General features: G+C 44.0%; 1 protein-coding gene across 1 annotated transcript; it reads right to left on the minus strand.

Annotated features, from left to right (window-relative positions):
• Window positions 1-8,988: 8,988 nt before the first annotated feature.
• On the minus strand, window positions 8,989-215,620 carry LOC130115195 (calsyntenin-2-like). The gene is made up of 17 exons (XM_056282813.1): window positions 215,607-215,620; window positions 214,668-214,858; window positions 137,601-137,796; window positions 128,394-128,602; window positions 119,070-119,219; window positions 90,797-90,982; window positions 87,336-87,593; window positions 86,464-86,585; window positions 47,747-47,909; window positions 40,730-40,896; window positions 39,006-39,154; window positions 34,257-34,468; window positions 29,999-30,169; window positions 21,147-21,292; window positions 19,897-20,020; window positions 10,283-10,467; window positions 8,989-9,174 (listed from the first exon to the last, which is right to left on the minus strand). The coding sequence occupies exons 1-17, from the start codon at window positions 215,618-215,620 to the stop codon at window positions 8,989-8,991; spliced, it is 2,829 nt and encodes a 942-aa protein (XP_056138788.1).
• Window positions 215,621-288,358: the final 72,738 nt, after the last annotated feature.

The raw sequence follows: 288,358 nt of genomic DNA on the forward strand, positions 1-288,358 counted from the left end.
ACTCCCTCCTGCTAAGACAGACAGGTCGGCCGAAGGCGGCGGCCCACAGTTACGTGCAGGTAACGGTTCGTCCATTGCGACGTTTGGCACAAGGTTGGTGACTGTTTGCTTCCACGGGCGCCATTTTGAGTGGGACTTTGTAGTGGCCGCCATTACTGTTCCTATTATCGGCGCGGATTTTCTGTGTGCTAATGGTCTGCTGGTTGATGTTGCAAACCGCCGTTTAATTGATGCTGTGTCTTTCGCCTCTGTTCCGTGCGAGACGGGGAGCCGGGCCGTTAACACACGCTAACTTTTTAGCATTAGGGGATGTTTTTCAGCGTTTGCTGGCGGATTTTCCATCGGTGATTACACCTGCCTTTTCCACCGCGGTTACTAAACACGGGGTAGAACATTTCATTCCCACTCTGGGACCGCCAGTTTCTGCGCGGCGCCTCTACGCGGTAAAATTGGCTATAGCTAAGGAGGAGTTCGCCATCATGGAGCGTCTGGGTATAGTGAGGCGTTCCAACAGCCCGTGGGCCTCGCCGCTTCACATGGTGCCCAAGGCGGATGGGTCATGGGGGCCTTGCGGCGATTTTCGCCGCCTGAACAACGTCACCGCCAATGACCGCTATCCCATCCCACACATACAGGACTTTTCCATACGCCTGGCAGGTACCACTATTTTCTCTAAGGTGGACCTGGTGCGCGGCTATCATCAGGTTCCCGTGCGCGCAGAGGACGTGCCGAAGACCGCAGTGATCACCCCGTTTGGGCTTTTTGAGTTCATGCGCATGCCTTTTGGCTTGAAGGGGGCAGCGCAAACCTTTCAGAGGCTGATGGACTCGGTGTTGCGTGACCGCTTTCGTGTTCGTTTATCTCGACGACATATTAGTGGCCAGTCCGTCAGCTGAAGAGCACCTGGCGCACCTGAAACAGGTTTTCCGTCGTCTGGACGAATACGGCCTGATAGTCAACCCGGCCAAGTGTCAGTTTGGACTGCCGGTGATTGACTTCTTGGGTCACCGCATTTCGCCGCAAGGCGCGGTCCCGTTGCGTTCGGCTCCTAAGGAGGACCTCGACGTGTCACCCGCTGAGCTGGTGCTCGGTCAGCCGCTCCGCGTCCCTGGGGAATTTTTGCCTGGGAGTTCCGCTCCTCGACCCCGTCCGGCCGTTTATCCATTTTTGTCCGACAGCACTCGGGTTCCAGGCCCCGTTCACCTCTGTTTTCCGCGGTCGTTCGTGCCTGCGGAGCTCATGTCGGCTCGTTTTGTTTTTCTACGGCATGATGCTCACCGCTCGCCCCTCCAACCCCCATACGATGGCCCATTTCGGGTTCTTGAGACGGGTCCTAAGGCAGGGGCGTAACCACGGGTGGGCCTGGCCTGTCACAGGCCCACCCATTTCAAGCCCAGGCCCACCCAATCATGCTGGCTTACAAGCACGTAGGCCGGCCCCTTTTATGTACGTAGAACTGCAAAATCTGAGCGCGCATACCATCACGCTCTGTATTTTTCACTGCTGCTAACTAGCCAAGAGCCAACAGTTAGCCATAACTTATGGAATGGCGAAACAAAGTTCAATCTTCCGCTTTTTTAAAAAGCCACGGATGGAGAGGAGGAAAGCACACCTGCTCCAGCACCGACTGAGCCGCCCAATGAGAGTGAGATACCGCCGGAGAGAACGACAGAGGAGGCTACAGCTTCTCCGTTGCAGGCAGCTTCTCCTCCTCCCTCTGACGACGGTGAGACGATTCCCTTGACCATGCCACCGTCAGATTTGTCTGCTGTGGATGAGCCACCCACGCAGCCTAAATTAGTGTTCCCTGCAACCAACATTTCAGGAAAATGACGTTCTTTTTCCCATAAGTGGTATGAAGAATTTAAGTGGCTTGAATACAGCTCAGCAAGGAACGCTGTCTTCTGTAAAATGTGTAGGCATTTCCCCGAGCCCCATATGGAAAACACGTTTTTTCGAAGCGGGTTTGTAGATTGGAAGCAACTCCGCCAAGCATGCTCGAAACATCAGGTTAGCAAACCCCATTGTATTGCACTTGGTAAATTTGAGGGTTCGGAATGGACCGTTTTCATTCAGGCACTGCGTCGTAAAGTGGAGAGGGGTCAGTGTTACCCATCCCTCATTGAAGTGCTGGACAGCTGCAACTCTGACGTTTTCCCAAACATTAACAGACTGTTAAGGGAAATGATCACCATTCCCCTGACTTCATGTACTGTTGAAAGACTCTTCTCCACTACAGGTCGTATCAAAACATGTCTAAGATCTTCCATGCTAACTGCACGCCTCAACAATCTATCCCCGTAGTCCTTTGAAAGGGAACTTACTGACTCTTTGGACTATGATGAAATAATCTCGATCTTCAACGCTCGCCCTCGGCGTCTACACATTGTGCTGTAAAACGTGTACTATAGGCCTATAGCTTACATGTTGTATCATGATCTTTTAGACCGAGTCGGGCTGTTTTCCTCAGTGATGTTTAAATGGTTGTGCAGAGCCTGGCGAGAATGACTGGGGTGGTATTTGTTTAAGTGGGTTTTTATTAAAGTTTTAGTATGTTTCTTGGTCATGTACTAAAAAGCTGTGTTATGTGTTTACTGCTGTAATGTGTTCGAATTTGCGTCTTGTTTGAAGGATTATTGCTGGAAAATTTTGGCCCACCCATTTTCACTCAGGCCCACCTACAAAAATATTCCTGGTTACGCCACTGTCCTAAGGGTTTTGTGCTAGATATGGGTGGGCGTAGGGAGCGTGTCACGCTTGATAGGCTTAAACCGGCGCACAGGGTGGTAGGCGAAGTTGTGTTTCCGGCCCAGGTTCCCCGTCGGGGTCGTCCTCCTTCCAGGACCCTGGCAGTGTCTTCACGGGTTCAGCGTTCTGCTGGTCTGACTCGTTAGTTAAGGGCTAACGTGTCTAGTTATCCATGCACGTTACACTATATTATCTTGTACATGTGTTTGATGATTGTAATCGCGTTCCGTGCATCTCTCGAGGTTGGTGGTATTTGTTGCGTGGTAGAATGCAATATTTCCAGGTATTAGTGTGAGGTTTTTGTATTTGTACGACCACCGGCTAGCGAGTCTACTTATTCATGATCACTACATATACACCCTTACTGCACAAGCAATAAAACAGCAAGTGAAATTGTTTCTGTTGTACAGCATTAATTACATTACGTGCAAGTGTAACCCCTATCATATTACAATAGTTCATTTACATTTATGGGTACTTATGCCTAATTCGGTACTGTCACTTTAAGAGACGGCGAGCCTACGTCAGGCTTGCTGGGCGGTACTCTTCTGCATTACATTCTATGCGAGCTGGCGGATCACCAGTCGTTACCGTGATTGCAAGCCTGAATATTTTTATTTCTTATATTAGGTAAGCATGTGTAAACCTATCAGTACCATGTGTAACATAGTTTTTGTTGAATATCTTAAGTACCCTGAAAAGTAAAAGTTTAATTGTCGTTGTTCATAAATATATTTGCAACGTTGATGTGACTAGCCTATGGTGACTAGCCTTCACCACACTATGTGTAGCTAGCATTAGCCACAACATGTGAACGTAATTCTTTGCTATACTGTGGTTTTAATATCTTCTAGAGGCTGATATATTTCGGAAATGTTTACAAATGTTCATATTAGGTTTGTTTTGTTTTGTTCTGTGAGTAGAAAATATTGTAGGTGGTAATTTTCTTAATGTTAATTTCAATCGTAGTATGTATTTTACAATAGCAGTTAAACTCGTATTATTCTGCATTACATTCTATGCGAGCTGGCAGGTCACCAGTCGTTACCGTGATTGCAAGCCTGAACATTTTTATTTCTTATTTTAGCGAACTGGTGTTTGGACACGGCCCACAACCTAGCAATTAAGGTTGCGTCTTCCCGCCATTCTACTTTGGGACCGGATGTGGTCAGCAGATTCATCCTTCCTAAATCGTCCATCATTGACTGCGTAGCGCCTCCTGTTGGCGAACTGGATGAACTGTGAGCCAGGAAACCCTTCACGGATTTATTCAAGTAAGACTGTTCCAGTAGCCATTCACTTCCTGGATTTATTCAAGTAAAACTTCCAGTTAAGGACCCCAACGAGATATCTCCTTTTGTTTATTATTTTGTTTATTTGGGTGTTGTGCACAACAGGGGTATTGCAGCGCTGCGACTTATCAGTGTATAATTCATACTTGTATTTTGCATATATATATTTTTTTTGTATTTGCAAACCATCATATGAATATTGTTACATACGGTTATTCCCTATCTACATCTGTCTGAAGTGTAATTCCATGCAACTCTACTTACCTTTTCCCTCATCCAGATTACTCACACACAGTCAACTCATACTATACCTGACCTTGAGGTAAAATTCTATCCTTATTAAAGAAGGGTTACATAATCATTTACGCTAGGTATTTGACAGAAACAACAAACAGATGAAACGCTTACCTGATCATGCAGAAAATACATGGAAAGAAGGAGGACAAAAAATATCCTAAGTTAGAAACAGTGCAGTCCAAACTCCCCGCTAAACGCTCGGTCAGCAGTAGATGCGAGTCGCGCATGCGCGACCGTAAAGTTTATGGCATGTAACTCCCAGCATGCAGTGAGGAGAGAGAGTGCTAGACAGCTTTTTAAGTCTCTCGTGAAAATATTCACGACTATCCCCATTTAAGATTACCCCGATAATAGAAATTCACCACATTAACTTTTCGTGTTTTTTTTATTGCGATTCGTGATAAAATCCTATATCGTTCCACCCCTACACATTTGTACACCCTGGTAGTATATACTCCACCTTGGGAATTGTAGTTTTTAATACTGAATGGAGTACTGTGAGGCATATAAATGGAAGCCATACTTATTATAGAATACAAAAAAGGTCAACTACAAAAAAAAGAAAAAAATATATAGTGGGGGCCCCCCCCCCGGAAACAGTCAATGGTGTTGATAAAAGTGCTCAACTAATGAGCGGAATATCAATATAGATGTAGGAAAACAGCTTTTAATACATAGTAGTACAAGCTTGTTTCGTGCTGAGGAGTGCGTGACACACGAAACAAGCTTGTACTACTATGTATTAAGTTTTTTCCTACATATATGTATATGTATATATATATACACAGTCACACGAACGAATTTTGTGTGTGTGTGTGTGTGTGTATATATGTATGTATGTATATATATATATACTGTTAAAAGAAACACTCAACGGGAGGGTAAGTGCTGAACAAATAAGGAGCAAAATAATCCAGTGAGTCAAGTAAATTCTTTATGAGATAGTACAAGGCTGTTTCATGCCATAAGCAGCTTTTTGCTGAGCACTTTCCCTACCGTTGAGTGTATCTTTTAACACAGTTTATATATATATATATATATATATATATATATATATATATATATATATATATATATATATATATATATATATATATAGTGTATCCCAATTTACTATGGGGTATATAATCCCATAGTAAATTGGCTTTGTCAAGGAATCAGGTAAAAGCTTTCATAAGTGTGCACAGGTGTACTGCATACTGCCAGTGATTGGTTGTTTATACCTGCCTGGCCATTATCGAATCATATGTGCTCTGGCGAAGGTTTGACAGGCTGAAAGCTAAAATGAAGTGATATAGATCCAAGTGTGCGGAAATAGCTTCTAACTGTTCAAGCTGTTAGTTAAAGACATGATTATTGCAGACGGTGTCCCTTAGAACTACCATCTTTGTGGTCTGTTAGGTGGAGGGGAGTTTCCTCTTCAGGGTCATGGTGTGACACAGGAAGAAGACTGTCAAAGTAAGCTATGATCACATGTACAAATTGTTTATCTGACTTAGTGACAAGTAACTGGGAGACAGGCTACATAGTGAGTAGTTACAAATTCATATTAAAGCTAAATACCTAGAGCCTTAACATAGATGATTAGCTAACAGACTTTTGCCAGCCTGCGTTTCTGTAGAATTTATTTTTCATAATTCTCCCTTCCTGATTCATGTCTAGGGAGTACAACAAAAATGTGGAAAAAAATATTGTTTTTTGCAAGGCAGAATTTTGGAGCAAACCTTAGTGTATTTTGTTTCCAAACATGTCGTTTTTCCTACGATATTATACAAAAACCTTCCTGTGGCAAAAAACCCCCAAAAACAAACCCTATATGGTCCAAAGCTGCAATCATAGCGTTGTACATCCAAATATCCACTAGATGGCAACATTGCACGCCTCATCGACTCGACATACCTTGCCGCGTACCTGTGTATGAGTTTCTGCAGCAATGTTGTAAACCACCGGACTTAATGTTTAATGATGTAATGTTTGTTTCTGAACAACACTTCCAGTGCAAGGAAGACGAGTGATCTAGTCGAATTACGGAAAGTCAACAAAGTAAAGCACAGCCAAGTGCAGTAGACTGTGACGTTCAATGGATGATGGATGTTATTTAAAAAAAAATTTTTTTAATGAGCTTGCTATTTGCTTGTCTGTCACGCGCAACAATTTGCCATCAGTAATGATTGTATACTGAAAAGCGGACGTAGTTCATAAGTATTGTTTGGTGCTGGAATATGTTTAATTGACTTTAATCGACCAAAACATTTACGTTACATAACCAGCAAAAACAATAATGGGCTGACAATAATGTGTTGCTGTTTGACAGCTATAATGGTCCCACACCAGTGTGACGTGATCAGGAAATGGTCATGGCAAAAGCAAAGCCGTGGTTTTGATGCCTATATAACTACAAGGGCCCATCTGCTCTTTGTTATTTGTATGAATGAGTGGTGCATGGGGCTTCGTCTCTTGCACATCTGTGTGTGGAAAAGTAATTAAAGCAGGCAGGCAATAGTATGTGATTTCCTGTTCTGGTAAATAAGTAAGCCTGTTAGGGATGGGAAGACTGAGGAAATATTGTGATCACGTTACAAAAACGTGTATTTGCAATGCAGCGAGAAAACAACTAAAGTATGAGCAATATTTCTGACTCAATGAGTCCTACCAGATTGCATTATATTATTACTGTATTATAAAATGCCTTTCCTTCACGTGATAATTTAATAAAAGCAATGGAATACTAGAATTACAGCTACTTCCCAATACCAAGCCTGTGCAAGACGCACGCACACACACACTACATATATAGACACAGTCACACAAGAACGAGACCCACAGCTAGATTCTAAAACAAGTCTTTATTGGCCAATTTACAGAAAGTGCTGTAGTGACCATTCCAAAGAAAAGCAGACCAAAGAGTCCATAAAATAAAAAAAAAAAAGTTTTACACATTATACAAGATTCTCATGTTTATTTTCACCGTTCTCCTCCTCTTCTTCTAAAACAAATGCCGGGACAACATTAGGGGTCGGACTGATGCAAAATCCACCAAAGGTTCCAAGGGAAAAGGGGTGCAGAGGCAGGTGACGTCACAAGACCATGTGTCACAGTAGATGATAAAACTTCTAAACAGCAAATGAGATCTTTACATTAACATAGAGCTATACACATAGATTCTTCCAGCTAAACCCAATGGAGAGGCTGTCAAAGGTTCACTAGGCTATAGGGGGTAAACAGGCTTTTTGGTGCTTATGAGTCAAACAAACCCTTTAACTTGCCAATAACAGACAATGCAATTGGTCACTTCACATGAACCTGCAATTCCTCTGTGGGTAACAAAAACGGTGTTGTCTGTGGATTTGATTACCGTCGTTTTTGAGAGAAAATCGGATTCAGGATGGCCAAAGCTTCAAGTTAATGCCCTTTCACTTGTGGTGAAGACACTTAAGATTGGTTATGTGATGATGTGGACTGTAACGATACCAAACGTTCACAACTCCGTGCCATTTTAGCGAATTGACCCTGTCACTGTGGAGGAGGTGGCTCATCCAACCGGTGCGACCGAATTTGCAGCTTCACAGAATGGTCTGAACACAGAGCCAAGGACACGCATACGAAGGAGGGAGGTTGAAGTGAGTTCTGCATCAACTCCCTTCTGAGAGACTTTAGGGGTGCGTAAGTACATATGAAGGGTTTGAGAAGTCAATGCTCAGTACAGGTGGAGAGAAGGAGTGGTTTGCTGGGTCGGAGGTGGGGTCCCTACTATACTATATTTACATGAGGAGCATATAAAAATGTACAAGGATTCTCCCCTCTCTGAGACTGTCCAAAAACAAACAAACAAACCTGAACCCCTTTGACTAGCTCAACATGACTTCTGCAATAGCACACAGACCTAAACTTGTTTTTTTTTTTAGTTTTTTTTTTTTAACGTGTTCCATTGAAAATATGCTGTATCTGTAAAATCACCCGGAGTCACCATTCAGACTAGAATGAGCACTAGTAAATAATAGAAAATATACAAACCAAAATAAAAAGTCTCACAAGTCTGCCAACAAGTTTGCTACTTTTTTTTCTTCTTTTTTTTAAACGAGGACGGTCTTCCATTTTAATGGGACATCAGGCATCTCATTGTGGATTTTGTCAGACAGGATGTACGTACGACACACGCCTGTTGGAGAAAAAGGGGATTCCACACATCACTGTTTTCACCAAAGCCATGTGAAGGGCCATCGTAGGTGACTGGCCATTTTCCAGGGAATAAACTCCAAAGGGGGCGTCCTAATTTGGTTCTCTATCCCTGTGAGGATCAAAGTGAAGAGGGTGAACTTGTTTTACCGCGGAGCAGTGTTAACTCACTTTTTACTTCCTAGCAGTGCTTAGTTTTCATTAATGGCTCAATACAAAACTGGATGTTTTCTAACCGGGTTAGTATTAAATCATTGCTGTGTGGGATTGTGTTTGATAGCGAATTTATGACTCACGAGTAGTGTGTTTTCTTTTCCAATAGCAACCACCAGCAGGAGGAGGTGTTACCTCATTTTTAGAGCCACAATGTAAACGTCACATTGCAGAGAGACTGAACCGTCTAATTGGAGGTTTTCAACATGAACCTGTGTCACTGGGAGTTTGTGTGTTTGCATGTTTGGGTATGAGTGTGTGTTTAGTAAGATATTGTTGTTTTGTCCCAGTTTTGCATCTTGCTGGAATGTTGCATCCTGGGTAGTTGGACATCCACTTCCTCCTCGCTGTCATCCGATTCGGCACTGGTGATGTCATCTTCTTCTTCTTCGTCATCTTCCTCCTCTTCCTCGCTGGCCTCCTCGTCTATGGCCCGGGGCTCAAAGTTCTGTAGTGACATGGGGAGAGAGAGAGAGAGACTGTTTAATTTCCTTGACGTAAACTATGACTTGTTTGTCAACCTTTTTTTTCCCCATGGCGATAAGTTGATTACTCAGTAAGAACTAACCGATGGTTGTGAGTGGGATTTAAAAAAATTAGTATGCTGTGTGGAGTTTGCATGTTCTCACTGTGTCGGCGTGGGTTTCCTCCGGGTGCTCCGGTTTCCTCCCACATTCCAAAGACATGTAGGTCAGGTGAATCGGCCATACTAAAAATTGCCCCTAGGTATGAATTGTGTGTGTGTGTGGTGGTGGTGGTGGGGGGGCCCCTGTGTGACGGTCTGGTGCCCTGTCCAGGGTGTCTCCCTGCCTGCTGCCCAATGACTGCTGGAATAGGCTCCAGCATCCCCGCGACCCTGAGAGCAGGATAAGCGGTTTGGATAATGGATGGATAGTATGCTTTCCCTCTTATTTGGCTCAGGTGCACTGGCACATCCACCAGCACTGACTGACTTACTGACTGACAGACAGAAATCAATAGTACTATCAAAGCTGGCTCTTGGGCACACCAACAGACCCATGTTATTATCCGCAGCTGTGTTTATCCTGCTATGCTAACATCACAGAGTACCAAGACCAACTGGCCATGTTTTTAACCTTTACATGGTTTTTAACCTCTAGATGTCAGAAAACTCGTTTATTTACTCATTAAGTTCAATTTCATGTCAGGATCTCCTGGCAAACCATTCCTTATTCGGCCCATCCTCATCCTAACTCATCTCACTATGGCTCTCTCTTTATCTCCATCCCACGACTTGGTTTAATCAGATCTCCCTCTCATCCCACACAAGAAGACACACCACACTCACTCCATCATATTCTCCCTTTGCGCCACCCCTCTTCCTACACCCTTCATTTTGCTCCTACATTGTTTCTTTTCTCTGTAATATCTTATTCACTTCCACGGTCACTTGTTCCCCTTCATCCCTCCACCCGCCCTTCCTCCTTTTACCCTCTCCTCCTTCAGCTCCTAATCTCTCTCTCTTGTGCGCTCTCATTTCTTTTCCCAGCACCCCCCCCTTCCTCTCTCTCTCGCTCATTCTCTCCAGCTCATACCTCCATGGGGTTGACGGTGATGGTGAGCGCCGAGTTGTCCCATGCTACATCCACGTCCTTGGCCGTCTCAACCAGTTTGACCTCCTGCTGGTGGGTAAGGTGGATGCGGTAGATGCCAAGTACAACTACCACCACCAAGGCAGCGATACACATCACAATCACTACCGTTGCTGCGCTTGGCACACCTAGGGGTAGAGGAAAGGATGAAGATGGATTGAAAGCTTTAAAATAAAAACAAAAGGTGTTTGGAGGAATGTAACACTTGATTGTGTTATAGTCTTTACCTGACTTTGTTTTGTTATAGTTTATTTTATTGGAAATATTTTTACAGTATATATATATCAGTATTTTTCTTCCCTGTGTTAGCCAATCAGAGTGAGACCCTCAAGTTAGCAGCAGGGTGTAAAATGCTAGCTGGGAAAGCGTACACTGAAAGGCATAACCAAGTGGCTGGGATAGTTTAGAGAAATATCTGTACTGAATACAGACTTGAAGTCCCCAAGTCCAAATGGGAGACACCACCAAAGGTGGTTGAGAATGGCAGAGCTTAGATCGTGGGGGACTTCAAGTTCAAGACTGACAAGCAGGTGCTGGCTAACCAACCAGACATTGTGGTGGCCGACAAGGAACAGAAGACGGCAGTAGTGATTGATGTAGCAATCCCGAGTGATGGCACCATCAGGAAGAAAGAGCATGAGACGCTAGAGAAATACCAATGGCTGAAGGAAGAACTAGATGATATGCGGGAGGTAAAATCCACAGTAATCCCAGTGGTAATAGGAGCACTAGGGGCTGTGACCCCCAAACAGGGAGAATGGCTCCAGCAGATTCCAGGAACAACATCTGAAGTCTCTATCCAGAAGAGTGCAGTCCTAGGAACAGCTAAGATACTGCACAGAACCCTAAAACTCCCAGGCCTCTGGTAGAGGACCCGAGCTTGAGGAAGACAAACATCACCCTAAAAAGGGTGAGAGGAAGTTTTTTATATATATATATAATCCAGTGAGTCAAGTAAATTCTTTATGGACAGTACAAGCCTGTTTAATGCCATAAGCAATCATCAGCTGTCAATAAAGCTACATGGGAAATAACATACCATTTACTGCCTTGTCATGCACATCACGTACACAACGTCCAATCGGGAAAGGAGCGGTGCCTACATTCAAAAATAAAAAAAAACACGTGATCGCTAACGGCACCTCTCCTTTCCCATTGGACGTTGTGCATGTGATGTGCATGACGAGGCAGTAAATGGTATGTCCTTTCCCGTGTGCCAATATTTTTTTTTCCTAGGATGAATCCGGACAGTTCCCGCCCTCAGGCACTAGGATTGGCCAGATCTGCCTGTCAGTCAACTTTCCGGATTCATCCTAGGAAAAAAATATTCGCTTACCGTACACACACAGTTAAGTTGGCACAGTTAGCTTGATTGCAAACGTGGCTAATGGCTAACAGTTAGCTAGCAAACGTGGTTAGGGTTAGGGTTCTTGCGCGGTTGCATCAGCCTTGACTGACAGGCAGATTAGCCAATCCTAGCGCCTGAGGGCAGGAACTTTACGGATTCATCCTAGGAAAAAAAAAATTCGCTTCCCGTGTAGCTTTATTGACAGCTGATGATTGCTTATGGCATGAAGCAGGCTTGTACTGTCTCATAAAGAATTTGTTTGACTCACTGGGTTATTTTGCTCATTATTTGTTGAGCACTTTCCCTACCATTGAGTGTTTCTTGTAACAAAGCTATGTATATATATATATATATATATATATCTAAACGTGCGACACACAAAACAAGCTTGTACTGCTATGTGTTAAAACTTTTTTCCTGCATCTGTATTGATATTCCGCTCCTCATTAGTTGAGCACTTCTATCAACACCATTGATGGTTTCGGGAAAAAAAACGCCATATATATATATATACACTACCGTTCAAAAGTTTGGGATCACCCAAACAATTTTGTGTTTTCCATGAAAAGTCACACTTATTCACCACCATATGTTGTGAAATGAATAGAAAATAGAGTCAAGACATTGACAAGGTTAGAAATAATGATTTGTATTTGAAATAAGATTTTTTTTACATCAAACTTTGCTTTCGTCAAAGAATCCTCCATTTGCAGCAATTACAGCATTGCAGACCTTTGGCATTCTAGCTGTTAATTTGTTGAAGTAATCTGGAGAAATTGCACCCCACGCTTCCAGAAGCAGCTCCCACAAGTTGGATTGGTTGGATGGGCACTTCTTTGAGCAGATTGAGTTTCTGGAGCATCACATTTGTGGGGTCAATTAAACGCTCAAAATGGCCAGAAAAAGAGAACTTTCATCTGAAACTCGACAGTCTATTCTTGTTCTTAGAAATGAAGGCTATTCCATGCGAGAAATTGCTAAGAAATTGAAGATTTCCTACACCGGTGTGTACTACTCCCTTCAGAGGACAGCACAAACAGGCTCTAACAGGTACTATTTAATGAAGATGCCAGTTGGGGACCTGTGAGGCGTCTGTTTCTCAAACTAGAGACTCTAATGTACTTATCTTCTTGCTCAGTTGTGCAACGCGGCCTCCCACTTCTTTTTCTACTCTGGTTAGAGCCTGTTTGTGCTGTCCTCTGAAGGGAGTAGTACACACCGGTGTAGGAAATCTTCAATTTCTTAGCAATTTCTCGCATGGAATAGCCTTCATTTCTAAGAACAAGAATAGACTGTCGAGTTTCAGATGAAAGTTCTCTTTTTCTGGCCATTTTGAGCGTTTAATTGACCCCACAAATGTGATGCTCCAGAAACTCAATCTGCTCAAAGAAGTGCCCATCCAACCAATCCAACTTGTGGGAGCTGCTTCTGGAAGCGTGGGGTGCAATTTCTCCAGATTACCTCAACAAATTAACAGCTAGAATGCCAAAGGTCTGCAATGCTGTAATTGCTGCAAATGGAGGATTCTTTGACGAAAGCAAAGTTTGATGTAAAAAAATTTTTATTTCAAATACAAATCATTATTTCTAACCTTGTCAATGTCTTGACTCTATTTTCTATTCATTTCACAACATATGGTGGTGAATAAGTGTGACTTTTCATGGAAAACACAAAATTGTTTGGGTGATCCCAAACTTTTGAACGGTAGTGTGTATATATATATATATATATATATATATATATATATATACACACACACATTCATTCACTCATCTTCAGCCGCTTCTCTGAGGTAGGGTTGCGGTGGCAGCAAGCTAAGTAAGGCACTCCAGACGTCCCTCTCCCCAGCAACGCCCTCCAGCTCCTCCTGGGGGATCCAAAGGCGTTCCCAGGCCAGATTGGACATATAGTCCCTCCAGCAAGTTCTGGGTCTACCCCGGGGTCTCCTCCCAGTTGGCCATGCCCAGTAAACCTCCAAAGGAAGGCGCCCAGGAGGCATGCTAATCAGATGCCCGAACTGGCTCCTTTCGACGTGAAGAAGCAGCGGCTCTACTCCGAGCTCTCTCTGGATGTCTGAGCTCCTCACCCTATCTCTAAGGCTGAGCCCAGACACCCTACGGAGGACACTTAATTTCAGCCGCTTGTATCCGTGATCTCATCCTTTCAGTCACTACCCAAAGCTCATGACCATAGGTGAGGGTTGGAATGAAGATTGACTGGTAAATTGAGAGCTTTGCCTTCTGGCTCAGCTCCCTCTTCACCACAACGGTCCGGTACAATGTTCGCATTACTGCTGATGCTGCACCAATCTGCCTGTCAATCTCCTACTCCATCCTACCCTCACTCGTGAACAAGACCCCGAGATACTTGAACTCCTTCACTTGAGGCAACAACTCATTCCCAACACGGAAGGAGCAAGCCACCATTTTCTGGTAGAGAACCATGGCCTCAGACTTGGATGTGCTTACTCTCAATCCCACTTACATAAATATCTATCTATCTATCTATCTATCTATCTATCTATCTATCTATCTATCTATCTATCTATCTATCTATCTATCTATCTATCTATCTATCTATCTATCTATCTATCTATCTATCTATATATACAGTGCATCCGGAAAGTATTCACACCCCTTCACTTTCCCCACATTTTGTTATGCTACAGCCTTATTCCAAAATGGATTAGATCCCTTTTTTTCCCTATAAATCTACATACAATACCCCATAATGACAAAGTGAAAAAGGTTTTGTCGAAACTTTCGCAAATTTCTTAAAAATAAAAAACGGAAATATTGCATGTACATAAGTATTCACACCCTTTACTCAGTATTTGGTTGAGGCACCCTTGGCATCGATTATAGCCTCAAGTCTTTGTGGGTATAAAGCTACAAGCTTGGCACACCTATATTTGGGGTATTTCTCCCATTCTTCTCTGCAGATCCTATCGAGCTCTGTAAAGTTAAGATGGGGCGCGTCGCTGCACAGCTATTTTCAGGTCTTTCCAGAGATGTTCAATGGGGTTCAAGTCTTGGCTCTGGCTGGGCCACTCAAGGACATTCACAGACTTGTCCCGAAGCCACTCCTTCGTTGTCTTGGCTGTGTACTTAGGGTCGTTGTCGTGTTGAAGTAAACCTTCGCCCCAGTCTGAGGTCCTGAGCACTCTGGAGCAGGTTTTCATCAAGGATCTCTCTACTTTGCTCCATTCATCTTTCCCTCGATCCTGACTAGTCTCCCAGTTCCTGCCGCTGAAAAACATCCCCACAGCATGATGCTGCCACCACCATGCTTCACTGTAGGGATGGTATTAGCAAGGTGATGAGAGGTGCCTGGTTTCCTCCAGATGTGACGTTTGGCATTCGGGCCAAAGAGTTTAATCTTGGTTTCATCAGACCAGAGAATCTTGTTTCTCATGGTCTGAGAGTCCTTTAGGTGCTTTCTGGCAAATTCCAAGCGGGCTGTCATGTGTCTTTTACTGAGCAGAGGCTTCCGTCTGGCCACTCTACCGTAAAGACCTGATTGGTGGAGTGCTGCAGAGACGGTTGTCCTTCTGGAAGGTTCTCCCATCTTCACAGAGGAACGCTGGAGCTCTGTCAGAGTGACCATCGGGTTCTTGGTCACCTCCCTGACCAAGGCCCTTCTCCCCCGATTGCTCAGTTTGGCTGGGCGGCCAGCTCTAGGAAGAGTCCTGGTGGATCCAAACTTCTTCCATTTACGAATGATGGAGACCACTGTGCTCTTCGGGACCTTCAAAGCTGTAGACATTTTTTTGTACCCTTCCCCAGATCTGTGCCTCGATACAATCCTGTCTCGGAGGTCCACAGACAATTCCTTTGACTTCATGGCTTGGTTTCTGATCTGACATGCACTGTCAACAGTGTGACCTTATATAGACAGGTTTGTGCCTTTCCAAATCATGTCCAATCAATTGAATTTATTACAGGTGGACTCCAAGATGTAGAAACATCTCAAGGATGATCAGTGGAAACAGGGTGAACCCGAGCTCAATTTTGAGTGTCATAGCAAAGGGTGTGAATACTTATGTACATGCAATATTTCAGTTTTTTATTTTTAATAAATTTGCAAAAATTTCTACAAAACCTTTTTCACTTTGTCATTATGGGGTATTATGTGTAGATTGATGAGAAAAAAATGAATTTAATCAATTTTGGGATAAGGCTGTAACATAACAAAATGTGGGGAAAGTGAAGGTGTGAATACTTTCCGGATGCACTGTATATATATATATATATATATATATATAATATTTAGATAGATGTAAGAAAAAAAACAATACATTGTAGAACAAGTTCGTTTCGTGCATCACGAACTCATTAGCTACATTTATCACACATTTTATCTATATATAAAATAGATACTAATACTGTGTCAACAGTTTTAGTGTTTAGGGTTGAGGAATTATTTCATGCACAAGTACAAACCAGAAACTGCATTTCAAGAACTTTTTCAAGGTCATTAATACTTCTTACTTTATAGTTAGACATGTAGAAATGGGTATTTCGAGGTACATACAGGACAGCAAAGCTACATTGCAAACTACTAAGAGCTATAGTGGGTTTTTTTTTTCAAATTTTGTTAATTAGGTTTTGCAAGAACATACAATTGTGTCATCAACGTTTATAAAACGGTATAAGGTATGTAAAAAGATATGAAAAAAAAGTGACAATTGACATATTGCTAAGCACCAAAGCAGATTAAAAAGGCTAAGAAAACTAAAATAACACAACCATAAACAAATGCAAAAAACAAAAAACAGTCAGCTAATGGCGAACCGTGTCAGTAATGGACACTAATCCAATGGGTCATTATTAATCTTCTAGCCAACAGGGTGACAAAAGCCAAGACATCTTCTACTTTTCCCCAATTATCTCTGATAGGTTATTAAAAATCTCTGTCCAATAATCATGTCGGGATGGGCAAAGCCAGAACATGTGTATGAGGTTTGCAGGAGATTGCCGACACTCATCACATGGTGGTGATACACCGTCATAGATATTAGACAACCAAGCCTTAATGTGGTAGGTATACTGTACCACTTCACACTGAATAAGACCATGTCTTGCACAAATAGAAGATTTGTGTACTCACTCTAAAATCTCTTCACAAACTTCCTTTGGTATTATTTCCCTAGAGCCTCCTCCCAAAGGGTCTTTATAGAGTTTAATGACTCTGGATGGAAAAGATTAATTTGGTTGTAGATATATGAAAATTTGGCCTTTCAGAATTTTGATTGGTGTCAGGAAACCATCTCAAATGGAACCATTAGGTAGGTTTGGGAAACACGGGGAACGTGTTATGGGCGACACTATACGGACCTCTAAATATATGGAAAAAAAAAAGTTGCCTGGTAAGCCAAAAATCTGTCCGAGAGTTGCTGAAAGGACGCAAAAACATCAATAAAGAGCTATAGTGTTTAAGCATAATGGGCACATGGAGGGGGGGTGATCTAAAATGTTTAATTTTGAAGCTCTGATCTCTACCCCTGCTGAAACGACATGACTGCGGCGTGCATGCCCCTCCAGCCTCCAGTGGTGCGAGTGTGTGTTGAGCGAGCGTGAGGCTTACAGAAAACTCGTTAATTGATCATTTGATTCTCTGTAGTTGCTCGGCTTTTCACACCAAATCCACGGCCTTTGATCTTCACAGAGAAACTCCACCAGGCATTTGCGCACACACTGCCCTCGCCTCCCCGCTCTCTGTTGTGCCTTTACTAACAGCTTGATTCTATCGCTCAACTTCCAAAAAAAAAAGAAAGAAAAGAAAAAATGCACACGCTCAGGCACACACATGTCTACCAATCGTATAAACTAGAAGTGCGACTAGAAAACATCCCTTATCCATTATGGTACTCTGGACCTGACCCTTGTGCTCCGTACCATACGCTAGGCTACCCCGGCCCTGGGATGTTAAAGGGAAAGTTCACCGATTTTCCACCTTATCTCTGTCTATCTTTGACAGGGGGGTAGCATATGAAAAACACATGCGGATGTTCCCGATCGTTTCTGCATCCCTGGGGCGGCAGCAAAACCACGTTTTTTGTTTTTTTTCCAGCTACCTGGTGACGTATCATGATGTCATTTGGCAGCCGGAAAAACTACATTCAGCATAGCAGGGTTTCTTTTTTGTTTTTGCTTTCCCCCCCCTCCTTCCCCCTTTTCTCCCTAATTGTATCCGGCCAATTACCCCACCCTTCTGAGCTGTCCCGGTTGCTGCTCCAACCCCTCTGCCAATCCGGGGAGGGCTGCAGACTACCACATGCCTCCTCCGATACATGTGGAGTCACCAACCGCTTCTTTTCATGTGACAGTGAGGAGTTTTGCCAGGGGGACGTAGCGCATGGGAGGATCACGCTATTCCCCGCAGTTCCCCCTCCCCCCTGAACAGGTGCCCCAACAGAGCAGAGGAGGCGCTAGTGTAACAACCATGACACACCCACATTCCATTCCATTCCAGTCATTTAGCCGACGCTTTTATCCAAAGTGACTTACAATAAGTGCATTTAATGTAGGAAGTCAGGAGAACTACTAGTCATCAGCTACTAGTCACCCACATCCAGCTTCCCACCCACAGACACAGCCAATTGTGTCTGTAGGGATGCCTGACCAAGTCGGAGGTAACACGGGGATTCAATCCGGCGATCCCTGTGTTAGTAGGCAACGGAATAGACTGCCACGCCACCTGGATGCCCCCCTTGCAAGGTTTCTAATACTCTAATCTATTCTAACCACGCTATTAAAAAAAAACACGCCCTAGTTCTCTTGGCTGAACTATGTTTCCGAAGGTGGAAATGACGTCCCACAACAATGGCACAGAGGATTTTATGGACAATACTACAGATGCTTACACGCAATGCATTCTGGTAGTTGTAGGCACTGTGGGAAAAACTGAGCAAGACGACACACGATTTCTCTGTTACTATAGTGAGGACTTTATTGCTTCAATCAACTACATTATCAGTACTGATTGCACATACGCAAAACGATCAGTGAAATTTCCCTTTAGCACTCTTTATTTTCCCTCCTGCCCTCCTTTTCCTTTTTTTCCCACCACCCTCTACTCAAGTAGCCTGTTAACAACACTGTCTGCTGAACTCCAAGACTCTAAGTAGAACCCATTAGATCCAAATGAATAATTAAGGTCCGTGTGCTAGATTAGGAGCAGTGGTCTCATTCTAACCACGCTCTCCTTACTTAAGATCTCTCTGTACAGAGGAAGGAATAAACCTGGCATATCATCCGAGAAGATCTCTTCCTATACGTTTTTTTTTTTACTGTGGCTTGCTGCTCTGGATCAAGTTAGTCTACCAATAAAATGGTGTGTTGGACAAAAGCATTATGTGAGTGCATCAGTTCAACAGATCTACAACGGTTTGCCTGCATTGGACAACCATGTAAATACTCCTCGCAATGCTAGTTCTCACTTGAGTGCCTCTTAGCTTGACAGGCTTATTACCTCCACACACCTTGCAATTTTGGCCATCTTGAATCTTTATTCTATGTCATGTAAAAGTAAAATCTTGATTATTCACCTCGTCAGACTGCATCAGTTGAAGTGGGACAACTGTCACATTGTGCGATGGTTGAATGATGATGAGGCTATGATGCCAAAAAAAAGAAAAAAAAAAGGCAACCCGCACATACAAAATGGTCTTGTGGAAAAAATATGCAGTTGCATTCATGGCAGCATTTTTTTTGTCTTCTCCACAGCTTGTGTGTAATGATGTTGTCATTTTCAGCTATGCTCCTATGGTTATATCCCTACAATGCATCATCACAGCACAGATTTCCTGAGACCGCTAGAACTTGGTCAGACCTTATGAATCTCGTAAATCAGTAATTTGTCAGCTGTGCTTGACAATGCCTCACTGAATGAACCATGACAGCTGACCCACGTTCACAACAAACAATTTTGTCTATGACTTGAAAAAAAGTGTCTGGGACAGCCCTAAGACAGCCAAAAACCGTACAGGGTGTGGAGGCTATCACTTGGAGCATTGCTCTCTGACCATTTATTTACCTTATCTACTGGATTTGAAATATCAATTTCTGTCTTTTTCACACTTGTTCTCTGACAGTATGTGAAAGCCATTTTAGCCTTTGGAGTTAATCCTTAAATCTAGTTTTAAGAGTTGGTTTAAAGGAAACTGACGGAGGCACTTGACGACATTACCTTGTGGTAGCAGTCGTACCTGAGCTGTGGTTGGGGTACAGGTCATGTATCATGGATGGATGATGGACCACTTGCATGTACTGAGGCGGGGCCACCATGTGACTGACATGCTCCCCGGGCTCTGAGCTGTGGAGTATGTTGACCTGTGTGAGGAAAGACATAAATAAAAGGGATTATCTGGTGGATTAGCTAAGATCACAGAAAAGTTGGACAATTTTAGTAATACATTTTCTCCAAACTAGATTTGGACCCGCCTTGACTCTCATACAGACCATATATTCCTAAAGAGAATAAAGCCAGGTTTAAAACTGCAAAAAGTGTCTTGATGCATGATCAATAATTCAGGTAAGGACCTCCCAGAAAGTTGAATCAGTTTAACTGGACACAACATTTAGTGGGAAAAACGTTTCATCACTCATGTAAGTTACTTCGTCAGTCTCACTGAAGTCAATAAAAAGTTTTTTTCTTTAATTTATTTCTGATTTTTTGCTCCCAATTTAGTGGCTAATCGATCCCTATTTTAGTTCAAACACCCACCCTCGTTTTTCTTGTGTTCGCCAACTGCATCTCTCCGGCCGGCAGTCTCGAAGGAGACGCCTCGCCACTTCCGTGACAAGGCGAATCCAGGCCGAACCACTGCTTTTTCCCCACACACTCAGAGACGCATTCATGTGACGACCACAAGCCGACTGCGCCTCCCTCCCGAAGACAGCATTGCCGATTATCGCTGCTTCATTGAGTCCGGCCATAGTCGGATCTGACGAGACCGGGGCGCAAACCCCGGTCCCCAGTGGGCAACTGCATCGACACAAAGCCGATGCTTAGACCGCTACAGTCAATAAATAGTTTACCCGATTTAGTTGAGTATGAAATCTTTTATGCAAATCCTGGGGATTTCATTTAATATTTCCCATTTTCATTAAGATCTTTTCCTTCAAAACGACAAAATTCCCATAAAAACGCTCGAATGAAAACATGGTAAGTGAAACTGTCAGGTAAAATGCTGCACAGTGAGATCAACAATCCTTTAGAGAAAATGTAGAACATTCTTCCCTCCATAGGTGAAAGGTCAAATCTATATTAAAAAAAAAGCCTAACAAAAGACTGGACCGCTTCAGTGAAAACTTGACATTTTTATTGTTTAAAATGAGGTCCGAGTCAACACCCAAAAATCTAGCGTGCGGTTACGGAATAACACACAAGGAACATGTGTATTACAAAACACCATGTCAAGGTGCCCTGATGAGTCAAACGTTACCCGGGCCATACCTCCAGGTTGAACTCGTTGCTGGTGTAGCGTCCATTGAGCTCAGAACAGGTGAGGCGGAACCGTCTCTCGCCAAGCTGTCCAGGGTGCCAGTTATGGTAGCGTACCTGTCGGATCACCTGCTCATAGTTGGACATGGAGTCCACACCTGAGGGAGGAGGGCAAGGGACAAATGAGGGTTACTGTGCCAGATTTAAAAAAAGCTAGAGGAGGAGACAAAGATGTTGCTGGAGTTACGCTGAAGTACATTTCTAATAGATTGTGTTCTGTCTGAATTTAACGTAAAATATTGTGCTGCCTCGCAAGACAGTATTTCGACCAGTCTGATGATAAAGGAATTCTCTGAGCAGAGTTTAAGATCTGCGATGCTTGCCCTCCCTCATTTGCTCCTTTTTTAGGATGACCTGAGTAATACTCCATAGTCAAAAATGAGGTTGTTTGCAGCAAACAGAGCATTTTCTCGCTAAATAGAATGTAGCGATACTGTCTAATGGCCACAAAAGAACATTCTCAATAACCTTGTAGTCAAGACCACCCAAGGTGAGACCAAGTTCAGACCAAGACTTTGAGGTGACGAGTCCAACTCAAGACTAATGAAGCCAAACCTTCTCTAAAGACTGACAACAGAACAGTGCAAGTCCAGTTAAACACCGTGACTGTACCCATCCTGTAGTAATATACTATTGTCATAAAAGCCAAAATTTCACTACACTATAAGATTTATTTTGGCTTTCTTTTTCTCTGTCAAAAAGATGCTTCAGATTCCAATATGCTAATGTTTCAGAGGCATAAATTAATAATAACAAAAATGAAACAGATTAGATTAGACTAGTACATTTAACTCAGCGGTCCCCAACCCCCGGGCCGCGGACCGGTACCGGTCCGTGGGTCATTTGGTACCGGGCCGCAGAGAAAGAATAAATAACTTACATTATTTCCGTTTTATTTATTATCTGAGGCTGAACGATATTTTATTTTGAAAAATGACCGGATTCCCTCTGTTACATCCGTCTATGACTCACTCTTGACGCTTGTCTCGGTCACGTGATACGTTGCCGCTAAAATTAAACCCACAAGCTAGCAAAATGAGTAAAAAACAAATGTCTTTGGAAAGTGTCTTTGCGAAGGGGAAAAGGCCCAGTAAGGAGACAGAAGAAGAGCCTACGACTTCCAAGAAAAAGAAAGCTGCATTTAACAGACAATACCAGGAGTCCTACTTAAAATATGGATTTATCGCGACAGGTGATTCCCGCGCACCAAGCCCGCTCTGCATAATGTGCGGCGACTGGCTCTCTAATGAGGCAATGAAGCCTTCAAAACGGCTTCGCCACTTGGAGACCAAGCACCCTGCATTAAAAGACAAGCCTTCGGAGTATTTTGAAAGAAAAAAGCATGAACAAGAAGGACAGAAGCAATTACTGAGGGCCACCACATCAACAAATGCGAGTGCACTGAGAGCATCATACTTGGTGGCTAATCGTATTGCTAAGGCTAAGAAGCCATTCACCACTGGTGAAGAATTGATCCTGCCCGCCACTAAAGACATTTGGCGTGAACTTCTAGGAGAGGCTGCGGTTAAAAAGATAGCACAGGTGCCTCTTTCGGCCAGCACCGTCACTCGGCACATTGAGGAAATAGCAAAGGACATTGAGACACAATTGTTGGAGAGCATTAATACATCACCGTGGTACGCACTCCAGGTTGACGAGTCTACAGATATTGACAACAAGGCAATACTACTTGTTTATGTGCGATATCTTTATCAGGAGGATGTGCATGAGGATATGTTATGTGCACTATCGTTGCCAACCAAAACCACAGCCGCAGAACTATTCAAGTTGCTGGATGATTATATATCAGGAAAACTGAAATGGTCCTTTTGTGTCGGCATATGCACAGACGGAGCTGCTGCCATGACCGGACGGCTGTCTGGTTTAACTACTCGGATTAAGGAGGTTGCACCTGAATGTGAGTCTACGCATTGTGTCATTCACAGGGAAATGCTGGCTAGCCGAAAAATACCACCGGAACTTAACAGCGTATTGAATGATGTCGTTAAAGTTATTAATCACATCAGAGCACGCGCCCTTAACTCGCGCCTGTTTGAGCAGCTTTGTGAGGAGATGGACGCGGAGCAGGGGCGTAACCACGGGTGGGCCTGGCCTGTCACAGGCCCACCCATTTCAAGCCCAGGCCCACCCAATCATGCTGGCTTACAAGCACGTAGGCTGGCCCCTTTTACGTACGTAGAACTGCAAAATCTGAGCGCGCATACCATCACGCTCTGTATTTTTCACTGCTGCTAACTAGCCAATAGCCGACAGTTAGCCATAACTTATGGAATGGCGAAACAAAGTTCAATCTTCTGCTTTTTTAAAAAGCCACGGATGGAGGAGGAGGAAAGCACACCTGCTCCAGCACCGACTGAGCCACCCAATGAGAGTGAGATACCGCCGGAGAGAACGACAGAGGAGGCTACAGCTTCTCCGTTGCAGGCAGCTTCTCCTCCCCCCTCTGACGACGGTGAGACGATTCCCTTGACCATGCCACCGTCAGATTTGTCTGCTGTGGATGAGCCACCCTCGCAGCCTAAATTAGTGTTCCCTGCAACCAACATTTCAGGAAAATGACGTTCTTTTTCCCATAAGTGGTATGAAGAATTTAAGTGGCTTGAATACAGCTCAGCAAGGAACGCTGTTTTCTGTAAAATGTGTAGGCATTTCCCTGAGCCCCATATGGAAAACACGTTTTTTCGAAGCGGGTTTGTAGATTGGAAGCACCTCCGAGGCCAGGCATGCTTGAAACATCAGGCTAGCAAACCCCCCCATTGTATTGCACTTGGTAAATTTGAGGGTTCGGAATGGACCGTTTTCATTCAGGCACTGCGTCGTAAAGTGGAGAGGGGTCAGTGTTACCCCTCCCTCATTGAAGTGCTGGACAGCTGCAACTTTGACGTTTTCCCAAACATTAACAGACTGTTAAGGGCAATGATCACCATTCCCCTGACTTCATGTACTGTTGAAAGACTCTTCTCCACTACAGGCCGTATCAAAACATGTCTAAGATCTTCCATGCTAACTGCACACCTCAACAATCTATCCCTGTTGTCCTTTGAAAGGGAACTTACTGACTCTTTGGACTATGATGAAATAATCTCAATCTTCAACGCTCGCCCTCGGCGTCTACCGAGTCGGGCTGTTTTCCTCAGTGATGTTTAAACGGTTGTGCAGAGCCTGGCGAGAATGACTGGGGTGGTATTTGTTTAAGTATGTTTCTTGGTCACGTACTAAAAAGCTGTTATGTATTTACTGCTGTAATGTGTTCAAATTTGCGTCTTGTTTGAAGGATTATTGCTGGAAAATTTTGGCCCACCCATTTTCACTCAGGCCCACCTACAAAAATATTCCTGGTTACGCCACTGACGGGGAGTACAGACACCTTCTCTTATACACAGAAATAAGATGGCTATCCTGAGGGAGATCGCTGGCCAGAGTGTTTGAATTACGAGAGCCGCTGCAGAGATTTCTCTCAGAAAAAAGTCACCCCTGGCAGCACATTTCAGTGACGAGGAATGGGTCGCAAAACTCGCTGACTTGTGCGACATATTCAACCTGCTCAGTGAACTCAATCGGTCACTTCAGGGGGAAATGACAACTGTCTTCAAGTTGGCAGATAAAGTAGCTGCATTTAAAGCCAAACTGGGTTTGTGGGGACGGCGCGTGAACAGAGGTATATTTGACATGTTTCAAACATTCGCGGGGATTTTGGAAGAGACTGAGACCGAGCCTTCATTCTCCCAGCTGGTGCACGATCACCTGTCTTTGCTTTTAAAAGAGTTTGAGCGCTACTTCCCAACCACAAAAGACCCACGAACTGCCAAGGAATGGATCCGTGACCCATTTGTCAACAAACCAGGTGAATCCAGCATGTCTATGCAAGAAGAAGATCAACTGTTGGAGATCGCAAATGGCGGCGGCCTTAAAAGTATGTTCGAGACAACAACTCTGCCGGTGTTCTGGATTAAAGTCACAGCAGAATACCCTGAGATCGCCTCAACAGCACTGAAAACCCTGTCGCCATTTCTGACATCCTATTTGTGTGAAGTGGGATTTTCTGCAGTGACAGCAACCAAAACAAAATTACTGAGTAGACTGGACATAAGCAACACACTTCGGGTGTCATTGTGTCCCATTACCCCTAGATGGGACCGTCTCGTTGCAGAGAAACAAGCTCAGGGCTCCCACTGATTTAGCGTTATGGTGAGTTGTATTTTCATGCAATTTATATTTGTTTTTGTGTTGTATCTTATTTTGAAGACATGTTTAAACGTTACCATGGCGACCAGAGAGTGTTAGGGGGCAGAGAGGATGTTACTCATGTTATGCTGTTGGCGCGATGTTACGAGGACGCTGCTAATAAAGTTGCATACGAGTACACAGTGGATTCACGTTTATTATTATATTTAGAAAATACCACAGTTTTGATGCCGGTCGTATCATTTAAAGGCCAGTCTGTGAAAATATTGTCTGACATTAAACCGGTCCGTGGCGCAAAAAAGGTTGGGGACCGCTGATTTAACTGACCTCCTCAGGGGAAATTTGACATGAAGTCTTGCACTTGACTATTCTTGGAAAATTATCACAAGTCTGCACTGTTGGAAGCCTAGACAAGTCTGAGTCTTTATCCTGTGAAGTCCGAGATGAGACTGAGACCTTCAAAATGCAGACTCAAGACTGAGTCCATACTTGATCACTACAACCCTAGTTCACGATAAGATCCAAGATCCAATTCTCTAATGGTTAAGGGTTAAATACATTATATATATCTACAACAACTAGATACACTTATACAAATGTAATCTTGGTTGTAGGAACTCACTGCTGGCAGTATTTCAGAGAAAGCTGACAAAAAAGTTTGGAATTTCTCTCCATGCTGCATGAATAAAATTTCATTTAAACACACCTGAACCTGAGTGAAGATGAGTTTCTTCCAGGTTCACAGATATTTTCATTGAACGAGGTCACAGGTCAATGGCCTCTGTGGTTTGAATAATATTGTTATACAAAACAAGATTGGGCTGGGCAGTGGAACCCGGGGATTTGCTTGAAGACATAAGCTGACTATAATGATGTACAACATTACATACAGAGGAGGACTTGACTGTAACATGCACAGGATGCAAGTCCACCAGAGTTGTGCCTGTGCTGTACTTTTCTATTTCTCAGCATGTTTAATAGAAAGAAACACTGTTGAATGCTCTGAAATGCTCTGACTGTGCTGAAAAGAGAGCATAATCAGATTCATCTTTATTTGGCCATGTATGTTTGCACATACATGGAATTTGACTCCAGTTTAGTTGCGTTCAATGTACTTACATAGAATAACAGCACAACAATCTTCAGGAATATATACAAGGACTGACTAACATGCTTAACTTGCTCACATCTATTTCAGCATCTCTGATATATTCTCTGCACCATTGCACTTTATCACCTTTTATTTTGCCTGTATATAGTCAATTCTGGTGTATACATATATCTGAAGATTATTGTGTTATAGTGTTGTTATTCTATGTTAAGTACAGTGAGAGAGCCATGAAACCAGAGTCAAATTCCTTCTATGTGCAAACCTACATGGCCAATAAACATGATTCTGATTCTATATACTGGTGAAACAGGAAGGCAATGGTGCAGAGTGTAAAGATGCTGGAATAAATACGTTAGTAGGTTACATATATACATGAGGTAGGTGGACATGACAGAATATGCATGTATATGTACAACATAGAGTACATACAGCGTGCTTAAATTTATTATGACCATGTTAAGTGTTCACCAGAGTGACGGCCTGCGGAAAGAAACTGTTCTTGTGTCTGGTTGTTTTGGCGTACAGTGCTCTGTAGCACCCACCAGAGGGGAGGAGTTAGAACAGGTTGTAAACAGGGTGTGATGGGTCTGCAGTGATGTTGCCTGCCTGTTTCCTGACTCTGGAGGTGTATAAGTCCTGAATGGAGGGCAGGTTGGGACACCAATGATTTTGCTCTACAGTCCTGACTGTCCGCTTTGGTCTGTTCCTGTCCTGTTTGGTGGCCAATCCAAACCAGACAGTGATGGATGTGCAGAAAACAGAATGGATTATTGCAGAATAGTACTGAATCAGCAGTTCCTGAGGCAGGTTGAACTTCCTGAGTTGATGGAGAAATTGCATCCTCTGCTGGGCCTTTTTGATGATCGTGTCTGTGTTGGACGGCCACCTTAGGTCCTGACAGATTGTAGATCTCAGAAACCTGAAGGTTTCCTCAGCAGACACAACTGTTGAGTATGGTGGGGGGGCAGTTTTGGGGGGGATCCTCCTGAAGTCCACCGTGATCTCCTCAGTTTTGAGCATGTTCAGCTCCAGGTTGTTATGACTGCACCAGAGGGCCAGCTGTTCAGCCTCCCATCTGTATGCCGACTCGTAACTGTTCTGGATGAGGCTGATGATCGTTGTGTTGTCTGCAAAGTTCAGGAGTTTAAGGATTTTCCAACTTTTTAAATTCTTTTGCGCTTCTAAATAATTTTAATAGTTTCACATCATACAGGATCTACAAACAGCAGGAGCAACAAACCTGACACTTTACCACAACACGTTCCACAAAGCTTTATTCTAAAGGGTATTAGTTCTGCTTTCCTAAAGGGTAGTATGACTAGTTAATAATAGCAAGGGGGTGCTAAGTGGCATTGACTGAAAGAAAGTAAATTATATACATCCCTACTACTCCTTAGATGTCTGCATTTAGAAACGCAGGAGCCGAGGGGCTGAGTCTTTTTGTTGTTTTACCCCCCTCCACCATGCACTTGATTCCTCCTCCCAGTCCTCAGCGAACCATTCAGTGATCGCAGCATGCCAATACCTACTGTGGGTATTGAAAAATGGCAGATGCTGATAGACATAATGTGCGGTCAGGGTAGGCAGTGCCTCACCAAAGCTAAAAAGAAATGTTGGTTACAAGATAGTTATATTTATTGATCATTTATTCATTTCATAATTAATAATTTTATGAATTTTATTTATTTAGAATTTTATTATTCATAATTTGTCTCAGGATAACACATGCTCCAGTAAAACTAGTCTGAATAGTTGTTTTAAAATTATAGTAAGCTCCTTTTGCCACAGCTTGCTCCTAAAAAAAACTACTGTTCCTAAATGTAAGTAGTTTAAGGCCATGGGCTGAGGCAGAGGCTATCCGTGTCTCTGTCTGCAGGTTTAGCGCATAGGCCAACATTTGCAGATTTGCGCATGCGTAGTTGGTTCTCAAACTGTGTTGAATGATCATTGATGAGGCAAAGACCGACCCCGCCTCAGCGCTTCCATGTCACCTGACATCCACTCCTTCTTGCTCTGCGTCCTTTCCCTCGCACCTGGTGCAGATAGCTTAATGTTGGCAGTCAGCACGGATATTTCTTACAACATTGTCTTATGAAGAAAAAAGACCTATGGTCGCCAATGGGAAGCCAACACCTGGCCTGCAGGATCTTACCCAGCATAAGGGTAAGACCCTACTTTTTTTAAACCCTTTTATTGGCTTTGTGTATGTTGTCTGATGTTCAATACTGGAGAGCTGCCTGCCTGGCTGGTTCCATCAAGGCCGAAACTGACAAACAAACGCATGCGGAAGAAAAGCGCCGCTGCCGAAAAATCCGCCAAGAACAGAGAGCCGCAGGAACGGGTCCACCCCCTACTATCCCCTGTCCGCGCTGTTTCCATCTCTTCTATTCTCACCTTGTACTGTCAAGCCATCTTCGTTCCAAGCAGACACCTTAATCTCTTGGAAGGGATCCTCGGACACGAGAGACGCCAACGACGACGACTGATGTTGGGCTAATGTGAGCTGACACCAAGATTTCTTTTTTTTTTCTTCTTTTTTTGTCTTTATCCTGGTGCGCTGTCACCAGACCCTCATTCCATGTGATTATGGGTGTGCTTTTGTGCATTTTGTAGGAGTGAAGAAGCTTTTTTCTATTTATCGGTGCGCTGACACCAAGCTCTAATGTGGCAGGCAGCAGGTGAGATGGCCTGGTGCCCTTTCCCAGTCCCTATAACTGTACCATCTCTTGTCTCCAATTCCGTTTAAGGTCTGTGGTCTTCTGGCTCTTTTTGCCATCATTCGGCATGTATCAGACACTTTAGATCTGTGAGACATTGTTTCTTCTTGTTCATGTTGTCATAGAAGTGATGTTATTTCTTTATTGCACTTGTTGAGCTTCATGTTTCCTTCTCTCTCTCTCATCGTGTTCTGACACAAAGGGGTTTATTGTGTTGTATACGTCTACAGTGTGTGAACAAATTGTAAGCTAGGTGTATTTTATCTAGCAATGCGTACTATGAGCTTGGGCTTCTGCATTAACTGAATGTGGACATATGCCAGATTGACAGGTCACTGCCTACCCAGGCAGATTTCACAGCTAATTACTGATACTGGGTATCCACTACCTTTCTGTTTTAATTTACTTGCCCTGCTTACTTGAGGAGGGGCTAAGCTATGTGTATATTTTAGTTTTTGTCATTATTTACATAGCTGGACAAAAGAAGTCAGGATTTAGGTAGAAATTACATATTGCTCCCCTGAACAACTGAAAAGTGACTTTTTTACATTTCTGGCAAAGGGTGTAAAGTTGAATCCTACAGTGCACATGCATTGCAGAGACAGACTCGTGTGCGTTTCCTCCTACTGCCTTGACAGAACTGCGACGTGTGTAATTTCAGTTAATGTGCCATGTATGAAAATGCTGGAGGCGGTGTGGGTATAAAAATATCTTAGCACATGTGGAAATGACAGAGGTGGGGTTTCTGGGTCATAACTAGTGAGCCCTACCATATATTGACATGCCAGAGGTGGAGTTGGTGGCATCCAGGTGTTTTCCAAGCAGACTGCTCCGGTGCAGTTGGAGGGACTCCTGTTCAGGTCGAAGCTCCTCGCCCAGCACCAGGATATCACAGTAGTCAAGGTTATGGATAATCTCTTCCAGCACCCCTGGCCGATGTGCTGTGTAGACACACACACACACACACACACACACACACACACACACACACACACACACACACACACACACACACACACACACATACACACCACAGATGCTTGAGCAAAGGCTATGTCCACATAAACAGTATCCGACATTACCTCCACTCCTACTTGTGGACTCCAATTATTCCTCAAACTCTCCAAACACAGACAATGTTGTGAGCAGTTGCAGTCTCCCTCCTTTCCCCTGGGCAGCTCCAATCACAGCAGTTGTAGGTGGCTGCTGGGGCCGCTCAAAAGTCTGCTAAGCAATGGCCACGAACACACACAGCAGCTCCCCAGCCTTTTTTCCACCAGTGTGAACTCTCCGGGGAGGATGACTGCCGTGCCCACTTAACAGCCTCCCCACGGAGAGCAAAATGGGGGGTGGCGGGTGGGGTGCTGTCTCGGAGGGGTGGTTGTGGTGATGGGGTATCCGACAGAGACGAGGGGAAAAGTATAGAAAATGGAGAAGAAAGAATGAAGGAGAGGAAGAAAGAATGGAGATGAGAACCACACGCATGCACGTGTATAGGCATGCATGCCAATCATTGCACAGACTGTATATGGTGACCCCAATGAAGGAGGGAAGGGGTGTTTGAATGAGGGTGGAGATTGCGCTGATCAGAGATCTGCTGTGTCTGAGTGGGATGAGCAGCATCTGGAACCAGGTTTGCAAGAAAGGAGCAAAGAGAGAGAGGGAGAGGGAGAAAGAGAGAGAGAGAGTTGGCGGAAGGCTGGGAGTGCAATTGAAGGAGTACAGAAGCACTGAGGGATGGGGGAGGGATGTGTTTTGCATTTGAGTCTAAGGAAAAGAGCAAAAAAAAAAAGAAAGAAAAACTGAAGCAAAATGGGAGAGGGATGTGGGCACTGGGGGCTGAGGTGGAGTAGTCACTGATCACGTGATTATGACATCAACATCAACGCCTCAGAGAAGACAACAGGTGAGGAGCCTGGTGGTGGGTCATCGCAGCAAACCAGATGCAGTACATCGGGTGTGTGGAAATACTTCACTAAAGATGAAACCTGTACTACCGCCACTTAAAAATATGCAAGTCTGTTCTGAAATACAATAAAAGTACAAGTGCCATGCACACTCATCTGGAAAAACATCTGCTAACACAAGCTGCCGAGGAACGATCCAAATCCTCTCGACAGCAGTCAATTAGCGACTTCACCAAACACCCTGCCGTAACAGAGAAAAGAGGGCTGCAAATCAATTTACTGGAGAATTTCATTGTCAAAGATATTGAACCTTTAGCTGCAGCACATGGAGAAGGCTTCAGAGACCTACTTAATGTTGTTTTTTTTAACCTGGCTACGAGGTCCCATCTTACAACACGCTGTGGAATACTATTAAACACCACTACAACAGCCAAGATCGAAAAGCAAAAACAGACTGTGCAGGACTCTGACTGTGAGCAGGCTTAAAGACTTTTTCAGCTTTTTCCTGAAAGTTCAATTTTTCTTTTTTCACACCTAAATGAGAGTTGTAGCGCACATAAATTATTGTTGCATACATTGTTGCAGCCACGTTGCAACCTGTTGTTGTTTCTACTGGTTTCTGTTCTGTGTAAATGACGTGTATGAGCTGTCTGTTGTCAGCATATGCATTAAATTTTGCGAGACTGTCACTTGTTGCAAAGCAGTCCCTTCTCCTGTGGTTTTATTCATGATGTCATCAGGGATTAGCCAAGGTCGAAATGACTTTCATTCCATAACTGTCGACTTTAAAAAAAATCTGAAGTCATGCAACCCCTAGTGGGCACAAGCCAAGATGGGAAGAGGAAGACCGTAAAAACTGTGTCAAGGGCGTCTGGGTAGCGTAGTGGTCTATTCCGTTGCCTATCAAGATGGGGATCCCTGCTTCGAATCCCCATGTTACCTCCGGCTGGTGCCTCTTCAGGGCAGAGGGGGAACTGGGGGGAATAGCGTGATCCTCCCACGTGCTATGTACCCCTGGTGAAACTCCTCACTGTCAGGTGAAAAGAAGGGGCTGGTGACTCCATATGTATCGCAGGAGGCATGTGGTCGTCTGCAGCCCTCCCTGGATCGGCAGAGGGGGTGCAGCAGCGACCAGGACGACTTAGAAGAGTGGGGTAATTGGGCGGATACAATTGGGGACAAAAAGGGGGGGGGACTGTGTCAAAATAAAAACAGTTCTCAGTGTGAAAGATGCCAACTCTAAGATACAGAACAGGTGAAAGTAAGTGGAAAAGAATACAAGAGAGTTGAGGATAAGAGTGAAAGTTTGGAAAAGTAGGCCTCAAAAAGAGAATCAATGAGAGAGAGTGAGAGAGAGAGTGAAAGAGATGGACAGAGAGAGACAATGAACAGAGAGAGAGAGAGAGATGAGGCCAAATCGAGCAGGCTGAATAGAAAGACAAAGGACAGCAGAGGGGTGAGAGGTGATTAACTATAGAGCCCAATGGTAACTTGCTGCACGGGCTTTGAAAGAAAGAAATATGTGACTCATCTCGAATCCTTTAAGCCTTGGAGACTCGAGAGAACAGCAAATCTGCTCATTATGGAACTTCATAGTGCCCTCCTCTCTCCCACCCACTTACACACACACGCACACGCACATGTACACACAGACTCCGTCTTCTCGTTCTCTGGCTTCGAGCTAATCTCTTCCCCCCAGCCGCAGTCTCCATTTCACCAGTGAAAAAGAGCTCTGTCGAGTTCTGAAAGTGATGCGACTTTCTCCTCTCTTCCTCTGCCGCATTACGCACAATGGAGGGCGAAGGCCCCCGTGCTCTGCTTATCTGCTCCTAATTGGCTCTGAGCGGTGGGGCCCAGGCCCAGGCCCCGGCCAGGCTTGGCTGTGCCGCTCCTGCCTCAGCGGTCAGATCACTGGGACGAGTCACCAGGATTTAAATGCCATGCTTATTTGCTGCTGGTCAAGGCGCACCACCATAAGAATTAATTGTCTGATAAGCAGAGGAGGCCTCACTCAGCATGGGTGTCTATGGCTAGATAGGGACAGATGGGGGGGATGCCCTAACAGCTGTGGATGGGCAAATACCGGCCGACCAATACAGCGAGGGGAGCACTATGCATATATACTATTGGCCATGCAAGCAGAGCTGCATGGACCAGAGGATGAGAGCCTACACAGCAAGTTTAGATTAATGTGGGTGGAAAGGTATAAACACATTGCAAACAGCCCCCAAGGGTGTGTATCAGGACCCCAAGGATTAAATATGTGCAAACTCACTGTGCTAAGACACATTCATGCACACTGTCAAACCTGCAACCACAGAGTAAAAAAAAAAGTTGAAATGTTCTCGCCTTCAAATGAGAGCACGCCATGCACAGACATACCCCCTTTTCCCTGGCAAACAGATGGAAGACTGAAATATTTAACATAGATGATTTGCTGTCTCTTGAGGAATTATAAAATGTTAAACATCCTCTGAAGGGGTTTTCAATAGCATTACAGGTGGTACGGCGCAAGGCTAAGGGACTTCATAAATGAGTGAACGCATTATCAATATGAAAGGACTGCTCGAATATTCAGTGATATGTGCTTTTCTGCAGAGAAGAAGTATTATCCAGCTTCTGAGAAGGGAAAGTAACAGAACCTTTCGGAGTTTTTGCCAAAAATAACACACGGCATGTTGGACCAAGGCAAAATTCTACTTGGAAAAATTAAAAAAGTTTCTTTGGGTAATCATATCGCCTAATGAATAGCTTTGATTTATCTGTGTGTGTGTGTGTGTGTGTGTGTGTGTGTGTGTGTGTGTGTGTGTGTGAGAAAGAGAGAGAGAGAGAGACCTTTGCTGTCTTTCCACATTTCTGTATTTTGCTGCACTGTGCCTCAAAGGGGCCCGTTGAAACCCTCTGCTCCTGCTGTGCAGTGTGCTTTATATTAGCTTCACTGGTACAGTTACAGCCCTTTCACTTTTACCCTTTCACTTTTACTTACTTTGACTACATAGTTTCCCCACCCAAGTAATTTTTGCGCATTGAAAAAAAACAAGTCCTGCAGTGCTTATGCAGGGCAGCATCTGGCTGTGGAGGAACCGGTAATACTACAACTGACTAGACACGTGTTTCTTACCTGTGTGATGCGCTGCTGCATCAGCCCTGGTGACGGTGCTGATGATGTGGAGGTCCTGGAACAGGGCCAGGCCCCCTGGCATCCTGAGGTCGGATGCTGGCCGGCTCAGCCTCTCCACCCCGGCTATGGTGATCCTGGGCTCGCTGGGTTGAAGCACCATCACCAGTGCGTCAATGTCTGGAATGGTGATACATGTGTCCTCCCCGAAACACCTGTGATGCAGAGAGGAGGAGAGAATGAGACGTCTGTCACGACAGGCAGTACGTGGCTTTGCTGTGTTAAGATACTGAGGCCTGGCTTCAGAGATTGTGCCTTGTGTCCACTAGCTAAGCCTGGCTGGGACTGGCCATGGTATGGTGGGTTTTGGCGTATGTCTCCAGTGATGATCTCCCTAAGCAAAAGAGCAGCAGGATTTGAAAACAATGAAGACAAATAACATACCTTGAATTAGTGCTGAGCAATAATTCAATATTATTGTTTACTTTTAATGGGATTCGTTCATGATGAATTTTGGATATTACTATATTGTGATACACAATTTTGCTGTCTAAACTGACGATAACAAGAATCCATTACCTAAAAGTTCTCACAAAATGAGGTCGGAAAAATTATTAAATTTGTATAAAGTGCAGTATAATTTGGTTTGAATTTATATCTTAAATTGCTAAAATTCATGTTTGAATTTGAGGAACTTCAGCTGGATTTTTAAACGTATTTTTTTGCATGTCAGCAGAAATTGTGATATACAGACGGGTGGCAAATTAAAGGAAAGACCAACATAAAGTGTGTTAGTGAGGTGTTGGTCCACCATGAGCCTCTAGAACAGCTTCAATGCTCCTTGTCATAGTTTCTACAAGTCTTTGAACTCTACTGGAGGGATGGACACCATTCTTTCTGAAAGGATAGACACCATTCTTCCAAAAGATATTCCCGCATTTGGTGTTTTGATGGTGGTGATGGAGAGCGCTGTCTTAACACGTCGGTCCAAAATCTCCCATAGGTGTTCAGCTGTGTTGAGATCTGGAGAGTGTGAAGGTCATAGCATGATTTACATCATTTTCATCTTCATCAAACCATTCAGTGACCCCTCATGCCCTGTGGATGGCCACATTGTCAACCTGGAAGAGACCACTTCCATCAGTGGCACGGTGGCCCAATGGTTAGCACTGTTGCCTCACAGCAAGAAGGTCCTGGGCTCGGACCTCAGGCCATCCCAGGTCCTTTCTGTGTGGAGTTTGCATGTTCTCCCTGTGTCTGTGTGGGTTTCCTCCGGGTGCTCCAGTTTCCTCCCACCATCAAAAGACATGTATTTTAGGGTTAATACTCCTGTCTGTGCCCCTGACCAAGGCAATAGGAAAAAGAATCGGAGTTGGTCCCCTAGGTGCTGCAGCTGCCCACTGCTCCTATACAATAGGATGGGTTAAATGGACAGAACACATTTTACTGTAACCTACAATGACAAAATAAAGTGGCTTTCTTTGGCTTTCAGGATAGCGATGTTTCATCATAGTATAAAGGTGATCACTCAGAATAACTTTGTATTGATTTACAGTGACCCTTCCCTCTAAGGAGACAAGTGGACCTCCAAATCATGCCAGGAAAATGCCCCCCCACAGCATAAGAGCCCCTGGACCCTCTCACTGTAGGGGGCAAACGTTCAGATTTTTACTTTGTCACCCATCTGTATATTGTGTAAAATTCCCTATGATTATTGTAATAATATTTCTCATATTGCCCCGCACTACCTTGAGCTATCATTTCTCTCAGAGACCTATAGACATTAACACACAAACAAAAAATCCATGAAAACAAGCTCATGCAGACATCCTACTCAAACATCACTGTGTTAGTTGATGTTCAGAGAAAGGATAAAGAACGCAGATTGCACATCAATCAAAAGGAAAACGTAAATCATCACAAGAGAAGGCACGAGAGAGATGGAAAGAGATAGAGAAATATATTAGAAGAAGAAAGATGACAGTTAAGTGAGGGAAGCGGTGAAAGCTAGCAATTCAGAGATGTTTTTACAACTCACTGTGGCCTTTCAAGCACACAAACATCTATCAGCAGGGAAAGACATCAATTATAATTTTTTTCTCTCTCCCCTGTAGCTCAGTAGAGATTGATAGGGAGGAATAATAACATCTTTTATTTTTTTCTTGCATAGGAAGCCGAGTTGTAAACATAAACAAACAAGGTAATGGTTGCTATGCATTTCATATTTTCTCAATTCACACGCCGATGATGCAAGCGTTGCACTGCAGAAATCCTCACGGTGAATCTGGCCCCGGCCTCTTCTTTGTTTCTCTCACTCCCTCGTACCCGTCACCCTCTCACTTCCTCTCTTTCTCATGCTCACGTTCTCTCTTGCCCGCGTCTCTCTCCCTCTCTCTCAGTCTGGTGTCTAAACCCGTGTTTTGAAACAAACAGGTTTACAGGCATAGTGTAATCTCCCCTCCTCTCCCCGGCGGCGATCACCAGTGGTTGTGTTTCTGTTTGTTGCTCAGGCACTAAGCCATTGTTGTGAGCAGTGGGAGAGACATACTCAGTGATGCAAGGAGACGGCTGCGTGGGCCGTGCAGCGGCAAAAGCCTGGACTCCATCCAACTTAATTATAAAGAAATATGACAAGGGAGCCTAAAAGGCCTTTGTGAAGATTAGCGCTAGTTACTTTTATTTTTCTCGATGCCTCGCCGTAATTGCGGTTATTAGGCGTCAGCATAAAAAAAAACATTTAATTGTGTTTCGAGGAATTAATTAAGGTGTAAATTATTTGTGTACAACGATACTGACCCTTGCGGGTAAAGGAACATTTTCAGTTTGCTGGAAATTGGCATGGCAGGAGTTGCTGACTTGGCATGGCAGGGGGGCGATGATCTGGCTCTCAGGGTGTAACTAATGAAGATGCTGATTATTATTATTATTTTTTTGGTGACTTCTGGATTGAGTTCTAAAACCAACAAATTGGTGGCTAATTCAGCCGTGTTATCAACAAGATACTACAAGGCGTTTTGGATGGACACCAGGCTTGTGTAAGTAACACTTACACGCTGTCACCACACTCCCCCATGAAGGGTTCCCTGTTGTGTGTGTGTCTCATACACACACACACACACACACACACACACACACACACACACACACACAGACACAACATACTATTCCCATGCCAACAGTCTGGAAGAAAGAAAACTTTATTAAAACAACATTTAGTATCAACGTAAGTTTAGCCATAATTAACATAATGTATTCCTTGATAATTGGTGTGCCTGGAGCAAAAAAGACTACGCACACGCACACGCACACACACACACACACACACACACACACACACACGCACACACACACACGGAGCCAGACCATGAGCCGCTCCCCCTGCTGTGTCAGTTGAGGATCTTGGGCCTGCGGCATTGCATCAAACCCAACAAGGAGGCGGAGACCAGACCCCTAGGGCTGTGCTGCAGGGGTTGACACATATTTAAAACAAGCATGAATATTAATGAGCCCCCGACATGGGAGACAGTTACACAATACCATCCAGCTCATCTCTCTTTCTATCACTCTACCACCCTCTCTCTCGCCCTCCCTAAGTTTCTCACTCCACGTCTTTCACTCACTCCCCCTCAGTCCTCTGGCAAAACCTAGACAGAATTATTAATATGTGACATAAAGATATGAAAACTGGCCCCAGGTGGCGACAGGGAACAGAAAACGGTGGATTAAAGTAAAGGGAAAGTCATTATAGAGGAGGAAAGAAAGGGAGGGAATGACAAAACACATATCAGCCAAACCATGTAATGCACCGAATAGTTGTAGAGGACTCAAGAGCGAGCTGAAGAGAGAGGGCTGAGTTATCATAGCACCTGGAAGAGTTAAGACACAGTTTTAAACTCCCCCATAGTATCACAGGTAGATGTGAAGAGAGGGTGAAAGAGAGAGAGAGTGAGAGTGAGAGAGAGAGATGGGAGGATAGAAATGCATGTAAAGGTATGTGTGAACAGACAGGATTCTGCACAGGGTGAGACTGAAGAAGGGAAAAGCAGACTAAAGGATGCAAAAAACAAACAAAGAGGGGGCGTCTGGGTAGCGTAGCGGTCTATTCCGTGTAGCATAGCGGTCTATTCTGTTGCCTACCAACACGGGGATCACTGGTTCTAATTTGGTCGGGTGTCCCTCCAGATACAATTGGCTGTGTCTGCGGGTGGGAAGCCAGATGTGGGTGTGTGTCCTGGTTGCTGCACTAGCACCTCCTATGGTCAGTCGGGGCGCCTGTCCAGGGGGGAAGGAGAATTGGGGGGAATAGTGTGATCCTCTCATGCGCCACGTCCCCCTGGTGAAACTCCTCACTGTCAGGTGAAAAGAAGCGGCTGGTGACTCCCCATGTATCGGAGGAGGCATGTGGTAGTCTGCAGCCCTCCCCCAGATCGACAGGGGGGGCAGAGCAGCGACCTGGATGACTCAGAGGAGTGGGGTAATTGGCCAAAATTTGATTAGGGAGAAAAAGGGGGGGGGAAAAACAACAACAAAGGGGGTGAAATACAGAAGAGTAAAATGTAAAAAAATAAATATAAAGTGCCTCAAAGGAATGAAGCAAAAGCGGAAGAAAACGAAACAAAGGAAAGACAGAAAAAAACAAAAACACAGAGTGAGGCGGTAATAAAGGGGGGAATCCACAAACAAGCAGCTAAACGGCCAAAGCTGAGAACGTGGTGGGAAGCGGTGGGGTGCTGATGGGGTTGTCGTCCTTACTGGACTGCAGTGGAGATGTGCAGGCGCCGAATGCCCGGCGTAGGGAACTGGCGGGAATTGATGTAGGAAACCTTCCGCACGGCAGCATTCATGTTCTCCAAGTCTTCCCCTTCCATAACCAGGATGGACTGGGCCGGGTTGAAATGGAACTGATGAGAGAGAGAGAGATAGAGAGAGAGAGAGAGAGAGAGAGAGAGAGAGAGAGAGAGAGAGAGAGAGAGAGAGAGACATTGACAGTAGAATGAGAGGGCTTTAAAATATTCCAAGGAGTCAGTAAATATATTAGACTCAATAATATTCTCAGTCTCTTTCCCATGTGCTTCACAGATAATACCAATATCATTCTAATGTATCCAAAAAACCCACATGGCATGTAATTGCTTTTATGATAAACCACTGAATGAGCAAATGGCAGAGGATTAGTTGTGACAATTAAAATGTCTGTGAGACAAAAATCAAGGAATCAAAATTGTCCTGAGGGCTTTGCTGTGTGTATACCACGTGTGTGTATGTGTATATGTAAGTGTGTGTGTGTGTGTGCATGTATTTTTCTGTGTGTGTGCTGTATTTCTATCCTTCCTCACTTCCACTACTGTTATTCTGCTCTGATTGCACTGTGCTAGCCCTCCACCTGCTCAGCTAAACGCTGTCCTTAAGCCTCCTGTGGACTTACGGGAGCCAGATGCACAGGCAGCTAAGAAGAAAATGAAATAGCTCTCAAAAGATAAACTGGACTCACCGTTCAGAGCTTTACCTCCCTCAAGGTCCCTTACTTACTCCCTTCTCTCCTCCAGCTTTCTCTCTCTCTCTCTCTCTCTCGACTCTTACTTCTATCCTCCCTAACTCATTCCGACACCCCCTATAGACCACCACGCATCTCAAAAGGCTGGTAAGATGTCATGGCTCGTACAACACCAGAAGCTATGAGAAAAGTGAAAGTGAAAGGTAGACACAAAGAGAAACAGAGAGGTGGGGGTGGGTTATAAAGAGAAGAAAATAATGGAGCAGGTGGTCAAAAAGGGATTGGGAGACGGTGAGTGAAAGAGACAGATACAGTGGATAGATAGATAGACAGACAGACATATGGACAGACAGACAGAATAACAGAGTCAGAGGAAGAAAGAAAAAAGGGGTTAGGGAGCCATGGGGTTAAAACAAACCCTCATCCATCTCCCGCGTCCTCTATCTTTCCCAGTGCAGGGAGATGGATTAGCCAAGCCAGTGAAAGGAAAAGAACGAGAGAGAGAGAGAGAGAGAGAGAGAGAGAGAGAGAGAGAGAGAGAGAGAGAGAGAGAGAGAGAGAGAGAGAGAGAGAGAGAGAGAGAGAACAGAGTGAGAGAGATGGTGGAAGAAGAATTTGGAGGGGGCCGAATGGTGACCTGACAGTTATTCTAAGAAACAGCACCCATCATTTCTGTCAGTTGGAATATTATATCAAACTATTTACATAGGACATTTTGAACACACTATTTGAATTAAGTGAAAATGCACAAATTAAAAGACAGGTAATGATAAAAGGAAATAGACTGAACAGATCAATGCATAAAACTAAAAAAAGTAATAAAATAAAGAAGATATAATAGAAGAATAAAATAGATTGACGTGAATCTAACTAAAATCAATTAAATCAGAGCAGAACTGATCAATAATATACATCAATATGGGGGATATGGGTCAAAGTGTTTGTGTTGTATGTGTGTGAGAGAGAGAGAGCGAGAGAGCACCTTAATGCTCTTATCCAGGCTCTCCAGGGAGTTGATATCCAGGCCCTCCTTGCAGGCCTGCAGACAGGAGATGACCTTCTGGCTCTCAATCTTCCCCGGTCGGATGGTCAGGCCAGACAGGCTGCCTCGGAAGTACTGCGTGAACCGTGGTTTTGTCACCTCACCACCTACAAAAACACACATATGTAAATGCCAAACATGCGAACAAACAGCCCACAGAATGGACCTTGAGTGGTTCATGTTAAGGTCCATTTGACTTGATTTTGGGAATGGCACAGTGGCGCAGTGGTTAGCATGGTCGCCTCACAGCAAAAAGGTCCTGGGTTCAAACCCCGGGGTTGTCCAATCTTGGGGGTCATTCCAGGTCATCCTCTATGTGGAGTTTGCATGTTCTCTCCATGTCTGTGTGGGTTTCCTCCGGGTGCTCCGGTTTCCTCCCACAGTCCAAAGACATGTAGGTCAGGGGAATCGGCCATACTAAATTGTCCCTATGTGTGGGTGTGTGTGTTTTGGCCCTGTGGTGGACTGGCAGCCTGTCCAGGGTGTCTCCCCGCCCGCCGCCCAATGACTGCTGGGAGAGGCTCCAGCAACCCGCGACCTCAACTGGAATAAGCAGCTTGGATAATGGATGGATAGATGACTCGACTTCTTTTCTGCTCACTTCCATATTTCACCTTCTCTCTTACAGTGGCTACCACTGAGGTGCTTTGTGTTTGGAATTCAATTTCTGAATGGCCCCTTCGAGGATGCCTATCATGTAATATTCATTCAAGCTTTCATTCATTCATTTGCCATACCGATTTAATCCCCACAATACCCACTGAAGTCTATCCCAGCAGGCATTAAATGGAAGGCTTAGGGATCCCCTGGACAAGGCTCACACACATAGTCATTATGGGCAAATTAGAGTCCAGCAATTCAGTTTGGGATTACAGTAGGAAACCAGAGTATCCAGCAGAGATCCATACAAACAGGAAGAATGGGAAAAACTCCATAGAAAAAGGCAGAGCTGAAAAGCAGCACTCTCTTGCTGGGAGGCAACAGCCCCAACTGCTAAAACACCATGCCTCCATTATAAAGATAACAGTGCAATGCTTTTTTTTCATGGGGGGGTATGGATTGCAATATTAAAGAACAAAAAGAATTACATAATTTCACAGTATATATGCAGCTTTACCTTTCAAAGCCCCATTTGTAAGAATTTGCCTTAGAAATGAGGCAGTTGTCCGAGAAGTAATCACACTAGGCTAAATTATATTATCCGTCAGATGTGCTATAATAGTTTTCTTTCAAAAAAAAGTGGACATTGCACACTTTTGCTCCCAATTAAGCAATAAAAGTTCTAGCCCAAGGGGCGCCCGGGTGGCGTGGCGGTCTATTCCGTTGCCTACCAACACGGGGCTCTCCGGTTCAAATCCCCATGTTTACGTCCAGCTTGGTCGGGTGTCCCTACAAACACAATTGGCCATGTCTGTGGGTGGGGAGCCTAATGTGGGTATGTGTCCTGGTTGCTGCACTAGTGCCTCCTCCGGTCGGTCGGTCGGTCGGTTGGTCGGTCGGGGGGACTGTGGGGAATGGTGTGATCCTCCCATGCGCTACGTCCCCCTGGTGAAACTCCTCACTGTCAGGTGAAAAGAAGCGACTGGTGACTCCCCATGTATCGGAGGAGGCATGTGGTAGTCTGCAGCCCTCCCCGGATCGGCAGAGGGGATGGAGCAGTGATTGGGACGGCTCAGAAGAGTGGGGTAATTGACCAAGTACAATGGGGGGGTTCTGGCCCAACATAACTGATAGGCCCAGTTTATCCAACATAGCATCCTTTGTGATATGACTATTGCACGTGTGTGTATTGTGATGTTGATTCTGAAATGATATACTGCTTAGCCCCAGTAACGATAACACCCTCTATATATTATTACTGTAACTGTATGGAGCAGAGTGTTTCTAAAATTGAGCGTGATTGTTCGGTCAACCCACTTTTGGCTGAATGTAAGAAAAGAAAGAAGAAAGAAAGTCTTTTTTTTCTCATTGTACAGGTTACAATGACATTAGATCTCTGCATTTAACCCATCCTATTGTATAGGAGTAGTGGGCAGCTGCAGCACCCGGGACCAACTCCAGTTCTTCTTTCCTTTGCCTTGTTCAGGGACACAGACAGGAGTATTAACCCTAACATGCATGTCTTTATGATGATGGGAGGATGATGGGAGGAGCACCTAGAGAAAACCCATGCAGTCATGGGGAGAACATGCAAACTCCACACAGAAAGGACCTGGGACAGTCTGGGGTTCGAATCCAGGACCTTCTTGCTGTGACGCAACAGTGCTAACCACTGGGCCACCGTGCCATCCATAGGTCAAGTTCAACACATCTGAAGAGTGTTCCCTGATCCCTATAAAGGCCAATATCATCAAGAACCTCAAAACACTCAATTTAAAAGGTTACCGGCACTGATTATCAAAATGTTCAACCTTCCTATTCTTTTTTCTGTTTTTCATTTCTTCCCTCCCTTCTATCTCCCATGGCCTCCTCTCCCCTCTCCTGCCTTCCACTGTTATCTTTATTGTCTCACCCGTTTCCTCATCCCTTGTCCTCCCATCCCCTCCCTAATTCTGGTCACATCTTCCTCCCCATGTCCTTCCCTCACTTAAGATGTCCACCTATCTTCTCTGTCCCACTCTGACAGATGTTATCAATTTAGACTCCAGCCAGAGGATCCGCTTGGGGCCCCCAGATAGAGAAGGAAGAAAAAAAAGCAGAGGGAGAGCGAAGGAAAAGAAGGGTTATTGAGACGCATCAGAGCGGGAAGGATATGGGCGATAAAGCCGCTGATTTCCCTACTTTACAGAGGCTGGTTTTAACATGGTGTCAGCTCTCTGTGCCACTCCTTCCTCATTCTCTACCACATTGTCCTTCCTTACTATCATTTACTCCATCCGTCTCTACAAGAACAGCAGACAAGACTGTGCAGAGGTGCATGTTTGTGCAAGTGGCAGCATTGATGGAAGTTTGAGAGGTCAAGCATCGGAGTGAGTGATTAAGTGACTGAGGGAGGGGAAGGAAAAAGACGAGAGTGCATTGCCCCTTGCTGTCTGATGGTTATGCACTTCACAGCACCGCAGCACTCCTGCAGATCAAAGAGTAAATACAGGTTGACTGTGTTAAAACCGCACAGCAAGCACCTACTCTCACAGGGAAAGAAAGAACGATAGAGGGCAACCCTTCGGTTTGAAAAAAAAAGGGGGGGGGTGAAAACAAACAGACGCTCTCTGCACCAGTGAGATGCTGCGCTCTGACGATGCTGGTAGACATGCTAACAAGCCTGCAGCAGACAAGAGTGGCAGCTGATCACTAACACATTTTGAACCCATTGAGATTTCTTTAATTCACACTGCCGTCTACTGGTATACTATATTTTCTATAATTACTTTTGCCCCACCTCTCCATTGTTATAGTGTTTTGAAACCATGCCAATTTCAACAGAGATTTAGCTCTAAAAAGTCTCAATGAGTATTTCTATAAAAGAACAAAGGCGCCCTTACATGTCTTTTTACACTAGCTCCCAGGTGCTGTCAGCATTAAGTTCAAAACCTTGCTGTTGGCTTTTCAAGTGGTGCAAAGAACTACACAGAGGTACTCGAAAACCCATTTTAACATGTACACTCCTGCTTGCTCTCTTCACCCTGCTTGTCAGGATCTACTATCCAAGTCCAGTTCAAGAGGGCCAAGGTCTACATCCAGACATTTCTCTCAGCTGGCTCCCAAAATGGTGGAAAAAAATCTCCCTTCCCCATCAGGGGCACAGGCTCACTTGTCTCATTCAAGAAAGGACTAAACATTTCCTTTTTCCAGGCCTTACTTAATCCCCCAGATGGTCTATAAGCATCACTGTTATACTGATTTGTGGCATTGTCCAGCTAATGTGGAGTCTCTCTATTACTGGTGTCACTATTGGTGATGTGCACTCTTGGCTGTGTCATGGTGACTGTTTAGTAAGTTGACACACAAACACATCTGCTAGTCACTGGCTCTCTTGTAAGTAGCTTTGGACTTTGGATGAAAGTGTCTGCTATCTCAGAACATGTTAATGTAAATATAAACCAACAAATGCAGTCAAAGAAGGTTGAATCCACTCAACTGGACTCAACGTTTATTGATGTTCCGTCACTCATCTAAGTGACATCTTCAGTCTAAACTGACAGCAGGTATCCCTACCCTTATAAACAATACAGTTGCATACGGACCGAAACCAATGGCCCGTTTCATATGCAAATATGGGCGTGACCATTAACTAGAATTTCAATAGCCATGTGTGCTATTCACAGAGGATTTGGGAATATTTGCAATCACAGCATTGTAAGATGGTGACAGATGTACTCTTAGCCCGCCCCCGGGATGGTCGTTCCCGCTTAACATATAGCGCCTCTCCAGGGGTCTGCTGTTATAGTAGCATTCCATCAGTTCCAGGTTCTCGGCCCTTATCCATAAATGTTGACTGTTCCAGAAGCCCGTTTCTAATCAAGTTACCCTGGTTCCCCAATAACTAATGCAGCCCTAATTAACCCGAGCGACGTCCAAGCCAGTATGACTCTATTCATGTTATTCTCACTCATATCCGAGTTAGCTGGCTTGTATAGCATTAGGAGTCTAAGCCACGGATTTTTACTGAAGACTTGTCCCAATTGGGGTTTGAACCCTCGATTTCCGACATGGAAAGCCGACATTCTTACCTACTGAGCCATCCAGCAGTCGCTTCAGATTGAAGAGGTGGTTTAGATGAGTGATGAAATGTATCTGTCAATAAACGTTGTGTCCAGATGAACTGATTCAACCTTCTTTGATTTTCTTACCTGGATTATTGAGCATGCATAAAGACAACAAATGCAGCCCTTCTAATTGTACGGTAAGCTTTCCGTTTTAAAGCCTACTTTAAAAAGAAAGAGACAACTTGGAGAAAACTCCAAGAACAATGAGGCTCCAGATGTCTGAAGTCACTTTCACAGAAACACAAGCTAATCTTTGCAACACTCACGCCTGTTAATGCCGAGTGCTTTAAAAAAGGCAATCTGCTGTGGCTAATGGCTTGTGTTAAGATATCAGGATCGCCTTTACAACCCTTTACTGAGGCTTAGCCCCCCCCCCCCAACAGTCTCTGAACGCTCATCTATTCAAGGCCCTTTTAATCCTCCGAAAGGCTTGCAGTGTTCAATGAAATAGATAGGTGGGGGAGGCGGGGTGTCACAGCAGATGAAAAGGACTTGAGATGACCCTCTCTTGCCCCTGCAGAAAAAGATAAATCTTGACTCTTTATCTAAGGCAAAGCATCATTAAGCACACTGATTCCCTCATTTGGGTTATCAAAGCAACAATGTGCTTTTACGCCATGAAAATATGACCTTTCTCTCTTGCCATTGAGTCAATTCATGCAATTGATTTAGGAGACAGTTACACTGTGTATTATCATTCAGATTGGATCCACAGCTTATCAAAGACATTATTGGAAGGCCTTAATCACACTGGGCCTCATTTGTCAATCGTTTGTACGTACAAGTTTGTTCTTACACCCCCATGGGATTTTTTTTAGCCCTGAACTTTGTCTCTCAGACCAGTGTAGAACCTGGCTAACTCCTGAATTTAGACACTAATTGGCTAATGCTGATGTCTTTGCAGGTCTGGGTGACTCATCGCAAGAGGTAGACAATAGATGCTAGGAGGAAGGAATTAGAAATAACCATCAGGCGTTGCTGCTGCCTGTCAGACAATCGGGAGAGCTAAAACAAAAACAAACAAAAAAAATCCATGGGTGTGTAAGAACAAATTTGTATATACAAATGACCGATGAAAGAGGCCCATTGTTTAGTCAAGTCAAGTCAATTTTATTTGTATAGCCCATTATCACAAATTACAACATGTTTTGCTCTCTTAGACTCTAGTATTTCTGGGTGTTGGGTAGCATAGCAGTCTATTCTGTTGCCTACCAACACGGGGATTGCCGGTTTAAATCCCCATGTTACTTCCGGCTTGTTCGGCATCCCTACAGACACAATTGGCTGTGTCTGTGGGTGGGAAGCCAGATGTGGATATGTGTCCTGGTTGCTGCACTAGCGCCTCCTCTGGTTGGTCGGGCACCTGTTTGGGGGGGGGGTAGCATGATCCTCCCACGCGCTATGTCCCCCTGGTGAAACTCCTCACTGTCCGGTGAAAAGAAGTGGCTGGCGACTCCACATGTATCGGAGGAGGCATGTGGTAGTGAGCAGCCCTCCCCGGATTGGCAGAGGGGGTGGAGCAGCGACCGGGATGGCTTGGAGAGTGGGGTAATTGGACAGGTACAATTGGGGAGAAAAAAGGGGAAAAAATCCCTCCCAAAAAAGTATTTCTTAGAATCTCACTTGTTTGCACAGGGAAGCATTATTCTAGCAGTAATGCACTAAAGCCAGCTATTACACTTTTAGGTATAACAACTTTAATGTTCTGTTTCATTACTTGCTCTCATCCTTGTTACATGAAAATCATACCTGCCACCACAGTGACTTTCATCAACATCACCTTGACCATCATCATCATTATCAGCATCATCATCATCATCATCATTAATCATTAAGCTCCTCCTTCTCAAGCCCTGGACAGACTATGTGACTTTTATAATTGCATCAGACCAGGAACCACTCACTCAATGATAAAATTTCGCATATTTCTAGTCGTTCAAACCCTAGAGGGACACACACAATGTTTTTTTTTTAAAGCTGACACTACACAAGCTAAGACTCGAGACTTGTTTAGAAAAAAAAAATCAAAAATTTTTTTCCCCCGACTGGTCAAAGGCCAGATCTGCAGGCAAGCCATTTGAATCTTAAACCCCAGCAAACTAAAAGACAGCGTGTGCCAACTGTCCATGGTAACCTGCCCCTTTTTTTGTGCAGACCGGTGCAGAACCGCCAAGATCTTGAAAATCAGTCCTGATGGCCAAATTGAAGTGATAATTGGTCTTTAAATTGTCCAGTGTGTTCCCAGCTTTACCTTGCCAGCAGGCGCCCACTGTCAGCTGCACATCAATCTGGGACGGGTGGATAGGCCAATCGTCTGTGACCAGGTAGGGGTCATAGGTCACTCCGTCCACGTAGAGCGTGACCACGGGAAACTCCACATTGATTACGTAGTAATGCCATTCCTTGTCACAGATCTGACAGAGAGAGAGAGAAAGAGAGAGAGAGAGTGTGGGAGAGAGAGAGAGAGAGAGAAATTGATCATAACACTTCTCCAAAATTAGCTGATTGACTGTTCAAACTAACTAATTGATTTGACAGCAGTCTACTGAGTGTTGAGACTGGCTGCAAGCCCCTTGGTTTTTTCCTTTGGATGTTTTCCAACACAGGGGGCTCCTGAACTTGGGGAAAAAACTTGAGTGATGCTTATCATTACGTAGTTGCTGAGCCGTTTTAATTGGCCTTCTGTTGGGGAGGGGAGGGGGTGATGGTAGCGGTTGGAGTCCTCTGGGGCACAGGGTTGTGCAGAGATAAAACTCAAACTCCAACCCACGTGCGTGCACGTGCACACACACACACTTTCCTATACTTGTGAGGACCATCATCAGTTACTAAAGACATTCCTTTGCTCCTAACTCAAACCTTAACCATCAGAATTACATGGCTAACATTAACCCTTACCCTAACCTTAACCTAATCCTCATTCACCCTAAACCCAAGACCAAACCCTAAAACAGACCCTTGAAGAAGTGAAGACTGCCTAAAATGTTCTCACTTTGCAAAAATGTTGTCACTCAGGGTTAAAAATTTATATTGGTCCTTGTCATGCACTGGCACATGCACATGCGCATTCACACACACATACACACATTATGCAATCAGTGTTTCAGTGTTCTTTAGATCAATCTTGAGGACAGGGGGATGGTCAGGAAGTTTGGAACAGATGTGCCCTTCCCTACTCCTGCAAGCCCGTCTGTCTATCTTTCTTTCTGTCCGTCTGTCTTACATAAATCACTTACTGACAACTACTGCTTGGACTTCCATGCAAAAAAAAAAAGAAAAGAAAAAAAAAGATGCACACAATTCTGTGTCACACACACACACAAACACACACACACACCCCCCCCTGCAGAGTGGCAGACACAAAGACAAGAACGAAGGTTGGCAGATGGTTACATGCCCATGCCTGCACAAACAAATGACACCGGAGTGAACTGACAAGTCTTATCTTCTGCTTTTCTCTGGCTGTTTGCACACTTGCAGTATTGAACCAGGCTGGCAGACCCAACAAACCTCTAACTTTCCACCATGCTCTCTGTTGCTTTGTCTCCTCATGCTCTCACCAACTCTCCCACCTCTCACTTTTTCTCTCTCAAGACCTTTTCAAACTTACATTGCGTAACATTGGCTTTTCTGGCACCGTCGGTGGTTTTCCCGGTTCATACACACAGTTTCTATCTGTAAGATTTTCCGATAGCACTTGTTCACACATAGCAGAACATTGCCTTCTGTCCCCTTACACCCCACTCCTGTAGGATGACTTTTATATTAAAAACTATGGCATCTCTAACTGTGCCGCACATCGATCTCATCTTCTGCTTGCAATGAAAGCAGCTCTCTTATTTCTGGGTTGGCCCAGTTTCCAGATATCTTTGAATTTGCTCTTACTTTCACTGGTTTACAAACAAATCTCTCACTTCAGACAAATGCCTACTGTGAGCAAGCTGCAGAAGCGCTCTCTCCAGTTTGGTTCACTTGCTCCCATCAAAGCATTTTTAGTTAAGATTGGCCTAACGCTTCCCGTGCTTTACACAGCAACTTTGCAGCTTTTGTGGGAACTATTGTCATCCAGAAATATTTTCGGATAGAGGTCTTGAGCCGGCAAATTGCCGTTACAGCTTTTCTGGAACATCGACTCTGGCTCGGGTTCATGCACGACCACAATGCTGAAAATTGCCTGAAGACTTAGGGGCTAGGCTGCATGTGGGAAAAGTCTTTTTTTTTTCTCTTTCTTTTCCTCGAGTTAGAATGGTTTTGTCTGTGCCTTACACCGATTGAAGAAGCTTTAAAACACAGCCTGTTTAATCTGTCCTGAAACACGGCTGTATTCTGCAACTCTACAGCATGGCTCCAACTCACCCTGTATTTTAATTGGATACGGAAAGCTACAGTTCTCTTCCTCTTTGTCCCTCAGCCTTTTGCTCTCTCTCGCTGGGTTTAAGGCTAAATAGCTTCTTGGGACTGGATCTCACCTCTTCCTTCTTGGCCTTCACCTTTTCATATTAAAAATGAGCCGGCTTTGAATAGTTAGCCTTGGGTAACATCTCATTTTCTGGTGAAGTATGCTCCGCACTCAGCCTACCATACTCTGTTAGTGCAGCAGAAGGGAGCTGTAATCAGTCTAGTTCATTTTCACTGCCATTGAGGTGTGATGCACAACATCTGGCCCATTGGTAATCACACCGCACAGCTGTTTGACGCATATGCGGAATATGACTCTACCAAGTGGTTGCCTTCATCGATAGGAGATTGTCTTGTTGTGGTTTAGACGGTGTCTCTGATGGGATTGATAGTGATGAAGTGGCGCTAGATTTACTTCGGACATTGCAGCTTAGGATTTCAGGACATGTCTGTAAACACACATGCACATGTGCACGTGCACACACACACACACACATAATACCCCACAATGAGTGAGTAGATAGAGAATGCCATCCCACCCCATGCACGATTGGATGACTCTGTGTCTAAGGCTGTATCCTTGGCTTTCATGCAGATCTCTGCTCACTTAGGAGCAGAGCTGCTAGTGGAAGACTTCCTTTACTGGGCTTCAACGTGGAGATGACAGCCGACTGCTCCCAGAGGACTCGCAGATTGCTTGGGGTGGGATGGCAGATGGAGACCCCCCCCCCCTAGGGGAGGTGGGGTGAGAAGGTGAGGGGATTAACAATGTGAGGATGACTGCCAGCTCCCTCCGCAGATTGTCACACATGCCAGAGCAGTTATTTTAGAATGTATTGGAGGATTTATAACTACAGGGCACGCGTGTTAACGCATATGCTCGTGTGCCCACGTGTCAGAGATGTGACAAGACAAGGCGAGAGGGAGTGCGAGTTGATTTGCTTTGGGATAATTAGTTTTTCAGTATTCATGTTAGTAACCATCTTGTTTTGTTTTTTTATCTTTATTTCTCCAGCGTCCAACAGGCAGCTGTCAGTTTTGGCAAATTCATTAGCGCAACAACATCTAAAGATCTGCATGCACAAGAAGCTAAGGCATTTAATGAGATGGTTGTAAGTAAATAAAGACAGTTAGTTTTAAAGCGCGTTAAGCAGCTGATGAATCTAGTTGACTGCGCCACAGCCAGACTCCTTGTCAGAAAAATGATTAGAGCTTGGGAGAACAGGTGCACTGCTTTGCTTGGGAGGCTGCCAGTTAGATGCAGATGGGAATTCTTTGTGACTTGATCTTTATATGTGTGTGTGTGTGTGTGTGTGTGTGTGTGTGTGTGTGTGTGTGTGTGTGTGTGTGTGTGTGTGCATGTGGAATCAGAATCCGAGCCTTGAGCTCTGCCTTGGCACCGGAAATAGCTCAGGGATGTATCTGTTATGACAGTGACTTAGAGTTACAGCCTACAGAGGTATGCCACCAGGCACTGGCTCTGCATGTGAGAGACACATGCACAGAATGTCAGAGATGGAGAGAGAGACAGAGACAGAGAGAGAGAGAGAGAGAGAGAGAGAGAGAGAGAGATATTCAACAGGTATACACCACCTGTAATTATACACACACACACAGATAACACAGGACTGTCACACACAAACTCACATGTTCACACATCAATCCACTACGGTGAGTTAAAAGTTAAAGTTTAGCAGATGTTGTTTGGATTGCAGCGACTCATGAAAGCAAAGAGGAGAGTTTCCTTCTCACACATCTCCCTTCTCTGTGTCTGCCATATGCAAATTGACAGACAGGAAACAAAATATATAAATAACCACGCAAGCAAAGGAGAGCCAGGGAGAGAAACAACCAAAGGACAGAGAGAGAGCGAGCGAGCGAGAGAGAGCGAGCGAGCGAGAGAGAGAGAGAGCGCGAGAGAGAGAGCGAGAGAGAGAGAGAGAGAGAGAGAGAGAGAGAGAGAGAGAGCGAGCGAGAGAGGAATGAGGGAGACAACAACAAAAGTACATCAAAAAGGTCTTTGGATTTGGATGGTGAGGTACACAGAGAAAGAGAGAGAATAAGTTGAGAGAGAGAGAGAGAGAGAGAGAGAGAGACAGACAGAGAGAGAGACAGACAGAGGCAGATAGAGAGATGTAGAGTACAGGAACATTGCACATCAAAGACCCCATATCATCTCTTGGGCACTACACAGAAAGAAGAAAACAAAACTGCATTCTCTCTCTCTCTCTGTCTCTCTCTGGGGTTTTCCCCCTCCCTCGTCTCTGTATTAGAACCTGGCTGTGGGAGTGTTGTCTGAAGTCCGATGGACTGAGGAGGCTTAAAGAGACAGGCCTCTCTCTACACCTGTCCCCCTCTCACTTCAAACAAGAAAGGGAAAGAGGGGTGGAGAGAGAGAGAGAGCGAGAGAAAGATTTAAAAGGAAGAAGAGTGAAGACAGATGAGATGCTTTGAGATTGGAGGGTCGGGGGAAGGGAGGAAGGGGGGGAGGCCAGTCGAAGGGCGCTAGAGGGGATGAAAGATTGGAGGAGAAGGAGTGAAAGAGGGGATGAAAGAGGGAGCGAAGAAAAGGAAATGGAATAAAGGTGGCCTTTGAGAGTAAAGTGAGATGAAAAAGCGGAATGACAGAGGAAGGGAAGGCAGTGAAAGAGACCCGGTCTGCGAAGCATCAAGACTGATGCGACAGAAAGACAGTGGGAGGTCTAAACACCGGGGCTAGCCATTGCTACTAATATGGAGGTGAGAGAGGAAGGAAGGAGGCTAGAAGGGAGAAAGGACGAGAGAGGCAGAAGCAGAGATGGAGGAGAGCGACAGCGAGTAAAGGGAAGTGGGAGGGAGAGAGTGAGGGGGACTGGGAGAGGTAGAGAGCGGTAGGCCTGCTTGCGGCACGATCCACAAAAGAGATTGATGACCATTGAGAAGAAGGTGACTTCAAGGAGGGAAGAGGAGGAGTCAAAAAAGGAGAGAAAAAGCTTTCATAGGGGAGGGAGAAAGCTACAGTGGTGCTGAGTGCAGGGGGGGGGGTGAAGTGAACCATAAGGCTGGCACTCTTCACGGGATTGGATCTCGGCTAGGTAACAAAAGAAAGAAACCAAATGAACAATAGATTGAAAAAAGGACATGAAGAAGAGTGGCGTCTCTTTGTATTTGGAACTGCTAAAGTTTGGTCTTTATGTATCAGTCAAACTGTCTCTATCTGTCTGTCTGTCTGTCTGTCGATCTAATCTACCTATCAGCCTGCTTGTCTGTCTGCCTCATATTGTCTTTCAGCTTCAAAAAAATTTTTGGACCCCCCCCCCTTTCTCCCCAATTGTATCCGGCCAATTACCCCACTCTTCCAAGCTGTCCCGATCTCAGCTCCACCCCCTCTGCAGACTACCACGTTTCCTCTGACACATGTGGAGTCGCCAGCCGCTTCTTTTCACCTGACAGTGAAGAGTTTTGCCAGGGGGACGTAGTGCGTGGGAGGATCATGCTATTCCGCCCAGTTCCCTTTCCCCCCCGAACATGGCATCCCACCCGACCAGAGGAGGCGCTAGTGCAGCGACCAGGACACATATCCACAGCCAGCTTCCCACCCGCAGACTTGGTCGGGGATCTGTAGGGACGCCCGACCAAGCCGGAGGTAAACATGGGGATTCAAACCGCCCATCCCTGTGTTGGTAGGCAACAGAATAGACCGCTACGCTACCCGGACACCCCAGCTTCAACGTTTTAATCTGCAACTATAGCCAAGCAACCATGCAATGTTAATAATGTGTTTTGTCAGTCAAGGTTGTTTTCCAGTCAGGTTTGTCCAGTGCCCAGAACTTGTCAGCCTCAATATTCATTAGGAAAGAGTGCAGTTAGGTAACAGATAATTGCGGCAAATCATTGTCAACATGGTGTCAACAAAGAAACCATTAAATCAAATAGTGTCAATCTTTATGAGCGTCCTAAATTGTATGCCAGAGAGACAATTATCACAGAAATTACACAATTAAATGGATAGTAAACAGAAAAAGAGCTATTATTTTTGTGTGTGTGTGTGTGTGTGTGTGTGTACATGCACATCTACATGTTTGAGTGTTCTAGCCTGTGTGCATCTGGGCATGCCTCTGTATGTGCATACATGTGTGCATGTTTGAGGCTTTTCTCTTGTGTGCATTGACAGCACGTGTGTGTGTGTGCGTGTGTGTGTGCATGTGTGTATGTATGTATGGGGATGTATTTGAAGGTGACTATGAATTACTGGCTGGCAAAAATAACTAATTAGAGCAGCAATTATACAGCAGCTCCCGGCAGAGACTGGGAGTCAACAGCCAAATGACCTCCCCACCAGCTCATAACACCCCCCCCCACACACACACTTACACACCAGAGTATCACCAGAGTGATTCCAAGCTGCTCATACTGTGACTGATCATAGTGACATTATCTCCCTTTAGGTTTATAGAGCAAATGGGCAAAAGACTGGAGATAAATTAGGTTTAACGATGATCCTGATAATGTATTGCTTTTAAAAAAAAGACAATTAAAGGATAAACATGAAGAATGGTTGGCTGACAGTAAGAGCGAAGTTAGATGGTCCTTGCCCATGTAGTCAACACAAAGACACACAGACACAGACAGACACACAGGCACGCATGCTCTCTCTCTCTCTCTCTCTCTCTCTCTCTCTCTCTCTCACACACACTCACTCACTCACACACACACACACACACACACACACACACACACACACACACACACACACACACAATAAGGACTAATCTCTAATTCAGTTCAGGCGCAATGTCTTTGAAGACCCAAGATCTGTGCTGATTTCTTTTTCTCCCCAGTTGTACCCGGCCAATTACAACACTCTTCCGAGCCATCCCGGTCGCTGCTCCACCCCCTCTGCCTATCCGGGGAGGGCTGCAGACTACCACATGCCTCCTCCGATACATGTGGAGTCACCAGCCGCTTCTTTTCACCTGACAGTGAGGAGTTTCGCCAGGGGGACGTGGGAGGATAACGCTATTCCCCAGTTCCCCTCCCCCCTGAACAGGTGCCCTGACCGACCAGAGGAGGTGCTAGTGCAGCGATCAGGACACATATCCACATGTGGCTTCCCACCCGCAGACACGGCTAATTGTGTCTGTAGGGATGCCCGACCAAGCCTGAGTTAACATGGGGATTCAAGCCAGCAATCCCCGTGTTGGTAGGCAACAGAATACCTACCGCCATAGACCGTCACGCTACCCGGTCGCCAGATTGGTGCTGACTTGTGGGGTTGGAGTATTTTCTATCTATGGTAGGAATGTAGAATTGTAAAGGGGCCTCCATGCCAAAGCTTGTATGGATTCATCCTTAACATGCCCCCCCACCCCCCCGGGTAACATCATATGTTGGCATGGTCTCCATTTCCACTGCTACGCCGATGATGTCCAGCTGTATGTACCTCTCCACTATATTCATCACCGCTGCAACTCACTCCAGTCTGACCAACTGCCTCACTGAAATTAAATCATGGATGCAAGCCAACTTTCTCAAAGTAAATTGTGATAAATGAGACATGATCATCATCAGAACCCAAAACCATTCACAGCTTCTGATTCACCATCAATAACTCCACTCTGTCTCCCTCCCCACACATCCACAACCTCAGAATAATTTTTGACAGCAGCATCTCCTTTGAAAACCACGTCAATCAAATCACCAGAACTGCCTTTTCCACCTAAAAACATAGCTCATCTCCACTCATCACTCTCCTTCTTTGCTACTGAAACTTTGATCCATGCCATCATCACATCCAGGATTGACTATTGCAACAGAATTCTCTACGGCTTATCCTCCAAAGTCCTAAACAAACTCCAGTACATCCAGAACTCTGCTGTTTGCCTGCTCACCCACTCCTGCTCCCGTTACCACATCACCCCTGTCCTCCAGCACCTCCACTGGCTCCCTGTCCCACAACAGATACAATTCAAAGTCCTTCTCCTCACTCACAAAGCCCTCCATAACCAGGCCCCTTCCTACCTCACCGAACTGCTCCACTACCATACTCCTCCCTGTAGCCTTCGCTCTTCTGATGCCAACCTCCTGTCTCCACCACAAAGGGCCAAGCACTGGACCTGGGGTGACAGAGCCTTCTCCATAGTTGCCCCCTCCCTCTGGAACCCCCTTCCCAAACACATCAGAGACTGCACCGATCTGTCCATATTCAAATCATTGATCGAAACCCATCTCTTCCAAACTGTGATTAATGTTGTGTGTTTTTGGTGTGTTGCTTTTATGATCATTTTAACTCATGTAAAGTGTCTCTAAGTACCTTGAAATGTGTTCTATAAATAAAACATATCATTATTATTATTATTATCATTATTATTATTATTCACATGATTCACATGACCAAACCACAGATTTTCACTGAATAAATTAACAATATTCTCCATCCCTGATGATAGCATTGATATGGTCAGCCAATGCATGGAAACTCATTCATATGAAAAATTATTTTTTTGAAAGAATGAAAGCTACTTTACAATGAATTTGTTCTCTGCATTCAACCCATCCTATTGTATAGGAGCAGTGGGCAGCTGCAGCGCCCGGGGACCAACTCCAGTTCCTCTTTCCATTGCCTTGCTCAGGAGCACAGACAGGAGCATTAACCCTAACATGCATGTCTTTTTGATGGTGGGAGGAAACTGGAGCACCCAGAGGAAACCCACACAGACACGGGGAGAACATGCAAACTCCACACAGAAAGGACCTGGGACAGCCTGGGGTTCGAACCCAGGATCTTCTTGCTGTGAGGCAACAGTGCTAACCACTGGGCCACCGTGCCTGAACTCCATTTTAGAGCTTAATTCACACTGAAATCAGAAGAGGCCCACACACTACAGTTTAATCTGGTGCTTGACTTATAACAACAGTCGTAATCCTCCCAGTGCAGAGGATCAAAAACACAAACATTTCAGCCACATGTAGTAGACTTGTGCCTAAAATGCTCGTATTTTCTGTTTCCCTGTATGCGATAACCTTGTTTATTTTCATAAACATCATAACTGGTTCTAACTTGAACATATATCCAAAAAACAAAACAAAACAAAACAAAGGATCACTTTATATCAGAACTCGTAGGATATGTCAGGCCATGGAGGCTTCTCCCATGAGTCTTGAGTGTTTCAGTGACAACACTTGCTACTCGGCATTGGATGAGTTCAACAAAAAGCGGCCTACTTTAAACAGCTCAATAGCACAGGTGAGACCACATGTAGAGAATGAATGGAGAGGCACTGCAAATATTATCCCAGGTGTCTTTACAGCTTCACTGGGTGGGAGTTAAAAATGTTCCTGAGGGGCACCTCATGTTTTCTTTATAAATGCCTGTGAATAGAACTGGTCTACTACAAACCAACATCAGACGGAGACAACAACGCAAGCAGAAAAGAGCTGTTCATTAAAAAAAAAAATCACAAGGCATCTAGAGAAGAACACCAAAGTAGCAAATCAAATTGTGGGACATATGCTTGATCATTTATACTCTCTGTCTCTGATGTGATGTGGTAAAAGACAAAGGAAATAGAGCCTGCAGTCAGTGCTAAAGGCTTTCATATACAGTGGGCTCACTTTACCTACAGCTGAGTCAAAATCCTTTTATTACCGTGGGACAGATTTTCAGCCCTACCAGTTTGAGCTATTTTGCAAATGTTTAACCTAGGTTACTTTTAATCTGGCCTGCCTTCGATTCAGGCTACACACAGAGCAACGCGTTCCCAACACTAACATTTTCTAAATCTGCCACTATGCTGCCTGGGTGCTTGAGGAGGCTGGGTGGTTTTAGGGGCTTTATGCTCCTTGCCGAGTTTCATTTTTAGTTTCAAGTACAGCCAAGATGGTGCAGAGGACACCAGTAAAGGCAATGGTCACTTGTTAACATTCAGGGCAACATATATAAGCTATAGTGCAAAGAACCAAGATAAATATTTTTCCTCATATTTTCAGCCCACTAATGCCTAGTCCACACGTACATGGGTATTTTTGAAAACGTAGCTTGTTCTTTGTGTTTTGGCCTTTCGTCCACACACAAACTGTGTTTTCGGTCATTGGAAATGGACCTTTTGGTAAACTCCTTCCAGGGTGAAGATTTCACAAACTCAGTTTTCCTTTCCGTTTTCAGGGTTGACGTGTAGACAGGGAAAACGGAATTTTTGGTTTGTTGGTGGATTTTTTTTTCAGGCTTCTGATTGGCTAACGTGGCTTTAGGGTTAGGGCTATATCACCACCTATTGGTTTGGCATGCTCTTGACAGCACATTCATTGTGTTGAGTAGCAGGCATTTTTGTGTTTTCATTTGGACGGAGATTTTTTTCAAACAGTGCTTGTGTGGATGAGTTTTTTTTTTTTTAAAGAACGAAGAAAGAAAAACCCTGTTTTCAAACATACTCGTCTACGTGTGGACTGGGTATTAAGATGTTCCCGTGTTTCCTTTGAATGTTGTGTTTACAAACTGCAATTGACAAATCCTACTTGTTTTACCTTTATGTAATTGTCAATTATACACTACTGACCTAATGAGTCTCCTGTAGGTTTTTTTTTCTACTGCGATGAAGATAAAAAACATTTTTACTAAAATATCTTTGTGGAACGAGTACTCTTCATTATTAAACTGAATATGATACTTTAACAACTCTTTTCATTCGGGCGTCCAGGTAGCGTCATGGTCTATTCCGTTGCCTACCAACACAGGAATCACTGGTTTAAATCCCCATGTGTGAGGGCAATTCATATTTGATGTTTGCTTACTTTTAATCTTTCACCATGTATGACCTATACCATGTTTAACTTTATTGTACATTGCTTAAATAGATGCTTAAAGTCCATGTGTATCAGAACAAAGGTAGTCTTATAAGGTGTCTTCTCCAGGTGCACAAATAAAGGCCTATTATTAACTGTTGGTTGATAGCAGAGGACTGTATGGGAGACTCAATGAGTGTAGCAAGTCTGTACACACTAATTGGAGAAATGGCTTTGGTGGGATGAGAGCTAGAAGACATGTAATAAGGAGTAGAAGAAAAGACAACTGCCCTATAAGAGAGACTGTACTGTATTAATCGGGGCACATTCAAGCATCTGGGTTTGAGTGTGTCTGTTCATTGAACATATATTAAAATTGTGCGACAATACTGTAAGAGACTTTTGTTTCGCTCCTCATTTAATGTCAGAGTGGAATTAAATAATTGCCATGACAATTTGGGGGCTCGTCCGGGATGCCTAACTCATATTCTTCTTTGACCCACTCACTCTCTGCGCGGAATCTGGCCGGCCGGTCTGGTGAAGGGGTTGAAAAATCGTCTAAGACCCAGGAAGTCTACCACCCCTGAGGACAGCTCGTAGCCGACTCCCGGGGTTGAGAAGAGACTGTTGTGAGATTGTGGGGAGAGGAATTGTGTGACATGTCTTTTTATTTAAATGAGGATACAGTATTGAAGACCACGTGAAGACGTCTGAAGGTAATGACATTCACTTAGGGGTGACGACCCACTGGCAAAGGAAATAATGAATAATGTCTATTGAATGGTCATGATAGGAAATTTCTGGAGTGACTGCAGATTAGAAGAATGGGGAAGAAACAAAGCAAACTTCTAACTGACAAGTCTTGTCTGACAGGATGTGTAAAAATTATGTGTGAAAGACATGGCGATGACTCCTGTAATCAGCTTTCAGCGTGGAAAAAGACATTTAGATTTCCTGAAACTGATAGTTTTACTGTAGAACAGCTGAAAAGAAGAAAAAAAAAGATAGGAAAAAACAGCTGCAAAAAACAAACAAACTGCAGGATAAGGATAAGATGGGGAAATATGAAAGTAAAAAAAGGGACAGGTAAAGTAATCTTAAGTGTTGATGATGTGGAAAGAGGAAACAGAGAAAACAAACAGGCAAAACAATAGTGAGACGAGCTATATGGGTGAGGGGGGGGCAATTATTCACTGTCCTCAGCTTTCACAGAAGGACCTGGATCTCTTCCCTGTCTCAGCCGTTCATCAGAGACCCGTAGATCAGCAGCAACCAGTCGCAGACCGACGGCAGTCAGCCCGTCTATATCCAGAGGTCCAAGAACAGCTGGCTGCAGCAGCAGAGCCCGTCACGCAGAGCCCAGCGACCACCCTGCCTCCACACCAGGCAGGTACAGCTGGGATGAAACTGATCGTTATAACTGGCAGACAATGCCGATTATTGGTGCCATGTAGACGGACTATGTGGCGGAATGAGAGACAGTTTTCCGGCCACCATGCGATGGGGGACACTAAAGGTCTGTAGACAGCAGCCTGGAGAGACTGTGTCTGACTTTTTAGTCAGACTGACTAAAGTTCTCAGGGAAAACAGCAGTCTAGCACCACCAGCACCACTGAACGAATGAAATGACTCCCTGTATGAACGGCAATTCAAGATCTGTTTCCTGGATGGCATGGAGGAAGAAATCAGCCGTCAGGTGCGCAAACACTGTGTGGGCTGAGACAGAGGATGTTTGGCTGCTGTTCAAAGCCCGGTTCACTGATAAACTTCAAATGACGCAACTGGCACAGTTCCAGACTCAGCAGAGCCCCAACAGAGGCAGAGGGAGAAGCAGAGGGCGCGAGGTTGAGCTCAGAGTAGAGGACCCTGCAATGCAGGCCCTTGAGACGAGGGGTGTTGGAACTGTGGGGCTCCCGATCATTGGGCAAAAGACTGCACCGAACCAAGAAAGAGACTGGGACTCATAGGACACACGCGGTGTGTACATCAAAGATGACTGGCGCCGGGGACGGGGGAGATTCCGGAGTCTGGTGAATGTACCCCTGACACTACATACATACACACACCGACACATATATTAACACATGACAGCCAAAGCATATTCAATATGACAAAGTCAGCACAATTGAGAATTTACCTGAAATGATTTTAGAAACGGCAGAGAAAAAAAAACAAAAAAAAAAACAACCAAATAAACAAAACAAAAAAACCATTATACGCTTTGGTTGACTCCAGAGCGAAGGTTTCAGTAATAACACAAAATGAATGTCAAGTGCCCCCGAATTTGAGTGGTAGATATATTGACACTGCTGGAGCATCAGGGGTTGCAGTAAGAGAATTATATACCACGCCATTGTCGGTCGTCACAGAAGATGGTGACAAAAAAAAAATGCTCTTCTCTTTTCCAAATATTGCCCTGTAAATTTATTAGCCAGAGATTTTATGTGTACATTGGTCTTGGTATTGCATTGTACAGAGGAAAGAATTAAGGTCACTAGAATAACAGACAATCCAGGTCAGTATGTACAATTAGGGTGTGGCAAGCCATTGTACATATACCAATGTGATCTGCTGCTGTCGGGGCCGAGATCAGTAACCTCTGATTTGCTTAAAATAAAGCATACTCACATGTCACCACAGCACATGTTCATGGAATAGTCATGCAATATTGTTACAGCCAATGTAAGTGAAGGAGTTGAGGAGGAATTTGAGAAAGTTTGGTCCAGGCAAGGGAAAGAAAGTGATTTTATGCCAAGTGATTGGATGTATTGGGATGACGATATGTGCGCATTAACGGTTGTGCCAACCCCTGCCGTAACTCAGCTCCACCAGGTGTGTAACTCGACACCACATGTGCCTCTAGTCAAAACAGTTGACACCCAGTGGGAGGATTTAGGGCCAGGGGTCACTCAGTGTTCACAAGACCACATGTGGGAGACAAGGGGAGAAGGAGTGCAGTACCCACTCCGAATATAAGCATATAGATGCCCATTTCAGAGCACTTTTATGGAAAATGGACTGTGGATTTCGCTAAGAGCAGTAAATTCAAATTGAGGGGAGTGGAGAAATTTCCCCTAGTTAACCACTGCCTCACCAGAGTTGCAAAAGTGCCACAAATTTTTATGGGCTACAGATTATTACGATGTGGGGATTAGTTAAAGGGGCTGAGCCCTTCCATGTGACACCCAAGAGCACATACCGTCCATGTCAGGCACAATATCTGCCCAAACCAGAGGCAGTCATAGGTATAACACCAGTGTTTAACAGTTTGATGGTAGCAGGAGTCATTATCCCATGTGCTCACTCACCAGTGAGGACGCCTATCTTTCCAGTTAAAAAAAGATAAGGCTGAAGAATCAGCCAGCAGAGCGGGGATTCATGCAAGATTTACAAGCAGTAAATGCCGCAGTATCTGTGTGCACCCAGACTATCAGTATTGGTTTGCTTTCATGTTTCAGGGTAAAACAAGTATGTGGACCGGGATGCCACAAGGTTATGTAGAGTCCCCCAACAGTCGACTCACAGGTTTTGCATGCAAGTATGGAGACTTTAGATCTTCCAGCAGGGAGCACGCTGATACAGTATGTTGATGATTTGATGATCCGTTAATCATCAAACAAGCTTGTGAGGTTGGTACCATTGCGTTGCTAAAACATCTAGCAGAACTAGGCCAGTCTAAGTAAATTGCAATTTGTCTAGAAAAAGTTACCTTTCTTAGACACGAGATCTATAAAAATAAAATAAAAAGAGTAAAACATTGAGCTCAAAACCAGTGGAAGCCATCCTTAAAATAGGCATTGCACTGTTGGTTGATAGCAGAGGACTGTATGGGAGACTAACTGAGTGTAGCAAGTCTGTACACACCAATTGGAGAAATGGCCTTGGTGGGATGAGAGCTGGAATACATGAGATAAGGAGGGGAAGAACAGACAACCACCCTATAAGAGAGACTATACTGTATTAATCGGGGCGCATTCAAGCATCAGGGTTTGAGTGCGTCTGTTCATTGAATATATATTAAAATCATGTGACAATACTGTAAGAGATTTTTGTCTCGCTGCTCATTTGATGTCAGAGTGGAATTAAATAATTGCCACGACACCGTGTTACCTCTGGCTTGGTCGGGCATAGCCGGATGTGAGTATGTGTCCTGGTCGCTGCGCTAGCACCTCCTCTGGTCAGTCGGGGCACCTGCTCGGAGGGGGAGGGGAAACGGGGGAATAGCGTGATCCTCTCACGCGCTATGTCACCCCGGCGAAACTCCTCACTGTCAGGTGAAAAGAAGTGGCTGGTGACTCCACATGTATCGGAGGAGGCATGTGGTAGTCTGCAGCCCTCCCCGGATTGGCAGAGGGGTGGAGCAGCGACCGGGAATCTTTTCATTTGAAAATGATTTACTTCTCTTATTTATTTATTTGACATTTTTTGGGTTTTCTCTGCCTTTTCTCACAATTTCACTTGGCCAATTGCCCCACTCTTTTGAGCCATCCCAGTCGTTGCTCCACCCCCTCTGCCGATCCGAGGAGGGCTGCAGACTACCACATGCCTCCTCCGATACATGTGGAGTTGTCAGCCGCTTCTTTTCACCTGACAGTGAGGAGTTTTGCCAGGGGGACATAGCGCGTGGGAGGATCACGCTATTCCCCCCTGTTCACCCTTCTCCCTAAACAGGCGCCCTGACCCACCAGAGGAGGTGCTAGTGCAGCAACCAGGACACATACCCACATTCGGCTACGCCCGACCAAACCGAAGGTAACACGGGAATTCGAACCGGCGATCCCCGCGTTGGTAGGCAACGGAATAGACAGCTACGCTACCCAGACACTTTTATTCTTTTTATAGCTTACATTTTATTTAATTACAGCAGTAAAATGGTAATGACCAACAGCATCATGCCTTCCCGGTGTGATGAGCTATTAATGGAGGTATTTGTTGGTGCAGCTATCAACAACGGCATAGCTTGCTAAACTGAGAAGTCAAGATGAGCTTTTCTCTTTGTCTTAAGTGCTGTCTGCAAAATACTGCCTTTCGGCTTAATAAATCATACGAAGGGGTTTTCTAGATTGATTTTCTATTCCATTGTTGAACTCTTCAAATAGCACAGCTTACATTCCACATTAATTGTGGGGAAAGTATGAAAGGTCTTGCTCTTGAAGTGCACTTGTGGGTGCTCCTGGCGAGCACATCAATGTGTTATTTGAACGCGAAGAAGAAGAAGGGGAAAATGGCGGTGGAAAACGTTTAGAAAATCTGCTTCTCTCTGTCTCATCCTGTCTGTTTTGTCATTTTATATTCTCTTTCCACACACACACACACACACACACACACACACACACACACACACAAAGCTTGTCCCACCCCATGGGAGGGGTATGTTGAATGATAGATGACTCTTTCTAAAGAGCCTGCTAAATTTAGAGCTTCACTACACCAACTGGCTCCACAGAGTCAAAGAGCACCATACACACACACACACACACACACACACACACACACACACACACACACACACACACACACACACACACACACACACACACACACTGGCTTATTAGGGGCCTTACTGGATGTTTGCTCAAAGTACAGTCTAAGTCCAGTAGGGAACAGTTTTATCACCTGTCTACAATCTTCTCTCTACACCTGAGCCCTCCCTGATGCTCTCACACACACACACACACACACACACACACACACACACACACACACACAAATGCACAAACATACTCTGCGCAGTGCGCAGCAACATCACATATAGGTTGGAGAATCAATTCTTCTCAAATTAATCTGCTCTTCAGGTTTAAGTGCTTGTATCCAATGGATCGAGTCCATCAGTGCAGTAATGTATCGGTACCTGAGTGTATGGGTGTATGGGTGTGTGTGTGTGTGTGTGTGTGTGTCTGTTAGTGTGCAGGGTAGCTAGCGGCAAGGACTTCTTCCAAGATTTCATGTTCAACTGGCTCTGGGCTACGGTCTCACAGCTTACGATCGTGAAACAGAAATGCGTGTAGTTACACTCACATAGCCCTTGGCCTTATGTTGACGTGACTCCCAACGCTTTCTGCTAAACTCCACCGAGCAGGGTATATGACGGACAGCTTTAGCTTTACAATCTTAACTCTTATGAAATAAGGTTACTATAATGGGCTTCTCAATTAGATAGGGACGCGAGCACGCGCACACACACACACACTCTTACAGAAGCACCCATACATGCGCACAGTAAATTAACTATGACTAGCGGTGCAGCCATCACTAGATTTTTGATATTGATTCGTGCAAATGCAAATGGCCTTGTTAGTATTCCAGAGGAGAATATTATTGACAGCAGAAATCAATAGCCACGAAAAAAAAAAATGGAAACATCTCCACAGAGGAAGACGGGTAAGAAGAGACAGGGAGTTAAAAAGGGCAGGGGTCGCTGGGGAGAGCTTGGAAAAGGAGCGCAGACAAAGAGGAATGAGAGAGAGAGAAAAGGTGAAACAAGAGGAAAGCCTTCCCACCGGTGAAGACGCGTGCATATCTGAGATGTATTTCAGCGAATGGAGGAATTGCCGTAAGGTATTGACGGCAAAAAACACAACAATAGCCACCCCCCGAAGCCACGGGACGCCGATATCATACAAATCCGCAGCGCCAGGTAGATGTAGGCCAGGCAGATGCAACCGCACACAAAACGCAGGTTGATGGACAGGTGTGATGGCTGCAGTCACGCGGGCAAACGGGGTTGTGTAAAGGAAGGAAAAGCTGGTGGGCGAACAGGGGGGGGCAGTGAAGTCTGAGCAGGGAGATGCGGTGCATCGCTTCCTGCCTCCCTCCCATCAGTCATCACATTCCCAGCATTATCCTGCATCATGTTCTTTTTTTTTTCTCCCTTGGACCCCCCCCCCTTTTTTTCCCCTCCCAATTGTATCCAGCCAATTACCCCACTCCCCCGAGCCGCCCCGGTCGCTGCTCCATCCCCTCTGCCGATCCAGGGAGGGCTGCAGACCACCACATGCCTCCTCCCATACATGTGGAGTCGCAAGCCGCTTCTTTTCACCTGACAGTGAGGAATTTTACCAGCAGGGACGTAGCACGTGGGAAGATCATGCTATTCCCCCCAGTTCTCCCTCCTCCCTGAACAGGCGCCCCGACCAACCAGAGGAGGCGCTAGTGCGGCAACCAGGACAAACACGCACATCCGGCTTCTCACCCGCAGACACAGCCAATTGTGTCTGTAGGGATGCCCGACCAAGCCGGAGGTAACACGGGGGTTCGAACCGGCGATCCTCGTGTTGGCATAGACCACTATGACACCCGGACCCCCCCGCATCATGTTCTGTTGGGTTGTCCAAGCCTCTTCTGCCTCAGCCTTCCACAGATGATATCCACTTTTTAATACTCACATACCCCAAAAAAAAAAAATCCCTTTTCTGTGAGGTTCCCCTTCACTTTTATTTTATTTTATTTACACACACACCCCCCCTCTGTCGCTGGAGGACAGTTCTGCCTCTTTATGAGACCAGCAAGTAGGTCTTAGATATGTGGAAACAGTGCTTGAGAGACTTGTAAATGACAGCATGGAGGAGCAATGGTTTTTATTACTTTTGACATGGTGTGTGTGTGTGTGTGAATGCACGTACACACTCGCACACTAACATTCAATGTTCAAGGGTATGCGTTAAATTTTGTAGCTGTCTGTTTAGTGTGTGTGTGTTGTGTGTGTGTTTATGTGCGTTTGTGTTTAATGCACATTTATGTGTAGGGTCTGTGCGTGAGGAAGTGTGCGATAAATTGGAGACCTATGTCATGATTTTGCAGAGTAAGGGAACGTAAAGAAAAAAAAATAAAGGCAAAGAATGGTCCAGTAAAAAAAAAAAAAAAAGCCCCTCACAACCATTCATCATATCTGGGCCAAATGGGTGTTCTGAACCCACTTCCTTCCAGCGTATCACTCCATGTCCAACCAATTTGTCTTAATTTCTGGTCAAACAAGACCCAACAACTTTCCTCCCAGACCTTTTACCTAAAAAAAAAATAGTTGTTTAGAGGGAAAGTCTAAGTTTACAGGCTCTCTGGCCTGCGATTGGCTACAAGACTTCCAGGATTGAGGATGGCCGTCACAACCTACAGTGAAGATTTATTGTAAAGGTCCCACGACCACCTTAAGTGTTGGTAGTGTAGGAGAGAGATAGATGAGGGAGACGGATGAAGGAAGAGATGGAGACGGAGAGGTGGAGGGCTAGTGGGCTCGGTAAGAGCTGGTATGTTTGGCGTGGGAATATTGGCGGTGCAGGTGTTGTCAGGGTTTGGGTAATCAAGGGAAGGTGTGTGATGGATGTAATGTGGCAGCAGGTGAGATGGCCTGGTGCCCCTCGCCACTCCCCGACTGCCCCATCGCTGTCTCCGCTTCCATTTAAGGTCTCTGGCCCTCTGGCTATGTTTTCCATCATTTGTCATGTACCTTGTTTCTTGCTCAAATTGTCAATTAAGTGATTTTTTTGTTCTTTATTGCAGTTGTTGTGCATCATGCCCCCCCAACCCCCCTCTTTCCCTCTTCCTCGTTAGCTTCCCTCCCTCACCTCCATCATGTCCACAGGTACAATAGATTCCAAAGTTTATAGGTTCCTACTGACAGTAAGAGACCCATTGGCACTCATAGCTTAAGGCCGGCTTTGTTATCCCCAAGACACACACACACACACACACACACACACACACACACACACACACAGTGTGTCTGTCCTGTCAGTACAAGACTTCAACTTTGCTGCTTATGATCTGGAGCAGCTCCAAGTCAATTACAACTACACTCAGTACTCCGACTGTATCAGAAACTGCATACTACCCATATTACCCATGCTACCCACGCTAGCGGCGACGTGAACAGAGTTTGTAGAGGATTTAATCTTTGCAGTATGCAGATTTTGTGTGCGTAAGAAGTGCTCCGATGGATACCTCGGGGGAGAGGAACAGGCTACGGGAGTAAACCCCTACAGAAAACCAACGTCTACAGTGCTGTTGTTTTCTTTTGTTTTTCTTGCCCTTTTGTATGTGTTTAAGTCGGAGAGTACCGCTGGCATTGTTTGTGGCTGCCGCTTCTCCCTCTCGTAGCCCCCCCTTCCCAGCCACTCTCCTGTATGTCTGTGCTATGTTTATCTATTGTCTTGTTTTACCCCGTTCATTGTAAAGCGACTTTGAGTGTTAGAAAAGTGCTATATAAGATTGATTTATATTATTATTATTATCCTACATTTTATTTTGAGTAAGCAGTCAACATTACTGGATAAACACTGATGTCCCATAATGCATTGTGCCTGCATAACGAATTGTTTTCAGTTTTTAATCCATCACTGCAGGCATCAGGCAGTGACATGGATGACTGTTGCAATTAATGCCTACGTGTATATATATATACAGTGCATCCGGAAAGTATTCACACCCCTTCACTTTCCCCACATTTTGTTATGTTACAGCCTTAGTCCAAAATGGATTAAATTCCTTTTTTTCCTCATCAATCTACATACAATACCCCATAATAACTAAGCGAAAAAGGTTTTGTAGAAATTTTTGCAAATTTATTAAGAATGAAAAACTGAAATATTGCATGTACATAAGTATTCACACCTTTTGCTATGACACTCAAAATTGAGCTCAGGTTCATCCTGTTTCCACTGATCATCCTCGAGATGTTTCTACATCTTGATTGGAGTCCACCTGTAGTAAATTCAATTGATTGGACATGATTTAGAAAGGCACACACCTGTCTGTATAAGGTCCCACTGTTGACAGTGCATGTCAGAGCAGAAACCAAGCCATGAAGTCAAAGGAATTGTCGGTGGGCCTCCGAGACAGGATTGTATCGAGGCACAGATCTGGGGAAGGGTACAAAAAATGTTCTACAGCTTTGAAGGCCCCGAAGAGCACAGTGGTCTCCATCATTCGTAAATGGAAGAAGTTTGGATCTACCAGGACTCTTCCTAGAGCTGGCCGCCCAGCCAAACTGAGCAATCGGGGGAGAAGGGCCTTGGTCAGGGAGGTGACCAAGAACCCGATGGTCACTCTGACAGAGCTCCAGCGTTCCTCTGTGGATATGGGAGAACCTTCCAGAAGGACAACCATCTCTGCAGCACTCCACCAATCAGGCCTTTATGGTAGAGTGGCCAGACGGAAGCCTCTGCTCAGTAAAAGGCACATGACAGCCCGCTTGGAGTTTGCCAGAAAGCACCTAAAGGACTCTCAGACCATGAGAAACAAGATTCTCTGATGAAACAAAGATTGAACTCTTTGGCCTGAATGCCAAAGATCACGTCTGGAGGAAACCAGGCACCTCTCATCACCTTGCTAATACCATCCCTACAGTGAAGCATGGTGGTGGCAGCATCATGCTGTGGGGATGTTCTTCAGCGGCCGGAACTGGGAGACTAGTCAGGATTGAGGGAAAGATGAATGGAGCAAAGTACAGAGAGATCCATGATGAAAACCTGCTCCAGAGCACTCAGGACCTCAGACTGGGGCGAAGGTTTACCTTTCAACACGACAACGACCCTAAGCACACAGCCAAGACAACGAAGGAGTGGCTTCGGGACAAGTCTGTGAATATCCTTGAGTGGCCCAGCCAGAGCCCAGACTTGAGTGGCCCATTGAACATCTCTGGAAAGACCTGAAAATAGCTGCTCAGCGACACTCTCAATCTAACCTTACAGAGCTCGAGAGGATCTGCAGAGAAGAATGGGAGGAATACCCCAAATATAGGTGTGCCATGCTTGTAGCTTCATACCCAAGAAGACTTGAGGCTGTAATCGCTGCCAAGGGTGCCTCAACCAAGTATTGAGTAAAGGGTGTGAATACTTATGTACATGCAGTATTTCAGTTTTTTATTTTTAATAAATTCGCAAAAATTTCTACGAAACCTTTTTCACTTTGTCATTGTGGGGTATTGTGTGTAGATTGATGAGAAAAAAAAGGAATTTAATCCATTTTGGAATAAGGCTGTAACATAACAAAATGTGGGGAAAGTGAAGGGGTGTGAATACTTTCCGGATGCACTGTATATGTCATCGTCATTATCATCATCATCATTAGTGGTCACTCGGAGTCAAGTATGACCGTCCTCCCTCTGGGTGCTTCTGGGTCCTCAGGTGGATATAGAGGCCGATTCTGGAGCCACATAATGGGAGGATGCCTGTGCGTGACAGTTTTATACATGGAGTGGCTGATGCGCCTGCAGCCACCACACGGTCCTTGGCGGGGGGCGGGGGGGCACAGTCTAATGGCATTGAGAACCAAGACGATTGGGGGCCACCTTCTGTTGCAGCCTTCATCCGCCTTCACTGCCGTTGTGACCTGGAGACATCTTCGACCAGTTCTGCAGTTGAGGTCTTTGTTGGATCACGCTTCGTCTGGAACCTCCCCCTTGACCTGTCCACCTTGGGTGACCCTACCAGGAGCCAAGCTCCGGGTGGCATCAGAGGGTTTTAACTGAATAAACAATCTCATTGTGCATGGGGTGTGATAAGATTACAATAGTTCTTTCGATATATCTCAAGTAGCTGTGAGTGACAGAGAGAGAGAGAGAGAGAGAGAGAGAGAGAGAGAGAGAGAGAGAGAGAGAGAGAGAGAACATATATTACACATGTCACATGGAAGATGGCGTTGCAAACTCAGCGGCTTCACCCAGTACCATAGTCGGTACTGGTATCATAGTCGGTACTGGGTCTTTGTCCATGCCTACATCTAAGTTTGTGTCATCGTGTGAAGATTTTATTTTGATCTTCAATTTTTTTTTCGTATGATGGCTGGGAGAGCCAGCATTGGATCGGTTGAGACAGCTTGGTCTGCTGCATCCTGTGGGCCTAGGGACCACGGCCCTGCCTGGAGCTGCGCCCGAGAGGAAACACCAAGGCGGTCTAGCGGCGGCCTCACCTAGCACCAACTGTGCAGTGTTTTTGTCTGCGTCTGTGTTTGTGTTGTCGTGTGGAGGTGTGTTGAAGGTGTCTTTGCTGGGAGAGTTGGTGTTGGATCGGCTGGGGTAGCCTTTCTGCTGTGTCCGGGGTGCCCAAGGATCACGACCCTGCTTGGAGCTGCGCACAAAGAGGAAGCACCGAGGGCAGTCTGACAGGACGCGGAAGTGGGGCAGGCTAAACTAACTGCTAGCCCATGCAGACCGGCAGGTCCGACAGTCATCCTGGCTGGCGTCCATCCTCTGGACAGTGGATTTTTGGACTATGATACAGTGAATGGACTGTGTTGTTAACTGTTTGTGTTTTATTTGCTTTGTTCTCTCTGTTTTTGTATGTTTTTGGTGGTGTCGTTTTGGGAAATTTTGGATATGTGTTTTGGTCTTTTGTGTTGCACTGCTGTAGGCTGGGAGAAATGAAATTTCATTTCTTTTGTGTACGCAAGTACATGATAGAAATAACAATAAATTGTTCCTGATCCCTGGTTAAGTTTTATCACCAACACTATGGACAATCTATAAATCTATAAAAAAAATATTGTGTGCCAATAATATCCAATATACTAATGCAATTTCAGACAGGAACAGGCTGACAACTGAGTTTAATTGCTATTTTTTCAATAGCTGAGGCATTGAAATTAATTTGATCTACTATGCATAAACAAATGTTTCTCCTGTTTGTGTATCTGTGTAGTGGGTTTATTTATCAGCGCTGCCTTTTCTATATTTGTTTGAGAAATGAAATTCATATATTCATAAAACCAATTTTGTGTAGTTGTGAAACAGGAAAGGAGCTTGGGTATGGCACATATTTTAACAACTTTGGTTACTCAAGCCTCTTCCACACTGATTTATTACTCTTAGTTTTGTTTTTGTGTTTTCCCACGTGGTGCCACATTTCAAGTGTAATTTAAAGTTTTGTCCAACATCATTTAAATGGCAAGTATTTGATGGATAGGCAAAGAGTTGGAGACAGCTGACAATGCTTTTATGTTAGCCTGTGGTATAATAACGGTTGGTGCCCCTCCTAGTATGCCCGAGTAAGCCGAGAGAGAGAGAGAGGGAGAGAGACACAGAGAGACAGAGAGAGAGAGAGCTGCACTTCACCATCACCTGTCCTAAGTATAACCAAATTAGAAATCATTATTGAACGGATCCACCCAAACCTCAGAAGCCTCCCTGACATCAGCAAACTAGCCATCCTACCGGGAGAGGAGAAGACAAGCTGCAACACAGCAGCCAAATATATTGTTGCATGTCAGAATCTGAGGGACAGTGAGTGAGCCCCCCCGTCCACACACACACACACACACACATACAGGTTTCTTCTTTTTCTATTTTTTGTCCTTCTCTTCTTTGTCCTTCAAGTTCAATTAATGTTGCACTACTAAATATTGTTGAATTGGCTGGTTGATTGTTTGTTTGTTTTTAACAATTAGGCAACTTTTTTTCTATTATAATTTGTATGTTGTCAACTGTACTGTACTGTTTTGTACCACCTTGTGCTTTGGCAATACTATGTAACAGAATATGGTCATGCCAATAAAGCCCTGTGCGATTGGATTTAATTGAATTGAGAGAGAGACAGGCAGAGAGAGACAGGCAGAGAGAGAGGGAGAGAGAGAGAGACAGAGACAGAGACAGACAGAGACAGACAGAGACGGAGAAGGCAACATTATTGTTATTGTTGTTTTATTGATTTGTTGTTTGATTTATTGATTGGTATAATGTTGTGTTGTGTTAATGTTCATTATTACTGTTATTGTGTACTGTTTAAACTGTACTTTGATGCTTTGGCAACATTGTTTTTAAAACTTTCATCACTTTCATAAAGTCCTTTGAATTGAACTGAAATTGAAAAATTGAATTGACAGAGAGAGAGAGAAAGATTTTGAATTTTAAGCAACTCTTTTTTACATAAGCAATGACATATCCATTTCACAACATCAACATTAGTAACTCCTTTATATTAACACATCCAAAAAAAGGGTCATCTTCCATCACAGGACCCCAGATTGAGTCACAGAGAAAAATATGGCCAGACAGCAGACAGACAGATTGTTTTCCAAGCAAAAACAGCTGGGGAAAAAAAATGAATGCACAGAAAAAGTAAATCATATAAAATTAATAATACTCAAATAAAATGAGTAATAGTAAAAGATGCTTCAAACTTTAAAAAGTGGTTCAAGTCACATACTCCAAAAGGGTTCAAAAAATGTATGCAAAAAACAGAATTGAACACCAACTGCCCCTCATTGACTGAGGAAATGGCTGTAGCGAAACACCACCATGCAATAAACTAATCTAAGTTGTTCATTAGGGTAAAGAATCTGAAATCCACTCGGACTCGCGCCTTCACCCATGCAATGAACAAAGGAAGTAAATCTTCCTCTGAACCACTGCTGCTAATTCGACTTTTCCTACTTCTATAACTCAATAACTTAGGTTGTCCCACTACAAAATTTAAAAGTTGCCACTTTTCTGCATCCTTCGTCTTGTACCCAGTGCCAAAAATAAAAAGAGAGAGAGAGCAAGAGAGAGAGAGAGAGAGAAAGAAAATGCCTGCTGTCTTCACTACACCCCCACTCATGCACTGAACAGATGTGAGGTAAATCCAGCTTCCCTTTTGGAAATATCGAATCAATTTTCTTCAATGCTGTCCCCATAATGCCAAAACCACATAAGGTGGTGCAGCCGCTAAGCATCCCATAGTCTGCTAACAAAGAGTTTCTGATGACAAAAATCAATGGCAGGATGTTACTGCCAGATGGTTAACGTCCGAACTGTGTTCAGTTTATTTCGACAATAACCTGGACGAGTTGAAGGCCACTGTGGAGGATCATTGGTGGAGGGAAAATTGATTGGGGGAGAAAAAAACAGCTTTTCTTTGTCTTTCATTGTCCTCATGCGGCATCGTTTGAGGGTACAATCGATGAGTGAAGCACACTGTTGAATCGTCTTTCACTCTTGCTCTGTGTAGCGGATAAGCATGAATGCATACATGTACAAAAGTTGGCGAAAGCATACAAAGCACTGGAATGGAAAAAAAAGAAAAGTGTTTGCACCCATGTCATAAAGCAAGCTAACGCGTAGCGGTCTCTTCTGTTGCCTACAAACACGGGATCAGCGGTTATTCGAATCCCTGTGTTACCTGCAGCTTGGTCTGGTGTCCCTACAGACACAATTGGCTGTGTCTGCGGGTGGGAAGCCGGATATGGGTGTGTGTTCTGGTCGCTGCACTAGCGCCTCCTCTGGTCGGTCGGGGTGCCTGTTCAGAGGGGAGGCGAAACTGGGGTGGGAATAGAGTGATCCTCCCACGCGTTACGTCCCCCTGGTCAAACTCCTCACTGTCAGCTGAAAAGAAGTGGCTGGCGACTCCACATGTATCGGAGGAGGCACGTGGTAGTGTGCAGCCCTCCCCGGATCGGCGGAGGGGGTGGGGCAGAGATCAGGATGGCTCGGAAGAGTTGGGTAATTGGCTGGATATAATTAGGGAGATTTTTTTTTTTTTTAAATCGGTGTTCAGATATCGCACTTGTTTCTACTCCCCTGGCTCCATGTAGGAAACAGTAGTTCTTAAAGCTATTATAAGTCATATCTACTGCTGATGTCATCTCCCGCTTTGACTCTCCTCCTTTCCAACATCTGCCACTGCTCACTTCAGAAGAGTCCCTCAGAGGGTTTGCCTGAGTTTTCTTTTTTTTTTTTTTTGGAAGAACACGTTTTCCATGAAGTGGCCCAAGGTAATGATCTCACTTCCCGTCTTCAATTTAGACTCCCAGCAGGAACATCATTTAGATTTCAGTCATCCTTGGCCATGGTCCCTGTACGGTTTTGCCTTTGTATTTGTATTTTGTGAATAAAACCCTCAAGGTGCTTTGTCATTAATTTTGTCCTCTTACCAGAAATCCTTCCAATCCATCAGAGGGGGATATCGTGAAGGCTTCGTTACCACTGTACAATGGGCATCTCTATCCATCTCTCGGCACGTGGGACATATTCTGAAATTCATCATGAATACAGAGATTTATCGCTGCAGCTCACCTTTGCCAATTGTGGGCAGGCTCTCTCTACCTTATATTTCAACGCTAAGGACCATCGCCTAAAAATGTCTGATGTGGAGGGAATCTATTTGGTCCAAATGTGTCAAGCCTGCTGTCCTGCTTTTGTGGGTGCTCGGGTGGTAACTGGCTCCATCTGGCACTGTGGTTGTTTATGACTCGCGGGCTGAAAACACTTAAGGAGCCATGCTTTAGAATAAGACTGAGAAACGGAGGGTCGTTAGGATGTCTGCAAATGAAGATATCACTTCCAAAAGACTATATATTATCAATTTATTTTAAAAAAAGGTTTCTTTATGCACACTCAATAATCCAGTAAAGGAAATCACAGGAAGTTGAATCAGTTCATCTGGACGCAACGTTTACTGAGAGAAATGTTTCATCACTCATCTAAGTGACCTCTTCAGTCGAAACTGACTGCAGGCATCCCCACCCTTATAAACAATACAGTGGCAAAACGGGGCATCTGGGTAGCATAGTGGTCTATTCCGTTGCCTACCAACACGGGGATCGCCGATTCGAATCCCCGTGTTACCTCCGGCTTGGTCGGGCATCCCTACAGACACAATTGGCCATGTCTGTTAGTGGGAAGCCGGATATGGGTATTTGTCCTGATCGCTGCACTAGTGCCTCCTCAGATCAGTCAGGGCACCTGTTCGGGGGGCAGGGGAACTGGGGGGAATGGCGTGATCCTCCCATGTGCTACACCCCCCTTGCAAAACTCCTCATTGTCAGGTGAAAAGAAGTGTCTGGTGACTCCATTTGTATTGGAGGAGGCATGTGGCAGTCTGCAGCCCTCCCCGGATCGGCAGAGGGGGTGGAGCAACAACCGGGACGGCTCGGAAGAGTGGGGTAATTGGACATGTACAACTTGGGAGGAAAAAAAGGGGGAAAAATACAGTGACATAACAGCCACAATGATCGCTGGTTTCGGTCGTTATGCCACTGTGTTGTTTATAAGGGTGGGGATACTTGCAGTCAGCTCAGACCTAACAGGTCACTCGGATGAGTGATGAAACGCTTCTCTCAATAAAAGTTGTGTCCAGATGAACTCACTCGACTTTCTGTGTAAGCTTAAGTTAATCCTTTTATAAACGAGATAAGGGACATAAGAAGTTGGCCACTGTGAAAGTCTCGTCAATGGCTTGACTTGACAAAAGACTACGTTTTGCCCAAACGATGCTGGACAACACTCTGCTCTTTTCCACCTGCCAACATTTTCCAAGTATGTAGGAAACAACGGGTCTGAAAGGAATATCCTATAAATATGGTGCTGCCCTGTTTACTTTATTCACACGAGCAAGGCACTTCCATGAAATACGTCACTGACGGCTGGCGTTGCCTCTGCAGGAGCTGCAGAACGTCCCCATACAGTGATCAGAAGTGCATTAAACAAGACATACTGCAGAGCGCTCCAGAACACCGAGGACCTTGAGGAAATTAAAAGGCCAGGACTGGAAGATAAAGAGTGAGAGGAAACGAACAAGGGAGGGGAAATGAAAGAACAAAATCTGTTTAATCAGTCTAATGCAACAGTAAATGGAGAATTTGCTGGATAAGATACCATTGTGTGCTTTCTGCTTTTTAACAGGGATTCTATTTGAAGTTGGTTCATTGTCAAATAAAATTTATGCTGCAAACGTATGCTCTAAATTGCTCACACGGGTTGGTCATAAAAGACATGGCTTATGGCGAATGACCTAAATGATGACCTCCACACACACCTCTGGGGCCTGTGGTTTAGGTTTTGTGCGCACAAAAGAAGCACACACCACCTACAGTTAAAAATAATTTAATGTTACCTCCGGCTTGGTCGGGCGTCCCTACAGACACAATTGGCCGTGTCTGCGGGTGGAAAGCCGGATGTGGGTATTTGTCCTGGTCACTGCACCAGCGCCTCTTCTGGTCAGTTGGGGCGCCTGTTCAGTGGGGAGGGGGAACTGGGGGGAATAGCATGATCCTCCCACGCGCTACGTCCCTCTGGCGAAACTCCTCACTGTCAGGTGAAAAGAAGCGGTTGGCGACTCCACATGTATGGGAGGAGGCATGTGGTAGTCTACAGCCCTCCCCGGATTGGTGGTGGTGGGGGGGCAGCGACCGGGAAGGCTCGGAAGAGTAGGGTAATTGGCCGGATACAATTGGGGGAGAAAAAGGGGGGAAAATTAATTTTACCATAAAACTGTACACACACCGGATCCTGCAGTTTTCTTTTTTGGATTTTCCAACTTTTTCTCCCCTATTGTACATGGCCAATTACCCCATTCTTCCAAGCCATCCTGGTCTCTGCTCCACCCCCTTTGCCAGTCCAGGAAGGGTTGCAGACTATCACATGCCTCCTCCGATACATGTGGAGTTGCCAGCTGCTTCTTTTCACCTGACAGTGAGGAGTTTCACCAGGGGGATGTAGCGCATGGGAGGATCACGCTATTCCCCACAGTTCCTCCCCCCCCGAACTGGCGCCCTGACCGATCAGAGGAGGCGCTAGTGCAGCGACCAGGACACATACCCACATCTGGCTTCCCACCTGCAGACACAGCCAATTATGTCTGTAAGGCTGACCCACCAAGCCGGAGATAACACGGGGATTTGAACCAGGATCCCCGTGTCTGTAGGCAGCGGAATAGACCGCTACACTACCCGGATGTCCAGCCCTTTTTTTCCCCCCTTCATTAATTCCAACTTGAACCCAGTCCACGTGCCACGGGTCCCACTCCTTTACCTCCCAAAAAAACCATAAACATTTGGTAAAACAATCTATTTGAATATTCATATGCAAATAAATAGGCTCACATTTGTCGATCAAATCTTTGCTCGGTGAACAAAATGGACAAATCTGAATTAAGCAAAAAGGTTGGTGAGATAGAACCCAGGGGGGAAAAAAAACATTGTGGTCTTTCAGCCAGATCTTTAACAAAAGAAATATCGTCGAGAGGCAAGATGTCGCAGAGGTAAATGCAGTCAGATCTGAGACAATTAATTACATAAATAAAATGGTTGAACATGAAATTAGTGCAAAAAAAAGTGCTGCACACATGTGAGGTGTAGCTTCCACTAGCAGGGTGGAGGGGACACTGCAGCTCACTCCCCCTGATCCCTCCACTGTAATGGGACTAACCATCACTGCTGCAGTGCTGCCAGCGTATGAAGGGGACTCTGACATGGTTGGGGATGAAAGTGTTGACGGCGAGTCACTGAGAAGACTCACGATGTACTAAACGAAATGCCAACCTGTCACAATCCCCCCCCCCGCCTCTAAAGCATCTATGAAAAGCAGGCTGTGTATAAACGCGTAGGATGGTGGCAGAGACGTGCTCTATACAGAGAGGGTGAGAGCAGCCGTGCACCACCAGCAGCATTGAGGTGCCCCCACCACCACCACCAATACCACAGACCAATCAGGCCACGTGTCCTCACGGATGCTCGGCTTGAGACACAGAATTAGGGGAAACTGTGAATGTTTGTAATGAGCTAAGGCAGAAAGTAAAAAAAATGCGTTGTCTGGGGTGTCCGGGTAGCGTGGTGGTCTATTTCATTGCCTACAGACACAGGGATCGGTGGTTAGAATCCCCAGGTTAACTCCGGCTTGGTCCGCCGTGTCTGCGGGTGGGAAGCCGGATGTGTCCTGGTTGCTGCACTAGCGCCTCCTCTGGTCGGTCAGGGCTACTGTTTGGGGGGAGGGGGAACTGGGGGGAATAACGTGATCCTCCCACATGCTACGTCCTCCTGACAAAACTCCTCGCTGTCAGGTGAAAAGAAGCGGCTGGCGACCCCACATATATCAGAGGAGACATGTGGTAGTCTGCAGCCCTCCCCGGAATGGCAGAGGGGGGTGGAGCAGCGACCGGGATGGCTCAGAAGAGTGGGGTAATTGGCTTGGATACAATTGGGGAGAAAACGGGGAGAAAAAAAAAATGCGTTGTCTGAAATCATTGCTTTATTTATTGCATCTATGTGAATTCGTTTCCATTAGACGCGATGCATTTAAACACCTTTGAACTGTGGCAGGATTTGCCTGCATGTTTCTCGCCTCAGATTCACAGTCATCCATCCTCCTATCAGGTGGGCGGGATCATCCTTTTTTCTTCTCTACCACATTGTGCCTCATACAACACGCATGAACAATAGCCACCTTTTGTGGGCTGTATGGCGTCATTCCAGACGTGGCCATCCAGGCATCACCGACAACCTTAAAGCAGTGCATTCCGCTATGCAATGGACCCAACACTGTGCATCATTGCGTATCACCTTTATGTGTCCTTTTATAGCCCCGTGACAATATACTCTAACTGATAAAACCATCTAAGCATACTCATTGTAATTAATGATTTGCAATTCACACAATTAGTGAAACTATTATGTGATGTTGTCAGGAAAGCAAAATCTTTCCGCTCATCGTCAGCATGTCTGGATGTGGGTTTTATCTGGTATTTAACTCTTAGAACGCAATATAATTTGGAAGGGAGGGGGGATGAATTGAGTAAAAAAAGCTGCCTTTGTACTTTAGCAGCAGTTTAAGAGCAGCTGATGTAAGACTAAACATGCTCATCATGGCGGCAAGGTGGCGCAGCCGCCTCACAGCAAGAAGTTTCCTGGGTTCGAGCCCCGGGGTAGTCCAACCTTGGAGGTCATCCCGGGTCATCCTCTATGTGGAGTTTTGCATGTTCTCCCCATGTCTGCATGGGTTTCCTCCAGGTGCTCTGGTTTCCTCCCACAGTCGAAAGACATTCAGGTCAGGTGAATCAGCCGTACTAAATTGTCCCTAGGTGTGTGTGTGTGTGTGTGTGTGTGTGTGTGTGTGTGTGTGTGTGTGGGCCCTGTGATGGCCTGGCAGCGTGTCCAGGGTGTCCACCCAATGACTGTTAGGATAGGCTCCCGTGACCCTGAGAGCAGGATGAGCGGTTTGGATAATGGATGGATGCTGATCAGGACGAGACTGGTGCACCCACATTGTGTGGAACGGTGCTTTATCCCAGCTGCTGATAGACTTTAACACTGTCCCGGGCTGACCAGTGCCATGGGTTCATTATAATAATATTCTGCACTGCTCTGCAATTCCTTTTAGGAAATTCATATTGTGGGAAAACAATACCACATATTCTCACAAGTGCAACTTTAACTTAGTTTAATTTTTTGTGCATGTCACCTTGTTTATGTTTTGCTTTGTTCTCGGAGAATGTGTTTTTTTCTTTTTAATTCTTGTGTATTTTTCTCGTTGACTCTCTCCTAGCTGTTGTGACAAGTGAACTTCCCCTCGGGGATAAATAGAGGTTTACCACTCATCTCTCATCTCTTCATTTTGCTTCTTTGCCATAGGTGGGCGCATTCTCACATCAACTTCACATTTTATTAATCGTGATGTCTGCGTGGGGAATGCCGCATGCAACCTCCGAGGCAGGTTTTCTGCATACGCAACGTTTATGCACGAGATCCCCGGTGTTTTGACAGCATTCAACCGCCGCAGCTGCTCTGTGGTACAACCAGACTCAGATAAGAATTAGACTCAGATTACTCAAGATGGAAAAGAGAAGAAAAGACCGAAATATAGTTTCAACCCTAAAGCAGTCGTCGATACACTATTCTATATGCTGTTTTGCTATAGGGGGAACCCCCCCCCCCAAAAAAAACAGATATCAGTACTGAGGTTAGTTCTGAAGGCCAGATCCTTCTCTGTCCCCGCTGCAGTCAAATCCACTGGGTAAGGGCAGCATTTTGTATTTCACATCAAGGAGCGAACAGCTTGCCTCCACCATTTCTCATGATCCAGCAGTTCGAGGCTTAATCTCAAAGTCCACTCACTGTTTCACATAAAGCTGGATTTACATGTGCAGCAGCTCCAGAGTTTTAACCTTTTGTCAGTCACCCAGAACTTGTAATTTCACATCGAGTCAAGCGCAGATGAACTAATCTGTCAAAACCTACAGTAGATGTTGACAATGGAATGACTTCATTTCTGAAATTTGTAAATTGCAACCAGAACCCGAGTGCAGCCTTTGCGTATGGCAAATACTCAATAACATGTGCAATGCTGGGGAGGTGTGGCCTTGAGGGCTACACATGGATACACATGAATACTACACATGGCCATTGAAAATCTAGTTAATGGTCACACCCATATTTGCATATGAAATTGATCATTGGTTTCGGTCGTTATGCAGCTGTTTTGTTGGGGATACCTGCAGTCAGTTTAGACTGAAGAGGTGAAATCTATCTGTCAATAAACATTGGATCCAGATTAACTGATTCAACCTTCTTTGATTTTCTTACCTGGATTATTGAGCATGCATTGACCCTCTGATACTTGACCGTTACCGAGTTGTCATACATTGCACACAGTACATAACGATATGTCAGACAACCTCACGACATATTTGCTGCAGTTTGTTGATGACTCAGAACTTGCCGACTCTATGGCAGCTTTATTTCTTGACAAAATAATAATAAATACCTTTCAGAGGCTGACAAGAGAAGTCCAGGATGGGTTATTATAGAGTGCAGTAGAACCTTATTTGTCCATTCATGTATTTTAAATCGTTTTATATCTAGCATTGTATGTCTGCCACCATTCTTCCAAAGCTGATGTCCATTCGCAAAACAGGGAAGACTACATTCTTACAGCTTGTCTGTAAGAGCAAGCTTCTCTTTCGCAGAAGAGGACATTTTCAATTAGCCTCCCTTTTCATGAGGTAAATGCTGCTATTTTCACAACAGGACATAAATCAGCCTAACATCGCCGCTTTGACGACTCTGCTCTCACCACCTGTGGGCAGTCTGTGTACGATTAAATGGCCAATCATATTTAGAATTGGCAGGTATCCAAATGGTAAAACTTCTGCTATAGAGTAGGCCAGTGGGGAGAGGAAGAGAACCCATGCACCAAAAAAATATATATATATGAAATCATGAATTTCTATATCCTAACAAGCCTTGATTAAACATTGGGAGGAAACTGGGGTATTGGGAGATAACCCACACACACATGGTGAGTATCTGCAATCTCCACACGGAAGAGTTGTGATTGAACCCATAACCCTCTTGCTGTGAGGCAACTGTGCAGGGTATCATGTCCTCTCAACGGCATGTGTGAGCTGCTCTTTCATCCACTGTACACCTGCCAAGTACTATTTCTTTGAATAGCGGTATAGAACCCAGCCCCAATTTCCTACACAGGTTCAACAAATGCAGTGGCTCATCCATTGTCGGCTGATGCACAAAGTACCCCCAAGATTGACAGCCTCCTTCTTCGAGACTTTTTTTTTAACCTTCAGGCTTTTCCGAGTCTTACTCCTGCTGTGACAGATTTAAGTCTGCATTTATAGGACAAGACACTCAATACAAAAGAGGACAAAATCCGTTCGACAAAATCCGTACCCCAGGCTATTGTCTCGAAACGCTGCACACACTGAAGGCAAATTCAGACTTAGCGAACCACGCTCAACACAAAAGGCCTGAGCATACTGTAGGGCTAAGAAGCCTCAAAGAAACAACGTGTCTGCCATGAACAGATAGGTACAGTAACATGCCCATTTTCCGCAGGTAAAAGTAATATCTAGAATGATCTTCGCTTCCTACACTGAAGCCAGGCTCACAATGTGTGTGTGATTGGATTTTGTTGGAAATTAATTGGCCCTATGTGATAAACCGAGCCAAAGAAAAGGATTCTCATGTGAAAGAGTTTTCTGGGTTGGAAGTTAATTTTGTTAGACATTATAGAGGAGAGGACAGGACAGAGAGACAGGGGAGAGTGGGAGGAGAGTGAGAACACTAACAAGTATAACAAAACTAACAAGTGTAATAAACTAACGAGTATAACAAACACTAACGAGTATAACAAACACTAACGAATGTAACAAACTATAATGAGTATAATAAACACTAACGAGTATAACAAATGAGTATAACAACACTAACGAGTATAACCAACACTAATGAGTATAACAGAGTATAACACTAACAAGTATAACAAACACTAACGAGTATAACAAACTAACGAATGTAACAAACTAACGAGTATAACCAACACTAACGAGTATAACAAATGAGTATAACAACAGTAACGAGTATAACGAATGTGTGGTATACTACTCCTATATGTACACAGCACAGTCAGTAAATCAGATACATTTATTTATCAATTTTTTTTCCAATCCAAAACCTTTTGTTTTATTTACTTACTTTTCTATCCATCTATTCATTTTGAATTGCTATATTCAGGGATCTTCTGTTATCGACAACAATCATATGTATTTTAATCTGATTTACTTTGAAATGGTGGCCCGATGGGCTGCGGTGGGAACAGTACTATGGCTTGGACTTCAAAGATAAATGAACGTACGTTTTGTTGTTCTGTCGCACAAACACACAATTTATCCACTTCTCCTCCATCCAGAGAAACACTTACAAAAAAACATTGCCAAGGGAGAATGGAGAAAGCCTATTAAAGACTCTTCCCCAAAATGAATGGACAAAAAAAAATCCCTGGGTGCTGATGCTAATGAACCCGGCCAACATGGGCTGTCTTGGCACAACTCAATCACTTCACTTGAAGTGGCAGCATTCCAGTGCCGCTGCCTCCAACAGACAGCAGCAAGCAGAATGAAGGTAGGCTGCCCATCTAATTCATTTTAATCTTGTAGCAATGGCGGCAAATGGGCAACTTCAGCAGAGGAGAGGAGAAACATGACAACGGAGGCACACCGACAGTAGCCGTCATGCCATGACTAATCTGCAGACACTTGAAAATCAACAGGAATTAACATTAGGAAATAATCAACAAGGCATCCAGGTGGTGTAGCGGTCTATTCCATTGCCTACCGACACGGGGATCGGCAGTTCGAATCCCCGTGTTACCTCCGGCTTGGTTGGGCATCCCTACGGACACAATTGGCCGTGTCTGCGGGTGGAAAGCCGGATGGAAAGCCGGATGTGGGTATGTGTTCTGGTCACTGCACTAGCACCTCCTCTGGTCAGTTGGGGTGCCTGTCCGGGGGGGGGGACTGGGGGGGGGATAGCATGATCCTCTCACATGCTACTTTCCCCTGGTGAAACTCCTCACTGTCAGGTGAAAAGAAGCGACTGGTGACTCCACCCACATGTATTGGAGGAGGCATGTGGTGGTCTGCAGCGCTCCCTGGATCGGCAGAGGGGATGGAGCAGCGACTGAGATGCTTGGAAAGAGTTGGGTAATTGGCGGGATACAATTGGGGAGAAAAGGGGGGGACCCCCGCCCCCCAAAAAAGAAATAATCAACAAGATTCAGTAGTTAATCATACTATGTAGGCTACATATGTTTAATCAACCTGCCGAGGCATATGTGAACGAAGCTAAAAAAGACCAGAGGATCTAAGTGGAGTTTGGTTGAGAGAAATGAGAGCTAACAATTTGCCCTGGCGATACCCTAAACTCTGTGGAAAAAGCTCCCAGAGTTCTTCTTCAGAAGCCACAGTCAGGGGGTTAAGGGATGACCCCCTCATGTTCTCTTCCAATAAGGTCCAGTGATCTGTCTGATTAAATTAGCCATGGGTTCTGACTCTTGAGGCCCAGCTCAGCTGGGTATCTCTCTTGGCCAATCAGATGTCCTCACTGGGCGAACGTGGTGTGTGTCAGTTGGGGTGACCTGCTTGACTTTGATTCAAGACTCCTTGATCGACAGACGGCGGCTTCTTCACATGCACGCATGCACGCACGCACGCACGCACGCAGGCACACACACACACACACACACACACACACACACACACACACACACACACACACACACACACACACACACACACACACTCCATGACCTTAGTCTTGGAGCGCTGGCTTGCTCTCTAGTATTGCCAGATGTGCTCTTAACTGCATGAGCACACCATCAGTGTTGTCACACACTGACCTTGAGCACTCGTCCACCCTAAAGGGTTCACTCATATACACACACAGACAGACAAATACACAGAAGTGTCCATGGAGCAAGCATGTTTGTGTCTGAGTACTTGTTTGCTATGTCTGTTAGCTTATGCATCAACCCATTGGGGTTTGGTTTTTTTTGGTAGGTGACATTGGTGAAGAGTTTGTGATGAGGACAGATGTTATGCTCTATGTGATGATTAAACACTCACAACTCATAAAGGCTCATACAAAATTACATATCAAAAGCCATGCTTCATGGGCTGAAGTGGTGAATTTAAGAAAGGCAGCAGTTCTCATACTTTTTCAGCTGTGGCTTACTTTTCAATTTGGAATATTTGTGCCAAAAAAAAAAAAACAAAACCCAAAGGGAATAGCAATTTATTTCCTATTCATTATTTCCCTTTTCTTTCCTCATTCTTATTACTGTTCTGACTGCATGAAAGTGGAAAGCATCACCTGTAATTATAGATGTGTCTGTTTCCATTGAGAAATACTATAGCCATCCATCCACCCATTATCCAAACTGCTTATCCTGCTCCCAGGGTCACGGGATGCTGGAGCCTATCCCAGCAGTCACTGGGCAGCAGGTGGGGAGACACCCTGGACAGGCCGCCAGGCCATCACGGGGTCCACACACACACACACACACACACACACACACACACACACACACACACACACACACACACACACACACACACACACATCTAGGGAAAATTTAGTATGGCTGATTCGCCTGACCTGCATGTCTTTGGACTGGCGAAAACCACACAGACACAGGGAGAACATGCAAACTCCACACAGAGGACGACCCGGGATGACTCCCAAGGTTGGCCTACCCCGGGGCTTGAACCCAGGACCTTCTTGCTGTGAGGCGACCATGCTAACCACTGCACCACCGTACTGCTGAAATACTATATAGTATATATATATATATATGTGTGTGTGTGTGTGTGTCAGACAATGAACGTTCTACCTCAAAACACTAGGCATTTGAACATAGCTGTTGATATAAAAACAACAACAACTAAAGACTAAATAGATAGGGATGCTACCTCTGATAGGAGGCTTGTGTAAATTCAGTGTTTCAGTGTAAAGACTCATAGGTGATATAAGATTTTCACAATGTAGATCGTTATGGTGTCTTCTCAAGAGTTTTAAAGCATAACTACTGAAGTTGAGGACTCGTGGACAAATCCAATTCGAGACAGACAGAAGAGATTTGAATTGCGAAAGCCTATGTCTGGGTTTGTTTGAGCCGAGGACATGAACACGGGTCAACTCTAAAAAAACCCCCACAAAACTCAGAGTGAATACGTTATATATATTATGAAATCTTGGTCATTTCTTGGTCTTTTAATGATACTGTATGTTTCATGTAATCTATTACTGTGTCAGGGACTTCTTATCTGGGATTTTGATAATTCTAAAGAGGAAAAATTTAATTCTGGACTTGCCAGCTACAACACAGTAACACACCCACACACCCACACCCACACACACACAAACGTACAGGGGTAAACACAAAGCATCTTAAAATAGCTCTGGCTGTGAGACCGGTTGGATTTTTTAGCAAATGAAAGTCCAGCTGGAATTCACGTGGTCATGTGATCTGACCACTGATCCTCACGCCCCATTCTGATTCATACAGTCTATGCAAACGGTCCCAGCGTATTAACACCACGCCTTAGGGCAAAGCATGGAGATTGGCCTCTTACGAGACCATGAAAAAACTGCCCCGTTTATCTTCCACCTCTCTGACAATGACTTATAGCCCACTGGTCAATTATACAAAGATAACTTTGATAATCTAAGTTGAGGTCATGTGTAACATATGGCATATCTCTCCCTCTCCCACATTGATTCTATCTCTTCCCCTTGCGTCCGACTTCCGTTTACAGCGCCGGAGAGCATTCTTACCTGTTCCAGTTTCCAGTGAAACTCGGCGGGTCTGAAAGTGACCACCTGGGTGAAGTCTCTCCTCAGCAGGAACACCAGGCGACAGTTATGGACATAGAGAGAGTAGTGGTGACGGTTCATCTCTGTGGGGGGAGAGAGAGCAAAGGAAGAGAAGGAGGAGCAGACTGCAGAGACAGCAGTGCTCAGTCTCCTGACTGTGAGGAGAGCTCAAGTCTGACATTTCATCTCAGAGAGTTTTATGAAACCACCTGATTTGTACGAAGGGTAGAATTCTGATTTTATGTTTCTCCTTTAAAAAAAAAAAGCTCACTTAGTTCAGTGAGTGAGTGCAAATCTTTTTTTTTCTTCTTCTTCTTCTAATACTCACAATGTCACCAGACACTTTATTTACATAGGGCCTATCAGATCAAATCATCAAATTATATAGCCCCCGCCCACCTTTACTTGCCCTTGCCACTCAATAGTCGGCTCATGAATATTAATGAGGACGAGACCACTCCATCACAGCGCTTGAGAAAATTGAGAACAGTTATGGATTAAAGCATAAAAAACTTAATATTAGTCATTAAATAGAAAAAGAAAACGTTACTGGATGTTTTACTATACCATGTTCAAAAGTTGTAGACACAAAAATTAAATCTGATTTATCATCATCGTTATCATCATCATCACTGCTGTATTGTATCTAATTACAGCAGCCCTTCCTTCCATTGTCAAAGTATATAAACACTGTCCCTTAGGCCCAAAAACATTTTACAATAGGATTGTGCATAAACATACAATATTCTTAGTTGTTTGGTGGATTTAAGGAAAATGGCCTTATATTTCTTCTTGCTCCCCTTCAATCCCCCCCCATCTGGTCTCCTACTCACCAGTCTTGTCAGAGTTACAGAGAAGTGTCTCCTTCTCGGCCCTCAGGCCTGGACTGGGACCATGCTTCATCCAGGTTGCGATTGTGAACTGGTCTGTCAGATTCTGGGGTACCACCTGGTCTGGGATTTTGGCTGCTTGACGACCATCAAACCGGAATATCAAGTCACTGTCCCGCCCACTGTCTGTCACAAGGGAAGCTGTCCAATTGGTGGAAGCACTGGGGGCGGGGAGAAGGTCGGTGCTGCCCGAGGAGGCCCCTGGCGTAGTTGAGGGAACAGATAAGAGATGTAGCAAAAGACATGTCAATAACGATCAAGGCAGATATACACAGTCTATTGGCCTGACCTTGGCCATGATTACTAATGAATAAGGTAGCTGGCAAGGCTTAATATGCAATCAATGGGCTGAGATGGATTGAGGATGTGGGTATTGATTCATTGCTAATGAAACTGACTTTCAAAAGGGAATAGATGTGGGGCATAATTCACAAAGACAGTGTATAGTTCACCAGACAGGCAGAAACAATGTATTGACAGACTGCTAGTGGAACAAAAAGAGAAAAGGGACAGCAAGCAGAGAGAGCATATCGTTTGAACCCAGGGGATTAATGGTCAATTCTCCATGGGGTGAAATACCAAACAACTACTTTGGCACAATACAAATAGGCCAAAAAAAAGACACTCAAACATTTCCTGTCAGTCGAATTCAGCTTGTTATAACTTCCGAATTAACTTGTTCTTTGTGCCAGTTAAAGGTCCTACAATTTCCTGCAATTGTTAGATTTGATCAAGTTTCCAGAAATTGGGTGCATAATTTTCTGAAAAAAGTACCTATAGACCACAATCGATACCCAGCGTTAGACAATACACCAATAGCAGTATGGTAAGTAATTGATGCAATTTTAGGAAAATGTATTTATTTATGTTTTGGCATGGAGCACAAAAGCCTCTGCATCATTTTGAGAGATTTTGTGATAACAGATGTTTGTAACACAGAAATCATCTTTCTACTAACATTCATTCATTAGCCAAACCGCTTATTGTACGTAGGGTTGTGGGAAGCTGCCGCCTATCCCAGCAGTCATTGGGCGGCAGGCAGGGAGACACCCTGGACAGGCCGCGAGTCCATCACAGGGCCGACACATTCACACCTAGGGACATCTCATCTCATCATCTCATCATCTCATCGTCAGTCACTTCTCCTGGGTCGGGTCGCAGTGACAGCAAGTTAAGTAGGGCACTCCAGACGTCCCTCTCCCCAGCAATGCCCTCCAGCTCCTCCTGGGGGATCCCAAGGTGTTCCCAGGCCAGATTGGACATGTAGTCCCTCCAGCGAGTTCTGGGTCTACCCCGGGGTCTTCTCCCAGTTTGCCATGCCCAGTAAACCTCCAAAGGAAGGCGCCCAGGGGGCATACTAATCAGATGCCCGAACCACCTCAACTGGCTCCTTTCGACACAAAGGAGCAGTAGCTCTACTCTGAGCTCTCTCCGGATGTCCGAGCTCCTCACCCTACCACTAAGGCTGAGCCCAGATACCCTACGGAGGAAACCCATTTCAGCCACTTGCATCTGTGATCTCACCCTCTCGGTCACTACCCAAAGCTCATGACCATAGGTGTGGGCTGGAATGAAGGTTGACTGGTAAATTGAGATTTCTACTAACATATCATACATAATCAAAAGAAGACCAGCTATAATCAGAAAATTTACAATAACCTGAAAAGTTACAAAGACGTCTTTCTCACGATGGCTCCTGCTCAAAATATTTCTGTTTACCCATCACCAGGTGCAAAAAGGGTAATGTTTCAAAATGTCTGCCTCCCCCGTCATTTAAACGACACTTCAATTCAGCAGCGTGGAAGTCCAATAGACTTGCACGGGCAGTGCTGTTGGTAGTGTCTTTCAATTTTTATTAGCCTTCTCTTGTCGAACCAAAGTCATTCACAGTTTTAACAGCCGGGAGAGTATTGTTATATGCTTTTTGTGCCTCCGGACACGACAAAACAGTCAGTTCCAACTGCCATTTCACTGACTTATCTCTCTTCTCCCTTTCTCTTTATTCACTCCCTCTTCTAAAAAGCTACTCCATCATTCCTGAGTCAATTACCCTAACATGTTGGGTCATAAAAGATCTTTGTTTTAACACTGTGCGCCTTCCAAACAGTCCTTTTGCCATGGCGTTTCCCTTGCTCTTTGACATGGTTGGCGTGCCCCTAGCGATCTATCTTTGTCCGGTCAGTGACAGTGAAAAATGCATTTCCTACATATGAACCACATTGATAAATCATCTATAACAGCATATAGATAGAAATAAATCAAAAATGATACAGGAACCAAGCTGTTATGAGGGAAAAAAAATAGGCAATGTAAAATTTCAATATGCCTCCCTTGTCCATGCAAACACGTGTAACATGCCTCTGTGCATTTCTGCTAATAACACAGCGTTAACGTTAACGTTAATGAATGTTTTTCCCCTTAGTCTGTAAAGCTGTGTTTCTCTTGGCCCTCGTATTAATGCCAGCGTTGACGTTCTGACTCTTAGTAATTAGATTCTCGGAGTAAATAAATACGCATCGACTTCCCCAGCACTCAGCTGCAGCATTCTGTTAGCCCGATGTCTTTGTACATTATCTCAAATTGATTGTGCTTTAAAAAAGCAATTACGTTTATTCTGTTCGCTATCAGATACCAATTATGGGGCCCCTGAAAAGGACTCTTTAGTGGTAAACCATGCATGGACAGGGAGCCTGGGGAGGCAACAAAGAGAGCCAAACTTTATGCATTCAGATAAGGTAGAATGGGGGCTGTGAAGGCCGTTAGTCAAAGATGATGATTCTAGCCCCCATGCTGGCGGAGCTGCGCTGGTGAGGGTGGGGGCGGCTGTGCTCGGCTGTTTTGTCAGCGCTCTGGGCGCTGACACAGTAGCTCTGCGACTCATCAGTCACTGAGGAAAGTGCTCTGCTGCATCAGGGGACGCTAATGCCCCCCTCTATGTCACATCATTAGCAGCACAGCTTCAAGTTGCCTCTCTGGTGCTTTCATTTGGCAACGGGGTTTACCAGGGACACGGGCCAACATAAGAAAGTAACACAGACCGAGGGCTTTCAGATGTTGGTTTAAAAGGGTGGAGAAAGGTGCCCGAAGCCTCGTCTGACCCTGCTACCCATAGCGTGGATTTTACCGATGCTTTTAGCGGCAGCTTACTTCTAATTCCCCACACTGCCTTTCACTTTGCTGCCTGAGCCAGACATGCTCTTTGATCATTCCTCCTTGCTCCACTCCTGCGCTCCACAATCGTAGTAGCCACAGGTTCTATTCTTATTTGATTTACAACTTGGTCGTAGAATTGCACACTCAATCTATTCTATTTGATATCTTGGTCAGGCCAGTAATGATGTTCTACATGAAACAACCGGTTTCTACAGGGAGGCGCAGGCATTTCGTCCGAAAACAGTACCTACCACAGAGTTTCTGCAGGGACTTCTCAGAGTAGGTCTCGCGGTCGCAGCCTTTCCCAATATGGCTCGTCTGCAACTCCACCGTGGTCCTCACTGACGACAATGGCCCGCCGCACGTCTCCAGATGCATCTTGGGAAACAGCTGCTTGCTGCCTGTACCTGGTTCATAGTCCACACGCTTGCCCCAACCTGGAAATAATGAGAAAAAAAAGAGCTTTTGCAAAACAAAAAAGATTGTTGTACTTGGGGGAAGGGGGGGGGGGGACTAACACTGCTCCCTGAGAGCCAACTAAAAAAATCGACATCTCACTTCTTGGGAAATAGTGCTTGCTGAAATTTCCGGTATCTCAATTCAATGTTCTCTCAATGGCCATGATTGCGGTAGCCTTGCTAAATCGTTGTGTTGCTATTTGAGCGTGGTGCAATACCAGCTCCAGCATCGGTACTCATTATGCTGTCACTGTCTGCCTCCTCAGCTGCGAATTGGCTTTCCTGCTCAGGCAAGCTATTACAGTATTTCGGTATAGTGGTGACGGTTCTCTCATTTTTCTAAGCCTTTGTGGCGAAAACTAGGTTTGTTTTGAGGTTCATAGGTATAAGAGATAATGAGGGAATAATCGCTGCAATTTTGTTGCTTGCTATGTGTTTGTCTTGTTCACCGTGTGCTAGTGTGTGTCTGTGTGTATTGCAGAGCAATGTTAAAAAATACACAGTAAACTAAACCTCCAAATGCAGAATTATCATATAGTAGGAACTCATTGAAGAATGTGTATAAACTGTACATTAGCGGGGTGTAAGTGGGTCTATATAATCATGCTATCCCTCTGATAACCCACTGCACTGAATATGTCTACTTAGATACAGCCTTGATCATTGAATCACCTTCTAAATTATTAATTGGAAGGCAAGATTGCATGGAAAATATCAGCATAACATAATTATACCAACCCCATTCTAGCAACAGGTCCTTTTGCAAAGGGTAAAGGGAAAATTGCTGTAATTCTGAACAATTTTGAGAGAGGAAATATTGTTGATATAAAAATTATCTTATTGGTTTACTGCATGCAAAAAAAAGAACTGGCTGAGTCTATTCCAGATATCTTATAGTGGATTTTTATTATGGTTTTAACTATTTGATCTATATATATATATATATATATATATATATATATATATATATATATATATATAAAGGAACAAAAGGAGCACAGTATTTAAAGATAGTGCATTAGTAAAAAAGCATTAAAATGCAAAAGTCTGTTGCTTGATCTTCTTCTATTATAACGGGAAAGGAGAAAAAGGCAGGGTTTAAAATCATGCTTTGCATACCCAAATTCCTTTGCGTTCACATTGTATAGTCTAAATATAAATCTATTTATGTTTGCATCCATGTGCTGTGGCTTTTTTCTCTGTGTTTTTATTGTGTTGTACTTTTTGTTGTTGTGTTCAGTTTTTTTGTGGCCTGCAAGCCTGAACACTAAGCTGTGCAGAAGTATACCGACTGGATACGAAGGGGAGCAGCTCATGGCTGCTCACCAGCCTGTTAAATCTGCCATGTTCACTTCCTTACATATGCTACTTTGCACCGTGCTCGTTTACTAAAAAAAAAAAGGGAAGAAAAAAAATACACATGCTCTAACACAAAAACACCACATCTGTTTTCAAGCAGATTCCTGCAGCCCAATCGCTGTTGGTTCCTATTACTCTCATATCATGGTTTTCATGGGAACAGTAACGGGAGGAGGGACAGGCGATGACATATGCTAAACGAGAATAAATAAAAACAAAGCAAATGCATGAGTGCAGCAATGCAAACACAACTGACACAATGACCTTTACCTAATCTACCCCAATCTCTTTTTGTTTCCATTTTTTTCATGTCTATGCCCCTCTATGTGTTGTTCACTTCCAACACATCACTGGGCTCCATGGTCTCATATCTGCTACATAGCTATAAATGATAAAAAAAAAATCCTCTTTGCTTGTTTACTGACTCTGTTTTCAGCTGCCATTTTTCCCATCATGGCACTCATGGTCAGCCGTGCCAGCTGGGGGAATGACGCTGCACATTTCAGTTTCAGGGCAGAGAGAGGACAAAGCGGGTGCTGTGGGTAATAACAGACCTCCATCAACAACTGGGTGTCAAATGACCTGATGCAGACTTGGCTTTGAACACACTGCCAAGCTGGCACAGGATGCAGATTGGGGTGGGGGGGTGGGGGCTCAGGATGGAGTGAGAGAGTATGGAAGGACGGATGAGAAGTAATGGGCTCAGGAAGTAGTTTGCATAAAGACATTGTTGGTGAGGGGTGCTTCTGGAGGAGAGGGGACTTTACAGGTAGCTAAGTAGATAAGGCCCTCAAGGTGGGAGAGAACAGGATAGTGAAGGATGCCTGACAGGTACTGAGGGATAGTGAGGAGGTGAGATTCATGCTTCACAGTGAAGTCAGCTTGACAAATACATATATATATTTTTTTTTTTCCCTCTCTTTGCGTTGTGGAGGGGACTGAGAAGTGATGTTCATCCAAACACTGGAAGGTTAGCAGAGCTCACACTGCCTCCTCATTACTGAACAGTCAAGGGGGCAAAGTATTAATGCAAATGGTGAGTGCGGCCAGTCTTGAAACATGAGTGTCGGCTTTTGCCAGAAGGGCGGCGTAAATAAGTCATAGAGTTCGGGCACAGCTCTTTGACTTCCATTCCATCCATTATCCAAACCGCTTATCCTCCCCGCCTGCCTCCCAACGACTGCTGGGATAGGCTCCAGCATCCCCGTGACCCTGAGAGCTCTTTGACTTGAAATCCAAAAAGAAGCAACGGAATTTTTTGTTCTCCAAATGACACTTCTTTTAAACATTTGAATGCCAGGGGCATCCAGGTAGCGTAGCAGTCTGTTCTGTTGCCTACCAACACGGGGATTGGTGGTTTGAATCCCTGTGTTACCTCTGGCTTGGTCGGGCGTCCCTCCAGACACAATTGGCCGCGTCTGCGGATGGGAAGCCGGATGTGGGTATGTGTCATGATCGCTGTACTAGCGCCTCCTCTGGTCGGTTGGGGCGCCTGTTTGGGGGGGAGGGGGAACTGGGGGGAAGATTGTGATCCTCCCATGGCTACGTCCCCTGGTGAAACTCCCCACTGTCAAGGGGAAAAGAAGCAGCTGGCGACTCCATATGTATAGGAGAAGGCATGTGGTAGTCTGCAGCCCTCCCCGGATCGGCAGAAGGGGTGGATCAACAACCAGGATGGCTCGGAAGAATGGGGTAATTGGCCGAATACAACGGGGGAGAAAAAAGGGGGAAAAAATCCCAAAAACAAAAAACAAAAACAAAAACACACTTGAATGCCCTCAAGGAGGTAGTAGGGGGAACGCTGGGCCCAAATAACCGGGGAAGTGCAAGAAGAGAAATATGTGTTGTTGAGAAAAAACACAAGTGGCAAAATGAATGGAAAGACACTATCGCCGCAAAGTGAAAACACTGAATAAATCAAGTCTGCTTTTCAATTTATGTCTCCCTGTATGGGTCCAGATAAGACCTAAAAGAAATAGCCGCATATTAGCGATAAAGTTTTTGGCGAGAGCTTTATAGTTAAGTGTGGGGGAAACTGTTGAAAAACATAATTAAAATGGACCATGGCTAAGACTACTGCGTTACACTAGAGAGCACCTCTTCAGCAGCAGCATAAAGAAACACTTACTCACTGTATTACACCTCAAACAGCTGTGCCCGTGCCTTTCTTTTCATTTGATGACACTTAAAACATGTTTTTCCTTTCCTTTTTTTTATAAAAAAGATAAAGACCACAGTCAAATCTTATCATCATCTATCTCCCTGCGTTCCCAAGAGCACCTTGCTGCAGTTTTAAGGAATCATAGCTCTTCTGTTAGAGGTTGTTATAAATGCAGTTGGCACAAAAACTACCTTTGTGCTTATTTCTCCAGTATCCTTGTGTGTGTGTGTATGTGTGTGTGTGTGTGCGTGTGCGCACCAGGACATACAGACTTTGCCTTTCCACTTAAGCAAGCAAGTCAGCTGGTGACAGCTCTTATGCTTTTTATAAAACCTCGACTTTTATGCATATGCAGATGTAGATACAGCTAGATAGATCGATAGATCGATCGATCGATCAATACATAGATAGATAGATAGATAGATAGATAGATAGATAGATAGATAGATAGATAGATAGATAGATAGTGTACGAGCCATTTGGTCTCATCTTTATTGGTCCGCAGGTGTCACTCTAACTGCTATGAGCTCACAGCAATATGGGTGGGAACGTTCCTGCAGGTGACAGGTGTTGCTTGATGGAGGGGAGCGCACATAGTTTTTTGACCGCTTTGCTGCTGCAGGCCACGCTAGGCTGGCAAGCGATACAAGTGTGAGTTTGGAATATTGGGCTGTTTATGGCTGTATGACGTTTTATGGATTATGGACTGAAACATCATGGTGAGCAATAAATATCACAATGTTTTAACTTAAACAAGTCTGAACTTTATATCATAGACACACATAACGCGAAGTGTTAGTTAGGTGTCTGTCTAGCAACCCCTCAGGCAGTGGCGCCCCCAAGGGGTGGCCAGGGGTGGCCATGGCCACCCTGATACTATCCCTGCCCCTGTCTGCTGGCCCCCCCAGCCACGAGTTGCATATGCAGAATATGCTTCTGATTATGCATAATATGCTTCTATCTGATATTTTCATTTTTCATTTCTGGACATACACAATGTAACAAGGAATCGTCTAACCTGTTACAATATGTACAGATACATGACACATTGAAACTCAAAATATTAACTGCACCATATTAGCCTATTCAGTAACATTAACTGTGAAAAATAAGAAGCCAAAGTTTTGCAGTGTGCGATTGCTTAACTTGACAGTTTTCAGCTAGCCTATACAGAATACTGCAACAGCATGATAGACTTCCTGAAAGGCAGTCATGGCTTTTGGTTTTGGTGGGCCACCCCAAGATTTGGAGTGGCCCCATTTGGCCACCCCTATGAAAAATTTCTGGGGGCGCCACTGCCCTCAGGGGCTTTAAGTGTAGGCTTAGTCTCTACAGATAGATAGATGTATCAATAGACAGATGTATCGATAGATAGATAGATAACGTATCAATAGACAGATGTATAGATGGATAGATGTAGGTGCAGATATGTGCAGGCCTCATAGAGCAGTCAATTTCCAGGCTCACATCCTCACCTATGACTCTATGGACCCTGTAGTCATGCGAGTCCACTGGTTTTGTAGCTTAGCTACTTGTGTCCCATCTAAATAATTGAATCCAATTTTTGAGGTGCTCTAGGATGCTACTGCAGTCAACACTGTCTCTCACTGGTGCAGCAGTGCTGAAATATCCCCATGCACACATACACAGACAGTACAAATAGACTACACACGCATGCCTACATGAACGCACAAACACACACACACAAATAATACTCAGGGAATTACAAACTCACACTGAACAGAGAAACCAGCACAAAAGACACATTTTCATGCAGCCTCTTTCTCCCCACTCACACACATGAAAACATAGGCACACAAACACAACAGCCCAGCTGTTTTAACAGCAATGTGGGCAGCCAGTAATAGGAAGCTATTTTGTCTTTATAGAGTTGCGTGCTTGCCTGCAGTGTGCCAGGCATACAGTGCACAGTGGGCCCCAGAGTGCCACTCTCCGTGAACATGAGAAGAAGGTAAGAAGGAGAGAAAGGAAGACAAGGCATTAAAGCGACCATGCGGTGTGAGCACATTGGCACAGATGTATAAACGCTTCGCTGTGGCTGTGATCAAGAGGGTACGGTAACTCGGAGAGGAACGTTTCTACATTCCACCTGTAAATAAAAGAGGGAAATGTTTGGCTCTCCTTTTTTTGGGGTCTGTGGGAATATGATGCCAGGAATACGAGTGAAGATTAAAAAAACAAAAAAACAAAAACCAAACATTCACTTCAACTCTCTTGTGTGCAGTGAGCATGCATTAGTGGGAACCAGGAACTCACAAAGCAGCAGAAAGTAAGAAAATGACACCGCCCTGCCGGAAGTAAATGCCACTCATGCGTCTCAAAGAATCTCTATTTTTCTGGAAAAAAAAAAGTTAAAATTCTGTGACTATCGCGCACACACGCGCACACACAGACATAGACACACACACACGCACACACACACACAGAGCACCGAGGCAATAAGTTTCAGCTAGCATATCCTAAATTAGTGGATGTGAGAAGAGAGAGTGCAAGAGGGAGGAGCGAAGGACAGGGGTGCTCACAAAAATGGTTAATCATTAGTAACGGACACTGCTTCATGTCTCTAAGCCGTGAGTGGGTGGGTGGGTGAGTGAGTGAGTGAGTGAGTGAGTGAGTGAGTGAGTGAGTGAGTGAGTGAGTGAGTGAGTGAGTGAGAGTATGTGACTGGGTGAGTGGGTGTGTGTGTGAGTGACTGGGTGAGTGAGTGAGTATGTAAGTGAGAGTGAGTGAGTGAGTGTGTAAGTGAGTGAGTGAGTGAGAGTATGTGAGTGAGCGTGTGAGTGAGTGAGTGAGTGAGTGAGAGTATGCGAGTGGGTGAGTGAGCGTGTGTGTGTGAGTGTGTGAGTGAGTGAGTGTGAGTGAGTGAGTGTGTGAGTGAGAGTGAGTGTGTGTGTGAGAGAGAGAGAGAGAGTTTGTCATCAAACTTTTTCATGCTTTTGTGTGTATGATCGTGTGGCAAATTGGTTATGTGAGTATTCTGTGTGTGTGTGTGTCTGCGCGCGTGCACATAGGTATGTGTAAGAGTGCATGTGTACGCAATAATGCTGACATAAGGTTCAGGTATTCGGGGGGGTCGTCATTACGCTGAGCCTCCTCCGACGAGTCCCTGCCATCAGTGGGAGAGGCAATTTCCATTTAAAAGAGCACTCCACTCCTCTCCTTTCTCCTCTTTCTACATCTATCCTTCCAGCCACTCTCGACCCATCTCTTCACTTTAGAAAAGCACTTTTGCTATCTCTCAGATTTTTTTTCCCTCCTTGGCAGTTCTGTCTGTCCTTCTCTCAACCCACAATGCCCAGAGAGCATCCATTTTAATGCTTCCATGACCCGATAAGATGTACGCTCGGTACATTGGATGAGAGACTGTCCTCCTTTTTGTTCTTAAGTGGATGGAGAGCTCTGAGAGGTTGCATCTAACTGTACAAAGCCTGGGGTGGGAAAAAAGAAGAAGAGGAGACTGAAGAGAGAAAAGGAACAAAAGGTATGAGGATAAGAAATAAGGGAATGTTCTGGCGCTCAAAAAAAGAAAGAAAAGGATAATGGCTTTTTAAGTATTTCAGGAATGATGTTAAAGATCACAATCACCTCTTCAGGTTATCAGGGATGAAACAGAGATGTTTTGTTTTGTTTCCCCCACTTCACCGGAGCACATGTTCAAGAGTCAAATCATGAATAACTCTGATTCCAATAACCTGGCTCAAAATCTAAAGAAAGTAATAAAAAAGCAAGAAAAAAAGGACTGCTGGTATTTTGTTAAATTACCATTGTATAAAAATGCTACAAAGTAAGGAGGTATAACCACAATACTTGTGCCCGTGCCGCTGTGTCAAACTCTCCTCCTCTTTTAATCTCAACCTTTTTATCTTCTGTCCATCTTACTGAGCCACCCACTCCTGTTTTGTAGTCTAATCTCTCCCTCTCGCTCTCTTTCTCACTCTTACCGTCTCTCTCCCCCTCCCCCTCTCTTTCTCTCTCCCTCTCTTTCTCTCTCCCCCTCTCTCACCCTGTCTCTCCCTCTTTCTGTCTCTCTCGCTCTCTCTCCCCTCCCCCTCTCCCTCTCTCTCTCACCCTCTCTCCCCTCCCTCTCTCTCTCACCCTCTCTCCCCCTCCCTCTCTTTCTCTCTGCCCCCCCTCCAGCCCCCTCTCCCTCACACACTAATTATCGTCTATCAGTGTCACCTTGACACAGTAGCAGCACAACAAAGGAAACTCCTATCTAAACATGGACAGCGAGCACCAATCTGGGGTTGAGAGTGGAATTCTGGCACTGTAATCACTCTCAGATAGGTGTGTGCGTGTGTGTGCGTGCATGTGTGTGCGTGCGTGTGTGTGTGTGTGTGTACACAAGACAACCTAAAGTGTATGAGTGCACGTGTGTGGAGATATTTCTAATCTGTCTCCCTCCCTCTTTCTTTCACCCATTTCTTTTTCTTTTCTGTCCAGCCATTCCTCTTTCTGACAGAATAGGGTGAATCTCAGTGTCAGGCCCTATTCTATCCATTTACCCTCTCTCCCTCACCATCCATTCATCCTGAGGCCAGGGGTGAGGCTCGAGTGGAGGTGCGGGTTTGACGGCCATTTCCCCTGACGTCAGCCGTCTGCTTTCACCTAGGCTTTGCACTTGGAGGAGATGGAATGACATCGTGTGTGTGTGTGTGTGTGTGTGTGTGTGTGTGTGTGGTGGGGGAGGTTAAGGAGGTGGGGAGGACACAGGAAGGATGGAAGGGTGGATCTCCTTTCGGGTTCGATAACAGCCGTCGATTGAAAGGTAAGGAATGCAGAGTCTGGTACTGCGATGCTTACTGGTCTCCTATCACATTTCTGGATACGAGGGCTGGCGGCAGGGGCGATGGAAACGTGAGACTGGCAGTGACATAAGCACAGCGATGAAAAGGTGAAAGGTAACTGCAAAGAGAGTCACAAAGATGAGGGGGAAGAAAGTGTGAAAGAAAGACAGACAGCTAGCGAGGGTAAGAGTGAAAGAAAGATGGAAATAAGGAATGAATACTGCAAAAATTCAATTCAATTCATTTCAATTCAATTTATTGTCATTAAAAACAATGTGCAGGTACATGTTAAAAATGAAATGAGAGCTGTGGCTTCACCAAACCGTGCAAGACAGACACAGACAAACACAGCAAACACAGTATATGATATACACACATGAAGACCAAAAATTAAAAATAAGTTAAAAAAGAGCAAGAGTATAAAATATTCAAAAATATCTACAGACATTCAGTGGGTAGCCAGGTTCAGGTGGGCAACAGCTTATGGAAAGAAGCTGTTTTTAAGCCTGGTGGTGTGAGCTCTGAGGCTCCTGTGGCGCCTCCCAGAGCACAGGGGGGAGAACAGTCCATGGTTGGGGTGGGTAGGATCTCTGCTGATGCTGAGACCCCTTCGAAGGCAGCGTTTGTGATAAATGTCTTTTATGGCTGGGAGCTGGGTACCGGTGATATGCTGGGCCACCTTGACGACCCGCTACAGAGCTTTCTGGTCTACTGAGGTGCAGTTGCCATACCACACTGAGATGCAGCTGGTCTGGATGCTCTCTATGGTGCAGAGGTAGAAGTTGGTGTGAATTTTGGGGGATAGACAGGTGCTCCTCAGCCTCCTCAGGAAATGTAGGCATTGTTGGGCCTTTTTCACAAGGGCCTGGGTGTTTGATGTCCAGGAAAGTTCCTCGCTGATGTGGACTCCAAGGAATTTAAAGCTGGAAACACGCTCCACTTCCACCCCACTGTTATGTATGGGGGAGTGGCTGCAGCTTCTAGACCTCCTGAAGTCCACAATCAGCGCCTTCATCTTCTGCACATTGAGGACAAGATTGTTGGTAGTACAGCATGATGTGAGGTAATGAATCCCATCCCTGTAGGTCATCTTGTCATTGTTGGTGATACGGCCAATGACTGTGGTGTCATCTGCAAACTTAATGAAAACATTTGAAGGGTGACTTGGCAGGCAGTCGTGGGTAAAGAGAGAGAAAAGAAGGGGGCTCAGAACATAGCCTTGAGGGGCACCTGTGCTGAGGGTCAGGGTGGAGGAGGTGTGGTCACCTAACCTAACAGACTGAGGTCTGTTTGTCAGGAAGTCCAGGGCCCAGTTACAGAGGGAATTTGAAGTCCCACAAGATCTTAGCTCTGCCATTCTCAACCACCTTTGGCGGTGTTTCCCATTTGGACTTGGGGACTTCCAGTCTGTATTCAGTACAGATATTCATGTACACTTTCCCAGCTAGCACTTTACACCCTGCTACTAAGTGCTGCACTCTCACAGGGGCGTTTTTGAACAGCCTTCATCTTGGGTCTTGTATGGTGTTGTAGATCCCTGCCTCAACTGAGTCTGGTCCTGAGTGACTGTTCTTGTGCTGCTATGATCACAGCCTTTGTGCTGTCCTTCAGTCCAGCCTTTTCTAGCCACTGGTAGGATTTCTCAATATCAGCTACCTCTTCTATCTGTCAAATTGTACATCCCATCGAGGAGCTTGATCCTCCATGATACCTCCTCTTCTTCTTCCTCCTCATTCTCTGTCTTCTGCTGCTTGAGGTACTCATTCAGCCGTTCATCCCGGGGGCTTTCATTCTGATGTACTCATGGAAGTTCCTTGTTTCATTCTGGATAGTGGCCTTGACACTCACTAACCCTCGGTCCCCATCTTTTCATTTATCATACAGTCTCAGGCTGCTGGACTTCTGCTGGAACCCTCCGTCCATTGTGAGGAGTTTCCATGCCCTGTATCTGTGGCCATCATCTCCTACATTGGCCAGCTTATTATTCCAGTTTGGTATCTGATGACTGGTAGGTCATTTTTGTTGATGACATGGATTTTATTCTTCCCACGGAGCTGGCTCCTCAGGACCTGCCTCACTCTGGAGGTATTTGACTGTAACTGACCACCTTGCTACCTCCTCGTGGTTTCCATTTACCTGTGGAATACTCAGGTAGTTGTAACTGTCCTGTATGTCTGTTATCCTGCCATCTGTTAATTCAACCCCTTCATTGCTCACCACCTTTCCTCTTTTTGCCACCATTCGACCGCACTTGTCCAGTCTGAATAACATTCTGATGTCATCACTGTAGATCCTGGTGAGGTGGATCAGCGGGTCAATGTCTCGCTCATTCCGGGCATACAGCTTGATGTGTGTGTGTGCGCATATATATATATTAGGGCTGGGACTTTAACGTGTTAATTTGATAATTAATTATAAGAAAAATAACGGTGTTAAAAAAATTAACGCATTTTATCGCATTTTAATTTACACTCCAGTCAACACGGAACATCTCTCAGTGCACTCGTTTCTGGCATACGGATTATACCGATGCACCGATTGACGTCATTCAAGCGGAAGGTGGAGTAGGTCAGGCTAACAAGTTAGTATGCTAACAACAGATGTGATGGACGACAAGGATGACACCGCGTTGCATAGATCTGTGGATGGGAAATTTACATTTAAAAAACGGTCGGATGGAAGCCTAGATAAGAGCACTGTTGTGTGCAGACTCTGCAACAAAGAGTTTGCATTCCACCGCAGTTATTCAAGCCTCCGGTACCACCTAAATGCGAAACACGTTGCAGCAGTACGAACACCGGAGCTAACGATAACGCTAGTGCTCCTAGTACAACCAAGCAGAGTCGCCAACCGACTCTCCACCAGATGACGGGTTTCAAAGCCAAGATGAGTAAGTCCACGTCTGATTAATTAACAAACTCACTGGCAACATGGATTGCTGTGGACTGTAGACCACTTTCAGTGGTAGAAGATCAGGGGTTACAAAAAGTACTGTGTTTACAAAACAAACTTGTTTTGAACAAAATAAACAGGATTTTGTTGTTTAAACTTATGTATGTGTCTATTCATTGATTTAGTCATCTACCAAGACCTGTTTGAATTGAAAAATGTTGCTTCTGGTGTCAAATATCGATATGCGATTAAAATGTGATTAATTACGATTAATTAACTACAAAGCCCATAATTAATTCGATTATTTTTTAAATCAAGTCCCACCATATATATATATATATATATATATATATATATATATATATATATATTGTAACATGCATGGATAAGTAGACACGCTGGCCGCTGGCTCGCGGGTCTAACCCTTTAGTCGAGCGGTTAGCAATGCCTCCTGCGGTGAGGGCGACACGGGTTCGCTTCCCGGCCGCGGCAGTTCCTGTGGTTGTGTTGTCCCCCGAATTCGCTACACTGGTGTCAGAAGTGGGATGGAGCGACCGTAAGGCCATCGCAAGCGTAGGCGTGAAGGAGCTGATATGCTTAAGCGCGGGGACGCGCTTCCCGAAGGAGGGGGGTAGTGTAACGTGCATGGATAAGTAGACACGCTGGCCGCTGGCTCGCGGGTCTGACCCTTTAGTCGAGCGGTTAGCGATGCCTCCTGCGGTGCGGGCGACACGGGTTCGCTTCCCGGCCGCGGCAGTTCCTGTGGTTGCGTTGTCCCCCGAATTCGCTACAATATATATATAATACAGTGAGTCAAGTAAATTCATTATGAGACAGTACAAGCCTGTTTCATGCCATAAACAATCACCAGCTGTGCTCCTTATTTGTTGAGCACTTTCCCTACCATTGTGTTTCTTTTAACAAAGTTATATATATATAAATATATATATATATATTTTAGAAAGCGCCAACCCGTTTACAGATTGGTGTCAAAAGAAAGGAAAAGCCAACATAAAGTGTTTTAGTAAGGTGTTGGGCCATCACGAGCCTCCGGAACATCTTCAATGCTCCTTGTCATAGATTCTATATGTCTGAATTCTACTGGATGGGATGGACACCATTCTTCCAAAAGATATTCCCTTATTTGTTGTTTTGATGGCGGTGGTGGAGAGCGCTGTCTAACGTGTCAGTCCAAAATCTTCCATAGGTGTTCAGTTGGGTTGAGATCTGGTGACTGTGAAGACCATATCATATTATTTACATATTTTCATCCTCATCAAACCATTTAGTGAGCCTCCGTGCCCTGTGGAGGGGGCTACTGTAATCCTGGAAGAGACCACTCCCATCAGGATAGAGATGTCTCATCACAGGATACAGGTGATCACTCAGAATAACTTTGTATTGATTTACAGTGACCCTTCCCTCTAAGGGGACAAGTGGACCTGAACCATGCCAGGAAAATGCCCCCCACAGCATAACAGAGCCCCCAGATCCCCTCACTGTAGGGGTCAAACAATCAGGTTTTTCTTTAATTTGTCACCCATTTTATTTATATATATATATATATATATATATATATATATATATATATATATGCGTGTGTGTGTGTGTATTGCAATGTATGCTTACATAAGCAAAATACCATGTTTAAGAACAACTGAGGTTCATCTCATTGAACTGTTGTGTAATGTAAACCAATGTGAACCAAATCTAGTTAATAACACTCCCTCAAATATTTCAGACCCCGTACTGTCAGAAATTTTAGGTTGTACAGTGTCATTATCAATAATCTAGACCACAAAATTGTGGTCGTGATAAGACAGTACCCAAATTTCATCCCGATACAATACCACTGAAAGACGATAAACAGTAATAATGAATTACAGCCCAGCCTGACTGACTATAAAAAAATTATATATCACGATTCGAGAATATTTGTTTTCAATTATCTAACTTGGTTATTTCATCCTAAAAAGAGAATTTGTAGAGGTAGAATAATGTTTTGCTTTGTTTTTTTGTTTGTTTTTGTGGAGAACTGCTTTAGAGTATCGTAAAATCAATGCAATTTAACTTGTCAAGATTTCCGGTCTTGCAGGAAAACAAGTGGTTTTGTTTCCAGACATCTTACCTTGTTGAAACATGTCACTGCCCAGGCAGATTGTTTTGCTTGTTTTGGGGGGTTTTCTTACTTGACTATGCAACATTTTGTCTCTATTTTGACATGGCAATTATGCAGTGAAGGAAGCAGAGCAAAGCTTATGGTGGAAAAGGGGAAGAAAAGCGCGTAAGCAGCAGGCAGACAATCCCTACAAGATTAGAGACGGAGAGAGTGAGGAGGAGCAGGTTAGAGACGGAGAGAGTGAGGAGGAGCAGGTTAGTGGAAAAGGAAGTGTCAAACCGTTTATTTTTCCCTTCCCCTCTTTAATTCATTCTCTCTTGCTCTTATCTTAGATCAGGCCCATTGGCTTCCAGGCACACACACACACACACACACACACACACACACACACACACACACACACACACACACACACACACACACACACACACACACACACACACACACACACACACACACACACGCGACTCAATGGCTCTAAATAGTTTACCGGGTGCCAGCAGTCTGCCAGACAATGCAGTTTTCTTCCTCAAAGTGAGAAAATGCCTGGGAGCCTCTGCTGATCTCAAATACACTACCAGAGCTTGGCTTTGTATCTTCCACCAACTTTACCACGAATGAACAATCCCCCCTTTTTTCTTTTTTTTTTGGGGAGTCCCCCCCCCCCCTTTTCTCCCCGTCCAATTACCTCCGAGCCATCCCGGTCACTGCTCCAGCCCCTCTGCCAATCCGGGGAGGGCTGCAGACTACCACATGCTTCCTCTGATACATTTTTTTTTGCTTCCTCCGATACATGTGGAGTCGCCAGCCGCTTCTTTTCACCTGACAGTGAGGAGTTTCGCCAGGGGGACATAGCATGTGGGAGGATCATGCTATTCACCCCAGTTCCCCCTCCCCCATGAACAGGCACCCTGACCGACCAGAGGAGGCACTAGTGCAGCAACCAGGACACATACCCACATCCGGCTTCCCACCCACAGACACAGCCAATTGTGTCTGCAGGGACGCCTGACCAAGCCGGACCACCCCCTTTTAGTTTCTCTCTTACTCTGAGTTAGGGATGCACGATATTGGATTTTTGCCAAAGCGCCGATATTTTCCAACTCATTTTGGCCGATTGCCAATACCGATACATGCACATATTTCTTCCCCTTAACTGCAGATAACATCAAGTCTCTCCTGTAGAGGACTGAACTGAAGCTGCTAGACTGACCACAGAAGATGCACATGCCTGCAGTACTGATCTCTATGGCTGGTCTACAACAGGTAAAAACTATATCGAACTGTATAAAACATGAGTACAATCTGTTTAAACATGAATTAAATACCTCATTGCACCAGAGGCAATCTCTCTGATTGTACTCTGGGAGTGCGGAAGAGAGGTGAAGAAGAGAGTGCAGGCAGGGTGGAGTGGGTGGAGAAAGAGTGTCAGGAGTGATTTACAACAGAAGGGTACCAGCAAGAGTTAAAGGAAAGGCCTATAAGATCGTTTGGAGACCAGCTATTATGTTATATGGTTTGGAGACAGTGGCACTGAGAAAAAGACAGGAGGCGGAGCTGGAGGTGGCAGAGTTGAAGATGCTAAAATTTTCATTGGGAGTGATGAAGGACAGGATCAGGAATGGGTATATTAGAGGGACAGCTCAGGTTGGACGGTTTGGAGACAAAGCAAGAGAGGCAAGATTGAGATGGCTTGGACATGTGTGGAGGAGAGATGCTGGGTATATTGGGAGAAGGATGCTGAATATGGAGCTGCCAGGGAAGAGGAAAAGAGGACAACCAAAGAGGACATTTATGGATGTGGTGAGGGAGGACATACAGGTGGCTGGTGTGACAGAGGAATATGCAGAGGACAGGAAGAGATGGAAACAGATGATCTGCTGTGGTGACCCCTAACGGGAGCAGCCGAAAGTAGTAGTATTGCACCAGAGGCAATGCGATGCAGCAATGCAACCTTGTGGATTTTTTTCATTGGGCAATAAAATAAATCAAAGTGTATCCATAATCCAGCAGTTAAAACGATCTAGTTAATTAATTCAGTACCAGTTAAAGGATTTGCCGCTTAACTTGCCCATTTTCCAAAGTAGCTTACTTGAAATATCCTCAGAAAACCCCTCAGAAAACATGGCTGGCATGTAACCACATGCAACACAGAGGCAGTTGGTACAGTAGGTAAAAAAATCCCTGCCCCACCATCGGTGCCAATCACGTGGATGCTCTGGTACTCGAGCGCCCACCGAAAAGATTGAGCACCCATGGGGAAGGCCGATCAAAAAATAAATGAATAAATAAACAAGACTGTGTGCCTGTATCGTGTAGCCTGTTAAAATTTGCAGCAGAACAGTGTCGCACTTCATTGCGGTTTGTGTCAACCTGCTGGAAATTGCCAAAACAAGCACAGTAAAAGTTGATTCTGTGACAATCATCTCCTTCGCGGTTTTCAGTTAACTTGGACACTCATGGGCAAAAACAAAGTGGCACCTAGTATGCACCCCTTCTACATCACGCACCGCGTCAGTACCTGGTCAACGGTTTGTGTCGTATGCGCATAAGTAACACATCATCTTATCGGCCTGTCATATCGGCATTTCGGGCCGATGTCGATATTTAATTTTAAAGCTTTTATCTGTCGATACCAATGACCGGCCAACATCATCAGGCATCCCTACTCTGAGTCACTCACTACTCTTAGACACTCATACAAACTGTCTGACCTGACAAACACCTATGGAGGTACTGACTTGGGCTGTTAAGAGACACATTCACACTCTGTATATGCCCTGCACACATGGTGTCATCACACTGCAAAAACATCCTCACTCTAATGATTCACATCTCAAATTGGTACTACAGGTATATCTGAGCAAAGAACATGCACACACGCGCACACACACACACACAAGTACAAACACAGCTTAGAAACACAATCTGAGCAAAAATAGATTCAAATATACACAGATTTTTTTTCCCCATAAATCTGTCAGTCAGGCTTGCGTTCAGCTGCATGAGTCAGAGTATGTGTTTGTACAAACGTGGATTTTGCGCATGCATGTTTTCTTGTGTGTATTATGTGCCTTTTTACAGTGCCTGTCATATAGAGAAAATGGAAGCATGACACAAGTTAATATGCATATTACAAGAGCGAGTAACACAGACTTGAGAGCAGCATCGGATTGCTATTTATCAAATGTACATTCCTACAATAGCTACACTGGCCTCAAATACCCTCCGTGCATGTCTGGGGTATTCTCCAGAACAACAAAATACAAAAATACACCTGCAATAGGGATGATAACTTGAGGGCTGTTTAGCAGAGAGCTCATCCTTCAATTTAAAAGCCCAGTGCGGCACGGTGGCACAGTGGTTAGTGCTGTCACCTCACGGCAAGAAGGACAAGGTTGGACAACCTTGGGGGTCATCCCAGGTCGTCCTCTGTGTGGAGTTTGCATGTTCTCCCCGTGTCTGCGGTGGGTTTTCTCCGGGTACTCTGGTTTCCTCCCACCATCAAAAAGACATGCATGTTAGGGTTAATACTCCTGTCTGTGCCCCTGACCGAGGCATGGCAAGACAAACTGGAGTTGGTCCCCGGGTGCTGCACGGCGGCTCCCCACTGCTCCTAGCTACACAGCTAGGATGGGTTAAATGCAGAGCAGAATCTCCCCATGGGGGGATTAATAAAGTAGCAAAAAAAAAATAATTTTTAAATCATGCTACGGCGACAGCAAGCACCAACCAAGCTGAAGTGTCCTTATACAGAACACAGGGCACTATAAAGGACAGTCTGTGGTCTGTCGGCAACAGGTTTCAGCTTGTGTGACTGTCTGACTGTTTCTTAATAGAATGTCTTCATGGATGACAGAATCTAATAGCATTAAACTACAAGACACTAATAAATAGTTGCTGTCCAGGGATACCGACACTTAGAAATGACCTAAAGAGGCCTACAAAGTCCCCTCACACATCTTCTCTATCCAAACAATCATTCCAGTTAAACATGTAGGTGTGTGTTTGGATAGTGGAGGTAGGGAGGAGAATGAAAAGTTTTAATTTTCTTGTACCAGCATCAAACAACCATGTCAACAAATATTTTCTCCGTCTTCTCTTCACCTGTTATTTACTTGCACTTATTTTGTGACATTGCAAAAGTTTGCAATTTCAGCCATTTCCCCGACATTGAGAGTAGAACCTAATACGAGGCACCTAAAAATAGTAACTCTCTCCTACTTCTCTCCCCTACCAATAAAATTCTGCAATGACCTAAATTTGATGTAAAACAAAGTGCTCTTATATTCACACTACATGCATTAAAAGGTAATTCCAAACGGTTCTGCACATTAACATGTTGTCTTTTCTTCGTGCTGTCTCCATTAAAGGTAAAAGGCCCATTTGTATGCATAAACAATCCCTAATAGGCAAACATACACAAGTAATTTATGGTACAATTGATAGAAAGTAAGATTTCAGTTTCTGCACATCAATTTAATTAGTGCCTGATAAATTAGGCAATATTTAATGTTGTGCCTGCGGGTGCATCTTTGTGCGTATGTGCTGTGCTGAATGAGTCTTTGTTTTTCTGAGCATATTTTATTTGCAAGTCTTTAACACCTTAATGTAGCATGCCTCTGATAAACCAAATGCTAGCCAAATTTCCCCTGATCTGTTGCCATGGCATTTACTTCACATACACCCACTCAACACCGCTCTCAGGGACAACTGTCCTTTCGTCGAGGGAGAGAATGTGTGTGTGTGTGTAACTTTTGGCCATGATCATGTGTCAAATATCCTCATTTGCAATATGCACACTAAAAAAGTGCAAACAGGCTTCAAAGAGAGGATTAGCTGAGAGCCTAAGGAGTGTTAATGTTAATGTCTGCACACCCACCTCAACCCTGACTGCTTTGTGGTTGTGTGTGTGTGTGTGTGTGTGTTGATATGTGTCTGTTCATTTTTGTGCGTGTGTGCTCAACATGAACATGCCAATCTGGTGTTGAAACTCAAGACGTCTTGGTCTGGGCAACTCTATCTGTAACTGGTTATTTGATTTCCTGACAGGCAGGCCCCAGACTGTGAGAATGGATAAAACATACTCATCCACATTAGTTCTTACGACCGGCGCACCTCAGGGCAGCTGTCTCAGTCCCCTATCATTCAGTCTCTTTACACACGACTGTGTCGCCAAATATGACAACAGCCTCATTACATTTGTAGATGACACCATGGTGATTGGACTAATAAGTGACAGTGATGAGAGGGCCTATAGGAGGAAAGTGGGAGAATTAACCATGTGGTGTCATGATAACAACCTCTTCTAAATGTCAACAAGACAAAAGATTGTCGACTTAAGAAAGATCAGAGGAAATCGCATTCCTATTTTCATCAATGGTTCATCTGTTGAAATTGTGGACAGTTTTAGATTTCTCAGTTTACACATCACAGACACCCTCACATGGTCTCTCAACACCATTGCATCCTGAAGAAGGCACAGCAGAAACTGTATTTTCTGAGGTGTCTGAAGAGTTTTGGCATGAGTACCAAAACTCTTCTGAACTTTTATCGCAATACCATGGAGAGTGTCTTGACAGGCTGTATCACAGTGTGGTTTGGCAACCTGACAGGTCAGGACAGCAGACTGCTTCAAAGGACTGTAAAGACAGCAGCAAAAATCCCTGGCATGCCACAGCTTCATAATATTTACACCACTAGCTGCAAAAGGAAAGCCCAAAACATCATTAAGGACACCAGTCACCCCGCTCATGTTCTGTTCTCACTCCTTCCAGCTAAAAAAAACGCTACTGGAGCATCAAAACACACACCACCTGTCTCAGAATAGTTTCTTTCCACAGGCAGTCAGGTTGCTCATCATATGAAACACCCATATGCACCTTACACTGTTGTGCTATCGTGTACTTTATGTTGTGTTTAAAATGTATGAATTCACTGTGTACATAGTCTATGTTTTTTGTTTTTTTTGGGGGGGTGGGATGGCTTGTCCTTGTGTTCTTTGTGTTAAGACAGAGAGAGGCAGAGCACAAGAATGTCATTGTATTCGAAATACATATGACAAAGTTGAACTGGAACTTGAACTTGAACAATGCCAGTTCAAGTTCAAGTGGTTCATCTGGTTTTCTTCATCCTGGGGCTTCATATGCATTTCCATGTGCAAAGGTTTGGTTGTTTGTATGCTTGTTTTTTTTTTATTATTATTTTTTTCCCAATTTTTCTCCCCAATTGTACCTGTCCAATTACCCCACTCTTCTGAGCCATCCCAGTCGCTGCTCCACCCCCTCTGCCGATCCGGGGAGAGCTGCAGACTACCACATGCCTCCTCCGATACATGTGGAGTCGCCAGCCGCTTCTTTTCACCTGACAGTGAGGTGTTTCATCAGGGGGATGGAGCGCGGGGGAGGATCACACCATTTTCCCCCAGTCCCCCCCCCCGGCCCCGAACAGGCGCCCCGACCGACCAGAGGAGGCGCTAGTGCAGCGACCAGGACACATACCCTCACTCGGCTTCCCACCCGCAGACACTGCCAATTGTGTCCGTAGGGACGCCTGACCAAGCCGCAGGTAATCCTCGTGATGGTATAAAATGCTACACTACCCGGATGCCTGTTTGTATTCTTCAATGAGAAAGTGGTGTGCGCATGTGTAAGTCTCTCCTTGAAAGTTGTCTTTTGTATTCCTTGAGTGTGCTCTCTATGAGCTTGTTTGTTTGTTTGTCAGACGTGGAGCTGATCACCCCTTTTGACTTAATCATGTAACTTTTCTCATGCTAACAACAAAATGTGAGTGTTGCTTAGCACTCCCACAAGGACTTTACACCTGCATGCACTAAATATAAAACTATTGTCAGCTAAGGGTTTTATTCCATGTTATTCTACATTCTTCTTTTACTATGCGGTGATATTGTGGTGTTATATTTCAACTTAACAAATTCGGCAGTGTAAAAGACTTCCTGCTTAGCTAATACTAGCCCGGTTAGCATTCCTATCAGTTTGGCATGTCAGTTAGGTAGTAGCTTTTTGTCTTACTAGTCTCATTAGTCACCAAGCCAATAACATCTGGTACGGAACATCAAACAATTCCCATGGCTACATGTAAAATCCAACACTGAGTGATTGCATGTTTCAGCACAGTGCCAGCTGTGCTCCAGCTCACTTTTGCAAGAGTGAATTGTGTCTATAGTTATCCGGAGTGGTATTTCTGTTGTTGTCCTAGCATTGGATTTGGTCTGCACTGCTGGACAAACACATTTCCCAGAGAGAGAGAGAGAGAGGAGAGAGAGAGAGGAGAGAGAGAGAGAGAGAGAGAGAGAGAGAGAGAGAGAGAGAGAGAGAGAGAGATTTTTTTATTTTTAAAAAGTGACTTTTATTTTAGAAAAATACAATCATATTCAAACCACAAGCCAATAAATAAAATTCCGTAGAAAATAAAAGGTAAATCACATCAATTCTCCAGAAAAAACAAGTTGGTCATCTTTTACTGAGCACAACACTTCCCTGTAAGCCCAGATAGCACTGAATTGCTGGGTATCTTTCATTTCTTTGTAATAATTGAAATCAAGAATCATCCTGGCTTTTACCATTCTAGTAAACAGCAGCTTTACCTCAGTGTCTACTGAGTCTTCTATCTTTCTTTTTCTGCTTATATATATGGCCAGTTTCGCTTGTCCCAGGATGAAATTCATCAGTTGACATTTGTCTTTCACAGTACGTTTATACACAAACCCCAGAATGAAAGTGTGCTTGGAGAAAACCTCCCCTACCTTTCTGAATAAACTCTCCAACAACATGAACAGTGGTACCAGGCGCACGCACTCCAGGTAACAGTGGAAAACAGTTTCTTTGTAAGGGCAAAAAATACATTTATCACTCACACCCTGACCAACAACAGAGAGAAAAGCATTAACTGCTACTATCCCATGCACAATCCTCCACTGCAAGTCAGCAACCTTCTTTGTTAATGGCGGTTTATATAAACCCCTCCAAGCAGGTCTGACATCGACTCCCAAGCCCAGATGACTTCGCCAAGGTGTGTCGACACGGTCATGTAGTTTACCCTTGTTTAGACATTTAACCATCTTTCCATACAGTAATTTGCCTTTTGCTTCTTCTAAATTTAGAAAAGTACTTCTCTTCTCAGTAAAAAAAAAACCTGAACAGTCATCAAAGCTGGGACGAATACTTAAACAAGGAAAAGGATCATCGACATTAGGCACGATCAAACCATTGCTGTATTCATTTAACAGGACGGATTCATGTCTCGTCAGACAGCGTTTCCAGTGTTCAAGCAGCCTGTTGATGATCCTCACAGAACGCAATCCCAGACCAGCCGCAAGAGCAGCTGCATTGCACAAGTCAGGTCCAGCAGTGCGCACCACCGATTCAAGGGTTAGAAAACCTGCTCTGCAAAACACTTCTGTGACTGCCGATCCTGCCCAGCAGGGTGTGTTCAGACGTCCTCCATGCGCCACAGGCTCCCTCAACAACCAGTACAGGGAGTCGCATTGCTTTGTCCTCTCTTTCACCACCATCTTCCACACTGTGAAGACACCGCGGTAGAAAGGTGGCAGGGTTTGGAACTTCACAGTCTTCAAATCCATGAGGAACAGTGAGTCATGCAGTCCCAAACCACCAAACTTCTGCAACACTATGTGTGCCAGTGGTCTCCACACCAAGTCTTTCGGGCCATAAAGCAGTCTCTGGAGGAATTGAAGGCGGAACGCAGCGCCTCTACTGGCCAAATGTGCAAGTCCTTGTCCTCCTTCCTCCTTTGGGAGAAAAAGGACAGCCTGGGGAATCCAATGTAAATTATCCCAAAAAAAATCAACTAAAACAGCTTGAATTCTTGCAAGTAAATTTGAAGGGGGGTCAACACAAACTAATCTGTGCCATAATGAGGAGGATACTAGATTGTTGATTACAAGCGTCCTCCCTCTGTAAGACATGCTTGGCAGGAGCCACTTCCACCTTTTAAGCCGGCCTTCTATTTTTTCTAAAATGTTCTCCCAGTTCTTTTCTAACACAGATTCTTCACCCAAATAAACTCCCAAGTACTTTATCCCTCCTTTTTTCCAAATCAGCCCTCCCGGTAGAACTAAATTGTCAAGTGGCCTTTTCCCAACCATCACGGCTTCACTTTTTTCCCAGTTTACCTTAGCAGATGACAAACTATTGAAAAGACATACAGTCCCCTCCAAGGTATCAATATCACTCTGTTTGTTAATCATTATCATAACGTCATCTGCATATGCTGAGACCTTCACAGCTGTGGTACAACCTGGGAAAAAAACACCTGAGAGTTTTTCCCTGAGTTTGTGAAGGAAAGGCTCAATGGAAAGGGAGTACAGCATTCCAGAGAGTGCGCATCCTTGACGTACTCCCCTCTGTACAATGAAAGGTGCAGCCAAACCACCATTAATTTTCAGTATACTCACAATGTCACGGTACAGTACCTGGAGCTTGGCTATGAAACCTGGGCTGAACCCAAAGGCATTTAGCGTCTGCCACAGGTACTTGTGTTCAACCCGGTCAAAAGCCTTTTCCTGGTCTATGGAAATGAGACCAGTATCTACACCCAATGACCCAGAGAGTTCCAAAACGTGCCCAATTAGTGTGATATTGTCACTTATTAACCTGCCGGGCACACAGTAAGTCTGGTCAACATGAATGGCCTTACTCATCACCTCTCTAAGTCTAGAGGCTAAAACTTTAGAGAGGATTTTATAGTCCCCACACAGCAGAGATACAGGTCTCCAGTTCTTCAGGTCTTGTAGATCCCCCTTTTTCGGCAGCAAAGTGATAACTGCCCTTCTACAGCTCAGCGGTAGCTGTCCTCTGCACAAACTGTCCTGAAGTACCTCCAGCAAATCTTTGCCGACCACAGACCAGAAAGACTTATAAAATTCAACGGGCAGGCCATCAATGCCAGGTGCTTTACAATTGCCCAGGCTCATGAGAGCAGTGTACAGTTCATTCAGAGACAGTTCTGCATCTAACACCGCATTGGTATCACCGTCCACCTGAGGAAGCCCAGCATAAAAAGAACTGGCCAACTCTGCATCCTCCACAAATTCACTTTTAAACAGGTCGTTGTAGAAGGAGGTGGCATATCTGCGGATCTCAGGGGTTCCCGTTATTGTGGTTCCATCGCCAGAGCGTAACGAATGAATGATCTTCCTCTGACCATTCCTTCGCTCCAAACCAAAAAAAAACTGTGATGGGGCATCCATTTGAGACACATTCATGAAACGTGAACGGACCAGAGCTCCCTGTGCTGTAGTGCCCAACAGGTTGGCTAAGGCAGCCTTTTTAGCTTTAAGGGCTTCAATATGCCCTTGATTTCTTGTAGAATCCACTAAACCCTGTAACTCTACTACTTCAATCTCCAGTTCTTTAAGAGATCTGGTAATGTACTTGGTGACATTGCGAGTATACTCCTGACATAATTGTCTTATCTTGCTCTTTCCTACATCCCACCATTGCTGTAATGAAGAAAAAGTGGTCTTGCTTTTTCCATGCAAAGCCCAAAGAAACTCAACAGCCTCTCTGAAAGTTCTATCATGTAGAAGACCAGTGTTAAAATGCCAATATGCACTCCGTACTTTAACATGCTGAATGAAAAAAGAGCACTGAACAAGACAATGGTCAGAAAAACCAACAGGAGTTATTTGACTTGATTTAAAGATACCAAAATTATGTTTGAAGCAATAAAAACGATCAAGTCTGGCCAGAGATAACAAATTATCCTTGGAGTGACTCCACGTGTACTGCCTGTCACTCTTGTAAAAACCTCTCCAAACATCCTGTAGGCCATGGGTTTCAATCAACCGCTTAAGTTTAGCAGATGAAGCGGGATGAGGCTCTAGATGGTTCCTGTCTAGTTTGGCATTTTCCGTGCAATTGAAATCACCTCCCAGAAACAAAAAGAAATCGGTACAATGGTGAATTACATCACATAAGGTGTTCAGCAGTCTCATTCTCTCAACGCCCGAAACTGGGGCATAAACATTCACAAAAATCAATTTCGCACCCTCATATTGTACTGTGACTTTTAGAATGTGACCACACACTATCTCTTCAACCTCAGAAGAAGAGGGACTGAAACCCTTAGAGAAAAGCACACCAACGCCGCCACTGTTAGTTAATTTGTGGCTTAAGAAGACCTCCCCAGGCCACTCCTTCTTCCAGTCACTTTCATTCACAGCGTCACTGTGAGTTTCTTGAATAAAGACCACATCCAACCCTTTCAATTCTACCAACTTGAAGAGAGAAGCTCTCCTCACATCGCTCCTGGCGCCATTTAGGTTTAAAGACCCTATCTTCAAATCAGCCATGAAAGGGAAAGAAGTTGTCTCTGCAACAAGAAAAGCACATACAAACAATATGAGGAGAACAAACTTTGTCTTAATCATCACTGATTAATTGTGCCTTGACTTTTGTCGTGATTTTCTTGAGCCGGTAAACCTCTTGGTCAGTGAAAGCCCCCTCTTCCTTCCTCAGTCGTGCCACAGACCTGACGAAAGATCTCAAATCGGGGAAGAACTGTCCGGTTTTAACCGCCCTTTGCCCTTTAGTGTCAGTTAAAAATTTCCTAATTGTCTCGAGGGGATAAAAAATGGTTTCATCCTCTTGTGATGGTGTCCACTCACTTTCCTCATCCGATGAATCATCCAACACTTTCTTGGCCTTGGCACTACCCTGCTCTTTGTCAGACATTTTCCTTTTACTGCGTTTAGCTGTTAAACCAGTCTCCTCCGTAAACATGGTGCCATCTACCAGTTCCTCACTGACCACACTTTCCACACTCTGACCACAGTTCATTTTACCTTTATCACATTTCCTTTCCTCTGCCAGCTTACATTTTTCCGGTTTCTCTCTGGTCTGGGCATTATCGGCATCATTTCGACTCGTAGCTTGGTCCTGTTCCTCACTCTGCTCCCTGTCCTGCGTGTCTGCCTCGGTCTCCTCTACTTTCTCTGCGGACTGCTGTGCACCAGGCGAGTCGGACTCGGCTTCAGGCCGCGGCGCGTCGGGCCGGGGCGCGTCGGGCCGGGGCGGGTTCGAGCTGGTCTGCTGTCCGGCCTCAGGGCAAGACCGAACCACATGTCCTTCTGCACCGCAACCGAAGCATTTCATCGTCTCAGAGGTGGCAAACACGGTATAACTAAAACCGTCCACTTTGAACGTGAAAGTCAGGTTTAAATCGCCCGTGTTGTCCTTAAGGATCATGAACGCCTGTCTTCTGTGACACACAACGTGTCTTAGTTTTGGCGACTTGGACCCAAGCAGAACCAATTTAATGGGGGACACCAGCTGCCCGAAACGCGACAGCTCCGTGGCCAACACTTCGTTCTTAATGAACGGAGGCGCGTTTGAAATAGTGACCTTCTTTGCCAGGTTCACCAGCGGGAGAACAGGGGTGAAAGAGTCGCGAATCACGACGCCATTTTCCACAACCTTTCCAACTTTGGCCACGTCATCTAAGAAGATGACAACAGCTTTGTTCATACGCGAAGCAGACTTCACACTTTCAAACCCGACAACCTCTCCAACAGCATAGCTGGCCTCCTCCACTGAACAGCCGATACTCGGCAATATCTTAACCGCATGACGGCGTGTCAGCTTCTCCAGCTCCGCACTACTACTGACAACGGGCATAGTGCCCGGCTGCCAACCGCACCACCAAACTACACCCCAAAAAATTGACCACCTAACAACAAACTAATCACGAAAATAGATACAGAAAAGAAAGAGAAAGCATGGAAATTTTCACTCACACCGAAGCAAAAAAAAACGCCGTCGCTCCGTCCACTCACTCGCACTTCCGCTCAGAGAGAGAGAGAGAGAGAGAGAGAGAGAGAGAGAGAGAGAGAGAGAGAGAGAGAGAGAGAGAGAGAGAGAGGTGCAAGTCGGGGTGGAGAAAACCTGAGAAAAATAGAGATGTACATAGGAAAGTAACCAGGCAGTATGATAAGCACATGTAAAGATCTACCATCCATTCAGAGTAGAGGCGATTGCTTTAAGACTATAAAGAACATGGCTTCCCCTAATATGTTTTAAAAATGCACCAGTTGGGGGCGTGTGGGTCTATTCCGTTGTCTACCAACACGAGGATCGCCGGTTCAAATCCATGTGTTACCTCTGGTCAGTTGGGGTACCTGTTCAGGGGGGAGGGGGAAATGTGGGGGGAATAGCTGGATCCTCCTATGCGCTATGTTCCCCGGTGAAACTCCTCACTGTCAGGTGAAAAGAAGTGGCTGGCAACTTTGCATGTATCGGAGGAATCTGCAGCCCTCCCTGGATCGGCAGAGGGGGTGGAGCAGTGACCGGGATGGCTCGGAAGAGTGGGGTAGTTGGACAGGTACAATTGGGGAGAAAAAAAAAAGGGGGGGGTCCAAAAATGTGCCAATGAAATGTCTAAGAATGTGTCTATAGTACTTCACTCATGGTGCAATTCAGTTGCACTCATGGTTCATTTCAACTGTGGCAAATTTGCATCACTGACACAATCTGGTTTTGGTAGACAGCATAGTCTACATGAATTTGCCCATGGAAGCACAGCCCGTACAACTCTATCGAAGCCGAGGTTCGATGGGATCCTATGACAGAGGCAAGTAAACTGAAGCAAAGATCAACGTTTATTGAACAACTAGCATTTAAAAGTAATTTTGCATCCCGTCCAGATCCATGGGAATCAATTAGCGCATTATCAGCATTATTTTTGGTTCACCAGGAAGCTCGGTTTCTTCTCTCTGTGAGGCTTGGCAGACTTTTAACTGAAATCTGGTCAATGTAGGCAAAGGTGTCAGTAATCATGGTGATATTAGACTATATTCATCCCTTCAGAAAACAATAACATGAGGTCGATGTAATAATCTATTTTAGTTTTCCTAGGTAAGAAAATTGACCAAAACTTCCATCCATCCATTATCCGAACCACTTATCCTGATAAGTAACTTCATGATTTAGATTAGTCTGGCATGTAGATGAGTGTGTTGGGATTTTTTTTTTGTTTGTTTGTTCATTTTTTCAATTGGCAAAACTACCCGAGTAGCCTAAGTAATGATGTAAGTAAATATCTGACTGTAGCTGGATAAAAATGTCAAAATTTTTCAGAGTTGCGGTCACATTCTATAAGAAAGTTTCAAGGATTTTAAGACTTATTAGACACAAAATACCTGAGATTTTCTCAGAGTCTACTTTCAGGACAACGGTTGAATTAAAAGTCTTTATTATTAGGTCTAAAGAGGCCCTATGCTGGCTGACTTGCCATGCAAAAAGAAAGGGCAGACTTGAATAATGACTAGAGGAGCCAGGTTTAGAGTAGAGTGGGAATAGATTTGAATACTGTAATTTTTTGTAATTAGACAACTGACAACTGAGATTCCCCTGTGTCACAAGGCACCAGCTGCCACTGATCCAGAGGTAGGATGGTACACAAAAAAGCATGGATATACATAGATAAGGACACACACAGGTAATCACATACATGCTTCTGGGGGCTAATCATCTACAACCAGTTTAGTTCACCTCCTATCCCTCACACACACACAGCCTGTACTATGCACATACCCTGCTAACACACACACAGGCACAAGCACATACCCACACACAATTACAGACACACACTCCCAGACACTGATCAGATATGAAGAGAAATAAACTAACACATGCCCCCCCCCAACACACACACACACACACACACACAAACACAGCAAAGCCCCACCTTGCCAACCAGGCTTGCAGACAGGCTTGACGTCAATGCGGACAGGAACGCTGTGGAAGGCTCTCTTCTGGCCACAGTCCCAGGCTGTCACCTGGATCTCGTACTGCTGCTGGCGATCAAAGCTCAATTTCTCTGTGTTACGGATGTTACCTGGGTGGAGGATGGAGAGAGACAGATGTTCAAATTCAATCCATTCTGGCTTTTATTTCTCTTAATGTGTTGTAAACATCTTCGCACTGAACAATGCTCATGTTTACTGAAAGCTGGTATGAGGTGACATTATGAACAGCCTGTGGATTTATGGTTAACAACCTTTGAATCTTGTGTTTCACTGTCTAGTGTGTAAATGAATGAAAAAGCACACCTGAAAATCCTCACTTTTAAGGGAAGCATTTATTTTATAGTGAAATACCAGCCAATTTTAGCTGTGGGTCATTTGGCATGTAAGATAGTTTAGTTTTTATTTGCATGCATTGAAACCATTTCTCTAACCAAGACATACAGCCTGGAGCTGCCCCAAAATTGCGAGATTGACTTTATCAACCATCGAAATGCTTGTGGTCTAAAATGCACATCAAGCTTTGCTGTAATGAGATTTTTCCTATATCCCCAGAAAAAAACACTGGTCACTATGTCATCTACAGCCGTTCTTATAGTATCTATTAAATTTTCATGTTTAAATGTGGGTAATTGTATGCAGTACAATCTGAACTACCTATGAATCCTGAAATTCACTCCGCTTTAACCCTCTACTGCACACATTTTGATGGTACATGATAAAAATGATTCCACGTCATTCCTCGGTTCATTTTGGTACATTTTATTGATAAAACGTATTTTTTATTTTTTAGTCCCCTCCCCTACTACAAAATATTTTTTGTTGCCTAAGGGCAACATTGTCCGACAATGGTACAGAATCAGAAAATTATGAATTCACATATTATAAGACACTGCTCAGAGAGCAATATAAAATTACAAAAACTTAAAATAAAAAGTCAACAAATAGGCATCTGGGTGGCGTAGTGCTCTATTCCATTGCCGACCAACATGAGGATTGCTGGTTCGAATCCCCGTGTTACCTCTGGCTTGGTCAGGCATCCCTACAGACACAATTAGCTGTGTCTGCGGGTGGGAAGCCGAATGTGGGTATGTGTCCTGGTCGCTGCACTAGTGCCTCCTCTGGTCAGTCAGGGTGCCTGAGAGGGGCGTGGGGGAGGGGGGCGGGGCGTGGGGGAGGGGGGCGGGGCTGGGGGGAATAGTGCGATTCTCCCATGTGCTACATTCCCCTGGTGAATCTCCTCACTGTCAGGGGAAAAGAAGTGGCTGGTGGCTGGTGACTTCCACATGTATCAGAGGAGGCATGTGGTAGTCTGCAGCCCTCCCCGGATCGGCAGAGGGGATGGAGCAGTGACTGGGATGGCTTGGAAGAGTTGGGTGACTGGCCGGCTACAATTGGGGAGAAAAAAAGGGGGAAACCCCCCCCCCAAAAAAAAGTCAACAGGCGTAGGTTTGTATCATATAGTGTGTCGTGTCATATCATATCATATCATATCATATCATATCATATCATGTACTTCATGCAATGAGATTTCACTTTGTGTGAAACTTCACAAAGCAGTTCTTCTGTGGTGTGAATCAGAGGTGTACGTTACACTTTTTGCACATCACTTTAATACGCCTTGTTTTTTTGTTTCTTTACTTTGGTTGTTCCTTCATACCCAGGAACCCTGCATCTTCCCCTTTTGTCACACATTATTTCCCAGTGTGAGGTATTGTCCATGCGGACATCCTGATTAGGGATGGGCGCTGTGGGCCCCTGCATCCTTCCTTTTCTCCTCGTACTCTTGGGAAATCCCACCACCGGCTCACCCTCTCTTCCTGGCATCATTTTTGGATTTGCATAAACTGTGTGCAGTTTGGGACTTTCAGGCATAAAGGAGCAGGTGGTCACTTCTCGTCATTCCATCGTCAGCACCATCCCGTCTGTAGATGAGTCAACATGTCACCACTGCCATATCTATCAAATGAAAGACCAGCGGAGCAATATTCAAAACCCTATTTTTTCCACTTCTGCTAAAACCTTTTTCTCCGTTGCACCCCCTCCCACTGTCATTACTGTCTATCTCACTGTCAGATGGGATTTGCCTAACATGCCGATCCTGCTCCGTTCTTCCATAGAACAATCTCATGTCCATTTTTCTGTTGAACTGTGTTAAATTACAAAAAACTCCAAATACAAATACACTTAGAACTTATACTCTTCATAAATACATGTAATAATATGTGATAAGTAACATCCAAACACACTGTCAGCAAAGACAGCCTTGAAAAGTACTCCTTATCGCACAACGTTGCCCTGAGGCAATGACAAGAAAAACGGAATTTTTAAACATGCAAAATAAAAAAAAATAAAAAACTTCATACAACCTGACAAAAGGCTTCGCTACAAGTTCATACACATACATATTTTTTTTAACTACAGTTCATGTCATTTTAAATAAGATGACTAAAGCAAATAACCTAACCTTCTTCTCCTACCATTTGCTCCTGTGACCATGTGTCAGTAAAAGAAGTCCTGCCTTCAAATGATGTTCGATAGGGACTCCCACACCTTATTGGACTGCTCTTTGATACTCGTTACTTTGAATATTCTGGTTGGGTTGCAATCATGTAAAGAAACATGTACTGGACATGGAGCTGAAGGAAAAATCCTGTTGCCTAAGGGCAAAGCTATTTAAGTATTGTAGCGAATTCGGGGGGCAGGCCGGGAACCGCCACAATTGGGACGCGAACCCGTATCTCCAGCACCGCGGGCGACAACGTTAACTGGTCGACTAAAGGGTCCAACTTGTTAGCCAGGGTTAACATGTCTATTTATTCGTGTACGTTACACTATGATACAAACATTGTTGTGTCTGCGCGTGCAGGTATCTACAGGATAACTCCTTTTTAAAGATTTTTCTAGAGGTATGTTTGATTCATTAGATATTATAAGGTACACGCCTTGCACAGTAGTTAGGACAGTTGGTGTTGTGCCCCTGCCGAACAAGTCTCTCTGGACCGCAGAACCCATTGCTAAGCAGCACACCGTAGTGCGACGGGCTCAGTAGATAAAGAGGTTGCCCCGCAATGACAGCTTACTTATCAAGTGATGCCATCCATTAACCAACAGAGTGGTTCCTCTGCATGCCATCTGATGTTTGTGCCATTGGTCCGATAGGGCTCATGATCCTATTGGGCTCCTCTGCCACAAACACCATCGAGCGCTCTGCTGTCAGCACCTTCTTGGATTTGAATTTGGAGTTACCTTCTCCTAGCCTTTGCCTAAAGAGGCAAATCTACAAGGCAGTAGAAATAGATGCAGATAGTACCATCTACGGTCATAATGGTAGCAGCGAAGGCTGACTTGACTTGATTATCAATGTTATTTACCCCACAGATGGGGTAACATCAAAATATGTTGTACATGATACCATGTTTAATGAACGCCACTCTTTTAGCGTGTATGCAAAACACTGACAACAACACTCTGTATGTGAGTAAACAGAGTGCCTTGTAAGACAGACCAGGAGATACACTCAAACCCATTACTGAATGAGAACAAGGTACAAGAGCATGTCTATGTTCCCTCAACCCTATTTCATCTAACTTACCTAAACTTAGCCTAACCTACCTTAACCTGACTTAACCTCAACCTCTACCTAACCTTATCCTTAACCCTAACCCTTGGGGTGTCCGGGTAGCGTAGCAGTCTATTCCGTTGCCTACTGACATGGGGATCGCCATTTCCAATCTCTGTGTTACCGGCTTGGTCGAGTGTCCCTACAGACACAATTGGCAGGGTCTGCGGGTGGGAAACCGGATGTGGGTATGTGTCCTGGTCGCTGCACTAGCGCCTCCTCTGGTCGGTCGGGGTGCCTGTTCAGGGGGGAGGGGGAACTGGGATACGTTGCTGTGAGACACGGTGACGACGAAGACGGGGGAAGTGGACCAGTGCACTGGTGAGGCTCCGACAGCGGGGATTTCAATCTGCACTCCCAGCGATTCACCTGGCGAATCTTCACTCCATGCCCAACAAAATAGACAAGCTGCTTCTCCTCAATGGGACAAATAAGGACTTTGCACATTCTGCTGCCCTTTGTTTCACAGAAACCTGGCTCAGCAAATCCAGCAAATCCAACCCTGAGAGTGGATTACATCTGCCGAGCGGATTGCGTAACGGTGCTATCAGGGAAAGTGAAGGGCGGAGGAATTTGGTTCTACATAAATAAAGGCCGGTGTACAGACATCACAGTGTTAAGTAAATACTGTAGCCCGAACTTGGAGACATTGTTCATAAATTGCAAGCCATATTATTCACCGTGGGAATTTTCATCCTTCATACTGGTCGGTGTTTACATCCCACCCCAGGCCAGCGTGAATGGCACACTGCAAACCCTGGCTGACCAGATTACCGGCTTGGAACATAAACATACAGACTAACTTTTCACAATCCTTGGGGACTTAAACAGAGCAAAATTAAACCACGAATTACCAAAATACAGACATCATATGAATTGTCCCACCAGGGAAAAAAACACACTGCACCACTGCTACACAATTCTAAAAGATATATATCACCCTGTCCCCCAGACAGCTTTGGGGGACTCTGATCACCGCTTGGTTAATCTTATTCCAACCTACAGGCAGAAACTAAAATCTGCAAAGCCTATGGTAAAAACTGAAGAAATGGACCAATGAAGCAAAGCAGGAACTGCAAGACCATTTTGACTGCGCCGATTGGAGTGTATTTGAAGCTGCAACTGGCAACCTGGATGAAATAACTGACATTGTGACATCTTACATCAGCTTTTGTGAAGACATGTATGTGCCTACCAAGATCTTCTACACATACAACAATAACAAGCCATGGTTCACAGCCAAACTAAGACAACTTCGGCAGGCCAAGCAGGATGCCTACAGTGTGGCGATAGAGCCCTGTGCAAGCAGGCCAGAAGTTCACTGACAAAGGAGATCTGAGTGGCTGAAAGAAGCTACACTGAAAAGATGAAAAAGAGGTTTTCAGCCAACAACCCTGCATGTGCAAGGGCCTGCAAAACATCACAAACTACAGAAGACCCCCCCCCTCTTACGCTTAGTCTAACAAAGACCTGGTTGATGACCTGAATGTGTTCTACTGCAGGTTTGAGAGGGACAAGTTCACTCCCCTCACCCACTCCAACCCAACGACAACAGGCCCCATCACACCTCTGCCAACCCCCACCCCCACCCCCGATACTCAGGCTGCACTCAAGATAAGTGTAGAGGATGTGAGCCGGCTTTTCCAGAGACAAAAGACCAGGAAAGCACCGGGTCCAGACGGTGTCCCCCCATCCTGTCTTAAAGCCTGTGCTGACCAACTGGTTCCAATCTTCACACAGATTTTCAACAGATCCTTGGAGCTGTGTGAAGTCCCCTCCTGCTTCAAATGTTCCACCATCACCTCGGTCCCCAAGAGATCCTCCATCACAGAACTGAATGACTACAGGCCTGTGGCACATTCAAAAGACTTCATGACCACAGCCCACCTGAAGAACATCACAGGACACCTGCTGCACCCCCTTCGGTTTTCCTACCAGGCAAACAGGTCAGTTGATGATGCAGCCAACATGGGACTGTACCACATCCTGAAACACCTTGACCGCCCCATCAACATATGCAAGGATTCTGTTTGTGGATTTCAGCTCAGCGTTGAACATCATCATTCCAGAAATCCTCTCCTCCAATCTCTCTCAGCTCACTGTATCCCCCCTGCCATCTGTCAGTGGATCACCAGCTTCCTGAAAGGCAGGAAACAGCAGGTGAGACTGGAAAAGTCCCTTCTGGTAGGACAGCCAGCACTGGTGCTTCCTTGGGATATGTCCTCTTCCCACTGCTCTTCTCCCTCTACACCAATGACTGGATCCCCAAGGACCCAGCTGTTAAACTACTAAAGTTTGCAGACAATATCATGGTCAGCGGACTCATCCAGCATGGCGACGAGTCTGCATATTGGTGGGAGGTTGAGCGGCTGGTGCTCTGGTGCAGTCAGAACAACTTGGAGCTGAACATGCTCAAGACTGTGGAGAAGACAGTGGACACCCCTCACCACTGCTCCCTCTCACAATATCCAACAGCTATGTGTCAACCGTGGAGACTTTAAGGTTTCTGGGAACTACCATTTCCAAAAACCTGAAGTGGGAGACCAACATCAACTCCATCCTCAAAAAAGCCCAGTAGAAGATATTCTTTCTGCAGCAATTGAGGAAATTCGGTCTGCCATAGGAGCTGTTGAGCCAGTTCTACACAGCAGTCATTTAATCTGTCCTGTGCACATCCATCATGGTCTGGTTCAGAGCAGGAATAAAACAGGATAGGAACATATTGCAGTGAACAGTAAGGACAGCAGAAAAAAAATCAGTGGCGTACCCCTGCCCACCCTGCAGGACTTGTACACATCTAGAGCCCAGAAATGGGCAGGAAGAATCAGCAAAGATCCCCATACCCAGGACACAGTCTGTTTGAACTCCTACCCTCTGGCGAGCGCTAAGGAACAATGTGCACCAAAACCACCAGACACAGGAACCGTTTTTCCCCACAGGCCATCTCACTCATGAAAACGTAACATTATGGGGCAGCAATGGGCACTCATTTTGTAAATATGACACTTTGCCCCCTCTGGCCACAATGTCTCACCTTCATATCTACGATGTGCACTACCTCTTTTTAAACCAGATGTGCAGTACAAATGTACAATTGCAAATACACATACAACTGCTGTATACTAGTTACAAATTATTACTGTTATTGTTATAATCATAAGTATATAAAATAATATTTAATTATATAATAGATAATAGATGATATATAATATATATTTTAGTATATAAGTATGTAATATATATATAAGCATAATACTATAATATATAATTATATAATATATAAATATACGTATATTTTTAGTATATAAGTAATATATAAGCACAATAAGTTATAAAATTAGTACATAATATATTAAATAAGCAATATAATATATAAACACAAGTTATCTGTAACATAACTCTGTATAGTAGTGACATACCTGTTATGCATACATACTTACCTGCAGTATCCTATTTATTATTCAATTTATTTCTTCTGTTTTGCTTTTTATTTTATTTGTGTGTGTGTGTGTGTGTGTGAGTCATATATGCAAGTACCAGAAGCTACTGTAACCGGAGTTAAATTCCTCGTATGCATAAGCACACTTGGCCAAATAAAATTGATTCTGATTCTGATTCTGTAGATGGATGACAATACACTGAGTGGAGGCTGGGGGCAGTTGCAGAAGAGTGCAAAAGCCATGTGAATGGGACTTCCTTGCCTATAAGTGAGTGCGAGAGAATTGAAAAGCAATCACAATGAATTATTGGAAGGTTTGGTATGGATAAGATGGTGTGTAATTGTTTTTTATTTGGGTGGGGGGGGCGACGTGTAGAGAAGGGGTGGATGTTGAGAAAATATTGTTTTGAGTACAAGCCTGTGAGAGGGTGGATTAGAGGTACTACATATGAGGAAACCATTGTTTGCTTTCCATGCCTCCTCATCAGCCATTCTCCATCTCTCTTCCTCTCTCTCTCCATCTCCTGCCTTCCCCTTCTCTCTTAATGCACATCATTGTCTCTTGGATTTGTAGGCTCATCCCATTTCACTGTTTGCTGCCTCGTCTGTTGTGGCAGCCCTCCACCATGACCACCCATCACTCCAAAACACACACACAGACACACACACACACACACACACACTTTTCTGCATGGCAGCGGTTCCTAATCCCCCTCCTTCCATTACCACATTAACTTATCCGTGTCAGCAGACTGAGCGTGCTGTGACTGCGGGCGACAATGGCCAGCTTGTAAATGAATGCTTCTCTCTGTCTCTCTCTTCTTCTGCTGCTCCTGCTGTCTTTCTCTTGCTCTTGGTGTCACACAGGCATGCCAGTGCACTTACACGCACACACACACACAGATTCTCTCTCCATCTTATGCAAGCAGACACATGCACACACCCCACACATGCACACACAAAGACACGCACACACTCACACACACACAATGCAAGTAATCTTGTGAATTCTCTCTATCATCCCACGATGAACGTGTTGGAAGTGTGTTTATCCCTTCGGCCTTTTCCTCTACCTTTTTCTCGCTCTGATTCCTATATTTTCCCTCTCTCTTCTGCAGGTCCTCGCTCCCTTCCTGATCTTGCCTTCTCTCTCCCTCAGGTGGTCGTGAGTTTAAGAGCTCTCTTCGAGCATGAACTCTGCAGTCAACAGCAGAGCATGGCTCCTGCCGGTGGAGGGGAGGATCTGCCCAGGTCTTCCTCTACAGCTGGTCCTAACCTCCTCTAGTCAGCCTTTTTATTTGCACACTAGAGCTGGGCAATAGAATAAGTCTAAAAAAATAAAGCTTCTTGCTTCTTTGCCCCCAAAACTAAAAAGAAATGTTCGGGGATTAGTTTTTTTTTTCCCCTTTCAGTTGTTTTGGATAAGCAAATCCTGCAGTGGTTAAGAAGATTGAAAAAGTTTGAAATCTAGCCTGAAAGTGTGCACTCAAGGAATATATTTAATCCCTCTTGACTTTTTGCAAAAGTAGCAACCTGGCCGATGTCTGTTAGGTGAAAAATTACGTAACACTGTACACATGTGAAATATTTAGAGAACAAAAAAATATAACAATATTACTGGTGATATGAAGGATTAGGTTAATGCCTTTTCAATGTGAAGGTTAATGGCCAGCAGTGAAACTAGAGTTGAGTCTTCCTTCCATGATGGATCAGAGCGAGGAAGGAGAGAAAGGTCAGTCGAGGACACAGTTACAGAAGAAATCAGAAATCTGATCAGAGTGAGTGAGAGTGTGTGTGTGTGTGTGTGTTCCGAAGTGTATATTTGTGGCTGTGTGTATATTGGTTGGGTTTGTTTGTGTGCTTCTGCAGACAGCTGTGATCAGATTTGTGGAGACTGATGGGTCCAGGGGCAGGACTTGACTTTGTCCTTGGGCTGCAAAGAGCAAGTTCTACCTCAGGGAAAGACATCTGTTAGGGGATTTACTTTCCTGTGTTTATGCGTGTGTGTGTGTGTGTGTGTGTGTGTGTGTGTGTTTGAGTCTGTTTGTGGCTATGTGTGCACAAGACCCCCTCCCGTAGGTGTGATCTTATTGTGTGCAGAGGGGATTTTCACATCACAAAAACCCTTCCATCCAAACAGTATTGCACCTTAACACCAGGCCCTTTTTAAACGCACCCGTTCCCATTTTCACTGGCCCTACTTACCGTTGCGATCTATGGCAAAGGGTGTGTTGGTGGTGGTGATCTGGTAGTTGCAGATCTGGCTGTACTGTGGGGAGCAGTCCTGGTCGGTGGCCTCCACCTGCAGGATGCTGTCATAGATTTTCCCCTCGGTCACCGCTGCGTGGTACTGGGGTTCTCGAAACACCGGGGCAAACTCATTCACGTCGTTTACCTGGATGTGCACCACTGCCCTGCAGAGAGAAGGGGGTGACAGAGAGAACAGAGAAGGTCAGGTCAGGAAATAAATCTACATAAGATGGTAGAAGATGGGTGGCACGCTGGCCCAGTGGTTAGCGTGGTGGCCTCATAGCAGGAAGGTCCTGGGTTCAAGACCCGGGGTAGTCCAACCTTGGGGGTCGTCCTGGGTCGTCCTCTGTGTGGAGTTTGCATGTTCTCCCCGTGTCTGCGTGGGTTTCCTCCGGGTGCTCCGGTTTCCTCCCACAGTCCAAAGACATGTAGGTCAGGTGAATCGGCCATACTAAATTGTCCCTAGGTGTGTGTGTGTGTGTGTGTGTGTGTGTGTGTGTGTCTGTGTGTCTGTGTGTCTGTGTGTGTCCCTTGTGATGGCCAGGCGGCCTGTCCAGGGTGTCTCCCTGCCTGCTGCCCAATGACTACTGGGATAGGCTCCAGTATCCCCATGACCATGAGAGCAGGATAAGCGGTTTGGATAATGGATGGATGAATGGATGGATGGATGGATGGATGGTAGAATGGTACGATTTTTTTTTTTTTGCACTCACGTCATGTACACGCAAACACATGAATAGTATCACTTTACCTGGTGAACGTGTTAAGACCGAATGCCTTGCTTGGAAGAGCTGTGATTGCTGGCAGCAAGTTGACAAATTACAGCACCTTCTCACCTGATAGATTAGTTGGGGTGCTGCTAAGAAGTTCAATACCAATGACAAACGAGGTTGGTAACAAGAAGGCAAATATGTGCTTATTGTAATACACTCTCTGACCTGACCCGCTGGATTGCAAATGGTAAAATAAGCCCTTAGCTATCGTAACCGATTCAGTTTACTGGTCTTCCATACTAGTATGTACAATCTTCAAAGCACACCGTCATGCCCAGTTAATCGCTCCATAAATAATCCATCAACTGTAATTTATGTTAAACCACAGCAACGAAACAAAACCTCCACATTCATCACTTTGCAACATCTTCATCAATACCCCCAAACAGCCAGTGAGCAACAGATTGTATAATCAATCTGTTGATTCCTTGACTGACATCGAGTGACAGACGAGGATGCGCTGTGCGCAGAATAATAAAAGTTTTAAGCTTCAAAAATGACAAATCCAAGGTAAATCTGCATTAGAACGCAGAACGGGGGATGAGAGGGCTACATAGTTTATAGGATTAGGGAGGTGGGAGTGGTAAAGGTGGTGAAATTATCCTATCAAAGGCGGCAGCAAACGTTTTCCCCAAGATGTGGTATGGTGGAGATGTAGACCGGACAACGCGGAGAGATGGGCGAGGAGACCAGCTGCGGGCAGAATGGATTTCCACACTGTCTTATCTCCCCCTGTCACAGATACATACACGGACCATTTGTCTCTGAGCCTTTGTAAACATGGATGAACTGTATCTGCTCAAAACTTTTTCAACCTCATCCCTTATTACACACACACACACACACACACACACACAGAAACAGACAGACATTGATGTGCATGCACATACACACTCAAAACGACAGACAGAAATTAATTAGCACATCAAAATGCACGTGCAAATGCATACACATGCGCACATGCGTGCACACACTCGCACACGGCAATACACACATACAGAGTGGGTCATAAATCCAAAGGGGTTATGACTGGTGGGATATTAACAGTGATTCTAACAGCAGTAGAAGTGATGAGAGTCATTGGCAGATGGTGGCAGCACCAAAGTGGATAGTAAATCCCTCAACCAGCCTTGTTTTGTCATATTAATGACACTCACTCATAAACATTACCCCCCTGCTTTGCTGTACTCCCCAATGGGGTAGGGGAAAACATATGTTCTACTCCATTGGGGGTTGTATGGAGGGGTTTGTTGTGCTGATGTGTGTGTGTGTTTGTGTGTGTGTGTGTGTGTGTGTGTGCATGTGTGCATGTTTGGGTACCTTCGTGTACCTGTGCATACACATATGTATGTGTGCCATGACTGAATTCAATATATGCACCTTATGAATAAGTCTGTTTGAATGCTAGCACATTAACTGCACGTGCATGTGTGTGTGTGTGTGTGTGTGTGTGTGTGTGTGTGTGTGTGTGTGTGTGTGTGTGTGTGTGTGTGTGTGTGCGTGTGTAGCTGTGTTTTTGTGCTGATGGCTCCCATCTGGCTGAAACAGATGCTGGTTCTCTAAGGCCAATGCGTGTGTCTGCGTATGCCAGTAAATGTGGGTGCATGTAGTGGGCACAGTGCCAACCCCAGCCCACAGCCATTATCCCCTTTCTGTGACAGGCCTAAGCCTATGAGGAGGGGATTTGAAATGAGCCTGGGTGACACAGAAACACAGTGGGGGGCTAAATGACCCCGGGATGGAGCAATCATTTCAACATCACCAAACAGGATAAAAGAGTAAAGTCACGAGGGTCAACTGACAGTCAAGTAGGAGGTTAAAACGAGCTGCACAAATGCCAACGGAGATCCACATTTCTGTGCTGCTCTTTGCTTGCGTAATTCATCCATCTTCAACTATACTACGCTAAGCTATTTAAACACAATGCATTTACTGCACAGGTTTTCCTTAGACCCCCCCAAACCTGTGGCAGCACACAGACTTGCTCTTTGTCAAGAATTTGCTTAGAGGTTGGCTGGAAGGTAAACAGCTCAACCTGTACCCGGGGGGTCAAACCGTATCAAGCATGATGTTGTGCTATGGTAACCTCATCAATATGCAAGGAAATCCCACACTGACTAACACCCAGAGGCACTACTATACAATTACACATGGGCTGGTGTGCTCTTCAAAACCAGGTTATTAATGCTGGCTAATCTTATTCAGTCTTTACCTTGACATCCTGCATCTGTTCCCTGTACATCTCAGAAGGCCTGGGGCAATGCACACTACATGGATCAGATAGTATAGATCCGGCTTCACTGATGAATGGAAGGGAAGCCTAAGCTATTACACTGCAAATCAATGGAGCACTCAGAAGTATAGGGAGATATAGGGGAAGTGTAGATAGGATTGCTGCTGCGCTCAATCACACCTGATGTACTCTATACTTAAATCTTTGATAAATAAAGCCAAACTTGTGTGTGTGTGCACTTGCGATTCAATGTCCATTTGCCCCCTTTCATCTGCAGACATGTGGCAAAGCCTATCCGTGACTTGAATTTGGAGTGGGAACGGGTGTCACTTTCCTTTATTTAGTAATCCAAGCAGGCAAGCACAGATGGTGCGGTTTCTGGCAGCGCATATTCATAATTGAAAAACAGAAGAGACTATATGCTCACATTACATTATGTAAACTTAGTATAAACAACTTATTCCTATACTAGATTTTTTTTTCAGAATCATGACCACACCAACTAAGAGGTTTTGACAGAATGAGGTTGGTTTCACTCATGCTAACATCAAATGTGACAAGCATGGAGTTAAGATGTTTGGTAGAATGAAGCACAGGCAGACTGATGGAGCTTATCATTCCTCCCCTCTCTATCCGCCGGTCTCCTGTATGGAGAAATTCATCATGACAGCTTATGCTAACAAGCTACCACTCTCGGCCCACTTCTTCCCCCTTAAATAAGCGACATCCAGTCTATTCATGTGCGTGCTTGCACACGCTTCTGTGCGCATGTATGTCCTGACTCGTGTTTTCGAGGTCTACCCCCAACTATGTGTTTTATTTATATGTAAATTCAGGTATATCAGTGTGAGTTTTGTTCAGCGTTTTTGGATTTTTTGCATGCGAGCGTGTGTTGGTGAGTATGTCCTCCGGAGTGGTGTTGAGTGGGATAATTAGCCACTCCAAACTGCAGAGGTGAGGGTGCACAACTGTAATGATGGCTTCGACTGCACTGTCGAGCGCAGGCAGGGTGTGTACGAGCGCAAAAGACAGTGCGTCTGCACACAGGAGAGAACACCTGTGTCCGTGTATTTATATCACTCCTACATTTTCACATTGGGTTACCCCCCACCCATACCAACAGAAACATGCACACACAGCCCTGAGTTATACATAAGGCTGATGAGCATGCATTACACTGTCAGCCTGATAGTACTTAACCTGTGGGCCTAAGCTGAATAAATGTGTCTTTGGGTGAAAGGGCTGGGAAGGATTATGAATGTGATACGCTTTGTCAGGAAGTGAGACGTCTCTTATGCCTAATTACCTCATAGTAGCAGCCGCACCTTGCGCTGGTAAAGGCATGCGAGGTATGGACAGATACACAACAGAGAAGGTCATGCTCCTCGGATACCAATTAGAGAGATTCAAAGGTTATTGTTGAACTGTAGCTTTCCAAGAGGCTCCCAACTGCGTTGCCATTGTAGGCTCAGTACCAAGAAATGAACATATGAGTCTGCTTAAACGTGTGGGGGGGGGGGAAGAAATATGAAAAGTTGATGTTTTCTAAGAATTAATCAGTTTAATTAGCTTATAATTATGGTAAATGGACTGCATTTATATAGCGAAAAGCGCATTACAATGAATGCTTCACGTTTTACTCATGCGCGCGCACGCAATCATACACTAATGATGTCGTTAACAATGCAAGGAAACAGCCAGCTCGTCGAGAGCAGTTAGGGATTAGGTGTCTTGCTCAGGGACACCTCGACATTTTTGCAAGAGGGAGCCGAGGATCGAACCAGCAACCTTACAGTTACCGGATGACCTGCACTACCTACTACCGCCTCATTATACGTCTGTAATGAAATAATAATCATATATTTTTAAATTAAACATGTGATTCATGTTCATGCTTGCTGGCAGTCCCTTTGGGGCCCTTTCACACCTGCAGTACAACATTCTGTGTGGACATTCTGCATTTTGCTATGTCCAAGTATGGAGGCGCCACGTGGACTCTGGTGTGCACCAAAAAAGTACAAAATGTTCACAAAACCTTGGTGTCTTAGTGCTCTTCCACTGGGACCGTGGGGCCAATTATTTCTCATGTGAAACCAATTTCAATAAAGTCAAAACCAAACCGTTATTATCTTCCAGAGTCATCAGTTTGTTTCCCTCTTGTTCTGATCACAGTAGCACGTCTCATCAACAGCAAGTTGTTAGATCTGTCTTCTCACCAAGTTCAGGTCATTTTACTTGCTCATAATCTATTTGAGTTTAATAAGCACAGGCAGGGCGTCTGGATGACGTGGCGGTCTATTCTGTTGCCTACCAACACGGGGATCGTCAGTTTGAATCCCCGTGTTACCTCCAGCTTGGTTGGGCGCCCCTACAGACACAATTGGCTGTGTGTCTGCAGGTGGGGAGCCGGATGTGGATATGTGTCCTGGTCGCTGCACTAGCGCCTCCTCTGGTCGGTCAGGGCACCTGTTTGGGGTGGAGGGGGAACTGGGGGGAATAGCGTGCTCCTTACACGTGCTACGTCCCCCTGGCAAAACTCTTCACTGTCAGGTGAAAAGAAGCGGCTGGCGACTCCACATGTATCGGAGGAGGCATGTGGTAGTCTGCAGCCCTGCAGCCCAGCCCTTCGGGATCAGCAGCGGGGGTGGAGCAGCGACTGGGACAGTTCAGAGAGTAGGGTGATTGGCCAGGTACAATTGGGGAGAAAAGGGGGGGGGGAAATAACAAAAAAAGAAAAAGAAAAAATAACAAAAAAAATAAGCACACGCAGGTCAAGGACCAGTGAAGCTCCATGATGTTGATGCTGTTTTGCTAGAGGAAGTTAACATTTTGCCATCCTCTTCATTACTCCATATGGTTGTACTGCAAGGTGGTTTTGTTGCCATGGAAATCTACCTTGTTGCTAAGAAATTGGTCACAATGTCTGTTTGATACTAAGAAATATGAAAGGAACCAGACTTATACACAGCAACAGCTGAACAAACCCTGGTTTGGACCTAAACGGGCTTTGATTTATGTGAAAACAGCATCAGGCAATTTATAGGCTTTACTTGTTATTTCCAGGCTTTTTAGTAAATTTAGGGCTTTGGAATATTTTCGGAGAATGAAAAAAAAATCAAATTTAAGATGTAGTCCCGGGTTCCCTTTGCTTCTATCTTTGCTTTCATAGTTGCTAACAGTGTAAAATTTTGGGTGCTAATTTGGTGTGGAATCACAATACTTCAGACTCAATGTATTCCATACAAATGTCTTCACAGCATTGCATTTTGCTGACTCTTATAAGTGACTAAAGCTTCCACAGGCGATTATGTAAAATATCTTACATATTCACAGAGAAAAGGACCGAATGAAACGAGTTGATCCAGACTTGGCAGAAAGCTACGTATTGTTCTGTCAGTGTTTTGACTCGGAAGAGGCCAGGTAATTTGAACAGTCAAAGTTTACAATGTCTTCTGTTGCCATGGTGACCGTTTTGACAAAGCACACAAGAATGTCAACACACTGTTTAATGGTTTAATGACGGTGCAGGGTACTATGCATGAAATTAGACTTGGCATTTTTGAAGCGGAAACAAAATGTCATTTTTTTGTGAAAAGAGCTTTAAAACCTTCTAATTCAGGCTCAGTGAAAGGCAGCTTTGTACAACCAAGAGTTAAAGGCATCCAGTTTCAGTGCTCGAGGAGTTTGACAAAAAATAATAAATAGATAAATAAAATAAAATAAATCCAAGACACTGGTTTCTCCGAGCTCTTATGATGTCTTATCATATCTTATCAACTAATCATGATATGTGATCATCAGCTCGAACTATGACACTATAATCATTATTGGTGACTTTCATTTACACATTGACAATAACACAGACAAGAAGGCTACTGACTTTTCACATCTATTGGAAGAGCTGAACTTCATAGTACAGCACGTTAATGAACCAACTCATAGCTGTAGCCATACCTTAGGCCTCGTCATTACATGGTGACTTTCTGCTGACATTTCATCGGGAATGGATGTGTGGTTCTGTCTGATCACTACTTAGCTGAATTCACTGTCTCTCTTCATATGCTGCATTCTAATTCTACACGCACAGTAAAAAGACGACATCTTACATCTGAAATGGCAAACAATTATATTTTGCATATAAATAATATGTCTTCGCCAACTCTCCTCTCCCCTCATCTGTTGATGATCTAGTAGACAATTTATATTCAAACTAGCTACAATCAGATACTGACCATATCGCCCCAGTCAGATATAAAAAAAAAATCATTGAAAACAAAGACCACCATGGAGAAAACAGAATATTATCCAACTCAAAAGAAACTGTTGCAAAGCTGAACAGAGATAGACAACATTTCAGGTCCACTGTGACATCTTAGGCTGACCTTACACATGAAACTTTTTCCACGCAACTTAGTCGCATGCAACTGCAAGGGATGGCTAGCAAGCTAGCAAGAGGCAGCTGAGCTGTTGCCAGCTAGCCAAAAACACAAAATATGGAGAAAACTGACCAGAAAAATGAAACGGGAGCAAGAAGTAGGGCAGCAGCCTGTGATGAGCAAAGCAGGATGGAGGGGAGAGGAACAGGAAAGAATGGAGGGCTAAAGAGAATTTAAAACTTGTCCTGTGTCGCTCTTGATCTTATCCCCTGTCCTCTTTCGCAGTTAATTTTCTTGACTGCTTTCCCTCTCTGCTGTTGATGTGCCATGTGTAATTTGGGCGCAGACTCAAGTAGAGATTTTTCCTCGCTGCTCTCCTTTTTCTAAATTGCTAGCAAGAGAGCAGAACAAGGAGAGGCCTGCCTGATCCTCTGAGGGTTGCAAGCTAAAGGACAGGCCACTTAAACTGTCGGTTTCAGCTCCTGGCTTTACAACCCAAACTGGGTCGGCATTATGGTGCGATGCAAGTTATGGTGAAGTCTGGTTTAATGGAATGTTTCTGAAGTAAGCACACAAACATATTGATGAAGTTAAATAAGACATATCACCAATAGAATGGAAATATACCACATTTATTTGGTGCCTTGTTTCCCACCCACCCACACACACACTTGTACAGACACAAAGATTCAGACAGTTTCAAGTGTGTGTGTGTGTCTGTGGGCTGAATTGGGTTGAGCAGAATAGCGGTCGGGATGGTAGTGGCAGTGGTGGACAGTGTATTCGGAAATGACAAAGTAGTCTGAAGGGCTGAGGAGAGAGCAGTTTCAGACAGTGTGCTCTCAGGTGCCCCCCGCATGTGCAACAAATTGTATTTATCAGTTGACCTCTTTAAAGCAGTGGTGTTTGTAGAGGTTAAGGTTGTATTTGCTGTGAAGTGGGCTCGGTTCATACTTCTGACATTTGTTCGCCAGCGGTAAAGCGAGGCACCCTTTTGAAGGTCACATTCTGGAATTCATCTGATTAAATGTAAGTTTCAAGTAGATTCACGTGTTTTATAGGAGACTGATACGTTTCAGGGTCAGTTTTGATCAGCACGTTTTATACACTTGTGTGCACTGAGATTGCTATTATCACTCCACTTTACTTCTATGGAGTTAGTATTAATTACTATTTTCTCTACTGCAAACAACAACCCCATTTTACACACTGAAATATAAAACTGACATGTTAAATCCGCTATTTTTACATATCTATTTGCATGCATATGCTCTGAATCATTGTCAAAGCTGGCAGAGTGTGACTGATGGGAAGGCCAAGATCAGGAATACACACACACACACACACACACACACACAGCACAGCACAGTTTCATATTCTTCATATTCGTATGAGCACAGCCATTTGCACAGCTCTCTTAACTGAGCCTTTGATGGAGAAGTGAAGGTGGAGATTTAAGTCTGGGCACAGTAGCCCTGGTGAGAGTGGAAAGGAGGGGAGAAAAGGACAAAGAGGTGGAAAGTGGGGAGATGAAAGAAGTAAGGGGGTTAACATGGGCACTGCCGTAGGCAAGCTCTGATCTCCCTATGGGCAGTGACCAAATTGCACCCATGAACAAACACAAAAACACATACACACATTTTTTTTTTTACATGTACAGAACAGGTCGACGGGCATTCAAAGAGTGGCACACAAATAGACAGTGACACACACATACAAGCCCTACCCCTGAGCCTTGCGGCCACCTCCTACTCAACCTGGTCTCTCTCTCTCAACTCACTTGTGAGACTTCTTGCCCTCAGTGCCTCCTGGGCCGGATCCACAGTCGTGGGCCTGGATGATGAAGGTGTACTCCTTCTGCAGCTCACAGTCCACCAGGCCACGAGCCCTCAGCTGGCCCTCGCCGGATGTGCCATTCAACACGACGGCCTCAAATGGAGCCTCAAGCCCATGGATGTTGAATGCACAGATTTCTCCTGGAGAACCAAAAGAGGAAATTGAAGTTAGAGAGAAGACAGTGTTAGCACTTGAAGCTAGCAAGTATGTCAGTACTGTGCATGTACTTTGTCTTGTTACCCATCCATCCATTATCCAAACCGCTTATCCTACTCAGGGTTGCGGGGATGCTGGAGCCTTTCCCAGCAGTCATTGGGTGGGGAGACACCCTGGACAGGTCGCCAGACAATCACAGGGCCGACACATTCACACCTAGGGACAATTTAGTATGGCCGATTCACCTGACCTACATGTCTTTGGACTGTGGGAGGAAACCAGAGCACCTGGAGGAAACCCATACAGAAACAGGGTGAACATGTAAACTCCACACAGAGGACGACCCGAGATGACCCCCAAGGTTGGACTACCCCGGGGCTCGAACCCAGGACCTTCTTGCTGTGAGGCAGCTGTGCTAACCACTGCGCCACCCACTTTGTCTTGTTACGACATTTTGAATTGTGTAAATCTTTGAAATCATACCACACTTTTATGTCTACTTCATAATTTGTAATTATTACATGTAGATAGAGGCCATTAGGGGAGATAAGCCAATTGGGATCATCATGAAGTCTATGTGTGTGTATACACCAGGAGTAAATTCGCTGGCATAGATTTAATTTGTGTGGTACCTGGACTATTTTCTAATCCCCTTTTTTGAGTTGTGATGTACATGCAAAACAGACAGAAAAAAAGAAAACACAAAGGCAACAGCAGCAGCTCACAGTGGAACGACAAAGGTCAAGGTGTAACATGCTCACTTATTCACTGAGTAATTACTCCTCTGAGAAGCCCAAGGACATTCCCGCCCACCCTCCTCCGACGTGTGCTCAGCCCTCCCTCAGCGTTTAAGACGTTCACTGTGGCCTATCACAAAACAAGCCACAGACGAGTTACACTCGGCTGGAATAAAACTTTCCTGAAAGTCAACCTTGCAGAGAGAGAGAGAGAGGGAGAGAGAGAGAGAGAGAGAGAGAGAGAGAGAGAGAGAGAGAGAGAGAGAGAGAGAGAGAGAGAGAGAGAGCGAGAGAGCAAGAAAATCCATTTAAAACCAGTGTGCAGCTGCGAACACCAAAACAAAAAGCGCAAGGAGACGGCTGACATTTATTAGCAGGTAAGATAATGCGAAGTCCATTTTTGCATTGGCGAGGCAAGTGTTTTTTTTTTTTTTTTTTTTAAATTTCTTTCTCTCATTATGAGGCAGGCGCTCCCTTGCGCTTTCACAGGTGGGATTTGAGGAAATCACTTAACGCACCAGGCTCACACTCTGACCTGTGACGGCTAATTGCGCTGGTATCACTTAAGCTAACAGGAAGGACTAAATTGGATTCCCAAGGAGCTTTGTGTGTGTATTGCCACTGGCAAGCACTGATAAGAGCAACTTTATTTTCTGTCGCCTTCCTCTTCTCTCTCCCCTTTCATCCCGATCTGTCATACTACCACAACACAAATGCCCGCAAACACACGCTCACTCACATGTAGACACACATACCAACACACACACGCGCACACACACGTGCACACTTGCACGCAACACCCCTGTCTCTTGGGCAGGAAATAACAATTCATTCATCAAAGAATTATGGAGAAAAATATTAAAAAAAAGAGAGAAACAATGAGGGGAGGAAGCGCAAAATCGAGATTGCGATAGCTGTCCTGTCCATGTGCAATAAAGACTTCCCCTTTGTGCTACCTGAATAACGCCTTATCAGAGTTAAATGGACTCCCACCATCGAGAGAAACGTGGCAGGTATGGCACGTGGAGAGAGAGAGAAAAAAAACCCATAGATGGCACCAAGCAAACAGTGCCTGACAGGGCGGAAGACAAGATGCGACACGCCACGTGTGGTTCCCCTCAATACCGAGCGACTGTATGAAGCAGACAAATGAAAAATCCATCATTGTTAGAGCAAGGGAAAAAAAAAACCAACACGCACGGGCAAGTGCATAGGCCCTTCATCAGGGAGACTATGCCAGAGATATGCTAATGGTACACACCCTCTGCTGCAACCAGGAAGCGATTCATGATCTAACTCTGGCTGAGGAGGTGTCAGGACAGGGTCAAGGTGAATTGTACTGACCCAGACGGTGGACCTTACATGCTGAATAAATAGATCAGCAGTACTAGGGGGTATTCGGCTGTCGCCTTTTTCCCGCCCTATTTGCGGCCCTTTTTCACCCTATCTGTGCCCACTGAAGTGGTGATCATTCAGGGGGAGGATGAGGTTTGAAAAGTTTGAAAGGTTTGCCCCGGTGGCAATGGACAAACAGATGTTGGGGTGGCTTACACTGGGCAGAGGCAGGGAGCTCGCAAACGCTAATTGCTTCACTGGTCTATTAGATAAATACGTGTCTCCACATCACATTGGCCTTTTATGAGTTTGAGTTATGGTCGGAAGGAGCCGTCCGTTTATCTTGAAGGAGGGCCCGCTTAAAATGAATAGATGCAAATGAAGTACAGACACTAAGTGGATGGTAAGAGGTACTCGGGAGCGATGCTACTGTCCTGCTGGTGTCAGATGTCGTGAGGCACTTAACACCTCTGGGAGATCTGGCACCCACTCCAAATAAGACTGCATCTGGGAGGACAGACTGCTCATTATCAGTGGTAGCAGAGCTGCTTTACTGGCATAGTGGTCTGTGTTTGTGGAGCTGCGAGAGTGTGACAAAATATCAGGGCCAGGATGCCCTGGGGCCCCAAGCTATTATCAAAGCTGACAGAGTGTCACTGATGAGAAGGACAAGATCAGAATACACACACACACACACATACACAAATGGCTCTGTTAACAGCCTTTGATGGAGAAGTGAAGGTGGAGATGTAACCTAAGTATGCCTGGTGCAGGTGGAAAGAGGGGAAGAAGGGGAGAAAGATAGTGGGGAGATGAAAGAAGGAGGGGGGTTAACATGGGCACTGCCTTGGGCCAGCTCTGATCTTCATACTGGACAGTGACCAAAGTGCACCCATGAACAAACACAAAAACACACACACACACACACAAATTCGCAGAAACAGACGGGAAGACAGACGAGCAGAGGTGCACATGCACGTGTGCGCATGCATGCACGCACACACACACACACACACACACACACACACACACACACACACACACACACACACAGACTAAGCCAGTACAGCAGCCTTAATTGGAGCTGACATGCTTTTCATCCTCCTACTGTTGGAACACATCGCGGTTAGACAGGAAGTAAATCAGATTATTGGATATCACACTGTTATTCAACAGATTCTGGACAGGACAGTGATTCTCTGGCACTGAAATGGAAATGGGAGCTGTGCTTACGTTATGTCAATAATATAAACTAGAATTAGCGGGGAAACAGTGTGTGCTCGTCGCTGTGTGCTTTGGCAATTTGTGCAGTTGTGGAGATTTCAGCTGCACCCAATTTAGATTTTGCATGAAATTATCTCTCTGGTGTTGCTCACCCCTGTAGCCCACTAATTCTCCGGTTTGTTCGCTTTGCAAACCCTCACACATACCCACATCCACACACAGTCTTTTGGTGCATGCACACATGTTTAAACAGCCACGCGCGCATGCGGCCTCTCAGCTGCAGTGCAGAGATAGACTGCCAGCCTATAACTCTACAGTGGGCTGAAATTGAAAATGCTGTAATTATGCTCTTCATAAAATTAACCAGCCGAGGAAAAACACAATTGAGAAGCTGTCCATTGTGGAGATAAGGATTAATACTAATCAAGCTTCTATGTTCTGACTGGAGCGCATGAAACCTGGAGTGGTTTTTGGGTGCTTGTGTGTCTGTGTTCAGGAGTGTGTGGGTTGAAGGATTTTTAATTAAAAACACACTTCCTCAACAGCAGGGATGTGTGTGTGTGTGTGTGTGTGTGTGTGTGTGTGTGTGTGTGTGTGTATGTGTGTGTCACTCAGACATGATTTGCTCGACCTTGCGGTTGTTCATCGAGCTAACCCTGTCCCTCAGCCCCCACCCCTCTCCTTACCCTTAATTACATTAAAGGCTCCTCTCACAGAGTTAATGACAACCCACTGTCTCTCCGACTGAGTGAACATCCCCTTGTGTGTGTGTGTGTGTATATGGTGGGTAACGGCTAACAGTGTTAACAGTGGAGGATTACATCTGTCAATCAAACCCTATACATCATGTCTATCTGACATGTTCTAGACATGCACTTTTTTTCTCCTCTATCCCTGTGTGCCTCATATCTGACAGCTGTCAAATTATTTCATTCCTGTGTGTGAAAGATCTGCAATGTAGATGTATGAATGTGCTCTCCACAGGCGTTTCTCCGGACAGCGGTGCTCTGGGACCTAGAAACATCAATGCTATTTTATCTCAGCTGCCTGAGAGGTCTATTAGCTCTGCCAGCTCTGTGTGATGCCAAACACCCACCTCCCCTTCGTCGATAAAGTTAATCACAAACCTCAGAGGGCTACATGTCAATTAGTTCAGGCTAGACCAGCAACAGGGCCAAAACACCCTTGCGCAGCGTCAACCTATCAACAGCAGACTGGCATCCAATGTGTGTAACCACCAAAAACATTACAGAACACAAAGACCAAATTAATCAATCAGCCATGACATGGCTACCTCTACCCGGCAACAACCTGCTCCAGTTTCTCAGCCTATGGCCTGAGGGCCAGAAATAATCAAATTTCATAGCACTGATGAAAACAAAATGGTGTCTCCCTCAGAAAGACTGGCAAACCCAGTTTTATGTGGCTCATTTTAGAATTAGCCTAACACCGCTAGTCCATAATGCACCGCCAAGCCTGGATAACCCATTTCTTGCTCTTTTACCCCATGTATTTAAACAAAGCAATTTGTTGCTGGACTGTGTAGACTATGTAGAATTACGGTCATAACCTTGAACTCCTGACTCACTGCTCTGCACCCCGCCCCCCCAAAAAAACTGTCAAAACCAGGAGAAAATCGAGCTTCGGTATTTTTAGATTTTATGTTGGGCATTATTGGATGGCAAAGATGCATCCGAGCGTGTGAGCATTAGACCTTCGTTGCTGACTCTGAGTAATTTCTATCCCCTCCACACTGTTCGTATAAATCATAAGCTCATACTTCTACTTGAATACTTTAGCGTCCCTATGTGGACAGCAAGAGAAGAAAAACAAAATGTTAAACAGTTCAGGCAGTCATAGTAAACACAAAGAGAAAGTGGTGTGTTTTCCACTGTTGTCTATGAAAGTGGTCTCAGGGGAAAGTATGTGGTCTTGCCTGAGCAAGGCCAGTTAAGATTTCAACGTGTTCAAATATCCGTATCAGAGTTTATGACTCCCATTGATGCCCCGAAGAAACTTCTCTTCAGTGAACCACATGGTGGGGGAAAAGGAAAAAACCCAACTCTGGCCTATCTAAACCTTCCTTTGGCCATATCGTAAGTTTAACAAAGCAGAACAATAATATATTGGATTTCTCTTGAGGAAATCTAACATTAACCACATTCAATGTGTGTGACAGAGTATCAAATTGCACTGGCTGGGCTTTGTATTTAGTAACACGCGGCTCCCTGGTCAGAGTAAATGAACCCGAGGGAAACATTTAAGCTCCAGAAAACACCTGGTACATGAAAATATTAATGCTCAAAATGTTAAAAGCCCGTGGATATTATAGGCAGGTGGGCACAAGAACAAATCCTTTCCAGCCAAGGAAGAACTGTCTTGGTTAGACTGTGGGGATCCTGTTTCCTTACTTCTTAGTTCCTGAGTTGTGTAGTGCACAAACCCTGGACCAGTGATTTTTTTTAAAATTATTTTTTCAATAGCCACATTTACGAACTTACAGGCATTATAAGAACAATCAAGAACATAAATGCCAGTAGGTGAAAAATAGATACAATAGAATAAGTAAGGAAAAGAAAAATAGCCGTAAGAATATACCCAGCAAGGCCATCAATTATGTTCCCATAACAAAAAGTCATTAAACAAAGTCATTGTTTTTACAGCCTTCTTATTGTAACTTAAATACATTGTGTCCATGCAATGTCCCAAGTCCTTTGTGAAAACATTATAAAGAGGAGTCCTTTTAGAAAAATTGCATCGATGAATGTGACATTTTGCCATAAAGAGAATGGTTAATCACAAAAGCACTTATTTCTAAATTCTTATCCTGAATATGAACAGAAAATATGGTGGATTTATTTTATAGGTATCTGAAATGACAAACGGCCCTGTGATGGCCTGGCGGCCTGTCCAGGGTGTCTCCCCGCCTGCCACCCAATGACTGCTGGAATAGGCTCCAGCATCCCCATGACCCTGAGAGCAGGATAAGCGGGATGGATGGATGAATTGACAGAATAACAAAGCAAACACAAAACATGTCTGTACAATTAAGAAAAAAAGTCTGCAAACAATACATCACCATAACAACTGATATTTATTTATCCTGCCATTTTGTCGTGCAGTTTGTGTTTTTTCCCCTTCTGCTTCGCCAACTTGTGTCTACCGTTTCCTGGATTCCATGTGAATGCAGCATTAGATCGTATGTATGCTGTCAAATTGTGTGTGTGTGTGTGTGTGTGTGTGTGTGTGTGTGTGTGTGTGTGTGTACAAGGACACATTAACTGCAAATTTAAGAGAAAGTCTGACTCTAGCCGTAAAAATACACCTGGCCAAATTGTTTTAATTTGAGGCAAATAATAGTTTATGGTAACACCGTTAAAGAACAAATATTGGTATCATTCATCACACAAAATAATCTTAACTGATATTTTCACTGCCTCCATTGGATCCAGTGAACCAAATTTAAAAAAAAAGTCCAGGTTCAGGAATCCCATCGTGAAAAAAATGATCCTTGCTTTCTTGTCTTTCTTTGTTGGCAAGATCGATGGCCTAAGGTCCAGTTTTAGCCCCACTGTTCCCACCCCTTTCAGCCGTCCGATTTTAACGTTGGGATTTGCTCCCGTATCTCTTCAGTTCCTTGTTAATACTGTATTCCGCTTCCGTTGTGGGAGAATGGTGGCGCAAATTCACATTTGCAGTGGCCTCATCCAGTACCGTCGATGCAGTGTCTTTGTCCACGTCTGCGTCTAAATTTTTGTCTTCGTTTGTTGGCTGGGAAAGCTGGCACTGGATCAGCTGTGACAGCTTGGTCTGCTGCGCGGTGGGCCCAGGGACCACGGCCTTGCCCGAAGCTGCACCTGAGGAGGTAAAACCGAGGGCGGTCTGACAGGATGCGGCAGCGGGGCAGGCTAAGCTAACCGCTAGCCCATGCAGACCGGCAGTTCTGACGGCACCGAGGGCGGTCTGGCGACGGCCTGACTTGGTATTGACCGGTATGTTTGATGTCGTCGTGTGGATTGCGGTGAGGTGTGTCAAGCTGGGAGAGCTGGCGCTGGATTGGCTGGGAGGGCTTGGCTTCGTCTAGTTGCCACAGGGACCACGGCCCCTGCCTGGAGCTGCACCCAAGGAGGAAACACGGAGGGCGGTCTGACAGGATGCCTTTGCAGTCTTAGCCCCAAGTCTCTGGAATAATCTTCCCCAATCCATTAGATTTGCTGAATCTTTGGACTGTTTTAAGCAGCTTCTAAAAACCCATCTTTTCAGGCAAGCCTTTTTATAGACTCCCACCCCTAACTTCTGTTTTGTTTTGTTTATAGCTTGGTCTGTTACTCCCTATGCCATGTTTTTATATTCATTCAATTTATTTTATTCGTATCTTGTGTATTGAATGTAAAGCACTTTGCAACTGTATGTTTTTAAAAGTGCTATATAAATAAAATTTTGCTTGCTTGCTTACTTCATACAGTGCCAGACTGCCCAAACACAGGCAGAGAGTGTGCTATCAATCATCTCATCGTAAGCCGTCAGCTCCAGTGGCCGGGCCCAGCTGTTCACCATCATCACCACTGAGTGCTGTAGGCTCGGCTCCAACACAACATAAAAACACACAAAGGAAATGGCTTCTCTCAGTCCAACTTAGGCTGCTCATAATTCAAACAAAACCTGGTCCAGGGCCCAAACCAAAACATAAGGCATTGTCTACTACAATTCATTCAGGTCCAAACCAAATATGAAAGAGAGCTTTGTGGATGCTGAATTGTTTTGATCGTTTCTTGATTTTTTATTTATTTTTGTGTGTGTCGCACCTGGCAATGGAAAACAGTGAGGGTCGAAAATGATTTACTGATATCCCGAGAGGGAGGCTTTTTGTCCCACATACCAAAAGGAAGAAAAAAATCAAAATGTACATGCTTGCGCACATTCTAAGAACAGCTTGAGAAAACAGCGTAAACACTTTCATGCACATGTTGAAAGGGTCCTCAGGCATTTTATATCTAAGTTAGTGTCAATGACAGCAATTCATTTACAAAGATATCCGGCCACATCAACTGCACCGGAGGAACCTGCGGTAATGTGTGCAGTGGAATGATGGTGCAGCGAGAGATGGATGAGATGGCTGGGGAGCAGTTGGTGCATTGTAAAAGACTGTCGCGGCTGAAGCTTCTGCAACAGCTGCTGGCAGTGTTTCCGTCCGGGGAAAATGGGTAACAAGACTCGGTCAAAAACTATATATTGCTGGAGTGTTCGCAATTATGGCCAATTTGTTACAGGGATAGTCAGTGGTAGTGTCTATAATGTAAATTCCTGGATATTAAATGTTCATCTGCAAATTTCTGTTGTCCTAGTAATATTTTTTGTTAAAGTGAACTGAAGCAGCATATCACATGGCATGGATATGTTCGAGTATCCATGAGCAGCAATGTATTCTGTTCATTAGCATGCAATACATGTGGAATGAGCTGGAGGCGCTGTGCTGATTCATTTTGAAAGAGCAATGGCCAATAGGGAAACTCCCACTTCCGTGTTTGTCAGTGAGCTTGTTGGTTGGCTGACCAATCGTGTAACATCAGTGATGTCATCGGTCACCTGATCCAGCAGCCCAATCATGTAACTTGTTCAATCAGTCACTCTGACGATCACTAACAGACATTCGCGATTGTGGGGCTGGTCCCACTGGCTGGTCCAGCCAAAAGAGATCGGAATAACCTTTCCACCAATCATACACACATGTATTCTCTCCATATACCAATTAGTATTCATAATACTACTTTCAGGGAGCACCCTGATGGCTTACCTGGTGGAGCGCTTACTGCGTAAGGCTGAGTTCTTACCGCAGCGGCCAGGGTTCGAATCCACCCTGGGCCCTTCGCTGCAAGTCACTCTCTCTCTCTCTCTCTCTCTCTCTCTCTCTCTCTCTCTCTCTACTATCGCTGTCAAATAAAGGTGGAAAATGCCAAAAAAAAATCTTAAAAATAAAATACTACTCTTAGTTCAGCACTGAGCTGTCATATTCCATGCATAGATAGTACACTGCTACCATCCGCAAGCTTTACTATGAAAGAAAACTACTCGCTATCTGCTCCCTGTAGGGTGCTCAAATTTCTATTGTGATTTTCTGAGATATTTTTTAAACTTGATGTCAGGGCTTGAAGCAAATAAAATCACCCACTCTTTCCCCTATCACACTGTCTTCTGGCTTTTAAAAGGGTTATGTGCGGGATGGTATCAGCAGATTCCTAGACATAGTCTGTGTTTGCAAGCAGGTTCAATGTTTGTGTAGGCATAGGTTTGTATGCAGGTTCTGTAGACTTCAGAGGCTTTATCTGATTGCAGAGACCAAGGCAAGGTGATTTCCCCAGCTGTTTTAATGCAGAAATTCACAAGCCTTGATGAGATTCAAATGCAGCCGAGCTCCCACATGTACACTTTGCAATCCAAACTAAAATGCTTACAGGCAAAGTGTTCTCTGAACTCTCACTGGAGAGAAGTTTGGGCTGCACAGGAGCACATCATAAAAAAAAAAAGAAAAAAAAAAGAAAAAAAAAGGATTCAACTTTTTTGACCTAGGTCTTTCGGCACCAGTGGGCCACCATTGCTCATTGATACCGTTCAAATTGGGCCAGGGACCTAGGTGAGTAAAGGTATGGCAGACTGTGCCAAACATGTCTACGTTGTGTGTGTGAGAGAGAGAAAAAGAGAGCGAGAGAGAGAGAGACAGAGAGACAGACAAAGAGAGAATGAGCAAGTGAGAGAGAAAATGAAAGTTAAAGGGACAGTTCACCCCATAATCAAAAATACAAGTTTTTTTTCTTTTACCTGTAGTGCTATTTATCCATCTAGATCGTTTTGGTGTGAGTTGCCAAGTTCTGGAGCTATCTGCCGTAGGGATGTCTGCCTTCTCTCGAATAATTGGCTTGTGTTGCTCAAAGCAACAGTTGAAAAACTCACCATCAATGTCTATTTCCAGAAAGGATGACCTGGTTACTCAAGATAAACCAAAGACCTTGATTTGAGCAGCTTCATGTAGGAACTATTTTCTTAGACCGAACTACACCTACATGAAACTGCTCACAAGAATGTCTGTGGATTATATTGAGTAACCGGGTCATGATTTCTGGAAACAGACATGGCTGTTGAGTTTTTCCAACTGTATTTTTTGGCGCTTTGAGCAACACAAGCCGAGTGCCATCCAGTTCCATTGTATTTGAGAGAAGGCAGACATCTCTACAGCTGATATCTCCAAAACTCGGCAACTCACCCTAAAATGATCTAGATGGATAAATAGCACTACAGGTAAAAGAAAAAAAACTTGTATTTTTGATTATGGGGTGAACTGTCCCTTTAACTTTCATTTTCTTTCCTAGATGGATAAATAAGTATGAGAAAAAAAATATGTATTTTCTCCCCAATTGTACTTGGCCAATTACCCCACTCTTCCGAGCCATCCTGGTCGCTGCTCTGCCCCCTCTGCCGATCCAGGGAGGGCTGCAGACTACCATATGCCTCCTCCGATACACGTGGAGTCGCCAGCCGTTTCTTTTCACCTGACAGTGAGGAGTTTCACCAGGGGGGCGTAGCACGTGGGAGGGTCAGGCTATTCCCCCCAGTTCCCCCTCCTCCCTGAACAGGTGCCCCAACCGACCAGAGGAGGCGCTAGTGCAGCAACCAGGACACATACCCACACTCGGCTTCCCACCTGCAGACACGGCCAAATATGTCTGTAGGGACACCGGACCAAGCTGGAAGTAACACCAGGATTCGAACTGGTGATCCCCGTGTTGGTAGGCAACGGAATAGTCCGCTACGCTACCCGTATTTTTTTTATTATGGGGTTAACTGTCCCTTTAATATTGGTGATCATAGAAGCCAAGAGACACACCACAAAGAAATGCTTTACGGAACCAATTTCAATTTCGTGCTATGCCTCCACCTGTTTCCCCACAAGTGTGTGCATGTAAGAGGGGAGCAGAAAGGGACCACAAGGAAAAAAAAAAAAGAGAAAATGAAAAAGGGGAGAGAGATAGGAGGCTGGGCCGCTGGATACATCGATAACAGCGAAGATGACACGGTCTCCTGCTGTTCCTACACCCGTCCCCTCTGCTTTACCTAGATGTGTGGGGTTGTATGTCTCAGACTGCCATACTCTCGAGTCCATCTCAACTTTACCAAAAACCACAACAGACTAAAAAAATTAAAAAAAAAATAAAAAAAATAACAGAGATCATCTTACTCTAGCAACAAGAGGAAAAATGCCACAATTTATCCCCCCTACAAGCCTCTTACAATGTCACTTCTTATCTCGCCGACCTTTTTTCCTCGTCAATATTTCTCAAACAGAGCTTTTCTTCATGAGTGTGCTGTATATATGCAATCCCCCCCCCTCCCCGGTAATACGTTTCTCTACTTATCCATCAGTCCTTTATCCACTTTAACCCCATCTCCATTGTATTTATAAACCTTAACCCACGGACTGGGATGGTGATTGGTGGACTTCTTGAATGTTTGTACAGCGAGAAAAGGGTACAATCTTAACACAGGAACACTGACAGACTTTGCGAGTTGAGGTGTGTCTACTGTCACATTGTGCGTTTGATTGAACGTCGAATCTACGACCAACATCAGCAGACTAGGCCATATAATGTCGGCAGAAGACACGGAAAATAATTTTGCAGAGAAAACACGCAGTTGTATTAATGCTGGCAGGTTAGTGCCAGCAGTTTTTTTTTTTGCCTTATCAGGCATCTGGGTGGCGTGACCGTCTATTCCCATTGCTTACCAACACGGGGGTTGGCGGTTCGAATCCCCGTGTTACCACCGGCTTGGTCAGGCGTCCCTACAGACACAATTGGCCGTGTCTGCGGGTGGGAAGCCGGATGTGAGTATATGTGCCCTGGTCGCTGCACTAACACCTCCTCTGGTTGGTTGGGGTGCCTGTTCAGGGGGGGGGAGGGAACTGGGGGGAACAGCGTGATCCTCCCATGTGCTACATCCCCCTGGCGAAATTCCAACCTGTCGGGTGGAAAAAGAAGCGGCTGGCGACTCCACATGTATCGGAGGAAGCATGGGGTAGTCTGCAGCTCTCCCCGGATCGGAAAAGGGGGTGGAGCAGCGACCAGGACGGCTCGGAAGGGTGGGGTAACTGGCCAAGTACAGTTGGGGAGAAAAAGGGGCAAAAAAAAAAGATTCGGACCTGTTAGGCATGATTATAGTCTGTCTGCGCAGAGCTGGCACATTAGAATGTCATCATTTTTACCATACCCCTAGTGGTCAGTTACAGGGATTTTGTCCTAGCCATAGTTTTTCTCGTCGTATCCCCTACCACATTACGCCATCACAGCCCGACATTTCTGACACTACTAGAACTTGGACAGAGTCTACGACTCCGCGAATCAGCACCCAGCCAACCGATGAAACTGCCAAAATCCTACAGTGTGTGTGGGACTTTATTTAACCAGGCAAGACGATTAAGAAAACCTCTTTCTTTACGACAACTGCTTTGGAAAGTAGTTCTTGTGTGAGGGAGTGAGATGTGGGGAACCGTCCAACATAAGACTGTTGGCTACTGGAGCAGATGAGGGTTTAGTACCATGTGCTAGGCTCATTTGATTGCAGTGCTCTGTGTGTGTGTGTGTGTGTGTGTGTGTGTGTGTGTGTGTGTGTGTGTGTGTGTGTGTTTCTCTGCTGTTTCAGTGATTCACAGCAGCAACCTTACAATCCAAAGCATACACTTTTACCTTAACAGGGTTACAAATCAGTCTCATAAATTCATCAACCACTAATCTTGGTATTTAACATTTTATAATTAAACGAATCAAATTGATGGAATATCAACTCCGTCTCATTAAATCTGTCTCATGAATCAGTCTCACAAAATCATTAACCATCCATTTTGGTGTTCAATGGATATAAGTGAACCATTCAAGTTGATGGAATAATCAATGTGGCACCGGTTGGAGTACTTTGACTTGCAAGGGAAGCCTTCAATATATATTGTCACAAAATAGGCAGGACAACGACCTACTTTACTGAAAACAATTTATTAGAACAATCAATAAAAGAAAATCGACTAATACTAATCAACACTATCTAACTAATACTAATTAGGTACAATCAATAATGAGCAGCAATGTAATGATTAACGGCACAAAGGGCTATATGAGGTAGTGAGGCTGTGCAAATTGTGTGTGTGTGTATCGAAAGGAGGAGCGCATCGGGGAGCATGTGTTTGTGTGTTAGCGGTTAGCCAGCCAAGTGAGTGAATAATAGCTGTGATGCACAGATATAGAAGAGGAAACAATAGGTGTGATGCACAGATACAGTAAGTTTGACACCTGGAGTGTGTTATTTCTAAAAATAAAAGGTGCATTAATTTAATGTTACAAGTTGGCTTAATGGATAATGTGAGTGCTGGACTCCCGTCACAAAATGCAAGGTCATCCAAAACAGCCCAGATTCCCCCTCAAAAATGTATGGCAGGGAGAATTCCAAAAGCCCCCCCCCCACACACACACAAGCTATGAGCCTTGTTATGTCATGTGACCAGCTTAATGAGATAACTGACCGAAAGTTGCCTCACTTTTGACTACTGTTAAATAAGAATTTAACATGACTATTGTGTCCGTCACCTTATTAATTGGTCACATGGCAAAATGAGGCTCACAGCTTACCCTGTTTTGTGAGCGTAATGCACCATCAATGGATCACTCTGTTAATTTCTATTACTAGACTTTGACCCCAACTTAGATGAAACAAGAATTTATTAGATTAAAAATTTAGACAACATATTGAAGCTACTGAGAAAGGGGTTTGGCCTTTTAAGGCCACACCACTTCGTAAATAAGTTTGAGAGGCACTTTATGTATTGTACATCATTCAGTACCAGTACTTAGGGTTCCAGAAATTATGGATTTTCCATCATTTCAATCCCAGTTTCAGAGAACCAGAATTTTTTTTTATCATTGCATACCAGTAGTCAGAGTAGGTGGTTTAACACCAGATCAGAAGCAGAGGCTATGGTAATAACGTGTTTCACTTTTTCAGTCCACGATGAAGGCGAGGAGATCAGGAAGAAACCCACCAGCGGTCATAACACAGTCGCAGGCGCTGTGCAGGGGCCTCTGCTGCATACATGTAGATTTCAACCCAAAGAATTTACTCCAGAGACTTTAGTTTTTATCCACTACACTACTGGTGTGGTGGGTATATTGGTGATCAGTACCAGTATTACATATTTTGCAACGTTCAGTAGGCTACTAGTGAATGATAATGAGCAATAATATCAGGGACTCTTGAGGAATATTAGGCCTACCTGTTTCGAGGTTTAGCCAGTGCAGCATCAGTTCTGTATTGGGGCTCTTGTCTAGTTTATCTCAACACTACCCACACACTGCTTCGGCTCAGGCTCAGGCCTGTCACTCAATCCATCCCATATGACAATCTGACACTGTTTACATTTGCCTGATTACTGTCAATGGTTATACATGGCTTGGATGTGCTATACAACTGATTTCCACACATCAATACCTTACAGACTCTTGGATTACTCTACGGAAGTTATTTTATCGAAAAATCGTAAACACTGAAATGAACTCACCGAGCACAAGTAGGAATAAGCTGAGGAGGACCAGCCCAGCCTGTGAATCTTCACGGTCCAAACTGCCCTCCTTTGTGCATCCTGTGGAAACCGATGCATCATACGGCCTTGTCCCGGCTGAACAGAACAGCCCCAAGCCGCACAACACACCATTTCTCCTTAAACTGTTACAGATCGGTGAGAAATGGGCCAAAAACACAGGAAAAATCATTGTAACGTCATGATGACAGAGCCAAACGTTGGTAGGCAACATGGCGCCCGTCAAGCACATGACAGGCTCTCAGCCAATCACAGTGCGTGTTGCAAAGCTCAAAGGATGGCCAGACTCTCTATACACGGCACTGGACCAGGACACATACCCACAACCGGCTTCCCACCCGCAGACACAGCCAATTTTGTCTGTAGGGACACCCGACCAAGCCGGAGGTAACTAACAACACTTTTCTCACGCGAGATAATTTGAATATTGCTAAAATGAACTCTGCCCACATTCAAAGCCTTACTTGATGGTCGCTTTTGCAGCAATGAACAACGTGGGGCTTGGGTTCAGGAAAAAAATTTATCTTCCTTATTGTCCAGCATCGAAACTCTGCATTCTCAAATGATCTGCTTCTCCAACAATGTGTCCAACGTTGGATGGAAGTCCAGGAAACCAGACATAGGCATCCAAGGGAATTTTGTACTGCTGCACAAACAGTGCTGGCGCATTTGGATCCGTTGGGACCTGCACAGTGTAGAGGTCTGTGATGCCACAATCATTGGACTCTCGTGACCAGATGTGTTGGAAGTCATAGAAGAGCTCACAGAACTGCTGTCTTTGAACATCCATTGTTAAGGCATCCGCCTTAGCGAGCTGTTGTTGCACCTCAAGTTCATATCCAGGATATGGTTCTCCTGGTAGAGGAGCTACGACACCCTATGATGAAACTGTGCTGCCCAGGTGGGCAGCAAGGGCATAGACAACCATATCCCTTTTTGTGTCCAGGTTGGCACCGCAGACATGTTCACTCTGCAGTGTCTCATGTGGGGTGATGGAAATCATCTTGCTGGGGAGGTGGTGAATGCCTGCCCAAAGTCTTCTGCCCCAACCAGAGAGGATGGAAGTTCCCCAACCACTGGGATAGTGTCAGTTAAAAGCTCCCGAGAGCTGGGGTGCAACCACAGAAGGTGGTCAGGTTTTTTACCAGCAATTGAGTGAAAAGGTGGTTAAGTTCAAGCAAGGGGGTGTGAAAAACTGTTAGGCCGAGGTCAAGAAAGGGCGGCAAAGGTTGGAAGAATGCCTGCTAGCTTGGAAGTTCTTGTCCTTTCAGCATCAAAAGCTTACAGGGAACCCAGCTGTCGTGGCAGGATCATGGATCATTTCAACTAACAACACTTTTCTCACGTGAGATAATTAGACCAACGCTAAAATCAACTCTGCCCAAATGCAAAGTCTTACTTGATGATTGCTCTTGTGGTGATCAGAGTACTTGTTGGCCGATGAACATGCAGGGCTCGGGAAAACGGTATCACTGTCTTGTTGTCTGTAACTGAAACTCAGCTCCGCGGAAAACACAGCTGCTTTTCTTCTGTCAGCTGAAAATCCTCAATGCCAGATGATCTTGGAGGAGTCTAAGTTATTATTGTGTCGATGTTTGAGAAATAAAACAGTTGCGTTGTTTCTGTAGAAACTGCGTGTCTTGCAGGAAAACTTAAACGGTTATGACAGATGATTAGTGGATGAACAAGACTCTTCCAATAAAACCGCGGCCAGCAGTAATCTGAAGACACATGGTCCTTTCTTCTTTTGTCCTCCTGCAGAAAGCGATCTCTTTGAGTGCAGTGAGTGTACAGCCCAGAGAGAGAGAGAGCGAGAGAGAGAGAATTTCAAAATCTGCCATGGCTTTATGGGTGAAATTACGTTGCCAGATACAGTATTACTGTAACCAATAATACTAGTGTGAGGTGAAGCAGTGGGTGAGCAGGGAGTTATGGGTATTGTAGTCTACAGGCAGTGCTGGTCCCTACACTGTATTTATCCATCCATCCATCCATCCATTATCTGAACCGTTTATCCTGCTCTCAAGGTCGCGGGGATGCTGGAGCCTATTCCAGCAGTCATTGGACGGCAGGTGGGGAGACACCCTGGACAGGCCGCCAGGCCATTACAGGGTCGGCCGGCCGGTCCACACACACACACACACACACACACACACACACACACACACACACACACACACACACACACACACACACACACACACACACACTCATATCTAGGGACAATTTTAGTACGGCCAATTCACCTGACCTACATGTCTTTGGACTTTGGGAGGAAACTGGAGGCCCCAGAGGAAACCCACACAGACACAGGGAGAACATGCATACTCCAGACAGAGGATATCATTAACAAACTAGACAGTTATCACTCTGTCTGTACCATTTCTGTCCCACTTAACTATTCCTCTGATCCTCAGCAAAGAAACAGATTTGTTTCAGTGAATGCCCAGGGGAACTAAAAGCCAGTCTCTCTTCTTTGCCAAATTGTAATCTACTTTTCAAGACAGTCACACACTCAATTCAATTCAATTAAATTTATTGTCATTAAAAACAATGTGCAGGCACGTGTTAAAAATGAAATAAGGGCTGCGGCTTAGCCAAACAGTACAAAGAGTGGAGGCCAGTCCTGATTTAAGGAAGATTTAAGTTGGTAAAGCAAAGAGAGCTTTTTCTTAAATTTTGGAGCTCATATTTTATAATGTGTCACCTCTCAAGCTGCTGCTCCACTTGGCAAGAAAGCTTATTACTCTTGTAGGCCAGGACAGGGCAACTTTAACTCTGGACAACTGCTTAGTCAGCATGTTCCCACCAGATGCACACCATTTATTTGTAGAGGAAAACTGAACAAGTGAAATAATCAGGTTAGCCTCCACACATCATAACAGTGACTAATGTTTTCCATGGACAGCACTGCAAACACTATTACAAACAGAAACTTTTGAAACAGATTTGCTGAGCCATTTGCCGAACCATTTGCCAGCTTCCATTTTGTTACTATGGTTGCAACCTGGCTTCATGAAATGTTTTATCTATATTTGTGTAGCACAAAAAAAATGTATGCAAGCATTGTAAATGTTTCTTCTGTACTTTTTCATATTGTCTTCAGGATATTAGTGAGTTCATCTTATAACAATATATTCTTCTCAATGCAATAACTTGACATGTAGTTGATGATATATATCTTCAAGGCTAAAGATCCATTCCGTTGCTGCAAGTTTTTGAGTTTATTTGTTTCAGCATATAGCCACAAAAAAAGATGTCAGTATCAATAACATTCCCTTCCTTTGACCTATTGAATCTCTATATTACACTATGATTTCATGTGAATAATTTCATTCCTTAATGCAACAACTACAGCACATCAGTTCCGCAAGAGGAACCCTGCCAACCCCATAATTAGACTAGTCCTGACTGTGATACTAGAGTTCTGCTCACCAAATTACTAGGCCATCTTCTACACCATGCACTTTCATCCCTTTAAAAGAGATAGTTCCTACCAAACAAATCCCTGTGCTCTTTTGTAGCAAAAAAAAAATGATTCAATAACCATGTGTGATCTAAGAGAAAGCCAGAGAAAAAAGTAGTGACGATAGGACGAAGCTTTTTGTGCTAGCTCAATAAACTCACATGGGGTTGGAGTTGGCACCCAATAATAAACAATGGTTGTTGTTTTTTTCATGTTAGTTTCATTTATTTAACTTTAACCATCATAAGTTGTTAAGATATAATTTATTTGTCCTCAGGAAGGAAATTCTTTAGTGCTGTAATGTCCCATTAATCACTGCTCAAGGCAGAAACAGTTGATTTTCCAAGAAAGGTCACTGTAGTGAAATATGTGTAGAGAGAACGTACACTAAATAGGTTTTTGACTTTTTTTCACTGAAGGTCCTTGTACTGTTAAGGAGATATACCAGGAGATACTATATTCTGTATTTTAAAAGAGTTCACATAAATTCCACACCACTTTTCTGGCTTACCCTTCCTTATTTTTCATTGTTAAAGCAGTGAGTGGTACATGGGGAAAATATAAATCAAGCCCAATGTCTGACACAAAAGGAGGATAAAGCATATTTTGATTAAAAACACTTAATCAATTGTAAAAATAAAAAACAAAAACAAATTAAAAAAGAAATAACACATTCTGGATAACCAGGAAGCAGTATGGTGAAAGTATAAATCAAGCCTAGTGTCTGACATAATAGCAGGATAAAGCACATTTTGATTAAAAGCACTTAATCATTTGTAAAAAATAAAAAAGGAAACAAATTAGAAAATAAATAACACATTCTGGATAACCAAGCAGCTTAGTATAGCTGGAGGTATGGTGGAAAGATAATTAAGAGCTAGCAGAGATGTGTGACAGGCTAAAGCTAATTTATTTCCATTAACAACTCATACTTCCTCACAAAACCGTTTGGAAGTAAAGCTGCTTAGACACTGCCAAAGATAGATTAGAGTGCAAAATGTCATGGAGTGTGATGTGGATGTTATTACAATAAGGCTTGGCGTTTCTTCTTGACAGTGTCATACTAGATATGAGGATAATCAATATTTTTGAAGTACGAGATGCACATATTTTACTCCGCTGTTGTAAAACTTCGCACCAGGTTACATGACACGTTCACACTTCAAAGTCGTTTCATTCAGACCCCAGGTTGTTATATTTTTACCCTACTTGAAAAAAAAAATCTCTGACACAGTTCACACTATCTGTCTTCCATTTCAACCAGCTCTAATCACTAGCACATACCTGACAGCTAGCTAATTACTTTTAGCATATTTACAATCCCGACATTATCTTTACTGCAGTACCGGCACATTAACTACAGGACAGATGTTTTCAGCTCTTCTGAAGCCGCAGTAAAACCGGAGCCACATGGCCGCTCAAGTCAGATGAAGTACAGATGACACAGGGTCAAGTCCTCAGATAGGGTCAACAGATGTAAGAAAAGAGATGGGCTAAATTCTTTGATTAATCGATTTTAGAAATACCCTCATAAATTCTGAAAATAACTGCCATCACATGAAATATAATTTCAATATCTTTTCAATTTGACTGCCTGGGGACATTTCATTTTCATTGGTGGAGGTGGTGGTGGTGGTGGGGGGGGGTCATAGGCCAAATTATGAGAAATGCTATCACTTCTTTTATTAGTTAGCTGGCTCAGTCTGGGAAAGAAATGGAAAGAACTGAATTGAGACACAAAAGTACTTAGCTAGTATCGGTTGGTGCAGGTAAAACAGACACTAGAGAACCAAAACTGGGCCATTTGCATTATAACAGTATGAGTTTATGTAAAAGTTATTCTATGTCACAATTTTTCGACAATACATTTGCTGTAGTTCAGTAAAAGTTATTTTATGTCACAATTTTTCGACAATACATTTGCTGTAGTTCAGTAAGGTAGAAAAAAATCTAAAATGCATTAAAGATCAACAACACATTATCAGCACTCTGTAAACTATGTTTAATACATGAGTCCTATACTCCAGCCTGTAATAAACAGGAAAAGTAATAGCTGCATGCCCCTTAAACTTTTTTTAAAATATATATATATAGCTGATCAGTATTTAAATGTACTGATGAAACACCCTGTGGATGACATTTTATCTTAGAACCGACTGTTTAATGTTTGGGAATCTATCTTTTACCAGAGGACCAGACCATTTCTGGAAATGATAGCATAATAATATCAATGTGAATAACGGACCAGTCAGCACAACTGCCACTCTCAGAAATGAAATGCTCCTCTGAAGCTAATATTAAAAAAGACAGTTTTAGGTTCAGATTTCTCCTCCTTTGGTGTCAACTTTAAAGTGTGTGTGTGTGTGTGTGTGTGTGTGTGTGTTTTCTTGGTCAACTACATTTGTGAGAGGACCAATTTAAGTTTTTAACATAAGACAGAACATTTTTGCACAGTGAGGACATTTTGGCCAGTCCTCACTTCACCGAGGGTTTTTTCACGGGTTAGCATTTGGGTTTCGGATTGAGGATAGAATTAGCACGAGGTTAAAGTTACCATTAAGGTTAAAATTAGATTAGGGTTAAGGTAAGGAATGTAGTTCTGATGGTTAAGGCAAGGGTAGGGGCTAGAGAATGAATGTAGTCAGTAGTGAATAAGGGTTCTCATGAGTACACCCCCCCCCCCCCAGTGTGTGTGTGTGTGTGTGTGTGTGTGTGTGTGTGTTTGTCAATTTCTGGGAAAATATTATCTTGCCTCTGCAATTCTGTATATCTTGACTGAGCATCTTTCTTAGGCGGGAAAATGTGTTTGTGTGGGTGCGGGTGGTGGGCTGTGTGTGTATGCGTTATAATGCATCTTATTCTCATCAACCACTGCTACACCAGGGTGAGCTGGCCAATACGGTGCTGGCGTCTCTGATGATCTGTAAACCTGTTGTCATGGTGATGAGAGCAATAGAATGACAATGGCAAAGTGGTAAATGTCAGTAAGTCAGGTGTGTGTGGTTCCTACCCCCCCCCCCCAATTCAGAAGAACACGAGATAAACGTGGACAGACACACAACACTATATATACGTGTCCACAACATGGGGGCTGGCAGGCTGGCTGGGAAGTAATGATGTGGGGTCTTCCCAGTAATCCATGGCCTGTCAGGGGAGGCTCAGTAAGCATATAAGCATAGTGTTAGTCAGTGTGTGACCAATGTGTTTGTTCAATTGTTTGTTTGTCTGTGTGCAGTCAAAGGAGTAGGCATTTGGGCTCTGGGACATAGTATAAACACACCAAGTGTCACTGCTTAAAAAGCAACTGTCATTCCCGTCTCTTGGTATCTCACTCACAAGCAACGTGGAGAAGGACAGACGCACTCACACATACACAAAATATCAACTGCAAAAATAAATTGGAACAAAAATATGTAGTCAATAATGGCCATACCTGATCATTCTGCACTGACAGGGAGAGAAACAAGCCTACAATGACTACAGCAGTTGGTCTTGACTGTAGCCTTGTAGAAGCTGTGGTCTCTTAACTAAACTCTAAGCAAAAACTTTACTCACACAGTGGCACATAGACTCCACGGGGATTTTCCAAGAACATACAAGCAAGGTCAAGCTTGCTGTCCACATGCGTAATCCTTAATTTATTATCTCTGCCAGACTACTGCCTGGAAGGGATTATGCATTTGGTCGCGTGCACACGTGTATTTGTGTCCGCTGCTAATCTCACAAACTACTGGACCTGTCAGCCTAACATTTTTGTGCACAGTTGTGACTATGATTTTTTTTGTAGCTTTTTTCCCCTCTTTATCTCCCCAATTATATTTGGCCAATTACCCAACTCTTCCGAGCTGTCCTGGTTGCTGCTCCACCCCCTCTGCTGATCCAGGGAGGGCTGCAGACTACCACATGTCTCCTCTGATACATGTGGAGTCGCCAGGAGCTTCTTTTCACCTGACAGTGAGGAGTTTCACCAGGGGGACGTAGCACGTGTGAGGATCACACTATTCCCTGCCCTGACTGACCAGATGAGGCGCTAGTGCAGCCACCAGGACACACTCACATCCGGCTTCCCACCCGCCGACACAGCCAGTTGTGTCTGTAGGGATGCCCGACCAAGCCGGAGTTATACGGGGATTCGAACTGGCGATCCCCGTGTCGGTAGGCAACAGAATAGACCGCTACGCTACCCAGACGCCGTTGTGACTGTATGATGAAGATCCTTTCATGGTTGCGGTGATCCAAAACCTTTGAAAAACATTTGTTCTTGCTATCACCGCTTCTTCTCTCCACTTACTCTCTAGCTCGCTCAACCAATGCTGCTCTCCATCCCTGCCCAATCTGAGTCAACTGTGCACATGAGTGACTCACATCTATGGTTGACTCGGATCGGGCAGCGACAGTGTCAAACGCAAAACATATATTCGGGTACGAGTCTTGAAAGAAAACGAGAAGTCGATCATATTTTGCAAGTGACCAAATAACTCACTGCTGATCTCAGCAAAGGAGAACAAGAGGAACACTGTATGGACCACAAATAATTCACCTTATTCACCTTGCTGCCATGCGGACGTGCCATAGTCTCCAATGTTAAAACTCCGCTATAAAAATACAACATCAAGAGTAGGATTCATCACAGCCACAGCTGGATATCATCTCAGTAGCTACAGTAAAACATTTCCCATGGCTGAGCTATTTTTTCTTACCAGTGTTTTATGAATTAACTTCAATCAGCAGAGCAGCCATTCACCTTTATTAATTTCCTATCATGAAAACCGTGAAGGTTAAACACATTTGAAGTCTTTTAATAAGGGCTTTAATAGGCTTGGGCGCTGTGCAAAAAGTGTTATAATGGCAGGAGAAACACTTATTTGTCGTCAAGTTCGAACACTGGAGAAGGGGAGATGCGTCCGCCTGGCGGAGATCTAGTTCAAAAGAGAGATGATGAAGCTTTTATTTTCCTTACATTTACTTGACTTCAGGACACAAACTGACAGGCAAATGCATCTCCGACACTCTATGAAGGGTGAGTAGGCTCTTTTTACCTTTTCTCTGTCAAATGCACGCACGCACGCACGCACGCACGCGCACACGCACACGCACACGCACACACACACACACACACACACACACACTGTAGTCATCACCATGAATAACATACCACCCTCCTGTCTTAGCCTATCCTGATGGCCCATTTAAAGACTGAAATTCGCTCTCTATTCACTCTGCTCAATTCTGATGGGACATGAAATTGTCAGTAGACAGTAGACAAATGAAGGAATGGACCTGCTGTTTCACATGAAGTGACACCCCCACACGGTACCACTTAGAGAGGGAAATGGGATTCACTGTATGGTGATTAGAACTGGATTGCTGTCATAGGCTGTACCCGGGGGGTTGAATGGGAGAGAGAGAGAGAGAGAGAGAGAGAGAGAGGGAGAGAGGCACCGAGGAAAAGGCATGCTTGCTTTAGTCAGTGGATTAGCATGCAACCACTTCTCTATTTTGCTCTTTTGCTCAATGAGAGAGAAGTTGCTGTTTCGGCCATATGTTTGCATTTGTCTATGTTACTTGAAACAGAATCATTGAGAAAAACAGAAATTTTGGTGTGGGATCTTTAGACAGGTTTATTTTTTTTGCAAAGGGCAGTTTATTTTTGGCAGAATTTAATAAAAATGTTGCAGTAGATCAGAGTGAAAGACTGAAAGAGATGTTAATAAAACATTCTTATTAGCGAGGCACCTCATGAACCCAGCTTCTAACTCACTAACTCACAAACTGAGATTTACTTTCAAGTTTAGCTGTGCAAATCTGCATAGAACTGGGGTGACTGCAGCCCTTCACAAAATGTTTGAACGAACGCATCTTAAAATGTATGTTGTTTCAACAAGGTCCAAGCAACGAAACCCCGTCAACCCTATCCTTGCATCCTTGCCCTGTCTCCCCCCTTCATTCCAAGATAAACTTCAAAATCCTTCTAATTGTCTAATCTCCCCATGGTCTCGCCCCGACACATTAGAACTTCTTACCCCTTACAGCACCACCAGACCCCTCAGATCCTCCCACCGTGGTGTCTTAGCTGGAACAAAAAAAGCCACTTTATTTTTTCATAATTGTACCATTAAAATGAAATTTGTTTTCTGCATTTAACCCATCCTATTGTATAAGAGCAGTGGGCAGCTGGAGAGCCTGGGCACCAACTCCAGTTCTTCTTTCCATTGCCTTGGTCCGGGGCATAGGCAGGAGTTATTAACCCTAACATGCATGTTTTTTAATGGTGGGTGGAAACTGGAGCACCCGGAGGAAACCCACGCAGACACGGGGAGAACATGCAAACTCCACACAGAAAGGACCTGGGATGGCCTGGGGTTCGAACCCTGGACTTTCTTGCTGTGAGGCAACAATGCTAACCACTGGAACACCATGCCACCCACAAAAAAGGCTGGGGACAGGGCTTCCACAACATCTTTCACATATCACATATTTCCACAACATCTGTTATGCACATACATGCCTTTATGTGTATACATATATATATCCGTCGTCGTGAAGCACTTTGGTGCAAAACCTGTTTGCTTTTTAAAGTGCTATATAAATGCAATAAATTGAAACTGAATATCTATCTATGCATCTTAATATTTCAATTTCCATTGGTAAGAAAATTCGCAACATTTTTTTGTTGTTGTTTGCACCCACCCCCACCCCCATCACGATCCTCTCCTAGCTTTTCTCTTGTATTCTGTCACTTGTTATTATTGTCCATCCATCCATTATCCAAGCCGCTTATCCCAATTGGGGTCGCGGGATGCTGGAGCTTATCCCAGCAGTCATTGGGCGGCAGGCGGGGAGACACCCTGGACAGGCTGGCAGGCCATCACAGGGCCGATACATTCGCACCTAGGGACAATTTAGTATGGCCGAGTCACCTGACCTACATGTCTTTGGACTGTGGGAGGAAACCAGATCACCCGGAGGAAACCCACACAGACACGGGGAGAACATGCAAACTCCATACAGAGTACGACCCAGGATGACCCCCAAGGTTGGACTACCCCGGGGCTCGAACCCAGGACGTTCTTGCTGTGAGGCAACTGCGCTAACCACTGCGCCACCGTGCTGCTTTATTATTGCCCATGCAGTGTTATTTTCCATCACTTTTAACATCCTCAAACAAATAAATCTATTGATAAAAACATGATCCAGATGATCTAATTTTATCTCTATTGACTCCCTGTAAAAAAAGCATCCATTTTACATTGCCGATGTTAAGAATCAAACCAGGATATAATCCAAATAACGTGTAACATTAGCATCTCAACTGAAAACATGCAGTAAATACTAGGGGTCATCTTCCAGCTACAAATCTAAGATCATGATCCCGCATTGTTCTGCTCACAACAAAATCACACAACAGTTGCGCTTTACGTCGATGGCACTATCAATCCTTTGTACTCTTAAGTGTTAAAGAAAGAATGGTTAAAGTGGAACCAGACCAATCAGAAAGAACATGTACAGCGGGGGTGGCTAACCATGTGCCATGGAGAGCCATGTGTATGCAGGTTTTCATTCCAGCCAGACTCCACACCAGGTGATTTCACTGATTAGCAACCCTTCAACCAAAGAGGAAGAATGTATCAGTGAAATCACCTGGTGTGGAGTCGGGTTGGAATGAAAACCTGCATACTCATGGCTCTCCATGGCACATGGTTAGCCACCGCTGGTGTACACTAACAGGCACAGTGGAGGAAAATTAGGGAGAGGGCGAGAGAAACGGAGACAGAGACCCAGTGGGAGACGGGAGTCTTGGCGAGAGCGAGGTACAGGTGGATTACAGTTTAATCCATGCCTCTCTCAGTGTGCTCTTATTACATTAGAGGAGAAGGAGGAATGCAGTGCCATGGGCTGACCTTCTCTAACTCCATTTCATCCACTGGATCAGTACAATTATTTGATCTTGGCGGCATTGCCCTGTGGATTTTAGGCACACCATATACTACTGTACAGTCTGCTGTCACAACACTGGCCTTGTACAGGTCAGATGAAGGGTGACATCTCTAATTTCACTGTGCACCTTTTTAGTCTTAGTTAAGTTCGGTTTGATCTATATCTATCTATACATCCAACCATCCATCCATCTATATCTATCTATCCCATCATTTGTGTTAATTTCATGGGCACTGTTTCTAAGGTCACTGAAAAAGGGGCATAAATTCAAATCTATCATACTATATTGATGGGAGGGAAAGGGTATCACAGCCTGAATTTTTCACCTCACAAGGACCAACAAATTCACACTGAGCCGGTGGCACACTGCTTTGTCCGGATTTTTCTGTTGCTTCATAACTTGCTCTCCGGCGGCAGCACCGTGGATGCACTCTCCTCAAAATTCAAAATCTCCAGGTGCTGCCTTATTATGATAAAGCAGGTTGAGTTTTGGAGCCTAACAGTGATATACACTTCTGAAGTGGCACAGTCTAAAATATCACCAATTATGATTAGCCTATCCTCGCTAAAAAAAAACCCAGCCCTTCACATTTTCCAATAGGATCCCTTCCGGATCTTTCTGCCAACGAATCAATGTGTCTGCAATTAGTGTCTATCTAATTGGATCCATTGTTCTGAGCACCAGCTGAGGCAGTTAATTCATCAATATGAAATTAACCAGCAGCCACTTAGCATGGGATTACTATCATGAGTTCATTTGTATTGGAATCAACTCATTTGTGTCGTTCTCCGGAATCATGCCTTGAGGGTAGGTGCACATGGGACTCCCTCAGGGTGTATGAGAGAAATCCATCAGGCTTGTCATATTTCACACATCTAGACAGGGGCGGATCGGCAGAAAGTCAGAGAGAGAGGAATAGATAAACGGAGCAAGACAGATAAACAAAGACAAAGAGCAAAAGACAGACGGGAGAGAGACAGGGAACGCAAACTGTGAAATTACCACAGATTTCTTCCTGGGGAAAGATAATTTATTGCAAATCAAACATAGTTAATTAAAGGAGCAGTGCAAATCAACTAGCCTCTCTTAAAACACCTTGACATTATTCAACAGCTTATAAAATATCCTGATATGAGACCCCAATTTCAGAACCCGGTCGGCAGCTTTGACTTAGATTACAACGAGAGATGTCATCAAAACTGTATCATTAGAAAGCTAAGCGATCTATTGGTTTTCACAAGCCCCCCCCCACACACACACACACACACACATGGCAGTCACTGGGGGACGAGTATGGCTGTTCTCCCTTTTGGGTCCTCAGGTGGGTGTAGAGGCTGACCCCGGAGCCACATAATGGGAGGACGCCTGCGCGTGACAGTTTTTACGTGGAGAGGCTGCTGTGTCTGCAGCCACCACACGGTCCTTGGCGGGGGGGCGGGCGGGCAGAGTCCAATGGTATGGCGAACCAAGACGACTGGGGACCACCTTCTGTTTCAGCCTTCATCCACCTTCACTGCCATTGTTACCTGGAGACATCTTCCACCAGTTCTGCCGTTGAGGTCTTTCTCGGATCTTTGTTGGGTCATGCTTCATCTCGAATCTCCCCCTTGACCTATCCACCTTGGTGACCCTATCAGGAGCCAAGCTCCGGACAGCAAGAGCTCTTGGGATCATTGGTACATGCAAGCTTCTCCACAATGGCAAGGTGGTGATCCAGAAGACACACACACACACACACACACACACACACACACACACACACACACACACACACACACACACACACACACGCGCACCACTCAGACAAATACATCCTGAATGAACATGCTTATGAATGTGGAAAGCTCACACACGCCCCTACATCCAAAGATCTCTCCATCTTTTTTCAGAAGAGGTAATGTAAAAGTCTTTGGCGGTAAATCCACCGTCATTCCCCATCGAAATCAAATTCAGTGGGCAAGCTACTTAGATTGAAGAGCGGCTGCATTAGACATTGCAAATGACTAATAGAGAAAGATGGAGACAGAGAGTCATGCTGCATGTAATATCTTGCAGGGAAATGATCAGACCGCATTGAAAATGATGCGGACATTCAGTATTCATCTTTTTATTTAACTTTTTGTTATTTACAAAACGAGAGAATATAACCAGCACGTCTGGCATTTTTTTTACTTGTAAATGTTTAAAAAGATTCATCTATTACCTAAATCCATTTGTTTATGGTTGACTAATCGAGTAATCAAATAATCGATTCAGCATTACACATGTATGAACAAGTGCTGCACACACACACACACACACACGTCTGAAATAAAGAGTCGCCGCAGAAGGTTTTTCATCGCCCTTCTAGGCTGATTTGATTTCTGGGAGATTCTGGGAGTGCTCAGCGGCTCTTGGACACAGGGCTTAGGGGATACCGGCAAATTGACCAGAGTGAGTTGCTAAAAGCTGTTGTGAGTGATGGTAGGGTTTTCTGACTGACAATCCACTATGGAGGACATTGGTTTTAGTTCAAATACTGACAGACCCCAATGAAGGGAGACAGGTAAAATGCCAAGGGCGACAGTGGGACTTAAAGTTCCTGAAAACCATTAGCAGTCAGGAAAACAGTAGTTTGTCGAGCACATGCACTCAACACAACAGCATTTCTTGGTAAGCATGTGCAACCCTCCACCATGTGCACCCGCACACACACACACAAACACACACACAAACACACACACAAACAATAGGTAGTGCAGATTTTTTAGGTAAGAATTCTGCAAGAGATGCGGTGGTTTCATAGTAAATAATAAATAAATAAATGGTAAATAGTCATAGTAAATGAAAACAATGGTACACACTTCACAAAATCAGTAACATCAAATTCTCCTGTCGCTCTCCCCTTCTCTCTGTCAACCTCTTTATGAAATGGCTTCTCATTTTTAGCCGCCCCTCCAACTCATCTCCTCTGCTTTACACTTTTCTCGTCTTTGTCTTGACTATTGCACCATCCTTTCTCCATGTGTCTCAACAGCCCCACTGGTAACAGCACGCACACATACACACACAAACACACACACACTCATTCCTTCACGAGTATATTTTAATAAACTTCTCTGCCGCTGCCACTGTTGGCGGTGCTTCCTATTCTCTCTCAGCCTCTTTTTCTACAGCAAAGGTATGCCAAACCTCCATGACTCAACTTCAATGACTCCTCTGTTAGAAAGTTGCCTTGGAGCACAGATTAATCATTTTGTAGAGGCCAGGGTCACGAGATGGGTTTTCAATGTGATGCGGGAAAACCTGTAATACTCTTCTCGTCCACTTCCATGTTTCTGTATATCTTTATAAATCCTGAATACCTAAGAACCATATCACATTGACTTGAAACATCTCCCGTCAATAACAGATCAAACACAGTAAATAATAATAGAATTGAGCTGTCATGTTTGCACTTTTACAATAATGCATGGTTGATGTCTATGTTAAGGTTGAATACACATCAACCGTGCATTATTGTAAAAGTGCAAACATGACAGCTCAACTCTATTATCATTTATTGCGTTTTTAACAATAACTTCTCATCCATTCCATCCATTATCCATGCCGCTTATCCTACTTAGGGCCTTGGGAAGCTGGAGCCTATCCCAGCAGTCATTGAGCGGCAGGCGGGGAGACACCCTGGACAGGCCGCCAGTCCATCACAGCGCCGACACACACGCACACATTCACACCCTGGATAATTTAGTATGGCTGATTCACCTGGCCTACATGTCTTTGGACTGTGGGAGGAAACTGGAGCACCCAGAGGAAACCCATGCAGACACGGGGAGAAAATACAAACCCCACACACAACGACCTGGGATGACCTCCAAGGATGAACAACTCCGGGGTTCGAACCCAGGACCTTCTTGCTGTGAGCTGACTGTGCCAACCACTGCGCAATTTCTTGTCTTTATTGTAAAAGATGGGGATGTCTTAGCCCTGTTAGCCCATTTATACCAGCCATCCCTGGCGGTGATTATAGAGCGGCATCACAGTGAACTGCATCAGAATTGCATCTCTGCTCTTTGCAGATGATGTGGTTTTGTTGGCTTCATCAGAACGCGACCTCCATCACGTACTGGGGTGGTTTGCAGCTGAGTGTGAAATGGCTGGGATGAGAGTCAGCACCTCCAAGTCTGAGGCCGTGGTTCTCTACCGGAAAATGGTGGATTGCTCCTTCCGGGTTGGGGATGAGCTGTTGCCTCAAGTGAAGGAGTTCAAGTATCTCGGGGTCTTGTTCACGAGTGAGGGTAGGATGCAGCGGGAGATTGACAGGCGGATTGGTGCAGCATCAGCAGTAATGCGGACATTGTACTGGGCCGTTGTGGCAAAGAAGGAGCTGAGCCGGGAGGCAAAGCTCTCATTTTACCAGTCAAGCTTCGTTCCAATCCTCACCTATGGTCATGAGCTTTGGGTAGTGACCGAAAGGGTGAGATCGCGGATACAAGCAGCTGAAATGAGTTTCCTCCATAGGGTGTCTGGGCTCAGCCTTAGAGATAGGTTGAGGAACTCAGACATCTGGAGGGAGCTTAGAGTAGAGCTGCTGCTCCTTCGCATCGAAAGGAGCCAGTTGAGATGATTCGGGCATTCGATTAGGATTCCTCCTGGGCGCCCTCCCTTGGAGGTTTACTGGGCATGGTCAACTGGGAGGAGACCCCGAGGTAGACCCAGAACTCGCTGGAGGGACTACATGTCCAATTTGGCCTGGGAACGCCTTGGAGTCCCTCAGGAGGAGCTGGAGGGCGTTGCTAGGGAGAGGAATGTCTGGAGTGCCCTACTTAGCTTGCTGCCACCATGACCCGACCCCAGAAAAGCGGCTGAAGATGAGATGAGATGAGAGATCACAGTGAACAGTGAGAGGCTTGCATCCAGTGGTGGACAGTAATGAGTACTGTACTTATGTTTTTTGAGTATCTGTACTTTACTTGAGTATTTGTTTTTGTTTTTTTTAGAAACTTAGGACTTTTACTCCACTACATTTCAAAGACAAATATTGTACTTTTGACTCCACTACATGTCTATGAAGGTTGTTGTTACTTGTAACTTTTAAGCAGCTTTGAAGTCAGCTGTTGTTGTTTTTTTTCCTTTCTAAAACGCGATTGGCCACACACTTTGAGGACAAGAGAAGAATCAGTCACAGTACCAGCTTTCAACTAGGTTTGATGCAAAACGGAAATACACTACCGTTCAAAAGTTTGGGGTCACCCAAACAATTTTGTGTTTTCCATGAAAAGTCACACTTATTCACCACCATATGTTGTGAAATGAATAGAAAATAGAGTCAAGACATTGACAAGGTTAGAAATAATGATTTGTATTTGAAATAAGATTTTTTTTACATCAAACTTTGCTTTCGTCAAAGAATCCTCCATTTGCAGCAATTACAGCATTGCAGACCTTTGGCATTCTAGCTGTTAATTTGTTGAGGTAATTTGGAGAAATTGCACCCCACGCTTCCAGAAGCAGCTCCCACAAGTTGGATTGGTTGGATGGGCACTTCTTGCGTACCACACGGTCAAGCTGCTCCCACAACAGCTCAATGGGGTTCAGATCTGGTGACTGCGCTGGCCACTCCATTACCGATAGAATACCAGCTGCCTGCTTCTGCTCTAAATAGTTCTTGCACAATTTGGAGGTGTGTTTAGGGTCACTGTCCTGTTGTAGGATGAAATTGGCTCCAATCAAGCGCTGTCCACTGGGTATGGCATGGCGTTGCAAAATGGAGTGATAGCCTTCCTTATTCAGAATCCCTTTTACCCTGTACAAATCTCCCACCTTACCAGCACCAAAGCAACCCCAGACCATCACATTACCTCCACCATGCTTAACAGATGGCGTCAGGCATTCTTCCAGCATCTTTTCATTTGTTCTGCGTCTCACAAACGTTCTTCTTTGTGATCCAAACACCTCAAACTTGGATTCATCCATCCACAACACTTTTTTCCAGTCTTCCTCTGTCCAATGTCTGTGTTCTTTTGCCCATCTTAATCTTTTTTTTTTTATTGGTCAGTCTCAGATATGGCTTTTTCTTTGCCACTCTGCCCTGAAGCCCAGAATCCCGCAGCCGCCTCTTCACTGTAGATGTTGACACTGGTGTTTTGCGGGTACTATTTAATGAAGATGCCAGTTGGGGACCTGTGAGGCGTCTGTTTCTCAAACTAGAGACTCTAATGTACTTATCTTCTTGCTCAGTTGTGCAACGCGGCCTCCCACTTCTTTTTCTACTCTGGTTAGAGCCTGTTTGTGCTGTCCTCTGAAGGGAGTAGTACACACCGGTGTAGGAAATCTTCAATTTCTTAGCAATTTCTCGCATGGAATAGCCTTCATTTCTAAGAACAAGAATAGACTGTCGAGTTTCAGATGAAAGTTCTCTTTTTCTGGCCATTTTGAGCGTTTAATTGACCCCACAAATGTGATGCTCCAGAAACTCAATCTGCTCAAAGGAAGGTCAGTTTTGTAGCTTCTGTAACGAGCTAAACTGTTTTCAGATGTGTGAACATGATTGCACAAGGGTTTTCTAATCATCAATTAGCCTTCTGAGCCAATGAGCAAACACATTGTACCAATAGAACACTGGAGTGATAGTTGCTTGAAATGGGCCTCTATACACCTATGTAGATATTGCACCAAAAACCAGACATTTGCAGCTAGAATAGTCATTTACCACATTAGCAATGTATAGAGTGTATTTCTTTAAAGTTAAGACTAGTTTAAAGTTATCTTCATTGAAAAGTACAGTGCTTTTCCTTCAAAAATATGGACATTTCAATGTGACCCCAAACTTTTGAACGGTAGTGTACGTCATTCAGCTCTGTGAAACAAGCGCAAAACAACGATAAGATATTTTTTTAAAGAATCCCAAAAGTATCTGGTATGCTTTTCCTGCATATTTATTTTATTCTACTGATGGCATTGATTTTTTGTTAAAATTTACTTTTTCTGTTGACAAAATCCCAATTAAATTAGCTAACTGCCATAGACAAGCTCTATTAGCATGGGTATTGGTATATAAACACAACTTCATTCCGCATAGATACTTTATCTCGAATAATAAGGATATTTTACACAAAACTAAATCCCTGTTTTATCACTCATGGTAAGACAATGGAATTTTACTAGTTGGTCAAGTTGATAAATAGAAATGGTGAGTTACTATCATATTCAGAATTTTTCAAACATTTAAGATACCAATCACACCCAAAGAATATGCTATTATTTCTGAAGCAATTCCAATGGGTTCTCTTCAGCTTTTTTAAAGAGTTATAACCTTACAGATATGAACATTAGTATCTTTAGGCAAATCTTTATTGGAGATATTGATATTCACAATAAAACATGCAGTAAGACACATCAGAAACGCTATGGACTGTGTTAAGCCTCCAGCAACAACATTCTTTTGGTCTTCTATCACGAGGGATTTACAGTGGAAAAAAAGCTTGTTGTATTCTGAACAATTATTGTATTAATAACAAAGTGAAAGACGTATCCTTCAAGATATTACACAGAATTTACCCTGCTAAAGATGTCTTGGAAAGATTTAAGCTAAATATGGAATATACTTGTGTTTTTTGTAATTTAGATAGAGAAACTACAGTATATTTCCTTTTTTTTCCACTGTGCCCATTCAAAGGTATTTTGGATTGATATGCAAGACTTTATAAATGGGAAAAAATGGCACTAATGTACAGATTAATGTATTTGATGTGATGTTATATTTTGTGTTTTAGGGGCTGGACAGCAATATTACCTATATAATTCAGCTTTTGATCATTCTTGGTAAATTCCACATCCACAAATCTAAATGGTCTGACTCCAAACCCTGCTTTCATCGATTTGTTGTTGAACTCCAGCAGTACAGCACCTTAATTGAAAATGTGAAAAACAAAAAAGCTATAAAGACTTTTGATATTTTAAAGAAAGTACATTTTATTTTAACTCTGAGAGGACTTAAAACGAGTGGACTTTGAACTCCCCTTTTCTGTACAATTTTTTTTTCTTTTTGTTTTGTTTTTTCCCCTGTATGACAATTGTATACACGTTTGTTGTAAATAAACGTTTTTTGAAAGAAAAAGTAAAAAAGCAACGGTAAGAGTAGCATTAAGCTGGCGGTGGTAATGGCCACGGCGTCCGAAAAATCATCCGAACCAGAGCACCCATGGCCATATCTGAAGTCCATGTTTCATATTTCGAAAATGAAAAATGATTCATATCGTTTCAAATGTTTACCGCAAACTACATCTCTGCCTTCAAGAACTCACCGTCCAACCTGAGGTAGCACATTGAGGTATGTAATGTTAAACATTTGTTTCACTCCAGATAGACACCTGAAATGAAGTTGTTTGAGGTTGTAGTTGTTGCATATTTGTGCATTAACATGGCTAACATTAGCTAGCGAAAATGCTGAGTTACTGACAAACCCTGTCAGAAATATATAGTTTATTCTTGTCAAATATGCGACATAAGAGGATTCACGTAGGACCCGGTCCAAGTCAGGAAAATTTAGTAATGATGAGGGTCATCCAGGTTCACATGTCAGGCAATGCTAGTATCTGTCATGTGTTGCTATCAGTAAAATGAGCCTATTCTACTAACGTCACATTTTATGTAAGCTATCACTAATGGCTTGTCTCATGAAGGCAGGGAATGGTTAACATGTATCCTTTTCATCAAAATGTTTTAATTAGTTGTTCGCCTTCAGCCAAATTAAACATATGATGATATTTTTTACAATCCTACTAATGTAACAGTTATTATATTTTGGTGGTCAAAAACAATGGAATGGAATGCAAAATTAGCCATGTGACTGTGGCGAATTGCTGCAAGTAATATTACGTTGCCTACAATCAATGTGTTTATCCTTTTGATGCCAATTTGAGTTAACTATTTTTAACTGAAGTTATGTATTGTCTTTTACAGTGTAAACATGAAAGTCAGCTGAAGAAATATAGTGAACTGACTACAGCAGTCTGCAAGAGAAAATCTGAGGCTGGGATGTCTTCCTCGAATCTTAAACAGATGAAGCTTGAAGAAACAAAGCAAGTCACTCAGAATTGTGTTGACAATGCAGTACTCAACTTTATAGATAAGGGTCTAAGGACAGGATGTTGTGTTGCTGTTAAGCCCACTGAGGCAAATTTGTAATTTGTGATATTGGGCTATACAAATAAAATTGAATTGAATTGAATAGTTCAAGGTCTCCAGTCCTTCTCGCTTGTTGAGCAGCCAGCCTTCCAAAGCCTTGTCCAAGACCTACAGCCAAACTGCACCATAACTCGAACCACTGTGCAGCGCAAGATTGATAAAATCACAATAGCGATGAAGGAGCTGGTGAAGGAAGCAATGAGGAAGACTACATACATAACCACAACAACTGATTGATTGCTGCACTGCAAGGAGGAGGAGTTTTATTTGAGTTACAGCACATTAGCTGGATCCAAGCAGTTTTAAGAGGCATTCTGTTGGTCGTGCATGCAAGCAGTTGAAAGGCGCTCATACAGCCGATGTCTTGGCAAGTGCGATGAACGACATACACTCAGAATATTAAATCCATGAGAAAATAGTCAGAATCACAACTGATAATGGCTCAAACGTCATTAAAGCATTTCGTATGTTTGGAGAAGATGAAAATGTTCATGCTGTTGAAGTAACTGATGAAGATGTAACTCAAGACGATGAAGATCAGGATGAGGAGGTGGAATTCATCGATGTTGAAGCCACTATGACTGATGATGATGGCCTCCAGTACCAACTCGAAGCATCATTGGTGCGCTTGTCATTTGCTAAATTTGGTTTCTACAGTGGATGCCAATAATTCAAACAGGACGGAGGCCTACAAGAAACTGTCAAGGTCCGCCTTCTCTAAATCTCAGGCTCTCTGGAACAAGACTGCAAGGTCCACTACTGCTGCAGAGGTAGTTGAAGAGCACTGCAAAGTTCAGCTGGTACAACCTAATGCAATAAGATGGAACTCCTTTTACATGGCTGTGGAGCGGATCTTGAGAATCCTCAAAGATCAAGGAGAGGGGGCTGTGAGAGCTGTTTGTGCCACACTTAATGTTCCAATGTAAATAGTGAATGTTTGTTTGTCTTTTTTGATTCATTACCTACAGTAATACTTACCTCTATGCTGAATCTGTAGAGATAATTCCAAGTGAATTATAGTACTTACCCGTCCGAGGCCTTGTAGAACAGAAAAGTATTTTTTAGATTTATTACACTAAGTAATCCATTACCTTGCTAGTTCTAGTTTTAAACCTTCCTGCATGATTTGTCCAAAGAACAAGGAATAATTATGTCATATCCTGTGTAAACTGAAATAACTGGTATGTTCAATTAAATATATCTGAATGCAATACATTTTTTTTTGTGTTAGGTACAGTCCAGCTGACGTTGCCTTTTTGGGTGAATGTCTCCCCGCCTGCCACCCAGTGACTGCTGGAATAGGCTCCAGCATCCCCGCGACCCTGAGAGCAGGATAAGCGGTTAAGATAATGGATGGATGCCAACACCATGGGTCCAGTTGCTAAGGCAATAAACATACTATAGGGAGAATCCAACATTCAGGTGGGCTGGCTGCTCCCTACAATCACAACCCTCATCTACAAGCTTGAGGAAACCAAAGTGTCGCTCAGATTCTGCAGGCCACTGGTTGATGCCCTGCAAGATGGGTTGAAGAAACGGTTTGGGGAAAAGATGTCCAACCCAGAGCTGGTTGCTGCAGCCATTCTTCATCCAGAATTCAAAACATCTTGGACCACTGATGAAGATATCCTCAAACTAGGTAAGAAAACAATTATTACTAAATGTTCCATCGTCAATTTCTCATTTCAACTTTTTTAAACACCGAACTTATATACACATATAGACTGATGATTATGAAAAAGATTTAGGCCTCGGTTACATCAAGGAACATCTTCCTGACCATGATGAGCCTCTGCTGTGGCCCACCGACATCTGCTCAAGCACTTCCGATGAAAAGGATTTCTTTTGCAATATGAAGTATGTACACTCCTAGGAAATGACCAAACAACTGGATGCATACCTGGCATGTACGGCTGGAGGTATGGACATTTTGACATCTTACCCAGCTGTATCCAACCTATCGCTCAAGATAAACACAGCCCTCCCAGCCTCTGTTGCCTGTGAAAGACTTTTGAGTGCAGCTGGATTGATCTTCAGACCAAGAATGGGAAGAATTCATTCACACAACTTCGAAAACCAGCTTCTACTGAAGTTGAATAAGAACTTCTTCAAGTTTGACTAGTTTGACCAGGCTGAGAATTCTCACCTGTCATCAATAGAGACCTGTTTCACCTCATTTGAGATGGACAGTACAGTAGAAGTCGTTCCCAACAAAATATTTGCAGACATGCACTTATTTTCACCTTTAAAAACTGAGTGGACGTTACCTCAAAATTAAGAAATACTATTGTTCCTTGTTCAAAGGCTGTAGGTAAGGTAAATGATGAACATGCAACTCACGGCATTGAGGATCAGGATGAGTTAAGTCCATCCAGTGTTGAAAGGACTAAAAGAAGTACTGTAATTCCTTGTTCGAAGCCATTGCTAGTTTGTGAATTAATACCACACACACACACACACACACACACACACACACACACACACACACACACACACACACACACCACTGTCTGTATAATTGCCATGCTGTTTTGTGTGTGTGGAGGATGGAGGGGCTGTTAAAATAAAAAATGACAATGGCTGTCCTTTTTAATAATTCGATTACATTTCTATGCTGAAGCTCTTATAGATGTTTCTAAGACTTTGTGTAGCAGAGTGGTTCTACAAGCAAGTCAGTGCAATTATTCATTTGGTGATTTCAGAGACTTACAAGGTTCTGTATGCATTGTGAAAACAATAAAGCAATGCATTGATATTAAAAAGAAAGAGTACTTTTGAATACTTAAATATTTTCAAAAGTAAGTACTCCAGTACTTTAACCCAAGTAAAAGTTTGACTGAGCAACTTTTACTTGTAGTGGAGTAATATTTGACGAGGAATATCTGTACTTTGACTCAAGTAATGGGGTTGTGTACTTTGTCCACCACTGCTTGCATCACATCATGCAAGAGAGACGAAGAAGTACAATAGCAGAGAAAATGAGAATAAACTGTAGTGGCAATTGTTTAATTCCACCCGGAAAATAAATGAGTGAGACAAAAATCTCTTACAGTATTATCACACTGTAATAATGCTCATGAGCATGGCACACAAAGCATAGGTACCAGAGTGTGCCCCCTCCCCTGAGCATGCTCCCCTTTTATAATAAGCAGGTGCACTCCTGAGGGGGGTGACTGTAAGGCTGTTGTTCCTTCTCCTTATCTCACGTTTTCCAGCTCATATCCCACCAAGGCCAGTTCCCCGATTACTGTGTACAGACTTTGCTATACTCAGGGAGTTTCTCATACATTCGTCTGCTATCGGCTAACAGTTAACAATACGCCTTTGTTTGTTCACATGGAGAGGACACTTTATGACACGACTCTTACATGGGGCGGCATGACTCAGGAGGTAGAGCGGGTCGTCTAGTAATTGGAAGGTTGCTGGTTCGATCCCCGGCTCCTCCAGACAGTGTGTCAAAGTGTCCTTGAGCAAGACACTGAACCCCTAACTGCTCCTGATGAGCATGTAGGTGCCTTGCATGGCAGCCTCCACCATCAGTGTATGAATGTGTGTATGAATGGGTGAATGTGAGCGAATGTGAGGCATACATTGTAAAGAAAGCCCTTGAGTGATCGTTAGACTAGAAAAGCGCCAGATAAATGCAGTCCATTTACCCTTGTTCGATTACGTATGAACTTTAAGCATCTATAACCAATATAGACTTAAGTTAAACATGGTGTAGGTCATACATGGTCAAAGATTAAAACTAAGCAAACATCATATATCATTATATGGCAGACAAGTTGAACAGTGGACCACAGAAAAAGACTTGATCTTGTACACCACAGATAATCATAGAAAAACTCACAACAACTCACAACACGACTTCGGATTATGTTGATACCCCCTCCATCCCCCTGACCCTGAAATGTTGAGAAACACATTTGCCTTCACAATTCCCCTTACTGATTATTTAAAAATAAATATAGCATAAATTGCAAATTTTTACTATCGCTCTGCATTCTTCCTTCATTTGCATCAGTTGTGTGCAAGTGACCAGAAAGTGAGATAGGCCATTGCAGGAAGAGGTGTGTGTGTGTGTGTGTGTGTGTGTGTGTGTGTGTCTCAGTTTTAAAGGTGCAGAGCAGAGAGCAAGCATGCAAAAAAACTAGAAAAAACTGCCTGAAAGTAGTATGTACGGCTGTTTCAGCAAGGAACCTGAACACGGTGAGTGTAATCACTACCAGAAAAAAAATAACATGCAGAGGCATGTCAAATATGATAAAATATCTCCAAGTTCACTTGTAACTGTCAAGTAATTTCAGGTGTTATAAAGGTAATATACATTATTTGGAATCCATGTCGGAATTGCTAAGGAACCATTATTTACTAAAATCTTTGACATGGGGGTCGGGGGGATAAAAGCCAATGATTCAGCATCTCGACTGAAGAAGCATATTTATATACCGACTTCGCCCTGGAGTATAGGGATGTCAAGGTGATCCAACTCACGATACAGGGCTCCCAACTTTTCAATTTAGCTTGGAGTGAGATTTGGTATCGGTGAAGTCAGTGCATTTTATGAGTAGGCATTCTGTGACATTACCCACCACAGGCAGGGGTCAGGGGTCATCACTCCTCAACGCCCAGGAGTTTTGTTTAAAAAGTTCAGCAGCCAAATTCACAATTTTAAAGCCTTTATAAATGAAAAGCCAAGTCAATAATCATGGTCCATGATGAATAAGTATGGTTGATCAGCATACTTGCCAACCTCCAGACATCATAGCCTAAATCATGGAGACCAAACCTAGCCAGGGTATCTGGGGATCTTCCCCCAGAAAACTGTTAATTTCAGAGGCTGTTTTCCTGCATACTAGTGAATTTATGAAGTAACTTTCTTCCCGAAATGTGGAGTCCGGAGGACAGGGGGGAAGGGGGCATAGAAAAATGGGACTCTCAGGAGAATCTGGAGGGTTGGCAAGTAGTTACATCCACAAACACTGTATGAAAAGTAAACGAAGGAGAAAAACACAATCAAAGACGGTGGCTCCCACAGGATAATTTTGTCCGGAGAACAAACAAACAAAATTTTATTAAACTACAAAGCCACCCGAGAAACAGAAGAGAAGGAAATAGTTCTTAGCTGAACTATTTTGTTTGGATTTGTCATATTTTTCTTATCGATTATGCCAGAGGTGCTTTCACACATATTCATTGATAAGATTAAAAAGGCAATTCATCTTGTGGGACCTTGGCAGCTACCAATGGTACTGTGAGATAAATACCAATGCATGATGATTTGATTTTCAAATTTGTAGTAGTTAGCTTCACATTATTTGTGAGCCTAATTAAGCTAACCTAACTTGTCTTAATAGCATTAAAAGTTGTATGTTTCATGAACTTTTCAATTTGTCACAGATGTGAAATTGAAGGGCAAAGTGAGGCAAAATGCTGCATACATGAAAGGTGTTTTTTGACTTTGGAGTGGTATGTGTGTGCACCTCTGTCAACTAAAGCCACATAAACTGTGTACGTTAAATAAGGTTATAATACTAGATTTTAGCATTGAGGTACTTACATTCATGATTTTGCATAGGCATACTAACCTAAAAACCTATGATTGGGATTCGCGAGAAAGTTTCACGAGACACAGAGCATCTCCGTACCCATAGTAACGCACTCACTCCTGCCTGCGTGCGCACTACGCGAGAGTAAAGGGAGGGACTCTGCTGCTGCCAGAGGAGCCGTTTACTGAGATTATTCTGGGCTGCATGCATGGGAATAAATTACAATGTAATATATTTGGGTATATTCCTCACTTTCCCCCTGAATAAATCGCTGCTGCTGTTGCGCTGTGCTGTTCCGTATTGTATGCCCGTGCCCCGTCAGTGTTTTCTTTTCGTGCCGGGACATTTGTTTTTCCACTGCGTGTGGCGAGCGTGTGAAGTGTTAATTGCGTGAGTCTCACGGTCAATGCGTGAGAGTTGGCAGCCCTGTGAGCAGATAGAAAAGAGCCAAAGCTCCAAGCTGTCCGCCATCATACCGACACGTTAGTTTAGAACAGACCTGTATTATACGGCCCAATTGCTCTGCCTGGCGTGGGACGTCTAAGACAAACCACACCATTTCATTTATGAAGCTAAAAAAAAAAAATTTTAAAAAATCGAATGAAATGACCTAAAATAGCTTTTATTTTGAAATGATGGTGGGTCGTGAGTGCATGCCTGTTTCCTGACACAGCTGACACGTGAGTGATGCTTGAAATTAACTGTAAAGTCATAGCGGCATCTGCAGAGTCACGGTTGTGCGAGTGCATGGGGATTATAATTTTGTTCGTGCAATGCAGTCAATGGAGGTAAAATTTGGAGTCACCTGCCACACAAAATGAGCGCTAAAAAGCGAAAGGCTGATGTCGATGTTGAGTGTTTAATAAGTCATGGACTGCTAAGTATTTTTTCAGAGGTTGGCGGTAAAGCTGTGTGCTTAGTTTGCAACGAACAGGAGGCTGTATTCAAAGACTACAGTTTGAGCCGCCACTTCGAGACAAAACACGGAAAAATACATAAATGTACGAGATGGCGAGGACAGCCGAGGGATTGCTAGCTAAACTTCAAAACCAGCAGATTGTAGTCTAAAAGACCGTCATAATTACCGATACACAGATTAAAGCTATTATATGTAACATTGCTGCATTAAAGTCTAAAAACGACTGTTATGTTGATTTGTGTACTTACATTATCCCAAATGTTTCGAACAATGTTTAATCCCGGAAAACCAAGGTAACGGCGTTTCGTTTGGTCGCCTGCCAATGGCCTCATATCCTCTTTACGCCCTCTTATTGCTATAACTTCCGGGGAAACACGCAATGTTTTTGTTTATTCATTGCCGTTTGCGGCGCGTTCTGTCAAGTGCACGATGCATTATACATAATCAGCAAGTCAGCCTGTTGTACCAGCTGTGTGTAAGGTCACACTTCGTCGACTTATAACGTACATTCTTACAACGTTGTGATTTACGCATTACTAATATGAAAGCGGTTGCACGGTGGAGATAAGTTGCAACGTAACTAACAACTAAATAGTTACGCATGTCCTAGGCTAGGTGTAAATCATACAATTATACAGTAACAGTAATACAGCATTTTTCTGCTACAACATAGCTTTTTTCATTAATTGCATGCCATTTCAACACAGTAACGCAGTAGAGACAATTTATTGATATATATCAATATCGATCCAGCTTATTTAATTGAAAAATACAAGCTTATACAGGTTCTTCTTTTTTCATGTTTTTAATCATCCACCTGGATAAGCCAGCGAGCACTGTGAGGGTCATGCTCTTTGACTTTTCCAGTGCCTTCAACACCATCCGGCCAGCTCTACTGGGTGAGAAGCTGACAGCAATGCAGGTAGATGCCCCCCTTGTGTCCTGGATTGTTGACTACCTTACTGGTAGACCACAGTATGTGCTCTTGCAACACTGTATGTCAGACAGAGTGGTCAGCAACATGGGTGCCGCAGGGGACAGTCCTGTCTCCCTTCCTTTTCACCCTCTACACCACGGCCTTCAACTAGTCAAGTCAATTTTATTTGTGTAGCCCAATATCACAAATTACAAATTTGCCTCAGTGGGCTTTACAGCAACACCACATCCTGTCCTTAGACCCTCTCGTCAGATAAGGAACTACCACACAGAGTCCTGCCATCTTCAGAAGTTCTCTGATGACTCTGCTATAGACGGATGCATCAGTATTGGCGAGGAGGCTGAGTACAGGGCTGTGGTGGGAAACTTTGTCACATGGTGTGAGCAGAACCATCTGCAGCTCAACGTAACTAAGACAAAGGAGCTGGTTGTTGATCTGAGGAGGGAAATGACACCAGTGACCCCTGTCTCCACCCAGGGGGTCAGTGTGGACACTGGAATACTACAAGTACCAACTGGACTGGGCTAAGACCACTGATGCCCTCTACAAGAAGGGACAGAGCCGTCTCTACTTTTTGAGGAGGCTTAGGTCCTTCAACATCTGCCAGACAATGCTCCGGATGTGGTATGAGCCTGTGATGGCCAGTGCTCTCCTGTTTGCTGTTGTGTGTTGGGGCAGCAGGTTGAGGGTAGCGGATGCAAACAAGCTCAATAAACTGATCCGCAAGGCCGGTGACAATGTGGGGGTGGAACTGAATTCTCTGGCGGCAGTTTCTGAGAGGAGGACGCTGTTGAAATTATGTGCCATCATGGACAATGTCTCCCCCATGACGTGCTGGTTGGGCACAGGAGTACTTTTAGTAATATGCTCATTCTACCGAAAAGCACCACAGAGCACCACCGGACATTCCTGCCTGTGGCCATCAAACTTTACAACTCCTGTCTCAAACTCAGACTGTCAGACACTCGGAGTTAATGGTCATTGGACTGGCCCTATCAGGTTTTGTTTGTGCTGCTTGTTGTGTGCTGCTGTAGTGCAGTATAGTTGGGTGTTATGCTCATGATGCTTGTTGTTCTTATTTCTATTTCTTATTTTATCTTTATTTCTATTTGTTTCTGTTTCTATTTTCTTATCTTGTATCTTTTTGGTTTTTAGTTATTAGAGTGTGAGTGTCTGTAATAGAACCCAATTTCCCCTTGGGGATGAATAGAGTATTCTGATTCTGATTCTTAACACCTCCCTCGGCAGCTGGGTGCTGGACTTCCTCATGGGGAGGCCACGGTCAGTGCAAATTGGCAAGATCACCTCCAGGACTATCACACTGAGCACGGGTGCGCCACAGCGCTGTGCTCAGTCTGCTCTTGTTCACCCTGCTGACTCATGACTGCACAGCATCATCCACCTCCAAAGTCATTGTAAAGTTTGCTGATGATACCACAGTGGTAGGTTTCATCAGCAACAATGATGAATCATCATACAGAGCGGAGGTGGATCAACTGGTGACGAGGTGCAAAAACAACAACCTCCCTAAATATAGGAAAAACTAAGGAGGTCATTATTGACTTTAGAAAGACCAGCGCCCACCATACCCCTCTGACCATCAATGGTATGGATGTGGAGAGAGTCAGCAGTGTTAAGTTCCTGGGAGTTCACATCACAGAGGACCTCTCCTGGTCCTCTCAGGTCACTGCACTCTCCAAGAAGGCCCAGCAGTGTCATCACTTCCTACGGCATCTGAAGAAGTCAAGTCTCCCCCCACCCATCCTCATTACATTCTACAGGCACCATAGAGAGCATTCTGACCAGCTATATCACTGTCTGGCATGGGAACGGCAAGGCCTCTGACTGCAAATCCCTACAGCGGATAGTGCAGACAGCTGGAAAGATCACAGGAACTGCTCTCCCATCCATCCAGTCCATCTTTGACGCACGGTGCACCTGGAAGGCTCTTAGCATTGTGAAGGACCCCACCCACCCTTCCCACATCCACTTCACCCTCCTACCCTCTGGCAGGAGGTACCGGAGCATCCGTGCTGCCTCCGCCAGACTATGCAACAGTTTCATTCCTCAGGCTGTGAGGTTCCTCAACAGTCTGAACACTTAGACCTTCCATAAAATGACTTTTTGACCATCTTACTCACTGTCTGTGTCAAGTGTGCTTGTGATGTTTAGGTCTGTGAAGTAATTCTTGTTTTTGTAAAGCGCTCTGACATGCATATACGGCAATGACAAATAAAAGCAGTCTAAGTCTAAGATTGCTTTTAACAAGTCTGGACAGAAATTTTTGCAAATTAAACCACATTCATTGTTGGTTTGAAATGAGATTCAAAACAAAATTCTAGATAACTGTCTCAGTCTGGGCGCTCAATTCAGATTTCAAACTATCCTTTATGTCACTTGCAATGTTTTTGGCACCACAACTCCTGTTGCAGGCGGCACGGTGGTGCAGTGGTTAGCGCAGTTGCCTCACAGCAAGAAGGTCCTGGGTTTGAGCCCCGGGGTAGTCCAACCTTGGGGGCTGTCCAACCTTGGGGGTCGTCCTGGGTCATCCTCTGTGTGGAGTTTGCATGTTCTCCCCATGTCTGTGTGGGTTTCCTCCGGCGGCTCTGGTTTCCTCCCACAATCCAAAGACATGTAGGTCAGGTGAATCGGCCATACTAAATTGTCCCTAGGTATGAATGTGTGTGGGTGAGTGTGTATGTCGGCCCTGTGTGATGGCCTGGCGGCCTGTCCAGGGTGTCTCCCCACCTGCCACCCAGTGACTGCTGGGATAGGCTCCAGCATCCCCGCGACCCTGAGAGCAGGATAAGCGCTTCGGATAATGGATGGATGGATGGAACTCCTATTGCACAGTGATGCTGGCTGTGGCTGCATGGACCATGGAACCAGTAGGGCCTTGGCCCTACCTACTTTTGAACATCAAACATGGAAAAAAAAATTCAATCCATCGGTAGCCACATATATCATACACTGCTTCCCTGTTTGCCCCCACACAGCCTATCAGAAAGCAAGAAATTCTATTGAATAAAATCAAATTTTCACACACCAACGCTGCTCCCTTTGTACAGTTAACTTTTAACCACCAATTCATTCTTTGGTTATCTAGTCAGCTTTTACTCAGTAATGAAATGTTGAAAAAATTAGAAAAAAATTCGGGGCAATGTCAGCCAAAGTTGGAAAGGAGACTGCTGTCACTCCAGCTGACCCATGAGCCCCTTGAGGAATGTTCAGGGACTTCATCCAGTACAACAACAGATGCTGAAAGTTCTTTGGCAATATTTAAAGAGCAGTGGTGAGTTCGATGTTTCTTTTTAAATTCTATATGATAGGACTTATTCTTTATTCTCTTTAATAATGTCTAAGCTGTGTTAATGTTAACAATCGTAAAAGTGGCTCCCGAAGTCAAGTCAGTTCAAAGTCGCGGAGCGAGAGGGTGGTGGAGTTGTGTGTGTGTGTGTGTGTGTGTGTGTGTGTGTGTATACGTGTGTGTGTGGGTGGGGAGGCTGATTGGCCTGACCAATTTGAAATGCGTTCCGCGGTCCGTGCGTGGCTGCAGCATGAAACATGACTGTAACTCCTCCATCACTGATGCTGTCTGGTTCGATGGAGGAGTTTTGCATTGCTTCTCCATCCTTGCTGTTTTGGTTCCAGTTAGCATGCATGTATGCAGGCCTACGTCATTATTACAGCAAGCAATGCAGATAGGTTAATGATGCCTAAAAAATTAATCCAACCTGCATCACTTGCAAATAGTCAGACAGTCAGTCCCAGAGATCAGATTTGAGAGACAAACCAGATTCGCCCGGAGTCTGAACATAGCCACAGACACTGTACTACGCTAGGTTTCTAGTCATCACTACCGTGCAGTCAGCAGTCTAGCAGGACTTTTCCTAACAGACTCCGCCTCTGTCCACACCTGGCAGTGCTGGCTCAGCTCCAGGGCTAACTGTCTCAGGTTCAGCTAAGAGGAGAGACACAGGCTCACAGTCTGTAAAACATAACTGATGGCTAAAACACTCACAGCATCCATCACACGGGTGCAGCAACTGTACTCATCCCAAAGGGGCTTTGTGTGTGCACGCGCGTGCGCGCACACACACGCACACACCAGATACGTGCATGCTTTTAGCCATCATTTAGTGGAAGTTATTGATTGGCGCACTGTAATTACCACATTCCCTATTGGGAATATATCAGAGCTGACAAATCAATAATGACAATGATGGTGGCTACTGTGACTTTGTGTGTGTGTGTGTGTGTGTGTGTGTGTGTGTGTGTGCTTACACACACATGGTGGTTAATGAGTCATCAGGGTTTAGGAAGTCATAGTCAGGTCGTGGGGAAAGCTGAACTAAAAGCTGTATTGAGCTCAACATTAAAGTGCTGCATTAGGATTAACTCATGCAACGCGACCTGACCCGCTTCTCCACTGGACATCCATGTAACTCTGCATAAATTAAATAACCATTTGATAAAAGGGATCTCAGTTAAGAGCACTCGAAAAAGGGATCTCAGTTAAGAGCACTTTGGGATATCTTCCTGCAAATGCTTCACAGTTTCCCCAACAAGCTAGTGTAAAATGTTTGTCCTTTTCACTGATGTACAGTAAACAAAAAAAACAAAAAAAATTCTTTGTGGCAATACTGTGATTTTATAAAACTTCTGTTGTCATTATGAGTGGCACAAACTCCTACAACCTGTGACAAGGCCAATGTTAAGCTACTGTGAGGCATCATATAAGGATGGATGAAACGATAAGCTAATGATATTAGGTACCAGTTTTTCCCAATTGTCATTTACTAGCTATGATCGAAAGGCTTAATCTGATTTATGCGGTGTGGTCTGAAGCAGTCTTAATTTTTTTCCCCTCCCCAATTGTACTTTGCCAATTACCCAATTTTCCAAGCCGTCCCGGTTGCTGCTCCACCACCTTTGCCGATCTGGAGAAGGCTGCAGACTATCACATGCTCCCTCCAATACATGTGGCATTGCCAGCCGCTTCTTTTCACCTGACAGTGAGGAGTTTCGCCAGGGAGACGTAGAGCATGGGAGGATCACGCCATTACTCCCAGTTTCCCCTCCCTCCCGAACAGGCGCCCTGACCGACCAGAGGAGGCGCTAGTGCAGCAACCAGGACACATACCCACATCCGGCTTCCCACCCACAGACACCGGTGGTTGTGTCTGTTGGGATGCCTGACCCAATCCGGAGGTAACACGGGGATTCGAACCGGTGAGCCCTGTGTTGGTAGGCAACAGGATAGACCGCTACGCTACCCGGACGCCTCAGCCATCATTTTTTAGGCAGTTGTAAATCTTTCACATTGGCTCAATTGAGCATTTTTTTAGCCAACATCCTGGATTTCTGAACATCACTGAGATGAAGTTCTCATATCATCATCATCGTCGTCTTCATACAGTACCACAATGGAAGCTGGGTGGTAAATGGTGCTCTTGAGCAAAATATACATACAAGCCAGCCAAAAACAAAATGCACTACATGGCATTTCAAAGGGTTTTATCACCAACTTGTCACTTCCAAACAAACATTGCAGATCTATTCCTAAACAACACATTGTGATAAAACAGCAAGGGAAGACCAAAACCCGCTGAGATGAGTGTCTTGTCCCATTGTGCTTTCTCATATTCTGCCTGTCGCCACAACCCCCCCCCCTTCACTTTAAGCCCTGGCAACGCAGGAGCGAAAAAACTAAATCAGAACTACACAATTTCATTACACCCAATTCAACTTAATTTTATTGCATGTAAAGGAATCCCATTACCTGCTTAAGTTAATCAACCAAGCTTTGATTAACCATTCATTTTTTTTTGCCGCAGGTTTGTAACCTCACCATCTCCCTGCTTGCCTCTAACAGATGGTGAACTGAGCTGAGAAGAAGGGAGGAGGCTGTTGTGTTTTGTTGGTGAGTTATAAAGGTCAAATAGAAAATTGAGGTTAGGATAATATATGCCACCAATTTACACTTCATTTTCACTTACCTTGGCTGTTGTCTGTCTTCCTAGACAGTTTTAGGAGCCATTCTGTTGATGGAATATATTTTTGACTGACATTGGGGCAGCATAGCTGGGTTTCCGCCCAAGGTCTGAAGAATAATGGCCGGGTTTTGGATTTAAATTTAATCATTAATTTTTCTAGTTGCAGGGTTTTTTGTTTTTTTTTTGAACCAAAGAAACCACTCTGAATTACAATGGCAGACATGTATGGGAAGGTCAGAGTGACCTCAGCTGGTTAGGGAAAGGAAAGGTCATGACGCTATGACTGATAAACAGGTTTTATCAAAGAAGCTCTGTGAAGGTTATGCAGCCGTTCCCTACGTAGCCCACAGAAATGTACTCCTCTGTCAAACCCAGCACTGTTATATAAAAGGAGTCATCTTGGGTTTCTGTAATTCCACTTCAGATATTATCTACAGCTTGACATGTTCCAGCAAGAACTGTCTTTGGCAGATGTACAATCGTAAAAAAAATAAAATAAAATTGAGACGACGTGATGTGTGGCCAGGTGATGTGGTCATCAAATCTGTTATTTGGCAGATGAACACAAACTGTTCATCCCAATTTTATGATTTAAACCAGCATAAAAGAGACCAAAAAGAGCGCCCATGCTGCAGCCTTTTAGATAAGTTAAAACACCCAGTCCTCAAAAAAAAAAAAAATTGAGAGTCCACACTGAATATCTTGATTCACTGATTAACTATTAAGGGTCAAGAAGATGCAATGAGCAGAGGGACTCTTCATGAAAATTTAAAACTTAACACTCAACCATCTGAGGTTTCCCATTCTGTTATGCAAATGGAAATTTGAAAAATAAGGGCAAAAAGTCTGGAGAAAAGTAAAGAGAAGGACTGAGATCTGCAAGTGGAATAAGAGGAACTGTGGACATTCTCTGACCTGATTTGACTGTTCAGCAGTCTTTGGCGGGTCTGTAGGTGGTCCCATGACCATTGTTCATGATTTTGGACATTTTGAGTAATAATGTTTAACTTTCAGTGTCGTTTTCACTTCTGAGTATGTAGTTTTAGATAATTAGGTTGAATGACTCATTAAAACATGTCTGATGCTCGTATTCTGTGGCACCATGAGATACCACTGTAAAACTTGGTCCAGCTGTGGTTCCACAATGAAGCTGGTGAGGAAAAATTACAACATAATTGATATGAACAGTGACAAAAACAACAAAAATAGGACCCAGGATGTAAAAAAAATCAATCAAAAATAACCCAGGGCCATCTCAGAAACATGTAGTATTAATTCAACCAACACACAAATCCCAACCTGTTTGTCAAAATAGCCTTCTCTTCAGTATAGACCCTTAGACCACACAAGATCGCTGAACCTCTAAGATTATTTGCTTGGATGTATACTGGCACAATGGCAGCGAGACCCCTTCAAATTAAATCAAGTTTCCTTTATTTATCCCCTTGGGGAAATTCAGGTCCTGCAAATTAACCCATCCTAGCTGTGATCTGATTAGCTAGGAGCAGTGGGCTGCTGCCTTCATGCAGCGCCTGGGGACCAACTCCATTTCTTTTCCCATTTCCGTGGTCAGGGACACAGACAGGAGTACTAACCCTAACATGTGTGTTTCTTTTGATGGTGGGGGAAACCGGAGAAAACCCACCGCAGACACGGGGAGAACATGCAAACTCCACACAGAGGACAACCTGGGATGACTCCCCAAGGTTGGACAACCCCGGGGTTTGAACCCAGGACCTTCTTGCTGTGAGGCAGCAACGCTAACCACTGGGTCCATCTTGCCACCCACAATCCTTAGACACAGTCCTTCACTGCTTTTTATGGATTGGTGCATTTCTTGGGAAGTTTCTCAAGGCTAAATGAGTTGTGTGATGAGTCTGGCTGGCACTGTGCCCCATCGTTACTGCTCAATCCTTTAATGGTGTGATTGATCACATTACAGTTAATTAAATATAGGCAAATTGCTCCCATCCAAGGTTGGGGCATTAAAGTTTACATGTCAGCCATATCTATCAATTCCTGTGTCTCTTTTATCGCCTCTGCTCGCTGCCTCCTTCCATGCATCAAATGGGTGATGATAAACGCCTGAACCTGTCGTTGTCGTTCTCACTTGTACATTTTAACCTCCTCCTTCTTTCTTGGCTCTTTGCGCTCCCCTGGTTTTTCAAGTCGAATGAAATATGACAGTTCCAATGAAGGAGTGTACTGCAGAGACTCTTTTCAATATTCTCCAGTCTGCATGTCAAAGTCGGTATTTCAAAAGGGATCAGGCAAGGGGAAAATAACAGATATGAAGCAGCAACATAAAGATGACACTATCAGGCAACAAGATTAATAAAATACAATTGTTCACCTGTCAGCTAGTGTGCCATGCTAATAAATTGCAATGAAGGTGATGGGCAGGACAACGTTTCCGTGCCCGGCACAGATATGAGATAAGAAGTGCTAACCTGACTCTCGTTGCCACCGTCAATATCACGAGAACACAATCCCCCCCTATTTTGAAGCTGGAAGTTGGTCTGTTTCTTGACCTTTAATCCCTTGGGTCTCACACAAACACACTGGACGAGATGTGGTAAACAGATAGGAATGGATGCAAATTGTTGTCCACTTGGGTATGGTTGCAGGGTGATTCATTACTAATGCATCCAATTCACAGCCCTGAAGGAAAGTGAAGACGGTACATCACATCTGATAAGGCACATGGCGCACCTCGAACACCAGTGGTCCTTTCTACTTGAGGAGAGTTGGGAGCCGGAGGAGTTGTAAAGCCTTAGATCACGATTAAATGCAGCTGATGAACTCCTCAGACTGGTAAATTGATGACTACTTATCAAATGCTGGATGCCCCTAGAAGTGAGTCTGCTTAGGAGAAGGGGGCCACCGTTTGATGATAAATTTGTTGCTATTCCATCGTGTTACTCTGGCAGACACTCGGTAAACCTTCAACAACACTACATTGAAAAGAAATACAACCATCATCGATGTGTCATGCGTGGCTTTCTATAGCGGGGACATTAGATCGAAGTGTGCCAAGGTATCAAAAAAACCTGACCTGTCTGTGCCAACATTAATAGAGGGGTGCTGTGTCATGATGAAGGTGGTGGCTCGCTGACAGATTAATAACTGTGTCTTCTGACCCGGGTTTGCTGCCTGTCCAATAGATATGTTATAACTGTGGCACACTGTCTGTCAGCACAGCAGAACTTATGTATGTCAGCCTGTGGCACTGTGAACTTTTCAGAGGATCTACTACTACTACTACTTTTGGCTGTTCCCGTTAGGGGTCACCACAGCGGATCATCCATTTCCATTTCTTCCTGTCTTCTGCATCTTCCTCTGTCACACCAGCCACCTGCATGTCTTCTCTCACCACATCCATAAACCTCCTCTTTGGCCTTCCTCTTTTCCTCTTCCCTGGCAGCTCCATATTCAGCATCCTTCTCCCAATATACCCAGCATCTCTCCTCCACACATGTCCAAGCCATCTCAATCTTTTCTCGTTTGCTTTGTCTCTAAACCGTCCAACTTGAGTGGTCCCTCTAATATAATCATTCCTAATCCTGTCCTTCTTCATCACTCCCAATGAAAATCTTAGCATCTTCAACTCTGCCACCTCCAGCTCCACCTCCTGTCTTTTCATCAATGTCACCGTCTCAAAACCATATAACATAGCTGGTCTCACAACCATCTGGTAAACCTTCCCTTTATATCTTGCACTGTGAACTGTTCGGAGGATAACTGCTGCTAAAATTTTGGAGAAAAAGGGGCATCTGGATAGTGTAGCAGTCTATTCCATTGCCAACCAAAATCGGGATTGCTGGATCGAACCCCCGTGTTACCTCCGGCTTGGTCAGGCGTCCCTACAGACACAACCGGCCGTATCTGCGGGTGGGAAGCCACATGGGGGTATGTGTCCTGGTCGCTGCACTAGCGCCTCCTCTGGTCAGTTGGGGCAACTGTTCGGGGGGAGGGGGAACTGGGGGGAATAGCGTGGTCCTCCCACGTGCTACGTTCTCCTGGTGAAACTCCTTGTTGTCAGGTGAAAAGAAGCAGTAGATGACTCCACATGTATCGAAGGAGGCATGTGGTAGTCTGCAGCCCTCCCTGGATCACTAGAGGGGGTAGAACAGCGACCAGGACAGTTCGGAAGAGTGGGGTAATTGACCGGATACAATTGGGGAGAAAAAGGGGGGAAAAATCCCCCCCCTAAAAATGTCCGAGAAGTTTGGCGATAATAAGTTTGAAGTTAAACAACAAAGACAACAGCCATAAAATAACAGCCAATCTTCTGATCTATAATTCAAGTTTGTACTTTTTCATGAAATACACAATTTTCAAGGACCGCCAGAGTGTCGATACAGTATGCCTGAGTGATATATTTGCAACTGGATTTATCCAAATTTCTGCAACCCGCGAATGTTGGTCATAAATAAGTTATGCTGTCGGGAGATCCCCACACTGTCAGTACATCTATGTATTACACAAACTACCCTTTTAGAAAAAAAAAAGGAAATGTGATGGTTGCGGCTTTTCATTTTTCATACACAATTAAGCGTTTTCTCTCTGATAAGTCCACATCCAATATGCTACTGGACAGATCATAAAGAGCAGGATCCATCATCTCAGCATATTGCTGCTCACTGATTACACATTTCCATTATAACACTAAGTGCCATGCGCTGAGTGTAGATATTATTCCAAATGTCATTTAATGTAATAAGGTCATCACACTTGCGATGCGGCATTCAGTCAAGTATCATGTCGGAGGAAGGAAAAGTGCGACTGGGAAGGAAGGGAAAGTCTCGGGGGTGGGGGGTGGGGGGGCTGAGAGAAAGCACAGATGCAGGTAGCATAAAGAGAGAGAGAGAGAGGGGGGGGGGGGAGACTGACAAGCAGACAGTGACCCATGTGTACACCTGCAGCCATTTAAAAGCTTGGGTTCAATCCGTCCACGTCAAACTGTCTTCACTGTACACTATGGTGTGAGCCATTCACATGCCTCAGGCAAAATACACAGAGAGAAGAGGACAGACAGCATGTGGAGAGGGAGGGGAAAAAAATCAAAATACAGAAGTAACAGTGCAGGAAAAACTGAAGTAAAAGAAAAAGGCCGGAAGGGTAAAACAATCTTAAAGAGCCATTTCAAACAGTGGAAAGGAAGAGGTTTGCCTGATGGACAAAGGAAAAAAAAAACATTGTACATTGTCAGCCACTGCCTGCTGCAGCAGTCTCAGCTACTATATGTAAATCTGTCCATGAAAATTAACCCATGGGGGGGGGGGGACAACCAGCAAAAGAGATTTCCCCTTTTATTTCCAAAGTGACTTTATGGTGAAGTAGAAATCTGATCTCAGGAAGGACAAACAACTATAGAGAGGATGGAGGGATGAGCAGAAATGCAAAGTAGGGAGGTGGGGGAAAGAGATGGGCGACGGGGATGAAAGGATGGAGAGAGCTTAAAGAAGGAAAGGGGGATCAGAGACATTTTTAGAGAGGGAATGAAAGCACTGGGAAAAGAACGGCTTCAGAGAGCGAGTAAACAGGGATAGGAAGAGCAGGGATGAATAAAATAAAATGTGAGCAGACTGGAAGCAGGTCCATCTGTCCATGCTAGACACACACACACACACACACACACATACACACAACCACAGGACAAGAGACTTCTTTGTGGTCCATGGGTCCAGATCGTCACAATCTCCTCCTGAGTTGTTTCCATTTAACGCTCCAGCGGGTGACAATAATTTAAACCTCCAGATATGCAAATGGACTTAATTGGACTGTCACAAGTTCCCAAGCACCGTCAACTCTACAAAATGACAGAGGCTGAGAGCAGATTGGATTTTGGTGGGCAATCTTGTATACTTAATTTTCACTAATTTTGTAAGAGCTTCAAATCGGGGTTCGGTGACGTCTGACTTATAGCACAAGACTATCAACACTAAGTTTTAGAGCTGGAAACAAGATGAGCCTTTCCCTGTATGAGTTCGCCACCTACTACTGCTTCCCCGAATGATCTCAAACTCTGCTCCTTTCTGCTCCTCCAGTTCCTCCCATCTCTCCTGGACCCTTCCAGTAACCATATGTCTAATCATGTTTGTACCCATTAAACCTCCATCACAACAGGTTGATGCCAGCAACCCCCCCAAGGCTGCAGTTGTTCCTATTCTGTCGGGCGGTCATTTTTAATCCTATACTCTGACCTTATCTAAGGCCATGTTTAGAAAGGGATACGTTCTCCTTCCTCCGCTCCAATCTAATGAACTTGCTCTGAGGGACTGGAAACATATATGTGTGTGTGTGTGTGTGTGTGTGTGTGTGTGTGTGTGTGTGTGTACCAGGTGTTTCTATCCTAATGGAAACCAAATGTCCCCATCAGGGTACAAAAACATGAAGCCACATACTTTGTGGGGACATGTTATGGGTCCCCATGAAGAAAAGGGTCTCTTTTAGGGTTAGGACTTGGGTTTAGGGTTTAGGTTAAAGTTAGGGTAAGGATTGAGGTTAAGGGCTAGGGAATAAATGTAGTCAACGAGGGGTCCTCACAAGTGTAGGATGGTGATGATGATGGTGTGAGAGAGAGAGAGAGAGAGAGAGAGAGAGAGAGAGAGAGAGAGAGAGAGAGAGAGAGAGAGCGAGAGAGAGAGAGAGAGAGAGAGAGAGAGAGAGAGAGAGAGAGAGAGAGAGAGAGAGAGAGAGAGAGAGAGAGAGAGGGGTTTGATCTTACTGGAACATTCAAATCCACGAGTATACTCCCAGGAAATTAGGAAGATGTTTTTTTTTGTTTTTTTAAGAAGTGCGATCCAAACCTCTTTGCACAGTGAAGGCAGTTGTAGGAAAGCGTTTTTGATGGAAGGGGGAAAAAATAGCATGTATGGAACTAATGGTTTCAATTTATACTTCCTTTATCGCAAACGGCCTCTACGTGGTGGCCCATATTGCGAATTAGCGCGTCAAATTAGCAGCACAGACGTTTTAATTAACTCCGATGCTTTGCTGTCATACACAACTTAATCTTTGTTTATCTAAAGCATCCATTTTTTCTGTTCACTCAAAAACCCGTCGCTCTGTCTCTGTGCAGTGTCAGCGTCACAGTTCGGTGGATTTCGTAGCAATGCAGCAATTTAGGTGACCCCGCCCGCCCCCAAACACACGCATAGACGCATACACACCGACACATGCGCTGCAGTCCACACGAACAGATTGCTTAATTCACAACCACTTCATTTTTAATGTGTTACCGATACTGATGAAAGACAGTCATCCCGTAATCAAATGTTCAGGCCTTTATGCAATTCATCATCCCTTCCTGTGTTGCTTTCCCTTACAGCAGTCTAGCAGTCATCTTTTCCCATGCGGCTCCCCCTTCCCTCCTCCCTTCGCTCGGTCTTCTTCGAGTTCTGTGAGTGTTTGATTAGCGTGCCACCAAAAAATGTGTGGAAATTACATTAGCTGTGACAACAAGGAAAAGAAGAGCAGATAAAAGATAAGGCACACAGGGATGGATGGGCCCCAGCGATGCCGAGGCAGTCCTCCGAATGCCAGCGCCACGACAGACCCGCTAGGAGACGGGAAGTGCGCAGATCCGGGAATTCCTCCTCTCATTTGGAGAAATGAGTATCATCTATTCGCTCTTGAGAAGCAGAGATGCGAATGGCTGATTTCTCCGGTGATTATGTAATCAGGTGATTAAGGGTGGTCGACGTCGGTGGGAGGTTGGTGGAACAATGTTGAAACGACCTCTGAGCTCACAGAGAGAGAAGGCTCATGCTGTGCAAGAATTAACTAGGTGGTGGGCATATGAGGATTACCACCACATTTAAAGCACTGTCTTGTCGGCCATGTTTCTACCAAGGGGAGCTCTTCTCTTGGTTCGCTCATTTATCGCCGCACGCTCTCTCCGCTGATATTTGGTAAATGCATCTCCGTGGCTTTTTATTAAAGGTGACAGACAATTTCTTGCCCTTGTTTGGGAATGTCGTCCCCAGTCAGTGAAGGTGGGGTATGTTTGTGTCTGTGTGTGTGTGTGTGTGAGTAAGGTGTCTGTGAATGTATGTAGTTGTGTGAGGGAGTGAGTGAGTGAGTGAGTGAACCAAGGACAGTCAAGGAGTTTCAAAAATAACTTCATCTGTGTATTGCCTAAAATGTCTGTTACAGCTTGCTGCATTTTATTCCGAGGCAAAAAAAAAAGAAGAAAAAAGTGAGTGCATGACTGCATGCTGAGCACGCCCAAATCTGATGGCACTGTCAGGTGAACACGGAGTGGATCTTGATGAGGATTCCCACATTCTGAATTTCCACTTTCCGCTCCTTATGGGGTTATTGAGAAGTGGGTGTGAGAGATAGGAGCTCGCAGAATCTCTTTTCACTTCCTGTCATCCGCCTCTCAAAAAATCAAGACTTCTAGGTGTGTTTCCAGCGGATATCGCCTCACTTATGAAGTGGAAGCAGAAAAAAAAGGAAGGAGATGGAATGCTGACTGGAGGAAAAGAGGGATTAAAGCCAAAAGGTAGCTGTCAAATATCAAAGCGAGAGAGGTAGAGCCTCTCCAGTTGACAGAAAGAGGGCCAAAACGTGGACAAAGATAGGGTTTGGTGTAAGGATTGGAAGGGAAATAATGAATGGTGCAATCATGAAACAAGCCTTATGATGGTTTTTCTAAGATTAAAGTTGTTTCTCAAACGCAATCTCTTGCACATAAAAGTAGAGCAATGATGTTTGGTATAGTTCACAACATTGATATTGACAGCTGGAGATGAGTGTTAGAATGAAGATTTGAAAAGGCGGCGGGGGGGGGGGGTACACACTGCTTTTGTTGAAGTCTATCTCTGCTTGTCACAACCTGGAGCAGAGTGCTGGTGTCTGGGTGAACTTGCTTTCTCCTGCTACCTGCTATCTGGCTGTCTCCCAAGAGAAGCAGTCATGACAATTTGTTTACACATTAATTGGAAGCCTTGAAGCTTGAATAATAATCGTCAACAAATAATTGTCAACAGCGAAAATATGTGCACGTATGTGCAGTGACTCACTCACAGCAGACAAACGCATGCACATACACACACACACACACACACATCCAAAACCCACCTACGATTTTGGCATCATCATCAGGGGTGATCTGTTGCTTTGCACTACTCTGTCCTTTTTTTGGCACATCGAGCAACATTTCTGCATATTGTTTACAGAAACGAAGCGAAACACTGAGTCACACTTCGTAGAACACTTACTGGCACCTAGAGCTGGGCAATATATTGATATTATATGGACATTGTGATATGAGACTAGATATAGTCTGGAATTTTGGCTATCGTAATATCGTGACATGGCATAAGCGCTGTCTTTTCCTGGTTTTAAAGGCGGCATTACAGTAAAGTGATGTACTTTTTTTTTTAACTTACCAGACTGCTGTTCTATTATTTGCTTTACCCACTTAGTTATTAAGCACTAGGCCTTATGATTATTTATCAAAAATCTGATTGTGTAAATGTTTTGTGAAAGCACCAATAGTCATCCCCACAATATCAATATCGAGGTCATTGGTCCAAAAATGTTGTAATATTTGATTTCGTCCATGGGGCGGCACGGTGGAGCAGTGGTTAGCATGGTCGCCTCACAGCTAGCTAGAAGGTCCTGGGTTCGAACCCCGGGGTTGTCCAACCTTGGGGGTCGTCCCGGGTCGTTCTCTGTGTGGAGTTTGCATGTTCTCCCCGTGTCTGTGTGGATTTCCTCTGGGTGCTCCAGTTTGCTCCCACAGTCCAAAAACATGTAGGTCAGGTCAATCGGTCATACTACATTGTCCCTAGGTGTGAATTTTTCAGCCCTGTGATGGACTGATGGTCTGTACAGGGTGTCTCCCTGCCTGCCGCCCAATGACTGCTCCAGCATCCCGCAACCCTACGTAGGATAAGCGGTTTGGGTAATGGATGGATGGATGGATGGATTTCGTCCATATCGCCCAGCCCTATTGGCACATGCTTTTTAGCATGCCTTTTACAGGTGTTCAGTTTGTATGGCACACCATTACTGGTCCAAATGTAAGGAAAATGACAGAGGATACAGCATTTCACACTTGACCAATGCACCTATAGATGTGTTTGAAAGCCATTAAAGGTAGTCATACTGAGCACTCATCGCTCAGTTTAGTGCGATGCCTATTAATGCCTCAACACAACACAGCTTCTGGGAGAAAAGAAAGCTCCTTTAGGGGATCTGTGAGGTTGGGATCTGATATTTTCACACTGCAGTGTCAACACAATCCTTCAATACTGTACATTCCTTATGTGACGAAAATTCACTCGAACAAAGTCATGAAAAACATTGTGCACCCACTTAAGGAGCACAGCAAGCCAAGACACAAAGCCTCACGAATCAGCCCCCGATTTCAAAACACTTTAGCGAGGGGGAAATTGCCCCATTTTCAGGAGGTAGATCTCTGAATTTTACCATTATATTACTGCATTCATTCGCCAAAACATTTTTCTAAACACACACTACACAAAAAAAAAACCCTCATAAGTGTCCCTCCTCACTTTCTTAAGATCACAATAGAACTACAAGTATCGGTCCCGACTCGTTCTTTCACCCTCTGCCTGTCCTGCTGTGACTCATCAAACAGCAGAAAATTAACAGACTTTACAGAGAAGAAGAGGAGGGGAAAAAAAGAAGAAGAGGAGGGGGAAAAAAAAAGAAGAGGTTTCATATCTCATACAAAGACTATTTTCCTCATCTATGTGGTTCAGTGAGGAAGCAGATTGCATTTCAGCACTTCATTAATAAATGAGTATGTGAACAATGGCGGCGTGATGGCTCCATTGTTTTCAAGGCAGAGGGTCCGGGGCGTTCTGAGTGCCGGAGGCGAGGATAGTCATTCTGCCTCGTTTTGTTTCTTCTTCAGCACAAACTCTATTGAAACAATGAATACCAAGTATAACTGACTTGACACACGTTGCGCTTTACAACTTTGCTGTGTTAACAGTTTAAATTTCTGGGACAAAACTTCGAGCTGCAGTGCTCCAACTGGAGACTTACATAAGGGTTCATTTAGGTTGGCCTGCCCGAGAATTAGAGACCCTTCTGCAGCGGGAGGAGATTTGAGAACGTCATCTGCTGCAGCCATCGAAGACACTGGGGAGAGGTGAAGGAGATAACCCCCCCCCAAACGCACACACACACATTTTACTGCACCCGAATGAAGTCAGACAATTAGGAGTGGATTCACCAACAAAATAAAAAGTGCGGACAGGGAAGAGCAAACTAATTGAGGGCCCGTTCCGAGGTCAAAATACAAGGCTTGGCTGAACAGGAAAGAACAAAAGGGTGGAGGGTAATTAGAGGGCAAGGAACAGGAACCCGACGGAGGTGACGTGTCTGAATCCCCGGGTGCAAACAAGAACATTTCTGCGGCTCTCCAAAACAAAACAAAAAAACAGTCTTTTATTTTTAATCACACAATAAGCAACCGCTTTTGACTTGGAAATTCTGATTGAAAACACACAGAAGCACTTATTACTTTATTATTTTCTTATTTTTCAGTCTGTTACCTTATTAAAAGCAGCCCTGTGTCCACGCCAGTCTTTCTTTCAAATCACGAAATTAACTTAGGCAGACAGGAAAGGGTCTCTCATCAAACAGGCTATTCCTACATGTTGCATCCTTGTCATTAATGGCATTAGACTTAACTGAATTCACTTTTACAACAATTGGTACATTTTATACGTTTCAACAGAGGAATTTTGACACATTTGTCTCAAACTTGTTTAGTCGTTGGGGAAGTATGACATCTTGAGATGGTTTAATTTCACATGGATAACCTCTATGGTGATTCAGTCACTTCTCACATATAATTGTTTTATTACGCACAGTGAATGACTGTTTTAAGGATCCATCAGTAGTTGCGAGATATTTTTTTGGTTGTTTTTGTTTTCTAAAAAATCCCATTACCTTGTCCTTCTCAATGACAAACACTTCATCAACCTCAAGAGGAGTTCATTCTCCGTTCATCTAAACGCCACACATTTGTAATGCCACTGGTTACCGACACCACATGAGATATTTTACCAACTAAAAAAACACGGTTCACTTCTTGTTCATGAACAGACTGGCGTATTTGTGGGTAGCCACCTTGAGCAAGTGAACTGCTATCTTTCCAACGAGATCAATCATCAGACAGACAGACGGAGGATAATTAATCACAGGGCATTCGCCAGACTGTGTGCTTACCCATATCTGCTCAGCTTGTTTTATTATGACTGAATAAGCATCCGCACCACCGCATCAGTCTGCCTGCTGTTTCAAGTGTGCTCAGAAGCTGTCATGACCTTCTTGATTTCCAAGAAGGTCAAGGTCACCGATGAATTTGTAGTGTTGAGAGATGGGGTTGTTAAATAAAGTAAAAACAGTTTTAATTTGGACAGTGTTTCTCCTACCATAGCCATTAGCGGGGTGGTCCCCTGCTATAGCGCGAGAAACGCAACCCCCTCCCTTTAAACAATTTTGCTACATATAGGCATACCTTGAAACTGTATAGCGTGTCAAGCCACTGCACACAAAACCCCTTGAAAATGTTCCCTGGATTATGGGCGTCCGGGTGGCTGCCTACCAATGCAGGGATTGCCGGTTCAAATCCCCATGTTATCTGCGGCTTGGTCAGGCGTCCCTACAGACACAATTAGCCGTGTCAGTGGATAGGAAGCTGGATGTGGGTATGTGTCCTGGTCGCCGCACTAGCATCTCCACTGGTCGGTCAGGGCGCTTGTTTGAGGGGGAGGGGGAACTGGGGGGAATAGCGTGATCTTCCCACGCACTCCGTCCCCCTGGCGAAACTCCTCACTGTCAGGTGAAAAGAAGCGGCTGGCGACTCCACATGTATCAGAGGAGGCATGTGGTAGTCTGCAGCCCTCCCCGGATCAGCAGAGGGGGGGGGGGGCGACCGGGACAGCTTGGAAGAATGGGATAATTGGCTGCATACAATTGGGGAGAAAAAAAAAGGGGGGGGGATCCAACAACAACAACAACAACAAAATTTCGCTGATTATGTGATTTTGTTACCTGGTGCCATCCCCTTTGTCCCTGCACCTGCCAGGTTATCAAAAACTAATTTGTGCAGCCTAATGGTAGCACAGAGGTAAGACTATATATGTTTTCAAGCGAATGATCTGCTCCTCTCCATGAGATAATGTGTGCCAGTTTCATCAATTTTTGTCCTCTGAATGCAACTTTGTATCCAAATAAATCCAGGGGATTAAAATGAATGCAAGGGAACTGCAGGCTGCCCACTATTGTGCCAGCGGTGTCCTCCAGACTGCAATGGTTCGCTTATCACTCTTTTGTGCAAGATTCTACAACATACACACACACACACACACACACACACACACACACACACACACACACACGCGCACACACACACACACACACACAGTGTTCCGTTGAGAGATAAATCGTCAATATGAGAGCACACGGACACCACCTTTCCCTGAGTTATATTTCAAAGAACATGATTTTGATTGGTTCTTCTTTCACCTGCTGTGTACTGCTACCTCTCACACGTACCGCTGCTGTGCAACGCCCCCCACCCCCACCCTCCAAAACAGGGAACTAAACTTAGAAACATGTTTGAAGGGGAAAATCGGTAAGGCTACTTATCCAGTATGCATGAGTGCTGATGACAGTGAATAACCAAGGTAACTCCAAATCTCCCTCAGCCAGGGTATCTCCAGGTGAGATCAGTCAAACAGAAACAGCACCACGGCACAAAACTGACGAAATAAAGGATCACAGACAGATCACACCATGTGAAGTGTGTGTGTGCGTGTGTGTGTGTGTGTGAGGTGATAGAGAGAGAGAGCGAGAGAGAGAGAGTACATAATGCACAATGGAATTATGCTAAATAAGTGTGGAATGTGTCTGTATACTACTTTGGAAAAAGCATTAGTGACTGACAACTACATTACCACACCTGTGTCGAACATTGACACTTTACATATATCTCTGCCCAATTAATTTTGCCAACCAAGCATTTAAAAAGTATATTGCCACACCTTAACCCACCTTAACACACACACCTTAACCTACACTTCAATTTAATAACTTGGTGAACTGTTGAGCTGATATGATTTCTAATTATCTACTATAAGGTTCATAGTTCCTAGTGACACTTGAAAAGGTTACTTATGAGCGGTATGTAGTCAGTGTCCTATTCATATCTGTCAACATTGGGATTTGAAAACAAGGGACATTTTCCATCGCACTGCCCCGGGCCATCCCACCATCCCCACCACTGTCCACATGCCCCATACGTTTAGACAAGGGTACACACAGTGATCCTAAAATCCCCACTAGGTGACCGCTTGCTTTAAAACATCAGTGCAACAAGGACTGGCTTAACTAGTTCCTACATTAAGTAAGTGACTACAATTAGGTGGTCAGCGTCAGATACCTGGTTGAAAGTGAAATGCTGTGAACATCCCTGCATTATATAGATGAAAACACAAAAGGGCATAAAAATTTGATTTATGTATTACTTGAATGAGGATATCTGCACACATAACTAGCACATTATGCTTCAGTTGTGATTTTGAGAGGGGCTACTGGTAAGTGAGACAGCTGGTTAGGAGGGGGCGAGTATGAAAACGGATGGGAGAGTGTGAGCGAGAGAATGGATGGGGATACCATTTTATTCGTCTCATGCTCTCACGTTCAACCATCCTCTAATCTTCCCGCTGTCATTCTTCTTTTTCTTCTCTTCTTGTTTTATTGGCGGCTGTGGGTGCCGTTTGATTGAATGACTTCTCGTCACTAGATGTTACAGCTGATGTTCTACATACTGCCACCTGCTATACTGGAGGGGAATCTAGCAAACACATCAGATAGGCCCGGCGGTTTTGCCTTTATCCCTACCAGCAACATTACCTCCAACCTTTTTTTTTGTATTTAAATAAACTGGGGGACAGCTGGAGGGATGGGTAAACTATGGGAGAATCCCAGGAAAACAGGAGGGTTGACAGGTATGGGCCTTTTATGACAATTAAAAAAAAAATACATTTCTTGTTTTTAGGTATTTAGTACATGCCCCTGACCATTATGGCAATTGCAATGGGTACAATAGTAATTTTACATTTATTTGTCACCAGCGTCACAAAAAATAGAGAGGACTATAAGGATGATGGTCATTGTGTCCTATGGTATTACTACGACCCTAGAATGACCCTGAAAATTGAGTTTGAGGATAGCATTAGATAGATGCAAAAAAAGAGGGGCTAAGACGCATCACCGCCTGGCAAGGGAACTGTACTGCCCACAACCGCAAAACGCTGCAGAGGGTCGTGCGGACGGCCCAGGGCATCAGTGGATGTGAGTTTCCCTCCATCATATATAACAGATGTTGTGTCAGCAAAGCCCGCAGGATTATCAAAGATCCCAACCATCCCAACTATGGACTGTTCCGGCTGCTACCATCAGGCAAGCGGTACCACAGCCTCAAAGCCCGGGCCAGTAGGCTCTGGAACAGCTTTTCTCCACCAAGCAACCAGGCTTTTGAACAAAGAACATTAAAGACACTAAGCCTGCTGCCGGACTGACTGGTACTGACCTATGGTCTTCATCGGATCATCAGTTTACACACACACACACACACACACACACACACACACACACACACACACACACACACACACACACACACACACACACACACAGAGCTTGGCATACACAAACACACAAATATGCAAACAACTACACACACATACACACAAATATTAAGGCCCAGCCTACATACACACAACACCTTACACTTACATACACCACACACTATCTATTATTACTACTGCTTTTTTGTTTTGTTTTGTTTTTATTTTATTGCTATTGTTGCTGCAGTGTTGAGGAACTGAAACACAAGAATTTTACTGTCTTGTACTAAGAGACGTTAACAGTAAAGGATCTTGAATCTTGAAAAGAAGGGAGGTAGTGGTCAAGATCATATCAGTTATGTGAAGTTTTGGTAAAGGCCACTAAAGATTCAGTTTTATGGACACCCAGGTAGTGTGGCGGTCTACTCCACTGCCTACCAACACTGGGATCGCTGGTTCGAATCCCTGTGTTATCTCCGGCTTGGTTGGGCGTCCCTACAGACACAATTGGCCATGTCTGCGGGTGGGAAGCTGGATGTGGGTATGCATCCTGGTAGCTGCACTAGCGCCTCCTCTGCTCGGTTTGGGCACCTGTTCAGGAGTAAGGGGAACTGGGGGGGAATAACATGATCCTCCCACACGCTATGTCTCCCTGGTGAAACTCCTCCCTGTCAGGTAAAAACAAAGCGGTTGGTGACTCCACATGTATCGGAGGAGGCATGTGGTAGTCTGCAGCCCTCCCTGGATCGGGAGAGGAGGTGGAGCAGTGACCAGGATGGCTCGGAAGAGTGGGGTGATTGGCCGGATACAATTGGGGAGAAAAAGGGGAAAAATCCAAAAAATAAAAATAAAGATTCGGTTTCATTTTAATCATTACAATTTATACCAGGTATTCCTGCATTGGAAATATTATTTTGATATATTTTAGGGTTTTTTTTTTTTCGCTGGTCAGATTGACATGACTTCATTGTTCCTAGTATGCAAAGAGAGTGGGTGGTTCTTTGCCGACTCGTTAAACTGCTTGTTAAACTGCAACAGCGGGGATTTCGACTTGCGTTTCCATCAATCCACCTGGCGAGTGTTTGCTCTCTGGCTAACAAGATGGACGACCTGCTGCTCCTCAACAGAACAAACATGGACTTTTTCCAGATCTGCTGCCATGCACCTCACTGAAACCTGGCTTTGGTGACCATATACTGGACAGCTCACTCCATTTGCCGCACTTCCAACTCCTTCCAGCGGACTGCAAAATTGAGCTAACGGGGAGGTGGAATCTGCTTGTATATAAACAAAGGTTGGTGTACAGATGTCACGGTGTTGAAGAAATCATGCAGCCTTCACTTGGAGACCATTTTCATTAATTGTAAACCATTTTATTCACCATGGGAGTTTTATTCATTTATTCTGGCTGGTGTCTATATTCCATCCCAGGCCTGTGTTAGTGAGACGTTACAACACCTGGCTGACCAAATAATAAACATAAGGTGGGCATCCAACACACACAATCATCAAAAAGGCCCAGCAGAGGATGTAATTTCTCCATCAGCTCAGGAAGTTCAACCTGCCTCAGAAACTGCTGATTCAATTCTACACTGCAATAATCCAATCTGTTCTCTGCAAAAATCAGCACTGTCTGGTTTGGATCAGCCACGAAACAGAACAGGAAGAGACTACAACGGACAGTCAGGACTGCACAGAAAATCACTGGTGCCAACCTGCCCTCCTTTCAGGACTTATACATCTCCAGATTCAGGAAATGGACAGGCAACATCACTAACAGACCCATCACACCCTGGTAACAACCTGTTCCAACTCCTGCCCTCTGGTAGGAGCTACAAAGGACTGTACCCCAAAAAAACCAGACATCAGAACAGTTTATTTCCGCAGGCTATCACACTGATGAACACTTAACATGGTCATAATACATCTAAGCATGCTGTATATACTGTATATTGTATGTGTACATGAATACTCTGTCATGTCCACGTACCTCATGTACATAAGTAACTTGCTGACATATTTATTCCAGCATTTTTGCACTCTGCACCATTGAACTATTGCCTTCCTGTTTCACCTGTATATAGTCACTCCTTGTATATAAGCCTGAAGATTGTTGTGCCGCTACTCTTTGTAAATACACCGAGAGCCACTAAAGGGGTGTCAAATTCCATGGTTGTGTAAACATACAAGGCCAAATAAAGTTGATTCTGATTATGACTCTCCAGTAAGAAGTATCTGCCAACACGTAAAACTATTTTTTGACAAAAAAAAAATTCCAAAGGACAGAAAATAAATAGTAGTTCTCACAGCCTTTTCAGTTTATATGTGTTTCTTCACACTAAGGCATGACGAACAGCCATTTAAGCAACCCACATGGGGCAAACCAAACCTCAAACAACGATTGTCCTGAAAATTTTTGCCTTGTGTTTTCCTTCAATATGACCTACTTCTTAGTCAACCATATCACATTGTTGTTTGCCTCTTGGATCAGGGCATCTGCACCACCATGTCAGGTGTGAAAGAATAAATCTATTGACACCGGTCACAGTTCACTGGTTCCAACAAGCTCTCTGTATGGTTTTGAACTTCACGAGTTGTGGCAATGGGTTGATATCATTCTTAGCCACTTTCAGGCACGTTCCTGCCAAACTCCCTGTTGTTTAAAACCAGTAGATGAGGTGACAGGGGCTTTGGTAATTAGAGAGGTTTACCATTTGTAGAGGCAGGTGGGGGGGGACTTTTTTTTCTCCCCAATTTTACATGGCCAACTACCCCACTCTTCCGAGCCATCCTGATCTCTGCTCCACCCCATCTGCCAATCTGGGGAGGGCTGCAGACTACCACATGCCTCATCCGATACACGTGGAGTCACCAGCCACTTCTTTTCACCTGACAGTGGGGAGTTTCACCAGGGGGATGTAGCGCATGGAAGGATCATGCTATTTCATCCCACAGTTCCCCCTCCCACCTGAACAGGAACCCCGACCAACCAGAGGAGACACTAGTGCAGCGACCAGGGCACATAACCACATCTGTCTTCCTAACCGCAGACATGGCCAATTGTGTCTATAGAGACGCCCAACGAAACCAGAGGTAACACGCGGATTCGAATCAACAATCCCTGTGCTGGTAGGCAACGGAATAAACCGCTACGCCACCCGGACGCTCCTGGGAAGGAACATTTTAAGCTGTGACGGGGCTGGGTGTGCCCCTACCCAGTGGCCTTCAAGTTTCATACAGCACAGCCAGAAAAGATATCCCTGACGCTGTATTACATGTAGCACATGGTAACAAAAAAAGTTAACATTTAGGCGCTAATAGATACATAATAGCTAATAACGTTTAGTACTAGCTAGTGGTCCAGTATGTACTATGTATATACTGTTCGATGGAAGACTCGTATAGAGGCATGAGTCGTGATAAGCCTGCTGCTGTGTCTAAAATGAGTTACTGGGTTTGGTAGCAAAACCCTGACGGGGCTTGGTGATCCAAGCAGCATGTCTTGTTTATTGATTTTGCTGATGCCTCACGTAGACCCACTGATGATATTCTACTGTAAAGTAGCAGTCTAATAACCCAATGGTTTAAGTAAGAGAATGAAGTAAGTAACTTCACTTTCAATTGCAGCAGCTCTTAGAAATTGGATAAGGCGCTAGAAGAGACAAAGCAGGCCAGAAACAGCCAACAAAGTGGTGTATAGTAAAAAAAAAAAAAAAAAAAGATATGGTGGGGCATCTGGGCCACATAGTGGTCTATTCCGTTGCCTATAGGGATCGCCGGTTCGAATCCCCGTGTTACCTCCGGCTTGGTCGGGCGTCCCTACAGACACAATTGTCCATGTCTGTGGGTGTGAAGCCGGATGTGGGCATGTGTCCTGGTTGCTACACTAGTGTCTCCTCTGGTCAGTCGGGGTGCCTGTTCAGGGGGGATGGGGAACTGGGGGGAATAGCGTGATCCTCCCACATGCTACGTCCTCCTGGTGAAACTCCTCACCGTCAGGTGCAAAGAAGTGGCTGGCAACTCCATGTGTATCAGAGGAGGCATGTGGTCATCTGTAGCCCTCCCGGATCGGCAGAGGTGGTGGAGCAGGGACCGGGACAACTCGGAAGATTGGGGTAATCGGCCGGGTACAATTGGGGAGAAAAATGGGGGGGGGGGGGGATGAGATACGGCGTAGTTGGCTAAATACTGTCACACCGCTCTCTCTCTCTCTCTCTCTTATATAAATGATGTCATGATGTAAATATTAAACATGGTTGGTAATGAACAGCATGCCTTGCCAAATTACTGACAGATTAAAACTCCAAATAGCTTTTGTGTCTTACTTGAAACTACACTATAAACTGTAGAAATCAAGGTAGTTAAGGAAATACTGACCTGGTGCCTGAATACAACTTCAGCAAATAATTTGTTTTCTCTAATACAAGTTAAGAGTAATGGGTAATTAACCCAATCGCTTGTCATAAACACTTATCACAGGGAGTTAATTAAATCTGTGAAGGTCCTCTTGATATTGTGGATGGGATTTGTATCTACAAATTGAAAATACAGTCTGTTTTAGTAAACAAATATGCACTCCCTAAAATCTAATTAACATTTAACAAATCTGTCAAATTAAGGCATTTCAAGTACATAATTAAGGGACTCTTACTGCATATAAATGGATGTGTTTACAGAGGGTTTAAGCACAGTTTAACAATCCATTTACGCTTTCAGGTTTCATGGTGTGGTGTAGTGAAAATAAAGCAAAATTCGCAGCTTGTTCAGAGGCGGTGACAGTATTGTTGTGGTCGATGCAGGTTGTAAAGTTTTCCTTTCTGTTTGAGAGTAACACAGAAACACTACAACTTTTAAAAGTGAACGCAGCTTCCGTCAGTGCATTGTTGGCAATGTAGTTTGAGATTAAGTTACTCGCTCGGGTCTGTATGCATGCTTTAATACCAGTGTGTGTGTGTTCCCCTACTCAGTGGCCGCCAAAGTTTCAGCCCAGGACTCCGCAGTCTACACCCATCTACAGGCCAGTGGCCACTCTTTCAAGAATGAGGATGTGCACATCCTTGATAGGGAGGAAAGCTGGTTTGAATGGGGAGTCACAGAAGCCATATGCTGTGATTGCAACTATTTCCCAATCCCCTGTGAACAGTACACATTGCCATTGTAATTATAGTTAATAATCATGGTAATGTGCATATGAAACCGATCGTTGGTTTCGGTCATTATGCCACTGAGTTGACTGCAGGTATCCCCACCCTTATAAACAACAGAGACTGAAGAGGTCACATTTAGATGAGTGATGAAACATTTCTCTCAATAAATGTTGTGTCCGGATGAACTGATTCAACTTTCTGTTATTACTCTTTCTTTCGGTATAGACATTTAAATGCAGTTTTTTTCCCCCGTCTGTCTTAGGTGAGGCTGCCGCAGGACCGGGCTCACCTACACAGGAGCCGAACGCTCAGATTCACATCATAAAATCAGAAATGCTAAAGACAGGAACACTACTAATATTCATAGAGGAAGAGTACACCTTAATCCATGTATTGAAACATGTGGACAAAATAAACAAAAGGCTGTGAAAATATGTACGTGAGTGAGCTATATTGTACGTAGATGGCAGCGTGGGCCTGCCTCTGGATTATTTTCTTTCTGCATGCATGAGCATTATTGAAAATAGGTTATGATTTTAATGACCACCTAATAAAGTAAGGTGTGCATATTGTTCTTTCCATTACCCCTTTGGCAACATGACCACTGTCAGTCAGGCATTTTGTGTCTGTGCCGTGGCTGTAATTAAAACCTGGGCAGCCAAGTTAATGAGGCTTAACTGCTACTTTTGGACTGCCCTGTCATTCTGCACGCAGACAAGTCAGGAGGAGAGGCTGGAGAAAGGAGGGAGGCTGGTGTCGCTTCATCTAATTACTGACTAACTGTCTCTGCCCTCAACTGTTCCCATGTTGAGCTCTTGACTATTTCAAGATCACACACACACACATGTATATAGCCTACATAATATACCCTATATTAAGTATGTATGTATGTGTGTGCATTATGCGTGCATGTGTGTGTGTGTGTGCGTGTGTGTGTGTGTGTGCGTGTGTGTGTGTGTGTGTGGTAGTTGCAGTGAGCGTGTTTGTGTGTATGTGTGTGTATATACACACAGGGTGTTGTGATGCGTCTAGTGCAGCAGTGTGTAGTTGGAGGGAAGGTGCATGTGTTCTTCCAACCCGCTTGTGTCCTTCCTGCCCTTAGCTTGCTGCCGCTGGCTAGCCTTTGTGGCGAATAGGGAAGCATCCTAGCGTGTAAGCCTTCCCTTGCCAGTACATAGCCTCTCCTTCACCAAGACTCCTGCCAGGCCTCCCCGTGGCCACACGTGGTAACTGGGGTCTTGCGGCCCCAGGCTAACTTGGCAGGGGATCTCGGAGCAGCAGTGGGCCCCAGAGATATGGTGTGCAGGCCCACCCTGGTGGACACGCCCTGGCATCTATCAACCACTGCCCCGCTGTCTTGTGGGTGAGTCTGGAAGACATAAGGCTAAGGGAGCTTACCCCAACAGAAAAGCAAGCTGTGGTGGCACGCTTCGAGGCGGTTTCCGAAAAACTGGATTTCCGGCAGCCCCCTGCAGTTGTGTGGAGGTGCCAGTCGTCTAGGGATCCCCCTTGCCATCGGAACCATCTCCTCTACAATCAAGTCATGTGGCGTTGGGAGAAGTGCACCCCCCGTGCCACTTTAAAAACCATCTCTGCACAGGTATCTTCTGCTATCTGAGTCCTCAAAGGACCCACAAATAGAAGAAGATGGTCATCATCGGGCACGATGGACAACCAGCAAGCAAGCAAAAGTTGCAGTGAGGCTGTTGAGAGACATGGAGAGAGGGAGGTGAGGTAGTCAGACAGACAGAGAGGGTACAGCAGAGGAGGGGAAATGAAGGGGCAACAGAGAAATGTCAGTAGAACTTTTAAAAGGGTTAAGGCTCGTAAAGCTGCTGGCCCAGACGGCATCCCTTCCCGTGTCCTGAAGGCATGCTACACTCAGCTATCTCAGGTTTTTGCTGACATTTTTAACTTGTCCCTGTCATTGGGTGTGGTTCCACTGTGTTTTAAGAAAACCACCGCTGTGCCTGTACCCAAGAAAACACCTGTCTCTTGCCTTAGTGATTATCGACCAGTTGCTTTGACCCGCTATTATGAAAGGCCTGGAAAGATTGGTTATATCATATATAAAATGTAAGTTCCCTGTTACCCATGACCCAATACAGTTTGTCGTCTCTCCCAATAGATCTGTAGATGGCACTATCTCACTTGCTCTGCATACTGCTTTAGTACACCTTGAAAAGAAAAATACCTTCATAAGACAGTTGTTTATTGATTGCAGCTTTGCTTTTAATACAATTGTACCATCCAATCTGGTGTTGAAACCCAGAGGTCTTGGTCTGGGCAGCTCTATCTGTAATTGGCTATTTGATTTCCTGACAGGCAGGTCCCTGACTGTGAGAATTGTTAAAACATACTCCTCCACATTAGTTCTTAGGACGGGTGTGCCTCAGGGCTGCTGTCTCTTCCCCTATTGTAGTCTGTTTACACACGACTGTGTTGCCAAATGTAACAACAACAGCATCATTACGCCATCAGGACATCATTGCCACTGCCCTGCACTTTGCTTTGACCATCCGGATGCTGTTCATATATTACAGCTCTGCTTTCAACACTATCATCCCCGCCAAACTAACCACCAAACTCCTCTCCCTTGGCCTCAACCCCTCCCTCTGTAACTGGACCCTGGACTTCCTGACCTCAGTCTGTTAGGATAGGTGACCACACCTCCTCCACCCCGACCCTCAGCACAGGTGCCCCTCAAGGCTGTGTTCTGAGCCCCCCTCTTTTTCTCCCTCTTTGCCCACGACTGCCTGCCAACTCACCCCTCAAATGTAACAGTTAAGTTTGCGGATGACACCACAGTCATAGGCCATATCACCAACAATGACGAGGCGGCCTACAGGAATGAGACTCAGCACCTCACATCATGGTGCACCATCAACAATCTTGTCCTCAATGTGTAGAAGATGAAGGAGCTGATTCTGGACTTCAGGAGGTCTAGATGCTGCAGCCACTCCCCCATACACATCAATGGGATGTAAGTGGAGCGTGTCTCCAGCTTTAAATTCCTTGGATTCCACATCAGCGAGGACTTCTCCTGGACATCAAACACCCAGGCCCTTGTGAAAAAAGTCCATCAATGCCTGCATTTCCTGAGAAGGCTGAGGAGTGTCATCTATCCCCCAAAATTCTCACCAACTTCTACCACTGCACCATAGACAGCATTCTGACCAGCTGTATCTCGGTGTGGTACGGCAACTGCACATCTGTAGACCAGAAAGCTCTGCAGCGGGTCGTCAAGGCGGCCCAGCATATTACCAGTACCCAGCTACCAGCCATTAAAGACATTTATCAAAAACACTGCCTTCGAAGGGGTCTCAGCATCAGCAGAGATCCTACCCACCCCAACCATGGACCACTCTCCCCCTGCGCTCTGAGAGACGCTATAGGAGCCTCAGAGCCCACACTACCAGGCTCACAAACAGCTTCTTTCCCCAAGCTGTTACCCACCTGAACCTTGCTACCCACTCTGAATGTCTGTAAATATATTTATACTCATGCTTTATTTATCTTCAGACATCAATTTGATCAAGTAACGATAACAATCGACAACTCTGTGGTTTCACAAAGTGTGGCAGCCAAAAATCTTGGTGTTACGTTTGATCCCAGCCTTTCCTTTGATAAGCACATTAAAGAAATTACCAAGACTGCCTTTTTTCACTTACATAACATAGCTACAATTCGGTCTTTTCTTTCCATGGCTGATGCAGAGATTCTAATACATGCATTTGTTTCATCCAGACTTGATTACTGTAATGTTCTGTTTTCAGGTCTGCCACATTCTAGTACTAAAAGTCTTCAGATGGTTCAGAATGCTGCTGCTAGAATCCCAACTAAATCTAGGAAATTTGACCATATTACACCAATTCTTGCCTCCCTTCATTGGCTTCCTATCCATGTTAGATCAGAATACAAGGTGCTTCTGTTGACTTATAAAATCCTAAATGGGCTTGTCCCATTTTACCTGTCTGATCTCCTTAAACCTTACATGCCATCTCAAGCTCTTCGTTCTCAAAATACAGGGCTCCTGTGTGCACCCAAAGTTAAAAAGAAGTCAGCTGGTGGCAGGGCCTTTTCCTATCGAGCTCCATTCTTGTGGGATAACCTGCCTGCTGCCATCAGACAATCAGTCTGCTGAGTCCTTTAAATCCAAACTTAAAACTCATCTTTTTGCCTTAGCTTGCGATTAGTTGCCTTTAAGTTGAGTGCTTCACAACCTGTACTGGACGGCGGGTTGGTTTTCTTTCTCAATGAATTTGCCAACCACTATTCTGCCGACGAGATTAACGAGTATAGATTACAGATTATAGATTATGACTAATTGATGACTTAACTGATTATGGCTAATGACTATTGCAAACTGTTCTCTTCTCTAACATGTCTTTGCTCTCTCTCTGAATGACTTCTTCTCCTTTCTCTTTTTCTGTTTGAATGGTGTCATGTGAGTCTCTCACGTGCATGTGCAGTCGGTTCTCCTCCCAGGTCTCTGTGGTGATGGTGGTCACCATTTGGATGCTGCCTGCCCTTCCTCTCCTTTTTTCTTTTTTTTCCCTTTTTTCTTTTTTTACATGATGATGCTGGTCGCGTGGCTTGGGTCCTGGACTGTTCCGTTGGCATGTGGACACTGCTTGGCATCCTGTGCATCACGTTATTCATAACTTTTATGTCCATTATAATTCTGTTTATCCTCTTTCAATGTTGTATTGTGTAAATTGCATGAACACAACATCCATTGCACGCTGTCCGTCTTGGGAGAGAGATCCCTCCTCTGTTGCTCTCCCTGAGGTTTCTTCCTATTTTTCTCCCTGTTAAAGGTTTTTTTTTTAGGGAGTTGTTCCTTATTCGATGAGAGGGTCTAAGGACAGGATGTTGTGTTGCTGTTAAGCCCACTGAGGCAAATTTGTAATTTGTGATATTGGGATATACAAATAACATTGATTTGATTTGATTTGATCTTTAGCTTTTAGTCTTCATCTGTTTAAATCTTATACTATGTTTGCTATGTTTGTCTATGTTTGTCTTGCACTGTTCAGCAAAGCCGCAGCCCTCATTTCGTTTTTAATGACAATGAATTGAATTGAATCATCTTTGCAGATGACACCACAGTGATTAGACTAATAAATGACAGTGATGAGAGTGCCTATAGGAGGGAAGTGGAAGATTTAACCACATGGTACAATGATAACCTCTCTCTAAATGTCAATAAGACAAAAAGAAATCATTGCTGACTTTAGAAAGATCAGAGGGAATCACAATCCAATTTCCATCAATGTTGAAATTGTGGACAATTTCAGATTTTTCGGTTCACACATCACAGACACCATTATATGGTCTCTCAACACCAATTGCATCATGCAATTGGGTTTGTTTTTTGTATGAGTACCAAAACTCTTATGAACTTTTATCACAGTACCATTGAGAGTGTCTTGATAGGCTGCATCACAGTGTGGTTTGGCAACCTGAAAGCTCAGGACTGCAGACTGCTTCAAAGGACTGTAAAGACAGCAGCAAAAATCACTGGCATGGAACTACCATAACTTCATAATATTTACACCACTTAATGCCAAAGGAAAGCCCAACACATCATTAAGGACACCAGCCACCCCGCTCATGTTCTGTTGTTGCTCCTTACATCTAAAAAACGCTACTGGAGCATCGAATTACACACCACCTGTCTCAGAATAGTTTCTTCCCACAGGCAGTCAGGTTGCTCAACAGCTGATGCACCCATATGCACCTCACATTGTTGTGTTATCGTGTACATATATAATGTATGAATTCATTGTGTGCGTAGTCTATGTAGGTCTGTAGTGTTGTTGTTGTTTTGTTTTGTTTTTTGGACGGGGGGGGGCGGGGTTGTGCTTGTGTCCTTTGTCATTGTGTCCTTTGTGTTAAGGCAGACAGAGCCAGAGTTACAAGAATTTAATTGTATTCTAAATACATATGACAATAAAATTGCACTTGAGCTTGAAATGAGAAGTGATAGAAATTGCATGGGGAAAAAAGGTGGAGAAAGAGAAGGGTGAGGGAACAGGAGAATCTTATGTTACTGCTTCTGTGTATTTGTATCATTTACTATGAAACAACTCCATCTCTTCAAGTATTCACACCAAAGAAATCTGCACTGCCTACTCTGTGTGTGTGTGTGTGTGTGTGTGTGTGTGTGTGTGTGTGTGTGTGTGTGTGTGTGTGTGTGTGTGTGTGTGTGTTTGTGTGTCTGGATGATGGCACGGCCTTAGGGGATTTGCTATAATGGCCAACCTACAGGGAGAGTGGGAGAAAATGATGAGACAGTGGGGAAAGTAAATGGCTGACCAGCATATGTCCTCTGGCTCTCCACAGACTGACAGCCACACACAGAGTGCACGCACGCACATGCACACACACACACACACACACACACACACACACACACACACACACACACAAAACAAGGCAAACAAAACAAAGCATGCATGGCTTTTGGTAAATGCGCACATACACTTGCCCACATATAAATACACACACAAACATGCATGCACACTCTCTCTCTCTTCATCTATCTATATTCATCCCTGTATCCAGTCCTGCTTGAGGGTCTCAATGAGTGGGCTCAAGCCCCACACCACAGCTCCATGCTGGGTCCTTGGCTACATTAGCAGCCTGGTGGGAGGCAGTGAGGCCAGGCTTGCCAACAGCCTCTAGCTAGCTCCACCATCCCACAGAAACTGGCACCTGCTAAGCAAGCTGGAATGGTCACAAAGTGGGGGAGAATCTAATCCGGTTTGACTTGTTTCTCTGATGTCCTCAGCCACCATGGGGTTCATTTGGGACACTTCCACTTGAAATGAATGGGAAATGTGAGTGCTGTATATGCTTGGAAGTCCCTGGGAATTCTGATTGGATTAAACGGTTCAAGTCAAATGCATTTCTAAGGCTGCTTAAAAAAGAAAACATTCTGTGATGCAAGACTTACAGCAGATGAAGCCAATTTCAAACTCCTACGCATGGAATGACATTATATGAGAGTTTTAAGGGGGTTTATATCCTTAAATGTGTCCAGCAGCCAAGCCTTTTCTGTGTGGATCAGCTTCTGAGTCAGCTGACCTCCCCCTCGTACTTGAGCAGAGTTTGTCCTCCTTTACAGTGACTCACCTCTGGTTAACTTTTACAGACTCTGAATGCATCATACCTGCATAAGGGACAGGGGCGTCTTTATCCAGGGCCACTAGGGGAGGGTCCAGCAGGACAATGTCTGTGTTCTCAGTGATCACGCCGTGGTACGACGTCTCAATCCACGGCTTGTGTTTATTCACTGCGGAGAGAGAGAAGGCAGGGGAGTCAGTGGAGGGATTCAATAAAGTAGAAAAGAGAGCAAAAGATCTGTCGCTCTGAATGTGCTTACAACCTATTACTTGGTGAAGTTCTGTTTTATTCCAGGTGAAAAACAACTCTCACAGGATAGGCAATTGGATGGACTCGGATGTGAAACACGCACACACACACGCACACAGAGAGTTTAATTCTCTCCTTGGCAGAAGTCCTCCATCCTCCTTTTCTGCGAGAAACACGCATTCTGTTAATTTCCCCCTCTACCCTCCTTTTTCTCCAACGTTCATTCGGCTTTGAAAAGCTCCCTGCAGGCTCCAAAGCACTGTGCTGGGCTTGATCAATGATCAGCATCAAGCTGCAGACAGAGGAATGTTTCTTGGGCCAAGACTGAGTGTACAAGGTGCCGGTGTGATTAAGGTGCATAATTGAGTTAAAAGACTCTTGGGCTGTGTGTGGCAGTCGCTGGCCCACTTATCGGTGGTTTCCTGACTCTCAATCAAATTGTCTGCTGCACACGAGAGGATTTTCAAATCTTAACTGATTTTAAAAAACGTGGGAGACCACAGACACAACGACAGGTTTAACCTATTTTTTGATATTTTAATCGTAAGTACGTACACACCAGACGATCAGTCAAGACGCAGGACCACACACTTGGCGTCTATACCAAACAGCTGGCGATACCAGGGATTTGGGCTCTCACAGAAACTCACACATGATCAAACTGGATCACTGGCCTTCTCCAATCATAAGAAAAACAGCAAGATTGGCTGCAGTTTACGTTTCAAGTGTATGGTACCTTGAGACGCTCATTTCGTTCCTGCCGTCTCTAAGTCAAAGTCAATCGCTAAGAAAGCCTTTATTGTTTAGAATAATCTATTTGTAAATATTCGATCATCGCTTTTTTTTAAATTGACAAACATTCAAATATACATTCTTCTTCTTCTTCATCATCATCTTCTGCTTCTTCTTCTGCTCCTCCTCTTCCTCGTTCTTCTTCTTCTGCTTCTTCTTCTGCTCCTCCTCCTCCTCCTTCTTCTGCTCCTCCTCCTTCTTCAGCTTCTTCTTCTTCAGCTGCTGCTGCTCCTCCTCTTCCTCGTTCTTCTTCTTCTGCTCCTCCTTCTTCTTCTGCTCCCCCTCCTCCTCCTTCTTCTTCTTCTTCTTCTGCTCCTCCTCCTTCTTCTTCTTCTTCGGCGTAACGAATTCTGATCGCAAGTGGTCAGCAGGACGCATTTGGAGACGCATGATAGAGACAGGTGTAAACGGCGATGTGTCTCGCTCTCCATTTGTGATCCGATCGCCCAAACCACATTTTAAAACCAAGTGTAAACAGGGGTCTTAGATGAGTGATGAAACGTATCTGGCAATAAACGCCGTGTCCAGATGAACTGAGTCAACTTTCTTTGAGAGTAATATGTTCTTTGTGCAAACCTGTATTTACAGTATGGTTGGGTGCACTTACTGTTGTTCACGCATTTAGTCGTTGTTCACTGCCTGGATGTGGGAATTTAGCATATCCTGTATGCATATAGTATATGGAAAAATAGTTCTTAAAAGATAAATTTGGTTCAATGTAGAAGAAATACTGTGAATATTACATGTGTTATATGCCTTACAGAGGGGATACTTCAGAAATAAGCTCTGTGTTTACGTGGCAGTCAAGTATCACCTAAAGTATGTACATATTCGAAACATTCAATCAGATTGTAATAGAATTAATCACGTGATATTAATCTTAACTTAAACTATTATTGTATTGTTACGACTCGCCAGTTTTAAAAGACTGTCATTTGCTTTTCAACTTCTTTAAACTGTGTTAATATGGCTATATCTGTATTGTATGCAAATTGTAATGCAGTTTCATTTGGAAACAAAAGTCTTTGCAGATGAAGACTATAAACTATTTTGTTGTTGTTGTTTTGTTTTTTTTGCTCCTTCAGCAGAATAAGGCCGCATGGGCTTAAACATAACATTTCAAGGCTGACAGTACACTTTAATCAATCTCTGTGCAACCTGTTATTCACACACGCATGACAAGAGACCAGAGAAACCAAAAACTGCCACTCGCTCAATGTGCACTTGTTTTAAATTGTGCTGCCAAGAGGCCTTCATAATAACTGTTTGTTTTTCTTGGAATGGAAGACAGTTCTTCATACATGGGTGCATTCAAATAAAGTACTGATATTTGGGACCTTTGTTTTTCTTTATAACAGAAAAGAAAAGAAAAAAATCACAACATACTGATATCGCATTACTTAATGCATTAAGATTTTGCGTTAATGTGCAAAAATTACAAGTCCTTACATAACAGCCAACTGCCACTTCTAATGGGGGGGGAATAATTTATTTGCAATTTTCATCTCAACTTTATTTGTTTTATCTAATTCGTTATATGGCAGGATAATTTATGTGCAAAAGGAATCATTTTACCCAAGAAAAAAACGGTCACGCCTGTTGCTGGACAACTAGACGTCAGGAGCCCTGGACCCGGAGCTCCAGCTCTGCAGCACCTGAGGCCTGATCAGCAGAGTGGCACAGCCACAGCTGCAGCTACTACAGACAAGAAACAAGGCTGCCTAAAAGAAGGAGCACCTGCTGTCCTGGCGTGTGCACCTTCCTGTTTTTCTAAAGGTACTGCATGAGACTGCTGGAAAAGTGTCTCTCGGGTCATACAAATACTTGAGCATCTGCACACCCATGAATTAACAAGGAAATAAAATGTACTGAATAGAAGATACACAGAGGGAAAAGAGAAACGCAACAATAAACAAACGAACTATGATTTCAACAAATTGGGCACTAAGAGTACGACATTCAAACTGAGTATTTGAAAACTGCACTGGTGAGACGCATATATATATATATATATATATATATATATATATATATTGTAACGTGCATGGATAAGTAGACACGTTGGTCCTTGACTAACGGGTCTGACCCTTTAGTCGAGCGGTTAGCGACGTCTCCTGCGGTGCGGGCGGTACGGGTTCGCTTCCCGGCCGCGGCAGTTCCTGTGGTTGCGTTGTCCCCCGAATTCGCTACATTGGTGTCAGAAGTGGGATGGAGCGACCGTAAGGCCATCGGAAGCGTAGGCGCCCTGAGGCGTGAAGGAGCTGATATGCTTAAGCGCGGGGACGCGCTTCCCGAAGGAGGGGGGTAGTGTAACGTGCATGGATAAGTAGACACGTTGGTCCTTGACTAACGGGTCGACTGGTTAACGTTGTCGCTTGCGGTGCAGGAGATAGGGGTTCGCGTCCCGGTTGTGGCGACGGTATCTCAGACTGCCCCCCGAATTCGCTACAATATATATCAATAGTGCCATTAACATGCATTACACAGATCTGGGGAATATGGGTATAGAGCGTTAATTTTAAACACAATATGAATTAAACAACAAAATAAATAACTCCACTGCCAATAACTCTATTGATTCTTGATCAATATGTCTATCGAGGATAGACAGACAGACAGATAGATACATAGATAGATAGATAGATAGATGGATAGATAGATGGATAGATGATAGATAGAGACTGGCAGACAGACACAGACATATAATTCTAAGGAGATAGGGGAATGAAAATATTTGTACAATAAAAATAGATTATGTGCATCTTCCATACAATGTGCCGACAGCAAGTATAAAAATGTATGTAAATGGAAGATTTTATCAAGAAGGATAATAAAGAGAGGAAATTGGAGAGTACTTAACGATGAATGACAATGAGGTGCTGTGGTTACCCTGGAAAAAAAAACACCAACACTCCAACAATTAATATTCATGACCTATTTTGCTACAGAACGCATTTCAGTCCGGATGCCCTCTGTGGAGATCACTTTCAGGAGATCGAGAGAACACATTAGTCTGTTTTGACTTTATAAATATGCATGTGTTTGGTGCTGTCACAACAGCAAGGGGTAAAATTACACTGTTGGTCCCATACTGTTGGTCCAATTTCAACTTTAAATGCCATAGCATTTCATTTTGGAAACTGTATAGCTTGCTGATGACCCTGTGCCGGATAATAACAGGACAATTCTCCCCAAAACAGAATTCACATAAGCACTGCTGTCCCTTCTAAAAGCTGAAGTAGGTAAAGCAAACTTCTAGTTTCTGACACTGGAGAAAGTATTTCGGGGCTGCCTCTTGATGATGAATAGCACACTGGGGGTCTAATGGGGCTTGCACAACCTAATCTAGTTTGCTGGCTTGGGTTTAAAAGATACTAAAAATATTTCCCCGAATTCAGAGTCATTTTCGCCAGTGCAGTGCACTGCTAAGTTTTTAAATTACACTTAAAGACAGGGGCGCCCGGTTGGTGTGGCGGTCTATTCCGTTGCCTACCCACACGGGGATCGCCGGTTCGAATCCCTGTGTTATCTCCGGCTTGGTTGGGCACTGGCCGTGTCTGAGGGTGGGAGGTCGGATGTGTGTATGTGTCCTGGAAGCTGCACTAGCGCCTCCTCTGGTCAGTCCGGGCACCTGTTCGGGGGGGCGGGGGATAGCGTGATCCTCCCACATGCTACGTCCTCCTGGCGAAACTCCTCACTGTCAGGTGAAAGAAGCGGCTGGCGACTCCACATGTATCGGAGGAGGCATGTGGTAGTCTGCAGCCCTCCCCGGATCGGCAGAGGGGGTGGAGCAGCAATCGGGACATCTCGGAAGAGTGGGGTAATTGGCCGGATACAATTGGGGCTGAAAAAAAGGGGGGTGGGGTTACACTTAAAGACGTTAGAGAATATGATGCCATCCTTACCTCTACTTAGGTCAGAGTGTATGTGAAGGTTTACAGGATACCCTACGACAGGTCACTGCAAAAAGTTGGTGACTTTATATATAGTGTATGTATAGAGTACATCACAGCAGGGAACTATTACTGGAGGTTTAACATTTAAAACCATTTGAATGTACCAAATTAAGGCAAATGAGGCCTCTAGAGAAATGAAAAGGCTTAACCTATACATTCAGTCAACCCATTGGTTTTTTGGATCTCCATCATCCTTTTCGCACAGGCACACGGAGGTGAAATGCTTGCTAACCTCTGTACATAATGATAACAGTGATGACCTAATTCTTTACTGTGCTAAGGAAAATGTAATCCACTTGTGAATCTTGCATCACAGGACAACCAATTCTCTGTATATTGTTGAGAAGATAGAGGAAAATTAAATATTCACCTTTATGGGGGGAAAAAGTACATGCAACTACAGCCTTGGTACAGGGAAAAGATAAATTAGATCACCTCATCAGCTACGGAAGTCTTCCAGCAATAGTGGTATGGAAGGATTGGATGAATATGCTCTACACGCAGATAATGTGACATATAAATAACACATAATACTGAATGATTTATCTCTGGGAAGTAATGATGGCATCGCTGAGCATTGTTATAAGCAGTTTTAAAGTTTGATACTCGAGCACCCTGCAGACCAGTGAGAAAATAAATTACAATACAGACAAAATAAGTTTGTTTTCTCAGAATAGCATACGTTACACTGATCACTTAAAAATGATGTATATGGGCGTCCGGGTGGCGCGGCGATCTATTCTGTTGCCTGCCAACACTGGGATCACCGGTTTGAATCCCCGTGTTACCTCTGGCTTGGTCGGGCGTCCCAACAGACACAGTTGGCCATGTCTGCGGGTGGGAAGCTGAATGTGGGTATGTGTCCTGGTCGCTGCACTAGTGCATCCTATGGTCACTCGGGGCACCTGTTTGGGGGGGGAGGGGGAACTGGGGGGAATAGCATGATCCTCCCACACCCTTGGGGGTAATTGGCCAAGTGCAATTGGGGAGAAAAGGGGGGAGGGATACCGGGATACCCCCCCCAAAAAAACGAATTTATACATCTATTTAAATCTACAATAGATATATGCAATTTCATTTGTGAAAAGACATGATTTAGTTTACAAAAGTCAACAGATCAATCGTTGAGAAAAGGCTGCAACAGTGGAAATGCCAACTTTGAATACGCGAATTCTGGCCATTCAAAGGTACAGCGTTTCATAAATATTTGACAAATGTAGGTATGCTGTGAAAATACACACGCCGCCGGGGCTCTTTCACCCCTGACCAGCTTGCACTTATCACCTGGCTGCCAGCACAGCACACAGCGCACGGCTGCTATTATCTTCAAAAGTTCAAATTCTGTCCAACAAGACAGTTTCCCCAGTGAATCTCTGCAATGAGAGAGAATGAATTAAGCGATTTTGTTTTTGCAGGTGTTTCCTACATTCAGTACAATTTAATTTTCGACATCTTTATAGAACGTGGATCATGACAGCCGTTTGGTGACATGGAGCATGGCTAAGCTACTAAACCCCACGATTCCATGTTTAGGGACAAGAATTGATTCAGTAATGTTTCATATTTACATTTTCACTGACCTTAAGTAAGTTAAAGTTAACTAAAATGTGTATTTAGAATAGAAAAGAATACTCTTTATTAGTCATATTGTACATACATACAAATGAAATGTATTCTCCGCATTTAACCATCCTAGCTGTGTAGCTAGGAGCAGTGGGCAGTCGCCCTTCAGCACCCGGGAACCAACTCCAGTTATTTCTTCCTATTGCCTTGCTCAGGGGCACAGACAGGAGTATCAACCCTAACATGCATGTCTTTTTGATGGTGGGAGGAAACCGGATTGCCCAGAGGAAACCCACGCAGACACGGGGAGAACATGCGAACTCCACACGGAAAGGACCTGGGACGGTCTGGGGTTCGAACCCAGGACCTTCCTGCTGTGAGGCAACAGCGCTAATCACTGGGCCACCGTGCCGCCATTTTTCATCATTCGCACTTGTGGTTAAGTAGACTTGTGTAGATATCTTGAATGATCATTTTGCCTAATCATAAGTGAATCAAAAATATATGCAATTAATATTTTAACTGGTTACAGTTCTGGACATGTGCAGGAGTAGATATCATCCACAGCTATAATAACGTAATGTTTCATATCAGTAATTGTGAAGATGACTTGATATTATGAATATGACTAGTGACGATCACCAAATTTTATCATGATGCAAGCATGTTCAGATATGTTCAATTAACATTTTTGACCGGTCGTGTTTGAATTGCAATTATTTACAACAAATAGGATAAGATCACAATTTTAAATGTTTGTAAATCCAAATATGTAGAATTAACATGTCGGCTGTCCATTGTTGAACCGTCTTTATTTCTGTCTCTACTTAGAACTAGTCATAATTACACTGCTGCTGTGCTGCGTGGCATTATGGCTCGCTGAAAATAAATCAAAGTGAATGTACACTTGAACACCACTGAGTTTATACATGTGGAAACAGCCTTAAAGTGGGAGCATCTCTGCTTCCTGATGAGGGACCACCCACGGTGCATGTCCTCACCCACGGCCCCTAATGCTCCGGTTGAGAGGCTTTTATGATAAGAAAGGCGCTGAGCCTATCTTAATGGAATAGAGTCCATTTGATGGCAGCCGATGATCTCTCCCTGAGGCATTGCCCCTATGCGATCAGGTGACGGAAGGATACGCCATACTCTTCGTCCAGATAATGCAGGCTACGAGAGAAATTAACAAGCCAGGCAGGCCATCAGTTGCAGAAAATTCCCAGTGGAAGCATTTCAGCCGCTTATCACAATCGAAAGCCGCAGCCACGAGCGCTAATGCCGTGACTCTAAGTGATTAGCTACATACTCGTCCACAGTGACTTGAATCAAAACTAAACACATTTAATCCCCTAATCGATATGAGGGGAGCATGACACTTGCACATCCAAGGTTGTCTGCAGCATCTGACCGTGCAGGTAGGTGTGTCAAAGCAAAATGCATATGGCCGTACGTCGCAATGCCTTTCCGTTCTTCTGTAGCTTAAGGCTGGGCAACAATTCAGCGTTATCATTTATCATCTTTCAATGGTATCGTATCAGGATGAAAAGTCAGACGTTGCCATGTTGTGATACACAAATTTGCTGTCTTAATTAATGATAACGATAATCTACTACCTAAAATTTCTCACAAAATGAGGTAAATGGACTGCATTTATATGTGCTTTTCTAGTCAACTGACCACTGAAAGCGCTTTACAGTGTATGCCTCACATTCACCCATTCACACACTGATGCCGGAGGTTGCCATGCAAGGTGCCAACCTGCTCATCAGGAGCAGTTAAGGGTTAAGTGTCTTGCTCAAGGACACTTTGACATGCTCTCCGCAGGAGCCAGGGATTGAACCAGTGACCTTCCGATTACTAGACGACCCGCTCTACCTCCTGAGCCATGCTGCTCCCTGAAATATTTGAAGAAGAATTATTTAAAAACTAGTTTTGGTTTGATAATTATACTTTACCCTACCAACCAGTTCAATGTGAGGAACCTCGGTTGGATTCCCAAGCATGTCTATCATGATATCTGTGGATATTGTGTTAAATTCACTGTGGTTAGTGTGATATTTTTTTCCCATAATGCCCAGCACTACTGTTCCTTTTAGTACCTGTCCACTCTGCAGAGACTGTTTCATCGCCATGAAAATAACAACAGTCCCATGCTAGTTTATCTTTTGTTGTTGTTGTTGTTGTTGTTGTTGTTGTTGTTGTTTATAGTTTACACTAGTCTCATACCTCTTCTCAGTAAAGTTTTCCTTCGTTTTTTTTTTGTAAATGTATAAACTCGGAAAAAAATGACACTTTCCAAGTCATACAGTTTTGTGTTTTCATCTAGCAAACACACACACACACACACACACACACACACACACACACACACACACACACACACACACACACACACACACACACACACACACACACAAACACACACCTGTGGTCAGCCTTCAGGCACTAGACAGCCCCTAATGGGACATATGCTGGAAGAAAAAAAAATCCCCCGAGATGAGACAAAGCAGTAGAGCTGCACTCCATGTGACCCCAATTTTAAAAAACAAACACCGTCACAGGGCACTAAAAACACTCAGTAAATGGCATGTGATAACCCGTGTTCGTGAATGGAAGGAGGTCAGTTCAACAGCATCTCACAAAACCTTGTGGCTGCTTGACAAAATACCATTAGCTGAAGGAAAATGGCTTTTTACATCTTGAGGACGTCGCAGGAATCTATCACGCCACCGCCTTTTTCATCTGCTTGTTTGATCTGGACTTATTGTGTTTGCTTTTAAACCTGAGCTGGGATTCAAATATCATGACCTTTCGTTATTATGTCCACATGTAAAAAAAAACCAAGAACAAATACCCCCCCAACCCCCCCCCCCAAACAAAACAATAAAACAAAAGAGTGTGGATGGGTTTTGAAAGCTTCTACACAAAGCAGGACAATATAGACAGCCTCCCTGTCAAAAGCCGTCTCAGTACAGGGATGGGATCCCAGGTGGATTAACTAAAACTCTACAACAGTTTCCAAACTAAAACACACGGCGTGCGACTTCTGAGGTAGTTTATGACGTGTTTTGCAGACCAGTCTCACAGTAAACCGGTTGAGTAAATTCTGTTTTAATATGTCCATAATTTCTTAGTTATATTGTGATTCTTGTATTACACTAAACCACCAAATGGTTTTATTGATTTACTGGGTGAATTATTGACAGAGACATGGTATGTTGTAAACCCAGATTAATATATACACTCCTGCTATCCCAGTTTGTTCTACCTCTGGAAAGCTACTGTCTGTACCCGTGACTGTAGGTCCAGACTTTTCTCTCACTTTGCCCTCATTGGTGGAATGAAGTTCCAGTGTCCATCAGAGCGAATGACTCACTTCGAAAAACCTAGAAATGTCCCTCTTCAAGGCTTGCCTCGATTCTTAAATGGTCTCTGTGAAATGACGAACGGGTACGGGTTGTTCAAGATTTAAGATTCGAGATTCACTTTCTTGTCCCACATTGTAGGAGATTTGGAAGAAGAAAGCCACTTTATTTTGTCATTGTATACTTACAAGTAATTGTACAGTTAGAATAAATTTGTTTTCTGCATTTAACCCATCCTATTGTATACGAACAGTGGGCAGCTGCAGCACCCGGGGACCAATTCCAGTTCTTCTTTCCATTGTCTTAGTCAGGGACACAGACAGGAATATTAACCCTAACATACATGTCTTTTTGATGGTGGGAGGAAACCAGAGCACCCGGAGGAAACCCACACAGACACGAGGAGAACATGCAAACTCCACATAGAAAGGACCTGGGACAGCCTGGGGTTCAAACCCAGGACCTTTTTGCTGTGAGGCAACAGTGCTGGGCCACCGTGCCGCCCTATACGGATCGGGCTTCCACCCATGCTGCGTTCATAAAAATCCATGTTACTATTGTGCCCCTACTTTCCATCATTATTGGTTTGTGATACTGAACCCTTTCTTAATTACACTTGCAATTTTTATCGTTCATGGTAAAATCTGCCTGTTTTGTGCCAATATGACTGACATACTTTGAACTTTAACTTTCCTATTCATCACCTCTCGACGATTCAAGGTGCACTAAATGGCACACTCAACTTGACATGCAAACTTGGCTATGATACTATTATCATATAGCACTCTATAATGCCAGCTGGTAACACTCGCATTTGTTTCTGCAAATTGATGACTGTCTTGTTGGTTGCTTTGGATAAAAGTGTGCTCAATGAAGAAATGGAAAAGTAGAAACATGTAAAGGCCAAGTGGTATACTTGATGTGTGGCCATACTATGATTCTACAGCTTTGTGTGGCCCTAAACTAGTTTTATGCATTGCGACAGGCATGTAAGCAATTTTGTTTTATCCGAAAACAAGAGTTATGGCTCACTTTGCTATTAAAATCAATTATGCTACAGCTGATGAGGGATAAAGTTATCATAGCACCACAGGCTAATGCAATTAGGTAACTGCTGAGAGGTGAAGATAGGCACACACAGATCTGGCCTTTACTGCCTGCTGTTAGACAGCATGACTCTCTCAGTCCACCATTTCCCCACCAATTAAGCCCAGAGTCATAGATTTGACCTGACATGTTGCTCTGAGAAGGGTTGAGGTGCTATAACAGCTGATTAATCTCTGACCAGGCCACGGTGTGCCACTGTAACTGTGGCCGGCAGGTGCTACCTCTTAACGGGCAGGTGGAGTGATCTGATTGGACCCCGAGGGGACGTGGCGGAAGAGAAACAGCTCTAATTAAAAAGAAATCTGTAGGAAATTAAACTGATAGATAAGGTCAACAAAAGGGCTGTGATGAATACATCAGCATAATGAAAAGTAAACACGCCTGAGACAGTTAGCCATTATTGCACCCAACAGGCAATTACAGCTACACAGCAAGCTGGGAGCCTCTCGTCTACAGACTCTGGAATGTCCATCAAGACGGGTCAGTGTGAATTATTGAGAACCTTCCCTTCCCCTCCCAGTAAACTCAGACGAATGTGCCTCTGTTCCCCTTTTCTTCTCAATCACACTGTCTTAGCTGTTGATCCGGCCTGCTTTGAAAAGGTTACACATCTGTACAAACTTCAATGCTGTCTTTGCAAATTTTATTACTGACAGACCCAACTGATGGGGGGGGGGCATTTTCCAGGACTTGGCTTTATCAAATTCAGATACATTCTTCAAGACTTAGGCATTAATTTTGACTTGAAGCCAGTTACACTACATCAAACGGTGACTCGTGTACTACTGATGCATGCCATGCACATTAATACTAATAACTATTTATGGGAATTAGTGAGCTATGAGGAGAGTGGGAACAGTTTTGTATTTGTACTGCAGCACGGTTGCTTAACATTTTGTATGATACATTTTGTAAAATGTTTATGCACGCTCTTTATGCTTAAACATTAACTCATCCCGTAAAAAATTTAGGTGGTTAAATAAAGGTCACACATTTGCTAATTTTTTGGTTTTATTATTTATCTATTCGTTTTATTTATCAGGGACCACGTACAACATTACATGACACTAGATTATGGCTATGGAGCCAATTCTCATGTGCAGTCCCTGGGCAGGAGACAATACTAATGACTATTTTTCTATTTGCCTACTTCTGACCAAGTAGGAAAAAGGAGGCTACAGCACAGCAGCTGTTGTGCTGCACAAATAAAATCAGGAGGGCCTTTAGTGCTTGGGGGGGGGGGGGGTACAAGATAGTTCATTACTCAGTCATAGCACACAGCAAAGGACACTTTGCACCTGCCAAAACACCTGTATCATGCCAAGCCCACCCCACCAGTGCCCTTCTCAGATGCTGACACTCTAACCTCTCTAACCGAAAGAACACAGAACATGCCTGCTCGCCACTCCATGTCAGGACATATTTGGAGGTCATTTCAGCGCTGTTCTTCAATCCAGGCTTTAATTCTTTATTTCTTTTTTTGGCCAACCATCGCTGCCGAGTCAAGGCATGTCCTCTGGGATGTAATTGAAAATCATGACATGCCCTGAAAATCATTCACCTTTTGAGTCTCACTCCCAAGTCTGGAGTTTTGTGGGTGTTATGTTTGAATTACGCTTCTCTAGGTTACGAGATGCTTGTAGCCTAAGACCAGGTGAGATACAGCAGGATCAGCCAGTGGTTTCTGTGTATTGTTGTGAATTTGAGCACTGGATTTGATCTGTACGTGCAAGTTCATCTGTGTGTGTGCGTGCATATGTGTGCGTGTGTGTGTGTGTGTGTGTGTCTATGTGCACGCTGCTTGTAGCCAAGGGCGAGGTTTGCAGTCTGGCCATGGCCCATGCCTGGTCTCTGTGTGTGGCTCCAACCTCAGTAGCTCTCGTCTGAGACGTTGGTAGGGAGGCAGAGAAGCTTGCTGGATTGTAGATCAGTGCAACAGCAGCACCCAACAATACCCAAGTCACACAAATCCAAGAAGGGAACGCATGCAGCTGTCCTGTTAGACCATGTTTGACCACCGCAAAAAACAAAAACAAAAAACAAACAAATACACATTTAATCTGAAAGGTTACGGACAAAACAGCCTATGAAATACACAAGTACAAAGCTGTGGCTGTGCTGCTGATAACACAGAGAGCCTTGCACAGAAATGTGCAGGTACACTGATGAGCCAAAACATTATGACCACCTGCCCAAAATGTCGTTTGTCCTCCGTGTGCAGCCAAAACAGTGGCAACCTGCTAAGGCATGGACTCTACAAGAACCCTGAGGTTGTCCTGTGGTATCTGGCACCAAAACATTAGCAGCAGATCCTTCAAGTCCTGTAAGTTGCGAGGTCGAGCCGCCATGGATTGGAGTTGTTGGTCCAGCACATCCCACAGATACTGATATCTGGAGAATTTGGAGGTCAAGGGCAACACCTTGAACACTTCATCATGTTCCTCAAATCTTCCCTGAACAATGTGTGCAGTGTGGCAGGACTCATTATCCACCTGAAAGAGGCTTATGCCATCAGGGAATACCATTGCCATGAAGGGGTGTACCTGGTCCGCAACAATGTTTAGGTAGGTGCTACGTGTCAAATGGATATCCACATGAATGGCTGGACCCAGGGTTCCCCAGCAGAACATTGCCCAGAGCAACATACTCCCTCCATGGGCTTGTTGTCTTCCCGCAGCGCATTGTGGTGCCATCTCTTCCTCAGGTAAACGTTGCACATGTACACGGCCATCCATGTGATCTGAAAGAAAACAGGACTCAATGGACCAGGTGATCTTCTTCCACTGCTCCAAGGTCCAGTTTCAACGCTCGTGTGCCCATGGTAGGGGCTTTTGATGGTGGACAGGGGTCATCATGGGCACTCTGACCGGTCTATGGCTACGCAGCCCCATACACAGCAAGGTGCGATGCACTGTGTGTTGTGACACATTCCTCCCATTACCATCATTAAAATTTTCTGTGACTTGTGCCACAGTAGACCTCCTTTCGGTTCGGACCAGAAGGGATAGCCTTCGTTGCCCTCATGTATTGATGAGCCTTGGGCACCCAACACCCTGTCGCCAGTTTGTGGTTTGTCCGTCCTCGGACCACTGTCGGTAGGTATCCACAACTGCTGACCGGGCGCACCCCACAAGCCTTGTTGTTTCAGAGAGGGTCCGACCCAGTCGTCTGGCTTTAACAATTAGGCCCTTGTCAAAGTTGCTCAGGTCTTTACTCCTGCCCATTTCTCTCGGATCCAACATGTTGACTTCAAGAACTGATTGTTCGCTTATCATATAACCTACCCAGACCCTGACATTGCCCTTGTTTGGAGATGAGCAATGTTATTCGGTTCACCTGTGCGTGGTCATAATGTTTTGGCTCATCAGAGTTTAATAACCTGCACATACACATAGTGTGAGGAGAGGTGTGTTGGCACATGCATCAAAGTTTATTTTCTGTCTGTCGCACTTCAGTGAACTATTGATGAGCTTTTTTCCCCCCTCTTCTATCGCTGCTCTTTCTGCAACCTCATATTGTCCCTGCAGTAATATGGTGGAGTCCAGCCAACGGTCATGCTTTTATCATGTGCTCTTTTTCCATCCACCTTAGCTTGAGTGAAAAACTCCTCTTGTGCCACAGCGAAAGAACAAAGGGGAAGAAATACAGAGGAGAACTGGACAGCTGTATACAAATAGTCTGTGTTTGCCTCCCTCTGCTTTAAGTGACTGTGTTGTCGTAGGTGTTGTTGTGTTGCTCTGCTCTCAAAGATGGGGAGTTACCTGCAGAGATAGGCAAAGGCTGACTGCACCCCAAGTCATCCTGCCACTCTGCTGCCCACCAGCCCTCAGCGACCAGAGAGAGAGAGAAAGAGGAGAGATAAATATGAGAGAGAGAGAGAGAGAGAGAGAGAGAGAGAGAGAGAGAGAGAGAGAGAGAGAGAGAGAGAGAGAGAGAGAGAGAGTCTGCATTTAGGTTCCTGGTCACATAGTCCTCGCCCTCATGCTAACAGCAAAAGCTAACAGCATCTGTCCAAATGACCAAAAGTGGATGTAAAGTACACTTCAATGCCATTACCTTAGCTGTCACGACCCCTCTCTATTGAATAGCTTGACAGCTACAAATTATCCAGCATGTGTTATTAGAGAGCCATTATCTCCATCCATTATTGTCTGTGCAGTCTGCGATGTGGCATTTGCGCTATCCTTCATTTCCCACACGTTCACCTGTATCATACCAAAAAAAACACGACACTGAAATTTGAAATTCACACTGTAATGTTAATAATGGTGGAATACATTATACGCCGTATCCTCCCATGAAAAATACTGTGATACTGAGACAATACCAACAGTTTCCAGGAACTTACACTAGTTCTGCAGTAAAGTAAACCAGGGGGACTTGAAAATCCTATGACAAATATCATGAAATTATAATAAGAGGAAATAAAAAAAACAAAAACAAAATAGAAAGTGGCTACTGATACACTTTCCAGCAGTCATTGGCTTCCTAAAAGCCTTCTATATGACATGGCGTATGGGTACAATATGCATGTGTGTGTGTGTGTGTGTGTGTGTGTGTGTGTGTGTGTGTGTGTGTGTGTGTGTGTGTGTGTGTGTGTGTGTGTGTGTGTGTGTGTGTCTCTCTCTCTCTCTCTCTCTCTCCCTCTCTCTCTCTCTCTCTCTTGCTCTCTCTGTGGGTCATCGAAAGAGACAATTTTTCATGTCTTTCTAAATCCCTGAGAACATTATCCAGGCTAGTTTAGGGACTGCCTCCGGCCAGCAGTGAAACAGGGGGTTGAAAACACATTGAGTAAATGAAAGCCATGGTGGTGTAATCCTTTTAGAATGGCTGGGCTTTTGAAGAGAAGGCCACCGTCTTATAGAATGAACAATAATCTGGTTAAAGATTATGTTTGGGTGCGTGTCAGTTGTGTGTGTGTCAGGGTTCTGTGTGTGTGTGTGTGTGTGTGTCAGGGTTCTGTGTGTTGGCCAACTTGACGCACTATGGTGCAGACAAAACACTCCCGGCCTACCTCTAATACTCTCAGAGATTTAGACCTGAAGAATTGACCTCACAGACTGGGGGCTGTTTTTTTCCAGAGCTTGTTGGGATGACCTGAACCTGTTCCAATGACTCCATCTGCTCTTACCTGACACACCCTGCGGACACCAGCTCACCGACACAACGGGGCAGATTTTACCTGAACAACAAGCCCTGGGACACCAGAGAGCCGAAACAATGTCTGAGCCCCACAAAAAGATAGCTGGTAAATTCAATCTGATATCCCTGATTTCCCCGATCTGTCCCTCCCTCTGGCAGTGCTAACTACAAACAAGGTGTAGAAGCAATTGTCGCTTGTGTGCCATCACCTCGACAGTAAACGGTGCCCCCCCTCGTAAACATAACATCCACAGATCAAACCTAACAAAGGCAATGTAATCTAATAGAAACCATGTGTATTGAAATATATGAGAAAATTGTTCTATTGCAATATTAATTGTAGAATTGGAAGATGACTTGTCCAACGGAAGCATCGCCACATCCTCATTACAATTCAATCCCCTTCCCTGTTTGAGTAGGAACGTGTTTACCGATGCACCAGTGTTCATCCTACCCAGTTAAACATTTCAACAGCGGTAAATGGAGAGTGTGTCCAGCCATGGTTAAAATGCTATTCAAGCAGTTGTTTTTTTTGTTTTTTTTTGGAGGGGGGCATTTACTGGACATTTCAGGGGCCTTATCATTACTTTATGTAGGCTAGCCTTCACCGGAAATGTGGGTGGTGTCTGTTCCTTCTCAGTAAGCTGAGAGGTTTCAGCATCAGGAAGGACATTTTTCCCCTTTTTTCTCCCCAGTTGTATCCGTCCAGTTACCCCACTCTTCCAAGTTGTCTTGGTCACTGCTCTACCCCCTCTGCTGACCCGGGGGGGGGGGGGGGCTGCAGACTACCACATGCTTCCTCCGATACACATGGAGTCACCAGCCGCTTCTTTTCACCTGACCAGTGAGGAGTTTCACCAGGAGGATGTAGTGCGTGGGAGGATCACGCTACTCCCCCCCCCCCCCCAGTCCCCTCTGAAAAGGCGCCCCAGCTGACCAGAGGAGTGCAGCGACAAGGACACACACTCACAACCGGCTTCCCACCCGTAGACACAGCCAATTGTGTCTGTACGGACACCTGACTAAGCCAGAGGTAACACAGAGATTCGAACCGCCGATCCCCGTGTTGGTAGGAAACGGAATAGACTGCCACACCACCTGAACGCCCCAGGAAGGACTTTTTAACAGCTGCCTATGAGGCGCTCATATAATATGTCCTCACTTTCCATACTGCATCGTAGTATGACTGACCCCCTTACAGTCGAAAGCAGAACCAAACTCACAAGGATCATCAACCAAGCAAACAAAATAATACACCCAGAGCCAGCTAATGGGGCCCTACTATCCCGTCAGTCAGAAGGCCAGCCACATCCATCATAAAGACCCCTCGCACCCTGGCCACAACTCTTCTCACCCACCCCTACCAGGACACTGCTTCAGAAACCCTCTGGCCAAAAGTGCCATCTCATTTTTTTTTTTTTTAATATTTCATTCATTCAATTACGTTTGTTTTTATTTTCTCTTTATCCCATCCCTTCATCCTATTTTTTTTAATCTTCTTTGAGCATAACCTACTTTTTATCTGTACACTCTGAGATAATGTTCAGCGCATTGCATTGCATTTTAATGTATGAAATGTGCTATATGAATTAGGTTTTTATTGAATGATAGATTAATCTGTTGTGACTGTCTTCGCTGTTTGCTACATTTTGTCGTTTGTGTTTTATCTCTTATCCGTTTTTAGCACGAGTTTTATGCAAGCTTACGGTTTATTTGAGTCTCAAGATGGCAGCATGTCGGTCCATGTCAGTGTTAAGTGTCGTCTGATTTTACCAACAAACACGTCTTTTATCGCCGTAACATTCATACCAAAATCAAGCAAATTATTTGCATACTGCATTTGCTAACTTTGTTTTATGAAGAGTCTTTCCTGATCTATTTATTTTGGGATATAAACTGCTCCGATCTTCTGAATCTCTCTCCCAACTCTCCTGGGTTTTGAAAAAATTGCTGTGCCTCCCAGTCTCCACCTGCCTGGCCTCTCCACCCCATCTCCTCTTCCCTTCTCCCCATCTCCACTCCTCTGCCGGCTGTACACACACACACACACACACACACACACACACACACACACACACACACACACACACACACACACACACACACACACCCTACACCTTTCTTGTGACTTTACTTTGTGCGTTGTCTGTGTGGGACCTATGAGCAAGTGTTCGTTCCTGGGTGAGGACATCTACCAATGTGTATATATCCCGCTGGACATTGCACATGGATGCACTTGCTCTACGGCTGTTGTGCAATCTATGCAAAACCGCAAAGCAGTTGGAACAGGACGCAAACTTATCATGGAATTTACCCAGACATTTAGCCCGCCTTCAAAGCCCTCTGGCTTTAAATGACTACTGTGCGTTCAGCGAGAGATCTCGTTTGGACTGAACATATGTGATGTTCAAGGAATCGTCATGTAACGTTGCTAAACAGAGATGGTTGACTGTTTTATTATTGCTTACATCTGTTAATGTGGAAGCTAACCCTTGGCCCTGAGTTGCAGTGTATTCAGATGCCATCTGATTTTAAATCTCTGTCTGGTCTACATATATTGTTCATCTCAATGTGCACACCTTGTTATCCAAAAATGGATATGATTCGAATATGGGCTAAATCAACAAGATGCGTACACTGTTGTGCTATCCTACACTTGGCTGACAAAGTATTGATAAAGATATTGACATGGACGGGTACAATGTTTATCGTGCTGATAGACCAAAGAAAGGTGGCGGTGTAGCCATTTATGTGAAATCAAAATTTCACGGCAGGGTAGTTCTGTCTGAATCAATCTGCAAGCAATTGGAATTTCAGGCAGCGAATGTGAAAATTGCTAAGAGGCTCTATATAACTGTTGTTGGGTGTTATAGGCCTCCATCTGCCTTAAACGATGCGTTGCAGTCTTCGCTGCACCTTTTATCCAGACTAGATTCTAATGAAATTGTTCTAGCTGGTGATCTTAACTGGGATTGGCTTCAGCCAGTAACTGATGATTTTAAATCTTTTTGTGTCATCTTACCCAGTTGATTAATTCACCCACTTGCCCAAATTTTCAATGCCCTGAGAAACACACTTTAATTGACTTGATTCTGACTAATGGTCCTCATAAATTTTCCGCTATTGATGTTTTTTGCAATGACATAAGTGACCATTGTGTTGTTGCTGCTATCAGGAAAACTAAGGTCCCTAAATTTAAACCACGCGTAATTTGTAAGAGGACTCTTAAACATTTTAATGAGCAGGGTTATCATCATGATTTGTTTCATCTTAATTGAAGTAGAATAGAGCTAATCCCTGATGTGGAGACAGCCTGGACTTTCTTTAATGACGGCTTTACGCGAACCATAAATGCACATGCCCCGTTCAGGAGATACAGAGTAAAGCGGCATGATAACCCCTGGTTTTCCTCTGAACTAGCACATACTATTCATGGGCGTAACTTGGCTTGGGCTAAGGCGGGGATAATTGGTTCTGCCACTGACTGGCTTGTTTATAAACAACTAAGAAATAAATGCTCCTCTTTTATCAAGAAAGCCAAATCGGAATATTATTCGTCTGTCAGCACTAAAAATCTAAATGACCCTAGGAGATTTTGGAAAACCATAAAATCCCTTCCTGTGAGCGATAAATCTCAAGCTGTGCCAACCTTTGTTATGAAGGATTCTGCTACTGTTTGTGACAAAATGGAGATATTGAATTGTACAGCGAGCATTTTATATCTTCTGGCTCTCTGACTCTGCTTGTTCTGCATCTGTGAAACCCTGTACTGTTCCTGTGTACACTAGTTTTAATCTTTTAATTTCACACCTTTCTCTGTCCAGGAAGTTCACAAAGCACTAAAAGCTTTAGATCCTAGAAAACCAGCAGGACCTGATTTAACTGAGCCTTGCTTTTTTAAACAGGCAGCTGATTTCGTAGCATAGCCTCTTGTATATCCTCTTAACCTTACAGTGGAAAATAAGGAAATACCAAGGATATGGAAATCTCCTTTTGTTCTCCCTTTATTTAAAGGGGGTGACCCAACAATTTTAAATAACCATAGGCCAATATCTAAGCTATCATCCATCCCTTATCCATTATCCAAACCATTTATCCTTTCTCAGGGTTGCAGGGATGCTGGAGTCTATCCCAACAGTCATTGGGCGGCAGGTGGAGAGACACACTGGACAGGCCGCCAGGCCATCACTACTGGCTAAAGTTCTTGAGAGTGATAAACTTATGGAGTTTTTATACAAAAATGAAATTTTATCAGCATATCAATCAGGATTTAGGAAAAAAAACAAAAACAAAACAGCACTATCACAGCTGTACTGGAGGGGGTAAATGAGATTTCTGTTGCACTTGACAAGAAGCAACATTGCACATCACTCTTTATTGATCTGTCCAAAGCTTTCGACACCTGACCATGCTGTTTTAAAACTTAGACAATTTAACGCAGGACTCTTGGAGCAAGCAGTCGCATGGCTCTCAAACTACCTTAGTAATAGGGCTCAGTGCATTAGATATGATGGTGTATATTCTGATATTGTATCTGTCTACAAGGGTTTACCACAGGGCTCTGTATTCAGTCCACTTTTATTCACTATTTATATGAATAATCTGGGTCAAAACGTGTCAGATGCTAATTTCCCTTTTTATGCTGATGACACTGTTATATACTGCTGTGTGGCATCTCTTGTACAGGGTACTGAATACTTGCAAAATGCTTTTACTGTTGTGCAAAATACCCTACTTCAGCTGAAACTCATTCTTAATGCAGATAAGACCCAGTTTATGTTGGTTACCAACTCTAGGAATAGGCCACAAAATATCCCTTCGGTGGTCACTGTCGAGGGAAGTGAGATAAGGTTGTTAACTCTTATAAATACCTGGGTGTTCTTTTTTTTCTTAATTTTTATTGATGACTTCCTCACTTTTGATCCCCATGTGCAGTACCTGGTGAAAAAGTTGAGTCTATAACTGGGTTTTTATTTTCAAAATAAGTTGTTTTTCTTTTAACATAAAAAAGTGACTTGTTGCTGCCACTTTTTTTTTATACCTGTGTTAGACTATGGTGATCTTTTATAAGATAAGATAAGATAAGATAACTTTATTGTCATTGTGCGCACACAACGAAATTTCATTTGGTGACTCTCAGACCAGCAACACTAGACAAGGTAAATGATTAAAAAAAAGAAGATAAAAACAAGAACAAACAATATTTAGTATCAATAAGTGAGGTAGTAAAAATAAGCGAGGTAGCAAAAATGACAATGAGACAATAAAAGATAGCAGCGGCTTTTAAAGCTCAAAATAGTGCATGGGATTATTGCACATGGTTGTCCATATTGCAGAGGCTTTAGTACCATTTATATGTCCTCAGTATCATCAGTGTTTTCAAACGGTTGACACAGCTTACCATGCTTCCTTGAGGTTCATTACCAATTGTAAAGCTCTGACTCACCACTGTGAGTTATACGCTTGGGTAGGATGGCCTGCTCTGACCACCTGTAGGTTCTTACATTGGTACACCTTTACGTGTGTATATATATATAAAATGCAATTCTTGGTCTGCTTCTACACTACCTATGTATCTTTATCACGCAAAAATGTGCTGGACAATACCCTTTGAGTTCTCAGGACTTCTTTATGCTCTCTATCCCAAATCCCTGTATGGAAATTAGAAAAAGGGCATCTGTGTATTCTGCTCCTAACCTGAGCTGTCCCTCCAATATACTAGTTCCTAAAAAGGACAGGATTAGGAATGAGTATATTAGAGGGACAGCTCAGGTTGGATGGTTTGGAGACAAAGCAAGAGAGGCAAGATTGAGATGGCTTGGACATGTGTGGAGGAGAGATGCTGCGTATATTGGGAGAAGGATGCTGAATATGGAGCTGCCAGGGAAGAGGAAAAGAGGAAGGCCAAAGAGGAGGTTTATGGATGTGTTGAGAGAGGACATGCAGATGGCTGGTGTGACAGAGGAAGCTGCAGAGGACAGGAAGAGATGGAAACGGATGATCTGCTGTGGCGACCCCTAACAGGAGCAGCTGAAAGTAGTAGTAGTAGTGTATTCTGCTCCCTCGGCATGGAATACATTGCAGAATGATTTGAAACTCAACGAATTAATCTCATTAAATGTTTTTAATTCCAAATCAAAAGAATTGGAGGCACATTCCTTGGAATGTCAAATGTTTTTAATTTACCCGGGTACGCAACCGACTCCTAGAATTTTCTCTTTCGCAATGTGAGTCCCAATGCTTGTTATGTATTTTTCTTGTTTTTGCCTCTTGTGTTTTCTGTGTGTAAATATGTGTTCTTATTTATGCTTCTGGCTGTCTTTGCCAGGTCTCCCTTGAAAAAGAGATTCTTAATCTCAGTGGGACTGTCCTGGTTAAATAAAGGGTAAACAAATTTAAAAATACATATATATATTTATGTTTATTAGCCCTTGGACAATTATTATTATCTTTTTTTTCTGAATTTTAAATCTGACCTGTAGGGTTATAACACACGCTTGGTGATAATATAGCCTCCTTGACCGTCTCCGCTTGTATAAATTGAGGCTTTTCTCATTCGCCCTCTTTCTTGCTATTAATTTTTCTTTTTCAAATTCCCATTCCATCTCCTTTCATCGCTCATAGATGTGCAATCAGAGTCCCTTTCATCTCATGTATACATTTTGTTTGATCAAAAATCTTTATTAAATGAGTGGAGAAACCCAATATATACTAACGTGCGCATAGGTACAACCACATGCATGCCTACACATCCCTCTGTAAGACTTGGTCCCTTGGTGATCTCTTAGTGTGTGATTTCTCCTGGCTGTCCATTAAGTTTGGCTTCTCTCTTTCGTTTTTAAATCACTCTAAAAATCGAAGGTGAGTAGGCAGGGAGGTGTGATGAGAGGACTATTTCTTCTGAGTCTCTGGACAATCCCTCCCCCCTCAACACACGCACGCACGCACGCACGCACGTGCACACACACACACACAGAGTCAATTCATTTTACCCAGACGTAAGAAGAGCGGAAAAGAAGACGAAGAGGAGCTGGAAAGCCACAATATTTAAAACTCATCCTCTCCGCTCCCCCCTAACTACAGCTCATTTTCCATTACTGGGAACTAACTGGTGGTGGTGGTGGTGATGGGGTGGGAGTTGTAAAAAGGAGAGCCGCAGTGGAAAGTAGGAGGCAGATGAGGGATTTAGCAAAGATAGACAACTCAGATGCAGACTACTTTCAATCACATTTTTATACAGTTAAGATTATTGCTTGCTCTAAAGACAAAAAAGACATTACATCTCTGGCATGTGACTTGCCGGTTCTGCTGCTGCCAACTTTTTCTTAAAGTGTAAACAAAGTGCCTGGCATGCCTCTATAGCCCAATAAAACGGAGGGATTTATTGAGAGATTTCTGGACTACTTACCAAAATATTGCCTTCTGACATTCTCTAACTCAAACTGCATGGTGCAGTATTTGGACAGAATGTTTTGTTGTTTCGCTGAGCTCGAATCCCATGTTTTAAAATGTCCAACACAGACTTACTGTGGCTGAACTTGAGACCTGCAGGCATTACTATCAGGCCTGGATATGAGTTACGGGGAGGGCTGAAGACGAGCACTGAAAGAAGAGGAGCTTTAAACACTCTTCAACATCATCCATATTTTCTTATTTTGGACCCCCCCCTTTTTCTCCTCAGTCGTACTCGGCCAATTACCCCACTCTTCCGAGCCATCCAGGTCACTGCTCCGGCCCCTCTGCCGATCCAGGGAGGGCTGCAGACTACTACGTCCCCTCCGATACATGTGGAGTCACCAGCTGCTTCTTTTCACCTGACGGTGAGGAGTTTCGCCAGGAGGAGGTAGCACGTGGGAGGATCACACTATTCCCCGACCAGAGGCACTAGTGGAGTGACCAGGATACATACGCACATCCGGCTTCCCACCCACAGACATGGCCACTCGTGCCGGTAGGGACACTCAACCAAGCCGGAGGTAACACGGGGATTCGAACCGGCAACGGAATAGACCACTATGCTACCCGCCCCTTTTCCATATGTTTTAAAGGTGAACAAGATGTTATGGACATACATGTGAAAACATAAACACATGCTGACAAAAACACATATGTGTGTGTGTGTGTGAGAGAGAGAGAGAGAGAGAGAGAGAGAGAGAGAGAGAGAGAGAGAGAGAGAGAGAGAGAGAGAGAGAGAGAGAGAGAGAGAGAGAGAGAGGTCTCATAAAAGAGTACACACAATGGAGTAAGAGGCTTGGCTGTTGGCCACACTCCTGATCTGTCTGAAATGGGGACATCTCCCTCATTCTCTGAAGGACATAAAGAAAGGAGGCGGGTCCTCACCAGAGGATGATGACAGATACAGATAAAACTGCACTGGCAGGATATAGATATATATTCTCGACCGATAGCAGAAATATTGCTGTTCACCAGGCCACAGTACTGTAGCATTTGTCTTTCATTTCAAGAGACAGCAAGGTCAACTGGTGAGCCATGATTCATGATTTAATAATAATCTGTTGCCATGTTGGAGAGCTGAAAGAGATTTACCTACTCTAGGTGCTGGTCCGCACCAGAAAACATCAGACATTAAGCACATATGCATGGTCCAAATCACATACTGGCTAGCTGGAATATGGTTGCAAGCCATTGGGAGCTGATACAGGGCTGGAAATCTAAGAGGACATGTTTAAGAATTATGAAAAGCGGAAAAAAAGAAAATTAATTGTGCATGTGCATCTCCAAATATCCTCTCAACCTCATTTAGCCCGAGCAATCCTCTAGTGTGTTTACCATTACTCTGGAGAGAATATTTTGATGTGTTTAAAGTTTGCAGGAGTGCGGAAGCAAGCCAAATTGGAAACCCCGAGTGGTCACCCATATGGCATTACCATGCAAAGCAAACGTCCTCCATTGCATTGCATGGAAAGAAATAACGGTGAGTTCAATCCCATTATTTATACTTCCTGCGACCTATTATTCAGCCTTGAGACCTGCGATATCACTGATGGAGCTGGTAAATAAATGAAAGATCCCAAGCAATGACACATGAAGCAGGTGAGACTGGAGAGTAATGGGAATTTCTAAGGATGTTGAAAATGAAGAGAGCTGCAACATACTATACTAACAGCCTTGACCTGAAACAAAGAGGACTAATCAAAAACTGGCAGGAAAGTCTCCATCATAGCTCACCCACGCACACAAGCATGCACACACACACACACACACTGCACACAGATACTTGAAGAAATAAAGAGATATATGCTCATACATGGACACACACACACACACACACACACACACATACAGTAAATGCATACCCATCCCTTGAGGAAACTACACAGGCACAAGCAGGCAACATACATGACACACCGCATGAAAAACACCATTTGTATTTGCCAAGCTGTGGGGATCATCAGCCATAGAGATGAAGGAAGTGATGGCTTCAAAAGGAGGCGTGCGACTATGAACTGGAGATGACCCCAGTGGGTTCTGCCGTTAGTTGCGTGATATGCCATCTCTCAGGGGAACAGTGTTCTTCTTTTTATATATATATATATCACTGCTAATGTGATTTAACAAAGAAAAATACATAGTATTGACCCTTTTAGAGCCTACGTAATGATTACGTTAGCTGGAGGCAAAACAAAGCCAGAAGCGGTAACGTTAAATACGAATCACGTCCTCAGGCAAGCGCACATCATCTAGCTAACGTTAGCAAACATGTCTTCATGCTGTGTTTTTGGGTGCCCGAATCGAAGAAGTAATAAAGTAAACTTGAAGTTTTATCGCATACCAGCTGCCACTCCCAGTCCAAAAGATCGGAGACAACTGTGGTTAAACGCAGAAAGAGGAAAGGACTGGACTGAGGAGATCATCAAACATGCTCTTGTTTGTAGCACACACTTCATATCAAGCAAGTAAGATAACATTAAACTATACTTTTGTCTGTTGTAGGTATGGATATTTGCCTCCAGCTAGGCTCCGCCCACACAAAAACGTCACTATGTTTACTAACAGAAAATGGGTCGCCCCGCGTCACGCCTCTAATTCGGTGGACAGCAACCAATGAGAGGTGAGAAACATTTGAACTATTACAACCAATGGGGTAGGTAGTTACGATGACCAGCAACCAATAATGGGGTAGAAAACATTACAACAAATTGGGTAAGGGGTTGGGGCTTGTTTTGAGAAAGCATTTAAAGGACCAAGGCGCTGTTGAAATAGCATACATTTAAAATTTAACAAGGTAATGTCAAATGGAGAAATTGTCTGGTCCAAACTTGAGACTTGCTGTTGGATGTCTGCTGTTGTGACAATGGCTGGGTCTTCTGGGAGGTTGCTGTGGTCTGCTCTTAGGTCTGCCACCCATTGCTGTTGTGCGATGCATCCTCCTTCTCCCATATGCATTTATTTTGGAAAACTCATAACAGACAAATTTCAGTGGAATCTCTTTTGCCTTAGGTCCTGCTTTTATATGCAGAGACGTGCGTGTGCACACACACACACACACACACACACACACACACACACACACACACACACACACACACACACACACACACACACACACACACACACACACACCATACTGTCTGTATGCTACCCGGAAACATCTCACTTCTCCAAGAAATTCTGGAGGTTTTCTGGAGTTTATCATTGGCTCTTAAACATGAGGGATTAATTAGAAAACTCCCATAAATCTCTGATTTATTTCATTCACCCCCCCCCAAAAAAAACAAAAACAAAAAATGTGACTGGCTCCTCTGTTGTTAAATCTTAGATCTTAAATCTTGTTAAAGAGAGCTTTGTTTTGCCCCTGCCCACAAAGATTTTTGCAAACCACTTCTTTCCTCTACCTGTGGATTTCACCATGTGCGCCTTTATCCAAACTAATTGAAATGGCTGAGCCTAAGAGGATGAAACCTAAGGAAATAAAAAAAAAATCACTTTTCAATTAATTCATAAAAAAAGTTCCCTTTCCGTGTTATCAGAGGTCCTTGTGCGCGGCACCATGGGAGCAGTGGTTCATCCATTGCCTACAGCAGATAACATTTTGTAAAAGTCTAATTAAGGTGAGTTCCTCGCAAACTTGTCTGAACCTACTTATGAAAGAGTAGTGTGGGGGGCGACTTGTGAGGGGGTTTTCTTCTCACTTGATACAAGGGGAAAAGATTGATTCGTTTTTTATATTGCATTAAAGTCGACCTATGAAAATTGATTGCACTTAGAAATTAGCGTGGCACAGTTGGTAGAAGTTATTAAAAAGCCCTCAAAGAATGAATGATTGTGTCAGGTTATATTAATACCCAGGTCATCCTTAAGTGTAGTTGGTGCCCAATTGATGACATGTGGCGCAATATGGAGGAAATGCTTTTTTTTCAGTGACAAACGAGTGAGGCTTTTTCAAGGACCTTTTTTAGGGCATAAAACATGGTATGAAACATTAGAAAGTAGGGCTGGGCAATAATTCGCTATTATCCTTCATATTTCGATGGCATTGTATCGGAATGAAATTTGTAAATTTCCATATTGTGATTAACGATTTTGTCATCTAAATTAATGATCACCAGAATCTATTACAAACTGAGGTTTGAAATATTTGAGGGGGTATTATCTGAAAACGGCCCTGTGATGGCCTGGCGGCCTGTCCAGGGTGTCTCCCCGCCTGCCGCCCAATGACTGCTGGAATAGTCTACAGCATCCCCACGACCCTAAGAGCAGGATAAGTGGTTCAGATAATGGATGGATGGATGGATTACTTGAAAACTAGTTTTGGTTTGATATAATACTTTGTGGCATGGTGTCATGGTGGTTAGCGCAGTTGCCTCACAGCAAGAAGGTCCTGGGTTTGTCCAACCTTGGGGGTCATCCCAGGTCACCCTCTGTGTGGAGTTTGCATGTTCTCTCCGTGTCTGCATGGATTTCCTCCGGGTGCCCCGGTTTCCTCCCACAGTCCAAAGACATGTAGGTCAGGTGAATCGGCCATACTAACAAATTGTCCCTATATGTGAATGTGTTGCGTGTGTTGGCTCGGCGATGGACTGGCGGCCTGTCCAGGGTGTCTCCCCGCCTGTGTTACACTTTTAAGAATGACGCGATGGCCGGTTCTTGTGTAGCATATTAATTTTCCTATTTATTCCCGTTGGAACATAAACAAACACAACATCAGTCCTGGCGTCTGTGTATTATTCGTGCGTCTGACGTCTCACTCTACTAGTGACAGGCGATCAGTGATCAGTCACCGATACCTTACACCTACAGCTAGTGACAGGCGTCTAGCAACACACATATTACATATTAAACAAACCAAAAACACTCAAAATACAGCCATGTGATCATGTCACAAACACCTTTGTAGCAACTTTGTACTTTGTGTATTTATATCCAATGAACTTATTGTAATCTCTATTTATTACCATATTAACGGTTTAACCTTTTAACTTATTACTGTTTTTAAGTCTATTTATTATTCTCTTTAACCCAATGGTCACAAAACATAACAATGAACTTGAATACTGTAGCCGTGTGACGTAAAGGGGAACTCTTATTTTGTAACAGGAAACGCTATACAGTTTTCCTGGCCAACAATTAGTCAGAGCCGCAGTGAAAGCGGGCTTTTACTGTTAGCAACTGTTATTGGCTTCCACTCGTTTACACATCAATTAAGAACAGTTCACAACACACCTTAGGATGGGCTAACTAGAAAACACCCTAATTGATAGTCGTTTCATTCGCTATTGTACATTTCTTTCACAGTTTCATAGCTCGTTTCCAATTTCAAAGATTAGACGGATCCGCCCGGGTAGCGGGAATGACAAAACCGCCTTTATCAAGTGCGTCTACATTCAAAGCTAGTTAGTTACTACACATCACACTCACAGTCTAAGACCTTAGCAGTTATTATCTCGCTTTCATATATTGTTCTGTTTCTGATATTTGATTATCTTACCCGTTGGAACATAAACAAACACAACATCAGTCCTGGCGTCTGTGTATTATTCGTGCGTCTGACGTCTCACTCTACTAGTGACAGGCGTCAGTCACCGATACCTTACACCTACAGCGCCCCCTGTTGACCATGTGTTCCAACCATTTAAGACAGAACCAGAAATACTAGAAAATAATAGAAATCACATGAACAACATCGAAGCAGTAATTTTAACATATTTTAAAGTCTTTCGCTTTTTTATAAGGAGTTTTAATTTTAAATGGGGGGCAAGATATTTTAATCTTTTTCATGTCAATGTCTATGAAAACACTCAGTGCCACACCTGCCGCCCAATGACTGCTGGGATAGACTCCAGCATCCTGCGAACCTGAGCAGGATAAGTGGCTTGGATGATGGATGGATAATACTGTAGCGAATTCGGGGGACAACGCAACCACAGGAACTGCCGCGGCCGGGAAGCGAACCCGTATCGCCCGCACCGCAGGAGGCATCGCTAACCGCTCGACTTAAGGGTCAGACCTGCCAGCCAGCGGCCAGCGTGTCTTCTTATCCATGCACGTTACACTACCCCCTCCTTCGGGACGCGCGTCCCCGTGCTTAAGCATATCAGCTCCTTCACGCCTCAGGGCGCATACGCTTACGGTCGCTCCATCCCACTTCTGACACCATTGTAGTGAATTCGGGGGACAACGCAATTACAGGAACTGCCGCGGCCGGGGAGCGAACCCGTATCGCCCGCACCGCAGCAGACATCGCTAACCGCTCGACTAAAGGGTCAGACCCGCCAGCCAGCGGCCAGCGTGTCTACTTATCCATGCACGTTGCAATACTTTGCATGACCAAATAGTTCAATGTGATGCACCTCAGCTGGATTCTAATACATGGCATTTTTTGCATACATATATAAGCAGATATCACGATATATATATTTATAGATAGATAGATAGATACTGTGAAAATCCCTCACAATTATCACGATAATATTTTTCATATTACCCAGCAGAGTAAACAAGACAGCAAGGACACATCCCCGGGGTCATTTGCGACTTAACTGAAAAAAAAATGCAAGCAGAGTTAAATGGGACTGAGGTGGGTATTGTCCTGCATATCAATCACTCATACTTCTTAAGATCCGTCTTGTTTGGGTTTGACGTCTGCACATGAGACAAGCATCCTAACGTTCAGAAGGAAAGAGAGTTGTCATCATCAAGGACATGAGGGGTTTTAGAGAGCGAGTAATGAAGATGCACTACTTATGTGGCACTTTCTGATCATCTCTGCATTTCATGTAGCATTTTATCCCGCATGGACAGTTGTTCAGAAACCAATTCATTACCAGCTCACTTGAACAGACAGCTGAGTGAGGCAGAGCAGCAACGCATGCAAACAAACAAATGAGTCGGGCCTTACGGTGATGTAGAGATTAAATAAAATCGCCTTCTCACCTAATAGTCCATTTTTTTAGTTTGAACCATTTGTGATGTTAAGGCTTTGTTTTGTGTTTGAATGTGCTCGGTTGTGCTTTTACATCATTAAAATGAGGTGGACCATATTTTTGAAATAAGAGTTGTGAGCTGCTGATTTCTTTTGTTTACAGTCAGGGATTTAGTGGGTAAGACTACTGTTATTAAGTCCAAACAAGGAAGAACTTGATGAATTTGCAGTCAGAAGACATAGTAGATTGTAGACTGCATGTTTATTCAAGACCTGCAAAAAGCAGTACTCTCTAACCAGTGCAGTGACCTGATCTTTGTTAGATCCTAGCAAACTGAAGTGCACAGCTCATCAATGTCACCTCTAATTCAAACCAACCAATAAGGTTAAAGAAGGGGCGGGACTAGAAATCAAACAACAGCTAGATCTACTTTATCACAGCAGAGGAGAAATGAAAACAAACAAAAATGAACCTATAAAGAGTGTTGATAATAGAAAACCCCTGTTACATATATGTTGTTGCAAGACTAAGGCCGTATAATTTCTGTGACGTGGAAAACACAGATGTAAGACAAATTTCAGCTATGCTTTTTTTTTTGTCCCGTCATGCCCTACTATGGTCATCTGTGATGCCTCTGCTGGAGCAGTCGGGGCCGTACTCTCTCAGGAGCAGCACGGCGTCGAGAGACCTGTCGCCTTCACCTCCAGGGCCCTGATTCCCACAGAGCAACGCTCCTCAGTGGGTGAACGGGAGGCACTGGCTTGCATCTGAGCGTATGAATGATGGCATCTTTACCTGTACGGATGTCAGTTCATGCTCCGGACTGACCACCAGGCACTCACCACGCTCAGGCCACAAACCCTTGTGGCTGCACAGGTGGGCCGACCACCTCAGACAGTATAACTACATGCTGAAGTTCACTCCGGGGAGGGATAACATGGTAGCAGACCTCCTCTCCCGCTCTATTGATGCTCTTTCTCTGACTGTTTGACTGGAGAACGATGAAGCAGAATTCATACAAATGTTGTACATGCCCCTCCAGCCAGTCATTACATTGGATGAGCTCAAACAGGCATTGGAACAGGACCCTATACTAGCAAACATCTGCACGTACATACGTGCTGGATGGCCATCACAAGTGCCTGCCGAACTGGCAACTTATGCTAGAATCAAACACGAACTCTCCTGCTGGGAAGGTGTCTGTGTCTCTCGGGGGCTTTGCACTGTGGTACCGAGTGGCCTGCGTGCGCGTGTTTTATCCATGGCACACGAGGGTAACTTGGGCATAGTGAAGCTCAAACAGCGATGCAGACTTGGTGTGATGGCCAGGCATCGACCATGAGATTGAAGCACTGGTCAGGGATTGTGTTGCATGCCTCCTCAGCAGCAAAACTGGACCGCCTGCCACACGGCCCTTATAACCTTTAGCATGGCCAGCCTGTCCCTGAGACCATGTCTAGTTGGACATCTGCAACAAAGTACATGGGCAAGGGGTCCCCCATCATCAGCAGTTTTTGGTGGTGGTGTACGACCTCCATTCAAAGTGGCCGGAGGTTGTTCTGGTGGGAGCAGTCACCAATAGGGCCATTATCGATATCCTTGACAGCTTGTTTGCAAGATGGAGTCTGCCCCTGCTCATTACAACAAACAATGGGCTGCAGCTAACCTCCACAAAATTCTCTTCCTACCTCCATAGCAGAGGCATTAAGCACCTCCACACTGCCTACTTTCACTCTCAGGCCAATGGAGGAGTAGAGCGTTTTAATCAGTCACTTAAGAATGGCATTAGAGCCCACCTGTTCCAGGGGTGCTCATTTCAGACTGCCCTGAATCAAATGCTGATGCACTATAGGGCGAGTCAGCATTCTACCACTAACACCCCTCCGGCATCTCTAATGCTGGGACGTGAGATGGAGCTCCCACTGGATAGGCTCAGGGCCCAGGCCATGGCAGCACACAGAGCTCAGTGGGCCCAAGGAAAACAGGGCATGGCTAGGTGCCAGAGGGAGAAGAAGCAATGCTTTGACAATGCACGTAGGTCAAAGAAGCCTTGCATTCAGGTGTCAGACTGGGTGCAAACCTGTTGGCCCCAGCAAGTCAATAAAATGAGCACATTCTGGTCCGTAGCCCCTGCAAGTCACACACAAAATGGGGGCTGCTACATTCAGACTGAATGATGGTTCATGTTGGCATGCCAGTTGCCTCAGGAAAATGCCTGCACCTCCTCCAGTATATACATCTGAGTCTCCTCCACTTTCTACTACAGCAACTGGCTGGTCTGAGCCATTGCCAGTGCAACCCACGCCCGACCTTCCACCTGAACCTCAGGAGCCAGAACCAGAACTGGTCATCAAGGCTGAGGGTCGGTTTACACCGCTACGGACTCCCCATGCCCACCTTAACTTTGAAACCTCTTTCCATACCTAGGGCTGTTCCTCTCAGGTGTGTTAGCCTCTGGTTGAGTTATAATAATTGAGCACTGTTTAGCTCCTGGTTGAATTCTGGTTATTGAGCACTGTTCACATCTTTGCATTACAGATTTATATAGGAGGGGGAAAATGTTGTGTACATTAGTAAAAATCTTTGCCCAATCAAATATGCGGCTCATAACTAAGATTTCCATACTGGATCGGTCGAGGTCCAGGTTGCCAACGACCGCCACTGATACTGTTAACCAGCAGGGTACTGGTAGAAACTATGCTACTGTTGGGCGAAGGAGAAGGAGAGGGGGAAGGCATGTCCAGAGGTAGTGAGAGAGGAGGAAGGGTAGGAGTGTGGAGGTGAGAGTAAGAACTTTGAATGTTGGCACTATGACTGGTAAAGGGAGAGAGCTGGCTGATATGATGGAAAGAAGAAAGGTAGACATACTGTGTGTGCAAAAGACCAGGTAGAAGGGGAGTAAGGCCAGGAGTATCGGAGGTGGGTTCAAACTCTTCTACCATGGTGTAAATGGGAGGAGAAATGGGGTAGGGGTAATTCTGAAGGAAGCGTATGTCAAGAGTGTGCTGGAGGTGAAGAGAGTGTCAGACAGAGTGATGAATATGAAGCTGGAAATCGAAAGTGTATTACTGAATGTTATCAGCGCATATGGATGAGAGATGGAAGAGGATGATGTGGTGGAGAGTAGAGCTGTGAACGAATGCCAAAAATAGGCTTCGAACGAATAACGAATATTACACACTGAGGTTCGAATGGCATTCGAATACCTTGAATTTGCATATCACCCCCAAAAATCAATACAGAGAGAGTAAGTCTATTGCAGCCCGTGTTTTTATTAACAGCATATTTATGACAACATACAACTCCAGCACATTGTCCGCACATATTAGTCCAAAAACTGTTGTTGAGCACCCCTAAACATAAAATAAATCTGACTAGGAAAAGGCCAGATGATGTTAACTAGGGCCTACTCTAAGTAACATACAAGTAAAATAAATCTGACTAGGAAAAGGCCAGATGGTGTTAACGAATTTACCGTAAGTAACATAGGCATAGTAAATTATCCATGACCCACGGGGCTTAAAAAAATAAAATCAAGAGTCCTACTCACTGTAGTAGTATAAGAAGTTGTGCTAATAGTGGTTTGCGAGAAAAACCAAAGCGTCCACGTGTTCAGACTCGAGAGCGCTCCTTTTTTTGGTGACTATGTTTCCCGCATCAGAAAAGACACGCTCAGAGCGCACGGATGTCCCTGGCACGGCGAGGTATCTCTGAGCGATCTTCCCGAGGTGTGGATATTTTCCGGTAAACGTTACGGAATCGTCTGCTAGCTTTTCGGGATGTTTAGCATCGAGATGATTGCTCAGGTTGGTAGTGGTGGTGCGGTAGGACAGTTCTGTCTTGCATATTTTGCAAACAACTTTGTCACGGGTTCTCTCTTCGATTTTCCCATTAACAGCCCAAAACCCAAAGAATTTCCATACGTAACTTCTCAGATGTTGTGGAGTATGAATGACTCTCGCAGGAGATGTGCTAGTGCTAGTGCTAGCGCTTGGGTCACAGCCAACGTTCTTCTCGGATTCCGCCATTTCCTGTGTTCTATGAGCCCGCCCGCTCGGCGTGGGAACTGACAAGAGCTTTTTAATTTCCGGTTTTACTACGGATGTAGGCTATGCTTATTTTCATAAAATACGTTTCACGAAACCATCATTTATTTCCATTTAAACGTGTGTGCATTAATAATAATAATATTAATAAGGGGGAAAAATATATTAAAAAAATATATTACAAAAAATCGAATTTCATATTTTCATATTCAAATTCGAATATTATTACCATAATTCGAATGTACATTCGAATTTCAAATGCTATCTGACAGGCCTAGTGGAGAGTGTACCCAAGGAGGAGAGAGTGGTGATTGGAACAGACTTCAATGGACATGTTGGTGAAGGGAACAGAAGTGATGAGGAGGTGATGGGTAGGTATGGTGTCAAGGAGAGAAATGTGGAAGGACAGATGGTGGTGGAATTTGTGAAAAGTATGGAAATGGCTGTGGTGAATACATATTTCAAGAGGAGGGAGGAACACAGGGTGACATACAAGAATGGAGGTAAGTGCACAAAGGTGGACTATATCTTATGTAGAAGGCGCGATCTAAAAGGGATTGGAGACTGCAAGCTGGTGACAGGGGAGAGTGTAGCTAGGCAGCATCGGATGGTGGTCTGTAGGATGGCTTTGGAGACCAAGAAGAGGAAGCGAGTGAAAGCAGAGCCAAAGATCAAATGGTGGAAGTTGAAGAAGGAAGACTGTTGTGTGGAGTTCAGGGAGGAGTTAAGGCAGGTATTGGGTGGTAGTAAGGAGTTGCTGGATGGCTGGGCAACCACTGCAGAAATAGTGAGGGAGACAACTAGGAAGGTACTTGGTGTGTCCTCAGGACAAAGGAAGGAAGACAAGGAGACTTGGTGGTGGAATGAGGAAGTACAGCAAAGTATACAGAGGAAGAGGTTGGCACAGAAGAAGTGGGATAGTCAGAGAGATGAAGAAAGTAGACAGGAGTACAAGGAGATGCAGCGTAAAGTGAAGGAAGAGGTGGCAAAGGCAAAGGAAAAGGCGTATGGTGAGTTTTAGGACAGGTTAGACACTAAGGAAGGAGAAAAGGACTTGTATCGATTGGCTAAAAAGAGGGACCGAGCTGGGAAGGATGTGCAGCAAGTTAGGACGATCAAGGAAAGAGATGGAAATGTGCTGACAAGTGAGGAGAGTGTGCTGAGAAGGTGGAAGGAGTACTTTGAGGGGCTGATGAATGAAGAAAATGAGAGAGAGAGAGAGAGAGAGAGAGAGAGAGAGAGAGAGAGAGAGAGAGAGAGAGAGAGAGAGAGAGAGAGAGAGAGAGAGAGAGAGAGAGAGAGAGAGAGAAGGTTGGGTGATGTGGGGACAGTGAATCAGGAAGTGCAGTGGATTAGCAAGGAGGAAGTGAGGGAAGCTATGAAGAGGATGGAGAGTGGAAAGGCAGTTGGTCCTGATGACATACCTGTGGAGGCATGGAGAAGTTTGGGAGAGATGGCAGTGGGGTTTTTAACTAGATTGTTTAACACAATCTTGTAAAGTGAGAGGATAACTAAGGAGTGGAGATGAAGCATACTGGTACCGATTTTCAAGAACAAAGGCAATGTGCAGAATTGTAGCAACTACAGAGGTATAAAGTTGATCAGCCACAGCATGAAGATATGGGAAAGAGTAATAGAAGCTAGGTTAAGAGGAAAGGTGATGATTAGCGAGCAGCAGTATGGTTTCATGTCACGAAAGAGCACCACAGATGCGATGTTTGCTTTGAGAATGTTGACTGAGAAGTATAAAGAAGGCCAGAAGGAGTTACATTGTGTCTTTGTAGATTTAGAGAAAGCATATGACAGGGTGCCGAGAGAGGAGGTGTGGTATTGTATGTATTGTATGAGGAAGTTGGGAGTTGCAGAGTAGTGTGTAGGAGTGGTGCAGGATATGTATGAAGGAAGTGTGACAGTGGTGAGGTGTGCGGTTGGAATGACAGATGGGTTCAAGGTGGAGGTGGGATTACATCAAAGATCGGCTCTGAGACCTTTCTTGTTTGCAATGGTGATGGACAAGTTGACGGACGAGATCAGGCAGGAGTCTCCGTGGACTATGATGTTTACGGATAACATTGTGATCTGTAGCGAGAGTACGGTGCAGGTTGAGGAGAGCCTGGAGAGGTGGAAGTATGCACTGGAGAGAAGAGGAATGAAAGTCAGTAGGATCAAGACGGAATACCTATGCGTAAATGAGAGGGAGGACAGCGGAATGGTGAGGATGCAAGGAGTAGAGGTGACAAAGGCATATGAGTTTAAATACTTGGGATCACCTGTCCAAAGTAACGAGGAGTGCAGGAGAGAGGTGAAGAAGAGAGTGCAGGCAGGGTGGAGTGGGTGGAGAATAGTGTCAGGAGTAATTTGCGACAGAAAGTTACCAGCAAGAGTTAAAGGGAATGTGTACAAGATGGTTGTAAGACCAGTTATGTTATATTGTTTGGAGACAGTGGCACTGACGAAAAGACAGGAGACGATGCTGGAGGTGGCAGAGTTGAAGAAGCTAAGATTTTCATTGGGAGTGATGAAGAAGGACAGGATTAGGAACGATTATATTAGAGGGACCACTCAAGTTGGACAGTTTGGAGACAAAGCAAGAGAGACAAGATTGAGATGGCTTGGACATGTGTGGAGGAGAGATGCTGGGTATATATGGAGAAAGATCCTGAACATGGAGCTGCCAGGGAAGAGGAAAAGAGGAAGGCCAAAGAGGAGATTTGTGGATGTGGTGAGGGAAGACATGCAGGTGGCTGGTGTGACAGAGGAAGATGCAGAAGACAGGAAGAAATGGAAATGGATGATCCGCTGTGGCGAACCCTAACGGGAGCCGCCGAAAGTAGTAGTAGTAGACTTGTAAAATGGAGAAGATAACAGCATCTGTCAATCATAAATTGAAACATTTAGCTTTATAATGAAGAAAAAAAAAGATTTGACTACATAGCACCCCATAGGCCTGATTTTATTTTCACAAATCAATGATTATGTTGTAATGAAAAAAATCACTCCCTATCTATACATATTTTTCCCTGTGTTTTGTTCTTTGTTTTCTATAAGTGGATAATAAATAAATAGATAAATATATTTAAAAAAGCACCAGCATATAGAACAAAGACGTTCCCAATGAACCTGGTAAAGAATATTCACATCTATCTTATCTGTCGGACCAGCCTGATTAAGGTATGTCGTGGAATCTGTGCGGATGCATTGTTGTCCCAAAGCAAAAAACCAAAATATGAAAGTCATTCTGGATGTTTAGCTGTTTGTACCAAGATTATTCATTTAGGGACGTCTCTTTGATTTCCAGATTTGAGCTGTAGGATGGGTCACTTGCTGACTCCTTCAAGGACTGATGATGTGCTGACAGACTTTACAATCATTAATGTCGCAAATGCTGCAGAGATGATGCTGTGCTTTTGTTAATTCATTGCTGTTTTAGTTCTCGTTTATGTTTTTTTTTCTCTCTTTTACTTTATTTTACTTTTTTTGGTCTTTTGTACTTTCTCATTTGTATTTATGTTCCTTTAAGAAACTCAATAAAAACTTAAATAAAAAAAAAAACAAGAAGAAGAAGAAGTAAAAGAAGAAGAAAAGAAGAAGAAGAAAGCCACTTTATTTTGTCACTGTAGGTTGTAATTAAATGTGCTCTCTGTATTTAACCTGTCCTATTGTAGAGGAGCAGTGGGCATTATTAGGAACCTTATTCCTATTCCGGGCACCAGAGTATCGAAATTAACTTCTACCCATCTGACTACTGATCCACACTAACGTCAGATTTGCTACACTGGACCTGGTGTAGTGCCTGCGAGCCTCTCTGACCCGAGAAAGGAATCTAATAAGTAATTTGGGGCTACCCCATTTAAAATTGTGTGAACCTGACAGAGCATGAACATGGAAGTCCACAGATTTGGAGATTTGGGGGAGATTGTTACAAAATGTGTGATCATATTAAGATTTAAAATTAATTTGTCTTTACGGCATCCCTTGCTTTCCCTCACAGAAGCCCTTTTGAGCTTCTGTGCCATTGTGTGACTGTGCACATCACAGTGTGCACAGGTCAGAATACGCATGTGGGTTCGTTTTATGGGATAGAGAATAAAAAGGTTGACACGATCAGCATCACAGAAGACAGCAACATTGGAAAAACTAATAAACACAGCCCTTTTTGAGGAAACTGAAAATGGGAAAAACATAAAACGGAGGTTGCAAAAGCTTAACAATGGATTTCATAGGGCCCAACAATATGAACACAGAGACATATCACTCAACATCCTCTCTTCTCAGGCCGCAATCCAAGTGCTCACCTCCACTAGCACTAGCATAGGTTTTGTTCTTTGTCCACATGTAGCCTAGTTAACTGAAAATATAATAAATAGGATAAATCCAAATTGCTTTCACACTTGAACTGAACCTTCCCGGAGTTCACTTAGGAGCGCTCTGAAATCATCTCTTACATGTTGACCAGGAAGCAGACATGTGGTGCTCGCCTGAGTTTGATTAGGCCATTTCCCAAATGAACTGCTACAAGGACGCATCCACTTCACGGTTGAATTCAACCTAACCAAACATGGCAGGTGTGAAAGTGACCTAGCGGTAGGGCTGCAGCTAGCAATTAGTTTCATCATGATAATCTGCTTTTTTTTGTGGGGGTGGGGGGAGATATCGATTAATCATTTAGTTTGTTATAAGTCAAAAATACCGATGAAAATGAAAGCCCATCTTCAGTTTCCAGAGCCCAAAGTGATGTCTTAAAACTGTTTACTTAGTCTGACTAACAGCCAAAAAACAAAACCTCAAGTATTCATTTCATTTTGATATAAATCAGAGGAAGGTAAGGAAGCCCAAGCATTTATGAAACTGCAAACAACAAATTTTTGATATTTTTCCTTGATGAATGACTCAAATGATGAAATCGACTACCAAATTTCGATTCATTTTCTATCGATCCACTAATCGATCGATCGACTAATCATTTCAGTGCCACCTAACAGACCTCATCAGTGAGTATTTTCACTGTCTTGGTAACAGGCATTTTCAAGCAAGAAGAATCCCGCAAATATGTGAACCCAACCATCCACATAATTTCCATTTCCCAATACGAAAAGACTGAGAGGAAACGAGAAAGAAGGAGTCCTATCTAAACCCCTCATTCATTATTTATTTCTACTTTGCAGTTGCTTAAAACTTCCTTCATGAAAGTTGCCTCTGAACACAGGCGGAGTTCACCGTTACCATTGAGAACCCACAAATTATAGTGTATGCCATGTAGCCATGTAGTAAGCACTGTAAAACCATAATTGCCTGCTTTCATGACTCAGTGAATGGTGGTTCACAACCAGACAGGTCAATAATGTTCACATCAGCCATTGAACTACACAACGCAATTTTCAACACAAAGATCATTTCGATGTAAGTGGCTGTAATTATTTGAATGGTTTGTTAAATTATGTTTAAATGCACCCCAAATAATTTAAGTATTTCAAAATTTGACAACTTCCATTCATAGAGAATGAAATATAGATACCCAGAATAATGTATTCTATATCAGTTTTTTGTTCAGTATGCTACATACTGAATTGAATAGCACGAGGGAAAAATAAGCCTATTGCATGACAAGGTGCCAAACTGACATTTGGTAATGTAAGAAATAGCTTTATTCTAAAGCCGGTGTCTGTATAATGGAACACAGCCATGTGTGGCATGAGGCTTTGGCATGGCTAGGCTGCAAAATTATATTGGCCATTTTGCTTGCATCACAGCTGGTGAAGGACAATGAACTAGGCTATTTGTGCAACTAATTAGGCACCTTCATACAACCAAATGTTAAATTACTGTCGTCACCAAATATTCAAGGTTCTTGTGTCAGTAAACAAGCTAGTCACAAATAAGCTAATTTTCAGATCTGTAGCAGGCCATAATGTACAATACTTCACCACTCAACCCAGGCCCTGATATAAATGTAGGCCTTTATATGAATATGCAACATGAGGAGGAAGACACCTAGCTGCCATTTTTTCATGGCATTCTGTGTATAAAGTCTGACACAAACCTCATACCAACCCCAATAACAATGTTTACAGTGACCCCTATAAATTGGAGCAAACAGCATAACCCATGCTGGTGACCTTGATGAAAATTAAAAACACTCCTTGGACCCCCCCAGAGTTCATTGCATCCCTGTAAAGGACAGAATAGTCGCCTTCAACTCCACCGTCAACCTCATAACCAATTCTAGAACCACTTTTACAGTCAGTGCCATAACCAAGTTCACATTGCGTAACCCCGGCATGGCTTGGCCCGGCCTGGCTTGCCCCATCTGCTACTAAGTCACAGAGTGCAGAGCCGTGTTTATCAGTATTCCAGGTGAGGTCTGGTCCCCATGAATATTTGAGCTGCTCACAGACTTGCTGCCGAGCACAGTGGTAAGATACTGGCTTCAGTTCAAAGGCCTCTTAGCATCAGAGGGACTGTGGCTGAAGCAATTTCACTAGAGAGAGAGAGAAAGAAAGAGAGATAGAGATGGAATGACAGGTTTTAGGGTAGATAAGGTGGAAAAGGAGTTTGGCATATGCTACCATTTGCATGAAGCGTAGTGGGTGATAATGGCCTAACAGCTGCTCAATATGCATTTTATTTTGCTGTCATGTAATCTGACATGATGACGCAAGTTTGCACTGGGTGGTCATTTGGACTCACCTTGATGTACATGGTTCACACCGGGACATAAATCCTCTAGTGGGCAGGTCCTGCAACTGGCAAAGAGGAAAAATATTCTAATGGCAGCAAAAGAATGAGTAGAGTTTTTTGTTTGTTTTTTTTTGAGGGGGACCCCCCCCCTTTTTTTTCTCCCCAATTGTACCCGGCCTCACACTTCTGAGCCGTCCCGGTCGCTGCTCCACCCCCTTCTGCTGATCTGAGGAGGGCTGCAGACTACCACATGCCTCCTCCGATACATGTGGAGTCGCCTGCCGCTTCTTTTCACCTGACAGTGAGGAGTTTCACCAGGGGGACATAGCGTGTGGGAGGATTACGCTATTCCCCCAGTTCCCCAGTGACCAGGTGCCTCGACTGACCAGAGAAGGCGCTAGTGCAGCGACCAGGACACACACCCACATCCGGCTTCCCACCTGCAGACACAGCCAATTGTGTCTGTAGGGACGCCCAGCCAAGCTGGAAGTAACACGAGGATTCGAACTGGTGATCCCCGTGTTGGTAGGCAATGGAACAGACCACTACGCTACCCAGATGCCTCAGTAGAGTAATTCCTAAACTTGGAGAGAGCAGCTGGGATTCATCAATCATCTCGGAGAGGCACACTGATTCGTTGTCAGCAAAGGTTCTTCCATTAAATGTGAATACAACAATCAAAGGCAACCAGTCATTTCAACTCACCACATTCTCTTTTCCAAAAGGGGATAAGTATGATCTCATGTATTGACGGTTCAGGGGGCTAGCTAAATAACCCACCAATACACAAATATTCAGAGCACACACACACACACACACACACACACACACACGCACAAACACACATGCACAAACACATATGTGCACATGCACACACACACACACGCGCACACACATGCGCAAGCACGCACGCACGCACGCACGCACGCGCGCGCACACACACACACACACACACACACACACACACACACACACGTGTAAGGGTGTGAGGTGATAAGGAAGGTCAGCCTCCCTTCTGTTTCCCCAGCTGCTCATACTGCCTTTTGCAGACAACATACAAGTTACCTCTCCCTTTAGCCTCCACACACGTTAGCACATGTGTAATGCACATGTGTTAACATGTGTGTGCTCCAGGAATACAAATGCTTAAGCTTAAACAGTCTTTGACCCACTCTCTACCCTGTTCCCTTTTTGCATGGTGTTGTGGGCAGCCGCGGTGATTGTCTGTTTTGCTAGTGCTCAGTCTATCCTTCTATCCCCCGTGGAAAAAAAAAGAAAAAGAAAGCAACTCTGTCCTTCACTCTCGTTACTGGCAAAATAAATATATTACCGCTGCACATGATCAGACTGCAGAGAGGGGGAGAGGGAGAGAAAAAGAAGGGGGATGAGGGAGGTTGAGAGAAAAAGTGAGAGAGAAACACGCTCATCCATTTTTCATGGCTCTTCACTGCAGCTGAACCTGCTGGACCGGAGAGAAGGAGAAGGAGAGGGAGAGGGAGAGGGGGGAGAGAGAGGAAAGAAAAAAAAAGAAAGAAAAGTGGGAAGCAGGAGAAGAGAGAATTTCTTCACTATATAATCTAATCTTCTGGCTCTCGCTCTCTCTCTCTCTCTCTCTTTTGTGGTGCCCCCATATGTTTAGGCAAGGTCAAGGTTTTCTCAAATGAAGCCTATTGAACTCGTGCTTCAAGGTTGTTGTGCCTGTTGCGGAGTCATAAAATCTAGTCCTTCAAACTCAGGCCGTATTAAACTGCTTAGGATTCTGTGGCGTGATTTCCTCTTGAAATCACAATACATAAGCTCAACAACCAGCGATTAATATTTGCGAGCTATTGATTGATTTATAATGGCATGAGCCATGTAATTAGCGCGTAGGATGTGCAGTATATGTTGTCCGTGTCGGCAACTACGCCTCGTATGACTTCGTTATCCATTTTATTGACTGTTGCTGTATAAAAACCGCGTGTCAATCATTTTCGAACTACCATCCTGAGGGAAGGCTCTCAGAGGTCACAGAAGCAGGAAACTGTCATGGGTGACAGATCGTGGGGCCAGTGGCCATTTTGAAAAGAGTGGAAGTGAGCCAATCATTTCCTGTGCAATGATCGACGTTCATTCAACCACAACCCGGATTTCAGCCGTGGACTTTTGCAGAGGCCACAGGACATATGATAAGATATGATATGATATATGATAAAATGGTACTCACAGTTACACACCTATTTTTCATTTAATAATCATTGACAGTATCTTGCTTTCATTTATTAGGTGTAACATCTGGATATATTCTCTTTTTTTCCTCTCTTTTTCTCCCCAATTGTATCCGGCCAATTGCTCCACTCTTCCGAGCAGTCCCGCTTACTGCTCCACCTCCTCTGCTGATCTGGGGAGGGTTGCAGACTACCACCTGCCTCCCCCTGCCTCCTCCGATACATGTGGAGTCGCCTGCCGTTTCTTTTCACCTGACAGTGAGGAGTTTCACCAGGGGGATGTACCGCATGGTAGGATCAAGCTATTCCCCCCAGCTCCCCCTCTCCCTCGAACAGGCGCCTCGACCGACCAGAGGAGGAGCTGGTGCAGCGACCAGGACACACACCCACATCTGGCTTCCCACCCGCAGACACAGCCAATTGTGTCTGTGGGGATGCCCAACCAAGGCGGAGGTAACACAGGGATTCGATCCGGCGATCCCTGTGTTGGTAGGCAACGGAATAGACCGCTACGCCACCCAGACGCCCTAACATCTGGATATATGAGGTTGTGTATTTATGTGTGTGTGTGTGTGTGTCCGTGTGTGTGTGTGTGTCTGTGTCCGACAGACCTGAATATTTAAGTAGAATTCCAGATAACCTTTAACATAACAATCTCTTCTTCCATGACTCATACATTTCTCATGGTAGATTATGGTAATGCAGCATTTGAGCCACTACCAATGAGTGAGAGAGACAGAGAAAAAATAGAAAAGAGAGTTTTTTTTAAAAGCTGTCGTTTTGATGTTTGTGCAAATGCAAGCTTACCTACCTTAACAGCGTTGGACAGTACTTTTATCTCTGTGTATTTGTTCCCATGCATAGCCATGCATGCCACTAAATCTATATGCGTAAGCACGCCCCCTAATCAGTGTGCAAATGCACACACCTCCGAGGATGAGAGAGTACTTTAATTATAGACTACGATTATGGCTCAACATCTAACCCTCATACCTCTTTTTCACCTCCCACTCTGGTTTTTTTTCCTCTTTTCTCCACTTCCTATAGCACAAAGCCTCGTCTCTCTTATTAATGAGATGCATTAAAATGGCAAAACATGACTGTTCTCTGTTTCGCTCTCCAGTCGTCATCACTATAGTTCTTCCAATGCATGTTACCCGCCACATGTCTGGAGAGCCCTACACATCCTAGTCTGATAACATCACGCTGAAACACCCACAATGCACCGCGTACAATACCCCAACTGGGAGAAGTCACCAGCATTCAGAAAGGTGAAAAGGAATGGCATCACAATGTCACGTTCAGTAATTTGTGTACTCCGGTTATTGCTTAATTACTTGGATTTGATTTTTAGTGGCAAGACAGACACTTGGGGGTAAATATGGTAATTGTTTTGAAGGATTTGTGAAAATCGGGGCAACTTTAATTGCGTGGAAGATGAGAATATGCAATTTGTTGCAGAATACGCTGTCTCTCCTACCTTTCAGTATTTCTCGGTGAAGAAAACGAATTTCTCATCTTTTTTTAGCGATCTCTCTCTCTCTCTTGCTCCCTCTCTCTCTCCATCTTTCCCCCGACAACCCCCGTCGCCACCCGTTTAATATCTTTGTCAGTAGCTGTTCCCCACTGTCAGCCAATTGCTGCCTATCCACGGCCCAAAAGTGGCTGTGCTTGGCTGATTCCAATGATAAGAGACTGAATGCTGGCTGTCCACAAAGGAGGAGAAGGAGAAAGGAACACAGGATTGAATGTGAATAGAACTGGGGAGAGAAAGATAGAGAAAATAGAGAAAGAGTAAAATAGAAACAAAAACAGAGCATGTGCAGGCAGAGGAAATTGGGGAGTGAGATAAAAAGGTGCAGGAAGATGAGGGGGGAAATAGGAGAATGACGGGGGGGGGGGGGATACAGTGTTTGTCAGCCGGAGATTGTGAGCTCCTCCATAATGCAGAAATCCAGAGTGAACAAGGTGTATGACCGAGAATTCAAAAAAAGGGAAATTCATTTGAGAGACTGAGCAAATCTGATTTGAGAACACCACATTGACACATATCTAAAATATGGCTATGGTGGTTTGTGATTTGTTTTGGGGGCATTAATAGAATTTAAAACAGAGGTAGACAGATATTCTGTCAGTTTATTGTTGTGAATATGCATTAGTGTGTGCATGCATGCCCACTTATGAACCGCTACATTAAGCAGGCTCGTCCAATTTGCATACATACACATTATGTGTTGGTGGTTAAGATTTTTATATGGATAACATGGACCAGTTCCATTATTCCAGCAATGCCGGCCTCCATCATAATATTAGTAAACTGATGGGCAAAACGACTTGGAATTGAGAGAAAATATATACACATATGTGTTTGCATATGTTTAGACAAAATATATTAATAATAATAATAATAATGATAATAATAACAATTCTCTTTATAAAATCCTTTAAAAATCCAGGAACTTCTTAAGTGATGTTAAATTCTGAATGACTCAAATCATGATAGAGAGAGAGAGAGAGAAAAAACAAAAACAAAGAACGGCTAATAAAAAACAATCTGCATAAAGCATCGGACTTGGCATCAATGAGAGCCAATCAACATAAGCCCTTTTTTCTTTTTTTTCTTCTTTTTTTTTGCTATACCACTGAAGGAGGATGAAACATTCACATTTATATCAAATGAGGATAAAGGAAGTGGTAGTGGCAGAGTGGGAGAGAAAGGAGCGGAGGTGATGGAAGTAGTAGTTGGAGGGCGTTAAGGTCAAGTTATACATTTTAGGGGAGTTTTTCATCTGGGGTAGGTAAAGAGAGGGGAGATATCGAAGAAAGAACATAAAGGCATGCCAAGGAAGTGATGGGAGAAGATAAGTGTAGCGGAGCCTCAGTTAACAACTGGAAAAGACTCTGAAGCCAGACACATAGTACATGCTCCTTTCTCACATGTGCACATATGCAGAATTATGCCTCACATACGGATGCATGCACGCACACACACACACACACACACACACACACACACACACACAGTCAGATGGTGTGCAGAGTTTTTTGCTCACAGGAAAAGGAGGTTGAGCAGCTTTTTTGCCGCCCGAATTCTCAAATCTCAGAGGCCAAGCAGGCATTATCCCCCACCCCCCCCACCCCCCGACCCATCCCCAAACCCTGAAATGTTTCTCTCTCTATACCCTAAACCTTGACAGAAATTAAGCTTTCTGTTTGTACTGCAGCTTTGACTTTGCTTCCTCTGTGCTGTGGTGGCACCCCAGGCTTTACCACTAGGGTTGCACATAACCTCCGGAGAAGTGGAGTTCTCTCTCTCTCTCTCTCTCTCTCTCTCTCTCTCTCTCTCTCTCTCTCTCTCTCTCTCTCTCTCTCTCTCACACACACACACACACACACACACACAATACTTGCAGACAACCAGACACAAAAACAAGCGCACACGTATGTGGACACAAAAAAACACATGCACACCTACACACTAGAAGAAAGAGACCCACGCATGCTGTGTGCCCTTTTGCTGTCGGTGCCCTGCTGAGCTACATAGAAACCAATGGAAAAGAAAATACATTTATTTATATAGCACCGTTCACAGAGCAAGGTCACAAAGGCTTCACACAAGTAAAATTGTCAAAAACAAAACCATAAAAACAGTAAAAAAGAAAGAATAAAACATAAGAAACCAAAGACCTTAAAAACACACAAAATTACAAACACTAGACAGCACTAGGCAAGACAAAGGCCAATTATAGATAAACGAGTCTTCAGCTGCTTTTTAAAGGCGTCAACAGAGACCGCAGATCGTATGTCTCTAGGAAGAGCGTTCTATGGTGTAGGAGCCACAACTTTAAAGGCACAATCACCTTTTGTTTTCAGCCAAGAGCAAGAGCAAACCAATAAGGCCTGGTCAGAAGACCTAAGCGACCTACTGGTGATATAGGGATGGAGCAGGTCACAGATGTAGACAGGTGCCTGGCCATGCAGAGCTCTATATGTGAAAATAAGAACCTTAAAAATGAATCCTAAACTTGATGGGAAGCCAGTGTAAAGAAGATAAAATGGGTGTGATGTGAGTCATCCTGCTGGACCTGGCCAACAGCCTTGCAGCAGCATTCTGGACCATTTGTAGACATTCCAGGGATGAATTGCTGAGGCAGGTGAAAAGGGAATTGCAGTAGTCTAGCTGGGATGATATAAAAGTGTGAATGATTATCTCTAGCTCAGGTTGTGATACAACAGACATGAGTTAGACAATGTTTCTTAAATGGAAGAAAAACGTACGGGTCAACAATTTAACATGTTGATCAAAGTAACACTGTGATTTATAAGATTAGATTGTACAGCTGAAGAAAGGAACCCAATACACTGAGCAACCCTGGAAGCTATACTATCTGACACAATGATAAGGACCTCAGTCTCATCTGCATTTAGCTGTAAAAAGTTGCGAGCCATCCAGTCTTTAATGGCAATCAGATAATTGTGCAAAACACAGTTTGTCAGCCTTATCACGCTTGAAAGAGACATACAGCTGAAGATTTTTAGCATAACAGTGATATGAGGTAGCTTTAAATTTGCTGATAATATGACCCAAGGCAAGCATATACAAAGCAAACAATATAAGACCCAGGACAGAACCCTGAGGCACACCACAGGAAAGAGCAGCAGTTTCAGACATGTAGGGACTAAGCGACAGAGAAAACTCCTATCTAAGAGGAGAAATGGTCCAGGGCTCTCCTAGAGACATCCACCAACTGCCCAAGCCTTTCAGTCAGGATGCTGTAATCAACTATCAAAAGCTGTGCTAAGATCCACTAGCACCGAAATAGAGCATCCACTCACATCAGAAGACATCATTATGTCATTTGAGACTCAGAGAGGAGCTGTTTGAGTGAAATGCATCCAACGGATTTATCCAAAATGTGTGTGGTCAAGACAACAGTAAGCTGTTTGGCAACAGCTTTCTATAAAATTTTCGAGATAAAAGGCAGCTTAGACATAGACCCGTAGTTTTGTGACAAGATGGATCAAGGTTAGCTCTCTTTTTTTTCAAAAGAGGCTAAACAACTGCATGTTATCTTGCTTTCCCCATTTTCTTCACTGTTCATACATCCCAGTCATTTTATTGGCTGACTGGGGATAATAGCTTTGCATCTATGACTGCATCTGTCTGATGAATAAAGATTTAAGGACTGTCTTTATTGACTGATGAAGGATTGATTTGATTTATTGATTGACTTAATCGTCTACCTCGGTGGATATTTGTGTTTGGCTTCTCCCAAAGTAGAGCAAAAATATATACATTACACATAGCACAACACACCAATAAAAACATACAAAATGTATACAATATACAATCGTGCAAATGGTCAGGTAATAGCAAATGGGTTGTATAAATAATACCAGAGAGCAAATCAGATCTTCAGCCCATGGATGAAGGAGATTTTTTCATGTCATTAACTTAAATGTCATTTACTTTTGACCATGTAAGTGAAAGAAAGATGGCTAGTGACAGAATATGTCACTTTATGATAGTGATATGTAAGGGCTAGTTAGTTGAGCACCGAGATCTATCAGAGCCAGACTCTCTTTACATTTGTTCAGAGAATCCTTCTGTATTCATTTCATGCAAATGCAAATGCTCTTAGCACATGTCTTACAGAGTAACCTAACCAGAGGAAAAAAGAGAACTGAAAATAAGACCTCGGCTTCATCCTGCATACTCCTCTTGAATGTGACTGAAGTTTGTATGATGATAATGTGAGGTTTACAAAAATTTCTGAGACTTCCTAAATTCCACTCCTGAGAAATAACCATTTACTTGTTAATTCAAAATATGTAAAATATTTTATCTCAAAATGTTCTTACCGTGTAATAAACCATGGAATGTCCAGTCAAACAGAGCAGGTTATGTGTCTACTTTGTTCAGCTAATAGGTCAGCTCACATGTATGGAACACGACTTTCACGCATAAAGTCGTGTTGTTATCCCTTGTCTCCAATTCTGTTTGTGATATTCATGGACAGGATCTCAAGGCGCAGCCAAGGTGAGGAGTGTGTCCATTTTGGGAACCTCAGAATTGCATCTCTGCTCTTCGCAGATGATGTGGTTTTGTTGGCTTCATCAGAACGCGACCTCCGGCATGCACTGAGGCAGTTTGCAGCTGAGTGTGAAATGGCTGGGATGAGAGTCAGCACCTCCAAGGCTGAGGCCTGGCTCTCTACCGAAATATGGTGGATTGCTCCCTCCAGGCTGGGGATGAGTTGTTGCCTCAAGTGAAGGAGTTCAAGTATCTCGGGGTCTTGTTCACGAGTGAGGGTAGGATGGAGCGGGAGATTGACAGGCGTATTGGTGCAGCATCAGCAGTAATGCGGACATTGTACTGGACCATTGTGACAAAGAAGGAGCTGAGCCGGGAGGCAAAGCTCTCAATTTACCAGTCAATCTTCGTTCCAACCCTCACCTATGGTCATGAGCTTTGGGTAGTGACCGAAAGGGTGAGATCGCGGATACAAGCGGCTGAAATGAGTTTCCTCTGTAGGGTGTCTGGGCTCAGCGTTAGAGATAGGGTGAGGAGCTCGGACATCCGGAGGGAGCTTGGAGTAGAGCCACTGCTCCTTCACATCGAAAAGAGCCAGTTGAGATGGTTCGAGCATCTGATTAGGATGCCTCCTGGGTGCCTTCCTTTGGAGGTTTACCGGGCACGGCCAACTGGGAGGAGACCCTGGGGTAGACCCAGATGCACTGGAGGGACTATATGTCTAGTCTGGCCTGGGAATGCCTTTGGATCCCCCAGGAGGAGCTGGAGGGCGTTGCTGGGGAGAGGGACGTCTGGAGTGCCCTACTTAGCTTGCTGCCACCGTGACCCAACCCCGGAAAAGCGGCTGAAGATGAGATGAGATGAGATGAAAATGTTCTTAATTCAGTGTCACTCCAGTGGGTTTCATTCATCCGAAATCAGCTTGTGAGATGATAGCAAGATCTAAAAATAGACTTCATGATTTTAGATTACCTATATCACATATTTCTTACACATCAGTGTCCTATTATACTAAACTCATCTATCCGCTATCCGAACTGCTTGTCCTTCTCTCAGGGTCGCGGGGATGCTGGAGCCTATCCCAGCAGTTATTGGGCGGCAGGTGGGGAGACACCCTGGACAGGCCACCAGACTATCACACAGGGCTGACATACACCCACACACAACCACACACATTCATACCTAGGAACAATTTTAGTATGGCCAATTCACCTGACCTACATGTCTTTGGACTGTGGGAGGAAACCGGAGCCCCCAGAGGAAACCCACTCAGACACGGGGAGAAAATGCAAACTCAACACAGAGGATGACCCGGAATGACCCCCAAGGCTGGACTACCCCGGGGCTCGAACCCAGGACCTTCTATCTGTGAGGTGACCGCGCTAACCACTGCGCCACCGTGCCGCCCTATTATACTAAATTTCCCTTTTTAATTCCAAATAATTTGTCTCAACTGATATAAACTCTTGCTATTAGTCCCCTACAGCAGGGTTTAGGAGCAGTGTTAGTGTAGTTACTAAAAAAAACAAAAACCAATAATTACTTTCTCTCAGTTGCAATGGGAAGTAATTTCACCGCTAGTCAAAATAATGAGAATGTCTCCATTTATTGAAGCATCCAGTCCCCTCCACCATTCTTAAACTTTCCATTCAGTAATCATTAGCATGGTGAAAAGGGGCAGACACAGGCATATTAAAAACTCTGTTTGTCGATGGATCTTAAATTCAAGTTTTAAATGCACCCTATGGAATAATTCTGCCTACATTCAGCGAGTAACACAATAAGGTGACTAGGAGAGTGATTGTATCGTGATTATGGAAATTTAAGCAGTAATGTATTACACTCTTTGTTACAGAGACACGTAATGTGATTACAGTGTGACACCTGATGCTGTATAGAAGGCAGTTTGTATGCTATGATCAGAAAAAAAGCCTAATATCTGCTCTATTTCTCTAAGATGAAAAACAGTTAAGTAGCCATACAATATCACAGACATATCCCAAACATTGGACTAATGCATCAACACTTTCTGCAAATGTATGAGTCGTCCATATGCAACATATAATTTTGGAGAAGATGCAGCAGTCATACTCATTTGAGACATTTGCAGTTGGCATACAATCTTGCATATGGCAATTTTCACTTTGTGGTCTTCTCAGATGGATTCTTTTGGCATGGATCCATGTGAGTGTTTGTGTATACATGTGTGTATTGATATCAAATATATATTTGATATCTAGTATGTCTACTATATATATATATACTATATATTTGATATATAGTATGTTGTATATCTGTTCAATTTATTTATTGATTTTTTTTTATTTTCCCCCGTTTTTCGCCCCAATTGTCAATTGTACCCATCCAATTACACCACTCTTCCGAGCCATCCCGGTCACTGCTCCACCCCCTCTGCTGATCCGGGGAGGGCTGCAGACTACTACATGCCTCCTCCGTTACATGTGGCGTCGCCTGCTGCTTCTTTTCACCTGACAGTGAGGAGTTTCACCTGGGGGGACGTAGCGTGTGGGAGGATCATGCTATTCCCCCCTAGTTCCCCCTCCCCCCTGAACAGGCGCCCCAACCAACCAGAGGAGGTGCTAGTGCAGTGACCAGGACACATACCCACATCTGGCTTCCCACCTGCAGACATGGCCAATTGTATTTGTAGGGATGCTCGACCAAGACGAAGGTAACTCAGGCATTTGAGCCGGTTTTTCCCGTGTTGGTAGGCAATGGAATAGACCGCTATGCTACCCGGACACCCCCATCTGTTCAATTTAGAGGCCTGTGACACTTACATAAGGTTCCCATGCAATTAATATACTGTTAAGGAATACTCAGACCTACTTCTGTATACATTCAAAAGGCCAAAGAAACCAATAAAGAAAGGGGAGGCTACTTTTTTTTCATCTAATTACATCAAAATCAGTATGTTCATCCACATTCTTATTATCGCCATCATTAAGCACAACATCATGGCATATAACAGATCAAAATAACCACCTATGAATGTGTCAGAAGACAATGTAATGGAGAAGAAAAATGTGTATAATGCCTCATTGCCAGGGTTGTAAAAAAAAAGAATCCATTCATTCACACATGCCACTTAACCCGTGATGCTTCCATCAATAGTACATGTCGTGTTCATGTGTTAGCACAAGCCGGAGTTGATAATCAATAAAAGTTGTCTCAGCAATTTGCCAACTCAATACCTAGTAACATTTACAGAAACACTTCCAAATAATGACATTGTGAACAAAAGCCATCAGATTGTCACATGAAGATGCTTCCACAGGACCGATCGAACCAATAACAAGCAATTTACCCCTCAACTTCTTCGTGGCAGGCATCTGACTGAATTGTGAGATTTATATGTAAACCATTAAAAGTGCATGTTTAAAGATGTATGGAAAATGGACCAACTTGGAAATAAGACAGCTTTGTTCAGTCCACGCAGAGGATGAAACGAATAGGCAGCTGTGTAATAGATTTATATGAAAAATTGAGAATGCCAAAATAATAAATAAATAAAATAATGTTAGAGTTGCAATTTGCAATACAAAAGGCTACACAAGCAGGGGACGAGACAAAAATGACTGTCATGTCATGTGTGAATAAACACTATAAATATTACAGATAAAGGATGTATGTTTGAAGAGAGAAAACCACCAGTGGTGCAGAAAAATCATTTCCATAATGTTCAGAGTGTATGTTTGAAAGCGGGTATAAAGGATGGTTACCTAGTATATATGTAACCATCCTTTATACCCGCTGTTAAAATATATTGTAACATAGTATATTGTTACAATATATTGTAACATATGTATATTTTAATGCATATACTATATGCATTTCAGACATCTGTTTGAAAGCGGGGTAAAGAATAGGATAGGTTACTCTCATGCATCAATCAAAACTGACTTGCAAAGAGCATCCCTGTTGTAGCTTCTACATAGTCAATATACATCTATAGAGTAATCAATCGGTTAATTAATATCATCTGGGCAATGGTCAGTTTGATCAAATCAATCAAATCAATTGTAGTTGTAGCATTTGCAACATAGCTGTTGTGATTCTCAGAGGCATTTTGAAGCGCTAAATGATCTATTGATCTATTTGTCTACATACCTATCTATGTATCTATCTATCTATCTTTTTTTGGAGGTCAGGTGTACTCCCCTACTTCCAAAAGTAGCTTTATAACCTGCCAATTGGTCATAAATACCACCTTCCCTCAATAAAGCAAAATAAATGAATGCATTTTTTTGAAGTTTGATAATAAACCACCTGTCAGTAAATAATCAGTAAAAAGGTAGTAATAAATAGATTTACTGTATAAGATTTTAGTCCATCGCAAAAGCTGATGAAACCAAGAGTAAGTTGCATTCAGTTCTTCCCGCACCCAATTTTCATCAAGCTGCAGCCAATCAGCCAATTAAGTCGTAACTAATCAATTAATATCCAATCAGTGTCAAGCACCATATCCAATGGGCTTTATGGTGAATGTTCTATACATCATCACAGTGTCTGCCTGTTTCAATAGCGATAAAAGTAAAGAGAGGTAGAGAGAAGGATAGCGAGGGGGGATGAATTAGTAAGAGAAAGGGAGTGAGAGAGGAAAAAGAGAGCAAGAAGGTAAAAGAAAGAGAGGTCACTCCCAAGGACTGGTAGCATGCAGTTAGCTTAATGACAGAAGATGAGACTCAAGGCAAAAAGCAGCCTTGATGGATAGTATGGTAATGAACACGCGCAAGTAAGCAGAGACATTAGACTACTGCATTACACCATCATCCACACTACCCATTTTTTTAACATTCATTTCCTTCGCCCACTCAATCCTTTTCAGGGTCATGGGGGACTCACAATCCCATTCACACCTTGTGGCAGTTTAGACTCACCAATTCACATGGCACAAAATGAATGCAATTGGGAGGAAACTCCAAAAAAAAAAAAAATGAGAGAAAATGCAAACTCCACACAAAAAGGCCAAGATCAAACCCAGAAGCCTCATGCTGGGAAGTGCAAGTGCTAATCGCAAACCAGCGGGCCACCAGCTAAGGTGTGGCAGAGTGCAAAATCAGCAATATGATGTCTCAAAACGTGATGCTTGACCAGCAAAGCAATCATCCAATTGGAAAGATCAGAGGTCTGAACCCCACGCTTACCACATTACACTGCTGACATGCTTTTGAACAAGACACCAAACCACAATATGCTCCAACTCTAAGTTTCTTTGGGGAAGAGCATCTGCTGAATGCTTCAAAAGAGGAAATGCAGAAAAAATAAAAATAAAACAATGGTGAGATGAAAAGAGTAGTGGAAAAAAATCTAATTCTAATCTGTGTGTCTTGGTCTCGGCCTCACTCATCTTATAGCGGGACTCATGTAATGGGACTGCTTTGATTGTTCTTAACAAGATTAACGCTCAAGGAACCCTAACGAGCCCACACTGTTAATGAGAGCTGATAAGAGATAAGAGAGACGAGGGAAAGATTAAAGGGGGAAGAACCAAAGCAGACAAGGAGAAGTGGTAACGAAAGATGAATGTAGATAATGTAAGGTTTGGGTATTGAATATCGACTCCAGTACTGAACATACCGAATCTGGAATTGATAAAAGCACACCAGAGGGACCTAAGAGGCTTTTGAATGATCCATTCCTTCTTTCACACTTCTTGTTTAATTACATTTTTGCAGGGAGCCATCAATATCACATGCCCTGATCATTAAAAAATTAGAGTTAAAGCAAGGAGACATGGTGCTGTAGATGCAGCACAACTGTCATGGGTCTTTGTCATAAGAGAACAGTACAGGATTGTTGGAAGTAGGCCTAGCATTGACTGTGTATATTCAATCAAGAAGCGATCATTACATACTAGTCATATAACATTCTCACTGTACGCGTAACAGTGACAAACTTTAGCAATGCTTCAACAGAGCTAAATTTAGCTTGTTTGAATCATTCATCCATTATCCAAACTGCTTATCCTGCTCTCAGGGTCATGGGGATGCTGGAGCCTATCCCAGCAGTCATTGGGTGGCAGGCGGGGAGTCCATAACAGGGCCCACACACACACACACACACACACACACACACACACACACACACACACACACACACACACACACACACACACACACACACACACACACACACACACACACATATTCACACCTAGGGACAATTTAGTACGGCCAATTCACCTGACCTACATGTCTTCGGACTGTGGGGAGAAACCACAGCACCTGGAGGAAACCCATGCAGACACGGGGAGAACATGCAAACGCCTCACAGAGGACATCCCAGGACAACCCCCAAGGTTTGGACTACCCCGGGGCTCGAACCCAGGACCTTCTTGCTGTGAGGCAACCGCGCTAATTTAATGAATTTAATTAAATTTAATTGTGCTATTGTTTGGATCATGATTTTAATTTTTTTTGGGGGAGGGGTTTCGCCCTTTTTCTCCCCAATTGTACTTGGTCAATTAACCCAGTCTTTCGAGCTGTCCTGGTCACTGCTGCACCCCCTTTGCCAATCCGTTGAGGGCTGCAGACTACCACTCGCCTCCTTCGATACAAGTGGAGTCGCCAGCCGCTTCATTTCACCTGACAGTGAGGAGTTTCGCTAGGGGGACGTAGCATGTGGGAGGATCACGCTATTCCCCCCAGTTCCCCCTCCCCCCTGAACAGGCGCCCCGACTGACCAGAGGAGGCACTAGTGCAGCAACCAGGACACATACCCACATCCGGCTTCCCACCTGCAGACACGGCCAATTGTGTCTGTAGAGACACCCGGCCAAGCCATAGGTAACATGGGGCTTCAGAACGGTGATCCCCTTGTTGGTAGGCAACGGAATAGACCGCCATGCCACCCAGACGCCTGAATCATGATTTTTTCTTAGCTAGCCAATAACCCAGAAAAGGAAGTTGACACATCGGAAAGAGTTAAAAGTTTCTATGAAAAGATTGATTTGTTTGAGCACGTTAAAGGTGATAGACATCTTTCTGGCATCCCGGTCGATGGTGTTTCTGTGAAGTCTTATATCAGTGAAAAGTCACATTGGCAATACCAAGTGATAGGGCACAACGGAGAGGCTAAGAGAGAATAATGGTGGGGGTGCAGAAAAAAATATGTTTTTCCAATTTCTTGCCAGTGAGGATTATGGTGTTAATTAATTAATAAAAAATGTTTTAAGTCTTACAACAGCATATATATTTAGATGCACTCACAACATTTGTTGGAGGGGTTGCAACCCCACCTACAGCTAGACATGAGACTCAATGTCAGTTTGGGAGGGAGTGAGTTAGATGTTTAGGAGTTACTCGGCATCTAAAAGTACAGACATTTTGCCTTATCTACTTGCGATGAACATAATTTACTGTTTGTAAAAGTAATAAAGTATTTGTTTGGAAGCTATTTTTAGAATTTTAAGGTATTGTGCTATTATCTTTATCATTGTTATTATGATACAAATTTCCTTTAACTTCATGCCATAATACAGCATAATAACCGGGCCCATTCCTTGGGCCTAGGGTTAGAATGAGGTAGAAGTCTATTTGATGGATAGTGCCTTTCTTAGGATATGAGATGTTCCAAGTAGTGCGATCTCCTGTAGTTCTTGTTACTATTATTACTATTATTATTGTTGTTACGATTATTATTTGTTACTATTGTTACTATTATTATTATTATTATCATTATTAATAGTAGTAGTAGTAGTAATAATAGTAGTTGAAGTAGTAGTAATAATGATGATAATGGAGTCTAAAATTAATATGGGATTGATGAGCAAAATCCGAATTTAAGATACTTGCTACATACTCAAATACTACTCAAAAGAAGACACTTGTGGCGAGACTAGGGCATAGGAGATGTCAGAGATCCACTAGCTGAAGAGAGAGGGAAAAGAGATTAGTGTGAATTTAAAAAAGTGTCAAGTGAATAAAATGAGGAAAATAGGGATACGAACAGAGATGTGTCATGTTTGTGCATCATTACGTATCTGCAGTGTCTTTTTTTTTGTCATTGTGGGAAGCTGAACCGATACAGAAGGTTGCTTGTGAAATGTGTATTGCCTGCAAGTGTGCCTGCACGTATGTGTGTGTTTGATTTGAGTCTTACAGAGAATTAGGTAGGTGGTAGGTGGGAGGAGTACCCGCCTAATCCCCTTGATACCTTGTTTCAGAACACCATCTCTCTTTCTCTTTTCCCTTCTCTCTTTCTCTCTCTTCATCCCTCTATATCTGTCTTATCACTACAGCAGCCTAATGATGATGAAGCTATGGGCTCAGCAGAGGAGTCAGAGGAGCATTACCAATGTTACACGCACATGCATGCACACGCACACGCACACGCACACGCACACATGCACGCACGCACACACACACACACACACACACACACACACACACACACACACACACACACACACACACACACACTGTGGCTAATAGTCCTGCAGTAAGGTGGTGATTTAAGCTAAAGCTATCAGCACCGGTAAAAAGGTCCGTTATTGGTGTGGTATGTAATTCCCTGGGCCTTATTGAGCTCTTGCTTGTGTGAGTATACTTCAATGCAGCACCATACGTGCACAAACCTAAATGTGTGCGTACAACCATCGTTTGATGACAATGTGATTTTGTGTGTGCGTGTGTGCATGCATGTGTGTATTTATCCCTGGAGGTCTGGGCAATGAGTACTGGCTAAGCCCCAGTTCTACTGTATGTGGGTTAGACCTGGACTTAGCTTGGCTGAAAGACCAGGAGCTTTACTTAAGTTGTGTTAGCATCCCTTCCCTAGCCCTCACACACACGCATACAAATACACACACACACACACACACACACACACACACACAAAAAGGAAAGGCAGTGTATGGGAAAGGTGGGAAGAGACAAAGAGAAAAAGAGGGGAGCAGGGGTGGAAGGTGGGGTAAGGTTGGAGGGATTGATGCAGCAAAGCACCTCAGGGAAGGAAGGAAGAGAGAAAGAAATTGATTCAGAATATCGGCCAAGAGAGTTGGGGATGTGTGTGAGTGTGTATGCCTGTATGTTTGGTTGGTCTCTTGTGTATGGACACTTGCTTGCATGAATCCAGGTGGGCATGTGTGCTTAAAGTGTCAGCCGACATTTGTGATTTTTTTTTAAAGTCACAGTAAGCCAAGGATGCTCTGTTAGTCTGTAACTCTAGCCAAGGCCAGAATTTCCAGCAAAGAAAATGTTGGTTCATCTTCCGAACAATGAACAGAAAAGCATGTGACATTCGGCTAAATGTTCAGTTTAGAGCTTTAAGCTTTCAAGCAGGAGACCAGAACTTCAAAAAAATAAAATAAAAATTGTAAACAGGACAACAACAAAAAAAAAAAAAAAAAAGAGGAAAAAAATGTTGCAACTTTTTAGTTGTGCAAAGTCATGCCAATTTCCTTGTTTACAAAAAAATATATATAAAGAACCTCTTATCATATTCTTGCATTTAACATGTTGGAATGTGAATTTATAGATGTATATTTAAAAAAAACATGCATTAAAAAAACTGCAATTCAGCATTTTTTTTTAACCTCACTGTCAGATTTATTAAACTGGTGAAGGTCTACGGTACCATCTATCTTTCCTCTGTATACGGTATATATCAACAATTAAATTCAGAGCAATACAAGGCAATACAGCTTTATTGCCTTGGGGAACGTTTTGCTTGCAAGGCCACTACAAGGAACAGTATGTCTCAGCAAACAAAATACAGCACGTTTGCCAGTTAAAAATATTTACAGTCACCATGTAAATTATCAGACCAGTTAGTCGAGCGCCGCCAACTCAGCAAATGACGTCTGCAACATGCTCAGCGGTGAGCAGCATTGGAAACCTATAAAATTGTAGTAATATTCACATTTGTACTGACAGCACTACTTTAACGCCCAAGTGCAGGCAGCGTGTTAAGCATTCGTTCATGTCATCCCAGAGTATCATCCGGCAGATCTCCCACACTAACCAGATGTCCCAAGCTGATGTAAGACCACAGTAACAACACCTTTTATTTTTATTTTAAATACCTCCTCCAGGTGTTGGAGTATATCCTTAGCTTGTTATCTCAAAACATGTTAAGAAAAAGAAATTACCACTGGGGTATATCCAAAACTCTTTATTCCTCAGTAAGAACAAATGATGCTTCTGCTTAGTCCAACTTGACCTTCACTTCAGGAATCAGGAACGCTTTATTTGTCATTTCACTTCATGCGCTGGTGTACATGAAATGAAACGAAATGCTGTTTCCCCCCAGCCCACAGCAGTACAACACAAAGACAAACACACACACAAAAACTACAAAAACACACATATCCAAACTAACACCTACGTATATCAAAATTAAACAAAAATCACTGTCCAAGGGAACGAACGCCAGCCAGGATGACTGTTGGAACCGCCGGTCTGCATGGGCTAGCAGTTAGCTTAGCCCGACCCGCTTCCACATCCTGTCAGACCACCCTCGGCATTTCCTCTTCAGGCGCAGTTCCAGGCAGGGGCTGTGGTCACCGGGCCCACCGGACGAAGCAGACCAAGCTCTCCCAGCCATTCTGGTGCCAGCTCTCCCAGCCAGATACCCTCGATACACCTCCCTGCACTCCTCACAACGACATTAAAACACCACAGTCAACGCCAGGTGAGGCTGGCACCAGACCGTCCTCGGTGTTATCAGAACTGCCAGTCTGCACGGGCTAGCCATTAGTTTAGCCTGCCCCGCTAACCCAGCCAATCCAACACCAGCTCTCCCAGCAATCAAATGAAGACAAAACTTAGATGCAGACGTGGACAAAGATACTGCATGGACGGTACTGAGTGAGGCCGCTGCAAAGGTGAATTTGCGCCACCATCTTCTGACACTGGCACTAGGTGAGGCCGCTGCAAACACAAATTCACGCAGCCATCTTCCCACACCAGAAGCGGATAAGACCAGTTACACCAGCTGGTTAAGACACCTTCGACACACCTCCCCGCACTCCACATGACGACAATAAAAACACGGTCAAGGCTAGGTGAGGACGCCGCCAGACCGCCCTCGGTGTTATCGAGCTGCTGGTCTGCATGGGCTAGCAGTTAGCTTAGCCTGTCCCACTTCCGCATCCTGTCAGTCTCCACTCAGTGTTACCTCTTCAGGCACAGCTCCAGGCAGGGCCGTGGTCCCTGGGCCGTGGTCCCTGGGCCCACAGGACGCATCAGACCAAACTCTCCCAGCCGATCCACCGCCAGCTCTCCCAACCACCAAACGAAGACAAACTTAGACGCAGATGTGAACAAAGACACTGCATGGACGGTACTGGGTGAGGCCGCCACAAAGGTGAAGTGTTCACTTGAAGTTAGTTGGAGGAAATAAATGACCCCACGACTGTGTGGTCAAAAGGAGGAGCCGTCTCGTCTCCTTTCTTACATCCTCCACAGTTACATCCTTAACCAGCAGTTAGACCTAAATCCAACATTTTCCCAATGATTAACAATGCTTGTTTAGCCAGGCGTTTAACAAGAAAGGATGATATGATTTTGATTTAGGGCCTACTCCTCCAGAATTGACCCATTTTTTCTACATCCCGATCTATCCAAGGAGGAAATTCAAGCCATCTGGTGGTTGTCTCAGTGATAATGACTTTTTTTAAAATTTCTTTCTCTTTTTCTCCCCAATTGTATCGGCCAATTACCCCACTCTTCCAAGCCTTCGCAGTTGCTGCTCCACCCCCTCTGCTGATCAGGGGTGGGCTGCAGACTACCACTCGCCTCCTCTGATACATGTGGAGTCGCCAGCCGCTTCTTTTCACCTGACAGCGAGGAGTTTCACCAGGGGGATGTAGCGTGTGGGAGGATCACGCTATTCCCCCCAGTCCCCCCCCCGAATAGGCACCTCTACTGACCAGAGGAGGCGCTAGTGCAGTGACCAGGACACATACCCATATCCGGCTTCTCACCCGCAGATACGGCCAATTGTGTCTGTAGGGATGCCCAACCAAGCCGGAGGTAACATGGGGATTCGAACTGGGATCCTTGTGTTAATAATAACAATAAATTTTATTTGTGGAAGCCTATCAGAGCACTCAAGGACACCTTACAGAACACAGTAAAAAAACAAGCAGCACTGTATCAGACAGCGTAAAATCAAACAAAGCAGGATAGACAATAAAAAGTAAACACAACAGATAAGAATAAAAACCAACATCTGCACAAAACTCAATGAAGCATGGATGAGACTGAATATGCCAGTTTGAAAAGGTGCGTTTTGAGATGGGATTTGAAGGTTGAAAGAGAGTCAATGTTGCGAATTTCTTGTGGGAGAGAGTTCCATAGGCAGGGGCCAGAACGACTGAAGGCTCTAGTCCCCATGGTAGTCAAGCAGGCCAATGGAGTAGTCACTTGGAGAGCAGAAGAGGATCTGAGAGTGCAGGAGGGTGTGTGGATATGAAGGAGTTCGGAAAGATATGAAGGAGCTAAGTTATTAAGGGCCTTAAAGGTGAAGAGCAGGATCTTGAAGTCAATACGGTATATAATAGGGAGCCAATGGAGTTGCTGAAGAACAGGAGTGATATAATCTATATCTATATATGTTGGTAAGCAACGGAATAGATTGCCACGCCACCCAGACGCCTGCTTTTTTTCCCTTTTTTTGTATTAAAAGTTAGCGCTGGAGTGCTGTTGTTATGATATGCTTGCTTGTGAGCTTCTTTTGGCCGTAGTTTGCTAGTTAAGCTGAGTGTTTTTGGAAAAAGCCCCAATGGAATAAAAATTTCTCGAAAGCTAGTTGTCGCCAATGACAGGTTGCGCTAAAGATGTGGGCTGGATCACTGATAAAGACCATGATTTCCTACTTGTGAATAATCCAAGATTGGCATAAGTTGCCGTAGGGCATAGGCCCATGACAATCGTATTAACCCACCTTTATGACCAAGAAATAGTATCTCTTGACAATTGTGTGATCTCCCAATGTTCCACAGCCTTTTAAAAACCTTTGTGTTATATATTGTGTATTTTACATTAGAGAAATCACCAAGACCTCGTTTTTCCCCCTATAATACCTTGCCAAAATTTTTCTGTCCATGGCTGATGCTGGGATCCTGATCCATGCTTTTGTTTTATCCAGATTAGATTACTACGATGTCCTTTTTTCCGACCTGTCATGTGCTAGCTCTAAAAGTGTTCAGCTGGTTCAGAATGCTGCTGCTAGAATATTAACTAAAATAAAAAAAAAGTTTGACCATATCATGCCGATTCTAGCCTCACTTCACTGGCTCCCCGTTCATGCTAGATCTGACTTTAATGTGCTACATTTAGTCTATAACATACTTAATGGGCTTTCCCCCTCATATTTGTCAGAGTTTATACAGCCTTATGTACCTTCTCGTGCCCTCCGTTCTCAAAGTGCAGGCCTCCTCTCTGTCCCCAGAGTTAAAAAGAAGTCTGCATAGTCTCCCAGCCGACATCAGAGAATCCGACTCTGTAGATTCTTTCACATCTGAATGGAAAACCCATCTGTTCTCATTAGCTCTCTCTCAACTAGCTGTCTTATTTTGGTAGTTTGAGTTCTTTCTGAGCTTTGTCACAACATCCTCTTTTGGGAGGGTCTCAGTCCCAATGTATTTATAACTGTAGGTTTTAGCAGTAATCTCTTGGTTTTGTCCTAAACTTTCTGAATGTATCACACTGTGCGAACCTTCTGTTGGTATCTCTGAGCACATGTTGTGCACCTGTCCTCCCCCCCCCTCTGACTGAGTGGATTGGGGTGTGACTGAGCGAGTGACTTTCAACGTTTTTTCTGTCTATCTTTCCTTTTAAATATTTCAAATAGTGTATATTGTTGAGCTTGCTTGTTAGGTGTGTATAAAGGGAGATTTTTAGGAGTTTGTGTATGTGTGTATGTAGTTGGCCAAACTCACTAAGGAAGCACGACATTAAGATCGTGCCAGCTTTCCCTTGTTCAGTGGAGGACTGCACTCTGGCCGCGGGGCAGGTTGTAGGTTACAGCAGCATCAAAGTCTGTCTGACATTCTTCTGTAATAAGTTGAGTTGTTGTGAAGCATCTAGTGTGTTGATGTAGGGTTCTGTGCCTGTCACATACAAACAGGAGAGCCGAGCACGTAAGTCTCTCCCTGCCGGTACATAGCCTCTCCAACAGCAAGCCCTATGTAGTGCCTCCTCGTGGCGACACATGGTAACTGGGTACACCCTGGACCCTGGCTGAACTACAAGGGACTCGGAGGAGGTCTGGCCCCTAGACGTGCGGTACGCAGGCCCACCGGTGTGTAGATATTTCCTGAGGCCCATGAACCAGCCCCCAGCTATGGGTTAAATAGTGGTTACCTCGGGAGAGGAATAGGCTATGGGAGTAAACCCCTAAAGAAAATCAACGTCTACAGTGCTGTTGTTTTTTGCTCTTTTGTATCTATGTAAGTCGTACTGCTAGCGTCATGTGCGGCTGCTGCTTCTTCCTCTCATAGCCCCCCCTTCCCATTCACCCCTGTATGTCTGTGTTATGTTTATCTGTTGTCTTGTTTCACCCCGTTTATTGTAAAGAGACTTTGAGTGTTAGAAAAGCGCCATATAAGTTTGATTTATTATTAAGTCCGCTGCTCGGCTGAACAATGCGGTGGTCATCTTTGTAGACAGCGTTGAAAAGGTGAACGTGATTGTGGTGAACAATACGTTTGTATCTGTTCTGCCTCTCGCCACATCGGCGAAAAAAGTGACTTCATCAAATATTCCCCCTTTCAATAGAAATGAAGTCTTGACAGGGGGAGTTATCCCGACACGGAAAAATAGTCTCCCAAATAAGGAAAGGCTTTTCGGGCTGTAAGTCTCATCAGTTAAAATGTGTAGTGTCACAAAGAAGGAAGCTACACATGATCCCGAATAACAGGAGTGAGGAGCTGAATTTAACCTTCAAACTGAGAGTAGATGACTTTGATTATATAATTTCTGTAACATCAGACAATATGAGATGTTTCAATTATAGTAGAGAGGGACATCTCATCAGAGCATGTCCAGAAAAAAAACCCCTCTACATCAGGACAGATTGATTCTAACAAGACACCTGCTGGAGGAGGGGGAACTGAGCAACAGAACCAGAATGAGACGGGGACAATGAGACAAGACAGCCAGGAAAGTGTGGAGGGACAGGAGGAGAAAGGCAAAGTACAGCAAGACAGTGTGAGTGAAGGAGCCATAGAGGATGTAGTGTTGGGAGGAAGTGAAGTTGACATGAAAGATGATGATAAGGCCCTAAGAGTGACACATCTGAAAAATAAAAAAAATAAAAGCAACTGTAGAAATTCACAGGTGAAGAAAGGGATAGCTAATAAGACCAGAGGGAAGAGAGCAGTGAAACAGAGAGACACAGAGTCTGGATCCAGTATGGAGGATGACTGCTGCTGATAGGGAAAGTGAAACTTCTGATTATGAAGTGGCTGTTAGCCATAAAACCAAAACAACTTACAGTGTTGGTAAAATCAAACTGGTCTTACAGAAAACAAATGGCATGAAGGGAGTGAAAATAGAGGATTACTTCTCTGACAGAGAGCTGTTCTCTAACTTTGCACGGCAACAGACGAGCAGTAAAGGGAGAGGAGGTTTTCACTGAACGGGAGGTGGATAGGCTGAAGAAAATTGTTCAGAGAATCTAAGAACTAAATAATGAAGATGGTGATGAATAAGATCTTACACCCTGAATGTAGGTCAGTGCTGTTATGTTTGCTTCTAATCTCTCTTGCAATGGGTCACTTTAATATCAGCACGCTGAACATAAACAGGGCAAGAGATGCAGCTAAAAGGTCTCTACTGCACGAGCTGGTGAGATTTAAAGGAACTGGGGTGATGTTTGTGCAGGAGACTCACAGCGAGAGTTTTAATGAGTCTGACTGGAAGAGAGAATATGGTGCTGAGTCACATGAGCACAACCAGTGGGGGAGTGGATATTATCTTCTCAAAGAACTTTGTGCCAGTGTCTTTTGAGGAAGAGCATGTGGTGGAGGGCAGACTGATGGTAGTGAGGGCAACGTTTGAAAAGTTTTTATGAATGTGTATGCTCCTATTATAGGACCTGACAGAGTACACTGTTTACAGGTTCTAAGCATCATTTTAAGTAAAGTTAATGTTAAGGATTTTTTTTATTTTTAAGAGGACATTTTAATTGTACTGAAAATAATTTTACAGACAAAAATCCCTTGGAACCTTATAGTGCATCACAACGTGCACTGAAACAACCACTGGAAACACATGCTTTAGCCGATGTGTTGAGAGGGATAAATGATGATAAAAGACAATATACTTGGGCTCGCACCAGAGGGAATTCAATACCCCTTGCTAGGTTAGACTGGTTTTATTGTTTTAATCATCATTTCAACATTTCTAAAAAGTGAAGAATGTTGCCTGTTGGTTTGATTGATCACTTATAGGTCATTTGTAATGCTTTCATCACTAATTTAAAGCTAAAAGTGCATAATGGCATTTTAACAAAGCTTTATTATGTGATGCTAATTTTAAGGATGTATGTACATTTTTTGGAGAGGTTTTAAGAGCAGAAAACAAGATTTTAAATATTTGAGACAGTGGTGGGATTGTGGGAAAGTACAGATAAAACAGCTCTGTCAGCAGTATGCTCTCAATGTCACACGGGACATTATCAGATCTTTGGGAGATCTAGAGACTGAAATTGTGGAAATGCAGAGTTCAGCAGAATCCACCAGATATCGAGATTACACTATATTGGAGATATCAAGTCTAAAAGATCTGCTCTTACGGACTTACTAAGCACTAAGGCGCAGGGGGTGTTGGTCCGGTCACATTTTCAGAGTGCAGCGCTGATGGAGGCACCGTCCAAGTTCTTCTTTGGCTTAGAGAAGAGGAACGGGCAAAGCAAGTTTATTCATGCATTGGGCTCTGCTACAGGACAAGAATCTAGAGACCCTAATGAGATATGGAGGTGAGCAGTGTGTTTTTACTCTGAACTTTACAGCAGTGAGAATAAAGATGACAAAGGACTGTTTGGATTCTTCTGTGAAAATTTGCCCAAAGTCCCTGAAGAAACTAATGCTGAGCTGGGAGAACCACTGTTGCTACAAGAACTTTTCACAGCCCTGCAGGGCATGGAGTGGGGAAAGGCCCCACATTGATGGGATTCCAGCGGAGTTTTACAAAAAGTTCGGGAGGGAGATGGGTGAAGATCTTTTAACAGTTTTAAAGACATGTTGCTACCACTAAGCTGCAGGAGAGCAGTAATGACTCCCTTACCAAAGAAAGGGGATCTACAAGAGATCAAAAACTGGGATCCTGTTCACTCTCAGGGATGTTGCAGTCATTGTCTGTTGAACCATGTTACGTAACGTAAGGGTTAGAATTGAAAGTCTGTTTTGAAAGGGTTTTAACAAAAGGCATATTTTATCAGCTTATGCAGATGATATCATTGTTTTTGTTAAAAACCTGTTAAGAGATCAAAAAACTGGAGGGACTTGTCAAAGATTTTGGAACCATATCAGTTGCAAACATCAATTGGAAAAATAGTGAAGCACTGGCAGTGCGGAGTTGGAGGGGGTTCTGCCCAGTCTACTACCGGGGGGGGGGGGTTGAGAGGGAAGAAGGATGGTTTGAAATATCTTGGAAATCAGAAGTCCAGAGTCCAGAAGAACTAGAAGGGTGTGGTAGAGAGTGTAGAAGGCAGGTTAAATAAATGGAAATTGCGGAAGCTACAAATGTCCTTTACAGGCAAGGCACTAGTCATTAACAACCTGATAGCTTCTGCTCTGTGGCACAGATTGGCCTAAATGGAAATGGAGCCCCCTAAAAGGCCCAACACAAAAGAATACATGCCATCTTAGTGGATTTTTTTTTTCTGGGCCCCAGAGTGTGTTGTCCTTACCAAAAAAAAAAGAAAAAAAAGGGGGGGGGGTCAGTACACATCGAAAGCAGAATAGCAGCATTCAGATTACAGTTTATACAGATATCTTACGGGTCTAAAAGATGTTGTTTGGAGAGATGTGATAAGCAGCATCTTGAGGAGGACGGCTGGTCTGGGTTTAGACACCACATTGTTTTTAATGGATTTTAGATTTTTAAAACTGTGTGAATTACCTGCTTTATATCAAGCACTTTTCAAGACATGGTCTTTAGTTAAATGGAAGAGACTGGAGCCTACAAGCTCACTGCACTGGCTATTAGAAGAGCCTCGCATTAATAGGACCGGAATGGATATTCAAGACAGCACAACACCAGGACTCACCAACATGCTATGCACCACTGGAGTGGTCACTCTGAGGAAAATAGTGGATGTAGGTGGTCCTGGACTGACTGACACCTAGGCTGTGACTTCTCTTCTCAAGCAGAGATCTATTCAACAGACCAGGACAATTTTAAATATGTGGTTTGAGTGACTGACGGAGGAGGAGGTTAAGATGATGCAGGAGTACAATGGTGGAGTGGACACTCCTGATGAAAATGATCCATTTCCAGCGCTGGGCTTTGTTCCAAATCTGGATGGATTCTCAGGACACTTATTAAATGTGATTGACTGTAAATGTGGACTTATACACTGTTAAAGGAAAAACAGTGTATAATTGTTGTGTGAAAGCGCTGAACAAATGCAAATTGGGTTGGAGAGCTGACAGTGTGGAGACAAGAACTAGATGTGGGCAGTGATGTGAAACCAGTATGGAGGGTTTTATATAAACCACCTCTAAAGAAAAGGACTGGTGATTTACCTTGGAGGATTCTACATGGTGTCATTGCAGTAAATAATTGTATCTCTGTGATCAAACCCCACAGTTTCAAGTGAATGTCCATTTTGTAGAGAAGTGGAGACTCTTTTTCATGTTTTTACAGATAAAAAAGTCTCTAAACTTTTTAATGCACTGAAGAATGTTTTTAGGCGGTTTGGTGAGAGGTGGTCTAAGACAGTCTTCATTTTGGGAGTTGGCTACAAAAAAAATCTGACGCCTCTGAGGGGCAACTACTAAATCTGATAGTAGGGGAGGCCAAACTTTCAATCTGCAGTAGCAGGAAGAACAGAGTAGAGAACAGGAAAGGTAAAACTTCCTGTTTTTTATCTCATTGGTGAAAGTCAGAGTCTGGGTTGACTTTTTGGATATTTTTAAAGGAATGAGTAACATGGGTGATTTTATCAAAAAGTGGTGCTATAATGATGCAATATGTTATGTGGCAGGTGATGACTTAATATTTAATACCATTTTTAAGTAGGTGATGAAATTGTTGTGGTCCGAACTATACTGTACAGTACTATTTTTTGTCAGGGAAAAAATGTTTGGATCTTTATAAGTATTTTTAATAAAGATGTTTTAAAAAATACAATCTCTCCTTCTCTCTGAATGTAAGCTGGGAGTGGAAGACGGTGAGAGTAAGTGTGCGTTTCAGCGTGTGTTTTCTATCTTTCCTCTCTTTTGTTGTTCATCTTTGGATTTGTATTTTGACAGATTTATCATCCTAGTGGTGTTTTTGATTCTAGAGCGGTTTCGATCAGCCCGGCTGTGAGTCATGCAGACTCGTGGAGTCAGAGGTGTGGGGCTGGAGAAGCTCACACACCGACATGGAGTTAAACTCTGTCCGTCTGTCAATTACTCTGTGGAAGATTGCAGTTTAGTGATCAGTAAAATTGTTGATTATGACAGTGTTAAGTCCGCATCTAGAATGAACACTGGCATTGTTATTTTTCTGGACAGTGTTGATAAAGTTAACATGGTTGTTGAGCAAGACGTGGTGATTCAACACACCTTTGTTCAGGTGGTATCACTGGTTTATCCAGCCAAAAAGATCATTTTGTCCAAAGTCCCTCTGTTCATTAACAATGAAATGTTGCGGAGAGAACTGGCGAGACACGGACAATCAATGTCCCCTATAGAACTGATTCTGCTAAGCTGTAAATCTCAGCATTTAAAACATGTTTCATTCAGAAGGCAGGTCTTTATGATTCTGAAGAACAACACTGAGGAGTTGATGTTGAAGTTCAGAGTAGATAGATAGAATGTAGTTGACTACACTTTATGTATCTTTGGGGAAAATGAAGTGTTTCGGCTGTGGAATGGAGGGTCACCTCATCCGTTCCTGTCCAGAGAAACCAACTACTAAGTCAAATGATCGTGAGACTGCAGCACAGAGCCCCGAGCAAACTGGGAATGCAGCACTGGGCTCAAAGCAGGAAAATACACAGCAGGAAAAAAAAATAGAGTGAAGTTGAGGCTGCTGGTTCAGGTGCTGCTGATCCAGGTCCTACACATAAAGATGCTGTTGTAGAGGTTATTGAAAAGTGTCACACTGATAGTATTAACTGTGACGTAGTGGACACACAGACTGAAACAAAGGAAGCAGAATGCTTTCTGGAAGAGGAAGGTGAAATGATGGGAAACAAAAATTATTCTAATGTCAAGGATAAGAAGAGGAAACCTGATGAGGTGTTTCAGTCTTCTAGTAAAACGATAAAGGTTTCTCATCAGAGTAGGTATCTGCACTCAGATGAAAGTGAAGGTGATGAGGAGAGTGATGTGGAGTCTCTAGCTTCCTCGCAGACAGGGGCTCAAAAAAAAGAACGGATACTCTTTAATGAGTAAGTTCCTGCAGGATACTAAGGGAGCCAAATTTGTTAAAGTCGAGAAAGTATTCCCCGATGTACAACTCTTCTTTGATTCAGTAAAGACTTTTCTGAGAAATACAGGTGGTTTAGGGGAGAGAGCTTTCACTGAAGAGGAGACTTATCGTCAGAAAAAAATAGTTCAAAAGGTCAAAAACCAGTTAGAGGATGATCAATAAGTTTTTCAACTTATTCTATCTTTGTTCATTTCTTTTGTTTTAAAACTTTTTTCTGTATTATGGAGACATAAGAATAGGCAGCTTATATTTAAATGGTGCAAGGGCCTCTCTCTTCAAGCTGTGTGCTCTTGAAAAGTTTGATTTTTTTAAATTTTTTTACAAGAGACGTACAGTCCTGCTGATAATGAGGCTGACTGGAAAAAAAAGAACGGCATGGCGAAACCTTTTTAAGTCACAAAACCAGTAACAGTTGTGGGGTTTGAAATCTTTTTTCCAGGAATTTTATTCCTCAGTCTGTTAAGTCTGAAGAGGTCATTAAAGGCCATCTGTTAAAAGTAAGAGCAGTGTACAAAAATGTTAAAAAGGTGTTTATTAATATTTATGCTCCAGTTGTAGGAGTGGAGAGATTGGTCTTTCCAGATGTTTTAAATAAAGTGATTAAGAAATGTAACCGTGAAGAGTATTTATTTATTTATCGGTGGAGATTTTAGCTGTACTGAGGACAGCAGGTTAGACAGGAACCATGCAGAGCCTCACGCTGCCTCTCAAAGTCATCTGTTTCATCTTATTGAGACTCATGAATTGTGTGATGTGTGGAGAGGAGTTTATATTAAACAAACAATACACCTGGACACGTTAAAGATAATGTACTGTCTATGGCCAGGCATGATCGTTTTTATTGTTTTAAACATATTTTTTAATGTATTCAAAAGTTGTGTTATCAGCCCTGTTGGTTTTTCTGATCATTCACTTAATGGTTTCTGTCTTTATAAAATGTGTAAAACCCAAAAGTGCTTATTGGCATTTTAACATGTCTTTACTAGAAGATAAATCTGTTTTTGGAAAAACCACCAAAATATAAAATTTGATTTTGTGTCTGCACAACAGTGGTGGGATTTTTGAAAAGTCCAAATAAGACAACTCTATCAACAGTACACTCTTAATGCCACACAAACTTCAATGAGTTCAGTGAAAGATCTGGAGTCTGAAGTAGAGAAACTCCAAGACTTAGCGGAGGCCACAGGAGACCAACACCATACTGAGGCACTTGCAGCAAAAAATTTTTGTTTTATCTAACGTGCTGGGTGTTTCAACTAAGGGGCCTCTGGTCAGGTCCCACTTTCAAAATGTAGCCCATATGGATGTCCCAACACACTTCTTCTTTGGTATGGAGTATAAGAATGGACAGAAGAGGTTCATTCACAGCTTAAAATCTGACTGGGCAGGTTCTGACTGATTATACTTCAATTCCTAAGTGTGATGTCAGTTTTTACAGTAACCTGTTTAAATGTGAGCATAGAGAGGAACAGACAGTGTTTCAGCGCTTTTATACTGATCTCTCTCGGGTTGAACAGCAGAGTAATGTAGAGTTGGAAGCCGCTCTCTCCTCTGATAAACTCTATGCTACTCTGCAGTGTGCAGAATTGATGGTCTACCTGTTGACTTTTACAAGTCTTTCTGGTCGGTGGTTGGGGGGAATCTGCTGGCAGTGCTAAAGGATAGTCTCACCAGAGGGCGTCTGCCGCTAAGCTGCAGGGGGGCAGTTCTTACCTTACTGCCTAAGAAAGGTGATCTACAGTCCATTAAAAACTGGAGGCCTGTGTCACTGCTTTGCACCGATTATAAGCTCACCTCAAAAGTGTTAGCAACCAAGCCGAGTAAAGTGATGGAACAAGTGATTCATTGTGACCAGACCGACTGTGTAACCTGGGAGGTTGATTTCAGATAACATCATTCTGATTCAAGACTTTTTAGAGATCTGTAAGCTGTTTGGCCTCGAAGCTGGTATCATATCAATTGATAAGGAAAAAGCTTTTGATTGTGTTGAGCATGAATATGTATGGCTCATGTTGAGTGCCTTTGGTTTTGGTTCTGGTTTTATTAACAAAAGTAAGGTTCTGTATTGTGACATTCAGAGTGTGCTGAAAATTAATGGTGCTTTGAGCACTCCTTTTCAAATCCAAAGGGGAGTTAGACAAGGCTGTGTCCTCTCTGGCATATTGTGTTTCCTAGCATTTAAGCCTTTGTTGTACAAACTTAGATCTGACCTTCAGGGTATAACTTCAGGGTTGTAATGCACCATTAAAACTGTCAGCCTATGCAGGTGATTTGATAATTCTGGTGAGCAGTCAGCAGGATATTGACATGTTGGTGAGGGATGTCGTCCAGTTTGGCTTAATATCTTTAGCAAAAGTTAACTGTATCAAAAGCAAAGCTCTCAGTGCTGGAGGTGCGCTGGAGAAAAAGCTCAGTTTGACTGAGGGGTTGATTTGGAAGACGGGGGGGGGACTGGAGTGTTTTTAGGTGATCAATCTGTTCTTAAAAACTGGGGAAACTTTCTTGAAAAGGTCAAAGGTAATTCATCAGAGTAGAAGGGGATTTTAACCAAAATGTCCTAAAGAGGTCAAGTCCTCATCACAAATAATTTTGTATCATTGATTTTATGGCATTGCCTGTCAGTTGTTGACCCCCCACCAGACCTGCTGTCCAAGATCCTGGCTCGTCTTGTTAACTTCTTCTGGGACAAACTTCACTAGGTGCCTCAGAATATTCTGTATCTGCCAAGGGTTGAAGAGGACAGGACCTGATCTACTTGAGCAGCAGGGGGGCTACCTTCCGTTTCCAGTTCCTACAAAGGTTTCTGTGCAGTCCTGCTGATTGAGTGTGGAGGTCGCTGGCTTGCACCATTTTGAGTCAGCTAGGTGGACTGGGACTGAACAGATCTTTGTTTTTGATAAACTTAAAGCAGCTTAACATCAAGGACCTACCTGAATTCTATCATGGACTATTAAAGGTGTAAACTTGCTATAAAAAAAAACTGAGACAACACAGCTCAGTGTTCTGGCTGCTCCAGTAACCAATCACATATGGCACCCATTTCAGTGCAGTCTGTCAAGTGGGGCCGACTCTGCTCAGGTAGTTCTGTGTGTCTAACATGGTGACCCTGGGACATGTAGTTCAGCTTGCAGGTCCAAACATGGACAATGCAGCTCCTCTTGCCTCCCACTTAGAGCTGAGATCGACTCGTGTTACCGCTCTGCTGCTTGATAAATGGAGAAAAGCTCTCACAGGTAGTGAGTGAACACTGTTGAATCGGTATTATAATGGCTCTGTTAAACTTGATGACAATGATGTTTTCCATTCAGTGAATGTTTCCATGGATTTTAAGGACTGTACATGACATTTTTTAAAAAGTCTGAATTCCTCTGAGTTTTCTGTTAAAAATCCAAATAAAAGGTCAATGTATAACATTTTTGTTACATTTTCTCACAGGGACAAATTAAATGGTAAAACTGAAACTCCATAGGGAGCTCGCTTAATTCTGAGTGACAGTGTTGGGCCTGAGTGGAGAGCGCTGTACAAACCACCATTGATCAGAAGAGCTGCTGATCTACAGTGGAGGGTTTTACATGGTATCGTGGCTGTTGATG

Source organism: Lampris incognitus, chromosome 7 (assembly GCF_029633865.1).
Source record: "Lampris incognitus isolate fLamInc1 chromosome 7, fLamInc1.hap2, whole genome shotgun sequence".
NCBI classification, from domain to species: domain Eukaryota; kingdom Metazoa; phylum Chordata; class Actinopteri; order Lampriformes; family Lampridae; genus Lampris; species Lampris incognitus.

Coding starts and splice junctions, on each gene's coding strand:
- LOC130115195 (XM_056282813.1), bottom strand. Junction 39,155..40,729: donor GCCTGGATAAGAGCATTAAG/GTGCTCTCTCGC, acceptor CTCTCTCATCAG/TTCCATTTCAACCCGGCCCA. Junction 20,021..21,146: donor GCAACGAGTTCAACCTGGAG/GTATGGCCCGGG, acceptor TTCCTCACACAG/GTCAACATACTCCACAGCTC.